The following is a 288,358-nucleotide window of genomic DNA, read 5'->3' on the forward strand; positions in this document are numbered from 1 at the left end:
GGATGGAGCACAAGGGGCACCTGGGTGGCTCAGTCAGTTAAGCAGCTGACTTCAGCTCAAGGTCATGGTTCCAGCCCCGCATCACCTCGGGGCTGCCTCAAGCCTGCTTCAGATTCTATGTCTCTCTCTCTCTCTCTGTCCCTCCCCCACTCGTGCCGTGCCCATGGCATGGTCTTTCTGTGCTCCGAACATTTTCTGTCCTGGTCCCCCAGTCCCTCGGTTTGCCCAAGGAACTGGTACCTGAGGTACAGGTCCTCATCGTCTTAATTTTTCTCTCAGATATATACACAGAAATTAAACATAAAAGTTCTTCCTTTTTATTTCAGCTGAAAAACCATCATGCAATTCATACTGTTATGGTCCTATGCCCCAATTCTAAACACAAGTTGGAGTCAGGCTGGCTCAAACTGGGGCTTGGCATTAGTCTAATTAAATTAACCTGCAGCACAATATGCGCGCTTGAGGGCCTCGTCAGCTCTTCAGTCACAGCCGGAAATAGCTGGCAGGTTAATACACCTGAGCTGTGGTGTGGCAGCAGTGGACAAACCACAGCTGGGTTTGTCCCAGTCCCCTGGCTGGGACTTCAGGGGTCCACACAACATCATTAAGAGGGTTGACAAACTCACTTTTGTAATTCTGCAGTCTGATGAACTCACAGTGTGAAGACAGCCGAAAGTGGCTTTTGAGCTTTGTGAAGCATTATTAGTTTGTGCAAATGAACCAGAAACCTAAAGCCAGGGTATTGAATTTTGAATATTCAGGATATTGAGTCGATGACAAACAAGACTACTGACTTGCAAAAATGCACTTTGTTCTTGACATTTGACAATTATAATTTTGCTTCAGTTATTTAAGATACAGCTTCTTGTGGTTGGTAAGGAAACAATCTGCTGTGAATGTGCAAAGCAGTGACATTTGGGTAACGTGGGACCTTAGGGCAGCAACCATATGGTTCATTTCTGTCACAAGTGAGATCCTTGCAAGCCTGTGTGTGAAGAAGAATAGGCATTACTGGAATTTCTGTTTTATCAAAGGATAATTAAGGAATATTACCGAGTGGGTTTTCTGTGTACCCATATTTATTAGTAGAATTCCAGAATGTATAAGGCCGTAACGTAATCATGTATTCAGTATTCTGTGTGAGGCATTGTGCTGAGTGTTGATATTAAAACACTGAAGTGAATATATTTGCTCAGTAAAAAACCATGACACATCCCCCCAAAAAAGAACAGAATATTTGAAATAACTACCCTAATGTGTAGTTAACTTATGTAGAGGACATAATGCCTGTAGCTATTTGCAGCTCCCAGCATTGCAGAATCTATGCAAAAAAATGCAAAATGACACACACACACACACACACACACACACACACACACACACACACCAGTGCTTGATGGGAACAGAGAAGGAAGCTAGGTTTCCCTCTCTAAGTGATATATTCTCTAACCTTTTAGATATTTGAAAGCTAATTTAAGCTCTGAAAATAGAGAAATTCATCTATTAAGTGATCTTTGGGATGCCCCAGGGCAACTGTAGACCCAAATATAATCATTGAAATGTCAGTATTTCTGTTCTCCTTTCTGCAGTGATACAGAGAACTCCATTGTCTATTCTCTCAGGCAGCTCTTGCTGGCAGACTCCCTGTGAAATCACAGAGGCCAATTCTCCTTCCTTGGGAATGGGCATGCTGGGGGAGGAGGACTCCCTTTAAAGTTCATCTAAAGTAAAGGGATGTGTTTAAAAAACAGGAGACTGAAATTTATTTGCCATATACACAAGTCATGTCTGACAACCGATAAAATGCAATTTACATAAAATGTTAAAGATTAGAAGTACATAGTATTTGTATTTTAATACAATAATAGGACCCCAGGATTCTAGTAAGAAGGTGTGATTCCAAGTTTGCATTATAGTGATTTGCTCAGCTACAAAGAACTGTGGTGGAGGTAATCTTTGGGAGTATGTTTCTCAAGAGTTAAATATTAATGGATTTCATATGCATGTTTTGCATCTGTAGTTTGGATGTGGATTTTGCCTCTTAGTTCAGCTCACACAGCTCCGGCCCACTGAGAGGAGAATGGCCTTGTCTCAGGCCGTAGAGAGAGGTTAGAACACCTGAAACTGGGGCTGGACGATCTCTGGGTTTGCACTGCTGGGCTGGCACCAGGCGGAGACAGGGCCACCAACATCCCATTTCATTGCACCAGCCAAGCCCCTGCCTCCGTGCTGAAAACCTACACTTGAGGGGGTCGTCTTGGATAACACCTGGAGATGACTGAGAAAAATTGAGTTCTGGGCAAATGGAAAGAACGTGCATGGAATGAAAGGAAGTGTTGTTTCCCCCGTGTGTGTGTGTGTGTGTGTGTGTGTGTGTGTGCATGTGCATAGGTGTTGAGTGTGCCGTGGAAGGGAGTGGGAGTCATAAGGGTATACTGCCAACTCTTCTGGGAGCTTGAGAGAAATCCAATTAGATTTCTACCTCACAGAATGCAACAATAAAAATGAAAAAGTTCAGGTGGATTGTATATAAATATGTATTTATATAAATAAATAAATAAATAAATAAATAAATAAATAAATAAAAGCATCAGCAGCACTTTGTGACTGATTGGATGTGGAATGCAAGGGAGAAGGAAGACTTATAACCAGATTTTGGGTTTTGGTAACTATGGGGCATGTGTCCTTCTGTTAGAAGTCGAGACAGGAGACATTGCCTGAATCACCCTCCCCCTTCCTCCCACCGACACCTGGCTGCTCTGTCACCAAACTCACAAATAAGACTGCTGATTTTGCTGCTGATTGAACCAAAACTTGGGATACCGATCCCTGTGTGGTCTGACACAGGAGCAGAACTGTCCTTCCAAACAAGAAGGTAAGGTCCTTGAGATGGTTCTGCCTTTAGGACACCAAGGGTGTACTCCATGGTGGGATCTGAGATGCTAGAAGCTCTTTGGTAGTGTGTGCTCTAGGTTTCTCAAGTCATTAGGAGAACCATATCTGACCTCACAAAGGCACGTTAACAAGAAGATTGATCTGGATAAATCTCAGGATTCCATAATCCTTAATTCCATCCAAGTGGCCTCTAAAAGAAATATTTTCCCAAAAGCCATTTTTAATCTCATAAAGCCCAAAGGAAGTTAGAAAGGAACAAAGCTGCTTATTTCTTTCTTTTTCCTTAGGTAAACAAAACAAAACAAAACAAAACAAAACAAAACAAAAAACAAAATAACCGTAGTGCATTTTCTTTCACTGGGCTAAAATTCCATTAGACACTGATTGGAAATTGCACGAGCAAAAGCATCACTGTAGGCTCTTCAGTGGCACTGGGAGCAGGAAGTGCCACGTTCCATTCAGCACAGCTGAGGTGCTCTGATGTACAGGTAGTGGCTTCCAAAACAGCACATAATGGAGTCTTTCTCTATAGTCCCAGGCAACTCCAGGAGCCACGTTATTTAAGATTCCATGTGAAGTTATCAACTCTATTGATGAAGTAAATAAATAAATGTTTTAAGACACCTCTCCTAATCAGTGTCTTCTTTTGAGTTCTGCCTTTGGCTGTGTCTTACTGGTTGGAGGTGGGGAACACTTCCCTGTGGTGTTTCTATATGTCTTGTGACAGCTCCTGTTCCAGACTGTCCTTTCAAGATACTTATATACAAAAGAGTTTTGAAAGATGGAGATAGGGTCAGTCCCTGGGGCAGAGGACAGGTATGTTTCCTGACGAGGATAATAAAGATAATGTCTCTCTGGGAGAAAGGTTGGGTAGGTTTGCTGATGATACTGGCAGGCTGGATCTGAAGACCCAGAGGGGACCCAGCAGAATCAGCCAAGGGGTCCTTGGCCTCGTGCAGGATAGAAATCAAACATGAGCCAGCAGGAAGTGGGAGCAGAGTTTACTGAAGATAGAGAGAGAGCAGATACAGATGGAGTGTCTGGGAGACTTGGAAAGGAAAGCAGCATGAGTCTTGTCTTTGTTTATGATCTGGGGATTTTATTGAGGATTATGGTCTGGTGTATGTGTTCTCTTAGGCATCCAAGAACCGGTTAGAACAAAGACGAGGGCCCACGGATTATTCCTTGGAGCCAGGGGAGCCAAGGGGTCTTGGCTCTGAGATGTCTAGTGCTGGTGGTCTGGAATACACATATAATAGCTTTGGTCATTCTCACCTGGTCCTTCCATACATGTTATCTATTCTAAATAAACCATTAACTCCTTATCCTTTACAGAGGACATACACTATTTGCATTCTGAGGCATGTGTAAAGTGGGGTGGGGGGGCAGGTCCTAGAATAGGATCAGGAAAAGGAGCAAAGGGCAAATGTTTATGGAGTCCTTCAGTTTCCCTGTCTCACAAGCAACACACTATAAGATTGGGGGTTTTCTAAATGCATGGTTCCTCAGCTGTGGCATAAACCCACTGGGTGCACAGCATCCACCTGGTCCCATCTCTGCATCACTCCCATGGGACTTGGGGTTCAGGGGGAACCTATGAGGACATGGAGTTCATGCTGCCCTCTGTGCTGTGATAAAGTCCTTTGTCTCTACCCAGGAGTCTCACTACTTCTGCCAGCTTCAGTGAAGCTGTGATTGGCTGATTTGTTAGCTTGAGAACAGAGTAAAATTTTCAGACACTTCACAATTCCTAACATTATTTTGCTTGTCATCTCTTGGGTCATCATTTAACTTAAAGTTAAGGGAAAGGCTGGTGAAGACATGATGAGGACAACAAAGGCAAATTAAATGGCTAACGTGAGTTTAATGTTGCTCTCTCTGGATTCCTGCTAGTTTCCTCATTATCTCTACTTTTTCCTTGCCCCCATCAAAGTGAGCATCAGGCCAGCGCATTACTGGGCACACAGTTATTATTATTAATCCTTTCACAATGTACTAAGTGCCTCTCTGTACCAACTGCTCTTCAATACCTGATCTTTGTTTTTTTTTTTTTTTAATGTTTGTTTGTTTATTTTTGAGAGAGGGAGAGAGAGAGAGAGAGAGAGTGCAAGCAGGGGAGGGGCAGAGGAAGAGGGAGATACAGAATCGGAAGCAGGCTCCAGGCTCTGAGCTGTCAGCACAGAGCCCCACACGGGGGTTGAACTCACCAGCTGTGAGACCATGACCTGAGCTGAAGTTGGATGCTTAACTGACTGAGCCATCCAGGTGCCTTCATGATCTTTGTTTCTTGCCACAATTTTGAAAGTTTGGAATTATCCCTGACAAGAGACCAACAAGGGTTAAGAAACTTGTCCGATCTCACGGAGCCTAGAGATAGAGGCAGGGTTCCTACCTGTATTTACGTGATAGCAAACTCCTGTTCCTCCCACCACAACCCATGCTATCTCAGTTGTGCAAATGAAGTTTCAGAGCAGAGCAAGAAACATTTTAGCAGTGATGGTCACCAATCTGCTTAATTTCTTCTCTTCAAATGCTTACCATTACTCTATTTCCTAATCTGCTGTCCTATTTTATTTGACTCCTACTATTGCCAACCCACAGCAGCTCCTCAGCCCTTATCCCATTAACATCTCTTCTTGAATGTACAGATACTAAGAGTATTTTTTCAGAGCTGATTAGAAATCTGTGTGTAAAGAAATGGGCTAAGAAGGATTAAGTCATGCATGATCTAAGACAATAATGACAGGAAGTATAAGCTGAGCTGACCCTTGATGGCAATGAGAAAGTAATCCATGACCTCAGCTTCCAGTCCGTGGGATTTAATACGCATCCACCGGAAACCTGAGTTGGGAGCTCACGTCTCCAAGTCTTCTCCATGGGGGCTCATTTGAGGGATGGCTGCCATCCAGCCTGTATTTCCAGGAAATGAGACTTCCATTCCTTGTGGTGTTAACTTTAAAGGAAAGGCATTTCGATGATTCTTGTAAAGAGATGAGACTTTGAAAGAAAGCTGAATGAAAGGATAGAAAAATCCACAACTGACTTCCATGCTTAGTTGCCTGGCATCCTCTGCCACATAGATACTAGCTGTGAAATTCCCCCTGGTCTGTGGGTAGGTGGCAGGACATCTAAGTGAGCCACCAACACATGCATCCCCAAGCTTCTTTATTTTCCCAGAATTCACCAAATTCCTCAGCTCTGGGGATGTCTTGGGGGATGGAGGACTTGAAAACAAAAGTGTGTTTGCAAGTTCACTCTCAACCACCAGTTGCAATACTACTGTATTTTCCCAGCAGATTTTTTACTTGTGGCTGCTTTCAGAATAATTCCAAGGTAAACACATTTTAAAATATATCAGGGTTCAATAGTTTACTGTTAGTTTAAGCTATCATCAAAGCTGGAGAAAATTATACTGTTAAGCCATCTAGAGAGACAGAAATACAGAAAGACCAATGCACTATATAGAGACCACTATACTATAACTCCTATAAGAAGAGTAGGGAGATGCTTCCAACAGGTAGAGAATGAGAAGTATGGTAATGGGAATTACAAGATTGATCCAAATCTCTGAGGTTAATCAAGAGGGACCAGTCAAGGGCAAGATATTGGAAAATCCTTCTTCTCCCTGTTTGGATGTTTCTTTTTACTCGACTATTTCCATTCTATTCAGGCCATGAGTCATGGTGTCTAGAACAATGTGGGCGTGCAATAGAGATGTGGTGAGACCAAAGGAGGGGAGCAGGCCTGGCCAGGGCAGGTTTCTAAAAGGAAAGAAGAGAAAATCAAGAACGAGTACAGATTTAAATCTGTTTAAAACAGACTTTGGCCACTTCTACCTATAGTCAAAGCGATGACAGTTTGTGGCCATGTCAGCCCAGCCAGCTGCTGGCATATCTGGGGGTTGATGTGAATCATTACTGCACATCTCATTCCCACTGGGTTTGCAGAGCCATCCTGTGGTTCGACTGGAAGAACACTAGAATCTCTCATTCAAAAACATCAAGGGTGTGTGTGTGTGTGTGTGTGTGTATACGTACACACGTAGATGTAGAAATGAGAAATCCAGTCTCTTCAGATTTGGCCTTGAACATTATTTTACTTTAGCTTGTGGAACAAGGTTTATCTCTTATGTATGTTTTTAACTTGCATTTTTTGTTTTGTTTTTGTGTGAAAAATGTGACACAGCTTTTAAAGCAATAGTATGCTATAGATGAGGTGTAGGGTGTCATGAAAGTTGGGGTATATGACCCCGGTATGACCCTCAGTATTTCCTTTTATTTTTTTTTAATATGAAATTTATTGTCAAATTGGTTTCCATACAACACCCAGTGCTCATCCCAACAGGTGCCCTCCTCCATGCCCATCCACTTTCCCCTCCCTTCACCCCCCCATCATATTTCCTTTTAATATATATATCTCTGTCCACATGTCTATGGCCCTGGGAACATCTTCCTCTGCTTTTCTCTCTGTATTGCTTCTCCTTTAAACAATCTGTCTCTACTTCTCTCCTCTGTTTTTGCCACTTTCTCCCTGCACGTTCCTCTCCTTTTCTTCTCATTCATTTATGCAAGATTGGATTGAATGCCAGCCACTGTATTATATTGTCTCCAAAAACTATAAAATTTCTCCTTCCCCAAACTCTGAATCTGGTAGTTTTTTCATGCAGGCACTTCAGTTGATCTTATTTTCAACACTCAGTGACATTTGAGGAGAAAAGAAAAATTGTTCTTGACCATTTCCCCTACCTGTGATGGAGTTTTCTAGGGAAATACATCATGTTAATCCTATGTTAGGCTGGCTACACAGACTGTTGATGCCCTTCAAGGCTAGTAAAAAATAAGTTGGTCAAGGGAGAACTAGACCCCTCAGGTGTAGAAAGAAATGAAACAATAATTTCTGTAAAAATGAGATATTTAATTGCTGCTTTTAAACTTTTAAAAACTTTTTCAAACAGAAAACACATGACTGTAAAGCATGGAACAGGAAATGAAAATGTGACAGACTGGTCAAAGTTTGAGTTTTTTTCAAATCTATAAACAAGGCTTTCAGTCTTTAAACAATTCAGACTTGTATCTGGGACACTTGCTAATTTATTTCTTAGAAAATAGACATCTAAAGGGCCTCTACTATGAGTACTTCCAGAATCCTGAACACAGTGAAGCCTTCGGAGCCACCTTGCAGGTAGTTGGTCCATGGGAGTTAAAATTCATTAGAGGAAAACCAAAAAACGCTGGAAATTACTTTTCCCCTGGAATACAACACTATTGCACTTTCTAAGAATCTCTCAATTGTCTATAACTACTGGAAGGCCTCATGTTTCACACCAGTAATTCCAGTGTAGTGGGAAACTCAGAAGACATAAGGAAAGACAGGACTCATTATTAATGAAAGGACTGTGCCCTCTAAGGAAACACAGTGCACTTAGTGCTCAACTTACCTCATCTTTCCATCAATAAATCCATGCTCCCTAATTGTTTATGGCATCCCTTGGTAGGTTCACTGGAGAGGATGACAGCTAATTAACAAACACACTTTGGCCTTAATTAAGCTGCCCTTTCCTGTCTATGATACTACTTCAATATCAATGAAGACAGTTCCTGCTTTATTTTACTCCCATTATAGAAGTGAATTCCAGATTGATTTGTTTAAAACATGACCCAATCAAGCTTCACTTACCTAATGAAATGCACATATTTCGTATTTTAAATAAGGAGGGTGGTTCACTTAAAAGATTTATTTCTGTTTCGCCTCTCCCTTCTCCTGCTCCTTCTCAGCTGATGGTCAATGAGGGTATCGTCTGCTAGGGCTGCTGTAATGAAACACCACAGATTGCATGGCTTACACAACAGAAATTTATTTTCTTGGGGTTCTGAAGGCTAGAAGTTCAAGATCAAGGTGTTGGCAGGATTGGTGTCTTCTGAGGCCTGTCTCCTTGGCTTACACATGGTCATCTCTCCCTGCGTCTTCATACCAGTTTCTCTCTGTACATGTCTGTGTCAAAATTTCCTCTTTCAAAAAAAAATTCTTTTTTTAGTGTTTATTTACTTTTGAGAGAGAGAGAGACAGAGCGTGAGCAGGGGAGGGGCAGAGAGAGAGAGAGAGAGAGAGAGAGAGAGGGAGACACAGAATCCAAAGCAGGCTCCAGGCTCCCAGCTGTCAGCACAGAGCCCCACATGGGGCTTGAACCCACAAACTGTGAGATCATGACCTGAGCCAAAGTCGATGCTTAGCCAACTGAGCTGCCCAGGCACCCAAAAATTTCCTCTTTTTCTAAGGATACTGATCTGATTGAATTAGGGCCCATCCAAATGGACTCATTTTAGCATAATCACACCTTAAAGGCACTTTTCCCAAATACAATCAGATTCTGAGGTAGGGAGGTTAGGGATTCTACATACGAATTCAGCTCATAACAGTGAAGAAGAGGGGGCATTTCCAAGGAGAGGCAGTAGAGTGTGTGGAGAAGGGCACCACCTCTGGAGCAGACCGTCTGGGCCCAGATCTTAGCTTTCCTGCCTGCCACCCATGGGACCTTGCGCAAGTCAAGTAAGTTATCTGCCTGTCAGTCGTTCCGTCTATAAAATGAGTAAATAATCAGGCCTACCTCAGAGGACTTGTATAAAGGTTAAATACGTGCTTTATACCTTGAAAGCCCTCTGTAAATTGTATAATTATTTCAAGCTTTTCCCTTAAAATGTTTGAAAAGTGCTTATACATTTTCCTCATTTCCACAGAATGCATGCTGTGTCAACATACTATAAAAATGTGATGAACATCTTGACCCCTCTGGTCAGTGAATTGAGATGATGATCTTTTTATTTTATAATCATAACTTTCTTTTATATTCAAAACATATTCAAAACCCTTATATTAGGGCATGAAACGGATTTGGACCATATGTCACAGATTTCAGTCAAGACTAAATCCTGCCACCCTATTTGCCCTTGTTCTCTATCTTCTCCCTCATTGAACCAAAGGCAGGTTGCAAATGCGTACCTAGATATACCTGAGCAAACCTGGTCCAAGATCAGGGGTTCTAAATTCAGATGTCTGCATTCATTTTCATAACAAAATCCTCATTCTGGACCAATGTCCTTCCTTACTGCTATATACCAGTAGCTAAATATTTCTGGAGAAAATCTGATGAGCATGTGGGCTGGCTCCACTAAAATATCATGGTGTCCAGCCTCTTCTGAGCCCTCTGCACCCCTGAGTCTTTTTCCTTACCTCTGGTCCACACTGTCTCCTGTTCTTCTAGGCAGCTATTCCCAACTCTTACTTCACATTAGTCCTGTACCCATGACAATTTTCTTATTCTTCACTAGGAATACAGTGGTCCTAGCAACATCAAACTGTGTAATTGCTTATATCCTGTGTTGAATCTCTCCTCTTGCACAAGGGAATGTCTTCTTTCCTCCCAGTCTCCTCCACCTTTGTCTGACTTCCTTTTACTCTTCTTTGAAGACTTGGCTCAAATATGGCATCCTTGGGAGTGTCTGCGTAGCTCACTCGGTTGAGCGTCTGACTCTTGATTTTTGCTCAGGTCATAATCCCAGGGTTGTGGGGTTGAGCCCCATGTTGGGCTCTGCGCTGAAGTGTGGAGACTGATGAAGATTCTATCTCTCTCTCCCTCTGCCCCTTTCCCTAGCTTGTACATACACACACATGCATGCTCTCTCTCTCTCTCTCAAAAAAAAATATGTGTAAAATATATATTATTATTTTATATTATTTTATATATTTATATTTTATATCTTAATATATTTTATAAATATATTTATATTTTATATATTATATATATATTTTTTGAGAGCATGCACATGTGCATATTATATATATATATGTGTGTGTGTATATATATATATGTGCATATTATATATATATGGCATCTTCTTCACCAAAGCCTTCTTTATTTGGCATTCCCACCAGCCCTCACCTGGTCTGTATGCCTCCTTGGTGCTTCCACCATACCCTGTGCACATCTCTAGCTTTATCTTTACAACATTGCTATACCATTATCTGTTGATGAATCTGTCTCTCCCAATAGACTGAATCCCTTGTGGTCAGCAATGCTGTGTGTTCACTACTGATTCTCACTGTCCAGTATAGTAGATGCCCTCAATGTGTCTTATCTTTCTTCCATTCCATGGACTGTATTGAAATCATTTGTATACGGAGCTCCTAAGAGACAGAGGTCAGGATCTTATTTGTTTTTCCTCTTGGGTCAATTGGGGTTCTTAGCTACATGGAACAAAACTTATCTGTGTTGATTTAAGTACACAAGGATTTTGCTGAAAGGGATTGGGTAACTCACTGAACCAGTAGGAAGATCAGAGAAGGAAGGGAGGAAGATCCCTCCCCTTTGGATTATCCACCCTCTCTACTTCCTTCCTACTTCCTTTGAGGCCTCTTTGACTCCCAAATCACACTAAGGTACATGTATCTCATTGGCTAAGCCTGAAAGTACCAATACTCTGAATGCAAGAGAAGCTGGGAAGGTGAGTAGCTGATGTTTTCAGCCTGTTCAGAGAAGGTGGGGAATTCCTCAAATAAGGAAGGTGAATCAGATAATGGCGGTCAGAAAAAAATGACAATATCCATTATTGATCCCGCAAGCTTAGCACAGCCTGGCAAATAGCTAAGTGCTAAGTAAAGGCAGATACAATGTAAAGTATGAATGAATCTCCTCTTTGTTTCTAGAAACCCACATTGCCAAGGGGGATCTTGACCTGGCCCTACAATCTCTATTTTCAAGGAAGAAGAGACAAAGGGAAAGAATGGGAGAAAATAAGTAACATGTATTAAGTGCCACAATGCAGTCACATTAGATAAGTCCCTACTGGTGAGATGATCCTCATCACAATGTAATGTGCAAGAGGCAGGGACCAGCCATATCTGTGTTATCTTTTATCAGATCCAAAGGGCCTAGCACAATGTCTGGCACACAGTAGGTCATTAAATAGTTGTTGGTGCTGAGTAGTCCTACAAAGGAGATACTCTGCAATTTTGTTGATGTTCAGATTAAGTACTCTGGCAGTCACAAATGTTCTGATGTTCTTTTCATCATCACACCTATATGGATGCTAAATATGGATCAGTCAGTATGCAGGCTACTGGGAGGAGTGACATCAGCAACATGACAGCATAAGATTTTTGTCTCCTTTAACATCTAGAGTTTGGCAACTATTCACAACTCTGCTTCTGCGGGAGTTGTGGGGCCCAGCACCATACACCAAGGGACCTGGGAGAGCCTCACCCACCTGTGCATTGGGCAATAGGCAGACAGACCCCAGTATGGACTGTGGAACTGCCAGCCTCTTGGAAACTGGCTCTAACTCTTTTCAACAGGCTGTAATCTGGGAGCACCTGGAAAACGCTGACTTGGGCAGATAACCCACAGACAAGAGAGACTATCCAGAAGTCCCAAGTGTCTAGAGGAGAAGTTCAGCACTCTGTCGGAGCAAAAACAAAACAAAACAAACAAAAAAAGAGTTTGGATGCATTTGAGTGGGTAAGAGGAACTTTGCCCACCTTACCCTTTCCCCTAAGACAGCACAGCTTAGAGAAAGAGGAGGCCAAGTATCCTTTCCTTGGGAGACAGGGAGGGCAGTGAGTGAGCTCCTGGGAGGGGGTGGGGCAGTTGGCACAATAAGTGAAAGGAATTAAGAGGTATAAACTTCCAGTTATAAAATGAATAAGTCATAGAGATGTAATGCATAGCACAGTGAATATAGTCAACAATATTGTAATAACTTTGTCTGGTGACAGATGGTAAGTAGACTTATTGTGGGGATCATTTCAGAATGTAATAAAAGAAAAAAAATCTGATTAAAAAATGGGCAGAGGAACAGAATAGATATTTTTCCAAAGGAGACACACAAATGGCCAACAGGTATGTGAGAAGGGGCTCAATATCACTAATCATCAGGGAAATGCAAATCAAAACCATGATGAGATATCATCTCACACCTGTCAGATGGCTGTTATCAAAAAGACAAGAAATGTTGGTGAGGATGTGGAGAAAAAGTGCGCTATTGGCAGGAATGCAAACTTGTGCAGCCACTATGGAAAACAGGATGGGGGGTCCTTAAGAAATTACAAATAGAACTCTGTATGATACAGCAATTCCACCAGGGTATACACCAGAGGAAATGAGAACAGGATCTTGGAGAAATACCTGCATTCTTCCTTGCGGCAGTATTCACAGAAACAGATACAGAAACAACCAAAGTGTCCATCAACAGACAAATGGATAAAGATGTCAGATGTTATATATATAATGGAATGCTATTTGGCCGTGAGAAAAGAGGACATCCTGCTATTTGTGACAGCATGGATGGACCTTGAGGGCATCATGCTAAGTGAGATTAAGCCAGATAGAGAAAGACAAATATTGTGATGATATTACTTATATTTGGAATCTAAAAAATCTGAACTGGTAGAAATAGAGAGTTGAATGGTGGTTTCCAGGACTGGGGGTGCTGGGTGAATTGGAGAGATGTCGGTCAAAATGCAAAAACTTGCAGTTAGAAGATGAATGAATTCTGGAGATCTAATGCACAGCATGATGATTATAGCTAATAACACTGTATTATACACTTGAAAGTTTCTAAGATACTAGATTTTAATTGTTCTCACTGTAAAAAAGAAATGACAATTATGTGACATGATGGAGGTTGTTAGCTAGAGTTACAGTGGTAATCAGTGCAATATGTAAATTATCAAATCAACGTGCTATACATTTCATACTTATACAACATTATATGTCAATTATATCTCAATAAAATATGCAGGCTATTGCTTTTATGAGATTTTATGAAAATTTTTTAAAGCTTCTGATGAGCAAAATCTTTCTGAGGATCTTGTAGGATTGGAGTCTATCTGCTTGCTCCCCACCTTCCCCCCCCCCCCACAAAATGACATTATTGTACGAGCATATTCTTTCAGATTATAGACTTTTATGAAATGGACTCTGATTTCGTGGCTCACAGGGTTTCAAAGCGCAGTTACACCCTGGTTCTTTAGGTCGGCATTTTCAGCATCTTCAGAAGATGGAGCAGGCTTTCTGTAATGACCAAATGGCGAGCCCCCTGAGTCACCCTCGCCATTCTGCTCAGGTGGCCTGTGTGGCTGCTGCCAAGTGCACCAATGAGACTGGTTTGGGAAGAAATGTTTTCATCGTGAGAGGTGAATGCAGGCAAGCCTCCAGCTTTTGCCGGACAATTTACACGTTCCAGCCTTTTTAGTTCCTCTATCAGAGGTGCTTCGTGCCCCCTAGTGGTGTGAGCGGCAGAAAGAACAAGCTGACCTAGATTCCCTGCCACCAGCCTATTCACTTGTGAGAGCGATCATTGTCCAAGGCAAGCAAGTGCAGGAAACGAACAAACAACCCCCCTCAGGACAGTTGTCCAGGGCCCAGCAATTGAAAACCTTTTAATGAGGAAAATTTCTTCATGGAAAAAAAATATTTGCACACATTTGATGAAAATAAAAAGGAAACTTCGGCAGGGCCACACCTTGCCATCCATATGTGGACGGTACCCGGAGCCCAACACGCTGTGAATGGCCTGGCTTGGTGTGGCACGGGATGGCCACCCTGCAGCGTTCCTGAGTTTCAGAGGTGCTGAACCGAGGCAAGGCATTGAGGGTTCCCCTGTTTGGACCACGGAGCAGCGGCCGAGGTCTGCTTTTAGTGGGGAGGAGACCTGCCCTCAGCCCAGCATCCTTGCCACGGCTCAGTGACCATCAGGAAAGCGCTGTGCCACGCTTTTCTTTCTGGAAGTGCACAATGACTGAATGGAAGATGACTTTGGCCTTGCCCTGATGCAGTCACATTTCTTGTGGGAGCTGTCCTGATGTCGTTGACGGAGCACTGGCTTTGGAACTGAACAGTTCCTCCTCCACCAGACACCATTGGTTAGCTGTGTGCTCTGGAAAAATTAACTTAGTCCCTCTGTGTTTTCATCTATAAACAGGGTTAATGAAACATTTCTCACAGAATTCCTGTGAGAACTAAATAAATGATCTACCATCTATCGATCTATCACATGTATAAAGGGTCTAATATGATGGCTAACACCCAGTAGGTGCTCAATACCAGGCAGTTCCCTCATCCTTCCAGATTTTTTAAAAAAAATTTTTAATGTTTATTTATTTTTGAGAAAGAGAGACAGAGAGTGAGCAGGGGAGGGGCAGAGAGAGAGAGGCAGACACAGAATCTGAAGCAGGCTCCAGGCTCCCAGCTGTCAACAAAGAGCCTGAAGCGGGGCTTGAACCCATGAAACCCAAGATCATGACCTGAGCCAAAGTAGGCCTCAGTTAATTAACTAAGCAACCCAGGTGCCCCTCATCCTCCCATATCTTCACAATCATATGCTCTTCTCAGATCTCCCTGTGCTTCATGGAACTCCATCAACATCCCTACAGTTTGCATCTATGGCTCCTGCTCCTGAGAGGGGCAAGACAACCAGACTCAGTTCACCTGCTTCTGAAATTCCTCAGGTCTAAAATTTTTCTTTATTCCAGTAGAGTTAACACACAGTGTTATATTAGTTTCAGGCGCATAATATAGTGACTCAACAATTCTATACACTACTCAGTGCTCATCATGATAAGAGTACTGTTCATTCCCTTCACCGTGTCTAAATTTGTATTAGGCAGGCTTGTTTTTATTTTGTTTTATTTTGAAATGACAATGGAGATCGGAGGCTTGGGACTTCTGTCATCTAGCCTGGGTAGGACATAAACAGTCTAAATTTTTCTGGGGCGAATATGAGTTGATTTTAACGCACTGAGATTCTTATCTGACCCAAAGACTCCCAAGTTCCCTTCACCGGCTAAAAAGAAGTTAGAATTTGTTGTGGGTGCAAAAAAGGTAGCGTGTGGTGACAGCGGGCCCTGCAGTGAGGAAGGGACTTACCAGAGTCAGTGCCCGGCTGCTCGGGCCACATGCTCTTCCAGCATCCCGGGCAAAACATCAGCTAGCCCATACCCAGAAGGTTCTCTCTATGTACTGACACCAACCTCAGAGCTGCCCCAGGATCCTGATAGGTCTCACAGGGACAGAACACAGGAGAGGTGGACAGCCTGCTGCCCATGACATTTTCCCTCTGCATCAAGGTTTTCTATTCAACTTTTGGCCCTGGAATTCTAAATCCATCTGTACTTGGGGGTGGGAGGACAGGCAGGGCGATTTTCTAGGATCAACAGAACATTCCTGAAAACTTTCTAATAATTACGTAAGCTAACAACTAATAGTGTGGTTAGTACAGTGACGTGCACTACATATATATCTTAGATCTGATGATGGAATCAATTAAGAAAATATTTTTAAACATGCCAAAATTGACTTTTGTAATTAAATACATCCTATTTTTGTCAGGAGCTTCCCCTAAATTGTACCTAATTCCCTCCAAGTCTCCTGGCTCTAAGGTGAAGGCGGCCTCTTGCATACATTCAACACTAGTGAACAAACACTGAGGGAAAAAAAGAGACAGAAATATGGAAATGTAGATGAAATGGTCATTCGTCTCTCAAATGTCTTAAATGTCTCATTCAATAAGTATTTATTCAACATCTGCTATGTTGTGTGTTTAGAAGTGTGCCTAGAACTCTTCTAAAGTACCGGGGACACATCAGTGAGTAAAACAGACAAAATCCCTGCTTACCTCATAGAGCCTACATTCTAGTGAGGGAAGACAGTGCCACATGCTAAGCCATACTGGAGCCCAAGGAAAAGGAGAAATCAGTGACATTGATTACTGACTTTAAAGTTTTGATATTTTGCTCATATCATGGATTTTTTTGCATTTTCATTTTTAAAATATTGCATCAAAATATTTATCTTGCTTATATTTGGGGGGGGGGGGGTCCCATTGAATTTTGTGCCTGAAGCAAATCTCACTCCCCTCACTAGCTCTGGAAGACAGATGCTAAGACAGATGCTGGAAGAAGCATCTAAGACAGATGCTGGAAGATGCATGGTAGGGCCTGAAGGGTGCCACCCACATTTCCCCTTCAAGACCTCGGCACACATTGTACTCAGCTGCTGAGAGTGTTGACAGCTCACAGCTGAATCCCTGCCCCTACAAAGGCCAAATGACAATGCTTAACCATCAGAAGCAAGGCGGGAGCAAATATCTCACTGAGCAGCAAGTCAGAGCCACAGGCAGAGAGACAGATGCACAGAGAGCTGGGGAAATGACTGGAGTCTCTAGACACAAGATCAATCTGTGCCAGTAATTCTCAAAGTGTGATCCCCTGTCCAGTGGCATCAACATTACCTGGATATTTGTAAGAAATACCAATTCTCGGGCTATAGTCCAGACCCACTTGATTAGAAACACTGGGATGGGGGCCAGCGATCTATAGTTCAATAAGGCCCCAGGTGATTCTGATGCACTGATCTATACAGTCAAGAGAAAGGATCACGAGGAGGCTAAGGGCAGCTGTGCCAACAAGAAATCAAAATTCTTTGACAAGCTTTGGACCTGAACTAATTTTCAGACTCAGAGCCCACTACTAACGGGAAGGCCAGGTCCTCAGGAAGAAGTACCCTGTAACACCTTGGCATGTCTGCATGACAATGACTACCCCCGTCCTTCCCCAAAGGGACCAAAAGATATTTACTTGGGTAACCATACCCCGGGGAAAGGAAATAGCCCAAGATTTTAAGAACTGTTGAACATAAGGTCTGAGTTGACAGTGGTAACCAGTATGATACAAATCATGGTCTTCTGGCAGAGTAGATGTGTATGGAAGCCAGGTAATAAATGGACTCCTAGCCCAGGTCCACTTCACAGTGGGTCTCTTCAGTCCAGGGACCAATCCAGTGGTTATGTCCCTGGTCCCTGATGTATAATTGAAATAGACAATTCTTGGAAGTTGACAAAATGTCCACATGCATATATTAGTTCCTTGGCCTGTGAATAAAAGCTATCATATTGGGGAAGGACAAGTGGGAGCCTCTGAAGCTTCTTCTATGCCCCTCCTGAGGACAAGACTGCAAATTACAAACATCCCAAGGCAAATGGCAGAAATTAGTGCCACCTTTACGACCTAAAGGAAGCGCAGTGGTAATTCCCATCAAATCTCCATTTAACTCATCAGTCTGGCCCCTACCCACCCTGGAAGATGTCAGCAGAGTACCCCAAGCTCCATCAACTAGCAGTGCCAACTGTAACTAAGAGCATGACAAAGTGGTACGATCCACAGCCCCCCACCCCCCCACCCCCCACCCCTCCCACAGCTGATCTGGAGTCAGTACCTGAAACTCATGGTCTCTTTTCTCTACCATCCATTCTAGATTTCCCTTGCCCTTGGTTAGCACCTGTGACAGACAATACAATAAGTGAATAAACGTTATGTTATGTTAGATGATGAAAATGCTATGAAAAATTGGGAAGGGAGAAATGTTTTGCAATTTTGAATAGGTTATGGTAGGCTTCACTGAAGTGACATTTGAGCAAAATCTTGAAGAAGGTGAGGGTGATCACCTTCAGGGAAATGGCACTTCACGGATAGAACAGCAAGTGAAAAGGCCCTGAGGCCTGTTCATGTCTGGAGAATTACACAAACAGCAAGACTGGTGGTAGCTTGTGGCCGGAGGTTGTAGGGCTTTAGATGTCATTATTATAAGGACTTTGGCTTTTACCAGGAATAGGATGGGGAGCCACTTGAGGGTCTGGGTTAAGAGGTATCATGACCTGACTTTACTTATTAATAGGATCGCTTAGATTACTATGCTGAGAACAACCTGTAGGAAGTCAAGGAGGATGGCAAGGCAAGAGAGAATAGTGGTCTGTACTGGGGTGATAGCAGATTTGGTGAGAGAGAGAGAGAGTGTGTGAACAGGGAACAGGGGCAGAGTGAGAGAGAGGTAGAGAGAGAGAGAGAGAGACAGAGAGAGAGAGAAAGTGAGAATCTTAGGCAGGCTCCATGCTCAGTGTGGAGTCCACTATGGGGCTCAATACCATGACTCTGGGATCATGATCTGAGCTGAAATCAAGAGTTGGATGCTCAACCAACTGGGCCACCTAGACGTCCTTGGATATTTTTAAAATAGAGAGTCTATAGGATTTTCTGCCAGATGGGGTATGAGATACAAGAGACAATAAATTGTCAAGGATGACTCAAATGTTTGACCCAAGCACTGGAAGGATAGAGTATCCATTTAATTTGCCAAGATGGATAAAACTGGGAAAGGAGCAAATTTAGGGGGACAAAATCAGGAGTATGATTTGGAATATGTTGAGGTTCAGATGTCTTTTAGATAACCAAGGAGATACATTGAATAGGAGTTTGATACCAGTGCCTAGAGATCAGGAATCATCAGCTAACAGGTAGGTTCTGTGAACCCTAAGATTTCGTGAAAATCACGGGGATAGAAAAGAGCCTGGGCCATGCAAACATTAAAGGTCTACAAGAGGAAGAGAAACTAGGTAAGTTGCAAAAAGACTGAGGAAGCCAGAAGAGGTTAGTAAGGAAAACCACAGGCATGTGTTGTCCTGGAGGACAAGTGAGGAAGGATTTCAGGGAGGAGACAGTAAGCAGGTCTATCAAATCAAGTAAGATCAGGGCTTAGAATGAGCAATGAAGGTCACCTTGATAAGGCTTCTCAGAAGCAGCATTAAGGCCAAAAACTTCCACTGGAGTGGGCCAGCAGAAGGGACGAGAACTGGAGATGGGTATAGACAACTCTCCAAAAAAGTTTTGCTAAGAGGGGAAACAGACATAGTGAGGGAAGTAGAGTCAAGCAAGGTGTTTTTATTGTTTTGAATCCGTGGTGGAAATGATACAGTGGGGAGGAGGACTGCTAAGGGGTGAGGGGAGGATGCTGGGGCCGTGTTCCGAAGAGGCAGGAGGGGCGCAATCCAGCCCAGGTGGAAGGGCTTTCTTCGAATAGGAGTGTGGATAGTCCCCTCTGTCACAGGACAGAAGGCAGGGCACAGGGGGGCAGGTGCTAGCAAAGGTGTGCAGGGGGTGTGAGGTGGACTAAGAGCATGACCAAGTGAGGGGTTTCTTCTGGGTAATACTTTCCTCTCTCATTTTAGGAATTAATACAGGCATCACATTGCTAACTCTTGTAGGGGATCTCGGTCTACAGCGGAAGGGAGGGTATGAAACGGAGAATCTCATTCAAGCGCCTCAGAAGGACAGAACTTAAGTACTGAGAGCCTGACTTCCTGGAAATGCCTAATTTACAGAAGACAGAGCCTTCCCTCCTGACCAGTGAACATATGCCAAGAATCTCCCCATCCTCAAGCCCATGACCTTGCTTTTTGAACTCTGGCTTTTACTCCTTGCCCATAAATACCCCAAACCCTCAACGGGAGCTTGCAATAGCATGCATTTTCCAAACTGCAATTCCTCAGCTTTTCCCACATAAACTAGATTTCTGGAAATTCAAGCTTGCCTCAGTTTACCTTTTTATTTAGGTTGACACTAATGATGTAACTTTGGTCAGGTTATTTAGTGTCTCTAGGCTATAGCTACCTAATTTGTAAAACCAGGATAACAATACTACCTATGTTATAGATTGCTGGGAGGATAGAATGAATTAATACCTTCGTCTAAATATTGAAAAGTGCTTAAAAAATAAGCACATAGTAAGAAATCTAAATAGATAATTTTTACCCTCGATCAATAGATATTATTTTTAATGGAGCAATAAAAAGTAAGGGGAGTTGAGAAATATGTTCCAGAAACTAATCTTTCAAATAAGGAATGTTAAAGACATTAAAAAAAAAAATCACTTAGGGGTGCCTGGCTGGCTCAGTTTGAAGAACATGAGACTGTTGATCTTGGGGTTGTGAGTTTGAGCCCCATGTTGGGTGTAGAGATTACTTAAATAAACTTAAAAAAAAAAAAGAAAGAAAAGAAAAAGAACACTCTTAAAAAAAAAAAAAAACCAAACATCTCTTTTTTAAAAAAAATTATTTAAATGTCTGAGGTTTCCCCCATTTGTAAAAGTATCACCTTCATTATGAATAGTATTAATGTGAAAATCAAATGTCATGTGTTGTGTTTTGAAGAGTAAGTACTAATATTATGATTGTCATGTTGTAATTAAAATCTCATTGAAATAAATAAGCACTTAAAACCAATTTAGAAATATTTCAGTTGCTGTGAATTTAAAATTTAACTTTGGCTCAAGGTTTCTTTGAAACTCAGTTTATTTTAGCATTTTTTGAGAAAACAATTATAACATCCATATATCTAATTATAATGAAATTAAAATTTCTTGGTTTTTGTAACCTTCATGAACACATAATGATATTGGGAAGCGAAATGACTGGACCGTGTCTGGCAGGTAACTTCCCATTCAAGGATAGGTTGTGTTACACTATTTTGTTCATCTTTACCAGTTCTTAGGGACAGAGTATATAAATGGTGTGTGTGTGGAGGGGGGGGGGGGGTTTCCAGGGGTTTACCGTAGTCCAGGCAACTTGTCATTCCCCATCGCATGGAGGCCTCTCAAAGGCAGAAAATCAAAGGTCTCCAATATGCTGGATCCTTCAAGGCAGCTTTGGGCTCCCCTTCTTACAAAGTAGTTTAATTTCCCAACAATGGTAAAATAAGATTAGAGATCAGTATATGTATGAATCCTCAGTTTAAAATTATCCTGGACTAACTGTAATTCTAAAAGGACCAAAGTAGGCCTGAGACACATGTATCTTCCTCTCTTCACAGTGGATCTAGTCCCTGCTTTGTTGGCAATTATAAAGTTGAAAATTTGGAAAATGTTAAAATATATCTTAACTGCAGACATTATTTCTAAAGTATATTTCAGATGTCTTTTAATGCTCCTATATATTTTGATTTTCATCCAAGTATTTCTAAACCCTATAACGGAGTTATGATGAGAAATTTATGCGCAGAAAAATGGAAACTTAATAACCAGTGACAAAACAAACAGCGCCCTCGGTGGCCGGTAGCCTGAACTGCACTTCCAACAAGCCCAAAGTGGCTGGCAATCCTTGAAAAACACCTAGTTGCTGTCAGGCAGGAATTTACAAGGCTCCCTTAGGAAAGATGATCCAAGTACCTTTAGAGGCATGCTGTCTCAACTCAGTAACTGTAACAGAAACAAAAAAGGTTACAGAATTATAGAACTTACAACCCCAAAACCCTGTGAAGACAGAAGTTTGCTAGACTGGCCAATCACGGCCTCTCACCCCATTGTTGGGGATGGACTCCACCCAGTACAAACATGCTGTTTGTACCATGTGGCCACTCACTCCCTCACCCCCCACATCCTCTTGAACCAAGTGAACACTGAGCCTGAATCTGTAAGATGAAGATAGGTGAGTCCTCCGGAAAGATCAGAGAAAGGAACAGCAGGGAGCCAGGCCTCAAGGTAGATCAAAAGCTGCAAGGCACCAGAGAAACCCCAAGTTAGCACAGAGAACAGGGCTGCAGAGAGGGACAGTACTTGGGAGCACACTCACCATGAGAAGTGGCGATAAGGGACTTTGAGAACCCCAGGGAATCTCAAGGGACCTTGAGAACCCCAGAGAGGCTGAGAGAACTTTTTAGTTCCAGGGTCATGTAGGCTGGCTAAACTTTGTTTCCTGCCCTTAATGAGATTCCCCACCATACCCTTGCAGTGAACCTTTTATTTCAGCTAGCCTCTGAAATTTTCCTCTTCTGTAACTCAGTAATACCTGAATCAGACATGCTTAATCCTCTTTTATGGACAAGAGTCTTGTAGACAGCAAGGTCATACTGCTGGCTACTGATCACTCGGTTCTAGAAACGAATTCGCCTGATTCTCAATTTGCTAGGCTTCCTGGTCTTCTTTATGTATCAGTAGGCACTGAAAAAGTCAGATCAGATGTATTAAGTAGTATTACCATACTGGCTTGGTTTATTATGAAAGTCCTAAATTAAACCATGTTTGCCCCCACATAAAAATGCACCTTTCTGGTGGTTCAACTTGGCCAACGTTTAAGGTTCTAACCAAACATAGAGAAGAGTGGCCTAAAAACCATTTGTGCCTGGAAGATAAATAACTTCTACCCTACTTCCTGGGGGAGATCAGGCCCAGTGTATAAATCCTATTTCCCTTCTGAGACTTTATCTTGAATCAGAGTATTTACATAGACACATCAACAATTTAGTTAAGCCTCACTTGACAGAAATGTCAAGTTTCAAATATGAAATACAATATTTAATACATTATTAACAGTAATGTTATTTAATAAATATTTAATACAAACATTATATTTAGATGCATTTTTAAGCCTTTAAGAAGGGAACTGATATAAGAACAACAGAAAAGTGTATCACAGGGAGCAATTTCTACAGCTTCCTGTGCATGTCTTCTGAGAAACAGTGAAGGGGGTATGTGGGTAATGGTTCCCCATATACCTGGGGGGGCTATGGCACTTGTTGCATGGGACATAAACGGCAAAACCCCTATGGGAGTACTAACGTGAGCCAGGAGCCTTCTTTTATCTTCTTGAATGTTAACAATAAGGAAAGCAGACATGGGAGATATTATTCTGAACACTGAGGAATTTGCACTGGCCTCGTCTGCCACCCTGTGAGTTCGTTAGATTTGGAACGAGGCCATCTGGAAGGTTAACCTGGCTGGCAGGTAGGCCCTAGTGACCCAGACTTTGAGTGTAGGTTGGTTCTGAATTCCCAAATGCTGTGGACTGGCTAAAAGTGACCTCAGGGTATCCTTGAGGTATCCTCAAGGTATCCTGGTTGACCTGAGATTTTCCCCACAATTGTTCTTGCAATAAGTCTACCAGCTAGGCAGCTTTAGCACTTGAAGAAAGCATAGAAATCAGGTACAGTGTTTGTGGGAATTCAAATTTGTCAACCAAGAGGAGATCTCTATTAAAGTTTTGGTATAGCTTCTGAAAAAGTTTAAAGTTTAAGCCGAACAGTTAAAGATATCAGAATAATAAGCTTATTCTGTCTGCATTTCTGAGAAACACTAAAAATTATAATAAAATCCCTACTAGAAATTTTAGACTACCACATATACACTGAAGACATTATCTTTTACAGGTTCAGAAAACTCCTCTCTTTTACATAATTATAAGAGAGTTAAAATTCTGGTTTGGTCTCGCAAATTAGGTGTAATTCCACATTACTAAAATGTTTTAAAGGAGTTCACTGGCCTGAAATAAAAGTATTCTGACATGTTGATGCAGAATTAAGGGTTATTTTTATACTTTCCCTTATTGACCAGAAATATGATTTTTGAGACTGTACATACTCCCCCAAGATGCCCATGTGCTTCTTTGGTACACGCTAAATACCATATAAGAGAAAGTCTTGTGAAATCACATAGCGTAAGAAAAACAGGACACAGCAGGATAGAATGTGACCTCACGACATTAGACATTTTCAGCTCTAAACTACTACAGGGAGCAAACAGCAGTGGTAGTACTTTTGACCCTGCATACCCTTAAGACCATGAGTTTGGCCTGTAATACCATCGGCCTATAAAGGGAATAGACTGCCTTAGGGGGTAGCTGATTCTAAGACTAGAGGCAGGAAAAAAAATCAAAATGTGTCTGGAACGTGCTGTTATTTTCAGATACTATGGATACTTTTAGAAATGTCAGAGTCCTAAAAGGACATCGGCATCAACATAATGGGACTTCCTATTGACCAAGTTGTCAGATTTTGACCATCAAACACAAGCACAGCAAGGTAGTCGTAACCTGAAAGCAGGCTGTGATACAAGTTTAATTTTTTAGTAAGTAGGGGAATGTTCATACTGAACATATTTTATTCCTTCTAATAAGTTTGTCTATTTACAATATTTACAAAGTTATTTCTAACTGGGTAAGCATCAAAGAAATACATGGAACCTGTAATTTAGCCAAATGATCCTGACAGAAGAAGGTGCTAAAATAAAAAATAGGGTGGATTTATTAGCATAAATAATTGGATGCATGGTGGGTACAAAGAATAACCAGGTAGCAGGTGGCACAGGTGGTCATATACAGTAATTAAGGAAGAGAGACAATTTAACACCGTATTTTAAAACATGAATTATTCAATGTCCTGAAGAGATAAGTTAAGTACATAAATCCCTCATTACCAAGAAGTGCAAGCCCTAGAATCAAGATTCCCAATAAGGAACACAGCCATTTTAAATAATGAAAACAGAACATATCAAAATACCCTAGTGACAAAGCCAACAGGTTACATACTGCCAGCCATGCAAAGCTTTAATACATCGTTACTGCAAGAGATACCAAGTTTCAAAGACATTTATAAGAGGAGGACTTAAAAGTTTACCACAAAAACAAAAACCAAACCAAAAACAACAGCTCGGCATGGTGACTCAGTTTCAATTGTCCCAGTCTACACAATCAGACTAGACTGTGTTTAGACCAAGATTCAACCTGTCGATAACCCGGATCCTCTCTCTTTCCCTCATTTCTAGTCAGACTATTGAAACTCAGGAAAGTACTAATACTGAGACATTAGGGACAGATCACATTAAGAATCATACTACACTGGGAAGTTATTAAGTAAGTACAGAAGGAAGAAGAAATTACCTAAACTATATGTTTAGGTAATGTTTCAGAATAAGTTGAGGTGAATGTGCAATAGTACATTTTACAATCCTTGCCAGCTGTTTAAGGTGTTATTTCAAAAGACTCATCAATTTGTACTCACAGTTTAACATTTTTCAGAAAACGTAATTAGTCAATTTTGGAATTAATGTTTAAATGCTCAAGAAAATTTGAGGTTCCTTAATATTTTGGTATGAACTTAATGAAACAATCATTAAACAAAGTACAGGTAGTTGTGGGTACTCTTCACATCTAAAAGCCCCTCAGACAATGGAAGCCTCTATTAATTATTGTTTTAAAAATTCATAATTCAGAAGAGAAAGTCTGTAATTAAGAAATCCTAACAGCTCCTGCTAGAATCCAAAGGAAAAAGTGATTTTGAAAGGACTTAAGAAAGACAAAGTTTGAGATGTCTATTCCTACCAAACACAGCCATCATTTGCTTGGTTTTAAAGACAATGAATCATAACTTAGTAGGAATCATATTTCCATATTAACCACTTGGGTAGATGCCACGATACATGATTGAGATTACTACACGCTCTCCTAACCACAGGATTTAAGTTGTGTTGAAGGTAGCAACCACCCCCCCCCACCCCCCGCCAATGATACAAAGAATCTGAAGCACAAAATGTTGGCTCAAGACAACAGGGAAAACTCAAAAGGTCAATACTTCAGAAAGCTGCTGTTTGACCAGTTGCCAGATCTTTAAGAATACCATGGAACCGTAAGGATGCCTCCTAAAGAAGGAAAAGCATTAGCACATCTGATTTGACACATGAGAATAAACACAAAAATGTTAGAAAAATCACATCATTTTGGAAAATTACAATATTCATCACACTCAGCACATCTTGGGTGAAGGAAAAAAAATGAGAATATTCTCCACCTAACCTGTTAACTTTATGAGGGCTACCTTCCTGGCATTTGTTCCTAAGTAAATGAAAGAAATGATCTCCCGAAGACCCAACCCCCATTAAAACAAAACAAAACAAAATAAAACAAAACAAAACAAAACAAAAACAACACAACAAAACCAACAAAAAACCAACCCAAAACAAACAGAAACATCTTTGGGAATACAAGTATTACATTTGCAAAATTAAGCATAATTTCAATTAATTCAAGTGCTGGTATGACACTGCCCGACTCTGCCAGACACTGATTATATGACTTTTCAAGTCATGAAGGTAAAGCTGAAATTATAAAGCCTGTCGGGGGTGCTGGTATTCTAAATGGAACTCATTATGGCCAAGAGTTTTTGTTCACATATAAACACCACGTCAATATCCCAAAGGTGCCGTGTTGAGCTGGGGAGGCTGAAATTTGACCTGAAAGCTTTTCATGATTATGGTTTTTTTCTCATTTCTTCATCCCAATCAAAATCCAATGCTTCGTCATCTAGTTCTGATAAAGTAAAGAGAGATTTTTTGGAAAGAGCCAATCTCTCAGTGGACCCCTCTAGCTGGAAAGTTCTCCTCTTCTTGCCAGGCACTGGAGCTGCAGTCCCGGGAGGAGGGCTTGGGCCTCTCTCTCCCTGGTTCACACTTTCAGGAGGAGGAAGGGATTCCGGTTTGGATTCAGAGGGGCAAGTAAAGGAGAAGTTTGCCAATTTGGCTAATGTGCAGGAGTGAACCTTGCTGCTTTTGTTACTGCTTGAGACCTCTTCCTTTCTGTCTCTTTGACAAGTAAGATGAGAATGCTCAGTCTTGTTCCCAAGCTCTACTTCAGGCTGGATGGTTCTCCTTTCAGGGACATGTTTGCTCTCCTCTCTTGACCTGTCTTCCTCCGGTGGCTTCCGGGACACCTGCTTTGCCTCACTCTGTGGCTGGTTTGAGTTCCTGCTTCCTGAGGGAGAGGCCAACTTTTGGGAACCCTTCACAGGCGAGGTTGAGTCTCTGCTTGCAACGTGGGGAGTTTCAGGACCTGGGATGGCTACTTCAGTTGTGCCCAGAGACACATGACTGTGGTCTTCAGGGGAATGGATCAGTTTCGACTTTGGTTTGAAAGTAAATTTTGCTAGTTTGGCCAACGGGGGACCTGGACTCTCGGCATATTCAAGTTCAGGCTCTTCCCTCTGAGCAAGGGATTTCTGTCTCGTTCTTTTGGGAGTTTCCCACGCTCCCTGTGGGCTGTGTACAGGACCAGAGTGAGGATGAGGAGAGCCTGTGGGCCGTGACGGCGCCCTGGAGGGATTCCTGTACAGCTCCTGGGCCCTTGCCGTGTGCAGCGTGTGCAGTTTCCTGGAGACGTGATGCATCAGTACCGAGTCTGGCTCACCAGCAGGCACTGCCACTTCAGAAACCATTGCTGCCTTTTTTGCCTCTTTACCTTCCACATTATCTGGCCTCGATGGAGCTTCTGCCTCTCCTGGTGCTAGAAGCTGTCCAGTTTCCAATTTGCGCCTTTGGCCTGGCTCATTCCTTTCCTTACCCTGAGATTTGTTCTGGAAGATTTTCAAAGCCATTTTCCCCCCAGTTGTTTTGGGAGACACAGGAACAGTGTTTTTGGACTCAATCTGATGAGCTGCTATGCAGTCAAACCAGTCCAAACTCTCATCTTTGCTGTATTTGTGCTCAGGTAAATGTTTTCTATTTGTTGATGTATTAGGCCCCAGGGGGGAGAGGGGACTGGGAAGTGGGCTTCCCTCAGGACTGCCTCCAGCAGAGGACGTCAGCGTACTACAGTTCACTTCCTGCCGTGCTGACCAGATTCTGGACTTGCATTCTTCTCCTGGATCATTTTTCAAGGATCCTGGATTAGTCTCTGCCTCCACTGCCTGGGGCTGGGATTGGTACGCACTCTGATTCTGTAACCTGTGGCAGAGATAAATAAGGAAAACATGTATTGAAGAGAAAAGAATTTTTAACCTTTCCATGTCTTTAGTCTCTGAGATGCCATCTAAAGGCTTCAGTCCAACATAATTCCAAGTTAATACCAAATACAGTCTCTTAGAGCAGCAGGAGGAAATTATCCTTTCTCAGCAGTATAGAATTTAAGTGCTTTGATCATCATTTTAAAACTGAAATGAAATAAAGGAAATGAAGTAACAGGTTTGTCTACATCTTTAGATCTCTCTGAAAGTCCATTTAATTCATTTAAGATTGTTTGAAGGTCAGTGTAAAATGCTTATTCTTATCTCTCCTGTTACATGTTCCACTACAACACAGGCTTCTAACTATCTGCACAGTGGACAGCTGCTGATCGGGTGGTTCCCTTGTAGGCAGTCTGTAGGTCAGAAACAGAGTGGAAGCCCAGAGATTATGATCTCCTCACATCTCTTCACCTGAGTACTGAATTTTAGCGCACCTAAAAGTCACCTTCCTTGGGAGTAGAGACTGTGATCCCGCTGGCCCTGTGGCATCACGTTCATGGCACACCTCCCCCAAGCAAGTGTGACGTCTTTCCTGCAAAGTGTAGCCATTTCAACACATGTTCTGGGCAGCTACTCTCTATCCAGCTGACACAGAGGTGAAACCTACTGACCTTCCAGAATGAAGGATCTGATCAGTGATAGTCATTTTCGATCTTGGGCATGCCAGAAATGGAAATAATGCCAGAGGATCAACTTCCAACAGAGATGACAGTTTCTCAAAAGGAACAGCTTCTCAGTATAAGGGGCAACATGGTCCCACTTCCGTGTGTTAAATATGAAAAGAACTAAGCCAAAGAGCAGACGAGTAAGTTATTCTAAAAATCATGTGTAATCACAGAAAAAGGTATAGAAGAAAATACATTACATTTAAATGAATTTTAGATTTAAATATATTTAAATACATTAAAATGTTAATGGTAGGCCTCTCTGGGAAATAAGATCATATGTGATTTTTATCTTTTTAATTTATTACTGTTACTTTTCAAAATAACTCTATTAAGAACATGTATTACCTCTTATGATCAGGAAAAAAAACCCACAAAAAATTATGATAAAAATACTGGGTTATATTTACTCACTATAGATTTGGACACATCAATACAGCAAAATCCATATTCACCACAGTCACAGCCAAACAAAAAAAACCCAAAATAGCTTGCAAAATTACTTCTATCAAATATACATCAAATTGGGGTCAGAGATATTCATAATTGTTAAAGCTCCATAAAAAATGTTCTAAAAGACAGTGAATTTAAGGCATAGAATAATTTAGCCCTACCATTTTAGTCTTATTCTGACTTTGGGAATTAAATTCTCCCCTACATAAAATGTTTCCAGTTTTACTATACCTTCCTAAAAGACAATCTCTTTGCATTCTGTTTTCATATGAATAGAATGACCACCATTTGAGTCCGGCTGTCACTGGTAAGCATTTTCCAGAAGAAAAGTGTGATAAAGGTACAATAGTTTGATGAGTCATATATGACCACTTTAAGGAATAGACAAGTCTTTCCTGAGGGGATAAACCTATATGCTACGTGGGCTTTTCTCGCTTGACAAAATTAGCCTTAGACGTGCCTTGGAGGTCATGCACTGTCATTTGCAGGGCAACCTGGTTTTGTTACTTTGAGGATCAACACTGGGACATGCCCCTGAATTACAAAGATGTATCAGAAGAAAAGGATATTTTAAGGCAGAATCCTATTTTTTTAGATCATTACCTACCCTTCTTCTTCTTTCCCTCCAGGAGGGTCATTTTGAATTTGGTAAGTTCAACCACTGTTTTTCTATCACATAACACTGATTCTGAGCTTCACATTCCTTTCCTTCCTGAATCCAGCATGACAGCTTTTGGTAGTCCAAATGTCCAGTTTCTGCTCAGTCAAAATGAGCAGCCTTTCCAAAAGCCAAGCCGGGCCCAGGGCAGGTCTAAAAAGGATCAGCTACATCAAACCATAAGAGAACCAAAGGAGTATCTTTCATCTTAACACTAGGCTCTGGATCATTAAAAAACCAGACCAAGAGAAAAGGGGGTTGATTTTATACAAGGGGCACTAGGTATTAGCAACACAAAGCCAGTCCCCAAACTTCCCCCAGGAAGGCTGTGCTGGGGTTTTATGAATTTGAGAGAGAATGCTACTACATGAAGGCAGTGAGTGAAAGGAGAAAAGCCAGGGAAATAATTCTCAAGGTTATACTTGTTCGGTCAACAATCATCTCAGTCTCTAAATTCTCCTTCAGCAGCCGCTCTGCTTCCACGGGAACTCCTTTCACCAGCTCCCAGCTTTGAGGTCAACGCCAGCTGCCAGACTCAGGGCAATTATTGAGCCACTCATGCTGATCATGAAGATACCCAAATGGATACCTCTGCCATCGCTCACTCATGTGTCACAGGTACACCCTCAAAGTCTAGCTTTTTAGAAGCTCATGTATGCAGGGAGCATGCAAACATTGAAGTCTGGGCAAAAATTCTCTAGGTAATGCACATGACATGTTCCTTCCCACATTTTAACAAATCATTACAAAGCTGAGTTTTGAAACATTGCTTTTGTCATTCTTGAGTTGTTACCCTGTTGGAGGAGAAACAGGTTTCCCTCTTTAACAAAATACATCATTCTCACTGGAGACTTTTTGTCTGTTAAATATGTGAAATTTTAAAGGTCATGAATCTGCGCATGTAGGGAAGGAAAATGATGATGCTGAAGGGAGGGTCAGAGCTGTTGCTAATGGACCAGGAGGGCCTTTCACAGGTAAAGGTCACTACTAGTTATCTCCACTTCTCAAACTTTCAAAACATCCTATTCGGCTGGCTCGAAAGCAATCTGGGCCTCAGTCTTCTACCTGATTTTCTTTCACCAGGGTTACATAAAGATCAAACATTTATTATGCTTGGAAGAGAGCTTTAAAACCATTAAGAATAAAATTAAAATATTAATAAACACTATGATTCTTCATGTAAACTCCCTTGCACATGGTTCTTTCCTGGCAAGGAAAAATGATAAAGCCAAATTATGATAATATTTTGTGGCTGGGTCTAGCCTGGGGTAGACTGACCTCCTGGAGTTCAACTTCCTCTTTCTTAACAGCATTCCCAGCCACCTTTCTAAATGGCACCGCTCTACCTATATTGACCCAAAGAAAGTGAAGAGGATGAAGTAGTGGTAGTGAACAGAATAAATCCCATTTACCAAGGCTTCTTGATTCCATGGAAACTGCATGTCTTGGGTGTGAACTGTGAGTAGCCAACCTTGGTGCTTCTCATGTAATTGGGAACCGGTGGTATAAATTCAGTAAATTAATACACAGTTTACCATATATAGTAAAGAACCTGCCAATGTTCTCCATGAGGCTCACCGAACCAGCAAGCCAAGGAAATGTAGCTACGGAAGGTGGTCACCAAAGATGGCAGCCATCAATTCCCCCATTCCTGTATGTTTATGTCACTCCTCCCATCAAGAGGTGGTGTCTATTTTCCCCTACTTTGCATGGGGGCTGACCCTGTGTCTTGCTCTGACCTATAAAATGTGGCAGAAATGATGCTGTATCAGTTCTGGCCCAGCTCATAAGAGGCCTGCTGGCTTCCATTTTTGCTCTGTTGGAGCATTAAGCTACCATGTCAGAATTCCGACTCCCCTGTGGTAAAGAGAGCCCCTGGCCATTTAAGCCACCTCCACTAAGGCACAACACATGTGAAGGAAACCATTCTGGATGTTCCAGTTCCACCTGAGCTCCCAGCTAAATTCAAGTATATGAGTGATCCCAGCCGACACTGTGTGGAGTGGAGATAAATGAATTTACGACTCTCAGAAAAGTGAGCAATAAAAGGGTGGTAGTGGTGGTTTTGTTTTTGTTTCTTTAAGCCGCCAAGCTTTGGGGTAGCTGATTATACAGCAACAGACAACTGAAACAATCCCCTACAGATAGTACAGACAGATTTTCCACTTAATTTCCACTTCCTTCATTTCATGAAGTGTCAAACAAGGATTTTCCATTATAAGCCTTTTCTTGGATTTCTCTTCTCACCTTTCAAGTCTTCTTAGCTCTTCACTCAAGAGGTTGTGCAGCTCCAGCTTTTCCAGAATGAGTTCACACTGCCTCTGGTACTGCTGCAGAGGGTTTTCAGGAAAGGAAGTGTGAAGTGCATTCACACCTCCTAGCAGTGCACCTCCCTGAAGGGGTATCGACAAAATGGAAAATACCAGAGAGAGTCAACCAGTCAGCCTGCATAGAGGAAGCATACGCTGGAGGCCACTGATCCCAGATCGGCCCTCTCTACTCCCATCTTGGCTGTCAGTCAACTGGGCCTTTTGCAAATTTCAACAGTTCTCTCCCTCCAGTTCCTGGTGGCAAGAACTGCTCCAGGAAGCACACTGTCACTAGTGGGACCATGAGTGCCCCTCAGACGTGTTGAGGAAAAAAGAGTGACACCCACTGCTGCACACTAGTTGGCAAAAGCAATGCTACTGACGCAAAGAATGCTTCCACGACCATGTCTTCCCCTTCCTTTAAATGGTTTCCTTTGGATATATTTCCTGAAATTATTAGATCTAGATTATGATCACTTTTACAACTCCTGATATGCTATAAATTGTCTTTTTTTTTTTTTACATGCTTATAGTTAGAGTTCAAATATTAGGTGCAAAATACCCTTACCTGCATCGAGGATTCCATTACTGACACTGCTGTAATAGCATCTTCCAGAGTCACAGTGTCACGAAACATCAGGCGAGCATGAGCTAAGAAAATTATGAAGACAGAAATTTTTTGATGCACATTTGACATGATAAATGTAATACTTTACCTGACCCCCTGAAAAATTACATTTTATGAATGAGCTACTAGTACTAAATTCATTTTACTAAAACAAGCACAAAAGTCTAATTTATTTCCTTCCTCCCTTCCTCCCTTCCTTCAGTAGGCTCCACACCCAGCCTGGAGCCCTATGCGGGGCTTTAATCACAACCCTGAGATCAAGACCTAAGCCAAAATCAAGAGTCAGACTCTTAACCAAATGAGCCACCCAGGCACCCCACAGAAGTCTAATTTCAATTAGTTTTAAAGTTGTTTCTCTAAAGATGGGCCTAATCTTTCACAGCCCATGTCAATTCTGGGTATTTACATGAAAGTACTCTGGGCTCCAACAAAGAAAGGAGTTATATAAGCATATAGCTAATATTCAACAACTTTTAATCTCCATTTAAAAAAATGTTTATTTACTTATTTTGCAGACAGAGAGGGAGAGAGAGAGAAGGTGCATGTGTGTGAGTGGGGGAGGGACTGAGAGACAGGGAGAGAGAGAATCCCAGGCGTTGTCAGCATAGAGCCCAACGCAGGGCTTGATCCCACAAACCGTGAGGTCATGACCTGAGCTGAAACCAAGACTCAGACACTTAACTGACTGAGCCACCCAGGTGCCCCATTAATCCTCATTTTCTAGTCTATTATAGAAATACACAATATTAAAGTCATTTCTCATCTCTGGCACTTCTCTTTACCTGTGAGCTTTTCAAAACTACCAAACTCACAAGCCTGCGTTTGGGATACTTGTCTGAATATTAGCTATAAATCCTTGACACAGTGAAGTGTATTTGTTTTTTTTTTTTTTTTCAACGTTTATTTATTTTTGGGACAGAGAGAGACAGAGCATGAACGGGGGAGGGGCAGAGAGAGAGAGAGACACAGAATCGGAAACAGGCTCCAGGCTCTGAGCCATCAGCCCAGAGCCCGACGCGGGGCTCGAACTCACAGACCGCAAGATCGTGACCTGGCTGAAGTCAGACGCTTAACCGACTGCGCCACCCAGGCGCCCCGAAGTGTATTTGTTTTATAAAACTTTTTATTAAGTATATATTCTGTCATCATATGATACAGCCAGTTCACACAGAAATTTTTTTAGAATTATTTTAACAAGGGCTAAATATAAAAGTTAGTATTAGAAAAAAAGTCTTGATGTTTGTTTGTTTATTTTGAGAGAGACAGAGTGCGAAATGAGGGAGAGGCAGAGAGAGAGGGAGACACAGAATCTGAAGCAGGCTCCAGGCTCTGAGCTGTCAGCACAGAGCCCAACACTGGCTCAAACTCACAAACTGTGAGATCATGACCTGAGCTGAAGTTGGATGTTTAACCGACTGAGCCACCCAGGTGCCCCTAGAAAAAAAGTCTTGAGATACATGTTAGTTGTATGTATGCATGTAAGTCTCATGCCTTAGGGTTGGGGTCATCTGTTATGTTAGTGATGGCCTGTGAATGGCAATTAATGAGAAAAAACTAGATATGCTTCACTGGAAACAACTCTAAACAAGCAAGTATTCCACCGAAAATGCTAACAGACCACCACTGAGAAACAAACATTAGTAAATAAGACTTTCTTTTTTTTTTATTTTTTTTTTCAACGTTTATTTATTTTTGGGACAGAGAGAGACAGAGCATGAACGGGGGAGGGGCAGAGAGAGAGGGAGACACAGAATCGGAAACAGGCTCCAGGCTCTGAGCCATCAGCCCAGAGCCTGACGCAGGGCTCGAACTCACAGACCGCGAGATCGTGACCTGGCTGAAGTCGGACGCTTAACCGACTGCGCCACCCAGGCACCCCAGTAAATAAGACTTTCTAAATGAATCATGTCACCAAGAGTCCTCTTAATGATGCTACACTCTACTCAATACTCATAATCTGTCCTCAGAAGAATGCAGGTTTCATAGCTCAGAGCCTTTACTTTTCAAGCAACTATGAACACCTTAGAAAAATCTTATTCATCTTTGAATCATGGTGCTAAGCTCCATGCCTTGCACGCATTGGGCACCCAATAGAAGTATTATTTGTTGAAAGAAATAAACCTTCTGCCAATCGGATCAAGCTTTCCAGCAGGCGGATGGTGGTCCGGGCAGCGTTCCGGGAATCACTCTGCCTCTGCATCTGGTAGTACCGGAGAAGAACCTGATTACCCACGTCAGACAGTGTGGGCTGTAGATTTCGAATCAGGCAGAAATAGGTTTTCATCTTTTCCATGCTCCAGAGCTTTTCTGATTTGCTTGGGTAACCTGTAAATATCAGGTGCTAGGTCAGCAATTTCTAAGAACAGGCAAACATCTCACTTAAAGGGTTTTGATAACGTTCTTGTGTTCATCTTTAAAAAAGATAACCTTCAGGTTTGTGGCCACTGAAACCTAGACCTGATTCTGCATGGCATATAGTTCAAGAACAAGCAGCCTTAGGATCTAAGCTTAATGAAGGTAAACTTCCTACAGGCGCTAAAATTATCCAGAATAATTCTGGTCTGTCCTATAGTAATATACAGTATTTGAATAAATCTAATTTAATTTAAAGAGAAACACACCCTTAGAGATTTCTGTTTCATAATTCAGTCCAGTTTTCTTTGCGTGCAAGAGGTGAGTGGTAACTATTTACCATAAGGTTGCCCTCTTTTAATCACAAAGAACATATTTACCAACTATAAGATCATCAGCAGGCCTCCTTCTTTCTGCTCATTATTCTGGGCACACTAAATGGCTCCTCTTGCTGCCTTCGGTCTAAGCATCTCTCCATTGCCGGTTAGGTAGGTACCTTGAGTATTTACTTAATTTTCTTCAAAGAGAATTTCATTTGGTTATGTCTACTTTTTCTCCACCAATGTGAATAATTTATCTCCACATACCTTTGTTTTCTAAGATAAAGGAGGAAATTATACGATCCCAGTCTTCATTCTTGGTATCAAGCAAAACCAGGATCAGATCAAATCGACTTAAGAGTGGGCTGCCAAGGGCAATGTTCACGGACACGGACTCGTGGGGGTCATACTGGCCTTTGGGGTTAGTTGCTGCCAGAATGGTGGTCCTTGTGTTCAGCTTGCACACGAGGCTATTAAAAGAGAGGGTACAATTCACTGACTGCTGAGATTCAAATAAATAGCAAAATTAAACTTGTTAATAAAAAGAAAATCTTGTTCCTTGAAAATCTAGAGAAACTGTGTGGAAGAGAATATGGAATGATACAAGGAGGTATCACAAATGCCAAGTTCAAAGGAAGTATATTAAAGCAGCGTATGCTGAAAGAAGTTATTGTTAAATAAATATTTCTTATGCCCCTACTATGAGCAGATCCCTCTTTTGGGTGCTAAGAGGTGTACAAAATTAAATTAAACACAGATACTATTCTTAAGGAGCTTGTAATTTACCAGCTATAATGGTAAGACAGGGCAGACTATGATACATTCTGGAAGGATAAAGTTCCCAGGGGAAGTAAAGATGATGTGTATCCATTTCTATGGTTGGAAGAGATGATTAGAGAAACAATGCAAAGTAGCTTTTGAACTGGGCCCTTCACAACATCTGGACTTTTAAAGTGGAGATTATATGTATATATATACATACATATATATATATATATATATATATATATATATATATATATATTTGTGAGGGAGTGAAAGTAAGGGGTAAGGGTGACTTTGGAGAATGCTGAGTGGCTAAAGCAAAAACTTCTTGTGTGCTCACTTCTTTTGATTTTTCTAAAAGTGAAAGAAACAAGGGTCAGAGACACAGAGAGAGGGATGGAGGGAAAGAGGAGAAAGGAGGAAGGGGAAGAGAGGGAGGGAAAGGAAATTAGAAAAAATAAGGATTGATCAGCATTACTCTTTGTTCTGAGCTTAGGTGACACACAATGTTACATTAATTTCAGGTGCATAACTTAGTGATTTGACGAGTTTACACATTATGCTATGTTCATCACAAGTGTAGCTACCATCTGTTCCATTACATCACTACTACAATATCAATGACTGTATTCCTTATGCTCTGCTTTTTATTTGCATAGCTTACTCATTCCATAACTGAACTGTGATTTACTCATTCCAAACTGAACTTATTCCCTCTCCCTTTCACGTATTTTCCCCAAACTCCCATTCCCCTCCCCTCTGGCAACCATCAGTTTGTTCTCTATATTTATAGTTCTGATTCTGCTTTTTTTTAATTTATTTTTTTAGATTTAATTTATGAGTAGAATCATACGATGTTTGTCTTTCTCAGTCTGACTTATTTTACTCAGCATAATACCCTCGAGGTCCATCCATGTTGTCTCAAATGGCATGATCTCATCCTTTCTTTATGACTGTGTAATATTCCAGTGTGTGTGTGTGTGCGTGTGTATCTGTGTGCGTGCACAGGCACGTGCACATGTGCACACACACACACACACACACACATTTTTCTTATCCATATGTCTACTGGTGGACACTTAGGTTGCTTCCATGTCTTGGCTATTGTAAATAATGCTGCAATGAACACGGGGGTACATATATTTTTTTGAATTAGTGTTTTTGTTTTCTGACAGTGGAATTACTAGACCTTATGGTATTTCTATTGTTAATTTTTTGAGGAACCTCCATACTGTTTTCCATAGTGGCTGTACCAATTTACATTCCCACCAACAGTGCACAGCTGTTCCTTTTTCTCCATATCCTCACCAACAGTTGTTGTTTTTTGTCTTTTTGATTTTAGCCATTCTAACAGGTAATATCTCATTGTGGTTTTGATTTGCATTTCCCTGATGATTAGCGATGCTGAGCATCTTGTTATGTGTCTGTTGGCCACCCGTGTATCTTCTTTGGAAAAATGTCTACTCAGTAAACTGAGGGTTGATGGGGGGTGGGAGGGAGGGGAGGGTGGGTGATGGGCATTGAGGAGGGCACCTGTTGGGATGAGCACTGGGTGTTGTATGGAAACTGATTTGACAATAAATTTCATATTAAAAAAATGTCTATTCAGGTCCAGAAAATCCTAAATAATTCACCAAAAAACTACTAGAAGTAATAAACAAATTCAGTAAGGTGGCAGTCTACAAAATTAGTACCAAGAAACTTGTGGCTTTTCCATACACTAGCAATGAAGTTGCAGAAAGAGAAATTTTAAAAACAACAGTATTTACAGTTGCAGTAAAAAGAATAAAATACCTGCGAATAAACTTAACCAAAGAGGTAAAAGACCTATATTCTGAAAACTATAAAAAAAATTGAAGATGACACAAATGAAAAGATATTCCATGCTCATGGAATGGAAGAACAAATATTGTTAAAATGTCCATACTACCCAAAGCAATCTACAAATTCAATGCAATCTCTATTAAAATACCAACAGTATTTTTCACAGAACTAGAATGAATAATACTAAAATTTATATGTAATCACAGAAGACCCCAAATAGTCAAAGCAATCTTGAGGAAGAAGACCAAGCTGGAGGTACTACAATTCTAGATTTCAAGATATACTACACAAAGCTGTAGTAATCAAAACAACATAGTACCGGCACAAAAATAGACACATAGATCAGTGGAACAGAATAGAGACTCCAGAAATAAACCCACGATTATATGGTCAATTAATCTATGACAAAGAAGGCAAGAATATACAATGGGGAAAAAAACACTTTTTCAATAAACGGTGCTGGGAAAACTGGACAGCTACATGTAAAAGAATGAAACCGGACTACTTTCTAGTATTATGCACAAAAGTAAAATGCATTAAAGACCTAAATAAGAGACCTGAAATCACAAGAATCCTAGAAGAGAACACAGGCAGTAACTTCTCTGACATCAGCCATAGCAATAATTTTCTAGATAAGTCTCCTAAGAGCAGGGAGATGAAAACAAAAATAAACTATTGGGACTACATCAAAATAAAAAGCTTTTGCACAGTGAAGGAAATCATCAACAAAACAAAAAGACAACCTACTGAATGGGAAAATATATTTATAAATGATAAATCTGATCAGGGGTTAATATCCAAAATATATAAAGAACTTATACAAATGAACACCCAAAATACCAAACAATCCAATTTAAAAATGGGCAGAGGATCTGAATACTTATTTTTCCGAAGAAGACATATAGATAGCCAACAAATATATGAAAAGGAGCAAATATATGTTGAGGAGCAACAGTAAAGGGAAGACTGAGGAGGTCTGGGCACAGTGGGCAGGTTAGATGGACAGGACACATGGAGAAGATCAGAGCCATGGTCCAGGAAGAGGCACACAAGTCCTGAACAGAGCAGTGGCGCCATGGGTGTGTGGATATGACATAACTTAGATATTGTTGTTAAATTTATCATTGATGGGTAAGTCCTCAAAATAGCATGGCATATTCATTAATAACAAATATAGATTCTTTTTTTCTCTGTAAATTTGTATGCTCTCCATTCAATGACCATTTTTAGTTATAGTGGCATATCTGCCTCTGAGTAGTCACAGCCCTGTGACATCAGCAAACATGTGCTACATTTGTTAATCTCTAATCTATTTCCAGTTGGCTCCAGTGACCGGCTCATGAGACTGAAAAAGTTTAAGAGTCTTAATTTGTAGTAAATGGCACAAGAAGACACTCATTAAGGAGAAACACAAACAAGGCACTAAATCTCCCTTTAAAATGAAATCCCTTTTGAAATTTTACTGAAAGGGGAGCACTTGGGTGGCTCAGTTGGTTAAGCATCCCATTCTTGATTTCGGTTCAGGTCATGAGGTAGCAGTTTGTGAGTTCAAGCCCTCCGTTGGGCTCTGTGCTGACAGTGCACAGCCTGCTTGGGATTCCCTCTCTGCCCCTCCACTGCTCACTTGCTCTTTCTCAAAATAAATATTAAAAAAAAAATTATTGAAAGGGGAAAATTCTGAATAGTCTACATCTTATAATTTATGTGCCAAAATGGCTTTGTGAAGGCAGTTGTTTAGGCCATGGAATCCAGTTTGCCAAAAAAAAAAAAAGTAGTAAATTGTTCCTAACTAATCTCACAAAGCACATTTAATCTATACTGAAATGAGGCTGTTGCATTTATCATAGAAAAGGAATATTACTGGGGCGCCTGGGTGGCGCAGTCGGTTAAGCGTCCGACTTCAGCCAGGTCACGATCTCGCGGTCCGTGAGTTCGAGCCCCGCGTCGGGCTCTGGGCTGATGGCTCAGAGCCTGGAGCCTGTTTCCGATTCTGTGTCTCCCTCTCTCTCTGCCCCTCCCCCGTTCATGCTCTGTCTCTCTCTGTCCCAAAAATAAATAAACGTTGGAAAAAAAATTAAAAAAAAAAGAAAAGGAATATTACTGAAATACTGGCAATGAAACAAAGTACAATTGCATTGAAGTGATTTTTTAAAAAATATTTTCAATATGAGATAAAACTGACTGTCCTCTCTCTGATCTACAAATATTTATAATACATTTCCTGTGTGCAGAGGACTATAATGACAATTCAGGAAGGTATACAGTGGTCCCTGCCTTCAGTTAGTTTCCAACAGAACTGATGGAGGAGGGGGAGGTTCTACACAGCGCCTGCCAGACAATACGTGAGCCATGGATGATGGCGTCGCTGTCAGCATTAGCATCAGCAAGGAGACACTTCTGTGGAGACTCCTGCGTATCTGTAAGGTACATAATCTTAAAACTACCCATGATGTGAGAAGGGAAATGAACAAGCAAAGATAGAAAGAAGGAGGTGAATTATTCCTGAGGTAACTGGGGGGGAAGGGGGAACAAAAAAGTTTAAGCAAGGGGGCTAAGGACAATTTACATGTGAAGAAAAAAGGCTGTCTGATGGACAGTTAGTGAAAATGTGAGCAATGAGAAACAGAAGAGTCGTTTCTGGTCATTTGAAACAGGGGAAGGCTATATACACACCTGGTGGTTGCAGACCTGTGACACAAACATTGCTGCATTAAAAACCAAATGAGGTTTTGGTAAAACACACACACACACACACACACACACACACACACACAGGCTAATCCTAAGTACTTTGTGCATAGTGATGGCTCACTAAATATCTACCGAATGAATGAACTCATGGATTAGTGTAGGGTAATAATCATTTTTCCAATCTAGTATGACCTCCACCTTCTTCAATAACAATAATACCGTATTTGTAATACCAAGCATTGTGCTAGGTTTTATGTATATACACTCTCCCCAATATTCACAAAAACTTAACAGGTAAGATAACATATCACCAACTTAGAAATAAGGAAAATAGAAGTTGAATGTGACAGAGAGCGGCAGAGCTGAGCTCCCATTCAAACCCAAACCTGCTTAGCTCTAAAACCAGTGCTGTTTTACCTGAAGACTGCCACTGTAGTGTGACATCTTAAACAGTTCCTGTGTGGTCTTTAAATGTTTCTGTGTGTGTGTGTGTGTGTGTGTGCGCGCGCACTTATGTTTATTCATTTATTTTTGAGAGACAGAGAGAAAGAGAGCACGTGTGCACACAGGGAAGAGAGAGAGACAGAGAATCCAAAGCAGGCTCCATGCTATCAGCATGGAGCCCAACGTGAGGCTTGAGCTCATGAACCACAAGATCATGACCTGAGCCGAAACCAAGAGTCGGATGCTTAACGGATTGAGCCACCCAGGCGCCCCATCCTGTGTGGTCTTAAAGAATCTGCCTGAATGGTTTAGACATTCATTGACTTACCTTATCTTTTTCCTACTTGATTTATCTCCTTGAAGGGCTAGGACTTATTGTTACCATGCTCACATGCCTGTCACATATTAAATGCTCAATAAACATTCACAAGATACATGGCAAAAAAAAAAAATCTTCACTTAGTTCAGTATTTCTAAAATTCAGAGCCATTTTATACTTACAGGCTTCAACAGTCATAAAATAATCATGCTAATATGTGGAGTTTTTTCTACATTAACCCCAAGGAGCGAAAACATTCTAGTTTTTGAAAAAGCTACTTTTCCATTTTTAATCCACGTTTTCACTTTCCTAAAAACACAGTGGTAACTTTTCTATTCTAAAGTTAGGTTACACAAATTATTTGTACTATTACAGGCCCTCCAGATAGTGCCCTTGATTTGCAATGCTCTCCCAGTAGTCCCATTACATCCTTTGTGGGGTGATCCCCATCTCCACTCATGGCTTTAATCGCCACCTATGTGCTGATATCCATAAATTCAGTTCTCACCTGTGGCACTGGCTGCTATGAGCTCACCAAACCTTGTTTCCCCTTCGCCCCAGGCACAGAGCCAGACCACGTTTCCCATTCTCTTTTATGGGTGAGTAGAACTGTGGTAAATAAGTTTTGTCAATGGAATGGGGGTGGAGGAACGTATGCCATTTCCAGGTTGGGCACCTACGTCCCTATGCAACCCTCCTCATCCTCTCCCTCTGCCAGCATAGACCAGGATGAGGCCCAGAGTCAGAGAGCCACCTGAGGGACGAAGCCTGGGCCCTGGATGAGTGTGTGGAGCAGAGCACCCCACCCTCAACCCACATGAGACCGTGACATAAGCAAGAAAAACTTCCTTTGGCAAAATATTGCAGGAAAGAGATGAGCACAGGAGAGAACTGATGACTTTTCAAGGAGTAATGAAGAGAATACACAGCTCAGAAATGTGAAGTTTTGAAAGGTTGGAAAACACAACTGCTTCTAGACCTCAGAGAGTAAGAGCAAGAAAGGGCTTTGAACAACAGAGCCCCAGTAAATTTTCCTAGGTGTACAAAATGACCCAGGTCAAGGGTGAAACCTTCAGTTTAGATGCCCTGAAGGCAGCCAACATTAGGGTGAATAAAAGAGGAATGGAAGCCACACTCATGCTCACAGTAATACTGTTCTCAATGGCCCAGAGGTGGAAGCAACCCCAGGGAACACGGATGCACAAATAAACAAAAGTGATGTACGTATACCTATATATACACGCACAATGAGATATTATCCAATCTTGAAAAGAAAGGAAATCTGCTACTTACTACAATAGGGACGAACCTTGAGGACACTATACTAAGTGAAATAAGTCAGTCACAAAAGATAAATGCGATATGAATCTACTTATATGGGATTTCTAGAGCAGTCAAACTTATAGCCACAGAAAGTAAAATGGTGCTTTCCGGGGATGGGGGAGAAGGGAAAATGGGGAGTTGTTGTTTAACGGGTACAGAGTTCTAGTTCTGCAAGATGAAAAGGGTTCTGAAGATTAGTTGTACAACAAGGTGATATGGATATACTTAACATCACTGAACTGTACACTTAGAAATAATTAGGATGGTAAGATTTATGTTATGATTTTTATTTACCACAATAAAAAAAAAAGGAGACTACAATGGACTGAATGTTTGCGATTCCCCCAAATCCATATGTTGAAGCCCTAACAAGCAACGTGATAATATTATCAGTTGGGGCCTTAAGGAGGTAATTAGGTAAGATGAGCTCATGAAGGTAGTGCTCCCATAAGGGAATTAATGTCCTCGTGTGAAGAGGAGGAGCTCTCTTCGTGCTCTCTCTCGTGCTCTCTCCCTCTCTCTCTCTCTCTCTCTCTCTCCCAAAGACACATACCTGAACACGCACACACACACCAAGGAAAGACCTTGTGAGCACACAGCAAGAAGGCAGCTGTTTACAAGCCAAGAAGAGGGTCCTCACTAGGAACTGAATCTGTCAGCACCTTGATCTTGAACTTTCCAGTTTCCAGAACTGTGAGAAATAAATGTCTGCTGTGTAAGCCACCAGTAAATGGTATTTTGTTATAGCAGCCCACACTAAGACAAAGGCAAAGAAGGAAAGAAAACAAAAACCCAGCAAACCAGACTTGAGATATCCATGAAGAAAAGAACTCTGGATACCAGCACAGGCATTTGACTGGAAGCAAAGGGATGAGAGGCCTATGATTCCAGGAGATCCATGCTGCCAAAGAAACATAACCTCGCTCTAAAGAAAGCCTTTGTTGCTTTCAGGTTGTAAAACAACCTGTGGCGGTCATGACACCAAAAGCACAATCAAAAAAAGACAGATGAAATGGACTTCATCAAAATTAACAACTTTGTGCTTCAAAGAATGCCATCAAAGAAGTGAAAAAAAACCTCACAGAATGAAATTATTTGCATATCATATAGCTGAGAAAGGACTTTATCCAAAAAACATAAATAACTCTTAAAACTCAACAATAAAAAGGCACAAAATCCAGTTAAAAAATGGGCAAAGGATTTGAATAGATGTTGCTCCAATGACAATACACAGATGACCAATAAGCACATGAAAAGATGCTCAGTATCATCAGTCATCAAGGAAATGCGAATCAAGACCACAGGCAAGATACTAAAGACATACTAGAACTGTTATCATCACAGACAACTACAAGTATTGGCAAGGATACAGAGACATTGGAACCCACCTACACTGCTTGAGGGACTGTACAATGGTACAGTGGCATTGCAAAGGTTTGACGGTTCCTTAAAAAGTTAAATACTGTTAACATATGACCAAGTGATCTCTCCTGTTACATACCCAAGAGCAATGAAAACATATATCCACACAAAAACTTGTATGTGAATCTTCTTAGTAGCATTGTTCATAATAACCAAAAAGTGGAAAGCCCAAATTTCTATCAATTGATAAATGGATAAACAAACTGTGGTATATTCATATAATGGAATACTATTTGGCCATGAATAGAAAGCTATTGGTGGTACATGCCACAGCGTGGATGAAACTTGGGAACATTATGCCAGTGAGAACACTTGAGGACCAGTCCTGAAGGCTAAAGAGCTCTGTGGTGGAAGGGGCCAGGGTCCTTGAATGATTTCATGGGCTAGAACAACTCCTCTTCCACACATTGATGAGCAAGACACAACCTTAGATTGTGTTAAGCCACTGTTTGCTATAGCAGTTAGCCTCCCCTGAGTGATATCCGGCAAATCTCTCTAATGAGCTCTAGATCCTTTGGCTATAGCAAAAACTACTCCAATGTTTGAGTGGTTTCCTCATGCAAAGAATCAGGCCAAAAAATAGCCTGTGACGTCATACTCACATATCTGTTTCTAGATTATCTAACACTTTCAGAATAGGGCCCCAATTAAAAAAAACAACAACTATTTAGCACCCAAAAGTGGGGTAAAAAGCCTCACAAAACTATACAAAACAAAAATATATTAATGATATTTTCACAATCCATGAATACGTATTACAAAACTATTAAAAAATAAGACTGATAAAGTTGACAAATCACCTTTTACTGCAGATTGATTCAATGAAGGGTAACAAGAGACAAGACACAAGCCAGGGCAGCCCATACGGAACATCTAGAAAGAACAGAAACTCTCAGAGTGCATGGCATGAACTTACATTTTCACACCCTGGTGGCATACTTGGATGGCTGTAAGGGATACGTCTCATCCTGTTCCAGAGCCTCCTCAGCACCCCCAGGAGTCAGAGCCATCTCAGTGGGGTTGGGGAGAAGGATTTGTTCCCTGTCTCCTCGCCTTAACCTGAGGCTAATCTGAGGAGGATGTCACCAGAGATGCAGCTTCACAAGATCTGGAGGAAGGGACAGACAGGTTGTCTGGTGTGCAGAGAATCGTACCTGGGAGCAGTGGTTCCTAAGTCTGGCTCATTAATGAGGGCCACAGTTGGTTGTAATAACAGAGATCCCCAGGTCCCACCTCTGAGATTCTGACTGGTAGGCCTAGTGTGGGCTAGAAAACTGAACATCAGTCGAGTGACTGGTGCTGTGGCTCTTCTATGGCTGTTAGAATCACATGGACAATAAATGACTACTTGTCTGTCTCACTGCAAAGTCTGAGTATCTTGGGACGCCTGGGTGGCTTAGTCGGTTAGGCATCCAACTTCATTCAGCTCAGGTCATGATCTCGTGGTTCGTGAGTTCGAGCCCAGTGTCGGGCTCTGTGCTAACAGCTCAGAGCCTGGAGCCTGCTTCTGATTCTGTGTTTCCCTCTCTCTCTGCCCCTCCCCCTGCTTGTGCTCTGTCTCTGTCTCTCAAAAATAAATAAACATAAAAAAAAAAGTTCTGAGCATCTTGAGAACAAATGCCTTGCCTTTTCATCTTTGTGGTGTGAGTAGTAGACAGCAAGACAATGTTTAGTGCTCAAAACAGGTTTATTGAGCAAAATGATAAATTGCTATCATGCTTGTTTTTATTTTTTAATTATTTTTTATTTCCTTAAAGATTTTTAAAAATATTTTTTATTTATTTTGAGAGCGCAAGAGCATAAGTGGGAGAGGGGCAGAGAGAGAATCCCAAGCTGGCTCCACACTGTCAGTGCAGAGCCCCATGTGGGGCTCAGACTTATAAGCCACAAGATCATGACTTGAGCCAAAATTAAGAGTCGGACGCTCAAGTGACTAACCACCCAAGTGCCCCCATCGTGCTTGTTTTTGAAATTTAGGTTGTGCTTCCTACCTAGACTTGTGAGTATAATTTAGTAGCACCAAATATATAATTGCAACATCAAATTTTCTCCTACAATGCTATTTCTCAGCAAATAGCAAAAGTATCCTTTATTACTTAAGAGTCAACTGATACCCTGCCTTTGAACTCTAACTCTGTGCAGTGTATACAAAGTGACATGTTTCTTATTTTTTTAAATGTTTATTTTATTTTTGAGAGAGAGGCAGAGCACAAGCAGAGGGAAGGGCAGAGAGAGAGGGAGACACAGAATCCAAAGCAGGCTCCGGGCTCTGAGCTGTAAGCACAGAGCCTGACACGGGGCTTGAACTCATGAACTGTGACATCATGACCTGAGTCAAAGTCGGATGCTTAACCGACACAGCCAGCCAGGTGCCCCCAGAGTAACACATTTAAAAACACACACACAAACTCTGAGAAATTCCCTGCAGCCTTGGAGGCCAGCCAGATATTGTGATTCAATGATTCATACTATATCCTTAAGCTATAATTCAAATTAAAAAATCCTTCACAAAGCAATCAGACTTTAGTCACTTGAAATGAGAGAGAAAACAAAAGAACACACATTTAAGAATTCCTAAAAATGACACTGTAAAGTGTCAAACATCGTAAAGAAAAACTTGAAGTGTTCTTAGAGAAAGAGCCCAGAACGTCTGGATGATGACGGCCTTTGTATTGCTGGCCAAATTAAGATGGCTTTGAAATGAGGAGTGAGGAGTAGGTAAGGTGTTTTAAGGGGAAAATTCAGAGTATCTTTATTTTACTTTGGTAGAATACATGATTAAGTATTTCCTTTTCATACTTAACCCTTCTGATCTGCTTACTGATTAACAACTTGATGCGCTTTATGTCTCTGGAGACATTTTCTCAAGAGTTCTGAATTTGGCAAATAACTGTATACTTTGCATTAGGAAGATTAACAGCCTCCTAATTAGGGACAGAATGAACTTAGGATTCTGAAAACTGTTACCCAAAAAATTTGATGAGCTACTGTTGGAGACAGACCCAACTCTTTCTTGAACAGTAGAGTGACACACAGAGAAAGTGCCATGAAAAATGAACACGAGCTATGGTGGAACTTAAAGATGTTTGTGTTGTTCCCACTACCAAGCAGATGATCTGTAAAAACTGTGCCCTGAAGGCACACTGAACAGCCATCCCAAGAGCAAAACCAACGTGTACTATTCTTGCACTGTTCTACAAGTAATATTATGTCAAAATAAAAATATTTTAAATGTAAAAGGACAACTCCTCCAGATGGAGGGAGAAAAATATCACAGAATTGGTGGTAGATGTGGTCTGGGGAGAAACCGTAAAAACTACTGCAGAGCCTGACCAGGAGTGACTCAGTGCTGTCTTGATAAACCCCTGCCATCCTTTTTGTTCATCTCTTTGAAACCCACTGAGCTCAAGACTTTTCTCATCAAGAGCCACCTGCTATTTAGATTGATTCATCAGGCTATTCTGTCTGTCTAAACTATTGCTCCTCAGCACTGACAAATCCACAAGCACGGACGACTGTTGTATTGCTTACGTGATTCTTTCGTCCTCGTTATAGTGCCGGGCAGGCCAACCACTGGAACATCCACCAAGCAGGTAACTCCACAATCTCCTCTTTGTAAACTGCCATGTGGGAACAGCGGACTGGACCAGAGATTGGAAACTGACTAAGGGCAGTCACTCATAAACCAGCCAGAGACATCTGAGCTGCTGTTGCATAAATCTACTTGGAACAATCTAACTGGCCCTCCTTTAAGGGTATCTGAAATGGACACAAGAGGGAGAATTGAACTACTTCTACAGAGAGCTGCACGAATCTGAAAGACCCACAAATACATATTCACACAAACAGTCACAGGAAAGCACCTGAGTCGTAGTAATGGGAGAGCAGGAGTGGCTGCTATTTTATATCTACTTGAAGCAAACTTCCATTCTGCAAATTATGTTCCAGTCACCAAAAGAAGCAACTTCTTTTTTTCTGTTCCTCAGTTTCTGCATTTGTAAAAATGGGGTTATAATAATTGCGGTCTGCTATCAACTATTCTGAGAAATAAATGGGTTATTACATGTGCAAGATTTAGAATAGAACCTGGCACCTAATAAGTACTAGATAAATACAGATAGCCCTTATTATCTAAACTCCTGCTTTCTGTAAGGAAATTTGAATATATCAAGATATATGTTCCTAGGAACTTGAATATATTAAGATGAATTTTCTGATACATTCCTTGCTATCCAAATTCAGGAACAAAACAGATTTAGCTAGAGAGAGATACTTGCGTTACTTGTTATAGTTAAGTACCTCATCATGTGCAGGACACTACTCTGTGTGATTTACATGTAAGAGTAAACTAACCCTTTTTTTATTGAATTATATTTAACATGTAACATTGTATAAACCTAAGGTATATAACATGTTGATTGGATACATTTATATATATGGTAACATGGTTGCCATCGAAGTGAAAACTAACACTTGTATCATGTTATGGAATTACCATTTCTTTTTTATAGTGGGAATGATTAAGATCTAGTCTTTTAGCATGTTTGATTATAATATTGTTGTCTACATTCACTATGCGATCATCAGATCTCCAGGTCTAGTCTACTAGCTGCATGTTTGTACCCTTAAGGGGCGCCTGGGTGGCGCAGTCGGTTAAGCGTCCGACTTCAGCCAGGTCCCGATCTCGCGGTCCGGGAGTTCGAGACCCGCGTCAGGCTCTGGGCTGATGGCTCAGAGCCTGGAGCCTGTTTCCGATTCTGTGTTTCCCTCTCTCTCTGCCCCTCCCCCGTTCATGCTCTGTCTCTCTCTGTCCCGAAAATAAATAAATGTTGAAAAAAAAAAAAATATCTTTTCCTTCTCCCTCAACCTCCAGGCCCTGGCAACCACTATTTTACTCTCTGTTTTTATAAGAGTTTGACTCTTTAAAAAATTTTTTTTCTTTAGTGTTTATTTTTTTAGAGGGAGGGACAGAACATAAGCAAGGGAGGGGCAGAGAGAGAGAGAGAGAGAGAGAGACACAGAATCTGGAACAGGCTCCAGGCTCTGAGCTGTCAGCACAGAGCCCAACGCGGGGCTCAAACTCAGGAACAGCGAGATCATGACCTGAGCTAAAGTCAGACACTTAATCGACTGAGCCACCCAGGCGCTCCTGAGTTTGGCTCTTTTAGGTGCTATATATAAGTGATGTCATACAGCATTTGCCTTTCTGCCTGACTTATTTTACTTAGCATAATGTCCTCACAAGGTCCGTCCTTGTTATAAATGGCCGATTTTCTTCTTTCTCAGGCTGAATGTACTCCATTGTATATACACATACCACATCTTCTTTATTAATTCATTTGTTGACAGGCACTTAGGTTGTTGCCATATCTTGGCTGTTGTGACTAATGCTGCAGTAAACATGGGAGTACAGGATATCTCGATATCCTGTTTTCATTTCCTCTGGTGTACACCCAGAAATGGGATTGCTGAATCATATGGCAGTTCTTTTTTAATTGTTTGAGCAATCTCCACGCTATTTTCCATAGTGGCTGAACCAATAATACATTCCTATCAACAGTGCACAAGGGTTTCCTTTTTTCCACATCTTTATCAGCACTTGTTATCTCGTCTTCATGATGATGGTCATTTTATTTTTTTTTTTTTTTAATTTTTTTTTAACGTTTATTTATTTTTGAGACAGAGAGAGACAGAGCATGAATGGGGGAGGGTCAGAGAGAGAGGGGGACACAGAATCTGAAACAGGCTCCAGGCTCTGAGCTGTCAGCACAGAGCCCGACATGGGGCTCGAACTCACAGACTGCGAGATCATGACCTGAGCCGAAGTCAGACGCTTAACCGACTGAGCCACCCAGGCGCCCCTATGATGGTCATTTTAAAAGATGTGAGATGGTATCTCACTGTGGTTTTGATTTGTATTTCCCTGATGATTAGTGATGTTGAGCATCTTTTCATGTGTCTGTTGGCCATCTGTGTGTCTTCTTCGGGAAAATGTCCATTTAGTTCTCTACCCATTTGTTAATCAGATTTTGTTGTATGAGTTCTGTATATATTTTGGATATTAACCCCTTATCCAACATATGGTTGGCAAATATTTTCTATTATGCAGGCTGCCTTTTTAAAATTAAAAAAGTTATTATTTTAGAAAGAGCGCGCAAGCAGGGGAGAGGGGCAGAGGCAGAGAGAGAGAATCCCAAGCAATCTCCATGCTCAGTGCAGAGCCACATGTGGCGCTTGAACCCACGACCCAGGCATCATGACCTGAGCCAAAATCAAGAGTCGCACAGTCAATTGACTGAGCCACTCAGGCGCCCCTCTAGGACTGCCTTTTGAAGATACTGTTGCAGCAAGACACATTCTACATGGTTGAACCGGAGGCAGGCACGCAATCCCAGACCAAGTAGAAGCACGTGCTCCTCTTTGAGCAAACTGTCACCTTTAGCAAACTACTCAGGAAGGGGTCGTTCACCCCGAACTTCATGTTCAAAAGGAGCATGAAGATGAATTACTTGGCCCTGGAGGAGAACACAGACAACGACCCCAGCAACTCTTCACTCATGAACAGGGAGACTTCTGAGCAGATCATTCTGCAAGCCGCCAACACGGACATCCAGCAAGCCCGGACACAGGACACCAATCAAGTCTTAGAAACACAGTGAGACTCCTTAAATGCTGCAGTGGGACCTCATTCATCAAAGATTACTATGTGCTAAAGGAGAATGAAATCTTTGTGAACCAAGGTGAGGTGGTCCAGGTCCTCACGGTCAACAAGCAGGACATGTGTCTCACGTTATCAGCCTGCCAGCAACCATCCTTCCACAGCTGAGGGCTGGGTTCTAGGCAGCATGCTGGTGTCCCTCACCAAAGCCAGGCTGGAAGCAGAAAATAGTGACAGGAGCATTAAATAAATGCCTCATTGGCTTCCCCAGAAGAGGAGTGTGTGGATTTAGAAAAGTGAAAAACAAACAACACGAAAGCATAAACACATGGTAAGGAATTACCATGCTACCTAATCTCAATGGTGCCACTGGAACCAATGTTCTGAGTGTTGGAGCCACATGCAGCACGTCATCCAGGGTGGACCTTTCCGATTTTGTGGTTGTTGGTAGTGGTGGTTTCTCCTTCCTCTTTTCCCCCCTACCTCATTAAGAAACCTCATGAAACCCTAGGTGATGCAAGGCCTGCCTTCTGTTGTTCTACTGACTGACCACAGGATTCACTGAACTGGACTTCTATTTTTATTGTTAACAAGTTACATACACACACACACACACACACACACACACACAGACACATACATGAAGATGATTTTTTTCCCCCTTCAAAACAAAGGGTTTATTTTTTTTTAATTTTCTTTTTCAACGTTTATTTATTTTGGGGACAGAGAGAGACAGAGCATGAACGGGGGAGGGGCAGAGAGAGAGGGAGACACAGAATCGGAAACAGGCTCCAGGCTCTGAGCCATCAGCCCAGAGCCTGACGCGGGGCTCGAACTCACGGACCGCGAGATCGTGACCTGGCTGAAGTCGGACGCTTAACCGACTGCGCCACCCAGGCGCCCCAAAAAACAAAGAGTTTAGACAACAACTAAAGAAGTAAAATGAATCATACAGCATTAAGCATCAGTATGAGCATTTACATGGGAGAATTAAATTAAGTGCAACCACTAAGGAGAGCTGAACAAGTCTGAAAGACCCACAGACACACACACACAAATCAGTCAGAGAAAGTATCTGAGTCACAATGATGGGAGAGCAAGTTTGAAGGTGAATACACTTCTGATGCTGAGGCGGAAATGAAACAATACAGCTGCTATTTTAGATCTACTTTGAACGAACACCCATTTTCCGAATTATGCTCCAGTCATCAAAAGATGCAGCTTTTGCCATCCCGGGCACCCTAGCAGGCCTAGCTTAAGGTGCCCTTCAGGTAACGTGAGCTTTTCTCATTATAGCTTTAAAAGGCCTTTACAGTTATCATCCACCCTGCAGCAATCGAGGTTTCACCCTGGAGCACAATCATGTTCTGGCTCACTGATCAAAGTCCCTGGACACATGCAGGAGCCAGGTGATGATGGTGACAATAGTCCATATTCATTTATCACAACTTCAAAATCCAAAAAGTTCTGAAAAAGCGAGTTGTTAATTGTTAATGAAATTCTTAATAGTTAATTTGGCAGGAAAATCTGACCTGAATTGATGTGTCTTTATTCCATTTAGTGTGAAGTTTTATAGCTTCACTGCAATACGATTAAAATGTTTGATTACAGGTGCTGTTGCAGGCACTGCTGGTAGCTTTCATAATATAGGACATATGCACTGTATTACTTTCCTAAAATGAAAACCAAAAAATCTGCATTCCAACATGTATTTGGCCTCAGGGGTTTCTAAAAAGAATTGTAGGCCTATAACAGTAACACTTAACTAGCATTTATTATATGTCAGGTTATATTATAAGCACTTTCTATGGATTAACTCATTCATTTTCATAGTAGCCCTATGAAATGGAGTGATTCTCACCATCTTACCAGTGAGAAAGCCAAGGCACAGAAAAGTCCAGTAAAATACCAGTAATTAGCTAGTAGGTATTGGAGCTGGAACCTCAACCCAGCCAGATTAGCTGTGGAACTCTTTTCTTATTATAATTCTTTCAATACCCAATGCATTCTTGTGGTCACTAAAAAAAAAAAAAAAGGTGGAGCTCTTGATGCAGTTTCCTGAACTTGTTCCACATCTAGCACAGATCATGTTCAATATTCCATGATACAACGTGAAGCCATATTTTATACATGTACACATTCTGCAACAAACCAGCCAGCAGCTGAATTCATTTGTTGGCTTAGGTTTACAGTACCTCATAGGTGGTACCTTGAACATTATCCGTTTACTCATTAGATGCTTGAATTCCTTACACAAATGTTTCCTCGTCTACTTTGAAGGCCCCTATAACCATGCAGGCAGTCTACCTGACAGTTGAAACCCCTAAGAAGTCTTCCTTGTACTGATTCTAAATATGCTTCCCTGAACTTTCTAGCCATTGATTCTAAAGGATACAGAAAAGTTTAATTCCATTTCTATATATTTGATCCTTTAAAAATAATTGTAGGTAACTATTTCTCCAATTACCCTTTCTAGAAATGGTTCAAAGAAAACATGGGTAATGTTTTAAAAATACAGAGAAGTTGGTATGGTAAGTTAAACAACAAGAAAGAATAACTTAAAAGTAAAACGTTGATGGCATGCCTGGGTGGCTCAGTCAATTAAGCGTCCAACTCTTGGTTTCAGCTCAGGTCATGATCTCATGGTTCCTGGGTTTGAGCCCTGCATTGGGCTCTGAGCTGACAGTGTGGAGCCTGCTTGGAATTCTCTCTCTCCTTTTCTCTCTGTCCCTTCTCTGCTCATGCTCTCTCTCTCTCTCAAAATAAACATAGAATAGAATAGAATAGAATAGAATAGAATAGAATAGAATAGAATAGAATAAAATAGAATAAAATAAAATAAAATAAAATAAAATGTTGATTTCTAGGTTTCCAGAGGATAATGGCAGCTGCTTATATCCACATCTCTCCACATATCCTTCAGAGATGTTACAGATAAACAAGGAGAGCAAATAAACCCATAAAACAAAACTAAAAAATAAAAGTGAGAGAGAATAGTACAAACTTCAATTTACATGGAAATCAACAAATAGACATTAGGAACCAGCAAAACTGATCTAGAGCCCACAATGGAATGGAAAGATCAGTGGAGACTAAGTGAAAAGGAGAAGAGACCAATGGGTTCCTCACGATGGTAGAACATAGACAAAATCACCCTTAGAAGGGGAGAGTCCCACATGGAGTGGGGAAACATTGAGAAAAGGTTTGAGACCTTGTGGATCAAAACACTCACTACTGGGGAACAGAAAGAGGGACTTGAAAGTTCTTGAGACCTTCTTGGTAAGGGTCCTGGACTAGATGAAGGTGACCAGCAAGGGGCAGGAGTCCCTTGGAGTCTTGGTGATCAGAGTAAGGGGGAGACAAGCAGTGGATATTAAAGATCCTACTAAACAAATAAGAAACACACAATCAGAAGACACAGCAACCACCCTCCCCTTAACCTTTAGAAAAAAACACTATCTGTTAAGTAATATGCACTCAGCTAACATTACTCTGAACTAAAAACTAGTACACCATCCAAGCTTCTCACCATCACAACAGAGTAACTATTATTGATTTAGTGAAGGATAAGATATTTTATTTTCTTCTTCTTCTTCTTTTTAATTTAAATTCAAGTTAGTTAACATACAGTGTAGTCTTGGTTTCAGGAGTAGAACCCAGTGGTTCATCTCTTACATATGACACCCAGCGCTCATCCCTAAAAGTGCCCTCCTTAATGCCCATCATTCATTTAGCCCATCTCCCCACCCAACACCCCACCAGCAACCCTCAGTTTGTTCTCTGTATTTAAGAGTACCTTAGGGTTTGCCTCCTTCTGTTTTTTTTTTTTTGTCTTATTTTTCCTTCCCTTCCCCTATGTTCATCTCTTGTGTTTCTTAAATTCCACATATGTGTGAAATCATACATTTGTCTTTGTTTGACTGACTTGCATCACTTAGCATAATACATTCTGCTTCCATTCACATTGTTGCAAATGGCAAGATTTCATTTTTTTTTTTTTTTGACTGTCAAGTAGTATTCTATTGTATGTTTATAAATCACATCTTTTTTATCCATTCATCAGTTGATGGACATTTGGGATCTTTCCATAATTTGGCTATTGTTGATAGTGCTGCTATAAACATTGGGGTGCATGTGCCCCTTCGAATCAGCACTCCTATATCCTCTGGATAAATACCTAACAGTGCAATTGCTGGGTTTCAGGGTAGTTCTATTTTTAATTTTTTGAGGAACCTCCATTCTCGTTTCCAGAGTAGCTACACCAGCTTGCATTCCCACCAGCAGTGCAAAAATGTTCCCCTCTCTCTGCATCCTTGTCAACATCTGTTGTTTCCTGAGTTGTTAATTTTAGCCATTCTGAGAGGTCTGAGGTGGCATCTCATTGTGATTTTGATTTGTACTTCCCTGATTATGAGTGATGTTGAGCAAAAGATAAGACATTTTAAGAGTAGTGGAAACATATGCATCATCCATACAAAACTACAATAAAATCCTTTATCCAATCTCTTGCCATAAAACCCACAAAGCAAAATAAATCTGTATATAATATGCTCACTTGAATTAAATATCCTTAAACAAATATTTGCATATATAAAAAAACTCTCCAAATCAGAAATTCAAAAACTCAAAACATAAACGTACAAAAAAGATGTATATCCAGAGATACCTCAGGGAAGAAAAGGAGGAGAGAGAGGAAAACAAAATAATTTTTGAAATGAACATTCAAACCTGAGATGCCAAACAGACAAGACACGGGGCTAGAAATATAAATAAGGGGGCTAAGAAGAGGAATAAAAACACCATGAGAATAAAAACAAAATACAAAACAGCTAAAAAAGTTTAAGACAAAAACTGGTTGCTACAGAATCTAGGCAAAGAAGACCTAAACTACATGTAGCTAGAATTTCTGAAAAATAAAAACAAAGGACAGATATATAAAACTATCATTCAGGAAAAATTTTCAGAAAGAAAAGAATTCTATATTTCAAAGGACTCACTAACATCTAGACAAATGGACTAGGAAAAATCAAATGAGATACAGCCTAGTAAAACTATTGCAATTAAAACAAAAGAAAAAAAATTCTTCTGGGCCTTTAAGTGAGAAAATCAAATTGCCTATAAAGTAAAAGATACCAAAATGGCATCAAATTTTGCAACACACAAAGCAAAGCTGTAGGAAAGAAAGTGTAAAGCTAGGTCTTTATATCCAGCCAAACTGTTTTCAAGTATTAAAGCTATGAAAAATAGTTTGAAACCTGCATAGATTCAGTACAGCACTCAGGAGCCCTTTCCAAGAAATCTGTTAAGGGGATGAGTTTCATTCAAGCAAGAAATGTTGGCGATGCTCTGGCAAAAGGACTGATGGTTAAGCAATAAATACATTTAATATTAGATCAAAGACGAAAGCATTGGGAGGGATAAAAGTAGAAAATAATGTGTTATCTGTACTGTACAAAGTATTCTGTACAAAGTATAAATAATACAACCATTTTTTTTAATAGTAAAGAGAAGGGAGTGGGGGGGGGGAGTAGAATAAGCTCATTGGTTACCACATGGGTAACAGAGTCAAAGGTATTACTTACACCTCCCAACTGAAAATAAAGGAGCTATAGGCATTATAAAAGGTATTTTTTATTTATTTATTTATTTTTAATTTTTTAATGTTTATTTATTTCTGAGAGAGAGAGTGAGTGAGCAGGGGAGGGGCAGAGAGAAAGGGGGACACAGAATCTGAAGCAGGCTCTGGGCTCTGAGCTGTCAGCACAGCGCCCGACGTGGGGCTCAAACCCACAAACTGTGAGGTCATCACCTGAGCCGAAGTTGGATGCTTAACTGACTGAGCCACCCAGGCGCCCCAAAAAGGTATTTTTAAAGGTAAGTCCTACAACAGGTGTTGGCAAACTTTAGGCGACAGGTTAAGTCCAATTCACCTGCTTTTGTAAATAAAGTTTCAATGGGACACAGCCACATACATCCAGTTACATATTGTCTATGACTTTTGTTCTGTCTACATCATAGACAGTAATGTAGTCAAATTATCCAAATCAACAGAAGTGAGTAGTTGTAAGAGATAGTATGGCCCTTAAAGTCTTAAATATTTATATCTGGGTCTTTATAGAAAAGTTTGCCAATGCCTACTATATAACAAAAATACAAACCTTCCTAAATGCCAAACATATAGAAAAGGAAACATAGTAAAATTTTAAAAAATGTAACAGTTGACACCATTCATATAGGCAATACCAATAAATATAAATGTGCTTAATTCACACATTAAAAGAAAGAGATTTTTCAGGTCATTCATAAAGCAAAATAAAATAAAACCAACTGTATGCTCTATCTAAAAGAACAAACTGAGGCACCTTTTTTTTGCCCACAGGTCCTGTACCTATGATATAATGAAAGCATTTTATTTTATTTTATTTTATTTTATTTTATTTTATTTTATTATTTTATTTATTTATTTTTAAAGTTTATTTATTTTTGAGAGGCAGAAAGAGATCGAGTGCAAGTGGGAGAAGGACATAGAAAGAGAGAGAGGGAGACATAGAATCCCAAGCAGGCTCCAGGCTCTGAGCTGTCAGCATAGAGCCCAACAGAGGGCCCAAACCCACAAACCGTGAGATCATGACCTGAGCTGAAGTCAGATGCTCATACGACTGAGCCACCCAGGCGCCCCAAAAGCATTTGAAAAATAAAAATACTAGGGGGTTGCTGGGTGGTTTAGTCAGTTGAGTATCCAACCCTTGATTTCGGTTCAGATCATGATCTCATGGGTCATTAGATCAAGGCCCACATCAGGCTCTCCACAGAGCCTGCTTAGGATTTTCTGTCTCCCTTTTTCTCTGACCCTCCCTGCTCCCATGCACTTGCGTTTTCTCTCTCTCTCTCTCTCTCTCTCAAAACAAATAAAAAAAAAAACTTCAAAAATGTAAAAAAAAAAAAACCTGAAATCTTAAGATTAAACATGAAGGAATGAAGAAAGATGTATTAGGCAAATACAAATAATATGAAACCAGGAGTTATGATCTGGATACTAGGCAAGGCAACATTCAGACCAGAAAGATTTAAGACAGAGAAATATAAATGCCAAACCCACAGCAACTATGACCACACAAAGAAAGGAATTAATTCAAATAACCTCTGAATATGCACTCTGACCATATATGGCCTTAGTGAAATATATTCTAAGCGCACACACACACACACACACACACACACACACACACACACACAAAATACAAACCAAACAAACTGCAAAGAAGGCTTGAATATCACTAAGTTTTTTGGTTGTTTTTTTTTCTTTCTTTTTTTTTTTTTTTGGTGGTTATTACTGGCAACAGTGTTGGTATAGTAATTCTGAAACTATTTTTGCAGACTCAACTGAGTTCAGGAATACAAGGAGATTTGTGAACACTTTCATATACATAGGAAATAAAATAATTTTGGAAAGTCACAAGTATCTTCTAGCCCTGGCCTAACAGGAGTGGCTAGAAAACACAGTTTTTTAAAAAGTACACAAATAGTTGCACAGTAATTTGAATCTACTTAATATTGAACTGTATGCTTAAAAATGGTTAAGATGGAAAGTTTCATGTTATATATATTTTACTATGTGGCAGGCACTAAGTCAGGATATTGACATATATCAGCCCTAACTTGAGACTATCCCTGGAAGAAGGGTATTGTTATTTGCCTTTCAGAGATGACTAAACTGAAGCCCAGAGATGGGAATAATGTCACACAAGATCAAAAAGAAGTAACAGAGACTAGACTTGACTATGGGTCTCTTTAATCCCAAAGCTTATATGCTCTTTCCACCATAACCAACTGACTTTTCAAAAAGAATATTAACAATTAAGTTTTACTTTATTTTAAAGGCAGGGACATATACTAATTTTGTAATTGTTGCATATTTGTTGTTACTGAGTAGTGACAGTGGCAGTTTTAAGTAGTTTTACCAAGAATTCACCATACAGGAAATAATTCCAGAGGAAAGGTGTTTGGTCTCTTAGATAGTAACATCTGTCCTTACTAAGGATTAGTATTACAGGTCATATCCTCTGCATGAAAAATATAGAACCTAACAACTCAAGGTGGAAGAGATTCAAATCTAAGTTATATGTCTAATCTGTGTTTAAATACAGTTTTCGGGACACCTGACTGGCTCAGTCAGTAGAGTATGCAACACTTGATCTCAGAGTTGTGAGTTTAAGACCCACATTGGGTTTAGAGATTACTTAAAAATAAAATCTTAAACAAATAAATAAAATTTTAAATTTTTAAATAGTGTAAAAAAATGTTAAGTCTAATTGAAATATATTTTTGGGCCAGCATGCATTAGCAACATTATGTTCAGAAGCAAAAGCAGTGACTCCTAAGTGCTCATCAGCATGTGGTAGCCCTGTTATCCCTGGGAATTGCCGTTTAGTAAGTTCAGAGACCACAAGAACCTAAGTTCTGTTAGTACAAGGTAATTAAAAAATATCTTCACAATTACATTGCTCAAGAAACCCTTTCAAGAAGATGGAGAAATTAAAAAAGCAAACCACTGAATATCATTACATAATAATACTGTTATACAGTATTTACAAACTATGTCTTAAAATGCATGATAAATATTAAATAGTATAAATGTATTTATGAATCTAGAAATAGTTATGTAGGGTGTGAAATACATCATAATGCCACCAACATCCAAACCTGACAGTCCACGGATAAGAACTAGTGTAGTGATAACAACTAGAAGAGAACAAAGAGCCTTTTAATTCCTGGAATGTGATAAATTATAGTAATCTTTAAATATACATGCCAAAGTGCTTCCATAAGTAAAAATCCTTACGTAAATGTAAAGAAGCTGAAAGACAAAAATATCAGTCATGATCCATGCCACAGTTCAAAGAGGTATTAAAGTCTGGATAGTAGCCAAGACAAAAGAGAAACATTTGAAGAATTTTATTTCAAAAAGATAATCATACAAATACTTAGCATAATAATAACTTATATTAATGCCTACTATGGTATAATGGTCAAAAAAGTAAACCCTTGAGAAGTTTTCTTGTTTTGTTTTGTTTTGTTTTTGAGAAAGAGGAGCAAGTGAGTGAGGGGCAGAGAGAGAGAGAGAGAGAGAGAGAGAGAGAGAGAGAGAGAGAGAGAAAGAGAGAAAGAGAGACAGAAGAGAGAAGCAGGGCTCACTTGTGGCTAATGGTTTACCTGAAGCAAGGTTCAAGCTCACCAGATGTAGGACTTGAACTCACAGACTGTGAGATCATGAACTGATGATCTCATCAGATGCTTAACAACTGAGCCGAAGTCAGATGCTTAACAACTAAGCCACCTAGGCACCCAAGAGAAGTTCATTATATTAGAGCATTCAGAGGTACTTCTCATGCAAAACTCCTTTCAGCATATATTACATATTTGACAAGTGATTTAAAGGAGAAACAATTAAAAACTGACAGTAAATATGAGTAGCATGTCTTCTAGCTGTAAATTGTGTCCTTTCCCAACAAATAAAAGAAATCCAATCTGTAAATTATTCATGAAAATTATTTCCTTTATATGTCACTACAAATTAAAAAGGGTTTTACTGACAAATGTATTCTCTTTCCTGGCAGAGTTGTTCCTTTCCATCCCTGTCCCACCTATCCTTACGTGGTAGCTTTACTATTCAAGTCCACCCTCAGCAGTCAAAGCTTGGGCCTTGAATTTGTACCTGTTCATATATTGTTACCAATCAGGGAAGAGATAAGTACAGAAAGACTAAGTGTTTAGAAGTTTCGATAGCAATTTGACAGGGTAATTTCATGTATGTTGAATCTAAATATAAGATATTTGGAAAAAATACATAGTACATAGTATAGTATAGTATAGTATAAGTACATATAGATTTATATATATATTTTTTTTTTTAATTTTTTTTCAACGTTTATTTATTTTTGGGAGAGAGAGAGACAGAGCATGAATGGGGGAGGGGCAGAGAGAGAGGGAGACACAGAATCGGAAACAGGCTCCAGGCTCCGAGCCATCAGCCCAGAGCCTGATGCGGGGCTCGAACTCACGGACCGCGAGATCGTGACCTGGCTGAAGTCGGACGCTTAACCGACTGCGCCACCCAGGCGCCCCTAGATTTATATATTTTTAAAATTAAGGATTACTGTGGTATAATTTACATACAGTAAAATTCAACTTTTTTGGGTACCCCTCTAAAGTTATCCCTTCTCCTAATGCCCAGTCCCTGGCAACCACAGATTTGATTTCTCTTCTTCCAATTTTGCCTTTTCTATTATTTCACATAAATGGATAATAAACTATGTAGTCATTTGTGTCTGGCATCTTCCACTTCACATAGTGCTTTTAAGATTCAGTCATGTTGTTGCATATATCAATAATTTGTTCCTTTATATTGCTAGTAATATTCTGTCTGAATTTATCAAAATGTTTATCCATTCACCAGTTGGTATATTTCTGGGTTATTTTCAATCTTGGGTGACTATGAATAAAGTTGCTATAAGCATTTATGTACAAGTCATTTTTTGGAAATGAATATCCAAATGTTCTAGCACCATTTTTTTGAAATGACTATCCTTTTTCCATTGAATTATCTTGGCATTGTTCTTAAAAATCAACTGACTTTATATCTGTGGGTCTATTTCTAGACCTGTATTCTCTTCCACTGATATATGTCTACCTTTACACAGTGTTACCTTATCTTGATTCCTATGCCTTTACAGTAAATCTTGAAATGAAGCAAGTCCTCCAAATTTGTTCTTTTTCAAAACTGTTTTGGCTATTATACTTCTTGCGCCTTTCCATAAAAAATTTAAAATCACCTGTCAATTCTGCAAAAAGCCTCCTGGGATTTTAATTGAAATTGCATGGATTCTATAGATTGCTTTGAGGAAAACAGGTATTTTAACATTGTCTTCTGATGAGTGAAATTTAGTCTATGTCTCTACTTCCTTAGGTCTTCTTTAATTTCTTTCACCAATGTCTGCAATTTTCACTGTAAAAATATGGAATATATTTTGCTAGATTTATCCTTAAACATTTCATATTTGTGGATACTATTATAAGTAGCATGTTTTATTCTAGTTTTTAATTGCTCATTGGTAGCATACAGAAATACAATTAGTTTTTATACGCCAACCTTGCATCCTATAACCTTTTAAAACTTAGTAGTTCTAACACCATTTTCATTAAGATCCTCTATGTAAACACACATTTATATAGAGAGACAGTTTTAACTTCTTCCTTTCTAAACTGAATGTCTTTCATTTCTTTTTCTTGTATTACTAAATTGACTAAGACTTCCACTATAATACTGATTAGAAGTAGACTGGACATCCTTGACTTGCTCCCATGCTTAAATGGAAGACATTCAGTCTTTCATCATTAAGCATGAAATGTTTCTTGTAGGTTTTTCATAGATAACATATAAATAGGCAGATGGACTTCTCTTCCTGTTTGCTGACAATTTTTATCATTATTTTGTCCAATATGTTTTCTGCATCTATTGAGATGTTTTCTCATTTATTCCTTAATACTGTGAATTACATTAATTGATTTTCAAATGTTATAATAACTTTGCACTCCTGGATGATCTCCAATTGGTTATAATGTATAATCTTTTTAATATACTGCTGGATTTAATTTACTAAAGTATTGCTAAGAATTTTCATGTCTGGCTGGCTCAGTTGGTAGAACATGCGACTGTTGGTCTTAGGGTTATGAGTTCAAGTCCTACGTTGGGCACAGAGCCTACTTAAAAAAAAAAAAAAGAATTTTCATGTCTTATGTTCGTGGGGGATATCATTCTGTAATTTTATTTTCCTATAACGTCTTGGTCAAGGTTTGGTGTTTCCATGGAATATTTTGTTCCTATCCTTTTCACTTACTTATATGTTTGAATTTAAAGTCAGTTTCTGGAGTTAAGATGGCGGACATGCAGGGGGACCAGGATTTCCCTCAAACACAGTTGTATTGAGGTCAGAACACTTGGAACACCTAAGAAATCTATCTGCAGAATGACAGAAAAATCTCCATAGGTGGAGAGAGACAGCCTGGCGGGACAGAGGTGTATGTATGCAAATTGGGGGAGATAAAACAGCATATCAGAGGCACACTGGAAGAGAACAGTCCCCTCCGTTGAGTACTGTGGAAAGAGAGTATACTGCACCCCCCCACCCCGCCCCGCAAGGACAAAAGACCCTGCAGGCACCAGCCATATTGACAGGGCAGAGTGGCACCATCCCAGAACTTGGTCCCCACAGTGCGGGATCCTTTAAGACATCGGGTCTTGAATCCCAGCCAAGTGCCTAGGAGGCACAGGAAACTGGAGCAAGGCAAACTGACTGCCCACGCCACTCTGTGAGGAACAGTGTGGTTTGAGACACCTGGTCTAGGGAGGGAGACTGCGGTGTCACCATTTTTCTCCCCATCACCAACACTGTGGGGCTTTAGGGAACAGCACAGTGGCCTCCAGTGGGGGCACTACCAGCCTACCCCAAACCCCACCCCTCTGTGCCTGGCACTTGCTTATCTACTGGAGCGGGACTGACACTGAGGGAACAGACAGCCTCTCCTCCCAACCAGCACAGCCACCAGTCCCAGGCACCAACAGACAACTGTCCTGTGGTTTTGTATGTTAGTCTGTTCTCTCTCTCTCTCTCTCTCTCTCTCTCTCTCTTTTGCCTCTTTTCTTTCCTTCTCTTCTCTTTTCTCTTTTTCTTTCTACCCTCTTCTTTTTTTCCCTTTGGGATCAGGCCCATAGTTTCTGATTTGATTTTTAGTCAATTCTTATTAAATACATAAATATTTTTTTCTTTCTTTCTCTGCTTTGTCTGTTTAATTGGGCATTTTTACTTTATTCTTTTACCCCTTTTCTATATTTCCTTCTTCTTATTTTCCATTCCCTCTCTCTCTGGATTAAGCCTTATAGTTTCTTTGATTCTCTGCTTGGTCTTTTTTGTTGCCCCTTTCATTCTTCTCTTTGTGTGGGATCACGTCCCCTGCCCTTTCCTTTCTTCCAGGGTTACTTCAATGAACAAATCAAAGCACACCTGGTGGAAGGTCTAAACAACCCACCACTACAAGTAAGGAGAAGCTTTGTAGAAGACTGACCAGTGGGATAAAGCAGTAACATACGCAACAAAAGAGTGCAAGAAACACACTCTAAAAACACTTGCTGGGGGCGCCTGGGTGGCTCAGTCGGTTGAGCCTCCGACTTCAGCTCAGGTCACGATCTCGCGATCTCACGATCTCGTGGTCCGTGAGTTCGAGCCCCGCGTTGGGCTCTGGGCTGATGGCTCAGAGCCTGGAGCCTGCTTCCGATTCTGTGTCTCCCTCTCTCTCTGCTCCTCCCCCGTTCATGCTCTGTCTCTCTCTCTCTGTCTCAAAAATAAATAAACGTTAAAAAAAAATTTTTTTTAAAACACTTGCTGAAGTGCCAGGCCCTGGAGAGTCTATGACCCCTTTTTAATATAGTAGTTCTCACAGGTGCAGGACACACAACAAGCTATTAAAACAAGACAGAAACCTAGCCAAAATGACAAAACGGTAGAATTCTCCTCAAAATAAATTCGAAGAAGAAATGTTAACGAATTGCTCAAAACAGATATAAACAATATATCTGAATAAGAATTTAGAATAACAGTCATAAGACTAATAGCCAGGCTTGAAAAAAGCACAAGAGACAGCAGAGAATCTACTGCTGCAGAGATCAAAGACCTAAAAAATAGTCACAATGAATTAAGAAATGCTATAAAAGAGATGCAAAATAAACCAGAGGCACTGACAAGGAGGATGGGAGAAGCAGTGGAGAGAACAGGTGAAACAGAAGATAAACTTATGGAAAAAGATAAACTTCCTTTTCCTTCCTGAAAAAGGAAGAGAAAGGAAATTACTAGACCATGAGGGGAGAATTAGAGACCTAAGTGATTCAATGAAATGAAATAATATTTGTATCATAGGAATTCCAGAAGAAGAAGAAGAGAGAGAAAGGGGGAGAAGGTTTATTTGAACAAATTATAGCTGAGAACTTCCCTAATCTGGGGAAAGAAACAGGCATCCAAGTCCAAGAGGCACAGAGAACTCCCTTCCAAATCCACAAAAGCAGGTCAACACCATGACATATCATAGTGAAACTGGCAAGTTACAAAGAGAAAGAGAGAATTCTGAAAGCAGCAAGGGACAAACGGGCCTTAACCTACAAGGGTAGACACATAAGGGTAGTAGCAGACCTGTCCACTGAAACTTGGCAGGCCAGAAGGGAGTGGCAGAAAATAGTCAATATGCTGAATAGGAAAAATATGCAGCCAAGCATCCTTTATCCAGCAAGGTTGTCATTCAGAATAGGAGAGATAAAGGCTTCTCAGACAAATAAAAACTGAAGGAGTTCACGAAAACTAAACCAGCCCGTAGGAGATCCTAAGGGGGAATCTGTGAGTGGAATGCTGCTAAGACTACAAAGGGCCAGAGACATCACCACAAGCACAAAACCTACAGATAACACAATGACACTAAATCCATGTCTTTCAATAGTCACTCTGAATGAAAATGGACTAAATGCCCCAATCAAAAGACATAGGGTATCGGAATGGATTAAAAAAACCAAGATCCATCTCTATGCTGCCTACAAGAGACTAATTTTAGACCTGAGGACACCTGTAGATTGAAAGTGAGTGAACAAAGAACCATCTATTATGCTACTGGATGGCAAAAGAAAGCTGGAGTAGCCATACCTATATCAGACAAACTTGATTTTAAAACAAAGACTGTTAACAGGAAATAAAAAAGGGCATTATATATTATAATTAAAGGGTTTATCCATCAAGAAGAGCTAACAATTGTAAATGTTTATGCCCCCAATGTGGAAGAAGCCAAATATATAAATCAATTAATCACAAACATAAATAAATGTATAGATAACAATACTGTGATTGCAGGTGACTTTAATACTTCACTTAGAGCAATGGACAGATAATCTAGGCAGAAAATCAATAAGGAAACAACGGCTCTGAATGACACATTGGACCAGATGGACTTAACAGATATATTCAGAACTTTTCATCCAAAAGCAGCAGAATACACATTCTTCTCGAGTACAAATGGAACATTCTCCAAAATAGATTACATACTGGGTCACAAAACAGCCCTCAACAAATATAAAAGGATTGAGATCATACCATACATATTTTCAGATCACAACGCTATGAAACTTGAAATCAACCACAAGAAAAATTTGGAAAGCCCCTAAATTCATGGAAGTTAAAGAACATCCTACTAAAGAATGAATGGGTCAACCATGAAATTAAAGAAGAAATTAAAAAATATATGGAAGCAAATGAAAATGAAAACACAACAGTCCAAACCCTTTAGGATGCAGCAAAGGTGGTCCTAAGAGGAAAATACGTTGCAATTCAGGGCTATCTCAAGAAGCAAGAAAGGTCCCAAATACATAACCTAACCTCACACCTAAAGAAACTAGAAAGGCAGCAGCAAAGAAAGCCCAAAGCCAGCAGAAGAAGAGAAATAATAAAGATTAGAACAGAAATAAACAATGTAGAATCCAAAAAAAAAAAAAAAAACAAAAAAACAAAACAAAACAAAACAAAACAAACAGTAGAGCACATCAATGAATCTAAGAGCTGGTTTTCTGCAAGAATAAACAAAATTGATAAACCACTAGCCAGACTTCTAAAAAAGAAAAGAGAAAGGACCCAAATAAATATAATCATGAATAAAAGAGATCACAACCAACATAGAGAAATACAATTATCAGAGAATACTATGAAAAATTATATGCCAACAAACTGGACAATCTGGAAGAAATGGACAAATTCCTGACTCTCACACACTACCAACACTCAAATGGGAAGAAATAGAAAACTTGAACACACCCATAACCAGAAAAGAAATTGAATCAGTTATCAAAAATCTGCCAACAAATAAGAGTCCTGGGCCAGATGGCTTCCCAGGGACTTTTTACCAGACATTTAAAGCAGAGTTAATACCTATTCTTCTCAAGCTGTTCCAAAAAATAAAAATGGAAGAAAAGCTTCCAGACTCATTCTATGAAGCCAGCATTACCTTGATTTCCAAACCAGAAAAAGACCCCACACTAAAAAGGAGAATTATAGGCCAATAGCCCTGATGAACATGGATGCAAAAATTCTCAACAAGATACTAGCAAATCAAATCCAACAGTATATTAAAAGAATTATTCACCAAGATCAAGTGGGATTCATTCTTGGGCTACAGGGCTGGTTCAATGTTTATAAATCAATAAACGTGACACATCACATTAGTAGAAGAAAGAATACGAACCATATGATCCTGTCAATAGATGCAGAAAAAAGCAGTTGACAAAACATAGCATCCTTTCTTAATAAAAACCCTCAAGAAAGTTGGGATAGAAGGAACATATCTTGATGTCATAAATGCCATATATGAAAGGCCCACAGCTAACATCATCCTCAATGGGGAAAACCAAGAGCTTTCCCCCTGAGATCAGGAACATGACAGGGATGTCTACTCTCACCACTATTGTTTAACATAGGGTTGGAAGTCCTAGCATCAGCAATCAGACAACAAAATGCAATAAGAGGCATTCCAAACAGGCAGGGAAGTCAAATTTTCACTCTTCGCAGGTGACATGATACTCTACACGGGAACCTTGAAAGACTCCACCAAAAAGCTGCTAGAGCTGATACATGAATTCAGCAAAGTCACAGGATATGAAATCAATGTACAGAAACTGGCTGCATTTCTATACACCAATAATGAAGCAACAAAAGAGGTATCATGGAATCAATCCCATTTACAATTGCACCAAGAACATAAAATACCTAGGAATAAATCTAACCAAAGAGGTAAAAGATCTATATGCTGAAAACTATGAAAGTTTATGAAAGAAACTGAAGAAGACACAAAGAAATGGAAAAACATTCCATGCGCATGGATTGGAAGAACAAATATTGTTAAAATGTTGGTACTGCCCAAAGCAATCTATGCATTCAATACAATCTCATTTAAAATAGCACTAGCATTCTTCACGGAGCCAGAGCAAACAATCCTAAAACTTGTATGGAACCACAAAAGGTCCCAAATAGCCAAAGTAATGTCGAAAAAGAAAACCAAAGCTGGAGGCATCACAGTCCTTGGCTTTACAAAGCTGTAATCAACAAGACTGTATGGTACTGGCACAAAAAAAGACACACAGACCAATGGAACAGAATACAGAACCGAGAAATGGACCCACAAATATATGGCCAACTAATCTTAGACAAAGTAGGAAAGAATATCCATGGAAAAAAGACAGCACTGGGTGTTGTATTAGTAATGAATCACAGGAATCTACTCCTGAAGCCAAGACTATACTGTATGTTAGCTAACCTGACAATATAAATCAATCAGTCAGTCAGTCAGTTTCTTGAAGAGAGCATTTAGTTGAGTCTTACTTTTCTATCAAATCTGACAATCACTGCCTTTTAATTGTTTACACAGCTATTAGTGTAATTTTTGATATGGTTGACTTTGGATCTACCATCTTGCTAACTGCATTGTTTGTCCCATCTACTATTCTGTTCCCTTTTTCTTCTCTTCCTGCCTCCTTTTGTATTATTTCTTATAATTCCATTTTATCTCTACACCTGGTTTATTAGTTATGCACTCTTTTATTTTCTAGTGGCTGTTCTAGAGTTTACATCTTTAACTTATTACAGTCTTCCTTCAAATAATGTTATACCATTTCATGTGTAGAGATGGCCTTCAGTGTCTGTAAGGCCATGACAGTTGATCTGGGTAGTGGCCTTGTTGTTATCTTTACCTTCAATGCACCAGAGATTTCAAATTTGGTCACTGTTGAGTCGCCACAATTTTGTGCATCTAGATGGGGGTTGCAGTGCAATGCTGGAAGATCATTCTCAGTGTTTTTACTCTACCTTCAGCTTTCAGCAGTCACTGCACACCCACACCACAGGGGGTGTCTCTTTCCATACTCCTGCACCTTCCCCAGTGGCAGACTGCTAGTTACCAGGTGTTAGGCTTATTTGGGAGCCAGATTGGTTCTTGGGTCTCCTGGGCTGAAGCAGGGTTTGTGAACCCGCTTTTTGGTGGGATGGGCTGGAAAGCTGTAAGCCTCTCTGTCCCTCCAGCCTGATGGCAGCAGAACCCTGCCATGAATCTGTGGTGGTCCTTGGGCAGGAGGAATTGTTCTGTCCCATTTCCCAAGGAAATGGATGCTTTGCCTTGGTTCAGGATCCTGGACCTGATGAGTGTTTCCTGCCCTTCCATCAGGAGAAAAAGGCTTTTGCTTCTACCCTTTCCCCAGAAGCAGCACCATTTTGCCTGGCTCCTGTGGGAGGGAAGGAAGGTGCTCTAACCTCTTCCTGAAGTACAGTGTTTTTTGTTTTGTTTTGATCTGTTTTCCTGCTCTATCCCTCCCCTAAGGGTTGGAGACTTGTGGAGAAGGGCTTGCTGGAGAGAACTCCCTTTGTGTTTTGATGTGAGTTATTCTACACTGACATGCTAGCTCATGCTTGGAGATCAAGGAATTTTAAAAACTTTAGTCATTTTTCCTTATTTGCTTCTATGGCAGCCACCTCTTCCTCTCATGCTCTGTCAAAAGTGAACATCATCTCTCCTCAGATGGGCCTGTCACACTTTAGAATTAATTCCCTTGATTTCCTTGTAAATTCAGCTCTCTGATATGTTCAAGGAAAGTTATCATTTTTGTGGGCTATCTGGATTTTTCTTGTTAGGATGGGAGTGACATGCTCTTACACCTTTCCACACTCCGGAAGGGGAAGAAGAACTTAGGCTTATGTTCTGTATGTCTTTGCTTTTTTATTTCATTTTTTAAGATAATTTTTATAGGGGCACCTGGGTGGCTCAGTCGGTTGAGCATCTGACTTCAGCTCAGGTTATGATCTCATGGTTGGTGAGTTTGAGCCCCACGTTGGGCTCTGTGATGACAGCTCAGAGCCTGGAGCCTGCTTCAGATTCTGTGTCTCCCTCTCTCTGCCCCTCCCCCACTCACACTCTGTCTCTCAAAAATGAATAAACATTAAAAAAATTTTTTTAAGTTATTGTATTTTATAAAAATATTGCTTTGTGGGACCCCCTGGTGGCTCAGTCAGTTAAGATTCTGACTCTTGGTTTCAGCTCAGGTCATGATCTCGTGGTTTGTGAGTTCAAGCTCTGCACTGACAGCTCAGAGACTGCTTGGGATTCTCTCTCTCTTTCTCTCTCTCTGTCTGCCCCTTCCCTGCTCATGCACATGTGTGCGCTCTTTCTCTCTCTCTCAATAAACTTTAAAAAAGTATTGCTTTGTGATGAATTGAAAAAGACAAAACTGGTCCCTCATCACAGTGTAAAAAGCCCTGTTTCAGTGCATAAAGTATAGTAATGACAAGATCGCCCAACCTATGGTTGCCATAACTGAACTGTTTAGCTATAGAACATTTCTTTTGGAACTTATGACACATTTATGGATAGCAAAAAGATTCATACTAATTCACATCTAGCAGAGAGTAAGGTACTAGGAGTGATTAAGCAAATATTTTCACTTTAAAAAGTTTATTCTGTAGCCTATCATATAGCACTGCTAATCTTCTCCCTTTCTAAAACTAGATTCAAAGCATTTGTTCAAATTTTCCCTGATGTAAGGGTAAATTTTTAAGGAATACTTCAAAATGTCCCAGATTTTCTCTGGAAAAGGCATATCAAAATAAACTACAAATCCTGCCAACCAGCAAAGGTGCTAACTAAATGGAGACATAATGAGAAGAGAAAGTAGCCTTGAAGATATTTAGGAAACTATATCTCTAATTTCCCACTGATAAAGAGTTTAGAAGCAATAATTATTTTAAGTATGATCTCATATCACTTTTATTATGAACTTATCACTTTCGTGCTCTTTTGTTTATCTTCCCCAACAAAATAGCAAACACCTGGGGCGCCTGGGTGGCGCAGTCGGTTGAGCCTCCGACTTCAGCCAGGTCACAATCTCGCGGTCCGCGAGTTCGAGCCCCGCGTCGGGCTCTGTGCTGACAGCTCAGAGCCTGGAGCCTGCTTCCGATTCTGTGTCTCCCTCTCTCTCTGCCCTTCCCCCGTTCATGCTCTGTCTCTCTCTGTCCCAAAAATAAATAAACATTGAAAAAAAAAAATTAAAAAAAAAAAATAGCAAACACCTGAAGAATAGTGCTGTATTCATCTTTGTACTTCTCAGTGTCTAGTTCAGTGCCTGGTACATAGCAGGCTCTTAATGAATATATACAGAGTGAATGTACATCAAGTGAAATGAATAGATCTGGTAATGGTTCCACCTAGCTTTTTCTTGTGTCTTTTTCCTATGGGCTATATCCTCTCATCTCCTCCCTTTCTTTTTTTTTGCAAGTGCATAAAATTAGATCTCAGAGAATCTATACACACCAGCATCTGTCTTTATACCCACTGCTGTTTGAAGACTCTGCTGGCAGTCCTATCTGCCTGATCAGCTGGCCTCACATCTGTAACAGTAGCATTAGGGCTGAGATAGTTCTAGCTCTGTCCTTTTTTGGATGACCCAGCAGCCTACTTGGTGGTCAGCCTTTGTAGCCAGAGAAGTTTCTCATAATCACCTCAGGGCCTGAATGAATGGATTTCTATCTGACCTGCCTACTTTTCCTCAGTGGTCATATGCCACCAGTGACTCACATACCTCAAACCCTAAACCTTTTGGAGTCACAAACAGGCACATCATTTTATGTTAATATATTTTATTATTCAGCTTTCCACATGCTGTGATCACCTTCTATTAGGACAGATAAGGAGAATGCCATTGAAAGGAGAAATTATGCTATTTTTCTTTTTGAATCTTTTAAATTTCCTAACATAGTAATATGCCCACAGTAGATACACATTATTGAATACACATATACTTTAGTTTTTCATTTCTTTGTCCCAAAACCTCATTTTTACTTCCTCATACACTTCCAGGGGGATGCTAATGTGTGTCTTGATGAATGTTAACTGATAATACCTGATAAGACCAAACATACCTTGTAGTTCAATAAGGTTCATATTTTTTCATAATCACATATTAACTAATGTCATTATTCCTATAGATTTTAAAGAAAAGAAACTCTTACCCAGCCTTAGCAACACTTATGGTTTGTTGCTCCATTGCCTCATGGATACTGGTTCTATCATGCTCTTTGAGACTGTTAAACTCATCGATACAGCAAAGGCCCGCATCTGCAAGTACTAATGCTCCAGCCTCCAAATTCCATTCTCCTGAGTCTTTCACAGCAGTTACCGTCAGACCTAAGGAAACAAGCAAGCTATGTCAGCTTTTATTTTCAAAAGCATATCTTATATCTCTGAGGGCAAAGTACCTATATTTTAAAGGGAAGGGCATAGAGTCAACACTTTTATTTCTATTCTGTATAGAATGGATGGCATCAGACAGAGAGCTGGTAGTTCCTAAGGGGAGGCAGGTGGGAGGATGGGCAAAGCAAATGAAGGGAATTAAGAAGTGTGAAATTATTTGTAAGTCACAGCATGTAAAGTACAGCATAAGGAATATAGTCAATAATAGTGTGATAACTTTGTATGGTGACAGATGGTAACTAGACTTATGGTGAACATTTCATGATGTATATAAATGTCAAATCACTATGTTGTACATTTGAGACAAATACAATATGGTATGTCAAGTTTACTTCAATTTAAAAAAATGGATGGCATCAGGACAACTATTTCAGATATCCAGACACTGGAAGGCCTCAGAAGATCCTATGTTCTGAAAATGTAAGATGTGTTATTAAATATTTTGTAGCAACCAGAAGTCCCCAAATTTTCTGTCTCTCCTTGGTGGGTACCCTCACTGAGTGATCTAAACTTTTAGAAGGAGCAAACAGAGCTCTGGAGACCTTATGACATCTTATCACAAGATGTTCTGTATTATATGCTGTTTACAGAGAGGGGTCCAAAGACAGAAAACAGTAGATACTACGGTCCAATGATAAAAATGAAGAGTTTGCTCCCAGTCACGGTGTGAGGGCGAAGACTCCGTTACATATCTTCTCTGGTTTTGATTTATCCTTTATACCAGTCAGTAAAGCACAGTGGCCAAAACAAAGGCTTTGTAGTACACCAACCTGGATCTGAATCCTGGATCCGTCATTCTGGTTGTCATACTATAGGCAAGTTTCCTAAGATGTCCAAGCTTCTGTTTATTTATTTATAAAAGGGAGTAACAATGGAATGTATCTTATGGAGTCTTAGATATTCAAATAGAATATAATAAAGCTCTTTAAAAGGTATAGGACACATAACGAGTATTTATAACAACTACTGTTGATAAAAATCGGTAAGCCTCTGTATAGAATGACCAAGAAATAAAAAGAGGAGGGACAAGTTACAAATATCAGGAATGATAGGGGGAGATTACTATAAACCCTACAGACACTGAACTGATAATAAGGAAATACAATGAACAACTCTATACTCTAGGTTTGATGACTTAGATGAAATGGTCAAATTCTTTGAAATACATAAACTGCCAAAGTTTACCTAAAAAGGAACAGATAGCTTGCATACCCCTATATCTATTTTAAAATTGACCATTTAGATCAAAATCTTGCAACACAAAAATCTATAGACTGAGATGACCTCATGGTGAATTCTACCAAACATTTATGAGAGAGCTAATACAAATTCTACACAAAATTTTAAAAATACAGAAAAACAAGGAACACTTCCCAACTCATTTACTGCAATCAGCATTATCAAGATACCAAAACTAAAGACATATTAAAACTACAGACCAGTATCTCTCACATAGACGCAAAAATCTTCCAACAATACAAGCAAATCAAACAATACATAAAATAATGATAGATTATAACCAAGTAAGGTTCATCTTGGGAATGCAAGGCTAATTTTTTAATGAAAATTAACCAATATAATTTACCATATAAATAAATGGAACGAAAAGCAAATGACCACTTCACTACATACAGAAAAAAACACTTGATAAAATTCAACAACTATTTATGATAAAAGAAACTCTCAGAAAACTAGGAATAGAGAGAACTTCTTCAGTCTTATTTACAAAAATTATACAACTAACATATTTAACAATAAAAGACTGAATGTTTACTCCCACCCTCACCCTCATCCCCCAAATTAGAACAAGGCAAGGAGATCTGTTCTCATCACTCGTATTCAAAATCATCATGGGGTTCTAGCCGATAAAATAAAGGAAAAGAAGTCAAAACCATCAGAACAAAAAGGAAAAAATAAAATTATTTACATTTCAGACAATATAATTATGTTTAAAATTCCAAATACTTTACCAAAAAATCTACTAAAACTAATAAGTGAGGGTAGCAAGGTTGCAGAATACAAGTCAATATACAAATATCGGTCATATTTCTATATATATTAGAAAACATTTAAAGTTGAAATTAAAAAATAATACAATTTATAATAGTACCAGAGAATATGAAATACCTGGGTATAAACCTTCAAAAATGTACAAGTTCAAGCCCCACTTTGGGTGTAGAGATTACTAAAAATAAGTAAATAAAACATAAAAAAAAATGTGCAAGATCTGTAAGCAGAAACTACAAAACATTGATAAAGGAAGTCAAATACAACCTAATCAAACGAAGAGATATTCCATGTTCATGAAATGAAAAACTCAGTATTTTTATTTTATTTTTTTCCAGTGGCCTGTGTTTTGTTTTGTCTTGTTTTAATTTACATCCTAGTTAGCATATAGTGCTATAATGATTTTAGGAGTAGATTCCAGTGATACATCACCTATGTATAATACCCAGTGCTCATCCCAACAAGTGTCCTCCCTAAAGCCCCTTACCCATTTAGCCCATCTACCCCACCCACAATCACTCCAGGAACCCTCAGTTTGTTCTCTGTATTTAAGAGTCTCTTATGTTTTGTCCCCTTTACTGTTTTTATATTATTTTTGCTTCCCTTCCCTTATGTTCATCTGTGTTGTATCTTAAATTTCACATGAGTAAAGTCATGTGATATTTGTCTTTCTCTGCCCAATTTCACTTAGCATAATACCCTCTAGTTCCATCCACATAGTTGCAAATGGCAAGATTTCATTCTTTTTGATTGCCAAGTAATACTCCATTGTGTATATATACATATACACACACACACACACACACACACATATATATATATATATATATATATATATATATACCCCACATCTTCTTTATCCATTCATCTGTCGATGGACATTTGGGCTCTTTCCATACTTTGGCTATTGTCAATAGTGCTGCTATAAACATTGGGATGCATGTGCCCCTTTGAAACAGTACACCTGTATCCCTTGGATAAATACCTAGTAGTGCAATTTGGGGGTCATAGGGTAGTTCTATTTTTAATTTTTTGAGGAACCTCCATACTGTTTTCCAGAATGGCTACACCAGTTTGCATTCCACCAGCAGTGCAAAAGAGATCCTTTTTCTCTGCATCCTTGCCAACATCTGTTGTTGCCTGAGTTGTTTACTTTAGCCATTCTGACTGGTGTGAAATGGTATCTCATTGTGGTTTTAATTTGTATTTCCTTGATGATGAGTGATGGTGAGCATTTTTTCATGTGTCAGTCAGCCATATGGATATCTTTGGAGAAGTGTCTATTCATGTCTTTTGCCCATTTCTTCACTGGATTATTTGTATTTTGAGTGTGTTGAGTTTGATCAGTTCTTTATAGATTTTGAATATTAACCCTTTATCTGATATGTCATTTGCAAATATCTTCTCCCATTCTGTCGGTTGCCTTTTTAGTTTTGCTGATTGTTTCCTTCTCTGTGCAGAAGCTTTTTATTTTGATGAGGTCCCAGTAGTTCATTTTTGCTTTTGTTTCCCTTGCTTCCAGAGACGTGTTGAGTAAGAAGTTGCTGCAGCCAAGGTCAAAGAGGTTTTGCCTGCTTTCTCCTCTAGGATTTTGATGGCTTCCTGTCTTATGTTTAGGTCTTTTATCCATTTTGAGTTTATTTTTGTGTATGGTGTAAGAAACTGGTCCAGGTTCATTTTTCTGCATGTTGCTGTCCAGTTTTCCCAGCACCATTTGCTGAAGACACTGTCTTTATTCCATTGGATATTCTTTCCTGCTTTGTCAAAGATTAATTGGCCATACATTTGTTGGTTCATTTCTGGGTTCTCTATTCTGTTCCATTGCTCTGAGGGTCTGTTTTTGTGCCAGTACCATGTTGTCTTCATTACAGCTTAGTAATACATCTTGAAGTCCAGGATTGTGATGCCTCCAGCTTTGGTATTCTTTTTTGGGACTGCTTTGGCTATTTGGGGTCTTTTCTGGTTCCATACAACTTTCAGGATTGTTTGTTCTAGCTCTGTGAAGAATGAGGTGTTATTTTGATAGGGATTGCATTGAATATGTAGATTGCTTTGGGTAATATTGACATTTTAACAATATTTGTTCTTCCAATCCATGGGCATGGAATATTTTTCCTTTTTTGTGTGTATGTTTTCAATTTCTTTCATAAGCTTTCTACAGTTTTCACCGTATAGATTTTTCACCTCTTTGGTTAGGTTTATGCCTAGGTATTTTATGTTTTTTTGTTGCAATTGTAAATGGGATCGATTCCTTGATTTCTCTTTCTGTTGCTTCATTATTGGTGTATAGGAATGCAGTCGGTTTCTGTGCATTGATTTTATATCCTGAGACTGCTGAATTCATGGATCAGTTCTAGCAGTTTTTTGGTGGAATCTTTTGGGTTTTCTACATGGAGTATCATGTTGTCTGCAAAGAGTTAAAGTTTACTTCCTCCTTGCCAATATGGATGCCTTTTATTTCTTCATGTTGTCTGATTGCTGAGGCTAGGACTTCTAATACTATGCTGAGTAACAGTGGTGAGAGTGGACATCCCTGTCATGTTCCTGACCTTCAGGGGAAAACTGTTTTTCCCCATTGAGGATGATATTGGCAATGGCTCCTTTGTATATGGCTTTCATGATCTTGAGGTATGATCCTTCTATTCCTACATTCTTGAGAGCTTTTATCAAGAAAGGATGTTGTATTTTGTCAAGTGCTTTCTCTGCATCTATTGAGAGGATCATATAGTTCTGGTCCTTTCTTTTATTAATGTGATGTATCACGTTGATTGATTTGTGATAGCTCTGCATCCCAGGCATAAATCCCACTTGGTTGTGGTGAATAATTCTTTTAATGTATTGTTGGCTAGTATCTTGTTGAGGATTTTTGCATCCATGTTCATCAGAAAAACTGGTATGTAGTTCTCCTTTTTAGTGGCGTCTTTGCCTGGTTATGGAGTCAAGGTAACACTGGCTTCACAGAATGAGTTTGGAAGCTTTCCTTCCATTTCTATTTTTTGGAACAGCTTCAAAAGAATAGGTCTTAACTCTTCTTTAAATGTTTGGTAGAATTCTGCTGGAAAGCCATCCAGCCCTGGACTTTTTAGGGGGCAGATTTCTGATTACTAATTTGATTTCTTTACTGGTTATGGGTCTGTTCAAATTTTCTACTTCTTGTTTCAGTTTTGGTAGTTTATATGTTTCTAGGAATTTGTCCCTTTCTTCCAGATTGCCCATTTTATTGGCGTATAAATGCTCATAATATTCTCTTATCATTTGTATTTCTTCTGTATTGGTTGTGATCTCTCCTCTTTCATTCTTGATTTTATTTATTTTGGTCCTTTCCTTTTTCTTTTTGATCAGTCTGGCTAGGGGTTTATCAATTTTGTTAATTCTTTCAGAGAACCAGCTCCTGGCTTCATATACCTGTTCTATTGTTTTTTGTTATTGTTGTTTTGTTTTTGTTGTTGTTTTGTTTCGACAGCATTGATTTCTGCTTTAATCTTTATTATTTCCCATCTTCTGCTGGTTTTGGGTTTTACTTGTTCTTTTTCCAGTTTTTTAAAGTGTAAGGTTAAGTTGTGTATCTGAGACCTTTCTTCCTTCTTTAGGAAGGCCTGGATTGCTATATACTTCTGTCTTATGACTGCCTTTGTTGTATCCCAGAGATTTTGGGCTGTGTTATCATTTTCATTGGCTTCCATGTACTTTTTAATTTCCTCTTAACTTCTTGGTTAGCCCATTCATTCTTTAGTAGCATGTTCTTTAGTCTCCAAGTATTTGTTATCTTTCCAATTTTTTTCTTGTGTTTGATTTCAAGTTTCATAGCATTGTGGTCTGTGAATATGCATAGTATGATCTCGATCTTTTTGTACTTGTTGAGGGCTGATTTGTGTCTCAGTATGGGATCTATTCTAGAGAATGTTCCATGTGCACTCGAGAGAAATGTGTATTCTGCTGCTTTAGGATGAAACGTTCTGAATATATCTGTTAAGTCCATCTGGTCCAGTGTGTCATTCAAAGCCATTGTTTCCTTGTTGATTTTCTGTTTAGATGATCTGTCCATTGTTGTAGGCGGGGTGTTGAAGCCCACTACTATTATTATCAGTGAGTTTCTTTATATTTGTGATTAATTGATTTACGTATTTGGGTGTTTCCATGTTTGGAACATAAATGTTTACAATTGTTAGATATTCTTGGTGGATAGAACCCTTAATTATGATATAATCCCTTCTTCATCTGTTGTTACAGTCTTTACTTTAAAATCAGATTATCTGATATAAGTATGGCTACTCCGGCATTCTCTTGGCAACCATTAGCATGATAGATGGTTCTCCATCTCCTTACTTTCAATCTGAAGATGACCTTAGGTCTAAAATGGGTCTCTTGTAAGCAGCATATAGATGGATCTTGCTTTCTTATCCATTCTGTTACCCTATGTCTTTGGATTGTTTTGTCCATTGACATTTAGAGTACTGAAAAGATATCAATTTATTGCCATTATGTTCCCTGTAGAGTTGGAATTGTGGTGATGTTCTCTGGTCCTTTCTAGTCATTGTTGCTTTTGGTTTTTTTAGGTTTTTTTTTTTTGTTTTTCATCTTTTCTCCCACCAGAGAGCCCCTACTTAAAATTCCTTGCAGGGCTGGTTTAGTGATCACGAACTCCTTTAGTTTTTGTTTATCTTGGAAAATTTTTATATCTCTTTCTATTTTGAATGACAGCCTTGCTGGATAAAGAATTCTTGGCTGCATATTTTTCCAACTCAGCACACTGAATATATCCTGTCACTCCTTTCTGGCCTGCCAAGTTTCTGTGGATATGTCTGCTGTGAACCTAATCTGTCTTCCCTTGTAGATTAGGACTTTTTTCCCTTGCTGCTTTCATGATCCTTTTCTTGACTGAGTATTTTGTGAATATGACTATGATATGCCTTGGTGATGGCTGGTTTTTGTTGAATCTAGTGGGAGTTCTCTGAGCTTCCTAGATTTTGATGTCTGTGTCTTTCCCCAGGAAAGTTTTCCACTATGATTTGCTCACATAAACCTCCTACTCCTTTTTCTCTCTCTTCATCTTCTGGGACCACCATGATTTGGGTGTTATGAGTCACTGAGTTCTCTAATTCTTATATTGTGTTCTTTTGCCTTAGTTTCTCTCTTTTTTCTGCTTCATTATTCTACAGAATTTGTCCTTTATATCGCTGATTTGCTGCTCTGCTCCATTCATTCTTGCTGCCATGGCATCCATTTGAGATTGCAGCCCAATTATAGTATTTTTAATTTCATCCTGACTAGATTTTACTTCTCTTATCTCCGCAGAAAGGGATTCTGTGCTTTTTTTCAACCCCAGCTAGTATTATTATTGTGACCCTAAATTCTGGTTCAGACATCTTGCTTGTATCTGTGTTAAGTCCCTGGCTGTCATTTCTTACTGTTCTTTCTTTTGAGGTAAATTCCTTTGTTTCATCATTTTGAAGGAAGAAAAAGAGTTAGTAAAGTAAAAAACAAAAAACATTAAAATTAAAAAATTAAAAATAACACAAAAAATGCTAGTTCCCAGGTGTGTCTTGGTCTGGTTGTTGAAAGCAGCTTGATAGAATAGAGAAAAAGGGAAAAGAAAAGGAAAGGAAAGAAAAAAAGGAAAACATTTGAAAATTTTTAAAAATGAATACAATAAAATAGAATAAAATGAAATGATGAAAGTAAAATTGAATTTGAAAAATTTACAAAAAACTGGGGCGCCTGGGTGGCGCAGTCGGTTAAGCGTCCGACTTCAGCCAGGTCACAATCTCACGGTCCGTGAGTTCGAGCCCCGCGTCGGGCTCTGGGCTGATGGCTCAGAGCCTGGAGCCTATTTCCGATTCTGTGTCTCCCTCTCTCTCTGCCCCTCCCCCGTTCATGCTCTGTCTCTCTCTGTCCCAAAAATAAACGTTGAAAAAAAAAAAATTCAAAAAAAAAAAAAAGAAAAATTTACAAAAAAGTAAAAGATATAGTAGAAAAATATAACAAAAATTTTATAAAAACAGAAAGTAAAAATAAGTTTATTCTCTTTCTGTATTCAAGAATAAGAAAAAAAAAACTAAATAGACAGACCAGCAAACAGAATGACATATGACTGAAATTACATTCAGTTTCCCTTAGAAGTCAAACTATGAAGCACTTTATAGTCCATAAACTAAGCAGGAGGAGAGATTTGTGGTGTTCCACTAGAGTGTGGTGGCCCAGTGTGTGGGACTTGGTGTAGCAGCTCTGTTCTCCACTGGATGGCGCTACTTAGTTCATTGGGATGGATTGTTGTGGTGGTGTAGGTGTGTATGTGCATGCACAGGAGGGTGAAAATGGCATCACTCAGCTACCTTGCCTCTAGTATCAGAACTCTGTGCTCTCACTGACTGGCAATCAAGCACCCCTTCTTTGTTTCTGGCTCCTGTCCACTCCCCACTTCTACAAAGTCCATGACCAAGCCATCATCTTGTCAGGAGGTACGTCCCTCCTGAGTTTTATCTCAGATGGGGCTATGTTTCCCAACCCCTCACTTCTGAGGGCCCTGCAACTTTGACCCACTCAGACCCTCTAGGGGAGGGTCTCGCTGAGAAATGGCTGGGTGCTGGCCCACCCCCTGGAACATTCTTGGGACCATGCTACTGCAGATGTCCAGGGACTGTGGCCAGGTGCCAGTCCGCCCCAGAAAAAATTCACATGATCATGTAGCAACAGCAGCATTTCAGGGATTATGGTAAATCACAACACCCATCTGGGCTCCAGGCTTCAGTGAACCCTTAACATCCTTGTTCCAACACCAGTGAATGTGGCTGTTCTCCGGGGTCCACTGGAACCTTTGCCTGTGGGGAGGCCACACAGCCTCTACCAAATGTCCTCCCAGCAGGGAAACTGCCTCTCTCTGTGTGGCCTGAGGACCCCTTGGACCTTGCTGTTTGCTCTTGGGGATTCACCTTTCCCACCAGAGCACCGCCAGGTATTGAGCTGCGGAGTTTCAGACTCTGTACTCTCGCTGTTTATAGAGTCTTAATGGAATTTAAACCCTCTCCTTTCTCCCTTTTTTTGTTCAGTCCCTTGCAGTCCCTTTTTCCTTTCTCCATTTTTTGTTCAGTCCACTTTTTCTTTCTTTCCAGCTGCTCTCGGGGGGCGGGGGGGGGGTGTTTTTCCTGTACTCTCCCCTGTCTCTGTCCTCTCTAGCAAAAACAGCTCCCTACCCTCCGCAGCTTCTCTCCTCCAGTTGACCTCTCTGTTCCACGTACTTGCTGAGTTCTGTGGTTCAAGTTGTACAGATTGTTGTGTTAATCCTCAAATCAGTTTTCTAAGTGTGCAAGATGGTTCAGTGTTGATCTAGCTGCATTTCAGGGATGAGAGACCAATACTCAGTATTTTAAAGACGCTTCCCCAAATTGTTCTGTAATTCTCCCTAAACTGGTCTATAGATTCAATGCAATTCCAAACAAAATTCGAATGGGATTTTTTAAAATAGAAATTGACAGGGTGATTCCACAATGTATATGGAAAAGCAAAGGAAACATAAGAGCAAACCAAGAAACAAAGTAGAAGGTCTCATATGATCCATTTTCCAGATTTACTACAAAGCTATAGTAATCAACTCAATGACACTAGAAAAAGGATAGACAGCAAGAACAATGGAACAGAGTCCAAAAATGTGCCCAAATATATCTGGTCAAGTGAGTTTTGATAAAAATGCAAAAGCAGTTCAATGAGGGAAAGATAATCAGTTCCACAAATGGTGCTGTAATAATTGGATAGCATTATGCAAAAAGAAAAAAAAAATCAATCTTGATCCATACTTCAAATCTCATACAAAAATCAACTCAAGGATCTAAATGAAAATGTAAAATTTATAGATGAAAACTCATAGCAGAAGATGCAGGAGAAAATCTATGTGAGTTCTTCTGTTTTCCAGCCCAGCATTTCAAGAGCTCAGAAGTTGCCACGAGTTGCTACCTCTTTAATAATAAGTAAAAACTTAACCAAACTGAAAAATCAATAATTCTTCTAAGATGCATTAGAGAAGTGAGGTCCCAGGGCAAACCAATGCCCCAAAATTAGAAAGACAGAAATACAGAGAATCACACCTTACCAGGGCAGATAACTCTATGGGAACCAGTAATGGTATAAGAAAACTTGAACTGTAATTGATGTATTGCTGGAGGCTCAGTGTGGATGACTCTGAGAATTAAAATCTCCATTCATAGGGGGACCCTCACACTTTTGTGAGTTTTACCTCCACGAGCCCTCCCAGGTTCTCCCATTAAACATCAGCAATTTTTCTCTGATACTGTGAGCAATGAGTTGGAAAGTCTAAAAACAAACAAACAAACAAACAAATTCTAGAGATCAAAAACACTGAAAAAGAAAGGAAGAATTCCTTTGATGGGCTCATTAGCAGACTGGACAGAGCTGAGTAAAGAATCTATGAGTGTAAAGATACTTCACTTTACTACTGAGTGTAAAGGTACAGTGGAAACTTCCAAAGCTGAAAAGCAAACAGGAGAGAAAGTGGAAAATAACAGAGCAGAATATCCAAGAACTTCCTGACAACTAAAACAGGCGTAACATACATGTAATGGGAAACCAGAATGAGAAGAAAGACAGAAAGGAACAAGAGTGATATTTGAAGCATTAATGACTAAAAATTAGTCATTAATTGATTAATTAATGTCAGACACCAAACCATGGATCCAGAAAACCCAAGGTAACACTGGGCAGGAAAAATGCTAAAAAACAAAACAAAATAAAACCCTCCAAAAAACTTACATGTAGGCATGTCATATTTAAACTTCAGAAAATAAAACATAAAGAAATATCTTGAAAGAAACCAGATGAAAAATACAACTTACCTGTAGAGAAACAAAGATGAGAATCATATACAGCTTCCCCTCGGAAATCATGCAATTAACAAGAGTAGAATGAAATATTCAAAATATTGAAAGAACAAAACCTCCCAGCCTAGAATTCTGTACCCTGTGAAATTATCTTCAAAAGTGAAGAAATAATAGAGACTCTCTCCATAAAAAAATTTTTTGAGGTAATTTGTTGCCAGCAGACCTGGCAAAGGAAGTTCTTTAGAGAGAAGGAAATAATATAGGCCAGAAACTCAGAGCTATATAAAGGGCCCTGACTGGCTCAGTTGGAAAAGTGTGCAACTCTTGGTCTTGGGGTGGTAAGTTCATGCCCCACATTGGGTGTAAAGGTTACTTAAATAAATAAATAAACTTAAAAAAAAAAAGTCAGATCTACATAAAGGAAGAACAACAAAGAAGGACTAGATAAAAGAAAAACTTCTACTTTTCTTATTCTTAGTTCATCTAACTGATAGTAGTTTGTTAAATATAATAGCAATAATGTATTCAAGTATGTATGTTTATATGTGTTTATGTGCAAGTGAAATGAGTGACAGAAATGATAAAAGGGATGAGAGGGAGGAATTAGAAATATTTTTGCTATTTATAATACAGTGCTATACTTGCACTGTATAGTGTTATTTGAAAGTGGACTTGGATTAATTGTAAATGTATATTGCAAACTCTGGAACAAACAATTACAAGTTAAAAAGAAGCGCGATTGATAAGAAAGGTGAAAAAATGGAATCATATAAAATGCTCAATTAAAACCATAAAAGGCGGGGCGCCTGGGTGGCGCAGTCGGTTAAGCGTCCGACTTCAGCCAGGTCACGATCTCGCGGTCCGTGAGTTCGAGCCCCGCGTCGGGCTCTGGGCTGATGGCTCAGAGCCTGCAGCCTGTTTCCGATTCTGTGTCTCCCTCTCTCTCTGCCCCTCCCCCGTTCATGCTCTGTCTCTCTCTGTCCCAAAAATAAATAAACGTTAAAAAAAAAATTAAAAAAAAAAAACAAAAACCATAAAAGGCAAAAAAAAAAAGAGTGGAAGATAAAAACAAGAACAAATAACAAGGACAACAAATAGAAAATGCTAACAAATATGGCAAGTATTAATCCAGCTATATTAATAATCACTTTGAACATCCATGGTCTAAATACACCAAGTCAAAGACCAAAATTACCAGAGTTGATTAAAACACACACACACACACACACACACACACACACACACACACACACAAAACCAACTTATATTATATATAAGAAACCCACTTTAAATATAAATACATACAGATTGAAAATTTTTTAAAAAGAGAGAAAGATATACCATGCTAACACTAATCCCCCCAAAATGGGAGTAGCTATATTAATTTCAGACAAAGCAGACTTCAGGACAAGAAAAATTGTCATGGAGAAAGGGGAGCATTACATACTGGTAAAATGGGGTCAACACTCCAAAATGACATAATAATCCTTAATGATTATGGGCCTCAGAATAGGTGAGGCAAACACCAGTGGAATTCAAAGGAGAAATAGATGAATTTGTATTATAGTTAGAGACTTCACCACCGCTCTATCAGAAATGGGCATATCCAGCAGCCAGAAAATCAGCAGGACATAACTGAACTTGATAGTACCATCAATCAACTGAATATAACAGACATCTATAGACAACTTCATCCAACAGCAGCAGAATGTAATTTTTTCTCCAGATCTCATGGACTATTCACCAAGATAGACCACATGCTGGACGGTAAGATTAACAAATTTATTAGACAAATCATAAATCTTTCCTCAGACTAAAATGATATTAAACTAGAAAGCAATAACAGAGAACTAGAAAATTCCAAATTATGTGAAGATTAAACAACACACTTCTAAATAACACATGGATCAAAGAAGAAAGCTCAAGAGAAATTTAAAAATGTTTTGAACTAAATCAAAATGAAAATACAACTTATCAAAATGTGTAGGATGCAATGAAATCAGTGCTTAGAAACTTACAGCACTAAGTGCATATGTTAGAAGAGAAGATATAAAATTAATAATCTAAGCTTCCACCTTAGGAAACTAGAAAAAGAAGATCAAATTAAATCCAAAGCAAGCAGAAGAAAGGAAATAATAAAAATTACAGCAGAAATCAATGAAATTGAAAACAGGAAATCAATAGAGAATATCACTGAAACCAAAAGCTGTTTTCTTTGACAAGATCAATAAAATTGATAAATTAATTAAAAAAGAGAAAAGACACAGATTACTAATATCATAAATGAAAAAGGGAACATCACTACTGATCCTACAGAAATTAAACATAATGAAGATTATTATGAACAAGTTTATGCCCATCAATTTGATAACCTAGATGAAATGGACAACTCCTTGACAGGCACAATCTGCCAACTCACAAAAGAAGAAACAGACAATCTGAATAGGCCCATATCTGTTAAAGTAATTGAATCAATAATAACCTTCTAAATAGAAAGTACCAGGCCCAGATGCCTTCACCGGTGAATTCTTAGAGATATAAAGAAAAAATTATAAACATTCTCTATAGTTTCTTGCAGAAGACAGAAGTAGGGGGAATACCTCCTAACTTATTCTATGGTACCAGCATTACCTTAATACGAAAACCGGACAAAGACATTACAAGAAAACTATAGCCTATATATTTCATGAACACAAAAGAAAAAATCCTCAAATAAAATACTAGCAAACTGAATCCAACAATAAGAATTATACAAAAAGAATAACCAAAAGAATTATATATCATGACCTAGTGGGATTTATCCCAGGTATCCAAGGCTGGTTCAAAAAGTGAAAATCACGCCAGTCAGAGTGGCCAAAATGAACAAATCAGGAGACTATAGATGCTGGCGAGGATGTGGAGAAACGGGAACCCTCTTGCACTGTTGGTGGGAATGCAAATTGGTGCAGCCGCTCTGGAAAGCAGTGTGGAGGTTCCTCAGAAAATTAAAAATAGACCTACCCTATGACCCAGCAATAGCACTGCTAGGAATTTATCCAAGGGATACAGGAGTACTGATGCATAGGGGCACTTGTACCCCAATGTTCATAGCAGCACTCTCAACAATAGCCAAATTATGGAAAGAGCCTAAATGTCCATCAACTGATGAATGGATAAAGAAATTGTGGTTTATATACACAATGGAATACTACGTGGCAATGAGAAAAAATGAAATATGGCCTTTTGTAGCAACGTGGATGGAACTGGAGAGTGTGATGCTAAGTGAAATAAGCCATACAGAGAAAGACAGATACCATATAGTTTCACTCTTATGTGGATCCTGAGAAACTTAACAGGAACCCATGGGGGAGGGGGAGGAAAAAAGAAAAAAAAAAAAAAAAAAAAAAGAGGTTAGAGTGGGAGAGAGCCAAAGCATAAGAGACTGTTAAAAACTGAGAACAAACTGAGGGTTGATGGGGGGTGGGAGGGAGGAGAGGGTGGGTGATGGGTATTGAGGAGGGCACTTTTTGGGATGAGCACTGGGTGTTTTATGGAAACCAATTTGACAATAAATTTCATATATTATAAAAAAAAAAAAAGTGAAAATCAAATGATGTTATCTGTCACATCAACAGACTGAAAAAGAAAAAAAAAATCACACAATAGATTCAGAAGTCCATTAACAGTAGAATACATTTAAAAAATGTGGTATATTCATACTGTGGAATAATACAGCAATAAAAAATAAAGTACAGCTAAACACAGTATAGGTGAAACATTAAAACATAATATTGAGCAAAAGAATACATACTCTACAATTTCACTCATGTAAAAGTAAAAATACTAGGCAAAAACAAATTAGTGGTAACAGAACTGACCTACAAGAAATATTAGGGGAATCTTTCAGGCTGAAATGAAAGAACACTAAGACAGTAACTCGAATCCACATAAAAAAATAAAAAGCACCAGTAAAGGTCATAAGGAAATATGAAAGATGTATCAATGTAGGTTTGTTTGTAACTCTTTCTCTTCTGATCTAAGAGAAAATTGAAGAAAGCAAAAATTATAAAATTGTGCTGATCAACTGGTAATGTATAAAGATGAAATTTGTATTACAATAGCATGAAAGAAGGTAGAGGAAAGATGGGGCGCCTGGGTGGCTCAGTTGACCAGCTCAGGTCATGATCTTGCAGTTTGTGAGTTTGAGCTCCACGCTGGGCTCTGTGCTGCCAGCTCAGAGCCTGGAGCCTGCTTTGGATTCTGTGTCTCCCTCTCTCTCTGCCCCTTTCCTACTTGCACTCTGTCTCTCTCCTCTCAAAATAAACAAACATTTTTAGAAAATTAAAAAAGAATGTAGGGGAAAGAGAATTATATTGGAACAAAATTTTTATATACTATTAAAATAATCTGAACTGGATTGGTTTCACATTAAGATGTTATAATAACCCCCAAAACAATCACTAAGAAAATATCTAAAAAAAAATAGAGTAAAACAAACACTAAGATATTAAAATGATACACAAGAAATTACATTAAACACAAAGGAAGGCAGTAATGGAGGAATATTGCAACAAAGAAGACATAAGCCATGTAGATAGAAAACAGAGTGGAAAACAGCATTCATACAACCTACCCCATCAGTAATTACATTAAATGTAAATAGGGTAAACACTTTAATAAAAAGCAGTTTGCAGAATGAATACAAAAACATGATCCAACTATGTGTTGTCTATAAGAGACATACTTTAGACAGTAACCAAAAGAGGGTTGCAGTGGCTATGCTAATATCAGACAAACACTTTAATACAATTTAAAAAATATGTTAATGTGACAACAGTATTCACAAGAGAAGATTCAATCACACTGGCTTCTGTGCTAGTTAGATAACATCTAGAGCAGGAGTCAGTAGACTATGATCTGTGGGCAAAATCTGGCCCAACCATTTGTTTTTGTAAAAATACTTTTTTTGGAACACATTCATGCCCATCATTTACTTATTGTCGATGGCTACTTTCACACTACAACAGCAGAGGTAAGTAGTTGTGACAAACACTGGACTTTAAAATCTAAAATATTTATATGTGGCCTTTTACAGAAAAAAGGTTGCTGACTCTTGATCTAGAGTATTAGTGTTTACTTTGAGACATCACATTTTAAAAGAAATACTAATGAAAAGGGAAGGGTAAAAATATAATAAAGGACAAGGAAATAATGCAATTTAAAGAATAGTTTATGGCATAGAGTATGTTTAGCCTGAAAGAAAGATTTGGTGAAGAGAAAATAATTTTTATATATTTAGAGAACTATCCTATGGAAAAGGAATTAGCCTAATTGGGGGCAGCTTCAAAAGAAATAACAGAGACCAACATGCAGAGTTTTACAGGAAACTAGAGGAAAACTTGAGGTGTTTAAAATGGAATTGGCTGAGGCACCTGGGTGGCTCCATTGGTTAAGCGTCAGACTTTGCCTCAGGTCATGATCTTGCAGGTTCCTGAGTTCCAGCCTGGCATGAGGCTCTGTGGTGACAGTGCAGAGCCTAGAGCCTGCTTTAGATTCTGTGTCTCCCTCTTTCTCTGTCCATCTCCTGCTTGTGCCCTCTCTCTCAAAATAAATAAACATTAAAAAAATAAATGGAATTGGCTACTCTGCAAAGTACTAACTTTTCATCAAAGTAACTATATAAGCAAAGGTGGAATGTGTACTTGTCAGAGGCAGTGTAGAAAGGCATACATGCAATGAATAAGTGGCTGTATAAAAAAGGAATAAGACCCCACAATGGGTGTAGAGATTACTTAAAAAATAATAAATAAATAAATAAAGAATTAGAAAATACTTTGAGAGGAAAGAAAATTAAAACACAACATACCATAACTTATGGGATGCAGTTAAAGCAGTTATTAGAGAGTATTTATAGCTATAAATGCGTACATTTAAAAAAAAAGAAAAATCTCAAGTCAATAGTCTATGCTTCCACTTAAGACACTGAGGGGGTGGGGGGAAAGAAAAAAAGAAAAGCAAACTAAACCCAAAGTCAAATAAATATTAGAGCATAAAACTGAAATAGACAATAGAAAAACAATAGAGAAAGTAAAACCAAAAGTTGACAATCCTTTTTTGGTAACTAATCCAATAAGAGAGAAAAATCAAATTACTAAAATTAGGAATCCAGAATGGGACATTATTAATGACTTTGGAGAAATAGAAAAGATAATAATGGAATACAATGAACAACTATATGTTAACTACTTAGATAACCTAGATGAAACTGATGAATTCCTAGAAAGACACTAACTACCAAAACTGACTCAGGAAAAAAAGAAAATCTTTGTAGACCTATAATAAGTGAAGAGTTTGAGTTAGTAATAAAAACATACTACTCACCCCCCTCCCCCTACACATACAGATAGCTACACTGATGAATTCTATCAAACATCTGAAGAATCAAATACTAATTCTTTACAACTCTTCTTTAAAAGTAGAAGAGGAAGGAATCCTTCCTAACTCATTCTATGAGACCCGTATTACCCACATACCAGAAAGCAAAGACATCACAAGAATACTAAACACCAGTATCTCTTATGACTACAGATACAAAAATCCTCAACAAAATACTAGCAAAACAAATACCCAAAATACGAGTGAACCAAATTCAGTAATATAGGAAAAGAATTCTACACCACGACTAAGTGGTATTTATCTCAGAAATATAAGATTGATATAACATCTGGAAACCAATTAATGTAATATTCCCATATTAATAGAAGAAATGAGAAAAAACACATAATCATCTCAATAGAGGCAGGAAAAGCGTTTGACAATTTAATACTCCTTTAATTTAATTAATTAATTTAATTTAATACTCAATACTCCTTCACGAAAAAACACTCAACAAACTAGGAACAGAGGGAACTCTCTCAACCTGATAAAAGGCATCCACAGAAAACCCACAGCTAAACATCATTCCTAATGGTATAAGACTGAATGTTTTCCTGCTAAGATCAGAAACAAGATAGGGATGTTCACTCTGACTATGAACACTACTGGAGGTTCTGGAAAGGGCGATTAGGCCAAAAATGATATAATAGGCATCTAGAGGGGAAACAAAGAAGTAAAACTAACTCTATTTGCAGATAACATAATCTGGCATACAGAAAATCCTACGGAATCCATTAAAAATTTATCATAACTAATAAATGAGTTCAGCAAAGTTGAAGGATACAAAACCAAATTTTTAAAAATTTTTAATCAATTTTAAAAAATCAACTGTATGTCTATACACTTGCATTGAAGAATATAAAATGTAATTAAGAAAGTAATTCCATTTACAATAACATCAAAAAGAATAAAATACTTAGGCGCACCAGGGTAGCTCAGTCAGTTAAGTTTCCGACTTGAGCTCAGGTCATGATCTCATAGTTTGTGAGTTTGAGCCCCACGTTGGGCTCTATGCTGACAGTCCGGAGCCTGGAGCCCGCTTCAAGTTCTGTGTCTCCATCTCCCTCTGCCCCTTCCCTGCTCATGCTCTGTCTCTCTCTGTCTCAAAAATAAATCAACATTAAAAAAAAAAAAAGAATAAAATACTTAAGAATAAATTTAATAAAAGAAGTATGAAACTTATACTCTGAAAACTACAAAACATTGTTGAAATCAATTAAAGATGAATTGAACAAACAAAAAAATTCCCATGTTCACTAACAGAAAGACTTAATATTGTCAAGATGGCAATATTCCCCAAAGGGATCTACAGATTCAATGCAGTCCCTATCAAAATCTCAACTGTCTTCTTTGCAGAAATTGACAAGATGATCCTAAAATTCTTATGGAAATTCAATGAATCTCAAATAGTCAACATAACCTTAAAAAAAGAACAAGACTCACATATCCTGATTTCAAAACTTACTACAAAGCTACAGTAATCAAGACAATATGGTAATGACATAAAGATACTGACCAACAGAACAAAACTGATTGTTCAGAAATAAACCCATAGATTTATGATCAAGTCATTTTTTAAAATATTTTTATTTATCTTTGAAAGAGAAAGACAGCCCATGCATGCCCTTGCACACCAAGTTGGGGTGGGGCAGAGAGAGAGAAAGAAAGAGAAGGAGACACAGAATCTGAAGCAGGCTCCAGGCTCTGAGCTGTCAGCACAGAGCCCAACGAGGAGCTCGAACCCAGGAACTATAAGATCATAACCTGAGCCGAAGCTAGACGCTCAACTGACTGAGCCACCCGGGTGCCCCTATGGCCAATTCATTCTTGATAAGGGTTCGAAGACAATTCATTGGGGAAAGAATAGTCTTTTCAAATGAAACTGCTGGGAAATTGGACATCCACATGCAAAAATAGAAATTTGGACCCCTACTTCACTTCATATACAAAAAATAATGCAAACTGGGTCAAAGACTTAAATATAAGGTGCTGAAGTATAAAACTCTCAGAGGAAAACCATCCAGCAATTCTATTCTGGGTATTTATCTGAGGAAAACAAAAACATTAACTAGAAAAGATACATGCACTCCCATATTCACTGCAGCATTATTTACAATAGCCAAGACATGGAAACAACCTGTGTCCATCGATGGATAAATAAAGAAATTGTAGTACATATACACAATAGAATTTTATTCAGCCATAAAAAAAAATGAAATCTTGCCATTTGCAACAACATGAATAAACCTTGAGGGCATTATGTTAAGTGAAATAAGTCACAGAGAAATACTGCATGATGTCTCTTACAAGCAGAATCTAACAAAGCTAATAGATATAGAGAACCAAGCTCATAGATACAGAGAATAGATTGGTGGTTGTCAATCTATTGGTGGGGAGAGAGAAATGAGAAAACTGGTTGTGTTTTTTTTAGTTCAAATAAATTGCATAATTTATAATAAAAAAGTTTTAAAAATGAAACCATTAAAATCCTGGAAGAAAACAAAAATAAAATAAATGTATAAAACTCTTAGAAGAAAATGCAGGTGTAAATTGTGATGACCCCTGAATCAGGCAGTATTTTTGAGAGTTTTAGACTTTTTGAAAATTAAAAGCTTTGGGGGCAGCAAAGGCCACCACCAAAAAAAAAAAAAAAAAAAAAAAAAAAACCATGAAAACAAAAAACTATCTCACAGAATGGGCGACAAAATTTCCAAGCCTGATAAATACAAGACTCTGAAAGTGTCTGATCAGTGATTTGTGTTTAAAATATATAAAGAACTCTTACAACTCAATAAGAAAAAGACAAACAACCCAATTTTTTTTTAAATGACCAAAGGATCTGAATAGACATTTCACAGAAGGCATACAAATGGCCAATAAGAAAATGAAAAATGCTCAACATCTTTAGCCATCAGGGAAATATAAGTCAAAACCACAATGAGATCCACTTTGCGTATCACCCGTGGCTATAATCAAAAAGGCATAACAAGGGGTTGGTGGCAGTGTGAAGAAATTGGAATGCTCACACATTGCCGGTGGGAATGTAAACGGATGCAGCCACTTTGGAAAACAGTCTGGTAGTTCCTCAAGAGGAGTTACTATATGACCCAGCAATAATTAAGCGTAAACCAGAGAAATGGAAACACAGGTCTTGTACAAAAATTTGTAAACAAATGTTCATAGCAGCATAGCTGTTATTTAAAAAAAAAAAATCACTGTGCAATCATACTGAGGTTCTGAGAAGTGGATTCTTTGTATGCTGGATTCAAGGCTTTGGCAGTCACAGATTCTAGCAACCTAAAATCTACCAATTAGCTAGTAGCTCATTTGTGAAACCTTTCCCCTTCCTATCCTTCCGAGTATTTGGCCTTTTCCACATGATCCTGCATATAAGGCCTCCAATCTCATGAAGCATCCTTGCCTAGCTTCCGTCAAGTGAGTCTCCATCTAATGCCGATTGTCTCTATAGTAACCAGCTAGAAACGCTGCTATGCTTAGCAGTGGCTTTGTGCAAGCAGTGCTCTAGCCTAGAGAGGTTTTAAAGATTTCAGTCCTTTCTCTACTTATCACACATTTCTCCTGATATCAGGAAAAGAAAGGAGCCTCTAATGAATAAGATAGGTGGAGGGTTAAAGAGAAAAGGACTGAATGTAAAACAAGAAGGAAGATGGATGAGTGGAGACTGAGTTCAAGAGGAAAACGAGTTTAGAAGGATCTCTGTTTATAGGAGAAGTGAGAACACATGGTAAAAAAAAAAAATAAAAAAAAAACTAGATTCAAGAAATGGACAATAATTATTAAGCATTTTCATTCATATTCTTCTGGTCAGAAACAATATATCAACATCAACAAATGTCAACAACAAATATAATTATGGTGCTTCAGAAAGCTAAATGATATCACTGATAGCTATCCAAAGGGTGTTTCACAGTAGAGTCCATTTATGGATAAGGGATCAGATATAGTTTATATCTTCAACAAACTTGTAACCTAATGATGGGTAGAAATGAACACAAAACAGCAAAACTGCTATTAATGAGGTGGAACACAGAATGGGAGGATGGGGACATACTTTATGTAACAAATATGGAAATCTTACAAAAAGCATAAGGATGCATTCCAGGAGGGATAGCTCTATCCTCCCCCAGATATCCCTTCTGCAACAGGAGGCTTGACACTTGCGGTGCCTCAAGGGGGAGAGGCCCATAGTTTTGCATTGGCTGGGCTTCTTCTCACAACTAGTATATACCTGGGCTAATCTCATTCATGGAACTTTGTTCCTCAAGAGTTCATTAATCAAGACATTACCATGGTGTCTGCCAGCCGGATACAACTGCTTTTTCTACACATAAAGGCCACTTTAAATATCGGACACAGAGGAGAGAGAATAGAGAAGCAAGGTCAGCAAATAAAGGAATGAGTTTCTTTTATTTTTTTTAAGTTTACTTATTTATTTTGAGAGAGGAAGAGAGAGAGAGAGAAAACGAGAGAGAGAGAGAGAGAGAGAGAGTATGTTCACATGCGAGCAGGGGAGGGGCAGAAAGAAGGGGAGAGAGAGAATCCCAAGCAGGCTCTATGCAGTTAGCTAGGACCCCAACACAGGGCTTGATCCCACGAACTGTGAGATCATGACCTGAGCTGAAGTCAAGAGTCAGACGCTTAACTGACTGAGCCACTCGGGGGCTGGAAGGAATGAGTTTCTCAGCACCAGTGTCCTTATTTGTTATGTGGAAATGATAATACCTTACCCTCCTACTATACCAGGATGTTTTGAGGTTCCAAAGCAGGTCATTTAAAAGTTCTTTACAAATGGGAAAGCATCGGGGCTGGTGGGTGGCTCAGTCAGTTAAGCACCCAACTCTTTAGTTTGGTTCAGGTCATGATCTCATGGTTCCTGGGATCAAGCGCCATATGGGGATCCATGCAGACAGCACAGAGCCTGCTTGGGATTCTCTCTCTCCTTCTCTCTGCCCCTCCCCTGCTTGCATGCTCCTTCTCGCACTCAAAATAAATAAATAAACATTAATAAAAAAAAGCAAATGGTAAAGCATCATACCATATATAGATATACATACATACCATATATATATCATACCAAATATACGTACACATACTATACACATGGGCACACACATACACAGCCTTTATTTTGATACCATATTTTGTCTCCCACAGAACTTTAACAATAACTGGTTAAAGTTACATAACACTTTCTATTCTGTACCATACAGACTTGATTACACAGTTATCTTTCCTGCCAATAAAGTCTATGAGGATTATGCCCAAGTATGTTTCATCTTTGAATACTCCACAGAGCTGAGCACAATAATTTCACATAATAAATGCTCTCTATATGATAAATTATTAAAATCATTACAGTAGAATTTATTCCTTTTAGAAATATAAACTCTAGCAAATCTCAACATTCTACAATTATACACAAAATCTTATCTAAAACTATTATTAAATTTTGACATTCTATAACTAAATAATAAGGAGCCCTTTAAACTAACTAAAGAGCATACTACGACAAGCCTTAAATTAGAACTTTTTTTAAAAGATGGGGATAATATCTCTTTAGAGAGTATTAAACACAGGACTAATGTAATTACCCCAGGTGGAAATCCAGGATTTGAACAAAGGCAAGAGGTTAGCACTTCCATTCCTATAACTTCTGCAGCAGGCAGGAGCTAAGACTTGATTTATATCTTAGTTATAATACATTTTAATTCAATATATTTTCATTTAATTCAATCTAATTCTAGTTCATTTTAATTCACTCTTTCATCTTGTTTTGTGTGTGTCTTCAATTTAACTTCAAGCTTAAGATTTTTAGAAGCCCTCTGTAGAGGAGGCAAGCTGCATCTTGTCCCTTCAGATTTTAAGCTATATGCCCAACACCAATAGGTACTTCTCTGAGTAGCTACAGGAACCACTCCACACCCCACCCCAGCCTACTGGCATGGCTAAATGACCACCTCATTTTACACCACAGGAAGGTGTGATAACAGACCAATAATTGGATTAAATAAACTCAGATTGTCAAATAAGCCTAATTATGTGGACAAAAAATTATAGCTGTATTAGTTTGCAAGGGCTGCCATAACAAAATACCAGTCTGGGTAGCTTAGGCAATGTAAATAATTTTCTCACAGTTCTGGAGGCTAGAAGTACAAGATTAAGGTGTCCACAGGGTTGGTTTCTTTGAAAGCCTTTCTTCTTGGATTGCAAGTGGTTGCCTTCTTGCTGTATTCTCACATGGTCTTTTCTCTGTGTATGTGTGCCCTTTGTCTCTTTTCATGTCCAAATTCCCTCCTCTGGGATACCATTTAGATTGGATTAGGGCCCACTTTCAGGAATTCATTTAACTTAACCACCTCTTTAAAGGCCCTATCACCAAATAAAGTCATATCCTAGGTACTGGAGAGTTAGTGCTTCAACATATGAATGGGGCGGGGGGGGGGGGGGCACAATTCAGCCTATAACAATATCTAACTAGGTTCATTTATCTCTGTCCTTGGCACTAGTTTAGTCTTTATTCATCTTAGAGTCCAAACAATCTCCTTCAGCCATCCTTCCTCCATACAGAGGGAATTTATACGGAGGGAAGCAATTTTGGGGATTATACTCTTTGCAGCCCTCCAAGCATCAAGTGGGTCCCCTTTGGTACTTAATAAATGAAGATACTCATGGTGACCCATCTGTTACAGTATGATCAGCTGCTTGAGAGTCACCAAAAAGTTGTCCAGCAATCTTATAGATTGTCTCTGAAACTAGAGTGATGCTTTTATAATTTTTTTTTCCTCTGTGAAATACCAGCTTATTTAGAAATATGCTAGGGCACATCTGGGAACCCCTTTGGCCTTTCCTGTAAAGTACTGTAAAAGGTGAAGAAGCAAACTATTGGAAAAGATGCTCAAAGGCTCTTTAATGTTTATGAAAGGCAATAATAAAAGAGTTAAGGCAGGACACACAACATGAGAGGCCTCGAGCCACTATTTGCGGTTTCCAGTGGACTATTAAAGAAGGTCACTTTCCCCTTAAATACTGTTGTACATGACATGTTAAACAAAGAGTTTTAAAGAAAATAAGCCAAACTAGTGGTATCCAGGTAGATCTCTTCAGTTCTTGATGCTGCATATCCACCAAAAGCAAGTTTTATGGCATAAGGTATACCTTATTATGACACACCTATGGTCAGACTGCAAAATACACTTTATTTTACCAAGCTTATAATGTCATTTTTATAAAGCAAGTGAATTAGAATCTCCTCTTAAGAGTGCCTGCAATTGGGGCGCCTGGGTGGCGCAGTCGGTTAAGCGTCCGACTTCAGCCAGGTCACGATCTCGCGGTCCGTGAGTTCGAGCCCCGCGTCGGGCTCTGGGCTGATGGCTCAGAGCCTGGAGCCTGTTTCCGATTCTGTGTCTCCCTCTCTCTCTGCCCCTCCCCCGTTCATGCTCTGTCTCTCTCTGTCCCAAAAATAAATAAACGTTGAAAAAAAAAAAAAAAATTAAAAAAAAAAAAAAAAAAAAAAAAAAGAGTGCCTGCAATAATCAGAAAACTGCATATACCATTCTCAAAGGACTCATGTTTTAATCTTCTATGGCCATTTATCTTACATATCTAGTGTATCTTAACAGCATATAGCAATTGACACTTTATCTTGGCTAGTGTTAAGACCAGCACTAATAGAGTGAACAGAGAATATAGTTTATCAGTCACAGTAATTTGCATCTATCACCACACTAAGGCTCCTAGTGTAACATACACAAACAACTGGGCTTGAGGAAGCCTTTTCTGGTAGGTCCTATTTTACTGTTTAATCCATTAACAATAAAATGAGAAACCCCTGCTCCAAGCGGTTTTTCTGAATATGGGGAGGCCTGGTATTACCTTTTCCATATTAACTTTCAAAAGACTATCTATCAGATAAAGAAGCCTCATCAACAGCAATCTATTTAGTATGAAAAATGCCCAAAGAATGAGAACTCAAAATCCTGGGCACTATACTAAGAAACAACTCTTTCAGTACAGATGATACTTAAGAAGTAATACTTTTCTGAATTTAATTAGTCAAGATCAGTGGTTTCACTCGAAACACTTAAGGAAAAAACTGATGGTTTATGAACAGCAGGTAATAAATCATTATGACACTCTTACTAGGTAAACAGAAATTGTTCAACAACCCCACAAACGTGTTAAAAGCTCTCCCTTTCCCCCACAGTGGTAGTCAAACAGCAGAAATGAATCCACACGAATGCCGACGAATCAAGCAGACTCCTCAAAACTTGTTTGTGGTGCCACAAATTTTTATTTACTAGCGGTTTGGGTCATAAATTTTTTGAAAATCACATGCCCTGGTATGCCGCTGTGTTCTTTACTCTTCCTTTCCCTTTCCTATCATATTTTTTGCCCTTTGGTTTCCTGACACTTCCATTTTCTCTTTTTATGTTCCTGTTATGCTCACGAAACGGCAGAAAACTGGGGTGTAACTGATCACATCGTTGGTAATCTTTTTCTTATTCTGGGGTTTTCCAGATTAGAACGGGAAGACGACTCAGGTGCAGCCCAAATATTACCTATTTAGATTTTTCATGCAAAGTATGCGTGGAAAAGCCTCTCTCTTTGCCCTTCATTTTGTGTCTATTTAACTAACCGCGCTGTAGTGCCCAAACGCAGATATTGACCAAGAACTAGATTTCCAAAATGGCTTTGCTCCGTTCGAGCTGGCACTGGGTCTATAAAATACAATTTATTTCCACTGCAACCAACCCTTTCTACCCCAAATGTACCCAGTACGTAGGAAGCTGAATCTAACCGAGTGTAGACAACCGAATCACATCTATTAAATTTCAGCAGAGAGACTGCACAGCAGTTGGACTGATATTAAAAGAGAGTTAAAAGAAAAAAAAAAAAATACCCAAAAACCACACGAAGCAAACCCGAGGGGCGGGCGTCGCCCAGAATCGCGCCCTCCCGCCGCCTCGCCGGCCGCGAGCACGCCTCCCCGCCGCGGCCACGCCTCCTCCGACCCCCGCCCCGCCCCGCCGCGGCCACGCCCGACGTGAGGCGCGGGAGCCGCCGGGCCGGGGGCGGGGCCAGCGCCGCCCCTCCCCCCCGCCGCCGCCGGCGGCCTCCGCGCGGGCCTCCCAGCCCGTATTCCACTCACTTTGTTCTCCGCCTTTGTCCTAATCCACACCAGCAGGTGGAGCCGCAGTTAAAGTTTCCGAGTCCATTCCGGGAGCGGGAGCCCATCTTGCTCACCGCCGAGGCCCTCGCTGGAGGAGGAGGGTCAGAGCTTGGGTGCAGCCAATCGCGGGCAACGCTGCTAGTTATCAGAGCAGAATGGGCTGTAGTTTAGTGAAATAGGAAAGCTGCAAAACACTGTGGAGTGCTCCCGTGTAAATAAAAAGAGGAAAAAAAAGTTTCTCAAGTCGCCGCTGCACGACGTCGGGCAGGCGCTGGGGCGGGGGTCTGCGCTCTCCCGAGCGGCCGCGCGCTGGACTTTATTGTGCCGCAACAAGCCCCGTTCCCATTGTTTGTGTTTTTTTCAAAATATGGCAAAGGTTCAGGTGAACAATGTAGTGGTGCTGGATAACCCTTCTCCTTTCTACAACCCGTTCCAGTTCGAGATCACCTTCGAGTGCATCGAGGACCTGTCTGAAGGTGAGTCGGGCGCCCGCCCGCCGCCGGGCTGTCAGTTGCGGGCTGCAGACGTTGAAAGTTTCCCGGGCCCGGCCTCGCGCGGGCGGCCGGTGCTCGGCGCCGGACGGGCGGCAGGCTCGGCTCTGCGGAGGGAAACTTGAAGTTGATGGACGACGGCCGCCGAGGCGCGCGCGGCGTTCGGCCGCAGCCGGGGCGCCTGCCGTGGCTCAACTTGCGAGGAACTTGTTCGAGCGGAGGTAGCCATGTTGTCAGCTTTGTCTGGCGGGCGGGAGGTTCGCTAGACCCGCACTCGCGCCCGCGGCGCCGGCCGGGGGTCGCCCCGGGCTGGCCCCGCGCCGGGAACGGCCTCCGCGGCCCCGGCACGAAGGCTGGGAAGGGAGAGGCATGTGTGTGGTCGCGCCGGCGAGTTAGCAGCGGAGCCATCTTACCAAGAGTAGAGAATTGGGCCACCGACCCCGGCGTCACTACGCCTCCTCTCCGCGCCGCGGGTGACGAACACGGCGCCCCGCCTGCCCACCTTCCTGCCCCCGAGCGAGAGGCAAATCCATTTTTAGAGCTTACGCTGGAGTTGCCCTACTCTCCTGGGTGGCCGTGCCCGGCCGCCCCGGGGAGGAGAACGAGGCTGTCCTCGCGCTGATTTCTGGCTCCCTGGACCAACCAGCGGGGGAGGCGGGCGCAGGCTCGGCCCCTCGGCGCAGCGGGCCGGGCGCCGGCGCTCCCCGGGGACCGCGGGTGCTCCCCGGCGGCACTCCCCGGCCCGCGCCCGGGATGCTCGGGGCACCCGGGGATGCTGGCGCGCAGGCTCGCCCCGACCGGCGTGGACTCCTGTTTCGTAACGACTGAAACCTTCTCTCCTCTCGCTCAGAAGAAAAATATTGCTAAGCTATAAAGTTACATTTAACCCAAGAGCAAAAATAAGTAAAACACTTAAATAATTCCCAGGACTTAAAATCACTGGCTTCTCAGTAGTCTGAAAGACTTTCTTCAAGAACGTGTTGAAATCTAATTAAAATAACTCATCCAAACACCCTGAGCATAAAATACAAAAGTGGGCCAGGAAATAAAAGGTAAAGTTCTAATGGCAATGCAAAAATTTTTACTACTTTTTTCTAAGTCCGTATTAAGGTCTCCAAAAATATTTTTGTTATATGCAGTAACAAATATTTAGGAAGCTAAAACTTGTCAAGGCTTTTTTTTTTTTTTAATATTTGCTCGTAAATTTTATTAAAATAATCCAGTGCTTGACTTTTCAAAATTTGAAAAAAAAAATTTAGCTTCATCAATGGTCATTTTACAATTAAACAGGACGTACTTATTTGAACTTACAAGTATATTGAGCGAAATGCATTTAAAATTATGCAAATAATGGCATATAAAGCAATTTCACTTTAAAAATTAGTTTTTAATATCCACAAAATGTATTTTATGTAGGGTGTTAGGTTTTCAAATTATAAAAGCAATACGTGTTCATTGTAATAAACTTTTTAAAAGTTGTACAGGCGTATATAAAGTAACAGTCCTCTGTACTCAGTGCTTTCCACCATCTCCTGTAATTATAACACTTTAATCTGTGCTCTTCAGTAAGTATTAATGAATATATAAAGCATATATGCACATATATAATATGTAGGTCCCATTTTGAAAGACGATTCATTTATTAAAATAAACTAACTTCTAATAGATCACTGATAATAAAATTAAGGGGGATTTTTCTTACTACTCTGAAACCATTTGATTACTTTCCCAGAGTGCTACCGTCACCATTTAACTACCAGGCCAATTTTTCTTATCCAACCAGTTGGTAATCTTTCCTTTTTTTACCAATTGTATATAAAAATTGGCGAATGCAAGAGAAACCATTGATCAGTCCATTCCAACTTATACTATAGCATTTTAAGCTTAAGTTATTCAAAGTACAGGTATTTCTCAAGTGATGCCTTCCATTTTAAGAGCCAGTTTTGGACAAGGGTGATAGATGATTCATGATGTTACAGGGCTTTGACATTGGATGGCTGAAACTCACTATTCATGGAAGCAGAATTACGTTCCATTTTTACCTGGGACCTAATCAGAACTCAGCTGAAGGACATCAGAGTAGGATACTAGTGTCAACAATACGCTTACTTCCACTTGTACACTTCATCCCAGAGCACTAAGACTGGTTATTTAGCATTTTTAAAAAGAGTTTAAGCTGAGTCATACTGAAAGCTGCAAAGGAATCTTTCAAAAAGGTGCCATGCTTGTGTACTCCACCTAGAGGCTATGTGGATTAAGGAAACTGAGTTTACTTAGCAAAAGCTTCTTACAGGTTCCATACTTTTATATTGCAGATCTCTAAAAAAATCTATTCTTAAAATGAAACTACAGAATATTCTGAAGGGAAATTTTCACTTCATAATTTTGTCTCAAGTCCCACACCAGATGTTGGCCACCATTTTTCATACTTTAATTTGATTAGGAGACCCAGGAGGTGTTTGATCTGGTGGTCCCAAGTCTGTACACGTTTTGATTGACCTTCCTGCTAATCTTTGTTATGCCCTCTGTGGACTACTGATTCTTTCTCTACTGAATGGAGCTTGCTTGCTTGCTTGCTTGCTTGCTTTCTTTCTTTCTTTAAGTTGGTCAGTACCAATAATTCTAGCTACTATTAGTTGAATACTTACAATGTACCAGAATTGAACATGGTGTTTCATGCTTTTAAACTTCAGGCTTGTTCTAATTCCCAAAGATTACATACTTTCCACTAGATCACAGATCGTCCCAAGTAGTGTAATTAGTTTAAAATTCACTTGGTTACTTCCCTCACTCCCAACCATAAATGCAGATACTTGCAGGCCGGGATTTCCATGATTAGATGAAACAGTTAGCTTTTTAAATGATTAAACTACTTCAGCAGATAACCTGTGCATCTGACTCTATCCCTTCCTCCTTCAAATACAAGGGACAGGAAAATGAAAGCAGAGTTAAAAAAAATAGTAAGAATAAAACAATTGATGCTAATTTATAAATAAGTACTGAGCATTTTAAACTCAGTAGCTATAGCAAGGATTCCATCATATAGAAATTAAGGTACAGGTGTTCCCTGAGTTACAGCCTGTGCTCCTTAAGGGTAGATCATCTTCCTATAGCCTCTGGTCTCACCCATCTCCCCCCTCCCCCCCCCAATTAATTTCCTTTATTCCACTATTCATTTGAGAGCAAAAATGGAAGAATGCATCTTCCTAGTTTCGGTTTTGGAAAGAGCCCAGGCTTTGGAGTTGCAGAGACATAGCGTAGGTTCTGATTCCTGAGTTTGCTAGCTGTGTGAATTTGGGTACATTACTTAGCCTCTCAGGGCCTCAACTTTCTTGTTTGCATAACAGTATAATTAAATCCATATGATAAAGCTGTTGAGATTTAAATAACAGGTGTGAAATTAGCAAGACTAATGCTCAGCACATAGTAGGTATTTTACAAAATAAGTTTATAAATTCTGACTATGTTTCCATGCCAGACTACAAATGCCAACTTACTTTCTACCAATTAGGAGGCCAAAAGCACTATATGTATTAGTACAAATAAATACATACAAAATGAACAAAATATGAAAAGCTTCATGTGAGAGTTCCCAGTCTTAATCGCACTTGGCTAAGTTTAATAGCTTTTATACCCCTTTCTTAAAAGTTTCTCCACTTGGCTTTTGGGTTTCCTATGTCAATAGCCACTAATTTTGTAATTTTATTAGATATCTATCTAGTAGATATCTCCAATTTAACATGTCCAAAACAAATTCCTGTTTGATTTCATCCCCTACCCCCTGCAAAAAAGGATTCTTGCTGCCTTTATCTTCAAGATTTATCCAGAGTGTCCTTGCTCTCATCCCAATGGCTACATGTGGTCCAAGCTACCATAATTTCTTGCCTCAGTTGTTAAAATACCCTGTTTCTTGACCCTCACAATCTCACAATCCGTACTGAACACAGGAGCCAAAATGATCCTTCTAAAATGAAAAGTGGATCATGTTATTCCTGTGCCACTCAGTGTAAAAGCCAAAAATCTTTACGATGACCTTTAAAACTTTGCATAATCTGGGGCACCTGGGTGGGCTCAGTTGGTTAAGAGTCAGACTTCGGCTCACATTGTGATCTCACGGCTCATGGGTTTGAGCCCTGCGTTGGGCTCTGCTGACAGCTCAAAGCCTGGAGCCTGCTTCAGATTCTTCATCACCCTCTCTTTCTCTCTGCCCCTCCCCTGCTCACACTCTGTCTCTCAAAAATAAAAAACAAAACAAAAAACTACATAATCTGGCCATGCCCCTCACACCCAAGCTAAGGGTCAGTTATTTTCCCCTTTATTCAGTCTGCACCAGCCCAGCCTCGTTGCTTCTTCAGCAGATACTTGCTGTTCCTTCTAACTAGATACTCATATTGCTTCTTTCCTCTTTTAATCTTTATCAACAAATAGATGATCTTGGTGAGATGTCAGATGCAGGACCCTGCATCTGGAAATGTGCTAGAAGACAGAAATGTAAGTGGTCTAGAAGAGAGCCATGACTTACATAATAGGTCCTCAGAAAGTGCTGACTTAGAACTAGATTCTCAGTGACCTAGAAACACCCCTCTGGGAGTGCTGTAGTCGCAGCGTAGTGAATCCAAGGGTGGGCCGCACTGTGCTAAACACCCTCAGGACCAGGAGGGCTTGGGTAATCTGTATTTGCAGAGCTGTCTTCTTCCCCCTACTAAGCAGGAGGCTCCTTTGAAAAAGCAGTCATTTTACCCATCTCTGGGTTCTTGCTGCAGAGCACACTAGAAGGTGCTCAATAAAAGCTGAATTACATGTAGCAGGTGAATTACAGAAAATGTCTTGGGTTGCACTTAAGCGTGTCTTATTCCTCCTGTTGCTTGTTCCCACTGTATATAGTCTGTTGTATAAAGTGGCACAAGGATCCTTGGTTTCCTCTTCCCAATTTAAAGAATATATGACATGAAGAGGGACCATGAGGAAAAACCCTGGCTGTGGTCCCTTTGACAGTTGATGAGCTGAAGCCCCTTCTAAGCCACAAGGGAAGTTTGTTAATAATTTTTCCATGTTGGAGTTCTTTGGTGATTTGGATCTGTGCAATATAGTACGGGGCAGCCCTTCCAAAGTGTTTAAGTAGGTTGTTAAGAGATAACATACGAAAAAAAAGTGGGGAGGGATTCCATAGCCAAATAAACTTGGGAAATGCTGAATTAACGTTACTGGTGTTCTTGACCGAAGGAAGTTCCCGAACACTCTGCCAGTGTGCTTTATTTATGAATCCTTAAGACAAGGTTGTAGCATTTCCCAAGTTTTGGGCCATGTTGGTTTGTTTATGAGGAGCCCTGCCCAGGAACTAGTGTTTCACAAAAGAACATTTTGAGAAACTCTGTTAAGAAATGTAAAAATTTTATAAGGAGCAGTTCAGTGCCTTTTTGGACTTTCTGCTGTGAGAAGTCAATTTCAGCAACCAATAATTGGCTTAAGTGGACATTAAAATAGGGTCTTTGATATCATCTCATAATGTAATTACTGAATATGAAATAATGTTTTGGTTTTTAACCCTAGACTTGGAATGGAAAATTATCTATGTGGGCTCTGCAGAAAGTGAAGAATACGATCAAGTTTTAGACTCTGTTTTAGTGGGCCCTGTTCCTGCAGGAAGGCATATGTTTGTATTTCAGGTAAGATTGTTCTTGGTAAATATGTATGCCAAATACGTTTCTAAACTATATATCTCATGGTCCTCACTCGTTTCCTTTTGGGTTAAATCACTCTGCTTCTGCTGCACTCACTTTGTATCTGCTTCTATTGTGTTTTAGGCAGCCTCTGTAGCATAAAGGAATGCCACCTCTTGATTTTGTGTGCTGAGAGGTTAATGTGATGTTTACTCCAGAGTGTGCACAGCATGCAGTAAAGCTTATACTGTGTCATGGCACACGTTGTGGTTAACTCGGGGCTCTTCCTGTGGACAGTCTGATAGTATCAGACCTGTGGCTGTCCAGCAGCCAGTACAGGGGTTGAATGCATACTACTAACTGGTATAGTTAGTAATATGCATCTTGGTTTCTGGTTTCAGCCACTAGGAGTACTGACCACAGAAACAACTTTATTTCGGCACTCTGCATGATTGAGCTAGGTTAGTTAGGTATGCTACTAGAGAGATCTGCATAATCTTGGATCATTGGAATTAAAGTCCAGTGTTTTACTAAAGCATCTAATCTACACATTTTATGGAGAATTACTGTTACAAATCTACTACGGTGTTTATTATTTGTGAGGGGAAATTCCAAAACAAATTATGTTCTCAGATACCACTGACAGTATTTGGGTCTGTACCAAGGCTTCAGATACTGTCTTCTGTATTCAAAGTGTTACTTCTTTTAATCTATGTTAAATTGTTGTTTAAAACTATTCAGTCATTTCCCAATTATCCATGCTTATTACAGGGAGATATTTATAATAGCCCAAAGAGTAACTACTCATAGGTTTCAAAAAGAAAACTATTAATTTTCTTACAGGTATTTGTACACAGCAGAGTCCCATCAGTTAATGTAGAACCCACTGAAAAGACCTCATCCAGAAGGACATTAACTCTTTCTACCCCTGATGTCCCCCCTTTTTTTTTCATTTCCAATTTAAATGAATAGCGTTGGTCAGATAATCCCATCTGATATGGGCCACGAATCTGGGCCATGAATCATGTATCATAAACATGGTATCTGTAGAGTTGCTACCTATCCTTCCCTTCTCCTAAATACAGAATCAGAATTATAGTCTCCTAGCCTTAGTGCTTTTTATTAAAAAGCAATAATTTACTATATCTAAACAAATGGTTAAGAAAAGCTCAAATATATTAGTTCATATCTATTCATTAAAAGTGCTGTTGACCTGAGTCATGTGAGTGCATAACCTTGGTGAAAGACATGGGTAGGGGGAGGCACTGCAGTTGACAGACTGCTTCACATCCTGCCCCATTGCTTGTAACACACTTGTGTCTTAAGTTCTTGAAATTATTACACAAAGAAGTATTTGCTTTGACCCATAAGCTTGGAAAACCCATAATTCACTGATGATAATTCATGATGTGGTTAAGAAACCTGGATTGATTTGTACTGGTAGACCTTTTTATGCTACTATAAAACCTGCAAATAAATCTTTTGGCTTTGAAACAAACCCTGAAATGATCTTTTCTGTGTGTTTATGTTGTTAAGAACACTGTTAAGCTTTTGGCTGGAGTGAAAAATATATTTAAAGATATTTCCCTCCAGTGATTTTCCAGTAGTTTTACCTTGGTATCAGTGTTCATATTGCCAAAAAGGACAGAGAAAGAGCACCATGCAATTTAAATCAGACTGTCACCCTGTGTATTTAAAAAAAATTCACCATTATCAGCAAAAAAGGGACTAACCTACAGTTTTTGTTTTGTGTTTTAAACAAATTACCATAGTATTCCCCTGGTCTGCCATGAATAAACATGCCTTTCTTATGAGTGTGTCAAAGGCTGGCAGGAAGATGTCCAGACATCTGTGTACTACTGCTGGTTGAGGTTAAAAATCTCTACCTATCACTTCATCTTTTTTTTCTTACTGTTTATTTATTTTTGAGAGAGAGAGAGAGAGAGCATGAGCAGGGGAAGTGCAGAGGGAGGGGGGAACAAAGGATCCGAAGCGGGCTCCATGCTGACAGCAGAGAGCCTGGTGCAGGGCTTGAACTCAGGAACCCTGAGATCATGACCTGAGCTGAAGTCCGATGCTCAACTGAGCCACCAAGGCGCCCCTCTGTTATTTCATCTTAAGTGATCTGAGAAGACTGTGAGTTTTTCTACTTGAATTTGGATTTGCTCAAGTTGAATTCTTTGGCAATCAAATTTTAAAACACAAGCATGGCTAGAACCAATCTACTGAGGGGATGGGAAGCACTATGGGAGGAAAGTTTCCATAGCAGTACTAAACTACCTCTGTTTCCCCATTCTCCACGAACTTCCAGAACATTAGAAGCTCTTTGGGTACCCTGGAAGTAACCTAACCCCTCTCAGTAGGGGTACACAGGATCTGTAAGACAAACAGCATATTCTCAGGACAGGCCTTCATACCCCTGCTGATATCTCTCTAAAATGATCATAAATTACTTTAGGTCAGGCATTGAGTTATGCATGAATTTCAAAATACTAATCATATACTGTGCACCCAGAGCTGTGCCAGACATGGAATTATAAAGATGAACTGGACAGGATTTCTGCCCAGGACAAAGCTTAGAATCCCAGCAACAACTGAAAGATAAACACATTTAAATTATTGGACATACATTAAAGAGGATTTGTGTCAAGTAATAAAGTACAAAAACAGTACTATTAATTCTACCTTCTGAATTAGGAAGGGCTTCACTAAAGGATACATTTTATGCAAACTTAGATGAATTTTTTAGGATGTTAGGGAAGAGACTTACAGGCCAAGGTAACGGTATATGCAAAGCACAGAGGCATGAAAGATTACCAGTACATTTAAAAGAACTCTAATTCTAGAACAAGAGTAAGAGGTGTGGAAATAAAGGGAATGTGAATGAGCTGTTGGTTGGAAACAAATTGTGAAGGACCTTATAAATGAAGTTAAAGAAGGGATTTTTTTTCTCAGAAATGGGAGTAATCATCAGGAGTTTTTAAAATTAGTGAAGGGATAGGAATGGATCTTTGCCTAGCTAATGCTGGCAACAGTGCAAAATAGCAAGCGAGCTAGGGGAGAACAGTTAGAAAGTTGCAACAGGATTCCAGAGAAGACATGAAGACACGAACTGAGACTCAAGAGATGAGAAGTGTTAGACTGGCTGGATGTGGGAGGTAGGGAAGCAGAAGGTGACTGAACTTTTCGGCCTAGATAGATGTTTTAGACTAGATAGATATTTTATGCTTTTTTGTGTCATCTACATGTAATAACTATACAGTAATCATTGGTCTTTGATAATTCAAACAGCCTGATTGAGAATGCCAGACGGGTTTTCCCAAGCCAAGGCCATGGCTGAAGTGTTCACCAGGCTCAGGGATGTTCGTTAGTGTCCTGGCAAGAGTAAGCTAATCTGCTGGGACAATCTTTATCCATTTACCATTCAGAATGGCTGCCTCAGGTCTGTGTCAGTGCCCATCAGTCTATGACTCCTTCCAGCCGTACGTAGCGCCACAGGGCCCTAGCCTTTGCTCATGCTGTCCACCTCCTCTAGCTCACTTGCTTCACCTTCTGCACTCAAGATTCAGCAGCTGGATTTAAAATAAGGTCATTGAGTATGTCTGCTCAAACCAATTTTTACCTTCATTGTATTTCCAGTGTGCGTGGTTTAAATAGTACACTATATTTTAGTGCCTATCAAAGTCATTCACAGTAGTGTAATATTTTTGAGAATCTGCTGAATAGCTATTTCTATTCCATTTTCAATTTGATATTAATTTACTATTAGAATATCTGTGACAGGTGGGAGAGTGGCTGTGTGTCCTGGGTATAAGAGAGAAACTGGTATAATAAACATTTGCTGCCAACAGGCTATGTGGAGATCATTGAATATTTACTAATTTAGGTTTGAAGATTATGACTGGAGGGGTGTCTGGGTGGCTCAGTTGGTTAAGCATCTGACTCTTGATTTCAGCTCAGGCCACGATGTCACGGTCATGGGATTGAGCCCTGCACCGGGCTCTGTACTGGGCATGAAGCCTGCTTAAGATGCTCGCTTCCTCTGCCCCTCCCCCACTTGTGCTCACTCTCAAAAACAAAAAGAAAATTATGACTGGAAAAGGGTAGAGTCAATGAGACTACTGATTTAATTATTTGCTATATTTTATAAAAGGTTTTATAATTGAATATTGCACAATCCCTCAGGAACTACCACACAGTGTAGCTAGATTTATCTTCCTATAGAAGTAGTGAAGCTTTCAGGTACCCAGAGTAATTACGTATACCATGGAGAAATATTTGAACTATATTTTCTGGCTTTAAGTCAATCTTAAAAATGAACATTTGCCTTCCCAGTATGATGTCCCCAAGTTTTTGTTGCTGTACCCTTAATTCATGATGCTCAAAGTAACTAAAACTCCAGTCAGTCTTGCTTGCCTCTTTGTGATGTGTGTTTCTTTTCTTTTTAAATTATTCTAGGCTGATGCACCTAATCCAGGACTCATTCCAGATGCAGATGCAGTAGGTGTAACAGTTGTGCTAATTACATGCACCTATCGGGGTCAAGAATTTATTAGAGTTGGCTATTATGTAAATAATGAATATACTGAGACAGAATTAAGGGAAAATCCGCCAGTAAAACCAGACTTTTCTAAGGTAATGTTCTGACTATTCCTCTTTCATTACTTTTACTATTAAGCAAGTGCCAATTCATACTATATTATGAAAATACCTTTGAGACAAAATAAATTTGAGGTCTTTGTGCTAACTGGGCAAACTAATTGTTCCATTACCCATACTTGACCTCAGACCCTACCTCCAAGTGAATCATGAGTAATTAATGTTGGTCAGGCACCTTGAGAGTCTCTGATGATTTAGAAAATTGAAAAAATCCTCCTGTAAGAAACAGTTGTTTACAGCTTCTGCATGGCATTTCCCACACATCATAATTCTTTTCATTTCAGCCTTTACGACATAGATTTCATGATTATTCAATGATATTCTTGGTCTATAACTCTTCCAAAAATTGGAACACACACACACACACACACACACACACACACACGCATATGTAGGTTTTCCTTTATCTGCTATTCTTAGAGGTTAGAGGTTAACCTAAAGGTCTTAATTTCCTTTATCTGCTATTCTTAGAGGTTAGAGGTTAACCTAAAGGTCTTAAATATTTCTGGTTATGGAAAACGGCTTCTGAATGAGAATCTGAAACCTGTGATTCAGAAATACAGATTCTCTGAAATACTTAGTATTTCATGATTTTTCTTGGGAACTGTAACAGTTTTAGTAACTGATCATTTATGTGAGATTGAACACAACACCCCATCTGCTGGATCATGCAAGAAAAATTACATGGGAGTAAAGTGGAATGTTTTTTCTGGTAATAAGGCCAGAATGCTTAATCCTGGTATGGGACCTTCCATTGACTCCATGTATTAGTTACTTATATGGCACCTTGTATAGCAAAAAGAGAAAAAACTAGGATACTGGTTCTGAGAGTGAACCATAATAATTAAAAGGTAGGAAACCACTAATAATGAGATATTATATTTGAAGAAATTTTTCATTTTCTTTGAAAATATTACTGAAGATACCACATCAATCTACAAAGCATACTAGTTTGTGAGATAAAGCATTCTATGAAGAATTCACCTGCAAGAAAAAGAAGAGATTCTCTCCCTTTTAGGAAACAAGTATAAAGGGGTTAGATATTTTATTGGTTACTAAGAGATCTGGATGAATTCTCTCAGATTCTCCATATCCTGTTTCCATTAAGCTAAAATAATAATGTCTGCTGTAGCCCTGGTCCTTGTGTGTTATGTTAAGGTGCTTTACTTAATTAGCCTTTGTATATGAATTTGGCCCTTTAGGAGTACTAAGGTAAAGAATCATTCTATTAAGTTTCTATTTGTATGTAGTATCTAACTTTCTTAATGTTTACTATTTATATATTTCCTTCTTCCTTCAGCTTCAAAGGAACATTTTGGCATCTAATCCCAGAGTTACAAGATTCCACATTAATTGGGAAGACAACACAGAAAAACTGGAAGATGCAGAGAGCAGTAATCCAAATCTACAATCACTTCTTTCAACAGATGCATTACCTTCAGCATCAAAGGGATGGTCCACGTCAGAAAACTCACTAAATGTCATGTTAGAATCCCACATGGACTGCATGTGACCATCTGCCATCCCTTTAGTACAAATTAAGCTATAAAAACATACAGAACTATTTCCCTGAAATTCCGTAAGTACATAGTCAAGACACAATGTGAAGAATTTGTTTAAAAAACATCCTGTAGAAAGTTTATAAGAAAACCAGTATTTGAGCAAATTGTGGAATATAAATACAACTATTTTTAAGTAATTTTTTTCTCTAATGTGTTATTTTATTTGTTCTGAAACTAATCTGATTAAAACATATATATTATTTTCTTCTCCTCTATATGTAATTAAAGCACTTATAAAGAAAAAATATAAATCATTAGACCAGGCTGTAAAGCTTTCTTAGCCTTTTGGACAATAATCTTTGGACCACTATTTTACTGGCCTTCAAGAGAACAAACTTCAAGTAAAATGTTTCTTCCTGTGATAGTTTGGTTTAATGTAAGGGGCAAATTTCCATTTTTTTTTTTTGTCATATCCTTAAAGAAGGGATTTGAAGTCAAGTATATGCTACCAAGAACTTCAGGACCTGATTTTCCAGGCCACCTTGAAGCCTCTTATGGCTGCTATTACATGGAATGTTAGATAGCATTCAGTTTGGTTTCTAAGATGACAACAAATGTGGTTAATTGTTTATAAGGTCCTCTGGCTCTGGTTTTTGTTTTCTAACAGTTTAGGACATCAGAATATTCCTTGAGTGATGCATCATTATTACCCATTGAATTCAACATGTCAAGAGCAGATACAAACTCCCTAAGTTTAAGAACAGGATATTATAATGACTTAGATGTTTTCATTAGATTTATAGAAATGCTATGAAATTTTCAAAACTGATTTGATAGATCATCTGTTGTTGGCAGCATTTATATAAAAACAGTGTATTTGGGAAGGTGTATTTAGCTTTATCGTAAGAGATAAGTCACTATTTTGGAAATATATATATTTTCACACATGTGGTACTCTTCTCCATATCCCTGGACACTCATGCAGAATAAGATAAGGCATATTTGTGGTTGACATATTCTAGATAGCCTTTCCAGTTAAGTTTTTTTAAAAGCAATCTTGGAAAGGAATCCATTAAGTGGGCCAAAGGGTTCTTTTTCTTTGATGAAAGCTAGGTCCTTCCTCAAAGTTTCTTATGCTCCATTAAATTAAGTGTAGAATATTCTCATTACTCTTGCTGCTAAGCAAGACATTAGCCATATGATGCAGAGTTATGCAGTGCCTTCATATCTAAAACTTTTATACTGCACTTTTTAAAGCTTTTATTTTGAGGAAGGGAAAGGGCATTTGTTTGAATATGGATTCTAAGTTGTATATATTTCCTGTCATTCTAAAAAAGTGAATTTGTGAAGCAAAATTTTGCTAAATGTTAAATTTTGAAATTTAATATACCAGGTGATTAAAATACTGTCCACTAACTAGTTCATAGACTTAAAATACATCCAACTGTTAAAACTATATGAAGAAAATTTCATTTTTGTCTAATTGCAATTAAACTTAAGAATATGTTAAAATAATTAAAATGAAAATAAAAGTAAAAATTTCCAACAAAGAGCTCAGTGATTAATATAACAGGAAAAAGATATGTGCTTGTTAGAAATAAAGCATATATAAACCAAATAACCAAATGAAGCAATTTGCTGCTGAGTTTTTATTCTAATTATAATGATTGATTTTGTATTGACACCAAGGGTTAGGTTTTTACATCAATTTGTAAACAGCTAATTTTCACAGAAGGTTAAGACTTAAAAACTATGATCTCTTACTTAAAATTTTTATGATTCTGTAATACTTAGAATGCAAACATTAGGAGCTAAGAAGCTATAGCATGTGGGTTTTATTTTTCCCCTGTTTAGCCTCATTTATAGACACTATCTGAATTATACCTAAAATGTTTGGAACAGTTTCTCTCCTTTTTGATCACAGTAAATAGCTCTGTCATGAGAATATACACAGGAACAAATTACCTATACCACAGAAGAGAGAGGCAAATAGATTGGAGGGAGTGAGGATATCATTTGAGCTGAGAAAACATTCAGGAAATCTGAGGAGCATGCATGCATTTGTTCATTTATAACCTTCTATAAACTTCCATGTGGTCTTATCCTCTGGTTTAAGATTTGGGTTTCTGGTTTTACCAAGAAAATCTATGGCAGCAGTTTTCAAAACTTTTCACTGTAATCCATAGTTAAAAAACAAAGTATGACCCTGTAATGCAAGTTTTTATAGTAGTTTTCATGACAGTGCACCCTTATAGTGCATCTTTATGTGTGCAATATATTCTGGTACCTTTTATTGTATTTCATTTTTTAAAGTGCTGGTTTTGACTCACTGAACTTGGCATTTATGACTCTAAGTGGTTGCAATACACAGTTTGAAGAAAGGCTAATCGGGCCCTTTGAGTAGATGAGAAGTAGCAATAACTTTCCTATAGTTCTAAAATTCATATTCCCTATACCTGTCTCTTCTGTCATATTTGGATTATGATCTTTACATTTAAAAAAAGAGGGAGGGGTGCCTGGGTGGCTTAGTCGGTCAAGCGGCTGACTTAGGCTCAGTTCGTGATCTCGTGGGTTCCTGAGTTTGAGCCCCGCTTCGGGCTCTGTGCTGACAGCTCAGAGCCTGGAGCCTGCTTCGGATTCTGTGTCTCCCTGTCTCTCTGCCCCTCCCCCTTTCACTTGTGTGCTCTCTCTCTCTCCCTCTCAAAAATAAACAAATATTAAAAATAATAATAGTAAAAGAGGGAAAAGTGCTAGTGTAGTGTGAATCAGCAGCCATTCACTTGAAAACTGTCCAAATATTCTGAAATTACTAGTAGCCTAGCAGATAGCTTGGACTCATTTCTTGGTACTCTATACAATTAACTTAGGAAATATTCCACATAATTACTTGGCAAACACTTTTATTTGTTTGTTATTGATATCATTTTATACAGGATTCTAGAACACCGGGTCATAGGAAGTTTTAAATGCACATAAAGTGTTCTTTATATATTCTTGCTTACTACCCTTTCCAGTATGCTGCACCTTGTTTATGCCTCTCAATTTACAGATCCCTTCTCATCAATGCTTAATGTACTAATCAGTTATATTTCAAAATCTGAGAGCCTCTTAGAATGGGACTCTCATTATGTAGGACCATTAAAACAACTTTTGCTGCTTTATGATAAGTTTTATAGTATAATTTCTCCTAAGAAATTTCAGCACAGACCATGGACATTAGGCTTCCCTTAACAGGTAGCAAATAATATTGTAAAATATGTGAAACCAAGAGCCTATAACAGAAGGACAGGAGAGCTATTTCCTAAATCAAAACAGTATAAAATACAAAATGGCATCAAAACATTTTAAAAAATTTTTCCTAAAGTTACTTTATAATCAAATCTTGACATTCTATCTGAAAAAACTTTTGTATGTACTTGTTGAAGAATCATTATAACACGAGTGAAGCTCCATGTTGTAATGATGAAAGTATGCTTTCCACATATTAAGACAAATTTCCTACCTAAGAATTTTCAGTAGGATCTACTGTTGCCCATGAGATCTAAGAGCACAAAAATGCCTCAAGCTCTATGCCACTGATCTACTTTTGTAAAGTGAGATTTCTCCCATTTATCTCAACGTTGTGTTTTTTTTCCCCCCAATCAAATAGGATCTTTCAAAACTCAGATGCAAAAAGACATATGGGATGAATTTTAGGAAAATAACTTTAAGTGAAGGTGGAGCTTTTAAAATATCTTCTCAGAGCTACAGAAGTACTGCTACATATTTCCATTTTGGGCAGTAACTCAAGAATTAGCTTGAAATTTATCCTACTTAAGGTACTTTTTCATAAGAAAAAACCCACTGTGTTAGCATCTGTAATAAGGTTAAACTAATTGAAATTGTCAAGTAAAATACCTGCACTAGTAGATCCAATCCCTGTTGTGAGCACAGATCTCGGTGTAATCTTTGCTGCATACTTGAGGAATTGAGATTTCCCTGTGCCAGGATCCCCAACCAATAAAAGATGAGATTCACCTAGAAAAAAGTTAATAAAGTTTTAAATTTCTATGAAAGGACCCATGAATAAGTATAATTAATCAAAAGGAAAATGGTCCACTTGGAATGCCATCGTGATTTGTATTTTATGTTTTTGCTGTATACTTAAGGTCATTTAAGGAAGGATTTAACTAGATATCCTTAAAAATTAGGTTAACTATCATAAAATAACAATCTTTAAGTGATTTCTGAATGTGACATTTAATATCTAAATTAATAGACTTTGTGCTATTTCCAGATGTTTAGGCGTATGTTTGACATTTAAGACATTTTTGGCTTCTAAAGTTGCTGATTTTATTTAATCTATTTTTAAATAACAAACTACTCAATTAAATCTTTCCATACAAGCCATACAGGTATTTTATTCCATTTTTATTTAAGTATTTTTAAGTGTTCAAGACTTTATAAGTGCTTTATAAGTATCACTTATGATTACAACAGTTAAGTGAAGATGTTTTCATTTAATGAAAATTTTAATAACTTAATATCTCAAAGTACTTATTTTCAAATGTAACATAAATGAATATGTGACTACCCTGTGGTATGTACTGTCTCAGTGATCAAAAAAATTTATTCAGAAATATTCAAGTATTTCCTAAATATATTAATAGGAAACTCCCTATTTAAGCTCCACATTTAGCAGAGTGCCTTGCAAATAGTAGGTGATCAAAACATAGAATACATACACACGTTATTATACTATCCTATATTGTACCATGTGGTTTTAGAATTCTTATTAATGGCCTTATATATGAACAATGTCCTTTTAGTCTTTGGTTATTATGACTCTCATGTGGCCTATGTGAGGGCCATAATACACCTACTCTATGCCAGATTCAGGTCAGTTAAATGTGTTAGCTGCAAAAGAGCTTTTTGCCATTTGAACATAATTATATACTTAGAGTAATCTTTGCTTGAACGTGTGACCTCCAGCAGCACCTCAGGGCAGACTGCACATTTGCTACCTACCGGCAGAAGGGGAACCAGCAGGCAGATGATTGCAAGCAGCAGTCTGAGAGAAACACACTGACAGTCACAGATGGAGAGACACTGACTTGGAGATGTTAAAAAGCATTATTTCTAATCTTTTCCTCTTGAAGAAAGACTGGGGATCCAATGAAAACATAGTAATCAAAATGTAAAGATTTTATTTTGTGGCACCCTTATAGGTTAGAGCAAAAATATATATTCATCAAAAAAACTTAAAAGATTTCTTTTAGTCTTTGGAATTCTAGAAATTACCTTTTGATATACAGATACTGGCGATGAAGTATTAGATAGACAACTGACTGTCATTAGGGTTGAAAGATTATGGTTAGAAAATAAAGCTCAACAAGCAATTTTTATTCAAAGAAAAATTCTAGCTTCTCACCTTGTATGTATTAATATTTCTCCATTTTAAGTAGGTACTAACCTCTCACCCGTGTTCCTGTAGCATCAGTCCTTTGAATCCCACCAGCCAGCACCATGGCCACAGCAAGCTTCACTAGATACATCCCAAAAACTTGAGGGCACAAGCTGGCCAATATTTCATTCCTTCCTAGGAAAGGCAGCAAGATCAGATAATACCAACAGTTTTCAAGAAACCCCATCTGAAATTTCCCTTCCAACTTACTATGAACATACTCTGCCATCTAAAATGATCCATGAGGACCATTTCCAAATGCCTAAAAGGAGTGAATAACTTTGACTTGGTTGTAAAATGCCTTCTTTTACTAATGCCATGATATGAAAAGTCTGCTTTTCATTCCTTGCTTTTTATTTTCATTGCTTAAGTTTCCATGAATTTATCATACTTTGCAAGGGACAGAAAGGAATCTCCTTTACTCCCTTATTAAGCCAACATTATCCCTTTAAAATACGACTACACTTTCTGTGTAGTAATTTGAGTAAAACTACTCCACTGCCTAAATAAAATGAAGGTACTTGAACTCAAACAAGAAGTCAGATTGTAGGAGCCAGTAATCTTTAAATACAAGAAGTACCTGGGGCTCATGGAGCTTCTGCAGAGGTGTAAGAGAAGTAAAATCAATCCAGCCTAGAAGTCAATTCAGCATTTACTCTGAAAAGTTTGGTAAAGTCTGTTTTACCTAGAATAAGGGTATCAGAGTATTTAAAAGATCATTATAAACTATAATTCTAGCAATTCAAGCCGGAAGTCTTGGATTCTCCTGATCATGTGCTTTAAATAAAAGAATATCACGTTTGAGTTTCTGTTTTGAGAAATGTCAAAACACCAAATCTGAGAATCTGCCTATCCCACCTATAAGTAAAGTAGGTATGTTATTTGATGACTGGCATAATCAACCAGCAGGGGCTCTCAGAACCTATGACATCCTAACAAGCTTGTCCTCAGCTTGTCTTGTGTGGAATTCACTACCGTGATGGTACGCTGTATGTCTACAGGCTGGAAACTAATATGTATGTTTCAGGATTTCCATGTTTGTACTCCTGTTTCAGAGGTGGGTCTTCTGATGAGGAAAATAATTGTGTAAGTACTCCTTTAGCTGATTATTCCAGTTCCAGAAGCTTTTCTGCCAAAGCATGAAGGGAGAGGAAAGGCTTCCTCCACAATTTATGGCCCTATACACAAAGGCCGCTTTTTGTAACATATCAAAATTGATCCAGTGGCAATTAAGGTAGGGTGATATGACCTGGGATGGCAGGAATGGTGAAGAAAGAAAACCTTTTAGTAAAATGGGGATCAGAAAACAGAATTAGTAAATCCTGGAAGGGGGCTCATTAACTGCTAGAGGGAATTCCTCCCTTTCCTGAGGTAGAAAACCCAGAGAAAAAAGATGAAGAAAGGTTTGAGATCTAAGCAAACAAGACCTTACAGCATATAGGTAAATTCTGACCAGAATCTAGAGATTACACATACAAAGAAAGAAGGAATAGCCCCAACAGGTAGGTTTCAGAGCAGGCAAACTGACCTGGGAGACTCCTACACCAAAACCTACAGTGCCACTTCTGAATAAATGTGGATTCGGTGATTGATGTGCTGATGCAAAACCTATCCCAGTGGTGAGGAGCACAGGCTCTGGGGTCAAATGCCTGGATTCACATCCCAGTGCTATTACTTACTACCCACCTGACCTGGGCAAGTTTCTTAGCCTCTCTGCTTCTATTCCTTATCTGTAAAATGGAGATGATAATGGTATCTCATAGAAGTGTTGAGGATCAAAGGAATCAGTAAGTGTATAGCACACGGAACAAACAACGCCTGACACACTTAACTGTTAAACTATTATATTACCTGTATTATTTGTGCTTATTTCTGATCTCAAGATTTCCTCACAATGTAGTTAACACAAAAGGTATACTATAAAGGCAGGTCTGAAGTACCAGAGAAAAATAAAGGGAAAGAACGATTCCCTTAAATTTGTTGTCTGAAGTTCCTTGAATCATGGCAATAGATGCTCCCATGGCTGAATCATGGAAGAAAATTGATTACAGTGAATACTACCCACAAACCTATCTCCCTCCCAAATTTCTGGTTCTGGACCATGTTAATAGTGTGTCTACAGCCAATTACCCCACTCTTGTGGCATGGCTCTCCATTACCCTGATGAAGAGAACCTCTTAGATCTAAGATAACGGAGTCACCTCAGCTTGGGCCCCAGAGACCCCAATCCCTATATCTTGGTTTCTACCCAGCATCTAAGCACCAGGCTCTGAGGATCCCTGAAGTTACTATAGACTAGAATAAAGCCTTCAGCTCCTCCTAGACCATACCCACAGTATGAGGTCTTAATGAAGCAGATCCACCTCCGAGGGAATCTTTGGCTTTAGACTAGCAAAATGAAGACACCCTTCTGGATACACTTCCCTCTCTTCATGCCCTCAACTAGCACACATACACTTTGAAATGGTAAAATACAGTGTACTGGTACTTAGGAAACTAAGCAGAATCCATTCAGACTAAAAAAAAATGTTGCCTCATTTTCTGTCTTCCGTTTCTCACAAGGTCATTATATTTACTTCTTCCTCTTATCTAGTAAATAAATTGTATATCCATAACCTTCTGATTAAAATAGACTCTTTTTAATCACCAGCACAAATCACTTCTCATGGTCTGGTTATAGAGCGCGGTATGATGCCCTTCCTTCACTGTTACAGGAAGAGCTGAGCTGTGGCACTGCGATTAATAAGAAATGACTGTGGTCCAAGAAAGAGTTACGGATTTTTTTAAGGACCTGATCCTAAGAAACCATTTCAAATTTAAAAAATTCATTTAAAAATACTTGTTATAGGGCTTGCTTCCTAAAGCCACAATGTGGAGAATTTAAGTTCTTTCTGTACAGATCCAGTAAAAGAATGATCAGGAGCCACTACATTACATGCTATATGCAGAACCAAAAAAAAAAATCATCCCACAAAACAAAAGCAAACTGCCTAAAGTTAGGCAAATAAGAATTCTATTTTGTGAAATGGTATCTGTCCAGTATGTGACTTAAGAATAAAGTAATCAATATGTATGAGATTTGAGGTGAAGTTTATTAGAAATAGTCTATCACTGGCTTCAGTTTATTTTTCTCAGAAGATGCCTCCAAGGAAGAATGCAAACAGACATTTGAAGGTTTAATTGGTGTTTTATACTTTTGGAATTTTTAAATAAAAAATACTCTATGAACCCAAAGGCTTGTGTGATGTTTTAGTCTATGTAATTATATTGTAACGTCACAGTCATAAGTGTTTACAGTGATGACAAAGCTTATTTTTGCATCTTTCTATCTCTCATCATCTCTTTCTACTTAATGCATATTTAAAAATCTTCAGCTAAAATAGCATGAAGTTGTCTTAATTATCTAAGGTACATCAGAAAAGAAATAAGGCTTTATTAGGATGAGGGTTCATAATAAAGTGAGTTTTGCCTACTTACGGAGGAACTGTGTATTTGGTGAAAAAGGGAGAAAACTGGCAGTATAAGAGACGTCTAAAAGAATAGAAACAGAAAATTTCTTGTAATTAACTCAGCCTTGATTTTCCAGGAAGATCTCTAAATAGAAAAGACTACACGAGAAAAGAGCCCAAAGGGAAATTATAGCTAGAAGTACTGACGAATGCTACTACCCTTTGAATTCAGCCATTGGGCTGCTTCCTGACCACAGACTTTATATTTAACTACTGAATGAAATGCCATTAATAATTATCAGCTTTATACCCTTAATCACAAACCTGCAAAGGGATCACTCTTATAGGATTCCCAAAAATCTTCAAATTCCTTTTGGACCTCCTCGTCCATGATGATCCCTGTAGACTGCTCATTATTTACTTGGACATAATTGGCTTTCAGGACTATCTCCACTTCACAGCGTACATCTTGCTGGAAGGGCTTCCACCGTTGCATTACGACTCCATAAATAGTGAGGTCATCGCCTAGGAAAGAGCACCACGTAGCAGCAAAGTCCAGTAGTACCACACTGCTTGCTGGGCACAGACTTGCATGACAACCAGAAATAAGAAATAAACCACTCTTGGGTTAACCACTCTCAGTTGGTTAAGTGTCCGACCAACTTCTGATTTTGGCTTAGGTCACGATCTCACAGTCCCAAGTTCTAGCACTGTATTGAGCCCCTGCTGAGTGTAAAGCCTGCTTAGGATGTTCTCTTTTCCCCCACTCTCTCTCAATATAAATAAAAATTTTTTAAAAAGAGAAAGAAATAAACCAGTTTCCTACCAAGTTTAGAGTGGTAAACACTCATCCAGAAAACAATTTGAAGCCAAAAGAATTCGTACTTTTTTCTTTCTTTTCTTTTCTTTTTTCTTTTTTTTTTTTTTACAGGCACTTGTATCTGCACGGCTAAAAGCTAAAGTGAGCATTTTTCTTTTTGTGAATTTGCTACATAATAATCACACCAAATTATTACTCTTCACTGGGAAAACAGTTTACTGGATGATTTATTCATTATTATATTGGGCAAAATGTTCATCTTCTCAGAATCCCTAACCATATAGTTCTCATCTAAAGAACAGGTGGGAACTGCAGCTAAAAGGTGAAACTATCATCAATCTGGTGTCAGGAAAGGAGACAATCTTGTGATAACTGACACTAGCTTTAATTTCCTAGATACTAATTTTTACTTACCATATTAATTAATATTTTACTTACTGACTTAAAAAAAAAAAAAAAAAGAGGAACGAACTAAGAAATGAGGATATTACTGTTACACTTCAAAGCCCTTTTCCCTAAACTATGAAAACACAAGATACAACCCTGCTTATTCCTTCTTGGTTGGTTCCTTCCCACCTGAGGAAACTCTCCCATTCCTGGTGAGAAGAATATTAAACTTTTACAGATATTCCTAAGAGGCCTTGGGTAGTTTATAGGCACATTCTCCAAACACTGACATCTGGATTATTACATACAATTCAACGCATCAATTAACAGGTATACATGAATGAATGGTTGGAATTCAGTATTCTGGTACTGGAGAAAAGGGGACCAGAAGAATAGAAGATAATCCTAGTCCTCAGAATCTTGTTGAATATAAGATGTTGGACATACCCCAAACCAATCTGGTGGTATTTATAACTTGCTCAACAAATAGTGTCTCTGAACTAACTGGCAAGTCTTCATATCTAAGCCTGTGTCAAATATACGGTATTTGCTCATGCAAAATGCCTTTTACTCTCTAAATTTCAATGTGTAATGTGTAATCTGCAGAGCTTTTGATTTTCTGAAGAAAAATGTTCTGTAAATGCTAAATGCATGGAACTGGTAGCAGCAATTACCGAATAGAGAGCATATTTCTAGCCAAAGGCAACTTCATAATAAATGGTGAAAACACGTTTTCAAGAGCCTTCCTAAACCACGGCTTGGATGTTTTTCAAACCCAGTCAAGAAATGATCATTTACTATACTGTCTGCCCTCAATTTTTAGATGAAAATGACTGGGGCAACTTTGTATGAGCACTTGGAACAGTCCTTTACTGTGGTCATTTTAATGGATTATGCTTAGGTTGTTCCTAAATTAGTCAAACAAGGAACTTAATTTTTAGATACCGCACCCATAAGTAACCTGATTTCACTAAGCAGTGACAATGTGGAAAATGTGGAATACTGAAGAACGGCCAAGAGCACTGATTTTGCCCAATTTGGATTCAAATCCCAGCTCCACCACTCACTGGCTACGTCCTTGGGCAAATTACCTAACTTTGCCGAGCCTATATTTTGACCTAGAAAAATGGGAATAGTTACATTTATATCTCAGAACAACAGTGAAAATTAAGTTAGATAACGTTTATAAATTACTTCATACAATATCTAGAATACAGGAAGTGCTCAACTGGCAAATATTAGCTATTATTATACGAAACCTTGTTATTATACTTAAATTTTCCCACAATAAAAATTACAAACAGTGTTATTGTCAGGAGGCTCAAGCTCTTACTTTCTATAATCCCAGCTCTTTGTGCCGCTGTCTTCTGCAGCTTATTTCCCACTGCAGCCACCCCCAACCAGACCCATGTCTGACCTCCCACTACACTGGCAGTTCTCAGGACACAAACTCCAACTTTATTACTCTGCATGTGTCAATCTGGGGTTCCCAACCAGACTGTAAATTCCTCAAGGGCAAGGATTATGCCATATATCTTTTCATTCCCACAGAGATTTGTAGCTATGGATAAATGAAAAAAGAGCTGCTGACAGACTGCTTCCATCCATTATTGTTAGTGACATGTGAAAGAAAAATAGCTTCAGGTTTTTTCAGGGCAGAAAGAATTCAGTTTAGATGAACTGCATGAAAACATCTTATTTTTTTTTAAAGAGGGTTTTTAAAGTATTTATTTATTTTGGGGTGGGGCGTGGAGAGAGAGGGAGAGAGAATATCCCAAACAGTCTCCTCTGCATTGTAGGTATGGAGCCTGACATGGGACTTAAACTCACAAACTGTGAGATCATGACCTGAGCCGAAATCAAGAGTTAGACACTTAACCGACTGGGCCACCCAGGTGCCCCAATAAAGAAATATTCTTGACTCTAGATACTGAACTCTTCTATTTCCATAGTGTTTGCCTTATAATTTTAATGAAATGGCAGTTCAGTAAATATTTTATACATGAAGCATCTGGAGATATCTAGGGTTAAAGAAAAAGAGAAATGGTGGAATTTGCAGAAATGAAGCACTTTTGATCTGTCTGGTAGGGGAGAACAAGGATGTGGAATAAGAGGTCAGATATACTTGTTTCTGTCCAGGGGATACACCTGTGTTATATGTTTTCTATTGAGATTAAGGGTGAGTAAGATTAAGGTATGAGTGAGAACAGGAAATACTTAAAGCAGGGAATGTTGAGGTGAATCAAGAAACAATTTTTGACACCAGGCTAAGGTTTACCAACCATTTCCATTTTTTGGCCCACTTTCAATGTAACTTAAATGTTAAATAGCAAGTGGAAATCGCTAGGCAAACAGTAAAAGCAACAGTTTTTAAGTTATTTGGAATAAGAAGAGAAAGAGAAAGAATAATCTTGTGTCGTTCTCACAGGCAAAAGTCTGGTCAAGGCCTAGGAATGTGTGTAGGGAGCAGAGCTGCTGACTTTTAGGGAGACAGGTTGCCACCTGCCTTTTCCAGGGCTGGAAGGAGAAGCCTCAGAGAAGCTGACTAGGACAACCTTTTTTTGGGATTGAAAGCCTGTAAGTCCAAAAGACTCTTCAACTGTGTACTAGAGTTTTTAGTGCCTGTCAGTTCTGGGAAGAAGAGACAGTGAGGGAATAGGATAGATAAGGATACTGGTGCCAAAATACGGAAAACATCAGTTACTTCGGTTAGAGAAAAAGGTTTTGATTAAAACTGTTAGATTATACATTTGAATGCAGTCTGCTTCTGAGATCTCTACCTTTAGCTGACAGCGCCATGTAAATTTTACAGCCCTAGCCCCTACTAACAGCTGAAAACAATCCCCTTTATTCTCCTTCTTTCTTTTTGCATTACATATGTAGAATAATACATTTGTTTAAAAAAACATATCAAATTTTATTAAGAACATCTCGTGATACTTAAATGTGGTTACTAAAGAAAATAATATTTACTCTCTTGAGCAATACTGACTTACAAAACCTCCTAACATCTTAATTTTTCCAATAAAACTCTTCCCTACCATTTTCTTTTTTTTGTAAATACAGTAATTTTAAATTTTAATATAGAACACTTCCATTCTACACATGTGGGCCAGTATTAATCCTTGCCCTCCCACTAATACGTTTAAGTTTGATTCTTCCCAGGCTCCCCATTGAGCAGAATAAGAGGGGCAAGATGATTTCAGATGGGGCAAAAAAGAGCTTAGGAGCTGTCTGGTTAGCCTCAAGATCAAAATATAACCAAGAATGACATCGCAACAACCCCTGTGAAGTCCTCCAATTTCCAGAATAGCTCTGAGGTTGTCTTTGATTTGCCTGGAACACTTCAGATCAACCAGATCAATGGCCATCATGAGGCCTAAGTCACTAACAGATGTTGTACACCCTCTGCTTGACTGTCACTGAGAAAAGAAACCATCGTCTGATAAAATCTACCTTCCTGGAGCTTCAGACTGCTCAAACTCAATAGTAATCTCCTCTAACTATAATTCTATTTCTGTATGACAGCTTTCCAATTGTCGAAAAGTGAGCTGTCATGTCCTTCCTAAGGCTTCTTCATGCTAAACACCCACAGTTCTTTCAGCATGGTTACAAATTCCTTCTCAATTTGGGCAAGTGGCCAACGGAAACACTGAGAACCCTCAGAGGACAAAATCAATGTGACTCCTACTGTGGTGTCACCAGCACAGAGGAGAGAGGAACAATCACCTCCTTTCTTCTAGATACCAGTAAGAGTACAGTAGTATCTGACAGAGTCATACTGTCTGATCCACTAAAGCCACTACAATTTGCTACTGTTAAGCAAGGATGTGCTGAAGAGACTCCTGAACGAAAAGTCAGTGGATCTGGGTTCATGTTCTAGTTCTGCCACTTAACTCTCCATGTGACCTTGGGCAAGTCAGATTCTTCATTTATAAAACAGTGGCTGGACTGGACTAAGCTATAGCTTTTTTCCTGCTGTGTATCACCTCCCACCTCCATGCCAGTTTCTGTTCTCAAGGTGAGCAATTAAGCCTCCACACTGAACTTCGCAGTGTTCAGGTGGAAATAAAAAATGGCTTTTTCCTAGTCAATATTTTAGGACCTCTTATAAAAGCCAGCAAAAATTCTTACCAGATTTACAACTGTCTACTAGGTCATCTTCCAGGATAACCTTCATAGATCGTGGAATACTTCCAACAGATAGCCTTTGAACCTAGCAAGGAAAAGGAGACACATACTAAGTATGCTTAAATACATGCTAAGTATTCAGAAGACTAGCAGTTCTTGAATTACTGTTTCTATTTCCCTGGTATTATCATACAATTTAATTGTGATGGGGATTTATAAAGTTTTCTTGAAAATTGTACCTACTATATGTTTATAAACTCACTAGAGTAAAATAAAAACACCAATATGGAAAATATCTCCAAATATAATCTACCTTGTGAATGCTCAAAATAAATACATGCTCCACCTATTAAACATAATGCCAAAGTTATTTACCTACAAAAGACATGCAGTTCTTTCCTGACCTTTAGTCCTAAGACCTGGGCAAATCACTCTGTTCCTTTGATCATTTTAGTGACAGAACCCTGGTTTTATTTCACATGGACATGTACCCAGTAAAAAGACTATTTCCTAGGCTCCCCTGCACATGGAATATGGTTATATGACTAAGCTCTGGCCAATGAAATGAGTAGACATGCCTTAGACTTCAAAGAGGTCTACTTGAATGGAGACTTGGCTGGTGCTGTTGCCCGTCCCTCCCTTTTCCTGCTGTCTGACTAGTATACAGTGGTGAAAGAGTTGTAACTACCATCTTAGATTATAGAGAACCCTAATAGAGGTCACATGTTAAGAATGGTATACAGAAAGACAGGCGTTTGAATCCTTGACACTGAATATACCTTTGTGTTTCAGCGGCAAGGAAAACCTGGCACACTGTCCCATATTAAAGAGTGTCTATGTATATATACCTCATTTGACACAGCAAATAAAATTGGGCCTAAACCTCAAATCCTGAATACTCCAATGTTTAATTAAAACCATTTAATTTTTCTCCTATCCCTTAAATACAACTAGTTTGAACTTCTTAAATATTCCCTTAATTTTAACATAATTATTAATTATGTTAAATATACTACCACCTGCGACACATAAAATCAATAGATGACCGAGTAAACCACAAAGCTGAGTGATAAAGGGAAGGCAGCATAATGACCAGAGTCCTACAGTGTTAGAAGGCTACTGCCTTTGTTAGTTAGGTTCAGAATTTATTAACACACAAATCTGTTTCCAAGCCTTGAATTACCTCAAGGTTTACCTACAACATCGTTTTACCCTTTAAAAAACTTGTATTTTCACCATTAATCAACAGGCAGCTTAAAAGCTACAAAATGCCAAAGAAAATTCTTAGGCAGAAAGGGCCATTCTCATGTTTGGGTGCCATATGCCAATGCTCTCTATACAGAGATGATTACTGCATGGCCTCTGAAGACTATATCCTGGTACATGTGCAACCATACTGTGTGATGACACAAATCCCATTTGTAATCCTTCATGTGTTTCCCACTCTTGGTAATTTGACCACTGCTGGAAAAAAAAAAAAAAAAAAAAAAAAAAAAAAAACCTTCTTCAAAGTTGTGATTTCTCTCATTTCTTTGATCATTTACCTGCTCTTGAATTTTGATTTCCTGATAATCTCTACACCTGGTTGGAGATGAAGATAAGCCTGAGAGGCAAGTGAATTTTGAAGAATCACAGCTTTCCGAGCTGGGACAGGAGGACGGCCGGCAGAAGGTATAGTACAGCTCAAAGTCAGCCTTGACCACAAATACATGCTTGCATCTGTTACACATGTAATCCCGCTCAAACTCCAGGATCTTCACCACACTTGTTCGAATCACTGTCCCAGTGACAGATAAAAAGTGTCCCACATCTTTGGTTTTAGGGATGTGCTCCCTCACCAGCTCAGGACAAACGGGCAACCCTGATGGAGAAAAACAACAAAAAAACCACATCAACTTATGTCTTGGGATTTGACTCTATGGAATATATTCCTCTCATATTTCCTGGAGTAGAAGGTATAGCTTCAGAAAAAAAAATTTTGAGTTTTACTTCAGAAAAAAATCAGATCAATTCAATTAAGAAAACAGAAAAAGATCATTTTAAATAACAATGATCAGTGGACTCTTTTTAAAAGTACATATCCAGATGACATAATAACCAGGATTTTAAAAAAAGGATTGATTCTCATAAGAGGGCGATCTCAGTAGAATCTAAATACATTATGTAATTATAACCTCATTCAGTAAAGAATATACTACCACCTGTGACACATAAAATCAATAGATGACCAAGTAAACCACAAAGCTGAGTGATAAGGGGAAGGCAGCATAATGACCAGAGTCCTACAGTGTTAGAAGGGTACTGCCTTTTTTAGTTAGGTTCAGAATTTATTAATACACAAATCTGTTTCAAAGCCTTGAACTACCTCAAGGTTTACCTAAAGCATCGGTTTATCCTTTAAAAAACTTGTGTTTTTCACCATTAATCAATAGGCAGCTTAAAAGATTCAAAATGCCAAGGAAAATTCTTAGGCAGAAAGGCCCATTCTATGTTTGGCTGCCATACATCACTGGAGTAGAGAGATGCTAGCTGTGATGGTCAAAGGCTGCCTTCTAACAGACTGCCTTCTAACAGGTTTACCAAGGTAGCATTTGTTACACTGGTTCATGCCCAATGGTCCACTGGTTCATGCCCAATGGTCTTCAGAATTCAGCCGCTCTGAAATCTGGAAAATGTGCACACTGAAGATGGGTCTATAGGATTTGTCAAGTCATGAGAAATAACCATAATAGCTATGATTATACTTTAGGTTTCTATGGTCAGCACACTTTCTCCGTTGACAGATCTACTCTGAAAGCCAATTGATGATAATAATGAGGTAGTTTGGGAAGTATGAAATTAACAACAACAACAAAAAAGGAAATGAGTTATATGAACTGTATGTACGCTTAAGGCACCAGGTTACATTAATCTGGTGTTACAGGTTACAACTCTATAGACTTAAATTTTCTCTGCTGCTGGCTGAGACTCTATGTATACTGTATATTGTATAAACAAGGCAGGTACTGCCAACATTTGCCACTATAACTCCTTTTTCTGTCCAAGGCTGACCCCAGAGCTGACAAGTGTGCTATTCTATGGGCAGGAATAGACAGAGAAGTTGGAGCTGGATCAAAGTAGGTATTTTATCCATTAAAAAAAATATGCATGCTATTTCTCATTGTTGATTTCAGGCATCTGTTAATTCAGCTGTGTATAGCTAAATGTCGAGCTACCAAGAACATACAGATATTTCTAGTTACAACCAGGTAAAAGCCATACCAACAACCAAAGCTTCTCATTTAAAACAGGTCTTGTTCTCATGTCTACATTGCTTATATTTTGGAAGTACCATGTCCTTTTTTAGTTTATACCCTAATGTTAAGAAAGAAATGACTACGTGGAGATTTCCCTTCTTATTTGGCCTTAACTGGAATGAATGTATATTATGGCAACCCTTAACACTGCTTTACAGATTCTCAGTTACTTTTGTTTTGCTCCCCACATGAATACTTTTTTCAAAACTGAGATAAAGATAAGAATAAAACTCACATTTACTCTTTTAAAGTGTATAATTCAGTGGTTATTAGCATATTCACAAAGTTGTACAACCATCACCACTATCTAATTCTAGAATATTTTTATCGCTTCAAAAAGAAAGCCTGTACCCATTAGCAATCACTCCCCATTCCCTTACCCCTAGCCTCTGTCAACCACTAAGCTGCTGTCTTTATGGTAAATCTACTCTGGATATTCCATATAAATGGAATCATAAATAAGTGGCCTTTTGCGTGTCACTTCTTTCACTTAAGCATAGTATTTCCAAGACTCATTTATGTTGTAACATGTATCTGTACTTCATTACCTTTTATGGCTAAATGTTCCATTGTATGGCTATACGACATTTTGTTTATCCATTCATCAAATGATAAACATTTGGGTTGTTTACACTTTCGGGCTATTATAATACTGCTACAAACATTAATGTGCAAATTTCTGTTTATCTGTTTTCAATTTTCTTGGGCATATACCTAGGAGTGGAATTGCTGGGTCATATGGTTAAATATATTTTTTGAAATAATGTTATTTTTATGTTTGCAAAAAGTCACTAGTGTTCTCTAATGTAAGTATACAGAGGACAGGAAAATAGTATTATTCAAATGGGAAATAGGATTATTAATCCAATTTCCTTCATGAAGTGTAAACAAAATCTACCAACAATTATGAGCAAGGTAAAAAGAATAGAAAAAATGGATTAAGAAAACTCATTTTAATAACTCCTTAGATTTTTTTAGTATCCATTCTCTCTTCCATGGCCCCTAAAAGATATCATTTTGCATCCTATTTCTACTCATTCTAGTTCTGCTTCAGATGCAAACTGATTGCTCAGTATAAATTATATTATCAATATATTAAAACTATCAATATATTTAATATCAATATATTAAAACTCTAGGAGAGATACAGAAGGAAAACTAAGATCACAAGAACTAGTTATGGGAAGTGTTGTATCACTCTGATTTCTTTCATAACTGCAGAATACCGAGGAAAACTATAGACTGCCCAGTATAATTTATCAGACTCTTTGGATATTTCATATGCTAACGTCACATGTAGCTGATGAAGTCTTACATAGTTATTTAGATAGATATTTGCTATTTCTGGCTTACAAACAAATTTTGGTCTGAAAACAAAAGTAAATGTAATTTTATTATAGTTTTCTCCTAGAAAGCAATCTTTAATTTGACAGTATCTTACTATAAATAGCACCTTAGAATAGAAGAATAAAACACCATACCCTCCATTGCTTCTACAGTAATCCAGGAAAGAAATAAAGAATGCCTAAGTCCAAATCTCCTCTTCTTATAACCTTTCCATGGCTGCCCACAGATCTAAGAATAAGGAACCAAGTCTGGACTGGACTACAAGGCTTTCCTCTCATACCAAGCCCTCTAAGCACTCAAACATTCACATATAGTGTCCCCTTTGCCTCAACACTCTCCTCCCAACTCTGATCCTCAAAAGAGTCCACACTAAGAAGCAATATAGAAGTTGAGAAAACAGATTCTGGAATCAGACTACGTGGGTTTAAGTCACAGCTCTATTACCTACTAGCTGTGTGATCCTGGCCCAAATTATATAACCTTTCAGATTTCCCTTCTGTAAAATGGCAATAACAACAAAACCTACCTCACAGGGTCATTAAGACTAACGTAATTCATATATGTGACCTTTCTTAGGACAGTACCTTGCATATAGCAAACACTATTTATTATTTATTTTTGAGAGACAGAGTGTGAGCAGGGGAGGGGCACAGAGAGAGGGAGACACAGAATCCGAAGCAGGCTGTAGGCTCTGAGCTGTCAGCACAGAGCCCTACAGGGGGCTCAAACCCAAAAACTGTGAGATCATGACCTGAGCCAAAGTTGGATGCTTAATCCACTGAGTTACTCAGGTGCCCCGAGCAAACACTATTCAAATGTTACTTCTTATATGTGATATTTTCATTTTTCCTCCTTAAAAGATCAGCTTAAATATCCTTTTCTAAATAAAATCTTTCCTTAACCCACCTCAGGTTGAATTTTCTTTTTTATGAGATTTAACACACTGTTCCTCTCTTTCATTCCACTTATTGCAATTTAAATAAAATAATTATTATGCTTCCACACTTGAATATAAATTCCACAGGAACAGGACAGAGGTAGATTTTATTCACCATGCTTTCTAAACAGTAAATGTTCAAAATATACTTGAAAGAAAGATGAATGGCAAGACTAGGAAGGAGGGGGTAGATAGGAGAGATATTAAGGATACTATGTTGACTTTGAGATATGTAGAGATAAGGGATCAGGAAGAAGGTGAAATGTAGAGTGACTCCCAGTTCTCTGGTTCCCTTAACAGGGAATTCTGCAAGGCACACAGTAATCAAACAGTAAATATCTACTGAAAGAATAAATAAGGAAATACCATTTTCACTTGGAGTGGGACACAGAGTAGAGAAAAATCCTAAGTACACTTTTTGATACACTGAATTAGCAAGAAAATATCTAGTGTGAAACCTCTGATAAGCATGGTGATATCTGGATACAGAGCTTGAGAGACAGATTTTGGCTAAAATTGAGAAAAAATGTAGAGGTGGTATTTGTTTCTACGTAGGTGGCAGCTGAAGCTCAGGTCCAGAAACAGGGGCCACCCTATGAGAGTGCAGGATCCAGGAGAATACGGCCACATCTGAACCTAGTACGTACGGTTCAGGTAAAGGAAGAGGCTCCAAAGAGGAAGGAGAGAAGCCACAGCCAGAGAGAAAGGAAAGGGCAAGAGGGTGCTGCCAAGTGGGACCAAGGCTGGAATTTCGTAAGGTGGGAGGAGTCAACTGTATCAAACCCAGCAGGGAAATAAAGGAAGAGAAATACTGAAAAGTGACCCTCAGTTTGACCATGAGACTGTCACTAGCAAGGCTGGTGAGGGTGGCTCCTGTGTGGTGGAAGTAAAAGTAAAGAAAGTAAAAGGATGAACGGAAGAAGGAATGTATTCTGTCAGAACATTTACTTGTGAAAAGGAAGAGTGCATGGAGAATGAAGGGGGACACAGAGTTGAAAGACAAGTCTTTTTCCTTCTACAAAATGAGCAAAACCCGAGAGAGAAAATTCAGATATAACTGCCAAAAAGGATTCACGGTCATCCCTCTCACCCCCTACCACACTCCCACAGATTCCACGCTCCCCGGGGGGGTTTGGCCTGACCGGGTGACTGACTTCATAGCACATGGTTTACCCACCTCCCTACCTTGGTCACTTACAACATCCTAACTGACCTCACGTAAATCAAGGTTCCGGATTAGGGGACGTGGCTGGACTTCAGGAAAGCTCTAAACTTCTTGAAATTCAGGCAAAATGTTATGTATATACACATACTTGCACCTGCTGGAGAGGGTCCATATCTTTCTCAACATTTAACCCTGAAGAACTGACTTAAATCCTCCATCCCATAATTCTACTGACTTGCATGCGATTCCCTCTAAGAACAGAAGGAACTTACACTGTGGCAACAGTCACTAAATTTCCCTCCCCTCCTCTAATTTAATAGTAATGCCCTAACCTCTAGCATGTCCTACTCAGGCCCCTGGTCCTACATCACATTCAAGACGATCTCTTCAAATGCTGTAACAACATGACAGTGACATTTATAATCACTTACTGACTGTACCACTCATTTAGGGTCTTAATCTCCTATTGCTCTGCGTTGTTTCTTAACCATTCTATATGTGGAGGGGACAGTCACTTCTTGAGATCCTTTTCACACCCCTGTGCCCAACCCAGTGCTTTAATAAGCACTTTTCAATAAGGAGAAAATTAGTGAATAGAAGAGAAGGGGGAATGGGCTTTCCCTCTCTCTCTCTTGCCTCACCTTTACCATATATGGCCTCAAATCTCCCAGTCCAGAACAAAATGCTTGAATTTTGTGGTGCATACAAGGGCTTCTCACCTCTGTACCTTTCCTTAGGCACTTTACTTGGTCTGGCAAACTCTCCCCAGTTCACTCAGCCATGAAGACTGCATTCACGTTTTCCCTTCCACAAGAAAATTTCCCTAAGTCCAGGCTAACACATGCACACTCAAACAAATGGAATATGTAAGCAAAATGGTCAAATGAATGCACCATTATATAAACAATGCCTTTTATGTCTAGAGAAATCTTCCGTCAGGAAGAGTAAAAAGGACGAATCCAGAGACACCTTCCATTCCTTGTAAATGATAACCCAGGCCTCATGATAAGTCTACACAAACTGGTTTTATTTCAGTCAGCATAAGGAGATGTACTGGAGAGATACTACACAGAGAATATTAGAGGGAAGCAGGGCTCACTTCTAAGCATCCCGCATATGCCAACCCAGCCTTTTCTGTATTCCTCTACAAGTGTAGCCAGGATGAGTAGCCAGCTATAGCTGTAGCCAGCTATTTCTAACACAATTACAACATCTCTGAAGAAAAAACTATGTAAAGATTACAACTAAATTTTCTAAGAAAATTAGCTTTCAATTATCTTCTATACTTTTACAATACCGGGCAATACGTAATCGTTAATGTTCTTACATTGGAAACAAAAGAGCAGTTTACATTTACTGAATCATGTATATGGTGCCTGTTTGCTTTTTTTTAGAAATTCTGAGCAAATTTGTTCAAAATATGGCAGATTAAGTGGTTATTTTGTATAGTAAAGTAACTATTATTTTAAGAAGAAGATAATAAAGGTGAGTATATTTCATCTTCAGATTCTTTTCATTACAATTATAATTTTTAAATAAACTTATAAAGGCAATATGATGTTAAGCCAAACTGACCATACACAAGCAAAATCTTAGTGCTAAAAAGGTGCTAAGACATGGTGTTTGGACAGAAATGACAATTTATTTTCATCTTCCTGTCTTACTATATATGTTACCAAGTAACTATACATGTTAGGTATAACATATGTATCTGTTTGTGTTACTAAGTAACACAAAAACCTTTACCATTCTCTGATGAATTCAGTGAGAAAGAACAAAAAGAAATTTTGGAAATAGACAGCAATAGGTCCCTCTCTGTGCAAGAGAGAAGTCCATATCAATTACTTCAGGTCCCCGGTTTTCAGCTTGCAGTTCCCCAAACAGTAGCATCAGCATCACCTGGGATCTGTTAGAAATGTAAATTTTTGGGCCCCAGGCCAGACCTCCTCAATTAGAAACTCTGTGGGTGGGGCCTAGCAATCAGTGCTTTAACAAGCCCTACAGTTGATTCCGATTGCCATAAATGTTTGGGAACCACTACTTTAAATAACACATGAATGCTATTTTTTCCTTCTCATTTACTTTGATGCTATCTTTGTATTACAAGACCTTTCATCAAAACCACTGGAAATAGCAAGTAAACTGTAGGCTAATAAAAATCCCAGAAGATAAAGAGCAATGCATATCCTGGAAAAACAAACTGGAAAATGTCTTAGGTTCCTAAGGAGTCCAAACCACAGAGGCAACCAATGTTTTCATAATCAAATGCCTTGTCTGGAGTCCAAGATGAAGCTGCAATATACTTAAAACCACTCTATTTCCATCCCTGGTTCATTCTGCTTGGGACACCTCTATCCCTGCCTTACCTTCTCCTCTTTTTTTTTTTTTTAATTTTTTTTTCAATGTTTATTTATTTTTGGGACAGAGAGAGACAGAGCATTAACGGGGGAGGGGCAGAGAGAGAGGGAGACACAGAATCGGAAACAGGCTCCAGGCTCTGAGCCATCAGCCCAGAGCCTGACGCGGGGCTCGAACTCACGGACCGCGAGATCGTGACCTGGCTGAAGTCGGACGCTTAACCGACTGGGCCACCCAGGCGCCCCATCTCCTCTTGAAATCTCCAGTGAATCTCTGAGAATTCACTCCCTGTTCTGTGAACTAATATATCTTGCACACACCTTAAATGAGGCATGCATCACATAACATAATAGCTGCCATTAAACTCCTTTACAATTATGTTTAATATGTACTTAGACATGTATCTTTGAGCATACAGACACCATTTGGTGAATATTTGACTATACAGCTATCTCCTCTACAGCCTTGAACTCCTTTAGATGAGGGGCTATACCATAGTATTATGGTTTCCCAAGAGACTAGCAAATGCCTACACATGATACGTTTGTAGAAGGAATGCTACCATGGTAGTAACATAATTTGCAATTTACTTTTTCAGAGAACTAGGAAAAAAAAAAAAAAAAAAACAGGCTAATTTATCAGAAACCAATAGGGTCACCCACCTAGGCAGACAAAATTTTGGTATTTAAACTGAGCATGGAAAAACATCTGAATGTAAGGACAGCCTAAAACCATTCCTAAATATATTTCAGTAACATTAAAGCCTCTTCTAACAATCTTTTCGCAACATTATTATAAGGAAACATTTGTTCTTGAACGTACCAAGAGATTATCTAGTGTGCTGATGTATAATATTCATAATTTTATTCTAGATAAAATACTATTTTTTTCAATTAAATCAAATGCATGCTCCTTGGGGGAAATCTTATTTTCTCCAAAGATTTCTACCATACTGACTCATCTCTTTCCAATCACAGCAAGCATTTTTGTTGATTATAAATCCCCACCTTTCTGAAATGTACTATAAAGTACTTATTTTTAAACAAATGGTACGTGTGTTCTCCAGCTTAATCACAGACTACAGTGATTCAAAGATACAGCTTTGCCACCAGGGGCTGATTCTTAAAAATTAAGATACTTAATCTGTCATTCATTCAACAAAAGTTGAGTGCCTAATGGGTGGCCAGTATAGTGCTAAACTTGATATTTAAAAATAATAAATTTCCTAAAATAGTTTTGAAGATCACTAGATAGAATCTGCTACTTTTCTAATTCTTTTTATTATCAATTCTTTTGTTAGTCACATAAGCTCGTAAGGCTGCTTTGAATTATAATTTTATACACACATATCCACATGTATATATGTGCACACTACCATACTGTTGTCTCCACACATTCTCTTTCCCCTTGATTGGAATGGCTAGTACCCCAGCCTTCTAATATCCAGTATAAAATCAATATTCTGCTCTGAAACTGACCATCAACTACACAATAGATATATTTTTAAGTATAAAGATCAACTGATGTTCTTATATCATTCAATTCTTAGTGCTCTGAATTCAGTATGTGTTGGGATTTCTCAAAATGTTCCTAGAGAATAACATGGCAGTAAAATCCTTAAGTGATTCACCTGATATCCTGGCATGAAGATTCTGCTTCATAGAGGCACCCTCAGGCTGAGAAAGGGACTGGAGAATTGTCAAGGCTGATCTTCGCAGAGCACTATCAAAAATTGTTAGTACTTCATTGGGGAATGTGTTGAAATACTCCCCAATTTCCATGTTGGTCTCAAAAAGGGTCATGGCATTAACCACAACTGGGTAATGAGCATCTTCGTCTCTTTCCTTCAAGATTAGAAGAATATCATTCTTATGGTATTCCGAAACATAGGATTCAAACACTTGACCAACCAGTGTAACTTGATCACTATTCATCTTGAATCTAGGTGACTAAAGAAAAAGAAAGGACCGTATTATACCTTTGGTATTGCAGACTTAAACAGAAGTTAAACAAAAACGATTGGTTGTAAATCATCCTGACTTTGGGTCACACTATAAACTCAAAATATTATTCAAATTAAAATCTTAAGGGGCCCCTGGGTGGCTCAGTCGGTTAAGCGTCCGACTTCGGCTCAGGTCATGATCTCACAGTTTGTGAGTTCGAGCCCCGCGTCGGGCTCTGTGCTGACAGCTCAGAGCCTGGAGCCTGTTTCAGATTCTGTGTCTCCCTCTCTCTGACCCTCCCCCACTCATGCTCTGTCTCTCTCTGTCTCAAAAATAAATAAAGGTTAAAAACAAAAATTAAAAAAAAAATTAAAATCTTAATTAGATTGGAATTACTTGTTATAGTCACTTAGTAAATGTATTTTTTGAGAAAGTGAAGCTAAACCTAACCAAAGAATTATGTTGGTACTGATTACTGAAATCCAAAATGGTCCAATGCCTTTCCTGTATCTTTTCCCCAAACTATCTCTTATTAACTCTATGGTAAAAGGCCTTCCCTTTTCTTTAACCACAATTTGTATGTACATTTGCTCTCAAGTATATCTTAAAAAATTTTTTTTTCAACGTTTATTTATTTATTTTGGGACAGAGAGAGACAGAGCATGAACGGGGGAAGGGCAGAGAGAGAGGGAGACACAGAATCGGAAACAGGCTCCAGGCTCTGAGCCATCAGCCCAGAGCCCGACGCGGGGCTCGAACTCACTGACCGCGAGATCGTGACCTGGCTGAAGTTGGACGCTTAACCGACTGCGCCACCCAGGCGCCCCTCAAGTATATCTTAAATAGCAGTCTTCTGGCTAAAGTTACTTCTGGTAGAGTTTTTTGCATGTGCCCTGGTTCTAGGTTTTATTCATATAAATAATGTATCCTTCTCTCTTATCACACACACACACCATATTCATGTGTATTCGGCTACATAAATGGAACATACATGGATAACCAGGGTTTTTAAAATTTTTCTAATGTTTACTTATTTTTGAGAGAGAAAGAATGAGGGAGGGGTGGGGAAGACACAATCCAAAGCAGGCTCCAGGCTCTGAGCAGTCAGCACAGAGCCCAATTCGAGGCTCCAACTCACAAAGTGCGATATCCGGACCTGAGCTGAAGTCAGACACTTAACCAACTGAGCCACCCAGGTGCCCCCGTGGATTGCTAGTTCTGACTTGAATAGTTAACAGATTCGCTTTAGAAATTTACATTTTGGGGGCACCTGAGTGGCTCGGTCGGTTAAGCGTCCGACTTCGGCTCAGGTCATGATCTCACAGTCCGTGAGTTCGAGCCCCGTGTCGGGCTCTGTGCTGACAGCTCAGAGCCTGGGGCCTGTTTCAGATTCTGTGTCTCCCTCTCTCTCTGCCCCTCCCCTGTTCATGCTCTGTCTCTCTCTGTCTCAAAAATAAATAAACGTTAAAAAATTTAAAAAAAAAGAAATTTACATTTTGAGGTTAATTTGTTTCCTATTTTCTCTTTCTAACCTAGGAAACGTACTGGCCTCAGCAAAAACAGCTATCAAGAGTATAAAGAAACTACATAATTAAACTGAGGAAAGGAAAACTGATCTTTAAATGATGAATAACTAGGACTGAAAATAAATACACTATATTACATTACTTTACCTATCACATTCCCCTGGCAATGTATTTTTTTGAAAATTCGTATCTACAGATTAAAAGGGCCTATGGGGCGCCTGGGTGGCGCAGTCGGTTAAGCGTCCGACTTCAGCCAGGTCACGATCTCGCGGTCCGTGAGTTCGAGCCCTGCGTCAGGCTCTGGGCTGATGGCTCAGAGCCTGGAGCCTGTTTCCGATTCTGTGTCTCCCTCTCTCTCTGCCCCTCCCCCGTTCATGCTCTGTCTCTCTCTGTCCCAAAAATAAATAAACGTTGAAAAAAAAATTTTTTTAAAGGGCCTGTATACAGGCAGATATCTATCATGTTCACGGTACCATGCTGGGAAATAAAAAGCACAATAAAAGATCCTCAATGCCCTCAGGGAACCAAGGGACAGATCAAATGAAACAGTGCTCTGATAGTGGTAAAAATACAATATGAATAGGCGCACAAAGAAAAGAAGGATTAAATTTCAACGGGGTGACAATCCCAGAGGTGGCAATGGGCAGTTAAAATAAACTGTTGAAATTGATCATCTAAGAAAATCTTATTTGGTTTGGAAACAGTACTGGAGGACAAATGTACTTTGACTTATTTAACCAACATTTATTGTACTCGGTTCAACAGAAAGATGATAAAAGACAACTTATGAAGTTCACATTTTAGCATCCTATGTGTTACAATGCTATTTATTAGCATTATTTTGCTTTTTCTGGGAACCTACTATTCTAGAAGGTGTGAAAGGAGTTAAGATGGGGGGGGGGGGGTGGTATATGTCACAGGCCAAGAATTCTAACAACTACAAATGCCTGTCTGAGACTGACAGATAGGCATGTGTATACCCAGGAGAATGAGTGAGAGCAAATTATGGCCAATACATCGATAAATAACTTGTTTTTATTAAGTAATATTAAATTCAGCCAAGTATAAAGCAGAAAAAAGCACTTCAAAAGTAACTCATCATACAGTATTTCCAGGACGTGGCCTTTGCTTAAAACAGAGAGGGGCGCCTGGATGGCTCAGTTGGTTAAGCGCTGGACTTCAGCTCAGGTCATGATCTCGCAGTCTGTGGGTTAGAGCCCCGCATTGGGCTCTGTGCTGACAGCCCGGAGCCTGTTTCAGATTCTGTGTCTCCCTCTCTCTCTGCCCCTCCCCTGTTCATGCTCTGTCTCTGTCTCAAAAATAAATAAACATTAAAAAAATTTTAACAAAACAAACAAACAAAAAAAAAAAAAAAACAGAGAAACTGTACTCCCAAGAGTTGCTACAAGACAATCTTTAAGATTCTATAAATACATATTAAATTTGGAGTCACAGTTTAGCAATTTAAAAGACAGCTCCACATAGGGCAGAGAGGGGGTAGCTGCAGAATGCATGGTTCAAATTAATGTCAGATTAAATTTCGCCTAGTCTTTTTTTGAAATAGCATGTTTTCTGAAAACAGCATTCCCTTTCAAAACCTGCGCAAAACTGTTCAACTGTTTCTAAGCAGTTTGCTAACCCTATAAACATGCCCACTCCTACTGTTCTACAATTTTCAAGTTCCCTTTCCTTTCACCTATTGCGTAGCTCGGGGCAAAATACAACCACGTGCTACTTCATCCTCTGGACCAAGTGAAGCGCAGGCAAGTGCCAGCTGAGCGAATCAGCGGCGGCTTGCAGCCAGACCACCGGGAATTCCCGCCCGCCGAGAAGCCGCCGCACTCACCCGGAGCCACGCCCCCTCGTCGGTCCCCGCTGTGCCGCGTCCTAAGACCCGCCCCTCTCGCCCGCGGCCCGCGTCTTGTGGGCGCCTCCTCCCCGCCCGCCTGCCCCGCTCCCCGTGTGCGCTGGGCGAACACGGAGCCGGGTCGTACTCAGAGGACTGCTTTCCATACTTCCGTCTCTGGACGCAGCCCTTGCCCTACAACACCTCGGCAGGTCTCTGACACTGCCTGGCTCGGCAACCGGGCACCTCGGTCGCCCGACAATTCCCGGAGTTGAATAGTTTGGGAACTAACCAGATGTGGGAGAGACTTGGGACGAACTACGGGAGAAAAAAAAAAATAGTAACGGTGAAACGAGGCAGCAGTTGTCACTTACTGGCGGACATGCAGTGTTAGAAGTCACCGGGGACGCGCTGCTCCCAAGGCTGAGGGTCGCGGAGAGCTCGGGCCTGGCGGCGGGGGGCGCGAAGAGGCCGCTGGGGGCGGGGCGGGGCGCGTGCGCCGGCCGCTCGAGGCGTCGCCGGCCGCGGGGGCGCGCAGGCTCCGACGGGTCCTCCTGGCGCCTGGGTGAAGTAGGCGCCGCGCCGGCTGCTTGGCGGGCCCGCGCACCAGACGGACGCCGAGCCGCGCGCCGCCTCGACTTCGCCGTTCAGGAGGCTCTTCCGGGTGGAGAAGCGGGAGGGCGCGCACCCCGCCTGGTGCCGCGGGACGCGAGATGGTGGAGCTGGGCGGGCTGGGAGGGGCCAGGAGGGCCGAGGCGGGGCCCGATGAGTTCCAGGGCGGGGCTAGGCCGAGCCTCCCGCCCCAGGTGGAGTGAGAAGAGGGGGGCTATGCGAGGACTCACATGGCCTGTATGGGTCGTGCTTTTGGTCTAAGAACTGGCAAATACAAGGTTGCAACGATTTTCTGCTGTGTTGTCTTCTAGAAGTTTTAGGATGAAGGTTTTATAGCTTAGGTCTATGGCCCTTTTGAGTTAATTTTTGTATATGATGCGAGGTATGGATACTAGGTAACATTTTGCATGTAGATATCTAGCACCATTTGTTGAAAGAGCTATACTTATTCTACTGAAAAGCCTTTGCACTTATGTCAAAAATCAGTTGATTTTGTTTGTGCGGGTCTAAGACTTTTCTGTTGCCAGATCTATGTGCCTACTTTACAATAACGCTATTTTATCTGCATCACTGTAGCTTTATAATGAGCCTTGAAATCAGAGTTTGGCCTCGATTTTTGTTCTTTTTCAAGTTTTTTGGGCTCTTGTGTTTCTCTGGGCGAGGGGTGGGGGCTCTTGTGTTTCTGTATGAATTTTAAAACCAGTTTGTCATTTTCTATTAAAAAGCTGGGATTATTGGGCCGCCTGACTGGCTCAGTTGGTGGAACACAGGGCTCTTGATCTTTGGGTTGTGAATTGGATCCCCATGTTGGGTGTAGAGATTACTTTAAAAAATAAAATCTTTAAAAGAAAAAAACTGGGATCTTTATTGGGGTTGCACAGAATATGGGTCAATATGGGAAGAATTTACATGTTGATGATATTGAGTCATAGGACCTTTGAACAAAGTAACCTCCATTTATTTGCCATATAATTTCTATTCATGTAATTGATATAGCAGTTGTAGCTTCTGGGATGGGCATGCCACTGGCTGGGCTGTGCCTTCTGGACAACGGAGCAGGTTCAGTTTTCATTTGGGTGCCTGGGCTGCTGCCATTGAATCTGTAGCATCAGTGACAGCAAGAGCAAGAGGATGCCAGCAACCAGTGGGGAGTGGACACTTGGCAAGGCCTACAGTTTCAGAAGTGCCACCTCAGCCATGGCCCCATTCAGAGTGGGTCGCCATCCTTTCCATGATGGTTTTTGAAGGGGAACCTGGGAACAAGGTGAACCTAACACAGTTGTTCAAGGGCAAGAAGAGAGTGCTATTTGGAGTCCCTAGGGCCTTTTCACCCCCTCCCCACTGCCCCCAGATGTTCCAAGATCCACCTGCCAGGGTTTATGCAGCAGGCTGAAGTTCTGAAGGCCAAGGGGGTCCAGATGGTAGCATATCTGAGTGTTAATGATGTCTTTGTAGCTGAAGAGTGGGGACAAGCTCACAACTCAGGAGACAAGGTTAGGCTCTTGGCTGACTCCCTTGGGACCTTTAGGAAGGAGACAGATTTGTTACTAGATGATTGATTCATTGGTATCTCTCTTTGGAAATCCACTGCTCAAGAGGTTCTCCATGGTGGTAGAGGATGGTATAGTGAAGTCTCTGAATGTGGAGCTGGATGATAGAGGCTTCATCGGCAGCCTGGCACCCAACATCATCTCACAGTTCTGAGACCCTGGGCCCAGACATATTCCTTCTACCTCTTTCCTGCCCAGCTCTGGACAGAGGGCCCCAGTCCACACTCAGTGGGGGCCACCAATGGGGAACTTTGCCCAGATTTCTGCAATAAAGATTTGTGGTTTGCAAAACGAAACAAAAAAACAATAATCTTTTGTTACATCTGTCTCTAACTCAGGTTTATCCTTAAACTCTTGGGAAGCGGGAAATCATAGTTTTTGATGCTATGTAAATGATATTTTAAATTTCAAATTTTGATTGTTCCTTTCTAGTGTATAGAACTATTGATCTTTTTACATTTATTATTTCAAACAGTCTTAAAAATTAATAAACAATTTTTAAGAGCAGTTATGGGTTCACAGGAAATTTGAGCAGAAATTACAGGAAGTTCCCATATAACCCTTCCACCCACCACCCCTAAACTATATTCCCCACACCCCCCACAGCCTCCCACACCATCAACATACATACTGTTACCAGAGCGGTGCATTTGTTACAATTAATGAGCACACACTGACACGTCATCATCACCCAAAATTCATTGTTTACAGTCTGGTTCACCCTTGTTGTTGTACATTCTATGGTTTTTAACAGATGTATTATAATAACATGTATCCACCATTGCTGTATCATGCAGAATAGTTTCACTGCCCTGAAAATTTTCTTTGCTCTATTCATCCCTCTCTCCTACCTAATCTCTAGCAACAACTAATCTTTTTATTACCTCCATAGTTTTCCCTTTTCTAGGATGTCATATGCAGTTGACCCTCAAATAACACAGGTTTGAACTGCTTGGGTCCACTTATATGTGGGTTTTTAAAATAGTACTGTAAGTGTATTTTCTCTTCCTTATGATTTGCTTAATAACATTTTCTCTAGCTTTATTATAATAACACGATATATAAAGCATATTCAAAATACGTGTTGTTTATGTTATCAGTAAGGCTTCTTGTCAACAGGCCATTAGTGGTTAACTTTTTGGTGAGTCAAAAGTTATATGCGGATTTTTAATGTCTATGGGGGAGTCAACCCCAACCCCTGTGTTGTTCAAGGGTCAACTGTAGTTGAAATCATACAGTAGTTAGCCTTTTCAGATTGTCTTCTTTCACTTAGTAACATACGCTTAAGTTTCCTCCATGTCTTTTCATGGCTTAACAGTTCATTTCTTTTTGGTGGTGAATAATAATCCATTATCTGGATATACCACACTTTATTTGTCCATTTACCTACTAAAGGATATCTTGGTTGCTTCCAAGTTTTGCCAGTTATGGATAAAACCAATATGTACATCCATGTACAGGTTTTTGTGTAGGTATAAGTTCTCAGCTCTTTTGGGTAAATACCAAGGAGCATGATTGTTTATTGAATGAATCCTATGGTAAGGGTATGTTTAGTTTTGTAAGTACCCCCAAAATGTCTTCCAAAGGGGTCGTACAATTTTGCGTTCCTGTCAGCAATGAATGAGGGTTTCTGTTGTTCCACTTCCTCTCCTACATTTGGTGTTGTTTGTATTTTGGATTTTGGCCATTGTAGTAAGCATGTAGTGGTATCTCGTTGTGTTAATTTGTAATTCCCTGATAACATACGAAGGTGAACATGTTTTCATGTGCTTACTTTTCATCTGTATATCTTCTTTGATGAGGTGTATGTTCAGGTCTTTGTCAGTCTTTAAATCAGGCTGTTTGTTTTCTTATTGTTGAGGTTTTTTTCTCCTTTTTAAGTTTACTTATTTATTTTGAGAGAGAGAGAGGAAGAGACAGAATCCCAAACAGGCTCTACCCCTCAGCGCAGAGCCCAACATAGGGCTCCATCCCACCAATCTGAACATGGTTTTGGATTACAACCTGAATCAAAGTCAAGAGATGCTTAACTGACTGAACCACCCAGGTGCCCCGACTTATTGAGTTTTAAGAGTCCTTTATCAGATGTGTCTTGCAAATACTTCCTCCCAGTCCATGGCTTTATCTACTTTTTATCTAGACATTGTCTCTCACAGAGTAGATTTTTAATTTTAATTATATCCAGCTTATCAATTGTTTCTTTCATGTATTGTGCTTTTGACATTGTATTTAAAAAGTTATCACCATTCCCGGAGTCATCTAGGTTTTGTCCTGTGTTTAGGACTTTTATAGTTTTGTGTTTTACACTTAGGTGTGTGATCTACTCTAATTTTTGTGAAGGGTGTTAAGACCTGTGTGTGTGTATGTGTGCATGTGGATGTCCAGTTGTTCCAGTAACATTTGTTGAAAAGACTGTTTTTGCTACATTTGTCAAAGATCTGTATTGCCTTTGCTCTCTTGTCAAAGATCAGTTGACTATATGTGGGTCTATTTGTGGGCTCTCTATTCTGTTGTCTTGATCTATTAGTCTGTTTTCCACTAATAGCACACTGTCTTGATTACTGTAGCTTTATAAAATTTTTTTTTCCAACGTTTATTTATTTTTGGGACAGAGAGAGACAGAGCATGAACGGGGCAGGGGCAGAGAGAGAGGGAGACACAGAATGGGAAGCAGGCTCCAGGCTCTGAGCCATCAGCCCAGAGCCCGACGCGGGGCTCGAACTCACGGACTGCGAGATCGTGACCTGGCTGAAGTCGGACGCTTAACCGACTGCGCCACCCAGGCACCCCGATTACTGTAGCTTTATAGTGAGTGTTGAGGTCAGATAGTGTCAGTCCTCCAAATTTGTTCTCCTTCAATATTGAATTGGCTATTCAGGGTCTTTTCTTCTCCATATAAACTTTAGAATCTTTTTGTCAACATCCACAGAATAGCTTTCTGGGATTTTGATTGGGATGGGGTGAAACTATAGATCAAGAACTAATGTTTTGACAATTTTGAGTCTTCTTATCTATGAACATGAAATATCTATCTCTCCATTTATTTAGTTCTTTGATATTTTTCATCAGTTTTATAGTCTTCCTCATATAGATTTCGCATGTATTTTGTTAGATTTATACTTAAGTATTCCTTTTGGGGGGTACTAATGTAAATGGTAGTATGTTTTTAATTTCAAATTCCACTTGTTCATTGCTCATATATAAGAAAGCACTTGACTTCCACATATTTGTATCCTGCAATCTTTCTGTAATCACTTATTTGTTCTAGAAGTTTTATATGTAGATTCTTTCAGGTTTTTTACATAGATGATCATGTCATCTGCAAATAAATACAGTTTTATTTTTTCCTTCTCAATCTCTGTGATTTTTATTTTTCTTTTTTTATTGCATTAACAGTGCCTTCTAGGATGATATTGTAAAAAAGGGGACACTCTTGCTTTATTCCAGATCTTAGTGGAAAATCAAGTTTCTCGCTAATAAATATGATGTTAACTGTAGAGATTTTTGGTAGATGTTCTTTATTGAGTTGAGGAAGTTTTCCTCTCTTTCTAGTTTGCTGAGAATTTTTATCATGAATGAGTTAGATTTTGTCGGTTGCTTTTCCTGCTTCTCTTTATATAATCCCATGATTTCCCTTCATTAGCCTGTTGATATGATGCAATTACAGTAACTGATTTTCAAATGTTGAAAACAGCCTTGCATACCTTGGATAAATCCTACTTGGGTATGGTGCCTAATTCTTTTTATACATTGTTGGATTCAATTTGCAAATATTTTGTTGAGGATTTTTGCAGCTATGTTCATGACAGATATTGGTCTCTGTTTTTCTTGTAGTGTCTCTGTCAGATTTTGATACTAGGGTAATGTTGGCCTGAAAGACTGAATTAGGAAATATTCCCTCTGCTTCTGTGTTCTGCAAGAGATTTTAGAGAGTTTGTATAGCTTCTTTCTTAAATGTTTGGTGGAATTCACTGGTAAACCCAAGTATGCCTGGTTCTTTCTGTTTGGGAAAGTTATTAATTGTTGATTCAATTTGTTTGATAGATATGGACCTATTCAAATTATCTATTTCTTCATCTGTAAATTTTGGCAGATTGTATCTTTCAAGCAAATGGTCCATTTATTCTGGGTTATCAAATTTATGGACATAAAGTTATTTGTAATATTTCATTATTATCCTTTTAATTTCTAGGGATCATTAGTGATATCCTCTCTTTCATTTTTTTTTTTATATTAGAAATTTGTGTCTTCTCTCTTTTTTCCCTTAGTCTGGCTAGAGGCTTAATGACTTTATTAATATTTTTAAAGAAGCAGCTTTTGGTTTTGTTGGTTTGTTCTATTGATATCCTGTTTTTAATTTCATTGATTTCTGCTCTAATTGTTATTATTTCTTTTCTTTTGCTTACTTTGGATTCAATTTGCTCCTCTTCTTTCTGTTTACCTAAGGTTGAAAATCTTAGATGACTGATATTAGATCTTTCTTCTTTTTTAGCATATTCATTCAATGCTATAAATTTTGCTATAAGCAGTGTTTTTGCTGCATCTCACAAATTTTATTTTTTTCTTTTTTTTTCAATATATGAAGTTTATTGTCAAATTGGTTTCCATACAACACCCAGTGCTCATCCCAAAAGGTGCCTTCTTCAATACCCATCACCCACCCTACCCTCCCTCCCACCCCCCATCAACCCTCAGTTTGTTCTCAGTTTTTAAGACTCTCTTATGCTTTGGCTCTCTTCCACTCTAACCTCTTTTTTTGTTTTTCCTTCCCCTCCCCCATGGGTTTCTGTTAAGTTTCTCAGGATCCACATAAGAGTGAAACCATATGGTATCTGTCTTTCTCTGTATGGCTTATTTCACTTAGCATCACACTCTCTAGTTCCATCCATGTTGCTACAAAGGGCCATATTTCGTTCTTTCTCATTGCCCTGTAGTACTCCATTGTGTATATAAACCACAATTTCTTTATCCATTCATCAGTTGATGGACATTTAGGCTCTTTCCATAGTTTGGCTATTGTTGAGAGTGCTGCTATAAACATTGGGGTACAAGTGCCCCTATGCATCAGTACTCCTGTATCCCTTGGATAAATTCCTAGCAGTGCTATTGCTGGGTCATAGGGTAGGTCTATTTTTAATTTTCTGAGGAACCTCCACACTGTTTTCCAGAGTGGCTGCCCCAATTTGCATTCCCACCAACAGTGCAAGAGGGTTCCCGTTTCTCCACATCCTCTCCAGCATCTACAGTCTCCTGATTTGTTCATTTTAGCCACTCAGACTGGTGTCAGGTGATATCTGAGTGTGGTTTTGATTTGTATTTCCCTGATGAGGAGTGACACTGAGCATCTTTTCATGTGCCTGTTGGCCATCCGGATGTCTTCTTTAGAGAAGTGTCTATTCATGTTTTCTGCCCATTTCTTCACTGGGTTATTTGTTTTTCGGGTGTGGAGTTTGGTGAGCTCTTTATAGATTCTGGATACTAGCCCTTTGTCCGATATGTCATTTGCAAATATCTTTTCCCATTCCGTTGGTTGCCTTTTAGTTTTGTTGGTTGTTTCCTTTGCTGTGCAGAAGCTTTTTATCTTCATAAGGTCCCAGTAGTTCATTTTTGCTTTTAATTCTCTTGCCTTTGGGGATGTGTCAAGTAAGAAATTACTACGGCTGGATCTCACAAATTTTAATTGTGTTTTCATTCTCATTTAGTTCAAAGTATTTTTATTTTTAAATTTTTTTTAAATTCATTTATTTATTTTGAGAGAGAGAGAGAAGGAGTGGGGGAGGGCCAGAGAGAATGGGAGAGAGAGAATCCCAAGCAGGCTCTGTGTTGTCAGCATGGAGCCTGATGTGGGGCTTGAACCCACAAACCGTGAGATCATGACCTGAGCCAAAACCAAGAGTCAGACACCTAAGCCACCCAGGCGCCCCTCTAGTTCAAAGTATTTTAACAATTTCTCTTGAGATTACTTCTTTGATCCATGTGTTTAGAAGTGTGTTGCTTGATATTCAAGTATTTTGTGATTTAGTAGTCTTCTTTCTCTTATGAATTTCTAGTTTACTTCCATTGTGGTCTAAGACATAGTATGATATCCATTCTTTTAAATGTGTTAAAGTTTGTTTTATGGCTCAGAATGTGTTGTGTCTTGGTGAATGCTTCATGTAAGTTTGAGAAGTAACAGCAGAAGTAATCTGTTGCTGTTGGATAAAGTAGTCTGTAGAGTTCATCATGGTTTTACTGATTTTCTGTGGGCTGGAGCTGTCCATTTCTATAGAGGGATGTTGAAGTCTGCAATAGGATACACCCATTTCTCTTTGCAGTTCTATCAGTTTTTGTCTCGTATATTCTGAGGCCCATACACATATATCTTCTTGGAGTGTTGACCCCTTTATTGTTATGTAATGCCTCTCTATATCCCTGATAACTTCCCTTGCTTTGAAGTCTGCTCTGTCTGAAATTAATATCGCTACTCCTGCTTTCTTGTGATTAATGCTTGCATGGTATATCTTCTCCATCCCTTACCTTTTTTTTTTTTTTTTACTAAAACAATTTTATTTATTTATTTATTTTTAAATATAAAATTTATTGTCAAATTGGTTTCCATACAACACCCAGTGCTCATCCCAACAAGTGCCCTCCTCAATGCCCATCGCCATCCCTTTACTTTTAATCTATAGGTCTTTACATTTAAAATCGATTTCTTGTAGATAACATATAGTTGCATCTTGTTTTGTTTAATCTGCCCTGACAATCTCTGCCTTTAATTCGTATATTTAGACCTCTGATGCTCAAAGTGATTATTGATATAATTGGATTGGAATCTACTATATTTATTAATCTTTTCTGTTTGTTGCCTTTGTACCTTTTATTGTCTTCCATATTTTCTCTGCCATTTGTGGCTTTAATTGAGCATTTTATGTGATTCCATTTCTTCTCCTTTCTTAGCAAATCAATTATGCTTCCTTTATTTTTCTTAACTTTTTTTTTTTTTTTTTTGGTTGCCCTAGCGTTTGCAATATGCATTTACAGCTATCCAGGTCCATTTTCAAATAGCACTATATCATTTCTAGGGTAGTGCGAGTACCTTAACTGTGACAAAGTAATCCTATTTCTTCCCTCTCATCTCTTGAAGCATTGCCAGTCATTGGTTTTGTTTATATAAGCTTTTAAGACACAAGCATACACAAATACATTGTTGCTATTATTATTTTTAACAAACTGTTATCTGTTAGATCAATTAAGAATAAGAAAAATAAAAGTTTTAGGGGCACCTGGGTGGCTAAGTCAGTAAAGCGGCTGACTCCTTGATTTCGGCTTGGGTCATGATCTCATGGTCGTGAGATCCATCCATCCTCTCTCTCCCCCTCTCTCTTTACCCCTCCCCCACCTGCCACACACACGCATGTTCTCTCTCTCTCACAATAAATAAATAAACTTTAAAAAACGAAACAGTTTTTATTTTACCTTCACGTAGCCCTTCTTCAGTGCTCTTCCTTACATTTTATAGATCTGACTTTCTGAGCTATATCATTTTCCTTCTTACTAAAGAACTTTTAACATTTCTGACAAGGCAGTTGGTGTGCAACAAATTCTCTCAATTTTTGTTTATCTGAGAAAGTCTTTATTTCTACTTCACTTTTTTTGTTGTTGTTAATTTTTTTTTTCAACGTTTATTTATTTTTGGGACAGAGAGAGACAGAGCATGAACGGGGGAGGGGCAGAGAGAGAGGGAGACACAGAAGCGGAAACAGGCTCCAGGCTCTGAGCCATCAGCCCAGAGCCCGACGCGGGGCTCGAACTCACGGACCGCGAGATCGTGACCAGGCTGAAGTCGGACGCTTAACCGACTGCGCCACCCAGGCACCCCTCTACTTCACTTTTGAAGGATAATTTCTCAAGGTACAGAATTTGAGGTTGGTGCGGGCTTTTTCTCAATATCATATATATCTCACATTCCACTTTTTCCTTGCTTGCATGGTTTCTGAGGAGTTGAATATAGTTATCCTCTATAGTTGTTTTTTCTCCTCTGACGCCTATGAAGAATTTTTCTTTATGATTGACTTTCTATAGATTGAAATGATATGCCTATGTGTAGTGTTTTGACATTTATCCTGGTTGCTATTCTCTGAGCTTTCTGGATCTTTGATTTGGTGTCTGACTTTAATTTGGACAAATTTTCAGTCATTATTTCTTCTAATATTGCTTCTTTTTCTTTTTGTCTTTCCCCTCTTTTTGGTATTCCCATTACATGTATGTTACATGTATTGTAGTTGTCCCACGGTTCTTAGATATCCTGGGGGTGCTTTGACTTTTTTCTCTTTTCATTTTTGGAATGTCTATTGACATATCCTTAAGTTCAGAGATTTTTTTTCTTCAGCTGCATATGATCTAATGAGACCATCAAAGGCATTCCTCATTTCTGTTACAGAGTTTTTAATCTCTAGTATTTCTTTTTGGTGCTTAGAATTTCTATCTCTCTGCCTATGTTTCCTGTATGTTCTTGCATGTTCTCTATCCATTAGAGCCCTTAGGATATTAATCATAGTTATTTAATTTATTTATTTATTTGAGAAAGAGGGCACAAGTGAGCAAGGGGTGGAGTGAGAGAGAGAGGGAGAGGGAGAGGGAAGGAGAGAGAGAGAGAGAGAGAGAGAGAGAGAGAGAGAGAAGCGGGGCTCATCCGGGGGTTTTTACCAGAAGTGGGACTCGTGTTCACCCGAAGCAGGACTCAAGCTCACGAACTGTGAGATCATGACCTGAGTTGAAGACTGATAAAGCTTAACGACTGAGTCACCCAGGCACCCCAATCATAGTTATTTTAAATTCCCAGTCTGATAATTCCAACATCCCTGCCATACCTGAGGCTGGTTTTAATGCTTGCTCTGTTTCTTTTCAACTCTGTGTTTTTCGTTTAGTATGTTTTCTAATTTTTTGTTGAAAGATGGATACGATGTGCTGGGTTAAGTTGCCGTAAATAGGCCTTTAGTAATGTGGTGGTAAGGCGTGGGGTGGGAGGGGGAGTGTTTGATAGTCGTATAATTAGGTCTTGGCTCTAGGTAGCTTTTTGCCTCTGGACTGTGAACTTCACTTGTTCTCAGTCCCCACCTCCTGTAGGTGGGACAGCATGGTTACAGTGGGCTGGAGTTGTGTATTTCCCTGCCTTCCTCTGAAAGGCTAGAGCCAAGTGGAGTTGAATGTTTCTTTTCCCCCAGGTCAATTAGGCTCTAATAAACCCCAACAGGTTAGGCTCTGGTTAACTGGTTTCACCTAGGGCAGAACTTTTTCAGAAAACAGAATGCTCTGGGGTCTTTCAAAATGGTTCCCTTTCCCCAAACCCCGTTGGAAGAACAAAGGAATTTTTCTCCAATATTCGCTGTGAAAACCTCATGAACTCTTAGATGTAAAACTCTCAGAAGTGTGAGTAGACCCCTCTGAAGTTTATATCTTTTTGGACTTGCCCACACTAAGCCTCCAGTAATTCATCAATTACAGTTGAAGTTTACCTACCCTGGCATCCATTCTTGTGGAGGTTTTCGGCTCAGTTTCTGCTCTGGTAAGTTGTGATTCTCTGTATCAGCCTGTTGTTTCTCCAGTTTGGGGGGCAGTAGTTTGCTTTGTGACTTCACTTTTTTTTATGGATCTAAGAAGGGTTGTTGATTGTTTTAGCTTTTCATGTTTTTACTTTGTAGGATGTAGTGGCAACTTTCAGGCTTCTTAAATGCTGACCAGAAACTGAAGGTCTCAATTATCTTTTAGAGACAGTTAAATAACGAACAAGAAAGTAATCATATGTATTTACTGATATAGTTATGATTTCCAGTGTTCTTCCGCTATTTCATCGAGTATTTTCTCTACCTCTCCCCTTTGGTGGCTTCAATTACACATGTGTTTTTTAATGTAATTTTCTTTTTTTTTAAATGTTTATTTTTTTAAAATTTTTTTTAACATTTATTTATTTTTGAGACAGAGAGAGAGCATGAACAGGGGAGGGTCAGAGAAAGAGGGAGACACAGAATCTGAAACAGGCTCCAGGCTCTGAGCTGTCAGCACAGAGCCCAATGTGGGGCTCGAACCCACAGACCGTGAGATCATGACCTGAGCCGAAGTCGGACGCTCAACCAACTGAGCCACCCAGGTGCCCCTAAATGTTTATTATTTTTGAAAGAGACAGAGTGTGAGTGGGGAAGGGGCAGAAGGAGAGGGAGACAGAATCCAAAGCAGGCCCCAGGCTCTGAGCTATTAGCTCAGGGCTTGAACTCACAGGGCTTGACACAGGGCTTGAACTCACGAACCATGAGATCATGACCTGAGCTGATGTCAGACACTTTAACTGACTGAGCCACCCAGGTGCCCCGTTAATGTAATTTTCTTTTGTCTGTCTGCCATTGATATTTCTTCTAGTAGAGGTCTTTTGGTGATGAATGCATATAGCTTTTGTATGCCTGAAAATGTCATGTATATATTTTTTTCTTATTGAGGTATAATTGATATATAGTGTTATATTAGTTTCAGGTATACAACATGATTTGATATCTAGATATAACATACATCCTTTTAAATTATAGTTGACACACAATGTTATATTAATTTCAGGTGTAAAACAGTGATTGGACAAGGTTGCACATTATGCTATGTTTACCAACAAGTGTAGTCTATTAACATACAATGCTATTACAGTACCATTGACTATATTCCCTATGTCATACCTTTAATTCTATGACTTATTCACTCCATAAGAGGATGCCTGTATCTCCCACTCCCCTTCATTGATTTTGTCCATCTTCCCCACCCTTCTCTTCTCTGGCAACCATCAGTTTGTTCTCTACATTTATGGATCTGTTCCTGTTTTTTGTTTGTTTATCCATTTGTTTTTTTATTTTCCACACATAAGTGAAATCATATGGTATTTGTCTTTCTGTGACTTATTTCACTTAGCCTAATATTGTCTAGGCCCATACATATTATTGCTATGTGTGTGTCTGTGTGTGTGTGTGTGTGTATACACACACACATATATACACATATACACACAGACACACACATACACACACACACACGTCTTTATCCATTTGTCTACAAGTGGACAGTTAGCTCACTTCCATATCTTGGCTATTGTAAATAATGCTGCAATAAACACATGTGTGCATGTATCTTTTTGAATTAGTGTTTTTGTTTTTGGGGGGTAAATACCCAGTAGTGGAATTCCTGGATCATATGGTATTTCTATTTTTAATATTTTGAGGAACCTCCATACTGTTTTCCATAGTGGTGCACCCATTTACTTTACCATGACCAGTGCTTAAGGGTTACTTTTTCTTCACATCTTTGCCAATGGTTATGTCTTTTGTTTCCGATTCTAACTATTCTGACATGTGTAAGGTGATACCTCATTGTAGTTTTGATTTTCATTTCCCTGATGATTAGTGATTTTGAGCATATTTTCATATCTCTTTTGGCCAGCTATATGTCGTCTTTGGAAAAATGTCTTTTCAGGTCCTCTGCCTATTTTAATCAGATTATTTGTTTTTTTGGTGTTGAGTTTTGTAAGTACTCTATATATTTTAGATGTTAACCCCTTATCAGATATATCACCTGCAAATATCTTCTTCCATTCAGTAGGCTGCCTTTTCATTTGTTGATGGTTTCCTTCAATGTGTGAAAGTTTTTTATTTTGGTGTAGTTCCAATAGTTTTTGCTTTTGTTTCCCTTGCCTCAGGAGATGTGTCTAGAAAAAAGTTGCTAAGCCTGATGTCAAAGAAGTGGTAACTCTTTTCTTTGAGGGGTTTTATGGTTTCAAGTCTCACATTTAGGTGTGTAATCCATTCTGAGTCTACTTTTATGAGTGGTGTGAAAAAGTGTTCTAGTTTCCTTTTACATGCAGTCGTCCAGTTTTCCCAGCACCATTTATTGAAAAGACTAGCTTTTCCCCAGTGTGTATTCTTGCCTCCTTTGTCATAGACTACTTGACATGGGTTCATTTCTGGGTTCTCTATTTGGTTTCATTGATCTATGTGATTTTTTTTTCATTTTGAGAGACATTTTTTATTCATTTTGAGAGACAGAGAATGCAGGAGAGGGGCAGAAAGATAGGGAGAGAGAGAGAATCCCAAGCAAGCTCCATCCTGTCAGTGCAGAGTCCATTGCAGGGCTTGATCTCACGAACTGTGAGATTATGACCTGAGCCAAAATCAAGAGTCAGGCACTTAACTGACTAAGCCACTCAGGCACCCCTATGTGTCTGTTTTTGTGCCAGTACCATGCTTTTTTGATTACCACAGCTTTGTTAGATATAACCTATATTTTTGAAAGACAATTTTACTGAGCATAAAATTGTAGATTAACTGATTATTGTTACTGTTTTCAATAGACCTTGCTGTATTGTCCTTTGTCTTGCACTGTTTCCAGTGACAGGTCTGTTGTCATCCTTATTTTACTTTATTTATAGATAACAGCCTTCTTGGGGTGCCTGGGTGGCTCAGTTGGTTAAGCGTCTGATTTCGGCTCAGGTAGTGATCTCATAGTTTGTGAGTTCAAGCCCCACGTTGGGCTCTCTGTCATCAGCACAGAGCCCACTTTGGATTCTGTGTCTCCCTCTCTCTCTGTGCCTCCCTCGCTCATGTGCGAGCACATGCTCTCTTTCACTCAAATAAATAAACTTTAAAAAATGTAAATAAATAACACCCTTCTTCCTGGTTCCTTTGAACATTTTCTCCTTATTATCTGTTTGAGCAGCTTATGATTTGCCTTGATGTATTTTTCTTCATATTTTTTGTGCCTTGGATTTGTTGAGTTTCTTGGATCTCTGGGTTCATAGTTTTCATCAAATTTGGAGAATATTTTGGCTTTTATTTCATCTACTATTTTTTTCTACCACTTATACCTCAGTCCTTTGGGAATGCTCAATTATACATATTTTTATCCTATTTGACATTGCTTTACAGACTCGGGGAGAATTCCGTTAATTTGTTTGGACTCCTTTTCCTCTTTTATTTTGGAAAGTTTCTATTTCTATGTGTGCATGTTCACTAATCTTCTGCAATGTCTACTCTGCTAATCCTAATCCGTTTATTTTACATCTCAGCCATTGTAGTTTTTATCTCCAGAAGTTGAATTTCAGTCTTTAAAAATTTTTCTATCATGTCTCTACTTAACATGTTTTTCTACCACTTGATCCTTCATATTGTTAATTTTGTGGTTTTGAATCCTTTACTTGGTTTTATGTCTATAAATTTCTAGTTGTATAGTTGGAAATTATTTTACTGTATTACAATAGTTCTTTCTGGTTTTGTTCTATTTTGTGTCTTCTTGTATTCTATTTTATCTAATAATTCAAATTCTGCTAAAATGTGAGCAGGAATCTTTGTTACTTTCAAAGCTCTTAAAACACTGTCTTTCACATAGTAGAGACTGAATGTTTGTTGTATTAAATTTTTGTCCTATGACTAAAATATTTCTTTATGTAACTTTGCTTTAGTCTTTTATAATTTTTTTAAGTTTATTTATTTATTTGGGGGGGGGAATAAGAGAGAAAGAGAGAGACAGAGACAGAGGGAGGGGCAGAGAGGGAAAGAGAGAGAATCTCAAGTGGGCTCCACGCTGTCAGCACAGAGCCCAACCCAGGGCTTGAACTCACAAAACTGTGAGATCATTACCTGTGTAAAAACCAAGAGTCAGGCACTTGACCAACTGAGTCACCCAGGTGCCCCTGCTTTAGTCTTTAAATATCTTTTTAAGCTTTTAAAACTTGCATTAATTTATTGCATATCCTATTATTCTCTTCCTGTGCTCACTCCAGTACAGCAACAGTGCTCTTCTTCAGATATTCCTGGTTCTCTTTTGCATTTTCTGTTACTCCAGCCTGGAATGGTTCACATCCCCATGGCCTACTCCACAGCCCCACTCCCTGCCTTGTACTCCTTTCTACCCTCCTTTATTTTGCTCCATGGAACTTATCACTCCCATATGACAATATACATTCATGCTTTTTCCTTATTTTTATCATATATATGCGTGTGTATAACATTTTTACAAATATGCACACATACTCCCACAAGAATATAAGGTCCATGGAGCACACAGAGCAGGGATTCCCCTTCACCCCCACTGGTATACCCCTAGTCCTAAAACAGTCCTCGACACATAGTATGTGTACAGTAAATGATGGAAGCATTTCTGTCTTTATAATATTGTTAACAATTTACTTGTGACTTTTGATTTTACAGTTTTTATAGTGAGACTAGTTCACAAGATTCACATGACCTCTTTTCAATGTTTTGTGCTCTGCAAACTTAAACTATGCTGCCTAAAAGATTCTAGCTGTATTTTCAGAAAAGAACTGGACTCTATTTTTTAAGTTTTTATTTTAATTCCTGTTAGTTAACATACAGTGTTATATTAGTTTTAGGTGTACAATATACTGATTCAACAGTTCTATACATTACTAGGTGTCCATCATGATTAGTGTATTCTTTTTAAAAAATGTTTATTTACTTTGAGGGGCGGGGGAGAGGGGAAGAGAGAGAGGTAGACAGACAATCCCAAGTAGGTTCCATGCTCATCACAGAGACTGTTGCAGGGCTCGATGTCATGACCGTGAGATGATGACCTGAGCTGAAGTCAACAGTTACTTAACTGACTGAGCCCAAGATAAGTGTATTCTTTTTAAATTTTTTTTTCAACGTTTATTTATTTTTGGGACAGAGAGAGACAGAGCATGAATGGGGGAGGGGCAGAGAGAGAGGGAGACACAGAATCGGAAACAGGCTCCAGGCTCTGAGCCATCAGCCCAGAGCCCGACGCGGGACTCGAACTCACGGACCGCGAGATCGTGACCTGGCTGAAGTCGGACGCCTAACCGACTACGCCACCCAGGCGCCCCAAGATAAGTGTATTCTTAATCCTCATCACCTATTTCACCCATTCCCCCCAACCTCCTCCCCTCTTGTAACCATCAGTTTGCTGTCAATAATTAAGAGTCGGATTCTTGGTTTTTTCTCTCTCTCTCCTTTTTCCACTTTGCTCATTTTGTTTCTTAAATTCCACATATGAATGAGATCCTATGGTATTTGTCTTTTTCTGACTTATTTCACTTAGTATTATACCCTTTAGGTACGTCCACGTCATTGTAAATGGCAGAATTTCATTCTTTTTTATAACTGAATTATATTCAGGGTAATGCTGGCCTCATAGAATGAATTTGGAAATTTTCTTTTCTCTTCTATTTTTTAGAATAGTTTGGAAAAAAATAGATATTAACTCTCCTTTTAAAATTTGGTAGAATTCATTTGAGTACTGATTCCGTTTCTTTGTTGGTTGTCTGTTCAAGTTTTTTGTTTCAGTTTTGATAGTTTATATATTTCTAGGAATTTATCCATTTTTTCTAGGTTGTCCAATTTGTTGTTATATAGTTTTTTATAGTATTCTAAGTGTTTGTATTTTTGTGATATTGGTTCTTATTTCTCATTTGTGGTTTTATGTTTTTAAGTCCTTTTTTTTTCTTGATAAGTCTGGCTAGAGGTTTATCAATTTTATTGATTTTTTTTTTCAAAGAACGAGCTCCTGGTTTCGTTGATCTGTTCTATTGTTGGTTGTTGTTGTTTTTTAGTTTCTAACATTTATTTCTGCTCTAATCTTTATTCCTTCTGCTGGTTTTAGATTTTGTTTGTTGTTGTTGTTTTTCTAGCTCCTTTAGGTGTAAGGTTAGGTTTGAGATTTTTCTTGCTTCTTGAGGTAGCCTGTATCATTAAAATCTTCCTTAGAACTGCTTTTGCTGCATCACAAAGGTTTTTGAAACATTGTGTTTTAATTTCCATTTATTTTCATGTACTTTTTAATTTCCTCTTTGATTTCTTGGTTGACCTATTGTTTAGTAGTATGTTATTTAACCTCCATGTATTTTTCATCTTTCCATATTTTTTCTTGTAGTTGACTTCTAGTTTCATAGCATTGTGGTCAGCAAAAGTGCATGGTATCTCTTTGATCTTCTATTGTTGAGGCTTGTTTTGTGGCCTAACATCTGTTCTGGAAGATGTTCCATTTACACTTGAAAAGAATGTGTATTCTGCTGCTTTAAGATGGAATGTTCTGAATATATCTGTTAAATCCATTTGTTTCAGTGTGTCATTCAAAGCCATTGTTTCCTTGTTGATTTTTTGATTAGATGATCTGTCCGTTGATGTTATTAGGATATTAAAGTACTCTACTATTGTTGTTTTACTATCAACCAGTTCCTTTATGTTTGTTATTAACTACTTTATATATTTGGGTGCTCTCATGTTGGGTGCATAAATATTTACAGTTGACATTTCTTCTTGTTTGTCCCCTTTATTATGATATAGTTTCCTTCTTTGCCTCTTGTTGCAGACTGTTTTAAAGTCTACTTTGTGTGCTGTGGTACTGTTGCTCTGGCTTTCTTTTGACTTCCATTAGTATGATAAATATTTCTCCATCCTCTACTTTCAACCTGCAGGTGTCTTTAGTTCTAAAACGAATCTCTTGTGGATAGCATATAGATGGGTCTTGTTTTTTTATCCATTCGATCACCCTATGTCTTTGGGTTGTAGCATTTAGTCCATTTACTTTCAAAGTAATTATTGATAGGTATGTACTTATTGCAATTTTGTTACTTGTTTTGTGGTTGTTTCTGAAGATTTTCTCTGATCTTTTCTTGTCTTTCATGGTTTTCTGGTTTTCTTTAGTGAGGTATTTGGATCTCTTTCTTTTTATTCTTTGCATATTAGTGATTCTTGATTTGTGGTTACCATAAGTTTTATATATTAACATCTTCTACATATAGCAGTCTATATAAATTGATGGTCATTTAAATTTTAACCTGTTCTTTACTCCTCTCCTCCCCACATTTTAGGTATATGGAGTCCTATTTTACATCCTTTTATTTTGTGAGTTCCTTTACTGATTTTTTACAGAAATATTCATTTGTACTGCTTTTGTGCTTCTCCTACCTTCATTCTCTCACTTTTGGACTCTCCTTTCCATTCAGAGAGTTCCCTTTAGGGGCGCCTAGGGGGCTCAGTTGGTTAAGCATCCTACTTCATTTCAGGTCATGATCTCACGGTCTGTCGGTTCAAGCCCCGCATCAGGCTCTGTGCTGACAGCTCAGAGCCTGGAGCCTGCTTCAGATTCTGTGTCTCCCTCTCTCTCTACCCCTCCTCCACTCACACTCTGTCTCTCTGTCTCTCAAAAATAAACATTAAAAAAATTTTTTTTTAAAGAGTTCCCTTTATTATATCTTGCAGGGCTGGTTTAGTGGTCATGAACTCCTTTAGTTTTTGTTTGGGAAACTCTTTATCTCTTCTTCTATTCTGAATGTTAGCCTGCTAGATAGAGTATTCTTGGCTGGAGATTTTTCCTAATCAGTACTTTGAATGTATTATTTCACTGACTTCTGGCTTGGAAAGTTTCTGCTGAAAACCCCCCCAATAGCCTTATGGGATTTCCTTTGTATGTTTCTATCTTCTTTTTTAAAGAGATTTAAAAATCTTTTCATCACTATATTTTGCCATTTTAATTACAATATGTCTTAGTGTGGATCTGCTTTTGTTGATTTTGTTGGGAGTTCTCTGTGCCGTCTGCATCTGGATATCTGTTTCCTTCCCCAGGTTAGGGAAATTTTCAGCCATTACTTATTTAAATACATTTTCTGCCCCCTTTTCTCTCTCTTCTTCTGGGACTCCTATAATACGAATATTATTACTTTTGATGGAGTCACCGAGTTCCCTAAGTCTTTTCTCGTTTTGCATAATTTTTTTCTCTCTTTTTGTCAGCTTGATTACCTTCCGTTACTCTGTCTTCTAGGTCATTAATTCATCCTCTGCTTCTTCTAGTCTGATGTTCATTGCACAAGAGTGTTTCTAATCTCATTTATTGCACTGTTCATCCCTGATTTGTTCTTTTTTTATTTGTATTGAGGATCTCACTCATGTCTTCCATTCCTTTCTCAATATCCTTATAATCATTGCTTTAAATACTCCATCAGGCATGTTACTTATATCTATTTCACTAAGATCTCCAGCCATGCCCTAGTCCTGTTCTTTCATTTGGGACAAATTTCTCTGTCTCTTCATTTTGTCTAGGTCTCTGTGCCTGTTTCTCTGTGTTAGGACAGTCAGCTATATCATCTGTTCTTGAGGGTAATGCCCTATGTGGAAGGGGTTCTATAGTGCTCTGCAGTACAGTGTCCCCTTTTTCCCAGGACCTTACACTTCTAGGAGTGTCTCTGATGTGTGCTGCATGTGCTCTGTTGTTTTCTCCTGGCAGTTTTATCCTTCAGACCAGTCATCTGCAGAGTCTCTCCTTGCCTATTGTGGGTAATGTTTGGTCCCTGGCCTGAAATGTGGCACAGTTTAACTAGGTATGCTCTGGTCTTTTGTGAAATAAGACCTATCGTCACTGCTGCCAGAACCAAGGCTCCACAAAACTCTGGGATCAGGAGATGTGGGGGGAAGGGTTGTGTTGGTCTTCTTGGGGAGGGGGCCTCTAGTGCTGGGACTGAGGCAAGCATGACTGGGAAAGGAAGTTCCACCAGAGTGTGGTGGGGCAGGTCTTGGTGTAAGCATGTTAGGTAGTGAGTGTCTGCGTGGTGCTGGTTCCTGCAGGTGACCCTGTGCCTATGCTGAGACACTAGGGAGGGAAATGACACTGGCCAGTTCCTTTGTTCCTGGAAGCGTTTTTCTGAATGTTGCCTCTCTAGGATGCACTCTGAGATGAGCAAGTGACCTCCCCACTATGTGCCACAGGTGCTCTTCAGATCCACTCTTTCCATGCTGTATGTCTGTGGACAGTTTGACCTGCCTTCTCTTTAAGGGCAGCCCCAATGCCTCTGGGCTCTCCCCACACCATGCCCTCTGACCTTTAGTACTCCAGGCTTTAAGCCCCACCATTGCCAGAACTCATGAAATTTGTTCCCTCTCACATTCCAAGCCAATTGCTATGAGGAGTTGTTGTCCCCTTGTGATCTCCTGTATGTTCGACTGACTTCCTTCTCTGTGACTGTGCTCCCTCCCTACTGCAGTGACCACAATCTATTTTTCTCCCAAATCCCACCTCTGCACTTCCCACCTTCTTTGTTGTGGCCTCTTCTTTACCTTTAGTTGTGGAATTTGTTCAGCCAGTCTTCAGGTTGATTTCTGAGGTATTTAGGATGATTTGATAGTTTTCTAGTTGTATTTATGGGATGAGGTGAGCCTAGGGTCCTCCTGTTCCATGGCCATCTGTTCCTTCTCTAGGACAGGCCTTATTAAACTCAAGGAGTATTAAGAGGACCATACTGAGCTTACAGATTCATTCTGACTAGATTTGGTTTCCCAGCAGGGACATTAGTATGCTTAATGTTTACATCCTTTCTTCCAGAGGGCACATTTATTGCTTTGATGCTTGTTCTTAATTCAACAGTGATGTTCATATTTATCTCTGGTCATCTCAGTGCAAGGGTAGGCAGTGGTTTTGCTAAATCCTTTATAGAATGTGGTTTAGAAGAATTTTTCCCACGGATCACTTCTCAATGAACTAAAGAGAAAATTTTAGGCTCTAATTCTATTATTTGAAAAAGCAAGTTATGGAAGCCTTAGAGAAACTTTTGTTTGTAGTCTTGAGGCAGTAATGTTCAACCTCAGGGGGTGTGCAAGATGAACCACTGTAATGCAGAGACATTTATTGGAACTTCTATTTATATATATTCTTTTTTTTTAGTTGAGAAGGTATATATTCTATATTTGAGTCTAAAAATAAGACATTTAGGATTTATTATAAAAATTATCACTGGATCCTTGTCTGTGTCACATACTTATCAGGTACAGCTCTTGAGTTCTTCTAAGGAAGGAGAGAGAGGTCTACAATGAAAGGGTTAGACAGTAACTCTATAACTCAATTTCTTTTGTTTTCTGTTGGGAATGTTTTGTAGTTTGCATATAGCCCATACAGGTTATATATATTGTTCAGATATATATATTTAATTAACAAAACATGTTGATATATGAATATATAATTATTCAGACGTATGTTAAGTCACCCTACAGATTATATATTTTTCTTTTTTTTTAAGTTATTTATTTTGAAAGAGAGAGAGTGCTGGAGGAACAGAGAGAAAGGGTGAGACAGAGAATCCCAAGCAGGCTCCACACTATCAGTGCAGAGCCCAACATGGGGCTTGAACCTATGAACTGTGAGCCACTCTTTGTTGTGGTTCACAAGTGTCTGCTTGAGTGGCTGCTTAAGAGTGGCAAGAGAGGCTTGCTTAACTGAGCCACCCAGGTGCCCCAGAGATTATATATTTCTCATTTTAACTAAATTAGCATTGAAAAACTTAGATTTTATCATCCACTATCATTAGTCTTGAAGTATAAAAGCCATCAGCATAGTAATGGTTTATCTTTCTACATAATGACTTCCAGTAGCATGATAGATAGTTCTCCATCCCCTCACTTTCAATCTGAAGGTGTCCTCAGGTCTAAAATGAGTCTTTTGTAGACAGAAAATAGATGGGTCTTGTTTTTTTTTATCCATTCTGATGCCCTGTGTCTTTTGGTTGGAGCATTTAGTTCATTTACATTCAGTGTTATTATTGAAAAATATGGGTTTAGAGTCATTGTGATGTCTGTACGTTTCATGCTTGTAGTGATGTCTCTGGTACTTTGTGGTCCTTGCAACATTTCACTCACAGAATCCCCGTTAGGATCTCTTCTGGGGCTGGTTTAATGGTGATAAATTCCTTCAGTTTTTGTTTGTTTGGGAAAACCTTTATCTCTCCTTCTATTCTGAATGACAGATTTGCTGGATAAAGGATTCTCGGCTGCATATTTTTTTTTCTCTTCATCACATTGAAAATTTCCTGTCATTCCTTTCTGGCCTGCCAAGTTTCAGTAGAGAGATCGGTCATGAGTCTTATAGGTCTCCCTTTATATGTTAGAGCACATTTATCCCTAGCTGCTTTCAGAATTTCCTCTTTATCCTTGTATTTTGCCAGTTTCACTATGATATGTAGTGCAGAAGATCGATTCAAGTTACATCTGAAAGGAGTTCTCTGTGCCTCTTGGATTTCAATGCCTGTTTCCTTCCCCAGATTGGGGAAGTTCTCAGCTATGATTTGTTCAAGTATACCTCCAGCCCTTTGTCTCTCTCTTCCTTTTCTGGAATTCCTATGATACAGATATTGTTCTGTTTGATTGCATCACTTAATTCTCTAATTCCTCCCTCATACTCCTGGATTTTTTTTTTATCTCTCTTTTTCTCAGCTTCCTCTTTTTCCCTAATTTTATCTTCTAATTCACCTATTCTCTCCTCTGCCTCTTCAATCCATGCTATGGCCACCTCCATTTTATTTTGCACCTCATTTATAGCATTTTTTAGCTCCTGATGACTATTTCTTAGTCCCTTGATCTCTGTAGCAATAGATTCTCTGCTGTCCTCTATGCTTTTTTCAAGCCCAGTGATTAATTTTATGACTATTACTCTAAATTCTTGTTCCGTTATATTGCTTAAATCGTTTTTGATCAATTCGTTAGCTGTCGCTACTTCCTGGAGTTTCTTTTGAGGAGAATTCTTACATTTCATCATTTTGGGTAGTTCCTGCGGTAGCTCCAAACTGCAGGGCACTTCCCCTGTGCTGTCTGGAGTAACTTGTGTTGGTGGGCGGGGCCACAGTCACACCCAATGTCTGTCCCCAACCCACTGCTGGGGCCACAGTCAGACTGGTGTGTACCTTATCTTCCCCTCTCCCAGGGGCAGGGTGTGGCCCCTGTCTGGGCTACTTGCACACTGCCAGGCTTGTGGTGCTGCTCTGATGGGATCTGGCGTATTAGCTGGGGTGGATCCGCAAGGGGCACAGGGGCGGGAGGGGCAGGCTCAGCTCTCTTTGCCATGGGTGGTCCCCTGCGGAAGGGGCCCTGAGGCACCTGGAGGGAGGCAGACCCGTTGGCAGGATGGATCCACAGAAGCACAGCGTTGGGTGTTTGCGTGGTGCAAGCAAGTTCAGTGACGGGAACTGGTTCCCTTTGGAATTTTGGCTGGGGGATGGGAGAGGGAGATGGCGGTTGCTAGCACCTTTGTTCCCCACCGAGCTGAGCTCTGCCTTCTGGGGCTCAACAACTCTCCCTCCCGGTGTCCTCTAGCCCTGCTGCTCTCCGAGCAGAGCTGTTGACTTTTAACATTCCAGATGTTAAGTCCCTCTGGCTGTCAGAACTCATAGAGTCTGGCCCCTCCGCTTTTTCAAGGGGCTCTGCATTGCCCAGCAGGCTGCCCCTCCACCGCCCCGGCTCTCTTCCGCCAGTCCATGTAATGTGTACCACCTCTTGCCCTTCCTACCCTCTTCCGTGGGCCTCTGGTCTATGCTTGGCTCCGGAGAGTCTGTTCTGCTAGTCTTCTGGTGGTTTTCTGGGTTATTTAGGCAGATGTGGGTGGAATCTAAGCGATCAGCAGGAGGAGGTGAGCCCAGCGTCCTCCTACGCTGCCAGCTTCCCGAAAGAAGGATCTACATAATGTATGTATCAATACAGTAATATACGTATCTATATGAGTTAGTTACTTTAGCTACTACTTTGATATTGTGTGCTCAGAAATGTTTTTGCTATGCGAGTGTGATAAAACATTGCTCTAGACTTTCCTGTAGGGTGAAAATTTATGAAAAAGCCTCTCCCTTTTTTTTCTATTATTGAGGTATACTTAGCATACAATGTTATATTAGTTTAAGGTGTACAACAGTGATTCAACAATTCTATGTGTTATATAATGCTCACCACAATAGGTGTAATTACCATACAATGTTATTACAATATTATTGACTATGTTGCCTATGCTGTACTTTTCATCTCTGTGATTTATTTTGTAACTGAAAGTTTATACCTCTTAATCCTTTTCATCTATTTTGCCCGTCCCTGCACCCACTTCTCTTCTGGCAAACACCCGAAGAGTGTACATGGGTGTATATGGGTCTGTTTGATTTTTGTTTGCTCATTAATTTGTTTTGTTTTTTTAGATTCCAAATATAAGTGAAATCATATGGTATTTTTCTCTCTCTGTCTGACTTATTTCACTTAGCATAATACCCTCTGGATCTATCCATGTTGCTACAAATGCCAAGATCTCATGCTTTTTTATGGCTGAATAATAGTCCATGGAGAGTTAGGTTCTTTCCATTGTGTTAAATAATGCTGCATTAAACACAGGGGTGCGTATCTTTTAGAATGTGTTTTCATTCTGTTTGGGTAATACCCTAGTGGTAATACCCAGTATTGAATCATATGGTTTTTCTATTTTTAAGGAACCTCCATGCCATTTTCCACAGTGATTGCACCAGTTTACATTCCCACCAACCACAGTGCATGCGAGTTCCCTTTTCTTCACATCCTTGCCAACACTTGCTATTTCTTGTCTTTTTGATACTAGCAATTCTGACTAATGTGTGGTGATACCTCATTATGGTTTTCATTTGCATTTCCCTGATGATTAGTGATGTTGAGCATCTTTTCCTGCATCTGTTGGCCAGCTATATGTGTTTTTTGGGGAAAAAAATTCTACTTAGGTCCTCTGCTTATAATATTATTGTTTTTGGTCTTGAATTGTATTAGTTCTTTATGTAATCTGGATGTTAACTCCTTGTTGGATAGGTTATTTGCATATGTCTTCTCCCATTCATTAGGTTGCCTTTTTTGTTTTCTTGATTTCCTTTGCTGTGGAAAAGCTATTTATTTTTGTGTAATCCCAATAATTTATTTTTACCTTTGCATGAGGGGATATATCCACAAATATGTTGCTGATAATGATATCAAAGAAGATACTACCTGTGGTTTCTTCTAGGCGTTTTATGGTCGAAGTCTCACATGTAGGTGTTTACTCAATTTTGAGTTTATTTTTATTTTTATTTATTTAAAAAAATTTTTTTAATCTTTATTTTTGGGAGAGAGAGAGAGAGAGAGACAGAGACAGAGCATGAGCATGAGCAGGGGAGGAACAGATATTGAAGGAGATCAGAATCAGAAGCAGGCTCCAGGCTCTGAGGTGTCATCACAGAGCCTGATGCGGGGCTCGAACCCACGAGCTGTGAGATCATGACCTGAGCCAAAGTCGGATGCTTAACCGACTGAGCCACCCAGGCCTCTGGCCACCCAGGCACCCCTTGAGTTTATTTTTAGATGGCACAAGAAAGTGGTCCAGTTTTATTCTTTTACATGTGGCTGTCTAGTTTTCCCAGAACCATTTATTGAAGACATTATCTTTTTCTCATTGTATAGTCTTGCCTCCTTTTGGTAGATTGTCCAAGGTACAGAGATGTCGGTTTGTTTCTGAGCTGTCTATTCTATTCTGTTGATCTATGTGTCTATTTTTGTGCCACTACCATGCTGTTTTGATTACTATAGCTGTGTAGCATAACTTGAAATTGGAGATTGTGATACCTCCAACTTTGTTCTTTCTCAATTTTGCTTTGGCTATTTGAAATCTTTTGTTGTGTCATATAAATTTTAGAATTATTTGCTCTACTTCTGTGAAAAATGCTTTTTATAGGGGTTGCATTTAACTTGTAATTGCTTTGGGTATTATGGACATTTAACAATTTTAACTCTTCTAGTCCATAAGCATAATGTACCTTCCTATTTATGTTGTCTTCAATTTCTTTCATTAATGTCTTACAGTTTTCAGAGTATAGGTCTTTCATCTCCTTGGATAAATTGATTCCTAGGTATTTTACTCTTATTGGAATAATTGTAAATGGGATTGTTTTCTTAATTTTTGTTTCTACTAATTCATTATTAGTGTATAGAAATGCAACAAATTTTTGTGTATTGATTTTGTATCCTGCAACTTGACTTACTTCATTTATTCCAATAGTTTTTTGGTGGAGTCTTTAGGATTTTCTATACATAGTATTATGGTATCTGCAAATAGTAACAGTTTTACTTCTTCCTTATCAACTTGGGTGCTTTTTATTTCTTGTCTGATCACCATGACTACGATTTCCAATATTATGCTGAGTAAAAGTGGCATGAGTGGACATCCTTGTTTTGTTCCTGATCTTGGAGGAAAACGTTTATCACCATTGAGTATGATGTTAGCTGTGGGTTTGTTATATGTGGCCTCTATTATGTTGAGGTATATTCCCTCTAAGCTCTCTTGTTGAGAGTTTTTACCATGAACAGATGCTATATATTGTCCATGCTTTTTCTGCACTTGTTGAGATGATCATATGGTTTTTATCCTTACTCTTGTTAATGTGATCTATCACATTGATTAAATTTTAAAAATAGTTAACCACCCTTGCATTCCTGGAATAAATCTCACTTGATCATGGTGAATGCTTTTTTAATGTATTGTTAAAGTTGGTTTAGTAATATTTTGTTGAGGATTTTTGCATCTGTGTTCATCAGGGATATTGGATATTGGCCTATAGATTTCCTTTTTTTTTTTTTTTTTTTTTTTTTTTTTTTTTGTAGTCTTTGGTTTTGCTATAAGGATAATGCTGGCTTCTTAGAATGAATATGGAAGTTTACCTTCCTTTTCTATTTTTTGGTATAGTTAGGAATATTAGGTATTAATTCTTTAAAGGTTTGTAGAATTCACCTGTGAAGCCATCTGATCCTGGACTTTTATTTGTTGGAGGTTTTTGAGTACCTATTCAATTTCATAACTACTAATTGGTCTGTTCAAATTTTCTTTTCTTCCTGATTCAATTTTGGAAGACGTGTGTTTCTGGAAATTAATCCATTTCTTCTAGATTGGTTGTATTTGTAGGTCTTCTCTGTCCCTTTCTTATTCTCTTGCTCTCTTCCCTTGTGGTTTGCTAGTTTTCTTTATTGTTATATTACATTCCTTTCTATTTTTTGTGTATCTGTTTTATGTTTTCAATCTGTGGTTACCACTGAGTTCTTCTATAACATCTTATATGTGTAGCCATCTACACTAAGTTTATAGTTGTTTAAGTTTGAACAAATTCTTTTTTTATTCTTTATTTTAAAAAAGTTTTTTTAACAAGTCTTCTTGCCTAGTGTGGGGCTTGAACTCACAACTCTGAGATTGAGTCACATGCTCCACCAACTAACCCAGCCAGGCACTCTGAACACATTCTAAAAGCATTAATTTTTTACTCCCCTTTTCCATTTTTTGCATATGGTGTCATATTTAGTATCTTTTTTTTTTTTTTTTAATTTTTATTTTTCTTTTTTTTAATTTTTTTTTTCAACGTTTATTTATTTTTGGGACAGAGAGAGACAGAGCATGAACGGGGGAGGGGCAGAGAGAGAGGGAGACACAGAATCGGAAACAGGCTCCAGGCTCTGAGCCATCAACCCAGAGCCTGACGCGGGGCTCGAACTCACGGACCGCGAGATCGTGACCTGGCTGAAGTCGGACGCTTAACCGACTGCACCACCCAGGCGCCCCAGTATCTTTTTATTTTGTGTAACTCTTGACTAGTTTTGGTATATACTATAATTGATTTTACTATTCTTGTGTTTTAACCTTCATGCTGGTTTTAGAAGTGACTAATCTACCTTTACTGTGTATTTACTTTTACTTTTGATCTTTGTTTCAGTTAAATAATTCCCTTTAACATTTTTTGTAAGGCTGGCTTAATGGTTATAAACTCCTTTAACTCTTGTTTGAGGAGCTCTTTATCTCTCCTTGTATTCTGAATAATAACCATGAGATCACGACCTGAACCGAAGTCAGACGCTTAACTGACTGAGCCACCCAGGCACCCCATAAATTTAAATCTTTAAAAAAAAAAATTATTAAGTAATCTCTGTGTCCAGTGTGGGGCTCAAACTCAACCCTGAGATAAAGAGTCACATGCTCTACCGACTGAGCCAGCCAGGTGCCCCTGTAAGTTTAAATCTTAATACCAATTTGTCAGCTTCAACATTAACATGTAAAAGAAATGGCCTTGATAGGGTACAGACTTGCCTGGATTAATAAAGATAATGTAGTTATTAGTTCCCAGTGTACATCTTTTGAATGAGTTCTTGGTTGCAAGTAACAAAATAAGTCAAAATAGCTTAAACAAAATTATTGTTAAGGATGGAGCCTTTTATGGAGGAATGAATTAAAGCCTCAGAGAAGGGCTTAACCAAGGAATTGAAAGCTGTTAGGGATCTCTGCATTCCCCATCTTCCTTGTACTTACCTGTTCTATGGTTTTCTTTACTCCTCAGTTTAGTTGGAGTTGGTGAACTCTAAGGCTTATATTTTACAGGTACAGCTATCTGATGAAACTAACTCAACTTTTTTTGTACCCAATTCCAAATTCTTAATGAGAGAATTAGATTTGTCCAGTTAGAGCTCTGTGTTGATCTTTGGTCCAATTAGCTATCCTTAGGTTGGCCAAGTCATACAGTTAATGATGGCTGCCAGAGGCCAGCCCTGTCGATCAAGGAGTGTTTGTAGGGAGTGTTTTTAGAGAAAACAAAAGTGTTATTGATTTTCTAGGTGGGCACAGATCTAAGTGGGTTAATTCTCAGGTGCCTCCAAATGTCTGTAATTTTGTGGGGACTAGATATCCACTCACTTACCCAATTCTGGGGCCTGAAACTCCTGTTGCCATAATTCATTTTATTAAATTTTATTTAATTTTTTATTAAATATCCAAATGGAGCAAATTACAGAGTAATGATCATTTATTACTTAAACACTTTAAAACCTATTCTGATGGCTGGATTATCTTTCTGGATGTATCAACCTGATACATGGCTAGCTGTCATAGTCAGTAAAAGGACACATTTGCCATATTTGCTGATAATGATTTTTTTTTTTACCTGGGATAGTTTATTTCTTTATTTTTTATTTTAATTCCAGTATAACATACAGAATTGTATTCATTCCAGGTATACAATGCAGTGTTTCAAGAATTCTATGTATTACTCAGTGCTCAGCATGATAAATATATTCTTAATCCCCTTCACCTGTTTCATCCATCCCCCCTCCCACCTCCCCACTGGTAACCTTCAGTTCTCTATAGTTACGAGTCTGTTTTTTGGCTTTTCTCTTTTTTCTTCTTTGTTCGTTTGTTTTGTTTCTTAAATTGCACATACAAGTGAGATCAAATGGTATTTGTCTTTCTCTGACTTATTTCATTTAATATTATATCCTCTAGATCTATCCATGTTGTTGCAAATGGCAAGATTTTATTCTTACTTATGGCTGAATAGTATATATGCCACCTCTTTGTTATCCATTCACCTGTTGATGGATACTGGGTTGCTTCCATAATTTTGCTATTGTAAATAATGCTGGAGTAAACATAAGGGTACATAGATCTTTTTGAATTAGTCTTTTCATATTCTTTGGGTAAATACCCAGGAGTGGAATTAAGGATCATATGATAATTCTACTTTTAGTTTTTTGAGGAACCTCCATAGTGACTTTTCCAAGTTTGCATTCCCATCAATAATGCATGAGGGTTCCTTTTTCTCCACATTCTCACTAACACTTGTTCCTTTTTTTTTTCTTTTTTTCTTTTTTTTTTTAGACATTCTGACAGGTGTTACTTCATTGTGTTTTTGACTTGCTTTTCCCTGATGATGAATGATGTTGAGCGTCTTTTCGTGTATCTGTTGGCCCTCTGCATGTCTTTGGAGAAATGTCTGCTCATGTCTCCTGCCCTTTTGTAATCAGATTATTTGGGGTTTGTAGAGTTGTATAAGTTCTTTATATATTTTGTATGCTAACCCTTTATCAGATATGTCATTTGCAAATAGCTTCTACTATTTAGTAGGTTGTCTTTTAGTTTTGTTGATTGTTTCCTTTGCTGTGTAGATTTTATTTTGATGTAGTCCCAATAGTCTATTTTTACTTTTGTTTTCCTTGCCTCCAGAGAGAGATCTAGCAAAATGTTGCTATGGCCAATGTCAGAGAAATTACTGCTTGTGCTCTCTTCTAGGATTTTATGGTTTCACACCTCACATTTAGATCCTTAATCCATTTTGAGTTTATTTTTGTATATGGTATAAGAAAGTGGTCCAGGTCCATTGTTTTGCATGTTGCTGTTTAGTCTTCTCAATAACATTTGTTGAAGAAACTTTCCCATTACACATTCTTATGCTTTGTTGAAGATTAAATTGACCACATAATCATGAGTTTATTTCTGGGCTCTCTATACTGTGCCATCAATCTATGTGTCTGTTTTGTGCAAGTACCATAGTGTTTTGATTAGTACAGCTTTGTAGTATAACTTGAAATCTGGCATTGTGATACCTACCTCCAATTTTACTTTTATTTTTCAAAATTGCTTTGGCTACTTAAGATCTTTTATAATTCCATACAAATTTGAGGATTGTTTGTTCTAGTTCTATGAAGAACGCTGCTGGAATTTTGTAAACAAATCTCCTTCTGTATACCCCAGGCATTTTTCAAACTGCTACTTCTATGCTGTATCTCAGCTGTCTGTCTCTTTAAGGGTGGGGACTCTACTTTTCTGGTTCTCTTAGAGCTGAACTCGTTGATTTTTAAATTTCCAGATATTAAGTCCCACTGATTGTTAGGCCCCTCTGGGTTTCAGAGCCAAATGTTATGGGATTCATTCTCCTGTGCCTGGGGTGCTGGGTGTGTGGATCTGCTCCTCTCCCCTCTCTGCACCTGCTAGTCCTTCCTTCCCACAGACAGTCCCATGAGTCCATTTGGTTCCTAACCACATCTGGTTCTTTCTATCCTCTTTGATGTGGCCTCTTCTTTACATTCAGCTGTGGTGAGTCTATTCTGCCAGTCTTTGGGCCACTTTCTGAGTTATTTACACCGATGTGGGTGTTCTCTAGTTGTATCCATGGGACAAAGTGAGCTTAGGATCCTCCTACTCTGCCGTCTTCTGCAAAGGTCTCTCTGATTTTTGGGAAAAATGAATTGTGGTCCTATTTTTAAATTATTAGTAGGAAAACGTGGCTCAACCCCAACACAGACAGTAACTGACACATAAAGGTTACTTAATGAATTTATTAACTGAAAAATAAAATCAGTGACTTTTGCACAATACATAGTTGGTTTATAGCATTGCCACACAGCAAATCGAATTTTAGTTTTCTGGAAAGACATTTTGTAGTTAACTTATACACCGGGAAGTCATGAAGCTCTAAACAGATGCTTTAGGGATGCATGACTGAGGCTATTCTTTGGCTATTGTGGGTGATACCAACAGCTGCTTTGAAAGCATTCCAGCCAAAATTATTTCAGCTATGCCTTATGACATGGCACTCTGGAATTCCAGTAAAAGGTGATTTTAAGAACTAAAATAGATTCAATTAAGAGCAGCTTATTGAGGAAAACTTTCATTTTGCTCAAAATGAAATGGCCAGAGGAGGTAGCCATAACATAGTTTATCTCAGATTTCAGGATTTGATGTCCGTTCTGCCATTTCCAAAGCATATGGTTCTATCATTGGTCAGAAATAAAAACTAGCAGCATTCCAAGTCTTATCAGTAGTAGCTTTTGTCAGATTATAACCTCCTCTGGCTAGCCAAGAGCCTACATGAGAAAAATGGTATTTGAGGAACATTGTCTGAGGGACTTTTCAGTCTTTTATTCTCAGTTCTATCCTAGGATCAAGTTGTGGAATTTCTTACATTGAGTTATTCTTAAATACTATAATTTTCCTTTTTATCAAAGTTTACTTCAAGAAAACAGTTTTGGGAAAGTCACCTGTTTTGTTGTAATAATAATTTAGAATATCATTTGCTTCTTTATCCAATTGTCTTTTATAATGAAGTTCTGTGAAAATTCCTTCCACAATTCAAGGTTAGGAAAGTTTTTTCTCCTCCCTGGAAGCATTCCTCTTTTCTGATAATAAAAATCAAATAACCACACATCTTATCAGTCTAGTGTAAAGATGCATGAGGCAAGCACTGAAGTTTAAGTCATTATATTGGCCTTCAATTACATGTTTCTATTCTCATTTAGTCCTGATTTTCTACTCCTATTTAATTAGTAACTTTAATAAAGAATAAATATTTTTATCCTATGTCTTCTTTTCAGTCACTTCTAATTACTTTTTTAAATGAAGCAGTATGTGTATATACTTTTAACATATACATAAATGAAATATAAAATAGCAATGAATTTAGGATGTAGAAGAATTTGTGTGTATGTACAACCACACACGAGTGTGAATATATGGATATACACAGAGTTCGTAAATACAGACCTATTTCATTTAATTTATTTGATAACCGACTAGGAGTTTGGTATTGTACCAGAAGGGAAAGGCCAAAGATAAATTATATGGTAATTGACTTTAAGACTATTTGGGGAGACTGAGAACAGATCTTTGCCCGTATATCATCTTTTAACGAGGCTCACCCAGACTATTCTGTTTAATACTGAAACATGCCCACCTTTTCCCATCTCCTGCACTGACACCCTACCATCCTTTTACTCTTTTCTGTATCACTTACCACTTTCTAACATTCAGTGGATTTATTATGTTTATTGTTCATTGTCCATTTCCCCTGATTCTAAGTTCCATGAGGACAGGGGTATTTGTACATTTTGTTCAATGACATATTTATCCCAATCACCTTAAGGAATGCCTGGCACATAGTAGCTACTTAATAAATATTTGAATAATTGTAATATAAATGCTATAGGTAGACATAGAAAAGAATGTCTAGTTCATTGTGAGGGCCTGAAAAAAACTTTCACAGAAGAAGTGACAACAGAGTTCTGTAGGTGGTAACAGAAAGGTATTTCAGGCACAAGCCCAGAAAACTCAGGGATAAGAAGAGTAAATGCTTTGGTAATACTAAAGATAGAACTCCTGTGTTGGTCTGTACGTGACCTTCTCCTAGCATCTCAGGTAATCTTCGGTCCTTCTCCACTTCTCTGACTGTATGTTCTAAGCATCTTCTATTCATATATTGAGATTTAAACATATGCTGAGGTGCCAAAGGGCACAACATTCGCATAAAAAATGGCATATAGAAAAAAGCAAAAAGAATGAATCTTTATTTAAAAAAAATTTTTTTATATGAAATTTATGTCAAATTGGTTTCCATACAACACCCAGTGCTCATCCCAAAAGGTGCCCTCCTCAATGCCCATCACCCACCCTCGGCTCCCTCCCACCCCCCATCAACCCTCAGTTCTCAGTTTTTAAGTTTTCACCATATATATACAAATATCTGCATTAATGCAGAGTCACTGGGATAGTACTGAACTATTTAGTCTTCATTTTTTTTCAATATATGAAATTTATTGTCAAAATGGTTTCCATACAACACCCAGTGCTCATCCCAAAAGGTGCCCTCCTCAATACCCATCACCCACCCTCACCTCCCTCCCACCCCCCATCAACCCTCAGTTTGTTCTCAGTTTTTAACAGTCTCTTATGCTTTGGCTCTCTCCCACTCTAACCTCTTTTTTTTTTTTCCTTCCCCTCCCCTATGGGTTTCTGTTAAGTTTCTCAGGATCCACATAAGAGTGAAACCATATGGTATCTGTCTTTCTCTGTATGGCTTATTTCACTTAGCATCACACTCTCCAGTTCCATCCACGTTGCTACGAAGGGCCATATTTCATTCTTTCTCATTGCCCTGTAGTACTCCATTGTGTATATAAACCACAATTTCTTTATCCATTCATCAGTTGATGGACATTTAGGCTCTTTCCATAGTTTGGCTATTGTTGAGAGTGCTGCTATAAACATTGGGGTACAAGTGCCCCTATGCATCAGTGCTCCTGTATCCCTTGGGTAAATTCCTAGCAGTGCTATTGCTGGGTCATAGGGTAGGTCTATTTTTAATTTTCTGAGGAACCTCCACACTGTTTTCCAGAGTGGCTGCACCAATTTGCATTCCTACCAACAGTGTAAGAGGGTTCCCGTTTCTCCACATCCTCTCCAGCATCTATAGTCTCCTGATTTGCTCATTTTGGCATTTAGTCTTCATTTTTAAAGAAATTAATTGAAATTGAGGTATAATTTTCATATAACATATTAGTTTCAGGTATACAACATAAAGGATTTGATATTTGTATATATATGGTGAAATGATAACCACAAGTCTAATTAATTAACATCTGTTACCTTACATAGTTACAAATTTTTTTATGGTACCTTTTTAAAAACATTTGTTTAATGTTTATCTATTTTTGAGAGAAAGAAGATAAGTGGGAGGAGCAGAGAGAGAGGAAGACACAGAATCTGAAGCAGGCTGCATGCTCTGAGCTGTCAGCACGGAGCCTGATGCAGGGCTTGAACCCACAAACTGTGAGATCATATAACCTGAGCTGAAAAGTCAGACGCTTAACTGAGTGAGCCACCAAGGTGCCCTTCTTATGGTAACTTTTAAGATCTACTCTCAGCAACATTCAAATATGCAATACAGTATTATAAACTAGTTACCATGCTGTACATTACATCCCCAACACATTTATAACTGGAAATTCTCAACTTTTGACCTCCTTCACCCATATTTCTCCCTCCATATCCCCTTTTCCACCTGTCTGCCTTTTGTAACCACCAATATGTTCTCTGTATCTATGAGCTGGGTTTTGTTTTTGTTTTTGCTAATATATATATATATATATATATATATATATGTATATGTGTGTGTGTATATATATATATATGTATATATATATATGTATTTAAAGTTTATTTATTTTGAGACTGATTAAGTGCACACGTGAATGGAAGAGAAGTAGAGAGACAGGGAGAGAGAGAATCCTAAGCAGGCTCCATGTTGTTCGTGCAGAGCCCCACACGGGACTCAGTCTCACGAACCATGAGGTCATGACCCAAGCTGAAATCAAGTCAGACACTTAACCATCTGAGCCACCTAGGCGCCCCTGTTTTTGCTATTTTAGATTCTCTATATAAGAGAGATCATATGTTATTTGTCTGTCCCTGTCTACCTATTTCACTTAGCATAATGCCCTAGAGGTCCATCCACTTTGTGACAAATTGCAAGATTTCATTCTTTTTTTATGGTTGAATAGTATTCTGTTGTATAGTGTGTGTGTGTGTGTGTGTGTGTGTGTGTGTGTGTGTGTGTGTGTGTGTTTATTCATTCACCCACTGAGGGAGAGTTAGGTTGTCTCCATGTCTTGGCTATTGTAAATAATGCTGCTATGAACATGGGGGTGCATATATCTTTTTGAGTTTGTGTTTTGATATTCTTTGGATGAATACCCAGAGTGGAATTATTAGATTATTTGATAGTTCCATTTTTTTATTTTTTTGAGGAACCTCCATACTGTTTGCGTAGTGGCTGCACCAATTACATTTCCACCAAGAGTGTATGAGGGTTCCCTTTTCTCCACATCCTTGCCAATATTTCCTATTTCTTGTCCTTTTGATAATAGCCATTTTGACTTGTGTAATATCTCTTTGTGATTATGATTTGCCTATCCCTGATGATTAGTGTGGTTGAGCATCTTTTCCTGTGTCTTGGCCACTTGTATGTCTTTGGAAAAATAAAAATGTCTATCCAGACTCTCTGCCCATTTTTTAATCAGATTTTTTTTTGCTATTGAGTTGTATGAATTTTTTATATATTTTGGATATTAGCCCCTTATCAGCTATATAATTTGCAAATATTTTCCCCCATTCAGTAGGTTGCCTTTTTGTTTTGTTGATGGGTTCCCTTTGCTGCACAGAAGTTTTTTTTAGTTTGATATATAGTCCACTTATTTTCCTTTTGTTACTTCTTGTTTAAAAAAATTGTGATAAAATCTGTATAACATGAAACTTATTTTAATGAGTTTAAGTATACAGTTTGTGGCATTAAGTATATTCACAATGTTATGCAACCATCACTGCTATCTTTGGAATTTTTTATCATCTCAAATTCTATACCCATTAGACAATAACTCTCTTTTACTTCCTTCTCTTCATTTCTGGCAAATTCTGATCTTTTTTTCTGTCGTGAATTTATCTATTCTAGCTTCCTCACATAAGTGGAATCATAACAATATTTCTTCTTTTGTCTGGCTTATTTCACCAAGCATTTTTTTCAGGGTTCATCTGTTTTGTAGCACATGTCAGATTTTCACTCCTTTTTAAAGCTGAATAATATTCCATTATATGTATGTAGCACATTCTGTTATTGTACGATAATAGAAAAAATATATATTGGTCTCTTCCCCAGATTCCTGGGTGCAAAGCTCCTAAACTCTTGTAATTTCCTAAATTATAAGAACACTATGAGCAATCTTGTTTTAATATTTGGTCTTTGACCTCATCTGTGACACAGGGCTCCTAAAACTCTTTTAAGTTCCTCAGTGATAAGAGCACCACCTTTTGTTCTACTAAGGTACCTTTAGGTGGGCTCCTGGATAGAGGACTGGTCACCAGAAAGACCAAGCCATGATTAGAGGCTTGGAATTTTCAGCCTTACCCTCCATCCTCCAGAGAGATGAGAGGGGCTTGAAATGACATTAATAATTGATTATGCCTATGTGAGAAAGCCTTCTTAAAATCCCAAAAGTATAGGGTTTAGACAGCTTCCAGGTTGGTGAACATGTCTATACTAGGAGGATAATGCACCCCAACCCTATAGGGACAAAAGCTCTTGCATTCAGGAACATCTAAGACCTTGTCCTATGCATCTCTTCCTCTGGCTTTTTTTTATCCTATCCTTTAATAATCTGGTAGACATGTTTCCTGGAGTTCAGTGAGCCACTCAAGCAAATTAACCAAACCCAGGATCATTAGAGCCTCCAATGTATAGCTAGTTGGTCAGAGGCACAGGTGACAACCTGGACCTGTCCCTGGCTTCTGAAGTGTGCATATGTGTAGGGAGTGAGAGGAATGGCCTGTGGGACTAAACTCTGAAGTTGTGGAAGCCAGTGATGTCTCTGAGTAGATAGTATCAGAATTTGGTTAAATTGAAGGACACTCAGCTGATGGCAGAGATTTACTTGTTGTTGGCTGGGGAGGGGTGGGGAGGGGAAGAAAACACACACATTTGTTGGCCAGAAGTGTCAGAAATGAATGTTTTGTATGAGGAGATAGACTGAATTGAAGTATTTCCCTACAACAGAAGGGAAAGATTGGGTTTTTAATTTTAGTTATCTGTTCATCCATTGATGGACATTTGGATTGTTTCTACCTTGTGGCTATTGTGAATAATGCTGCTATGGCCATGGGTGTGCAGGTATCTGTTCGAGTTCCTATTCAAAATTTTGCCTTTGAATGTATATCTACATGTGGAAAAGCTGAATTATATGGTAATTCTCTTTAATTTTTTTGAGGAGCAGCCAAACTATTTTCCACAATGGCTGTATCATTTTACATTCCTACCAGCAGTGCCAAAGGGTTCCAGTCTCTCAACATCCTTGCCAACTTATCCCTCCCACCTTTTTATTTTTTTAAATTCCATTATAGTTAACATGCAGTGTTATATTAGTTTTATATGTACAATATAGTGTTTTCAGAATTCTATACATTACTCAGTGCTCATCAGGATAAGTGACTCTTAATCTCCTTCACCTATTTCATCCAACCTCACTCACACCTCCCCTCTGGTAACCCTCAGTTTATTCTCTATAGTTAAGAATCTGTTTTTTGGTTTGTTTCTTTTTATTTTCATTTGTTCATTTGTTTTGTTTCTTAAATTTCACATATGAGTCGGGGCACTTGGGTGGCTCCGTCAGTTAAGTGTCCAACTTCCACTCAGGTCATGATCTTGTGGTTTGTGAGTTTGAGCCCCATGTCAGACTCTGTACTGACAGCTCAGAGCCTGGAATCTGCTTCAGAATCTGTGTCTCCCTCTCTCTCTGTGCCTCCCCCGCTCATGCTCTGTCTCTGTCTTGGTCTCTCTCTCTCTCTCAAAAAACAAGCATTAATTTTTTTTTAATTTCACATAAAAGTGAAACCATATGGTATTTGTCTTTCTCTGACTGACTTATTTCACTTAGCATTATACCCTTTAGATCCATCCATGTTGTTGCAATTGCCAAGATTTCATTCTTTTTTATGGTTGAATAATATTCCATTGTATATATACTACATCTTCTTTATCCATTCATCAATTGATGGACATTTGGGCTACTGCCATAATTTAGCTATTATAAATAATACTGCAGTAAACATAGAGGTGCGTATATCTTTTTCAATTAGTGTTTTGTGTTCTTTGGATAAATACCCAGTAGTAAAATTATTGGATCATAGGGTAATTATCTTTTTAATTTTTTGAGGAACCTCCATACTGTTTTCCATAGTGGCTGTACCAGTTTGCATTCCCACCAGTAGTGCAGGAGGGTTCCATTTTCTTGGAAAATCACATCCTTGCCAACACTTGTTTCTTGTGTTTGTTATTTTAGCCATTCTGACAGGGGTGAGGCGATATTTCATTGGGGTTTTGATTTATACTTCCCTGATGATGAGTGATCTTGAGCATCTTTTCATGTGTCTGTTGGCCATCTGAGTGTCTTCTTTGGAGAAATGTCTGTTCATGTCTTTTGCTCTTTTTAAAAATGGGATTGTGTGTGTGTGTGTGTGTGTGTGTGTGTTGAGCTGTATAAGTTCTTTATATATTTTGGATGCTAACCCTTTAGTGGATATGTCACTTTCAAATATCTTTTTTTCCATTCAGTAGTTTGCCTTTTAGTTTTGTTACTTGTTTCCTTTGCTGTGCAGAAGCTTTTTATTTTGATGTAGTGTCAGTAGTTTATTTTGCTTTTGTTTCTTTTACCTCAGGAGACATATCTAGAAAAATATTACAACTGATGTCAGAAATTACTGCTTGTACTCTCTTGTACTTTTGCATTTATTTCTCTGCTATTCTGTGCCATTGATCTATGTGTCTGTTTTTGTGCCAGTACTGTACTGTTTTGACTACTGCCGCTTTGTAGTGTGACTTGAAATCCGGATTTGTGATATCTCCAACTTTGTTTTCTTTTCCAAGATTGCTTTGGCTATTCAGAGTCTTTTGTGATTCCATACAAATTTTGTAGGATTATTCTAGTTCTGTGAAGAATGCTGTTGGTATTTCAATAGGAATTGTATTAAATCTGTAGCTGGCTTTGGGTAATATGGACATTTTAACAATCTTTGTTCTTCCAATCCATGGGCATGGAATATCTTTCCGTTTGTTTGTGGCCCTCCCGCCTTTTAAAAATAAAAGTCAGCTTAATGGGTATGAAGTGGTATCCCATTATGGTTTTAACTTGACTTTTCTAATGACTAATGATGTTGAACATCTTTTCAAGTGTTTATTGGCCATTTGTATGTTTTCTTTGGAGAAACATTTAAGTCCTTTGTCCATTGTTGAATTGGGCTTTTTGCTGCTGCTGCTGCTGTTGTTGTTGCTGTCGAGTCTTAGTAGTTATTTATATATTCTGGCTATTAATCCTTTTCAGATATATGCTTTGTGAGTTTTTCCCCTTTTTGAGGGATTGACTTTTCACTTTGTTCATAATTTTAATTTTTCAAATTTTTCAATTTGTTTCATAATTTTGATGCACAAAGGCTTTTAATATTGATGAAGTCCTATTTGTGCTTTTGTTAGCTATGATTTTGGTGTTATAGCCAAGAAATCATTGCCAAATCTAATTTCTGTTTTCTTATAAGAGTTTTATAGTTTTAGCCTTTATGTTTCAGACTTTGATCCACTTTGTGTTAGTTTTTGTATATGGTGTAAGGTAAGGGTTCATCTTTTTTTTTTTTTTTTTTTTCTTGTGGATATCTGTGTTTTTCAGTACTATTTGTTGAAAAAAACTGTCCTTTCCCCATTGAATGGTCTTGGCACTCTTGTCACAAATCATTGGACTATATGTGTGAGAGTTTATTTCTGGGCTATTTTATTTGAAAATTTTGAATACTAATAAAATTAAAATTATATTGTTAAAATTAAATATAACTACATTCAGAAAATTAGAGAGATATCGTAATTCCAAGGATTACCAGAGGTGGTTCATATGTAGTAACCTTCCAAACCAAAATTAAATGGTATATTCCATTGTCACGGTAGTATCATGTAACAGAGAATATTAGAAAGTTTGTGATAACATAAAAGAAGTTATGCATATCATTATTTTCAAAGAATATGTCTATTCCAAAATATGTTGTTGTTCTCCATTTCATATATGAAAATAATACTTAAGAGACTTCTACAGATAATTTTTAGCTGGATCCAAAGCAATATACTGCTCTCAATATTTTTATATGCTTTTATCTGAATACTTAACTCAGAAGCTTGTTTGTGATATATTTGCAAATATCTTATTTGTATTGTTTTTCTTACAAAATTTTGCATTTCGTTCCTGTGAACATGAACAAAGCATTCCAACCATGTTATATTATAAACTTTTCCTTCTCTACCCCCTAATCCACATTAATACTCTCCACAACCAAAATAAACCAATCATGGTTCAGCTGTTCAAGAAGCACTTCTCACAGCATGCTATATGTGTGCTCATGCTCTCTCTTACTCTCTCATTTTCATTCACGTGCTCTCTGATTCTTTGTGATTCTCCCTGTAGGACCTGTCTCTTTACTCCAGATTTAAAATCAGAGTGTTGGGGAAAAGCTAACAGCTAGAAGCTTACTGTTTGATGATGAAAAGCCTTAAGTAAATATGTGAAGATATTAGGAACAGAAACAAGAGTTTTAATCATACCTACATACATGATTGGTTATGAAGGAAGTGACCAAATGAGATAAAAACTAAATATCTCAACCTGTAAGTAAAAATCAGCTTGACCAAAGTAAAAGATATTGTGATTTATAATAAGAAATATTTGACCTTTGTCCCATTTCTGGCACAGAGCTTCTACAACTATTGGAATTTCCTAAGTGAGGAGAGGGTTGAAGGTGTCTTTTGTTATGTTAATCAGGTGATTTTTAGACCCCACCTAAGGATGGGTGCTCTGCCAGGGAGGCCAACCCTGTGATTAGAGGGTTGGAACCCCTAGGCCTCCAGGGAGGGAAAAGGAATTGAAGATTGAGGTCAATCACTAATGGCCAATGAAGCCTCCATAAAAACACAAAAGGACAGGGTTCAGAGAGCTTACCGGTTGGGGAACCAGAACACTTCCATTTGCCATTGTGCCAGGCCCCAAACCCCAGGATCCCAAGTGGATCTTGTCCTATGTATCTTTTCATCTGGATGTTCATCTATAACCTTTAATATCCTTTGTAATAAACCAGCAATCTAATGTGTAAATAGGTTTCTTGAGTTCTATGAGTGGCTCTAGCAAATTAATTGAACACAAAGAGAGGGTTGCAGGCACCTTTGATTTATAGCCAGTTGGTCAGAGGCACAGATAACCTAGCCTTGGGATTGGGGTATAAAGTGGAGAGCAGTCTTGTAGACTGAGCACTTCACCTGTGGGATCTAATGCCATCTCCAGGTAGTTTCAGAATTGTAGGACACACAGCTGGTTTGGAAAATTGCTAAAATATGTGGGACAACCCCATCCCTATCCCTGACACATATTGGAAATTGGCGATCAGAACTGTTAGTAAGGCAATTGGTGGTATATGTCCGCTGTGGTTTTACTTCTAAACTCCTGGCATAAAAAGTGTTAACATAATAAATAGCATTTTTATCATTGTTCTCACATCTCTGCAAACATTCTTCCTCCTTTGACCTCCCTCCTGTTGTACTTACCTAACAAAATCCTAATCCTGGTGAAGTATAATTTACCCATTCATATAAACCTGTATCCAAGTAGCTGAAGATGGCCAAAGAGCAAAATCATGCTGATGGGTTTCAATATATATAGCCTCTGATCTCAGTCACTTCTTGATAATCCTTTTATTCTTTAGTATATTTGCTCTTCTACTTTCGAAGACAACTACTTACTCACCTATCATAATTTATATCTTTCCCAAACTATCTCATATTATCTTTGCAGGAAGGTAGGGTAGAAGGTATTTTATTACGCAGACCTGAAGACTGAGTCACAGAGGTTCTTTAAGATACTTGTCAGTGGCAGAGCCAGCACCAGGGAGCCTCAGAGGAGGTGAGCTTCCTTCACTGGAGTATCCAAGTTCAGTCAGGGTTGTTATAGGGGAGATTTAAGCATTCTGTCAGAGATTAGAACAGATGGCTTTTAAGGACTCTTCCAACTCCAAGATTCTAGGATTCCATGTTGCTTTTTCTATCAAAATAAATGTTTTGCTAAAACTGTTTTTCTTCAGTTATAGGGTTAACCCCATCTGTGGGGTAGGGGGAGAGCAAGAGAGAGGTAGAAAGGCTTTAATCTCATCCTAGGGTTCCTGTCACTCTGGAGACCAGACCTCAGAAAGGGAGGGCAAATCCAAACCCTATGTAGGACCTCTTTGGCAGAGTATCATGGTGGCATAATAATGGCTCTAGGTATACGATCAGCAAGGACAACATTGTCACTGCAGGAATGACAGGCAGTTCAACGGAGGTTTCCTGGACCTTCCTTCCTTTGAGATGCAGTCCTATTTTTTATTTTTATTGTTTTCTAAGGAACGTATTTATCTAATGTTTTTATTGGTGTATAGTTGATACACAATGTTACATTGTTTCAGGTATACAACATAGTGATTTGACAAGTCTGTACATTATGCTATGCTTACCACAAGTGTAGCTATCATCTGTCACCATACAATAAACATACTATATTCTGGCATTACAATACCAGACTATACTCCCTATGCTGTACCTTTCATCTCCAAGACTTAATCATTCTACAACTAGAAAACTATCTCCTATTTCCCTTCCCTTTGTCATTTTGCCCATCCTCCCACCCATCTCCCTCTGGCAGCCATCAGTGCTCTGTATTTACGGGTCTGTTTCTGCTTTTGGTTTGCTTATTTATTTGTTAGATTCCACATAGAAGCAAAATCATATGGTATTTGTCTGACTTCTTTCATTTAGCATGATACCTTCCTAGGTCCATCCATGTTGTCACAAATGGTAAGACCTCATTCTTTTTTATGGCTGAGTAGTATTCCATTGTGTGTATATATGTGTATATGTATCATATCTTCCTTATCTCTCCATCTACTCATGGACATTTAGGTTGCTTTCATATCTTGGCCATTGTAAAAAATGCTGCATTAAACATAGGAGTGCATAGATCTTTTTTAATTAGTGTTTTTGTTTTCTTTGGGTAAATACCCCGTAGTAAAATTATGGGATCATATGGTAGTTTTGTTCTTTATTTTTTGAGGATCCTCCATGCTGTTTCAGTAGTGGCTGCAGCAATTCACATCTCCACCAACAGTGCACAAGGGTTTCCTTTTTTTCCATACACTCACCATCACTTGTTTCTTGTCTTTTTGACTTGTGTGAGGTAATATCTCCTGGTGGTTTTGATTTGCATTTCCCTGGTGATTAGTGATACTGAACATCTTTTTATGTGTCCGTTCATCTGTATGTCTTCTTTGGGAAAATGTCTATTCAGGTTCTCTGCCCATTTTTAATCAGATTATTTGTGGCGTTTTTGGAGTTGTACAAGTTATTTATTTTGGATGTTAACCTCTTATTGGATATGTCATTTTCAAATATCTTCTCCCATTCAGTAGGTTGCCTTTTTGTTTTCTCGATTGTTTCCTTTGCTGTGCGAAGCCTTTTTTAATCCCAATAGTTTATTTTTGCTTTTGCTTCCCTTTCCTGAGGAGACGGATCTAGAAAAATGTTGCTAAGTCTGATGTCAGTTATTGCCTATGTTTTCTTCTAGGAGTTTTATGGCCTCAGGTCTTATTACATTTAGGTCTTAAATCCATTTTGAGTTTATTTTCTTATATGGTGTAATAAAGTGGTCCAGATTCATTCTTCTGTATGTATGTAGCTGTCCAGTATTCCCAACACCATTTATTGAAGGAGGTTTCATTTCCTCATTGTATATTCCTGCCTGCCTTTTCATTGATTGACCATAAAGCATGGACTTATTTCTGGACTCTCTAGTCTGTTCCATTGATCTCTTTGTTTTTGTGTTAGTACCATAGTGTTTTGATTACTACAGCTTTGTAGTATATCTTGAAATCTGGGATTGTGATACGTCCACCTTTCTTGTTCTTTTTCAAGATTACTTTGGCTATTTGGGTCTTTTGTGATTTCATACAAATTTTAGTATTGTATGTTCCAGATCTGTGAAAAATGCTATTGCTATCTTGCATTGAATCTGTAATTGTTTTTGTGTACATTTAAACAATATTCTTTTTTAAAAATATTTTTTAATGTTTATTTCTGAGAGAGAGAGGGAGGGAGAGGGAGGGAGGGAGGGAGGGGCAGAGAGAGAGGGAGACACAAAATCTGAAGCAGGCTCAAGGTTCTGAGCTGTCAGCAGAAAGCCCCATTTGGGGCTCGAACTCACAAACTGTGAGATCATGACCTGAGCCGAAGTCAGATGCTTAACTGACTGAGCCGCCCAGGCACTCCTAAACAATATTCTTCTAATTCACGAGCATGGAATATCTTTCCATTTGTTTGTGTCATTTTCAATTTCATTCATCAATGTTTTAGTTTTCAGAGTTCTTTCTAACTAACCTCCTTAAGATTATTCCTAGGTGTTCTTTTTAAGATTTTATTTCTAAGTAATCTCTACATTGAATGTGGGGTTCAAGCCCACAATCCCAAGATCAAGAGTCACATACTCTATCAACTGAGCCAGCCAGGCACCCCTATTTTATTCTTTTTGGTGCTATTGTAAATGGGATTGTTTTCTTAATTTCTGTTTCTGCTACTTATTAGTGCATAGAAACACAACTGACTTCTTTGTACTGATTTTGTATCCTACAAGTTTGCTGAATTCAATTATTCTGTTTTTGTTGGTGTCTTTAGGGTTTTCTATGTATAGTATGTCATCTGCAAATAGTGAGTTTTATTTCTTCCTTATCAAACTGTATGCCTTTTATTTCTTGTTTGATTGCTGTGGCTATGACTTCCATTACTATATTCAATAAAAGTGGGGAGAGTGGACATCCTTGTCTTATTCCTAACCTTAGGGAAAAATCTGTTTTTCATCATTAAGTATGATGTTAACTGTGGGTTTTTCATAAATGGCCTTTGTTATGTTGAAGTATGTTCCCTCTAAACCTACTTTGTTGGGAGATTTTGTCATGAATGGATGTTGTACTTTGTCAAATGGTTTTTCTGTACCTATTGTTGACATGATTTTTATCCTTTGCTTTGTTAATGTCATATATCATGTTGATTGATTTGCTAGGTTGAACTACCCTTGCATTCTTGGAATAAATCCCACTTAATCATGCTGTATGATTTTTTTAATGTCTTGTTGAGTTTGGTTTGTTCGTATTTTGTTGTGGATTTTTGCACCTGTGTTCATCAGAGATATTGGCCTGTAGTTTTATTTTGGAGTATCTTTATACAGTTTTGGTATCAGGGTAATGCTAGCGGTATAGAATGTATTTGGAATCTTTGCTTCCTTTTTTTTTTTTTTTTTCAGAATAGGTATTAACTCTTCTTTAAATGTTTGGTAGAATTCACCTGTGAAGCTAATCCTGGATTTTTATTTGTTGAGAATTTTTGATTACTGGTCAATTTTGTTACTGGTAGTTGGTCTGTTTCAATTTTCTATTCCTGGTTCAGTTTTGAAATGTTATATGTTTCTAGAATTAATCCATTTCTTCTAGGTTATCTAATTTGGCAAAGAATTTTTCACATTATTTTCTCACAATCCTTTGTATTTCTGTAGTGTCAGTTCTTTCTCCTTTTTTCTTTCTTTTTTTTTTTTTTTTTTTTAATTTTTTTTTTTTCAACGTTTATTTATTTTTGGGACAGAGAGAGAGCATGAACGGGGGAGGGGCAGAGAGAGAGGGAGACACAGAATTGGAAACAGGCTCCAGGCTCTGAGCCATCGCCCAGAGCCCGACGCGGGGCTCGAACTCACGGACCGCGAGATCGTGACCTGGCTGAAGTCGGACGCTTAACCGACTGCGCCACCCAGGCGCCCTCTCCTTTTTTCTTTCTTACTGGATTTACTTGGGTCTTTTTTTTCTTGATGAATGTGGCTAAAGGGTTATCAATGTTGGTTTCATTGGTCTCTTCTTTGTATTTCATTTATTTCTGCTGTGATTTTTATTATTTCCTTCCTTCTCTTAACGTTTGCTTTTCTTCTTCTTTTTCTAGTTCCTTTAGGTGTGAGATTAAGACTATTATTTGTTTCTGCAGTTAAGCCTGTATTGCTCTAAATTTCTCTCTTGGAACTGCTTTTGATGCATCCCAAAGATTTTGGACCATTGAATTTTCATGTTCGTTTGTCTCCATGTATTTTTTTATTTCCTCTTTCGTTTCTTTGTTGAGCCATTGGCTGTTTAGCAGCATGTTATTTAGCATCCATGTGTTTGTGTTTTTTTCTAGTTTTTTTTTTTTTTTTTTTTTTTTTTGGTCTTGTGTTTAACTTCTAGTTCCATACTGTTGTGGCCAGAAAAGATGCATGATAAGATTCTGATCTTTTTAAACTAATTGAGATTTGTTTTGTGGCCTAACATGTGATCTGTCCTGGAGAATGTTCCATGTGCCCTTGAAAAGAATGTGTCTTCTGATGTTTTGGAATGGAATGTACTGTATATGTCTGTTGAGTCTATCTGATCTAATGTGTAATTTAAAGACACTGTTTCCATATTGATTTTCGGTCTGGATAATGTATTCATTGATATAAGTGGGGTGTTAAATTCCCATGCTATACTGTCAATTTTTCCCTTTATGTCTGTTAATATTTGCCTTATGGTTTAAGGGCTCCAATGTTGGGTGCTTAGATATTTACAATTATTGTGTTTTGCTGGATTGATTCCTTTATCATTATGTAATGTCCCTTTTTTTTTTTTTTAATCTCTTGTTACAATCTTTGTTTTAAAGTCTATTGTTTGATAGATGTATTGCTACTCATCTTTGTTTTTATTTGTATGGGATATCTTTTTCCATCCTTTCACTTTCATTGTCTGTATGTGTTTTTAGGTCTAAAGTGAGTCTCTTGTAGGCAACATATATGTAGGTCTTTTTTCTTTTTTTTTTGCAGCCAGTATGGCAACTTAAAATTCGAAATCAAATCATGCTATTTATTACATGCTCAAGATTCTAGAGGATTGAGTTGAATTCCTTACTAAGCATTTCAGGCCCTTTGTAGCACAATGGAAAGAGCACAGGTTTTAACCTTTACTAGTTGTATGCTTGTGTTTTTCATTTGAGTTATTAATTAAAAATGTTGAATTCTAATAAAAGGCTAGATGCTCAAGGAATAGTTGCTCTCTTATGCCATGTTCTCTAGCCCTTACACATTGGACCCATAGGATTGCACTTAATTCTCTGGATGTAGCTGGCCTGTTCTTTCTTGACACTTGCACTAGTTTGTATGTGAAACAACCCCGTCCCAGGTCTGGTTAATTCTTACTCATCTTTCAGTATTACAGCTGGGTACCATTTCCATGTCAAGCTTTCCATGTCACCATTTAGGTAGAATCAATCACTTCCTCCTCTCTGTTCTCATGGTACACTCCATAAATCTTATTTGTGTGCCTTCTGAGGTTGCTTAAAAAAGAAAAAGTGGTCCTTGGCTATTTCAGCAAGTATATGGTTAGCTCTTTGAGAACAGATGTTCATCATCTCTGTATATCTGTGTCTAGCACAGTCACCTGCATGAGTACTAATCATCAATTCCTTGGTAAATAATCTCCAAATAGCAGATATATACAAGTTAGGTAAGGGAATAAGTGCTTATAACTAGATTTGTTTTCTGAAATAAGCATTAACCACTTTTCTTAGAAAATTTATTCTCAGTTGAAGAAAAAAATTCAGAGCATTTTATATAAACTTTTTTTTCCAGGATAACTTATAAGAACATGCCAACTGTGCACACTCATACACAGTGGTTTGTTTCTTGAAGATTTGGTGAAGATTAAATAACATGATCTTTCTACTGCCCCTGAGCACAGTGTCTGACACATAGTAACCATTTAAAAAATTGGTCTTTGTTGTTGTTACAATCATTCATAGACCAGGTATTTGTATTTATCTTGTTCACCCAGATTTTTATAAAATCTACATTGCTTAATCAACTAAATTTGGCACTCGTTGTTGAGTAGTAGTTGACTCCATGTGCCAGTAACAAACTAATTCCTAAGACAAATTACAATAGAACTGTCTCTACCAAATAGCCTTTGGCCATAAATATTAATCATAGATACTAACTGTATTAGAAGCTCTAGATCCCCAACTATCAGAATAGTAAAATACACTATAAATAAGTCAGCAGTATTTTCTATAGTTGAAAATCTACAATTTCCACAAGTGTTTTCATTATAGTCTTGTACATTTAGAGGACACAGTTTATATTATACATGGTAATGGAACGAATGAGTAGATTTACCTATCCTGATTTTGTTTTGATTATTGAAGTCAAATAATTTGATATTTTGTTATTATGCAGGAAAACTTTTTTCAGAAAACACTTTTTGGGTAAGTCTTACCTAGAATTAAAAAATACTTAAAAACTCAAACTTACTAGAAAAAAATGAAAAGCACTGTTTGTTCTAACAAAATTTATTATGCAGTAATTACAAAGGTTAAAGACTCTTCCATCTCAAATAAAAATAACTGTTATAATTACACACATAATATAGTAGAGTGATTCCAGTAAATATCACAGGAAATAGTGTATTTGCAAATTGGAGAGACAAATACTTTCTCATTCACAGTGTCTGACATAGGAAAGCCTGTTCACATAATGGTCTGTATAAGGTCATGCTCTTAGGAACAGTCCACACAGAGCTGTTGCCAACACTACTCTTTCAGAACGTGAAGTACCGGGCAAACCACTCCTGGCGCTGGGGATCGGGAGAAGCCACCGGGGAAGCTTCACTCTGAGGAGGACTGAATTCATAAAAAAAGAGAGACATGTAACCCAGCATTAAGCTGTTTTGCAAAACGAAGGGAAAAGCACAAAAAAACACCAGTGTAGATGACCACAAGTGGTTCCCTGCATTAGATGTGTTTTGTAGACCCCTCTACACTAGATTGGGTTCTCCACTCCATGAGAGTGTGAGAGTGCATCAGCAGCTCAGATGAAGTCAGTTAAGGAGGAGCCACATCAAAACAATTACAAAAAATTACAAACCCCCCCCCCCCCAAATCCAGACAGTTGAGAAAAATGTCACCTTCTTTGAATAAAGAAAATTCAGGAGGAATTGTCAGAAATAAGAATAAGATAACATTCCTCTTTTTCAGCACCTTTTCTTCTAGCTAATTAAAATTTCAGAATCTGACAGAAGCATTTGGTTTTTACAGATGTGTCCTCAAATATAACTAACTTAAGTAACTAAGCCATGGTACAGTATTTTTACTACATGTATATTTATATTGAACTATCATAATTCCATAAGCAAATACTCTAGGGGGAAAGGAGTACCATTCAGAAGCCAGTTTCCCCTCCATCTTCAAAGTTCAAATTTATACTTAATTCTAACTAAAGAGTCTTTGGGCTAGTTGAGAAAATAAAAGAATCCCTACCGTCTTTGGGGGAAATTACAAGGCACGCAACAATGTGTAATGGAAACTCCAGTAGTCATGTTCCTTGAGCTCATGCACATGCATCTTACTGATACCTGAACATACCCATGCACAAGGGAAAATAAGCAACACAAAATATTTAGCAGGAGACACATTCAAAACGTATTTGACTATTTTCATTCTTGCTATTTTTTCTCTTTAAAATAATTTGTCATTAACTATGTAATCACTTACCCTAGAAAAAGATAGTCTACCTGTAAGGCTATTACTGGTGACACAGCTGAGATTTAGTAGGAATAAGTTAAACAGTAAATTTAAAGCAGCACAGAATCAGTAATAGTAAGGTAAACATTTACCAAAAACCAGTACTTTCTGACTTTATTTAATGGATAAACAATTGGGTTTCATTCAAATTCTCCTTGTGAATGCATTTAATCAAGTCTGAGTTTAACTTAAAATTGGAATGTCAATGGTAAAATTTTTTTTTTATTTTTTCCTTACGTAGATCATGAAGTTCCCAGAGCTTACATATATTTTATTTTGGCAGTAAGCATATATATTTGTAAATAAGCCTGGCAAACAAGACAGTGAAAAAATATAACAGAAATAAAAAATAATTTAAAGTTCTGTAATAAAGATGATTAGTGAAAAAATTGGCTACAATACTCAAAATGAAGCAATTATCCATAAATATTAAGAATTAGCACTTCTTTCAGTATATAGAAAAACTGACAAGAAATTTTAAAAAATCTTAAGAGCCAAAAAGAAGTTCTCTAGAGAAGTGATAAATATATTTTGAAAAGATTTCACAGTAATATGTTTTTTTCCCTAGGCTGTCCTTAAAGTAGTGAATTTCTGCAATGTAAGAAGGTAAATTTCTCAGGTTAAAAAAGAAAAGAGAAAAAAAATCATTGGTGAGACGGGGCTCACCTCAAAAATGTCTTGGGCTCTTTAGGTGGCACTGGCTGTGGAAGTGGTTTGCTGCTGTTGAACTCGGTATCGTGGACTGGAGAATTAGGAATGGGAGCCAGGCGGTTAGGATGTCCGTTGCCCACTCCACCAGATTCCAGAGCACTTAGATTGGGAACACTCACAAACCTGTTTGTTGGTGATTTATCATTCTTCTTCTTTTGCTGCATTAAAAATAATACATGTGAGGATAGTCCCTGTATAAGGACAAATGAGAAAATAGGAATAGTAGAAGATATAAATTTGGCATGGAAAATTTTCGGAAGCTTTACGTTAAATTGGGATGTTAAAATGAACCAGTGTCACCCAAAGTGTGGTCTGGGGATCCTTGGAGGTGTTCTTTATCTACATGGAATCCTCACAGACAGACATGCTCCTGGGCCAGAAAAGAATGAGGATTGGTGTTCATGGGGAGGGGAGGAGACGGAAAGAATGCCAAAGGGTAAAGGATACTGTGAGGAAATGGGGAAGGAGCAGGTCTTGAAGATACCACAAGGCTAAACGGATTTGGGCTCAAATTAAGAGAAGAAGGTATAAAGTTAAACAGTTTTAAAGAGATGTCCGTGAACTTTAGCCTTCTGTCAAAGGGAGGCAGTCCTTGTCTGGAAAAAAGAGGAAGTGAAAAAATACTTGGCACAGTAGTTTGAGACATATTCCACATTCCCACTTAAGACCCAAAGCTGCCTTACAAGAGAAAATTAAGTCTGCATAATTAAATCTCATTTCCCAGTTGGTAGTATCACTAATTGGCTCATAATCTTTTAAAAGCATTTAAAGGATATAAAACAAAAGTGATCCATCTTTTTTTATTTTTTAGTTGGTCTTTAAAATCAGATAACAAGAGGAATATAATCACAGAGTATCAAAACCTATCAGTTTACAAATCATTAGCTTAAGTCTCTATTTTATTCGCACTCATCTTGCTGTGCAGAATAAAAATTCACAAGTTGCAAGATATTTTTAATACTCCCATCTTTTACTAAATGTGTACTAGTTAAATTTATGAAATATTTTTCTGCAAAATGATTCGAGTGTTTAAAAAAAAAAGCCTAATTGGCCCTTTTCCTTTATTTACAAAGTAATATACTTGCTATCTACAGATTGCCCTCTGTCATATTCTGTCAGTCATGGAGTCTCTGACAAAGAGTCTTTAGCATAACTGAAAAAAGAAAGGATATCTTCTAGAATCACAATATTAGTGAAAGGTGAAGTCATTCAAAAATTAACAAAGATGTATTGTGTGCATTTTCTTGTTCTGGTCACCAGAGGGCATTAAATAAACCCATTTAAGGTTACTATTTGAAGAAATAAAAAATATTATTATAAAAGTGTTATTGGTATTATTATAAAAGTATTATTATAAAGTTCTACGGTAACGGTTTTATAGCTAAAACTGTAATTCAGCAAAATATATTAGAAATATTTTCCTTTTTATTATCTTGTTTCAGCAAGTCTCATAATCTTGCTCTCTAATTAAAAGCTTATTTCATCCTAAATTATGGACTTAAAAACTGAAACTAACTGTATTAATTCATTCACCAATTATTTACTGAGAACCTTCAATGTGCCAGGCAGTATTTTAGGCTCTGAAGCTATATGCCTCCCTACTTTAGTCATTCTGTTTCATAAAACATTTAAGTCACTCTATGTTAAAGGTTTAAGTTTAAAGTTTGGAGCACTTTAACTTGTGAAGGAAGGATAGAATCCCATGTTCTTAACAGAGAAGTTCTTATGAGCTTTGAAAGCAAAAGTTTCTGGCTAAGGGCCTAATAGAAATTAGGCATGATGGGCAAATTAATTAAATCTGAATCAAAAGACAGCTTTACCACTAGTACTTTATTTCTATTACTGATGTCTTCCAGAAGATATAAAAGTTCCTGTGAAGCCAATATAATTATTTATTCTTATTTGCTTTATTCACTTACCTGTGGTAGCTTATAAAATATGTGATGAAGTTTGCAACTGAACAAGTATTTATTGATTACCTACTATACCCAAAGTACTATGAGGGGAGCCATAGGAAGCTGGGGTACAAAGATGTGTAAGACTTAGCCATGTCCATCTCATTTGTCTACAAGGCTCTTCTATCTGTCCTAAGAGAGTAACAAAGATGGCCCAAAAAATGGGTCATCTTCAATTTTAATTGTCATGAGAGGTCCTAAGACTGAGAGAAGTAAAGCCTTTTTCCAAAGACTGGTAGGCAACAAAATACATGTCCAATGCAACGTCCATTAAGATGGCAGGCCTTAGGCTTTACGTTAGGGAGAGCTGTTGTGTATACAGGGCTGGAGTACTTTTAGGATCCCACAGAGAATAGTGAACACCAAGAAAATGACAAAAAATTATCCTGAGGAGATTTAAAAAGTTAGTTTTCTTTGGAGATATGAAAAACAAAATGGTAGAAACCAAGGGTTTATAATTAATAAAGTGTTTTAAGGAATAAGAATTCTCAACAAAAATATTAGCCTCATTCAGTGAAAATGTATACATAAAGAATTCATAGATTTTAGTCCTAAATATTAAATTGAAAACATTGTTTGTAAGCTTTATCCTATGCTGCTCTAAATATTAAAAATTTTTAAGCAAGTTTTAAACTACATCCCTATTTTATGGTGTTTACAGCACATACCTTAGTCAATGGATTAATAACACCAACAGAAGGGCTTGAGTTAAACATTTTGTTGAAGTTAGTTTCTCGATTGACTAATTCCAGCTGATAAAATTTATTATCCTCCTATGCAAAAGAATTACAAACGTCACTTAGACATTTTCTATTGAAAATTTAAAACTGTAATGTATAAATGCCATTCCATTCAAAATTTAATATAAAACCTGAAGATTTATATACCTTGTTCATCAAAGATTAAAAAAAATTTTTTTAATGTTTATTTTTGAGAGAGAGAGAGAGCGAGCGAGCATGAGCAGGGGAGGGGCAAGAGAGAGGGAGGCACAGAATCCAAAGCAGGCTCCAGGCTCTGAGCTGTCAGCACAGAGCCCCACGCGAGGCTCACTCACAAACCGTGAGATTGTGACCTGAGCCAAAGTTGGACGCTTAACCGATTTGGCTACCCAGGCACCCCAAAGGTTTCTAAATCTGATTGCCAGTGTCTTAAGGACTGCTGGTGGGATGGTTATCAAAACCTTTCAATACCCTAAGCTTTGAGACTCTTCTCTACCCTTTATTTTATTTTTTTTTTAATATGGAATGTTCACGAATTTGCGTGTCATCCTTGCGCAGGGGCCATGCTAATCTTCTCTGTATCGTTCCAATTTTAGTATATGTGCTGCTGAAGCGAGCACCTTCTGTACCCTTTAATAACTTTTCCCTTCAAGATTGGATCGAAATGGTTTCCTTGGTCCCATCTCTATTCCAAACTGCTGGCTGTGCAGTTTGAACATGCTTAAGTTACATTCATGGAGTTGTGTGCATGGTTTTGTTGTTTCTATAAAGGTGATACTGATACAGCATTATCTTCAGTACTGCAAATACATTTCATCTTGCTTAATCTCCTCTCTGAAACCTCAATGTTCAGTTGACTTTTGAATAATACAGGTTTGAACTGTGTGGGTACATTTACACACTGATTTTTTTTTTTTTTTTATAAATACAGTACAGTACTGTAAATGTATTTTCATAGTGACATTTTTCTTTCTAGCTTACTTTATTATAAGATACAGTAATAATACATATACAAAATAAGTGTTAACTGACTTTGGTATCAGCAGGGCTTCCAGTCAACAGTAGTCTATTAGTAATTCAGTTTTGGGGCAATCCAGTTATGTGTGGATTTTCAACTGTGCACAGAGTTGGTGTCCCTAACCACTGCATTATTCAAGGGTCAGCTGTATTACAGCAGTGGTAATCACTGACCAGAGAAACAGTGACCTACATAGAGATAAATCTTTGCCTTTCGCGTGACCAGTATATGTCAACTGAACAACTAAACTTTAGGAAATAAATACATGAGTGTGAAATGCAGGACTGTGCTCTAGTAGAACTAGATTCTTCATTCCCTTCTTAGTTACTACTACCTTTTGTATCATTAATCTCAGCCCACATGCTTCAGAGTCCACAGAATCAGGGTATAGTGGAAAGCGTGTAGAACAACCCTTAGCTGGATTCCTAGTCTGTCACCAACTAAGTGTTGCTTTGAGTTTGTTTTATTCTTTGAAGTCTGATACCTATCCTGTTGTGAGGATAAAATACAACTATATCTGTGACGTATGCTCACTAAGAACTGGAAAAGCTGTTTCTACCATGGATGAAATGTACTTAATATATTTGCTAATAACTTCATGTGTGGAATGTAATGTAATCTATGAGGGCTGTGCTCATGTTCACAATGCCTGGGAAATCTTGCCAATGTCTGCTCCTGGCTCCATAATGAACCCCAATCTATGACCTGCTGCTTTTGGCAGGAACTTCTAGTCCCAGCCAACAGGATAGCTTTCCTAGATGCTAACATAGATAAGTTAAAGAAAAAGGACTTCAGAAATAAATGCTTCTAGGCTCTCTTTTCATGCTAATGTCCATAGTTTTCAGTTGAGGAGATCAGTGAGCCAATAGAGTGATTAGCATTCTATTTTTAGTTTTACTCTGAAAGATTTTTCTTTTTTAGTGATAGTAAAAAACAATACTTTAATTATGGATCAGAAGACTCTAAAATGTTTCATGAGTTATGAAACATTTGTGTATTTCTTATTCTTGAAGAATAATAGCTTCAATGAAGGCAGTCTATTTATTGTTAAATCTGTGTTTTCTTCCCTGATGGACTGGTCAGAGACCCTAACACCTCAGTTTGGACCGAGACTCTCAAGAGAGAGCCTGAAGCCTTTCTTAGAACCCTAACAAAATGGAACCCTTTTCCCATGGAATATCCCTTTGGATCAGGGTAAGTTAACATGACTAACTGGAAGTATACGGTACAGGATGATGCATGCATGTGTTGACTCTTCTTTCCTATCCAACTCTAATTCTACATGAACAATATGTATATTGTTCATATAGTATATTAGCTGTACATTGTATATAACTTCAAACGTATATTAACTGTACATTGGCAATGACATATTATTTAAACATATGTCCTAAAAAAGACTCTTAAAAAAATACTGAAAAGAAGCACAATCCCTTTACCCTAATACCAAATTTAAAATTTTTAATTACTTTGTATTTCTTAATTCATGAACATTTTAATAAACTTCAATCACAATGCATATAGTTTATACTTTCAATTTTCACTTAGCATTACTTAATACTTTTCCATGTTATTACTAACATGGTTACAACCTCCCCCTCCCCCCGCAAATCTTACAATTAGTTTCTTTATGACTTGGTCTCTTTCTGTAAGCATGGCTTTTAATTCTGTAATCATCTGTATATCTTCTGGTTTTGATTCTCTCATTAGATATTTTTCTTCCATTTCTTCTAGTCTGAAAACAAGAAACATTTAGTTCATTGATAGGACTCAGACACATCCTTTTTAATACCTGCAGTTTTCAAAATAGTCCAGCTGAACACATACAAAATTTAAAACCAAACTTTTTTCCTTAAAACTTTTCAGAGTAACATGGTTGCCTCAATAGCTTATTAAAGCTAAAATAGCTTATTAAATAGCCTTATTAAAGGCTCTACAGGGTAGATGATGTTTATTAAAGACTTTGCAGGTTACTTTTGGAAGAATTCACTCATTGTAAGTCATTCAACAGTGTGTGGGGATGAGGTGAGGTAAGTTCTGTAGAAGAAATGATATATTGAATAATACCTCTAAATACAGGTTTGATGCTGGAATTGTAGGCTCACTATCAGGAGAACTTACCAAAATTATACTCCTGTGTGATGACATAAGGACTGGTAACATATCAAAAAAGGGACAAGGGACAAGAAAAGATACAGAGGAAAGGGAAACAAAGGACACATATAATAACATCATTCTTTTCCGGTTTATGGGAAACTCAATTTAAAAATTCTGTATTATCAGCTAATACATTACACTGTAAAAAAAGTACATCAGATAATTTCATTTTTCCCTTTTTCTGCCCTGAATGAGACAAGAAGGCAACAGGACTGAATGCCACTGAAGACTCCAGGATAGAGGCCACCCTTTATGAGCAGAGGCTCCACAGACCATGCAGGGTCCAAAAATACAGGACAAGGCAGAATGAAGAGGATGCAAATGGAAACTGCTACAGAAGAAGTACTTTCAATTTTAGAAAATTTAAATAGAACGACTTAAAAATTCACTCCTTTGAAAATAAAAGGATAGAAATTAAGCTCAATAAAATCATGGTGGATGAAGACACACAGAAAAACTTATTCACTCAACAAATACTGAATAACTTCTAGACAATCTGTCTTCTAGGATTCTGTGATCTACTCCCACCCCCTAATTCTAAAGGGGTACAAGAATCTCTGTGTACTTTAGGAATTTTAGTAAACTCCTACACTAACTCACTCCAAGCTAAAGTTCTAATCTAGAGGGTTTAGGGAGGTGTGTGGATGAAGGGAAGTGTGGGGTTAGGAAGGGGCAGTCTCAGAATCAGTTGGTCTTTGTCAGTTCAGTTTGAGGTTAGTTTCACTGTCTTTACTTTTGTTCTTTTGTGACCATGCAGACTGAGTGAAAGATGTGATTTCACTGGGCTCACATAAAGGGACTTGCATTTTATAATGATACCGTGTTTTAAGGGCAACAGTTTTAAGAAGCTTGAGAAACAATAATCCAGTCAAGGAAAAAGGCATTGGGTTTAATACTGGAGTAGCCACAAGATGTCACTGTAGAACTTTATCATTAAACACAAAATACAAGATTTTTGTACTGCTTCCTGCAGCTAAACAAGAATACTTGGCAGTAAATGGTCACTAAAAAACTCAATTTAACACCTTATTTAAAACTATTATGGAAAAAAAAACAACCCCAAAACAGAACAAAATTAAAAAAAATAAAACTATTATGTCTATTGTTTTAGTTCTAGTACAATGAGAAGTTAAGGAAAAGTGAGTCTAAATCACTTACAACCCGTGACCCATCTTTTTTGCTCTGAGCCTCAATTCTAGTGTAAGTTCTCATTTAGGTAAAGCATGCTTTACCTACAAAACTGTCATCAGTTAATCCTCTCCACAAAATGACTTTCTTTCTCTCTCTCTCTCTCTCACACACACACACCTTTTAAAAGATACCTGGATATTAAAGGGAAAAAATAATTGATTAAATTGAAGAAACCATTCATATAAATATAAATGGGAAAGCATTAAAGGAGAGAACAAGTAAAATGATCTAGATTTAACTTGCAAATATATTTCCAGAATTACCAAGTCTTTCAAAATCCTAACAGGAAGAGCCCTTGGTATTACTCTGATCCATTTCAAGCCAACGCTGGTCAACAATCTCTTTCTTCAGTTGCCCCTGTGAACTCTAGGCCAGCACTGCTTCCTAAAGACTAGGTGTGAACAACTGGTGGTACAGGAAATGACCTTAGTTTTATTCTCCTTTAATCTTTCTGGTCACAAGAAGGAAAAAAGTCACAGTTTTGTTCTATGTATCTTAAATGGCCTTTATAACATATGCTTATTACCCTACTTCATACCACTTGGGCAGGCCTGCAGCATCAAATAGTAGTTAGGATCTAATAACATTGTTGTATTTTCACAGAATTTACATTTGTATAATTACAGCCTAGCTTCTATTTATTTATTTACTTATTTTTAAAGTTTATTTATTTTGAGAGAGAGAGAGAGAGAGAGAGAGAGACAGCATGAGTGGGGGAGGGCCAAACAGCTCTGCACTGTCACAGCATGGAGCCCACTGTGGGGCTCAAACTCAAGAACCCACAAGAATGGTAAGGATGCTTGACCAAGTGAGCCATCCAGGTGCCCCAGCCTAACTTCTATTTAGAAAAATGGATACAGGGGCGCCTAGGTGGCTCAGTTGGTTGAGCATCCAACTTCAGCTCAGGTCATGGTTTGTGGGTTCAAGCCCCCTGTCAGGCTCTGTGCTGACAGCTCAGAGCCTGGAGCCTGCTTCTGATTCTATGTCTCCCCCTCTCTCTGCCCCTCTCCTGCTCACACTCTGTCTCTCAAAAATAAACATTTAAAAAAAAAAAGAAAAATGGATACAATTTTTCAGTAGTAATAATGGTTTTAGTGCAGAAATAATCAAGTTTTCCTGTTAAATTTTTTAAGTTATAATGAGTCAATTAAAAATATGAAAATCATATCAAAGGTAGCTGGTAGCCAGAAATGACCAAATTCTGAAAGGTTAATAAAGCCTGGGAAACACTGCCTTGAGGGGAAATGTACAAGTTTGTATAGTCTTTTACTCAAAATACAGATTCACATTAAAACTAATACTGAGAACAGAAGACTATGGGGGAGGAGAAGGGGGAAAAAAAAGTTAAGGGAGAGAGCCAAACCATAAGAGACTCTTAAAAACTGAGAATAAACTGAGGGTTGATGGGGGGTGGGAGGGTGGGGAGGGTGGGTGATGGGCATTGAGGAGGGCATCTGTTGGGAGGAGCACTGGGTGTTGTATGGAAACCAATTTGACAATAAATTTCATATTAAAAATTTTTTTTTAAATTAAAAAAAGTAATACTAGAGAAAACAGAAGTAAAACATATATAATTACTAATTAGGTCACTGTTGGATTCTCCCCAGGCATGCATGCCCTGATTTTTTTTTTTTTTTTTGGCTCTGGGAATATATAGGTCAATGTCTAGGGTTCATGAACAACACAAACCAAAAATATGAATACATAAAAAAGCTGTATAAAACATATAAAAAACTTTTCAAGGTGGCAGTACTCCTATGCTTTATAAAAATAATTGACAAAGTCAGCAAATTGAGATTATAGGCCAAACAGTATTGGCACACATATATTTTAGAATTTTAACTATATAAAAATAAACTCTATTATACCATCCTTCTCTACAGTTTAAAGAAAGGAAATACAATAATTGAAGAAGTTTAATGTTGAATCTTTCTTTCCCCATAATTTATGGGCACAGACTACTATCTCCTTACCTCACAAAACTTATGAACACAACCTGAATGGTAATTTAAAAATCAAACAACAACAACAAAAGATGATTATAGTAGTATAGATAAAAGAACTCTTTTATCAACAACTTTTAAAGAGTGGTAATTCCAATATGGTGGAGTGTTTTTTCAATTAGGGATTACTTACCTACTTAAAGGCCCCATACAGAAAACTCAATGCTTCCCCCAAGAAGAAACTCCTTTTGTTTCACTACAGTGAGAAGTTAATGTAAACTAGACAATCAATAATAATCTCTGAACTCCCCTTTTTGCATAATAAAGATTTCATGACCCCACCCACGTTCTATATAGATTTAGATTTGGCTTAAAGTTCTTTAAAACAGCCATTCTCTCATTTGTTCCTAAAACAAACAAAAACTATGACATATTAGACACAAGGGTTTTACTACTATCCCACTCAGGAAAATAAAATAGTTTCTATAGAGTATCAGAAAATCTAAGACTTGAGTACCTAGCACTAGAGAGGGGGTTTTCTAGTAATCATTCCATAACTACAGAACTCATCACCATTTCCACAATGTTTAGAGGGTACCTTTCCATTCTTTAAATTTCCATTCCCCTCTTCCCTGAAGTCCAAACAGGGTTTGGGGCAGTAACAGAAAGAAAGCTTCCAGCTGCTCGAGAGGCCCTTCCACTTCAGGCTTCAGCCTGACCCATAAAGCTGCAGCCCTTCCACTACCACCCACTTCTATGATTCCACAGGGCTTTTCCAATTTCAAAGACTTAAAGTTAGCATGCAGTTGATTAGGAACTTCAGTAAGGTGTCCATAGTCCTTTGCAACAGGCTAAGAATAGTTCAAATGTTGTCCCCCCAGCTCCTTAACCTGGAATGCAGTCTCCCTGCTCATCACCACTGATGAAGGCATTCAGCAGATCCGAGCAGGCTGCATTTAAGGATATGGGGCAGAAATATCTCAATTGTCTAAAACTGTGCTTTCCAGGGGTGCCTGGGTGGCTCAGTTGGTTAATTGTCTGACTTTGGCTCAGGTCATGATGATCTTGCGATTTGTGAGTTCGAGCCTCGCATCGGGCTCTGTGTCAACAGCTGAAAGCCTGAAGCCTGCTTCGGATCCTGTGTTTCCCTCTGTCTCTATCCCTCCCCTGCTTGCAAACTCTGTCTGTCTCTGTCTCTCTCAAAAAAACAAAAACAAGAAACTGTGCTTTCCCAATATGGTAGCCACTAGTCCATACGTGGCTATTTACATTTATATTAATTAAAATGAAATTAAAAATTCAATTCCTTGGTGGCACTAGCCACAATTCAAATGGTCAACAGCCACTGTGGCTAGTAACAACTGTACTGGGCAGAGCAGATACAGGACATTGTCGTTATCATAGAAAAATCTGGGCAGCCCTGGTCTAAATACATTTATTTGAGTGTGTGTTTGGTTTCAACTAAAAGAGTAAATACCTAAACTAGAGACTAATTGTATGATAGCAGTTTTCTGGTGGAAAAAGAAATACAGTTGGTTAACATGGATCTAGCTGAAGTATAAAACAAGTGGTAGATCTAGAAAAGCAGATCAAATATTTGACTCATGAGTAATACTAATTCAATTAAAAATTACCATAATTAGCAAAACTAAGTTATTTACTATCTACTGAAAATTCCTAATGTGTAAAACCATATAAAACAGAATAAAGTAGAAATAAATCTTTAATCTTTGTAAATTAACATTCCTAAGGAGACAGTACACACGGATAGACACAGGTTATTTTTGTGAGCATGTTTTTTCAGACTGTGAAGAGGGAGATACCAGGATTTCAGCCTCTGCCCAATGAGTAACACTGAGGCCAGGAGAAGGGAAAGCCAAGAGTGGGGTTTACTGTAACTAATTTTTGCAAAATGCCTAAGGTGATGGATGCACTCTTCTACATGGAAGATACCTGAGCTCTTACTGTAGCTCAAAAGGATTTAAATATTACCTCCAAAACCAGGAAACACCAGAAATCATCGTGACTGGGAAAATGATCTCACAGGTCTCCTCATCATTTCAAGTATAACTTCATAATGTGATAAATGTTAGAATTCTCAAAAAATGCATTCAGGAAACATTCAAGTGCCTACTAATGCGAAAATCCTGTGTGTCCATTGCAGAGTACCTCACTTGAGAAGCCACCACTGAAGTAAATGCCAACAACTGGGGTCTGTTTTTTGTTTCAGCTGAAGTGAATGTGGTTGTATATGTTACATATATGTAACAAAAGCAACTATGAAGCTTAATCAGTTAAATGAATAAAATGTGAGGAGATATTTAGATGGGGATAGGTAATCAGGTAGTAACAACAGATTATTCTAGACTGTAGAGGAAACATAACAGAATCTCAGAAGGAAACTGTCAGTGTGGTGGACACAGGTGGATAAGGCACAGTGACACTAGGAGTTTAAGTTTCATTTTGAGACTAAGGTTAATGGGATTAGTCACTATTTTGACTTTAGTGAACTATGTGGAGATATTTACATATTTTTATTCAGCATTTTAAATTGACTGGAAGAAGATAGACTAAAGGTGAATAAACCATTTGCAGCAGCAGCAGTTTAGATTAATTAATTCTAAAATAATTTAAGTTGGACCAGGGTTTAGGGCACAGAGATGGAGTGAATGTTATTTGCACATTGGCTATAAGAGTTTAGAAATGTGGAGAAAAGAGAAAAGCTATTAAATACTTTCTTAAAACATTAGGCAACAGTGATAAATCTTGGTTTTAACAATACTGGAGTTACTATGTATGAGTAGTAACTATCTGTGATGTTTAACTTGCACTAATTTTTCAAATCAATATTAAATGTTTGTGTGAATTCCAACAATCTCTCTGTAGAGTATAAGATATTTTTATAGTTTTTGCTCTTCCCCACCTCCAATACCCTGTAATCCACTCTCTAGATGGAAGTACTGTCATTAAAATTCTGTATTTGTTTTTCAAGATTTTTTGATATTTGTATATAAAATACGTATTATTAGTTTATGTATAGGATCATAATATTCCTTTTGGCCACAATATGCCCTTTGTATTTAATATTATATAATGGACATCTTTGGAGTTTTCACCATGGCATGTTGGTTCAAGATCCTGAGGGACAGGCTTTAGGCAAGGACTGTCCTAGCAGAACCAGAACAGTGGCAGCTGAGAAACAATCATTCAATTGCCTTATTCTCGTTAAATAAAATATCATACTGCAATTACCATCTGGAATATAGCACTTATGTTTTCTTTTTTAAGTATCCCTTAATTAGATTTAAAAAGAATAGCTAATCTGAGGTTAGACACAGTCTCCTCAGTTTATGTCCCACATATGAATTTTCTTTAATATAATATGACTTACGACACTTGTAAAGCTGCATTTATTTCCTTGAGTAGCTCGTTAGTCTTATTAAAATCTGCCCGCATGATATTTTTCTCTCTGAGGTGGTCTGCTGTCATGACATCCAGCTCTTTTTCAAGTCTCTTGTTTAAATCTTGTTCATGCAACCTGTTTATTTTTGGTTAAGAAAATGTTATTCTGAAATCAAGCTTTCAAAACTTTCTATATTCTACAGATTTGAAATGGTTTTATGTATAATATAGAGAAAATTATTGGAAATAGCCTAAAATAACTTACTTTGCTCCTATCTTCGAGTTTGTTAAAGTTGTCTCCTTTAATGCTTTTTAAATTACATTATAAAGATTTTAGTTAATTGTATAGTTTCCAAAGTTAATGAGTACATACATATTATTCAAAATACCAACATTTTATCTATGTTCTAAATTACAGCCATCAACAAATAAAGGAGTGGTCTTCAATATCTACGAGAAGGCAGTCTAGTCATAAAAATAAGCATGTATTGCTAACTACTATTATAGCAGTCTTTCAGGTAACACTGTATATTCTGTCTGTTGTGATTAATGACATACCTCATCTGTTGGTTAGATTCACTTCGTATTCTGAGAATTTCTTTCCCCTTAAATTCCAATTCTTTGGTTAGGGCACTTATATTTTCATGAAGGTGCTGTACCTCCTTATCCAAGTCTGAGATGTGATGCTCTCTGTGCCTTAATTCCTCTTGTAGATCTGTTATTCTACACATATGTTCCTTACTCTGCAAAATACAAATAATTATTTTTTAAAGTAAGCTCTATGCGGAACTTGGACTCACAACCCCAAGATCAAGAATTGCATGCTCTACCAACTCGGCCAGCCAGGTATCCCTACAAATAATTCTTAAACATATTCTAATATTTGCTTTCTGCATTTATCTAAAGGAACGAAAATGACATACTGGAATGTCAAATGTAATGACACTGCTTCGAAAGCAAACTGCTGAAAAAAATCTAAAGGCTCTTCTTTTTCCATATATATATGAAGTGTTTATATGGATACAGTTTATATGGATAATATCAGGGTGACAAGAGGCCCAAAAGACCATAAAATGCAATTTCCCACACATTTTACAGACAAGGAAACCAATACCCAAGAGATACCTGTTCAAGGAGGATGTATATGAATGGCAGAGCTGAAATTAGAATGCAGGGCTCCTACATACTCACCAAGTTATATGGGCTTACAGTAAAATGCTGGCACCACTGTCCTTTAATCTAAAAATTCCCTGCATCTAGGTAGGCCATCCCAACCCACACATATCATATGGTTTAGAAAGCAGACTTTGTCTGCTTTGTGCTGATCTAACAGTTACCTTGTCTGAAAGATAAGCTCCCTTCCATATTCCTAGAAGTCACTGTTTTTCACAATGTCTACTAGATATTGTCAATTTCAGTGTCAGCATAGTTGAAGATAGAACTTCCCTCCATGATTATAAGGTGGCTCATTTAAAACTTCATAGCAATGAAGAGAAAATTTGAGCTGATCATTTAACATAGCTAAAGACTAACAAAGTAAAAGTCTTAAGTCTAAAAAATAATGGACTTCATTACACTATGCCTAGAAATCCCTCCACCTGGGTAGACATATATTCAAGATCATAAGTTCTCTAATTAAAGGAAGTATACTTCATTAAAGAGTGAAGTTTAAAAAGCATAAATATTACCTGTGCTAGAGTGGTATGGAAATATTTTTTTTTTTTTTTTGAGGACCTACTACTTCCATAGCTATGCTATCCAGCATGACTATTTAAATTCAAGTTTAAATGATTTAAAATTAAACAAAATTGAAAATCCTGGTCCTCGGTCACACTAGACATATTTGGCCCATGTGGCCAGTGACTACCACAGTAGATAGCAGATACAGAAGAGGTCCGCCTATAGACAATGCTGTTTTATGGTATTCTGTCTTTACTCTTTGTGTTATTCATATTTCATTGATCGCTTTCTCAGGATGCAAGTAAAATTCAATATATTCAATTAAAAAGTCATAAAATGTAATTTTATGACCAATATAATAAGTCAAATTACCTTATTTCCCTTTAAAAATAAAGCTCTTCAATATAGGTAGTAAATAGTAACTAATGTAAATACTAGTTATTACAAAATTTTCAGAAAATTGTGAACATTCAGATCTATCCACATTTAAGGAATCATCCCATAACATGTTCTTCTTTACCTGTCTTCTGCTAATATCTACGCTTCGTTCTAATTCCATTTTAGCAGCTGCCAATTCTTGATGATGACTGTGCCGTAACAAATCAATTGCAGCCGCATGTTGATGGTTTAGTTCTGATCGTAAGGAAGCTGCAATCCGAGGGAAAAAAGAGCTTTAGTATATTGAAAAATATTACTGATACTTTACGTAAAAATTATAAAAGTCACAGAATATTATTTTTAAAATTAGGACACTTGTGTATGCCCATTAAAATATCATAGACTGTCATAGAATGTCATGAATTTAAATGTCATCCAGCTTTGATAAGAACAAGAAAATTTTCATCTGCTCAATAGATCAAGGAATTTCCATATATGCTTTGAGTTTGGCAGTAAGGTGCTAATGGAAATGAAATATTTTTAACTTTTCTCATTCACTACTGGAATAACATCATTTTAGAGCTGAATAATACCACAACATATATTCATTTAGGAAGCAACTTCCCACCCAGGTAAGAATTCTTCCACAATATTTCTGAAAGATGTTAAGCACTGGCTGGTGAGTGCTCTTAGTGATTTGTAAATCATCATTTTTATTTGAATTTGAGATTATTTGATACAATCCACATTTACTGAATGTCAGGTACTGTACTAAGGGAAAACAAAATATGACCCTGTTCTAATAACTGCATAGGCTACAGGGAAAGGCATCATGCCAGGGAATTAAGTGGAATATCAGAAATGAATATTAGTTATAATGAAAGCACAGCAGTGGAAGCACCATTTCCTAGGAGAAGGAAATTAGGAATGCTATCACAAAGGAACTGTCACAGGGCCTCAGTCTATAGCACTGAGTAGGGGTTCTCCAAGTGGAGAAAGAGAAAAGCATAAATGAGAAAGGGATAAGATATGCAAAAGCAGAGAGAACCTAATTTATCAGGTAAACTATAGGAAGATGGTGTGGCAGATGCCCACAGAACATGTGGTCATACTGGAAAGAAAATGGAGCCCAGTCTGAGAAAGTTGTAGCATAAAATGCTTTTTACTTTATGTTTAGGTTCATGGTTCTCAGTCTGGGATATGTGTGGCAGTATATCTGAGGGACTTTTAGTGTATACAATATCATCATCTGAAACATGAACTGTACTTAAAGATTTAGGGGAAAGTCATTACTTTCATGTTAATACAAAGGAGATGTGAGTAAAATGCAAATTATATATTCTAAAGCTAAAACATAAGATGACTTCAAAGAAATGCTGTGCTTGTAGCTAGTCAATTTAGGCTCTTCCTGAGGCCTCCACATAGGGCATAAGTTTAGTCTCCCCTGGTATGAAGGGCAGCTTCAGTGGAAAAACTTGACAGGCAGTGAGGTGGTATATGGGAATCAGTGAAGGATTTAAAGTTGGGAAGTTACATGGTGAGATTTGAGTCTTACACAGATTAGCCAGACTGGAGTCTGAAGGATGAACTGAAGGAAGAAAGATCAGCGAGAAGGTTATGACAATAACCCAGGTGAAAAATGATATGACTATGAAAAGTGGAGGAAATAACAGAATGTGGAAGCAAAAGAAAATAAGTTCTCCTAGCTTCCTGGCTTGGGCAACTGGGTAAACAGTGACACTCTTAGTTAAAATGGAAGGTACAGGAATGGCAATACACTTTGGACTTGAGAAAGATGGTAAGCTAATATTTAAAAATATAGAATATAATTTACAATATCTAACTTTCTAATATGCAATAAGAAATAGAAATCTAATTCACAAGGAAAGGAGTTCGGTCTCGAAATACATATTTGGAGTCACTAGCACATTAGATAGTAGTTGGAGCCATAACTGTGAATCCAATCAACCGGGAAAAGCCTGAAGACTGAAAAACAGACCAAAAGGCTGGGGACTAAAGATTGGGAAACAGCCATATTTAACAGATGCATAGAAAACAGGAGCAGCAAGTGAAGATTCTTAAAAAGCAGAGGTCAGAATGCAGTGCGGTGAGTATATGATCATGGAGACCAATGGGAAAAGAAGATTCAAGAAGGTCAAAGAGGTCAAATGATGCAGACAGAGCAAATATGATGAGAGCTAGTGAGAATATATGAATTTGGAATTTCAAAGTTCAATGGTGACTTCAGGGACAGTAATTTCAATAGTATAAGGGGTGCAAAATGTAGACCTGAAGAATCCTGACAAAGGACTGGTACCTAGAATACATGAAGAGCTCCCAAAACTCAACAGTAAAAATACAAACAATCCAGTTAGAAAAGAGATACAGATGGCAAATGAATACCTGAAAACATGTTCAACATAAGTAGCCATTAGAGAAGTGCAAAGTAAAATTCACAATGAGGTAATACCACACTCCTATCTGAATGGCTAAAATACGAAACAGTGACATCAAATGCTGGTAAGGATGTGAAAGAAACTGTCACTCATTCATTGCTGGTGAGAATGTGAAAAGGTACAGCCACTCTGGAAAACAGTTTCTTAACTAAACCTACAATCATCATATGATCCAGCAACTCTACTCCTAGGCATTTATCTCAGAGAAATGAAAGCTTACTCTTACACAGAACTGAAAACACCAGATGTCCTTCAATGGGTAAAGAATAACAATTGTCCTTCAGCAATAAAAAGGGACAAACTATTGATACGTACGACAACCTGGATGAATCTCCAGAGAATTATGCTGAGTGAAAAAAAAACAATCACCAAAAGGTGATATGTTATTCCATTTATAACATTTTTAAACGACAAAATAATAGAAATGGATAACAGATTAATGGTTACCAGGCATCAAAGGTGGGAAGGAAAGGGAAGTAGGTGTTGCTATAAATGGGATCCTCATGGTAATGGGAGTGTTCTGTGTCTTGACAGTATCAATGTCAGTATCCTGGTTGTGATATGAACTACAGTTTTGAAAGATGTTACCACTGGGGGAAACTGTCTAAAGTGTTCAGAGGATCTCTCTGTATTATTTCTTACAAGCTCATATGAATCTATAATTATCTCAAAATAAAAAAGTTTAATTAAAATCACAAAAAGTCCTTTTGCCAACAAAGAGGTATTTAATCAAGTTTCAATGGACTAAACAATAGTGCTAACACTTGGCCTGTTTCTACTTCTTTTCATACAGTTGTGGAAAGTCTGTGCTTTCCTTGGGCCAGAATTCTCCAAAGGCTACCTCTGCATTGGACTGTATGCTCCTTGTATGTAAAGACAGAGCAGCAGTTCACTTTTTAGTTCTCCTTGCTCAGCAGTTTCTGTAGCATGTAAACAGGTATTCCCCAAATGTTTGATAAACATTCTTATGATGATTTTCACCCTGGCTATCGCAGTGTCTTGTCACAGAGGAAGAGGAGAGAACTATGATGACCTGGCCTAGGGCTCCCAGCAATAATAGAGATGATGTATTGGGTCAAATGGCTTTGCCTTTGAGGCCCAAAGTATTCACAACACTTTGGTCTTCTCTGTTTCCAATTCCTACTTAGAAAGCATATGCCACTGAAATGTGACAACATACAATAAAAACTTATATTAAGAGATTTTGGGGAAAAAAACAAACAGAAGGAAAATGAGATGGTAGGAATAAAGTTACCAAACAACACCAAACCCTCCCACCCCCAAACTCTTTAAATACCTATGCAGTATTTCTTCAAAACTCAACTGATCTCTCCATAAGAAGGGTAGTGATTTGAACACTTCAAAGATTAAAATCCCAATAAAAAATATCTGAAAAATACCTAAGCAAAAAGTCAGACCTAAAGAGTTTTCTCATACAAACAAAATCCTGAAGTGGGAAAAAAAAAAAACAAAACAAACAACCCATATGACTATCATGTCTAAGGACGTGTGGCTCCATACTTATCTACTCCTTTCGGTCACTGGAAAGTCAGGGCAACTCCATTTAGTCTCTTAATAGGTGGAAGCCCCAGTGAGTGCTGCTTACATCGCCAGAGTACGGAGAAAGGTGAGGGGACCTCACTTCATTGTGTTTTATCCATTCTACTCCTCCACACTCACCTCTTCATCTGGTAACTTCAAATATGCAAAACACTTAGATACTCATTTTGGTGTGTCAAAAATTAAAAATAAAACTTTGTCATTTCATGTTGAATTTTAAAGAAGATACAAATAAATATGACAAGATTATAATCCTTTCAAAATACCAAGCATGGCCTTTCCTTCATCTTCTAATTCAAACCGAAGAGTCTGAAGTTCCTGTTCCATTTCTATCCGGAAGCCCTCCATTGACTCTCTATGTGCATCTTTTAATGACTGAAGCTCTGCAGAATGTTTTTGTTGTAAATGATTTTCAAGAGCCTAAAACAGGAGAAATGTATTCAATTTATTATGTTAGAATACAGGAAAGAAAATGAAAGCAAAATAAAAAATTATTGTGGGGGGAGGCAAAAAATAAATTACTAAAACTCCGTTATTTAAGAAAAACAAGGCATTTTTAATTCATCTTCAAGGATATTTTATATATAAGATAACAACCATTAGAAACTAAATTAATAGGGTCACTTCAGTAGAACAATCCTTATGAAACCAGTTGATCCAATGTATTGTGTTTAAATTGGGATGTCAGCCCTTTACCTAAGGTAGTTTTCCACTAAAGTCATTTTCTGAAGTTGTTGAGGGGTGTAAGGCACCTAAATGAATGAATATTTCCTCTGTGTGCACAAACTTAGGAAGAGAGGAGGAGGGCATTAACAAGAAAAGACCTCCTTCTGATCAGGAAAAGACAGATGACAGATGGCTTTTACAACTCCAACCTTATCAAATATTTTGTAATGACTTTCTACAGGCATTTGGGAACAGAAGAAAATCTGTGAGAGTAGGGAACTGGAAAAGTAAACAAACCTCTCACATGATTAGTTCTAAAAGCCTAACCAGAGAAAATAGACTACATATATGTGGCTAAAACTAAGAGAAGTTATGTGGCCACGGGAGAAAAACAGAGCTCAGCATACCTCAAGGATACAGACTGAACTGACAAGAAGGGTTTTTCTTACCATAATCTGTAACATGAAAGGTTTCTGAGAAAGATACCATGTTGTAACTAGGGCTATATTTCCCTAGCCATTACTCTAAAATCCCGTTTTTATAAGTTAATATTTGGCTACTTATGCTCACTGTTTCTCAAGTGTTTTATTTCTGAAAAATAAAGCACAGGTTTCTTTAAATATAGTAAAATATGGAACTTTTAATCTAGACAACTTTAGTTACTTAGGTAGCTTAGCTACCTAGTGATGCACAACTTTTGAAAAATGATTAACGTTCTAAAGAGACTGAATGTGTAAAATTAAAGTACTGATACAAGAGGTTATATGTTATTCTCATTCACAAATGATACCAACAAAAAGATTATTTAACAATCAGGTCTAATTGTGTGTGTGTGTGTGTGTGTGTGTGTGTGTGTGTGCGCGCATGCACCTTTAAGGTACAGATAACATACAATATTAGGTTCAGATACAACATACTGATTCAACATTTATGAACACTATGAAATAGTCACCAGAAGTGTAATCACCATCTATCACCATACAAAGTTATTATAATATTACTGACTATATTGCTTATATTGTACTTTACTACATCTCCAGGTCTTCTTTTATAATTGGAAGTTTGTACCCCTTAATCCCCATCACCTACTTTGCTCATTCCCCGCCACCCCCCGCCCCCATCTCCTCCCATCTGGCAACCACAAGTTCATTCTCTGCATTTATTAGTCTGTTTAGGTTTTGTTTGTTCATTTGTTTTCTTTTTGTTCACTACATACAAGTGAAATCCTACAGTATCTGCCTTTCTCTGACTTATTTCACTTAGTATAATACCCCCCGGTCCACCCATGTTATCACAAATGGCAAGATTTCATTCTTTTAATGGCTGAGTAATATTCCATTGTGTGTGTGTGTGTATGAAAAGATACACACACACACACACACACACACACACATCTTTATCTGTTGATCTACCGATGGACACTTAAGTTGCTTCTATGTCTTGGCTATTTTAAATAGTGCTGCCATGAATACAGGAGTGCAGATATCTTTTCATTTTCTTCAGATAAGTACCCAGAAGGGAAATTGCTGTATCACACAGGAACTCTATTTTTAATTTTGGGGGGAACCTCCATACTGTTTTCCACAATGGCTGTACCAATTTACATTCCCTTTTCTCCACATCCTTGCCAACACTTGTTATTTCTTGTCTTTTAATACCAGCCATTCTGAGAGGTGATATCTCATTGTGGTTTTGATGTGCATTTCCTTGATGATTAGTGATATTAGGTATCTTTTCCTGTATCCATTGGCCATTTGTATGCCTTCTTTGGAAAATGTTTATTCTGGTCTCCCACCTGTTTTTTTAATCAGATTGTGGTTTTTTGGTGTTGAGTTCTATAAGTTCTTTATATATTTTGAATAGTAATTTTTTATTGGATAAATCATTTGCAAATATCCTCTCCCATTCATTGAGTTGCCTTTTTGTTTTATTGATGGTTTCCTTTACTAGCAAAAGCTTTTTTACTTTTAATTAAAAAATGTTTTTTTTCTTTTTTCTTCTTTTTTAGAGAGACAGCAGGAGAGAGGGGCAGAGGAAGAGAGAGAGAATCTTAAGTAGAATCCATACCCAGCACACAGCCTGGTGCAGGACTTGTTCCCATGACCCTGGAATCAGGACTAAGCCGAAATGAAGAGTTGTATGCTCAACTGACTGAGCCACCCAGACGCCCTAGGTCTTTAATCCATTTGGGGTTTATTTTTGTATATGGTATAAGAAAGTGGTCCAGTTTCATTCTTTTGCACATTTTTTCCAAGCATCATTTATTGAAGAGACTGTCTTTTTCCCATTATATATTCTTGTTGTAAACTAATTGACCATGGGTTTATTTCTGGACTCTGTATTCAGTTCCATTGGTCTGTGTTTTTGTGCCAGTACCATACTGTTTTGATTTCTATAGCTTAGTAGTATAGTTTGAAATTAGGAAGAGTGATAGCTCCAGTTCTGTTGTTCTTTCTCAAGATTACTTTGGCTGTTCAGGGTCTTGAAGTAATTCCATACAAATTCTTAGGATTATTTGTTCTAAATCTGTGAAAGACGCCATTGCTTTTTTAAAAAATGAAATTGCTGTTTATTTTCAATTCACATTACATACACAAACATTAACTTTTGGGGAGAAGGGATTTTTTTTATTGTTTTTATATTAAACACTCAGTGCTCATCATGACAAGTGAATTCCTTAATCCCCATCACCTATTCCACCCATCTTCGAACCCATCTACCCGCCTCTGGTAACCATCCAGTTTGTTCTCTATACTTATGAGTCTGTTTCTTGGTTTGCCTCTAACTTTCATTTTCTTTTGTTCATTTGTTTTTCTTTTCTTAAATTTCACATATGAGTAAAATTATATGGTATTTGTCTTTCTCTGATTGACTTATTTCACTTAGCATTATAGTCTTTAGCTCCATCAATGTCACTGAAATAGCAAGATTTCATTCTATTTTAGAGCTGAATAATATTCCACTGGATATATATACCACATCTTTATCCATTCATCTATCAATGGACACTTGGGCTGCTTCCATATATTGACTATTGTAAATACTTCTGCTATAAATATAGGGGTATATGTATCTCTTTGAATTAGTGTTTTTGTATTCTTTGTGTAAATACCCAGTAGGGCAATTGCTGGATTATAAGGTAGTTTATTTTTTTTGTTTATTTTTTTGAAGAGGGCATGGGCAGGGGAGAAGGAGAGAGAGAATCCCAAGCAGGCTCCATGCTGTCAGCGCAGAGCCTGATACGGGGCTCAATCTCACAAACTGAGATTATGACCTGAGCCAAAATCAAGAGTCAGATGCTTAACTGACTGAGCCACTCAGGCGCCTCAGGTACTTCTGTTTTTAATTTTTTGAGGAACCTTCATACTGTTTTCCATAGTGGCTGCACCAGTTTGCATTCCTAACAATAGTTCAAGAGGGTTCCTTTTTTAAAAAAAGTTTTTATTTACCTATTTTTGAGAGAGAGAGAGACAGTACAAACGGGGAAGGGCAGAGAGAGAGGGAGAGAGAGAATCCCAAGCAGGCTCGCACTACCAGCACAGAGCCCGATGCAGAGCTCAAACTCACAAACCATGAGATCATGACCTGAGCCAAAACCAAGAGTCACTTAACCGACTGAGCCACCCAGGCACCCCAAGGGTTCCTCTTCCTCCACATCCTTGTCAACACCTGTTGTTTCCTATGTTACTGATTTTAGCCATTCTGACAGGTGTGAGGTCATCTCTCATTGTAGTTTTGGTTTGCATTTCTGTGAAGATAAGTGATGTTGAGCATCTTTTTATGGATGTGTTGGCCATCTTTATGTCTTATTTGGAGGAATGTCTGTTCATGTCTTCTGCTTATTTTTAATTGAATTATTTCTTTTCTGGGTGTTGAGTCATAGAAAGTTCTTTTTATATTTTGGATACTAATGCTTTATTAGATATGTCATTTGCAAATATCTTCTTCCATTCAGTGTTTCCTTCACTGTGCAGAAGATTCCTTTTTTGATGCAGTCCCGAGCTTATTTTTGTTTTTGTACCCCTTGCCTCAGGGAACCTTTCTAGAAAAAAGTTGCCATGGAAAGTTGTCAAGAGAATTATTGCTTGTGTTCTCTTTTAGGATTTTTATGGTTCCAGGTTTCATATTTAGGTCTTTAATTCATTTTGAATTTATTTTTGTGTATGATGTAAGAAAGTGGTTCAGTTTAATTCTTTTGCATGTTGCTGTCCAGTTTTCTCAATACCATTTTTCAAAGAGATATTTTTGGATATTCTTTCCTGCTTTGTCAAAGATTAATTGACCAGAAAACTGTGGGTTTATTTCTGGATATTCTATTCTGTTCCATTCATCTGTATGTCTATTTTTGTGCCAGTCCACACTGTTTTCATTACTACAGCTTTGTAGTGTAACTTGAAGTCTGAAATTGTGATGACTCCAGTTTTGCTTTTCAAGTTTGTTTTGGCGATTTGGGATCTTTTGCAATTCCATAAATATTTTAGGACTGTTTGTTCTAATCTGTGAAAAATGCTGTTGGTAATTTGATAGGGATTGCATTAAATGTGTAGATTTCTTTGAGTAGTATACATATTAGTATTTGTTAAATAGAATATTTGTTCTTCCAGTCCATAAGCATGGAATGTCTTTCCATTTCATTGTGTCATCTTCAATTTCTTTTGTCAGTGTTTTAAAGTTTTCAGAGTATAGATCCTTCACCTCTCTGGTTAGGTTTGTTCCTAGGTAACTTATTATTTTTGGTGCAATTACAAATGGGATTATTTTCTTAATTCCACTTTCTGCTGCTTCATTATTAGTGTACAGAAATGCAATAGATTTCTGCACACTGATTTTGAATTCTACAACTTTACTGAATTCATTTTTTCAGTTCTAGCCTTTGTGTGTGTGTGTGTGTGTGTGTGTGTGTGTGTGTGGAGTCTTTCAGGTTTTCTCTGTATAGTATCATATATATCATATCATATCTGCAAAGGATGAAAGTTATACTTCTTCCTTACTAATATGGATGTCTTTTATTTCTTTGTGTTATCTGATTGCTGTGTTTAGGACTTCTAGTACCATGCTGAATAAAAGTGGTGAGAGTGGACATCCTGGTCTTGTTCCTGACCTTATAGGATAGGCTCTTTTTTCCCCATTGGGGGTGATGTTAGCTATAGGTTTTTCACATAAAGCCTTTATTTAGTTGATGTATGTTCCTCTAAACTGAGTTTGTTAAAGGTTTTTATTATGAATCAATGTTGTACTTTGTCAAATGCTTTTCCTCCATCTCTTGAAATGATCATATGTGATGTATCACGCTGACTGAATATTGAACCCTTGCAACCAGAGAATAAATCCCACTTGACCATGAGAATGATTCTTTTTACTGTATTGTTGGAATCAGTTTGTTAGTATTTTGTTGAGGAGTTTTGCATCTATGTTTCATCAGAGATACTGGCCTGTTGGTCTCTTTTTTAGTGGTGTCTTTATCTGGTTTTGGTATCAGGATAATGCTGGCACCATAGAATGAATTTGGCAGTTTTATTTCCCTATTTTTTGCAATACTTTGGGAAGAGTAGGTATTAACTCTTTAAATGTTTGGGAGATTTCACCTGTGAAGCCATCTGATCCTGGACTTTTGTTTGTTGGGAGTTTTTTGATTACTGATGCAATTTTTTTGTTGGTTATCAGTCTGCTCAAATTTCTTTATTTCCTCCTGTTTCAATTTTGGCAGGTTACATGTTTCTAGGAATTTATCCATCTTTCCTAGGTTGTCCAATTAATTGATATATAGTTTTTCATAATATTCTCTTATAGTTGCTCACATTTCTGTGGTGTTGGTTGTTATTTCTCCCCTCTCACTTCTGGTTTTATTTATTTGGGTCCTTTGTCTTTTTTTCCTTCATAAGTCTGGCTAGAGGTTCATCAATTTTATTCATTTTTTTTTTCTTCAAAGAACCACCTCCTGGTTTCAGTGATTTTTTTTTTTAGCTCTATTATCATTTATTTCTGCTCTAATCTTTATTATTTCCTTCCTTCTGCTGGTTTTAAGTTTTGTTTGTTCTTTTTCTGGTTCCTTTGTTGTAAGGTTAGGTTGTTTATTTGAGATTCTTCTTGATTCCTGAGGTAGGCCTGAATTGCTATAAACTTCCCTCTTAGAACCACTTTGCTGCATCACAAAGGTTTTGAACTGTTATGTTTTCATTTTCATTTGTTTACATGTACTTTTAAATTTCTTCTTTTATTTCCATTCATTGTTTAGTAACATGTTATTTACCTTCATGTATTTGTGGTCTTTCCAGATTTTTTCTGGTGGCTGACTTCTAGTTTCATAGCGTTGAGGTCAGAAAAGGTACATGGTATGACTTCATTCTTGTATTTTTTGAGGCTTGTTTTGTGGCCTAATATGTGATCTATTCTGGAGAATGTTTCATGTGCACTTGAAAACAGTGTGTATTTTGCTGTTTTAGGATGGAATGTTCTAAATATATCTGTTAAATCTCTCTGGTTCAATGTGTCATTCAAAGCCATTGTTTCCTTGGTGATCTTCTGTTTAGACGATCTATCCTTTGATGTAAGCGCAGTGGTAAAGTTCCCTATAATTGTTCTAGTATCGATTAGTTCCTTTATGCTTGCTATTAACTACTTCATGTATTTGGGTGTTCCCATGTTGGTTGCATAAATATTTACAATAGTCATATCCTCTTGTTGGACTATGCCCTTTATTATTATGTAAGTATCCTTCTTTGTCTCGTTAATCTTTGTTCTAAAGTCAGTTTTGTTCAATATACGTATTGCTACCCCAGTTTTCTTTTGACATAACATCCATTTGTATGATAGATGTTTCTCCAACACTTTCAACCTGCAGAGGTCTCTAGGTCTCAAATGAGACTCTTGTAGAATGCCATTGCAATTTCAATAGTGACTGCATTGAAGCTGGAGATTGCTTGGGTAGCATGGAAATTTTAACAATATTAATTCTTCCAATCCAGGAGCATGACATATCTTTCCACTTATTTGTGTTATCTTCAATTTCTTTCATCCACGTCAGTTTTCAGAGTACAAGTCCCACCTCATTGGTTAAATTTATTCCTAGGTATTTTACTCTTTTGATGCCACTGTACATGGGATGGTTTTCTTAATTTCTCTGATAGTTGTTATTACTGTATAGATATCCAACAGGTTTCTGTATCCAACAGGTTTCTATATATTAATTTTGTATATTGCAACTTTACTGAATTCATTTATTCTAATAGTTTTTTGGTGGATTCTTTAGGATTTTCAATGTATAGTATCATGTTATCTATAAATAGTGACAGTTTTACTTCTTCCTTATCAATCTGGATGCCTTTTATTTCTTTTTCTTGTCTGATTGCTGTGGCTGGGACTTGGAATACTATGTTTAACAAAAGTGGTGAAAGAGGGCTTCTTTGTCTTGTTCCTGGTATTAGAGGAAAAGCTTTCAGCTTTTCTTTGTTAAGTATGATGTTAGCTGTGGTTTTGTCACTGATAGCCTTTATTATATTAGGGCGTGTTCCATTTATACCCACTTTGTTGACAGTTTTTATCATAAATGAATGTTGAATTTTGTCAAATGCTTTTCCTTGCATCTACTGAGATGATCATGTGATTTTTATCCTTCATTTAATAATGCAGTAAATTACACTGATTTGCAGATATGGAACCATTCTTGTATCCCTGGAATAAATCCCATGTGATCATGATGTATGGATTTCTCTAAATGTATTGTTAATTTTGGTTTGCTAATATTTTGTTCACAGTTTTCGCATCTATATTCATCATGGATAATGGAAATAAGGCCCAATTTTTAACCAATGAAACTTCCTTAACTTTCCAGGTAAGATCAATAGACTATAATTTATTGGATAGGCTAGTCAATTGTTTTTAATGGAATGTGATTTTGTTTTAACAATTTCTTTACAGCCTACTACTTCTTAAAATAGTTGCTTGCACCCAAATAAAGGATTGAAAACAACCTATATTGGGGCGCCTGGGTGGCTCAGTCGGTTGAGCATCTGCCTTCAGCTCAGGTCATGATCTCACCCTCCATGAGTTCGAGCCCCATGTCAGGCTCTGTGCTGACAGCTCACAGCCTGGAGCCTGCTTCAGATTCTGTGTCTCCCTGTCTCTCTCTGCCCCTCCCCTGCTCATGCTCTGCCTCTCTGTGTCTCAAAAATAAATAAAAACATTAAAAAAAATTTTTTTTTAAAAAGAAAACAACCTATATCATTAATTTACTATCTATGGTGCAAATTATTGTTAGTAAAACTGCATTTTCTATCAAATATTTTATCTTAATTATAAAGTCCTTAGAATAAAATGAAAAATACAGTGTTAAGAAATAAACTGAACCAAAATTAATCACACTACGACATGTGAAACTAGTGTCTTACACAGAAGAAGAATAATGTATCTATTTGATTTAAATCTCTTTTGTATGATCTTTCTGTATCACTACTTATTCACATAGCCTTTGGGGAGGTATACAGGGAACTGTACTATTTTAAAATGTCTCCAATTTCATTTTATTGTGAATTTTTTATAGGAGGGGCAGTAGTCTGAGGACAAAAATATGGGATAAAAATATAAATTCCTTAGATATTTGTGCCTTTTGTAGATCCAACCTGAGAGAGAAAACTGAAAAATTTGATGAAAGGCAATTATAAGTTCAAAACAGTATTAAGTGATTACAGTGGTTACAACTCAGTAGGACCATGCTAAATTTATTTAACCACCATCAATTATACGACAAACCAGATGGTGTATCGGTCATAGCATGAATTTGGCATTATGGTGGGAAACAGAAATAAAATGTTGGCCCTAGTTTAATCTGTGTAACTAGTATGTATGCTTAATCATTCTGACCCCCACAAGAAAAATTCTAGAAAACACAATGAAATAAAGCAATATATAATTTTTTGGAGACAAAAAATGAATTCTTAAGAACATGAAGGCTTATAATTATTAGGCTGTCGGATACCTCAGAACATATATCACATTAAACTTACTCTTTGTTCCTTTTCCTTTTCTTCTTCCATAGTTTGAAATGCAAGGACATGTGCTTCTTTCAAAGATTTATGTCTCTGTTGATGTTGTTCCTCTAATTCTTCAAGCTCTTGTGTAAGTCGTTGTCGCTCTTGTGTGAACTGGGCTTGCAGTTGCTGCAAAGAAGTCTGAGACTGGGAAAGCTGCATCTCCAGATTCTGTTTCAGCAAGGAAATCTATGCCACAGAATGGTACACAATGAAGAATAAATACAAGGCATACTTCACAACAAATTTCCAATCTAAGGGAAAAAAGCATTTCCAAGATATTAACTAAAGTAAAATAATTGCCTTAAGTATCCGCTTAAAATGTTTTGCAATATATTATAAATATTTAATATTTAGGTATCACCACTTGTAATTCTATTTATAATATCCTAAAAATAGACAGTTTTATTGGTATTTAGTTTGTGGACTAGCTAAAGAACACCCGACATTTAGAAATACAGTGAACACCTGTGTTATAGTGCGATACAAATTCATAATATGAAATAAAAACAGGACAACTAATGTTAATGTATTTATTAGGTTACAGTCTTTCAAGGAGATAGTATAAATAGTTAAATTGCTGATTTGTGAGGTGGTAGAATTGAGTAGTTAAGAATGGGGGCTCTGAGTTAAAATCCTAGCTCTGCCACTTACTAGAACAATACCTCACCAGGCCGTGTGAGCTGAAGTGTCTTACTACACATTAGTGTAGTGTTCACTTAGAACAGCCCCTGGCATGTAATAAGTGCTCAATAAATGGTTTTTGAGGATTTTTTGAGGATTTAAAAAATTACTCTTTATAAAAGATTTTTCCATTTATGGTTTAGAATCCTTATGTAAAAAAAAAAAGATGTTCACTTTTGAATTTTAATTCAAACAATTTGTAAACTTCAAGCTTTTTAAAACCACAAACATCCCACAGTCCTCTATTTATATCCTCACAATGTCAGGTACTTTTCTTTACTGATGGAAAACTGATTTGTCACTCCTTTTGAAACAGACATCACACTTAATGTCTGCATTGCTTCTGAGTCCCTTTTAAAGAATAAAAGCACAAACGCATGTATACGTATATATACATATGTCGTTTGTTTGATATAACCATTTAATTTGATCTATTTCTTTTCTCATACACAGGAAAATCCAACTTGGAACTAGATAACTCAACCATAGTGTAAGCTAAGGAACATAGGAGAACCAGACAAAAAGTTGTCAATTGTATTCCATTAATTTAAGATGCTATATGTGTTTATATACAAGTAAAACAGTTTCTGTGGCCAAGAAGACTAAGGGAGAGAGGAAAGTGAGTTTTGTAAATGGGATAAGATATTCTTTTGACTGATGAAAGGCAGGTATAGGATGCCTCACATGTCTCACAAAGGAAAAGGGGCCTGGGAAAGAAAAAGGGTGGAGAATCATCAGAGATGCAAAAAATAAGGAGAATGTTACAACAGCAGCTAAGGACATACCTGTAGAGTAGGAAGACTAAGACAAATTATACCATGTGACTTCTCACCATTTTATACAAAGAAAATCAGGATGAAATGAATATTAAGGACAGTCCAGAAAGAAAAAGTACATTACAAAAGGGTAAAATGTGTTGTTTGTGAACACTAATGTGTAATTGGTAGTCATTTTCTTCCCAGCTAGCTGGCCCTTGAAACAGAAAAGGCACCTACCTGCCCACTCTCTTCCCAAGTTCAACCTTTGTCTCATACCCAGCATGGGGACCCATGTGACACCCTTGTCTCTAGTGATAACTTATTAGAACATATATGGAAATGTTAGGAAAAGACCATGTTACATGTAGAATAATGATTGATATTTTCAAAGTGATTAACTGGCCCCTGGCCAAGTAAGGACCAGAGAACAAACTGCTCACTAAGCTATCTGCCCTTGTATGCATCTGCATACACTCAAAGAAAGGGGGCATGTTTTTCAAACTTGCACACAGGTACCATATGGACTAGTAGTAGCCATGGGTCCAGTCCTTTAATTAAGTGTGCACTTAGATTAGTAAGAAGCCAATCAGTTCATAGCAGTGCATCTTATTTTCTGCAATACCCACTTCAAAAATTCAGTGCATCAAAAAGAGCTCTCCCATATGTTAATTGGACTACAGTGGACTCACATTTTAACTATTTAAGGATGAAACTTATGAAGAAATAGAGTATTTAAAATGATAAACCACAGTAATAGAACAGTAACATATTTAAAATCTAAGGACACTTTTGGGGCACATGGGTGGCTCAGTCAGTTAAGCATCCGACTCTTGATTCTGATTCAGGTCATGATCTCGCAGTTCCCGAGTTTGAGACCCATGTTGGGCTCTGTGCTGTGTAGAGCCTGCTTGGAAGTCTGTCTCCCTCTCTCTCTTGCCCTCAAAAATAAATAAACTTTAAAAAAAATTATAAAAGAAAAAAAATCTAAGGACACTTTCAAACCTCTCTAGCTTAAATGAAATACATTTAAATATTTTACAAAATAATAGAGTTTACCTTGAAAAAATTCCAAAGTATTATTTTTCATTTTGGGATATAAGATCAATTTTTGTTATCTATATTCAATAAAATATAAAGAATATGCAAAAAAGACATTATCATGCAATTTAGTGTTCAAATATACTTAGATATTCTGTATTCTTAACTTTAAAAGCACACCAAAATAATATTAAGGCTATATAAAATCTCTAGATTCATGCTCAATACCATAAGATGAATTATATGCAGAAAGCCTTTATCATGCAATGCAGCATCAAAACTTATTTCGCTCATTTTATAAATAAGTTAGTAGCATTGCATTAAATTATCAGCCTTTATTCAATGTGACAGTTACATGGCACTTTAAAACACAGAAATAATGAGCAAAGCAATGTAAAAATGAACTAATGTTTTATGTATAGCTGTAACTTAAACAGCTGAGTATATTTTATGAAAATACATAATTAATATAAAACTTCATTAATTCAAAATAAAAGAGAACAAAGATAGACTTCACATCAAATAGTATAGGCAATCTTTATCAGTACTTTTATTACAGAATTATAGAAAGCCATTTCTCATAAATGAATGAGAATGGTTGTTCAAATTATATATTCAAAGTATCTAGTTATGTGGTATTAGTTTATTTACATGTGTTATAATTTTAAATTTTAATGCTTTTTGCTTTGTTGGTTTTAAATAAACCAATGGAATCCTTATTTCAGAAAAGAATTTTAGTAATTTAAAAAATTCTTACCACAGGAGTTGGATATGAATTATATAGTATATTCTATTGATTAATAGCTACGAGATATTTTGCAAACAATTTTAAAGGCCAATAGAAATTGCTACCCTCGGACCTCTACCACTTAAAACGCTGATATATTTTCAAATATAAAGTGTTGTAAACTTTTCAAAAAGACTAAAATTAAAAACATATGGATACATTTTTCTGGAGAATGGAAAGTTTTATCTATTTCCTAGGGGCAATTTCACAAGGATTCTGTACCTTCACAATGGTGTATGAAAAAACACCCTCAAAATAGAAAATGAATCAAATCTGAAGTACTGGATGTGATAGGATGTCAACATGGGATATGGAATTATGTTAGGCCAAAATACTTAACAATTTTGACAAGAAAAGTCAACACAAATTATAAGAAAGTCTAAACCATATGATATCAGTTCAATACTTTCAAATATATAAAGCAACATTAAAAACTGCTAACACAGGTTTAGAGAAAACTTATTACTATATCAACAACTTCTATAAATGTTCATGTAAAACATTTGAAGGTCCCTGAATATTTTAACTTCTTTTTTTGTTTGTTTGTTTTTAACCACTAATTTGCTATTTTTGAAGAGTCTAGCTAAAAAAGTAAATTTAAGCTTAGGAAAATTATGACCATTCTGAGAAAATTCTCAATTGTTCATAATTTCTTGGTATTTTTCTAAGAAAACCTATAAACTGAATTTATCAATTAAGAACCCCAAAAATGCCTATGTAATGTCCTTAAGATATTTCTGCAGTATGTTCCCACTCTTTCATTCTTAGTTGAAAGAAAGTAGACAGCTTTTATAAAGGACAAAGGTCTCAATAACCACTTGTCTTTTAGAACAAGACAGTATATAGCAGACAACTGTTTGCATGGAAGGCTGGGCAAGAATGTGTGGAGGGGTGGGTAGTTGCTCACTCTGCTGAACAACACTGACACGGTCATGTTTTGTTTGGATGAGGACAACTTAGAAGAGCTGATCCTCAATGACTGACGTTACCAAAGGGAATTAATTAATGGGGATTTCATTGTGTCACCAACTCCTTTTACCTTTTATATGGATGAATCAAGGCATTCTCATTCTAGTTACTAATTGATTTAACTTCAATTTAAGGTTTTTCCATTTATAACTATTTAAGTAAAGATGACTGTGTTGTCACAAGTATTCTGAAGTACAATTCTGACAATAATCTTACCTTATTTGGGTTCTTATCTCTATCCCAATCAGTATATTTGTCAAAAAGACTGGATTAATATAGTGATCATGCCCAAATCCTTACTAGGTTATATGCGAATTTCTAACTGTAGTCTTATTTCACCAACATTGGGATAAATATCTTTGTTGCTTATTTTTAAATACATTTTTTAGTGGCACTTAGGTAGCTCAGTCGGTTAAGCATCTGACTATGGCTCAGATCATGATCTCACAGTTGGTGAGTTCAAGCCCTGTGTTGGGCTCTGTGCTGACAGCTCAGAGCCTGGAGCCTGCTTCAGATTCTATGTCTCTGCCCCTCCTGTGCTCATGCTGTCTCTTTCTTTCTCAAAAATAAATAAACATTAAAAATTTTTTAAAAATATATTTTAAAAATGATGTTCAATGTATTCATGTATTTCTAATTATGTTTTAGGTAGAAAGCAAAGTTTAATTTTTTTAACTTTCTAAAATTTATTTTTTACAATTTATATCCAAGTTAGTTAGCACATGGTGCAATGATGATTTCAGGAGATTACTTAAGCCCCTTACTCATTTAGCCCATCCCCCCTCCCACATCCTCTCCAGCAAACCTCTGTTTGTTCTCTATATTTAAGAGTCTCTTCTGTTTTGTCCCCCTCCCTGCTTTTATATTATTTTTGCTTCCCTTCATGTTCATGTCTTTTGTATCTTAAAGTCCTCATGTGAGTGAAATCATACATTTGTCTTTCTCTAATTTCTCTTAGCGTAATACCCTCAAGTTCCATCCCTGTAGTTGCAAATGGCAAGATTTCATTCTTTTTGATTGCCGAGTAATACTCCATTGTATGTATATACCACATCTTCTTTATCCATTCATCCATCAATGGACATTTGGGCTCTTTCCATAGGCAAAGTTTAATTTTAAAGGTAGATAAAGTTGTCTTTTCTTGCATAGTAGAAATAATTTAGAAAGGTATGAGGAAATAGTTTCACTCCAGAAGTATCAAAATTTTATAGGACATCTCTAGACTCAAGCTTTGAGTCCTCTAGGACAGGAGTTGCCAAACTGCAGCCTGTTGTAAATTAAGTTTTACTAGAACATGGCCACACAGATTTGTTCACCTATTGTTATGGCCACTTTCATCCTACAACAGCAACAGAGTCAAGTAGCTACCAGAAAAACTGCAGGGCCTACAAGGCCAAAAGTATTTACCATCTGGCTCTTTATAGAAAAAGTTGGTGAACCTCTGGCCTAGGATATCAAAAAAATATTCAAAGATCTTCAGCTCTGTTTTTTTTAAAGAACAATGTTGGGAACAGTAAACACAAATTTCATTTTTTCTTTTCATATTATATATGAAAATTTAAAAAATAAATTTTTTTTTCAACGTTTATTTATTTTTGGGACAGAGAGAGACAGAGCATGAACAGGGGAGGGGCAGAGAGAGAGGGAGACACAGAATCGGAAACAGGCTCCAGGCTCTGAGCCATCAGCCCAGAGCCTGACGCGGGGCTCGAACTCACGGACTGCGAGATCGTGACCTGGCTGAAGTCGGACGCCTAACCGACTGCGCCACCCAGGCGCCCCTATATGAAAATTTTTTAAAGAGGTGTTTATATTGGAATATTACTTTGAAGCTTAATTTCTGCATACTTAAGTAAAAACAATAGCTTTGGCAATTCCTAGGAAAGGGACTTACTTCATTTCACTTAAATCTTTTCATAATTACAACATCAAAATATAAAATGTCCTGAATCTCATGAACCTTCACAACTAACACCTGTTAATTGATATTACTTTTTCAAAAAATAAACTAGTTTACCAAAAGAAAAAATATATTTACACTTATTTCCATTGTTTTGACAGTCAAGTAGTTAACAGTTTTCAAAAATATTTTTCAGAGTAATTTAAATAACGAATTCTATGTTTGAAAGGTAAAATCTTGCTCGGCTTTGTAATAAAAATTTGCTTATTAATACAATGTGGTAGAGGTATGCACATACACAAACAAATGGCTGAAAGAAGCTTTTGTTACCCATATACGAAACATAACTTATTGAATACCGAAGTGTATTTTTTATATTGTAAGTTAAAGCTGTAAAGCAGTGATGATATTTATGCAAAATCAAAAGTGCAACATGCCCTTGTGTACAAATTGTAAGTGCCGTTCACTTACATTGTTGATAGATTTATGCAAAGCTTCACCCAGAGAGTGCCGCTAGGAAGAAAAGATCAAAGGAATAAAGGGAAACATTCAGAAATCAACTAAGTGAAAGAAAGAGGAATATAAAAGGGAGAGTAAAACACAGAACATTAGTTATAATATGCTCAAGAAAAAATAAGTTGAAAATAGTTTTTCGGAAAGGAATTAGACCAAAAATATTAAGACACACAATCTAAATTATCTGTAGTCCCTTAAGACAGTATCTGATGTTTGTGGGATGGCAGACTTACCTATGCAAAATACTGAAGGCCAGTACATATAAATCAGAATTCAGTTGGAAAGATAATGGTTATTGAAGGACGTAGAAGAAATCCTACTGTTCTAAATTCCTCCCAGAAATCTACAATATAAAATGCTTCAAAGCATTATACTCAGTACTGATATAAGCTCATGAAAGACTTCTCAAGAGAAATGAGCAGATGAGAACTGAAACACTAACTTGATTGACTATATGATTTGGGGGCCAAAAATAAATATGAGATAATCATTAAAAATGTGAACATTTACTAATAATCTGATTTTATATTTAGGGGAAAGAAAGAAGAGATGCTTTTATATCTCTTCAGTCCTATTTTCTAGGATATATTTGGCAAAATTATTTATGATCTGTTCATTTTTCAGAAGTTCATTGAAATTTTCAGTGATATAAAACAACTGGAAATACCCACACCCTCTCTTTCCCCAAATATGAGAGAAAATGTGATTTCATTTTCAATTGCCTCATTTTTTTTTTTTTTTTGCTTTCTAAAAATACAAAATAGTATTTTAAATTTATATTAGTAATTTAAATAAGTGCCTGTGGAATACTTTCTACTTTGGACACTATAATTAAATTTTCAGACAGAAAATAATTCTCTTTTTCATAATGTGATTATTCCTTGGTGTGTCATAAGCTAAAACTAGTTTTTATTTGGTAAACAATTTATTTAGACTAATATAAGATACAGTTTAAGATACAAATATATCAGAGTTATAAAAATAAGCTGAGAAAAAAAAGATTAATTTCTATTTAGTTATTCCATAACTGATCAATTTAAAGTTTCTCATTGATTTAGTACATAAAATTACATACAGAATACATAATATACATAATATATATTTTGTAAATGCATATATACTTTTTCTTTTATATACATGTCATATTAATTTTATTTACTTTTTCTTCATGCTTTCTCATACTCAATATTCTTTATATACTAAAAAGACACTTCTCCAGACTTTACAAAATTTACAAAAAGCTAAGGGACTTTTAATTGTTTTTCTTGTTTGTTTTACTTCTTTTATTTCTCAGAAGTGATGTTCTAGTACTAGAAGTTAATCTAAAATGTATGGCATTTACTTAGGAAGTAGATTTGATTTTTCATTCTTTAAGATATCATCAGACAAAAATATGTATGTTATTTAGGATTCCTGAACTAATTGATAAGCTAGGCTAACACAACATATCAAAATGGCATGCCAGGTCTTCCCTTAGGAATTCTAGACTTTAGATTCTGTACAACAGAAGTGTATTTGAACACTTGGAATCTAAACTCACATGGGTACTGCCTCTGTCAACACACTGTTACAGGCCATGGAAATATCTAAACCAAAAGATATGGTCCTTGAGCTGTGACCTGGGGTGACTTACATCACAGACTTGGCTGCAGCAGTGGGGAAATGCACTAGTGCTATTGGGTCACAATACCCTAATTGGTTAATACATAAATGAAGTAAGATTAGTTTTTCAACTAAAAAATCTTTATTGGGGTACTATTAAATTCCAGGAAATAATCTTAAGTACAGAGTGATATAGAGAGTTGAATAAGACCATAAAACAAACATACAAAAAAACAAATTCAAAAATAAGAAGTTGATGACATTGTAGTATTCTACAATAAAAAAAAAAAAAGATTGCTGTGATAGGAAAGGACTGGAAGTGATATTGGGTAGATGGTAAGGAAAGATCTTTTGAAAGAAGTGAAATTTGAACTTGAAATCAATGAAAAAGCCAGCCACAAAATGAGATAACTGATCCTGGGGAAAGTGTGTCCAGGCAAATGGATTGGCTAGCACAAAGAGCCTGAGGTGGAAGTGAGCTGTGAGTAACTGGATGTACATGTGTATATGATATGTGTGCTGGGGGGAAGGTTTGTGAGGATGACAAAAGATGGGTGATTTTTCAGGGGCCAGATGTCTTAGGGTCTTATAGGACAATAAAGGAGTCAGAATAAGAGTCTTAATTCAATGAAGCGCCTCGAGAGAATTTTAAGGAGGGGAATGACAAGATCTGATTACATCATAAAAGACTGCTTTGAGTACTTCTGAAGAAAAGTGACATTGGGGAGGGTGGATAGGAAGCTTGGCACAGTATTTACTAGGGTAGATAAAAGCTGATGGTATGTTTTAGAGGTGGAATAAATAGGATTGACAGATTACATGAGAGATAAAGGAAAGAGAAATCAAGGATGACTCTTCGGTTTCTGTTCTGAGCCACAAGCAGTGCCAAGAAATGAAGATGATGGGTTGGCAGACAGAGATTGGGAATCAGTATTTCTGAGTCAGGCAGGTGAAATTTGAGATGCCAATTATCCAATCAAATGATTTTGAGTTCAAGTGAAGATATCAAGGCTAGAGATTTAACTTTGGAAGTCACTGACACATAGATGGTATTTATGCCACAACACAGATGAGATTCCCCAAGTAAATGTCTGCTTGAAAGAATATTGGATGAACTAAAAGTCTGTATGCAAAGATGTTACTCAGCAAGCATTCTATAAGAGCAAGATCCATGTTGATAAAAACTGATGCCCTATATAATAGTCCATTTGTTTTAAAACAACTTAAGCTTCTTGTTAGTTTTTGAGATGAGTAAAAAGGGCCTTAGGACATCCTCTTCCACTGATAGCACTCTGATTTCTCAACATCGAAAGCCTACTGAATGTGTTTCAGAATTTCTTTTCTTGAAAGATGAATATAATCAGACTTTCAGATAAGTGAGAAAGAAAACAAATAAAAAGTTGCTGTGCTTAATAAGAAATTTAGAGCTTTGTATGTAAGAAACTATGCTGTTAGGAGTCATCACATTTATTCTAAACCTGAGTTTATTCATTTAGAAAATAGCACAAGGTTTTACATGTTTGCAATTTGTAAACATATTGGTATATAAATATTAAAATCCACTGAATTACAGGCTTTTGGAGGACAATGACTGTCTTATTCACAGTTTGTATCCAAAGTGCCTAAAGGTATGTGGCAAAATGTAAATGGATCAATGAATGCTTATTTCAAGACTGAATGATATGGAATTTTATTATTTAGTTTTTGCTACTCTCTACCTTACTTTTCCTTTCCCCCATAATAACATAAGCAGTAAAAAGAAAGCTTCAAAGTTAAAAAGAAAAAAGTTATTTAGAAAAAATACATACATCCAAATCATGCAGAAATCCTGTTGACAGAGGCCAAAAGATTCTAAGACTTCGAAACGTATCCTCTCACAGAAATGAACTAGTGAGTATACCAAATATACTATTTGTCCTCAAAATATTGATCAAAGACCGACAAGAGGAAACTATATTTGTTGAATGGCACCTAACTTGTCCCACTGTATTCTATTCTCCATTCTGCAGAATTTTGAAATTATAATACTTGAATATTTCATACTCCTGATTAAAATCTTCCAACAGCTCATCGCTCTTTAGATAAACTCCCAGCCTTGGGGATCACAAGACCCCAAGTGATCCAACCCTGCTTACCTCCCCAGCTTCTTGGCTCTCTACTCTCCAGAGCAAAGGTGTTTGGGGGCTGCCTGAGGGCCTTTGCACATATGCCCCCTTCTGCATAGGATGCTGTTCTTTTCCTCTTTCCCTGATTCCTGCCTCTCTTCCAGGTCTTAGGTTAAGGATCCTATAGGCAAAGAAACCTTCCCCAAGTTTCCAGACTATGTTAGGTTCCTATGGTACACATGTTGTGTACTACAGTTATAATGAGTTAATGTATCCAACTGTTATTTCTATTTTCCTTCCTTTCTAGATTATAAGCATTGGGAAGGCAGAGATTATTATGACTCCATTATGGGTCTAGCACACTACATGGTGTTATCAGCACTAAATTTTTGACAGATGTCAAAATGTCATCAAATGTCGACAGAATAAAATTCTCATTACTAAAACAAGAAACGTCATTTATCAAATTTTTGATTTCCTTGAAACAATAGGTACAATGATCTTACACTGCAATTCAAGTAAAATACGTTACAGCCTAATGAAATGTTCCAAAATTCAATATTTAATATATAATATGGTAATTTTTTAAAGCAAATTATGTAAAGTCCTTTTCTAATATTAATTTCATGTTTTACTAATATCTACAGAAAAGCAACCAACAAACTTAAGTTTTAAGAGTGAAAATCACAACTTTAATAATTATCCTAGGGGTGCCTGGGTGACTCGGTCGGTTAAGCATCCGACTTCGGCTCAGGTCATGATTTTGTGGTTCACAAGTTCGAGCCCCTCATCAGGCTCTGTGCTGTCAGCTCAGAGCCTGGAGCCTGCTTCAGATTCTGTGTCTCCCTCTCTCTCTGCCCCTCCCTTGCTCGTGCTCTTTCTCTCTCAAAAACAAAAACAAAACAAAAAAAAAATTAAAAAAAAAAATTCTCCTAAAGCAAAAAATTGAAGAAAAATTCATGAACAATTGTTCAGTATTTAAACTAAAGTAGTAATAACAGGCACACAATAAATGAAATTAAAGTAGAGACAAGCTAATGTTAGATAATTCTTAACACTTTCCTCAGAGATTATCTTAAATAACTGTATAATCATATACCCATTGAAATTTTTCAGATCCAAAATGCTTTTTTTTAGTACCTTGTCATATGAAATAGAAATATATTAAGTTGATTTGTTACTACAGTGCTATCTCAATGTTCGTAAGTATTTTTCAGATGTGTTCTGGGTCCTGCTACCTCTGAAAGAGGCACAAACTGCTCTGCATTTCATCAAAGGTCTTACTATAGTATTTTGCAGAACTTATATATATGCTTAGTACACATTAATCACTACCCAGTATTTTAAGCATCTCTTTTTAAAGCCAGGTGTAGGCATCATTGTTCCATCTCTTCAGTCTCTTCTCCTAAAGGTACCAATTTAAGAACTGGATAAACTTCTAAAAAGGGAGGTTTGGGTAGGGAAAAGAAAATGAAACATTTTTAGATTTGCGAATTAATTCAGAAAACAATTTAGTACTATTTATCTTGGAAAAAAAATCTCAAGATGAAGAACACTAACAACTTAAGTCTGATAAAAGAGGATATAATATAGTTAAAATAATGTCATTATTATTTTTTTTAAAGAAAGAGAGGGTGCAAGTGAGCAATAGGCAAACAGAGACAGAGACCCATGAGGGGCAGAGAGAGAGAGAGAGAAGCGAGGCTCACCAAAGCAAGGCTCGTGTTCACCCACGGTGGGGCTTGAGCTCACCCTGTGCGGGACTCGAACTCACAAACCATGCGATCATAACCTGAGCCAGTCAGATGCTTAACTGACTAAGCCACCCAGGGGCTCCAACATCATAAATTTTTTTGACTGAAGAGAAATGAAGAACAAGCTTCCATATTTACTAAGGAAAAGACTGCATATTAACTTTGAATCCAGGAACTAAAAGTATGGAAGATAATGGATGTTGGCTGGGTTTTGGTAGACTTTAATTCCATTGCACATTTTCTGAGAAAGCAAAATTGGGTCCTGCCTGCTATTCTCACTCTCTATTCTAGGTGGCTTTTCTCTATGTTTTATTACACTTCGGTCTTCTGCTTTTTCCTTTGACTTCCCTTTTCCTTACTCCAGTCATCTCTTCTCCCCAGGCTCAAGCTAGATCTCTGATGTTTTTCTAAATAGTTTCCTGCTCTCCTAATTTCTAGGGAGAGGGTTCAGAACCTTCAGGGTCAGCTTCATTGATGTCCTATCACTGCTCAGGGCTCTGTCAAGGTCTTTGAGCTAGCTGGGAAGAGATGATTATTCCAGCTCTCTTTCTAATCTCTACCTCAGAAACTACTTGTATCTGTTCTTCCATTAAAAGGCAGTATTGTTATTCTTTTAAAACAAACATAAGGGGTGCCTGGGTGGCTCAGTTGGTTAAGCGTCTGACTTAGGCTCAGGTCATGATCTCGTGGTTTGAGTTTGAGCCCACATTGGGCTCTGTGCTGACAACTCAGAGCCTAGAGCCTGCTTTGGATTCTGTGTCTTCCTCCCTCCCTCTCTCTCTCTCTCTCTCTCTGCCCCTCCCCTGCTAGCACTCTGTCTCTCCCTCTCTCAAAAAAATAAACATTAAAAAAATGTACAAAACATAAAAACTGATGCAAATATAATCTTTTTTTTAGTAGGCAGAAATGCAATTTTTAAAGAGAATTCCTTCCTAATGTAAAACTTAATTTAAGAGTTAGGAGATGGAGCTAGCAAAATGAGCACTGAGCCAAATTTACTTTGAGTTTTTGATCTAAATAGTCTAGACCATTGCTGTCTAACAGCATTATAACTGAGAGCCATGTGTGTAATTTTAAAAGTTTTCAGTAGCCAGAGGCACCTGGGTGGCTCAGTAAGTTAAGCATCTGACTTCAGCTCAGGTCATGATGATCTCACAGTTTGTGGGTTCAAGCCCTGGACTGGGCTCTGTGCTATCAGCAAGGAGCCTGCCTTGGATCCTCTATCCCTCTCTCTGTCCCTCCCTTGTTCTCATGCTCTCTCTCAAAACAAACAAATAAATGTTCAAAAATTAAATTTTCTTATTAAAAACAAAGTTTTCAGTAGCCATATTTTTAAAAAGGTTAGAATTATTTCAGGGTGCCTTGGTGGCTTAGTGTGTTAAGTGTCCAACTTCGACTCAGGTCATGATCTCATAGTTCATGGGTTCAAGCCTTGCATCAGGCTCTGTGCTGGCAGGTGGAGCCTGCTTGGGATTCTCTCTCTACCTCTCTCTACCCCCCACCCTCCAGCTAATGCTCTCTCTCTTTCAAATAAATAAACAAATTAATTAATTAATTAACAAATTAATTAATTAATAAATATCAGAACACAGTCTGCAACAGCCATAGGAAGCTGGCTTCTCAGTTGTTCTTGATCAACAGCACTTTTTTGAAATATTAAAAAAAAAATTTTTAATGTTTATTTTTGGGAGAGGGAGAGAGACAGAGTGTGAAGGGGAAAGGGGCAGAGAGAGAGAGGGAGAGACAGAATCCAAAGTAGGCTCCAGGCTCCATGCTGTCAGCATGTAGCCCGATGCGGGGCTCAAACTTAGGAACCACAAGATCATGACATGAGCCAAAGTCGGATGCTTAACCGACTGAGCCACCCAAGTGTCCCCAGCACTTACTTTAATGCTCTACTTCTCATTCACGTCACTGATCTTTCCAATTGAGTGTGAAGAATTCCAAAATTTCCTCTGATGGTAGAATCACTACATCTAAAACCAAACTGACCATCTCATCATCCCCCTTCTCCCCAGTTAAGGAGCTCATGACTTCCCTCTCTCAGATGATGCTTTTCCTTTTGATTATTCTGGCTTCAAATTCAGTCAACTTTAACATTTATTTCTCCTTTACCAAAGTATTCCATCAAATTACATGATTTTTTTCTTTATAGTTTCCCTTGTGTTCTCAATGAAATAAACTTAATTCAGGTCCTAAATGGGTAGAATTATTTGTACTTCATATGTTTGACAAACGCCTCTTCAGTAGCCATGTCTGTTTTTGTTCACTCCATCAAACAACTATCAAGTGCTTGCTATATGCCAGGGAGTTTAAGCATCTGGGTGTGCAACAGTCAATAGCACAGATAAAGGCCCAGCTCTCATGGAACTACATTCTAACAGTGTAAATAATATGATGCTATATAGTAATAAGTGTTTTGAAGAAACACAAAGCAGAATAGGAGGACACAGAGTGATGGAGGATGCTATTTTAGAGAAAGTGGCTAAGGAAGATCTTTTTGAAGAGTTAAGATTGAGCAGAGAATTGAACAAAGTGAAAGAAAGCCATAAAGATCTAGGGAAAATGGGTTCCATGTAGAGGCAGGTGCAAAGGCCCTGAGATGGATTAAGCTTGGTGTGTGTGTGTGTGTGTTCCAGGAATTCCAAGTCTTCCAGCAGGACTGCAGAAAAGGAAGGGAAGAGTGGCAGGAGATGATGTTGGTAGGGGACAAATCATAAGGCTACTACAGGCCACAGTAAAAGTGTGGATTATAATCTGATGGTGGAAAGTGTGAAGCAAGAGAGTAACATGATCCAACTTAACATTTTAAAAGCATCACTCTGGCTGGTTGGGAAACAATATGTAGGTGGACAAGAAAAGCAGCAGGAAGACCAAGTGCAGATTCCATTTGCAGTGTAGGAGAGAACTGCAAGTGGCCTGGACTAGATGGTAGGGGAGGGAATGCTGGGAAATGATCAGATCCTAGGTGTACTTTGAAGGGAGAGCAGCAGGAAATGCTGATGAATTGATTGGCGGCACAGCACGAGGAGTCAGAGATGGCTGAGCAGTGAATGGACAGCACAGTCTAGGAGGAGGAGTCTGGTTTCTGTTGAGGGGTGATGGTTGGGTGCATCATGTGTATTCAAGAATTCTGTTTCAGACACTGTAGATTATTGAGATGTCTCCATTTCATCCTCACTTCAAAATCACAACCACATTAAGCTTCCTAAAATGAAATTTTCAACATGGTACTCTCCTATCCATAAACCTTTGACAGAATCCCATAGCTTACTGAGTGAACTCTGAACTCCTATGCTTGGAAGTCAAAATTTTTCACAATGACCTATCTCCCCAGCTGTCCACACCTCATTTTTCTGTACTCCTTATATACTGTGCTTGGGAAATAATAGTATATTCAATAAAACATAGAATGAGTAAAAATATTTGTGTTCATCCTTTACCGTATTTGAAAGTCACACTAAAGCTGACGTCTTTAATGAAAATTTTCCCAATCACTTTGGCTATGTCACTCTTTCTCTACTCCATATTCCCACCAAGCAGTAAGCTGATAAGGATGTAGGCTCTCTGAAAAATAAAGCCCTGATATGTAGCACATGCTGATATTTGTGGTGTAAATACTCCCAGCCACCAACACATCCCAGAATATGGAGCTGGGAAGGCCTGTACACAATCACAACTATGTGAGCTGGTAGGAGCCAGACCCAGCATATCATTGCTCCTATAGTACAGACTCTCCAGACCACTTATAGTCACTCACTGCAGTGACTTTTACTGTAGGTATCTGTATACAAATCTTCCTCTATTAGACTGTAGATATGTGGAGGGTAAAAACTTTGTCATATACAATGGTGGCTATCACCAGCTAAATAACCTTGGGGCCTCGAAGTTCAAACTGGAGAGTCAGACCCAAACAACAAAGTTCCACAGTTCTATGTCTGAACAGTCCATGTCTCTCCCAAATTTCTCAGTCCACTGATCTGAATGAGAGAATTGGAATATAAAGTCATCAAGTTGGACCCCAAATAAAATCTGCCCTGAAAACAAGGTGAAATAAATATATCACGACATTTTAGGATCACAAATAGAAAAAATATGATCACAGATGACTCTATATAATTACTTTTCTTTACAGTTGAAGAGTAAATGTAGTTCTTTTATTTTAAAGGAATTTAAATGTACACACTGATTAGCCCAGGAAGCATACCTAGTTTTGGACTAAGGTGTAATCACTGGACAGAAAAAAGAACACCATGAAATATTAAAACTAAAAATATGAAATTAGAGCACAGAATAAAAATAATAGCTTTGAGAAATTTTGATAAAGTGAAAAACATCTGAAGAAAAGTGAAATTCTTAGGCTTTTCTTTACCCGTTTCTTGATAGATAAGTTAAATCAAATTTAACTCTCAAGAGACTAAGTTCACAGGAAAGAAATTATTTCTTCTTTGCTCTAAGCAAAATGAAATACAGCTAAACCAAGGCACAAAAATAGACTTATTTTCAGTTCACTCAGAAATAGTTAAAATATGTGAAAACACAGATCCTCTGATACTTTTCACAATATATGTTTCTGCCTAAGGTCTGGCTGTTCCAATTCTGTTCCCCACTCTTACTCTTTAAATGTCACAAACCCCAAGGTGGGTCTGTTTTCCCTAAATGCAAAAGGTCCTGGCAGTGCTAGGGATAAGGGGATGAGTGAGGCCCGCAGAGTGAAATGGCTGTAGGGCTCAGGGCCGGGGGTGGAAAGTATGAGGAACAGGGCTTGGTAGGATCAGGCAAGGGGAAAGCCGTAGAGCAGGTGTAGGGCACAGGCTCTAGGAATCCACCCAAAATAACCAACAGAACAAGATCCAAAGGGCCAAGAAGGAGGAAAAGGTTCTTTTGTCCATAACAAAGTTCCATTAAAAAGCCTGCTGGTCCTGGGGCGCCTGGATGGCTCAGTCGTTAAGCATTACAACTCTTGGTTTCAGCTTAGGTCATGACCTCACACTTCATGGGATTGAGCCCTGGGTCCAGCTCTGTGCTGATAGGGTGGAGCCTGCTTGGGATTCAGTCTCCCTGCCCTGCCCCTGCATTCTCTCTCTCAAAATAAATAAATAAACTTAAAAGAAAAAAAAACAACGTGCTGTTCTTGCTAGAAGTTTTTGTCCTCCCACATAGCTGGAAAAAGTGCAACTTTGATAGCATAATACCATTTTCACTTCAATGTAGAATCTTTTGTTCAATTGTTTTCTTAACTTTCTTCAGGCACAGAAGATCCTGAACTGCAACAGCCATTTGCCAGTTTTACCTAGGGTAATATGTATGCCCTTTGTATTTTAGAAGGGGGGAGAGGGGCAGACATTATAATTTTGGAAATGGACCGATGGCATAGAGCAGCACAGATCAGTTTCACCTTTGGAGGCAATTAATTCCTGGTTATATTGATATTTATGATTAATCTGCTTTGAAAATTGATCAAAAAAATTCTTTCTGTAAAGCTGGCAAAAATTGGAGCCATTATGAAATAAATTATTTTATGATACACAGAACTAAAACCACATGCAAAGCATTATTTCCTTTCAGGGATAAACAACGCAGACCAGATATCGGGGTGCGGGGAGGGGAGAAAAAAATGTCAGAGAAGCATGCATGAAATATGATAATTATAAGAGAGATTATAGGAATAATAAAATAATAATAGAAAACAGGTGGGAGAAGTGGTAAACCCAGTGCTAAACCCAGCCAAAAAATGTCTATTAGTCAATACTTTGTGATTGAAAAACAAGGCAGACTTTCAGTGGGGGGGTTATTTTTTATCATATATTTGAATTAATTGCATCTTTTTAAGTAGAGAACATCACAGAGGGGTAGTACCACTGTACCCAGAATCTGTCCTTCTAGGTCTCTAAATAGGAATGTAAAATAAGTGTACAGAAGGTAACCTAAGCAATGCTAACATGGTGCCCAACTTCTAGTGAGAGTTGTTTCCTTCTTATTTTTGTCTGAGTTTCAAAGGTTGCAAATTTATTCACAAAAACTCATAAATATTCATGTATACACTCCCTTTTTAAAGTAACATTACTAATTATTATGAGAGAACAGACACAAATTGGCAGGCCCCAAGAACTCTTGAAAGATACTATATGTATGTACCTATGTAATAAATTATCTTACAGAAAGACTTTCCTGTTTCTTGTGAAATTCATCATGATCACAAATAGAAAGATAATAGTAGATTTCTAGCACTAAATTATGGAGCTGCTTCTCGTCTAAGCTCTGCACTTGCTTATCAACTGGTGACTCATGCAGTCAGTCTTATTTAATAACTGGCTTTGCAGGAGAATGCTAAGAATTCATAGTTAGAAGTTGTATAAAATGAGTGAAAATGTGCACATTCGTTTAATTATAGTTAAAAATGGAAATAAGTGAGCCTGACATAAGAAGATAGATTTAGGAATATCACTACTTTTTGTTGATAACATTTTGAAGCGTAACAGGCAATATCCTTTTAGTGAGAAAGAAGGAAATTGCTCACTTCTGCTATGGTTTTAGGCAATCAGGATGCATTTAATAAATTTTACCTTCCAGGACCCAAATGATATCTGATGGCTTAAAAAAATTTTTTATACTCTCAAAATATGGGTAACCTTCCCATTTAAAAATCCCTGATGTGTTCAGTTCAAATATTAAACCAAAAACATGTAAATTCTTTTCAGAATTTAGGGCTCCCGATGTAACATTATTTAACACAACATTTCACAAGTTAACGAATATGTCTCCTTGATTTTATACATTAAAAAATTTTTAAATTTGCCCTATAGAAAAAAACCCAAAATACAATGAAATTAACAAACAATATTTTACAATATTTCCCTAGCTAGGGAATGTCAAGGAAAATGAACTTCCATAATGTAGAGACTATTGATTACCTGGTTTAAGAGATCTTCTACTTTCTTCTGCCATGAATCCCTGGCTGCATTTTTCTCTCTCTCTTTTAATTGCAAAAGTTGAGACATTGCTGACTTCTTATCCTCTTCATGTTGTAGTCTTAACTCTTCACGAAGTTTAGAACACTCTTGTCTAAAATAAAACAAATACTTTTACTTTTTAAAGAGAATTATTCCTCTCAATAGCTATAATACAGTTGTTCGCAGGTTTTCTACATATTTAATTAATCCTCCTCAAAAGTCAACTCAGAATAAGAGTTCCTAATGATTTTAGTCAGGCTTACAGGACTATACAGCAAGTTGGTAACTTACCCATGATCATTGATTTGTCAGTTAACAATGGCAGAACAGGTACTAGAATAAGATTTCTGACTTGAGGTTAGTACTTTACATTCAGGAAAATAAAATGAGAAAAAGTATTCAAGCAGAAAAAAAGAGTTCAATTTCTCTGCATCTAATCATGAAAAAAATTCATTAAAAATACTGTCCCTATGATTTTAACAATAAGACAATGTAAGCCATATAACAGAAAAACATCTTTGCACATCCGTATTTTTTTTTTTTTTGAGAGAGAAAGCGAGAGAGAGAGACAAAGCACAAGCAGGGGAGGGGTGGGGGGCAGACACAGAATCCGAAGCAGGCCCCAGGCTCCAAGCTGTCAGCACAGAGCCCGACGGAGGGCTCGAACTCATGAACTGTGAGATCATGACCTGAGATGAAGTTGGACGCGTAACTGACTGAGCTACCCCAGGCGCCTCTGCACATCTGTACTGATAAGATTACATCACAGAGTAAGAAATGTACCTAAGGTTTTCAGTCCATTTTACTTCCAAGTCATGGGCCATTCTGTCCACTCTGAGCTTCTCTTCCTCTTTCATGACAGCAAGCGTTTCTTCATGCTGTTGTCTTTCTTGTTCTAGCTCACCCTGAAAAATAAAAATTTTTCAATGAAAACAAGTGTTCAAAAGCAAGGTTATTGCTGGTTATTTCAAATAAGCAGCATGCTTGCATTATCACTTTTAAATTCTTACAGCACAATAACTGATAGTGCCATCTATAACAATTACTCAAGATTTTCTGACAGTATGTGGCACACATTTTATATTTTAAATGTCCTTGTGCAAACTATGTTTTATCAAGGCTTATAATTTTACAAATTATTTTAAATAGCTTAAAGTTAGCATAATTAATAATCTTTTTAAAAATGTTTATTTATCTACTTTGAGAGAAAGAGAGAGCTGGGGAGGGGCAGGGAGAGACAGAATCCCAAGCAGGCTCAGTGCTATGAGCACGAGCCCGATGCTGGGCTCATACTCACAAACCATGAGATTATGACCTGAGCCAAAATCAAGAGTCGATGCTTAACTGACTGAGCCACCTGGCACCCCAATAATCTTAACTAAACTTTCCATATCATGGGTATCTATTATCTTCATATATGTACACGTTACATACATACGTTCTTCAAATTCATTCATATTTATAATCAAAAGTCTGCTATTTATTCAAAGCTGAAGCATTACAACTATACTTCACTGACATGATTAAAATAACTATAAGACATTTTGGCTACTATTTTTATTATGTAACTTCAAAACAGTGATCCATGTGTTTAGTGTTATGGAAACATAATATGCTATATATGAAATCCCTGTAGATTAGCGTCAATCAAGTGGCTCTCCGGAGCCTAGGGCTAGACTGTTTGGACGACACTGGCAGCCATCAGTCCCCGCCAGCAGTGGAGCTGCTCTCTGCCTCCCACAGAAGAGGAACAGATGATGGTGCTTCCTTCTGTTCTAACAGTGACCCTTTCTGGATCACCCACTTACTAATGGCATGTGCTGTAACACTGCTGAGGGGCATGTCCAGATTAATGGGAGAGAAGCAAGTCAATGTTGAAACTGCCATTCTACACTGGTGACCCGGCTTATAGCAGTAAATTCCGAAAATTGGGTTTGGCCATCTTAGCCAACCGTCCTTTTCACTAAGTATTCTGCCTCTAGGAACTACTACTTTTTCCACCACAGGCAGCATTAAATGAGGAAGAAGTACTTAAGAAGTATTTCTTTTACTGACTGCAAAGTACTTTATCAGACATTAGTGGGGTAAGAAAAGAAGTAAAAAAAAAATACTTGCTTTTTTCCCCCAACTGTTTTCACATCCATCAGCTAATGGGATCCTCATAGCAACATGGGGAGGTTACAGGTGAGGAAACAGGCTCAGCAAGATTGAGTAATGGGAGAAACTATAAACTCCCAACTACAGATTTACAAATGTTAAACTAATATTATCATCACTGTCATCAGAATCTTACTCCTTATTTCCCAACTGTGGCCTAAAATGTCCTAAGTGCAGAGAGTCATGCCTTATCCGTGTCTCGATCCCTCACAGGTTATCAACCAACAACTGGACATATACTCAGGGATCAATATCCATTTTATGATGGGTCCATTTATGTAATACACAACCGAAACTCAGCAGGGAGGAGGGGAAAAAACTCACATCCAGAGAAAACACCTGCTGTTGAAGAGCTTACCTAAAGCTGAAGTAAACTGTGATGCAGTATCTGCATTTTCTCAATCAAAACTGTCCAGCAGAACAAAAAAAATGGACAGTTGCTAAGGTTTTGCTTACAACACTTAGTATATTCCACTACTTGATAGAAGAGCAATGTAAATATGAGCAAGAACCTTAGAGAAATGAAACGGATTCCAATACTAAGCTACAAAAATTAAATTTGAAATAATATTAATAAAAGGCAATGTTTCCTGAATGCTTGATATTTTACTAAGCACTGTGCTGTAAACGGTTTACCTCATTTAATTATTACAGTAGTGATGTGAAGTGTATTATTACCCCCTCCTGCAATATGCAGATGAGTAAATTGAGGCTTAGAATAAGTAACTTGCCCAAAGTGACACACTAAGAGATGGATCAAGAAACCACACCCAGCCAATCTGGCTTCAGAGCCCACACTCTAAATCACCTCTCTGAAGGAAAAGTAAGAACTCTCTGGAAACTATACATTTAGTTGTTATGGATTCTTTTCTCCACTTTCTGAGGGAATCTAAATATTTGCTCTGCTCCGTGAGAATGGAAGGGCGCAGAGCCTTTCAAAATTTGTAGGTGACAGAGCATTGTTTAGTTGCTACATATGAGAGTTTGAATGCTTACCAATAAAAGAATTGTGCATCCTGATTGTTATGAGTTGAATTGTGATCCTGAAGAGATATGTGGAAATCCAAACCCCTGTACCTCAGAATGTGACCTTATTTGGAAATAGTGTCAGTGAAGATGTAATTCCTTAAGAGGTCATAGAGTGAGCCCCTAGTACTATGTGATGGGTAGCCTCATAATAAGAAGATGTGGGGCAAAAAGGGGGGAAGCCTGGGTGGCTCAGTTGGTTGAGCATCTGACTCTTGATTTTGGCTCAGGTCATGATCCCAGAATTGTGAGATTGAGCCCTGAGTAAGGCTCCATGCTGAGTGTAGAGCCTGCTTAAGATTCTCTCTCTCTCTCTCTCTCTCTCTCTCTCTCTCTCTCTCTCTCTCTCTCCCTTCCTCCCTCCCTCCCTCCCTCCACCCCTTCCCCTGCTTGCGCTCTCTCTCTAAAAAGTAAAAAAAAAAAAAAAAAAAAAAAGAATATGTAAGGACACACAGGAAGAATGCCACTGAACACCAAGGAGGAAACTGAAATGTGACACAAGCCAAGGAAGGCCTGGGGGCTACCAGGAGCTGGCAAAGGTGAGGAAAGACCTGCTTTCTAGGTTGAAAAGGAAGAATAGTCTTGAGAACACCTTGATTTTGGACTTTCAGCCTCCAGACGGTGAGAGGATAAATTCCTGTTGTTTTAAGCCACTTAGTTATAGTACTTTGCTAGGAAAGCCCTACAAAACTAATATACTATATATAATGTCTATTTACAAGAAACTTTAAGCAGAGTAATTAAATTATATTTTTACTTTGCTAATGTTTATAGCAGGACTATAAAATTACCTCAACATTCAATAGAGCATCCTTGGTCTCCTTCAGCCTGCCTTTAGTCAAATCGAGCTCATTTTGAAGTCTTTCCTGGGAGTCCTGAAGACTAGCAATGAGTCCTTCTGCAGAGCCAAGACCTTGTTCACTTTTCCTTACCAGATCTTGGAGGCGGCCAATCTGCAAGTAAATACAGTACTTTTAATATACCTCACTGTTATCGACTAGCAAAAGTCACGTTTGTTTTCTTAAAGTCTTTTCTTTAGTGGTAGTGTAACTGAATGGGTCTTTTTTGATGAATTTGGAAGAAGCACTTAAATAATCATGATAGACTTCATCTGTTGTTTTTTTTGTGAAGACCTCCATATTTATGACTTCCCTTTTTTGTGACAACCATGGAAATAGGTGGATAATTCAAAGCCCTGTTTTAACAAAGAGAATTCCCAGTTCTATCAAAGGAACTGAACCAAGATGATTACATCAAAGACAGAGGGGGGGAAAAAGTATTTTTTTTAGATAAAAAAGTACTTTTAAAATTGCTCTTCAAAATTCGATCACTTATACTTCATTTGAACCCAGTTCTCCTACCATTTATAAAGTGACTGATTTAGGTCAATAGTGATAAGCTGGTAAATGTGTGTTAGAATAAATTGTGATTTCTTTGTTTCCATACAATATCTGAAATTGTTAAGAGTTGATTTATGTATACTCTTGAAATTAGGAGTTAATAAGACTATTTGTTGATTAGGAAGATCTATATCCTCGAGTTATGAGAACTAAAATCAATAAATGAAATACTTTAAATTATCTAGGAAACCACTATGAAGTAAAAATCTCATTTTTATAAAATGGCCAAGCTGATCAAAACTCGACAGAAATGAAAACTGCTAATTTAAAAATAACACCTGAATATTTCTCATTGTAAATACAGACACCATAAAGAAAATTATAAACATTTTCCTTCAACCTCCTCTCAATTCAGCACCCCTTTTCCTGTCCCCTTTCTACGCAGATGTTTATATACTGGACAATTCTGGTGATGGATACCAACTTCATAAAATGAGCTGGGAAGCTTCTATTTTTTTCTGTACTCTGAAATATTTTCACAGTTAAGATTTATTTGAAATTTTAAGTTTGTTTATTTGAGGTGGGAGAGGGTCAGAAAGGGAGGGAAAAAGACAGTGCCAAGCAGGCTCCACGCTGCAGTGTGAGCCCAATTAGGGGCTTGATCCCATGAAACATGAGATCACGACCTGAGCCAAAATCAAGACTCAGACCCTTGGGGCACCTGGGTGGTTCAGTCAGTTAAGCTTCTGACTTTGGCTCAAGTCATGATCTCGTGGTTCATGGATCTGAGCCCTGCATCAGGCTCTGTGCTGAGAGTTTAGAGCCTGGAGACTGCTTCAGATTCTGTGTTTTCCTCTCTCTATGCCCCTCCCCCACTTGCACTCTGTCTCTCAAAAATGAATAAATGTAAACAAAAAAAATTTAAAAGAAAAATAAAGACTTGGATCCTTAACCAAATGAGCCAGCCACCCAGGAGCCCCTCTGTTTCTTAAAATTTTTAATGAAATTCATCCATTAAAATCCTCTGGGCCTGGTGCCTCTCTAGATACATGTTGGGAGTCTTTATTTCGTGGTTATAATTAGTTCGGTCAAGTTAATCAACTACTCTGAGTCATTTCAGAAATTTAATATTTTATACAAAGTCATCTTTTTTCCTAATTTAAAGAATAGAATATGATATTCATTCCATGTTTTAACATTTTCTCTGTCACTGAATTTATGCTCCCTTTCTCTAATTAATCTAGCTTATTTGTATCTTTACTTTTTGTGTTGATCCGGCTTGCCAAAAAAATTTTGTTTCACAATCCAGATAATTTTCAAATGAATAAGAGTTACATGCACAAATGGAATACATGAAAAAACTGATAGGGATGCTTGGGTGGCTCAGTCAGTTAAGCGTCTGACTCTTGGTCTCAGCTCAGGTCATGATCTCACAGTTTGTGAGATGGAGCCCCACAATGGGCTCTGTACTGATGGTGCAGAGCCTGCTTGGGGTTCTCTCTCACCCTCTCTCTCTGCCTGTCTCCTGCTCACATGCTCTGTCTCAAAAATAAATAAATAAATAAATTGCAGAAAAGAAAAAGAAAAAAGAAAAAACTTAGTATTGTAGTTATTACCATAAAGAATAGAGAAGATCTGTTCAAGAAACTAAGAATATTAATTAGACAGAATTGATGTTTAAATAGACAAAAACCTTAAAATGCTGCACAATTAAACATTAGAAATAAAAAATAACTTTTTATGGTTCACCAAGGCATTACAGCTTGTATACCAATACGACCCTACTTATACTAATCTTCATACCCATACTGTCTTTCATCATTCTTACAGCTGGAAAATTTACACCTACCTTTCAAAGACCACCTCCCATACCACATTTAAAAATTCTCCAATATCACATTCTCCAGAGTTTTTATGAACACTTATGGTAGAGAATCACTCCCTCCTCTGAACTTTAAAAATACATTGTATTTATCACCAATTCATAACAGTCACTTGAAACTATGAGTTCCTTGACATTTTGTCAAAGTATCCCTACCATCTAGAAGATATCATGTAGTCAATAAATGTTTCCCAAATCATAAAAGATATGCAATATTACTGATGTCACTGGACTGTAGTTCCAACTTTTCTGGAGACCAATTTAGTTAAATAACTTGACGTATAACATTATTCCTACTCTGACCCAGTAATTTCATTGAGGGCAAGAGTTACACAAAAAGGAAATAATTTTTAAAAATGAACAAAAGTATTAATAGAACTGATAATTTATCCAATTACCAGTAAAAATAAGACACTGATAAACAGCATTCAGAGAAGTCTTCTCTAATACCCCAGGCTCCTCAGGGTTTCAGGGCTCATGGCTGAAATACACCTTGGTTGATCACTGATGAGGACAAAGAACTGGCCTTAGGAAACCGCAATCCTGCCATACTGGCCATGGCCTTTGCACGATCATTCTTTCTCCTCAAGTTAAGAGGGAGCAACTCCTTAAAATTATCTTTATAATAAAATATTTAAAACATTAAATGCTCAACAAAGAAAATGTTTAAGCAACTATGGTAAAGATATATAATGGAACACTATATGAATATTTTAAATGACTAACATGTAGACAAAATTAAATGTAAATATTTATATGTAAAAAAGTTTTATAAATCAAATACACAAAGTACTGTGAATATAGATTGCAACCATACTAAAATGCACATACACATATTAAATACCATTAGAAAATCTGGAATTCTGAAAACGTTCCTTGTGTTCTTACTTTTTTTTTTTTGTAAAATTGCTTAATTTCATAAAGAGCAATGTTCAAAACTTTAGCACGTACCAATCAGTGCCTTTGAAAGGAATATATTATGGATATTCCAGAACAGATTTTAGAAACTCAATCCTGTTCTCTAAATCATCACAATAAATAACCTGTTTGTCTTCTATTACCTAAATGCTAGTGTAGCCACTACAGGAGCCAGAGAAATTAGTTATTTGTGTGTTGCAGTAGGCTGAATTCTAATATGACCCCTCTGACCCTCACTTTCCCTGGGACTTAGGCATATATGATCGGATTTGCTCCCATAATTGTATTATGTTATTTAGCAAAAGGGATCTTGTGGATATAATTAAGATCCTTAACTGTAGTTGACTTTAAGGTTATCCAAAAAGACACTACTCTAGGTGGGTCTGACATAATTGGGTGAGCCCTTAGGAGAAACCAGAGAAATTCAAAGCCACTGAAGTTTTCCTGATAGCCTTGAACAAGTAAACTGCTATGTTATAAGAGGAGGCAGTCATGTTGCAAGGGCTTGAGGGGGGCTTTTAGAAGTAGACAGCGATTTCTGGTCAACAGCTATCAAGAAACAGGGACCTCAGTCATACAGCCACAAAGAAATGAATTCTGACAACAACCAGTAAGCTTAAAAAAGGATCCTGTGCCTCAAATGGGACTGCAGTATGGCTATCACCTTGATTTCAGCCTTGTGAGATCCTGAACAGAGGACCCAGCTAACCCATACTTGGACTCCTGACCCACAACACCATGAGGTAATAAACATGAGCTGTGTGATGCCACTAAGTTTTTGGTAATCTGTCACACAGCAATAGAAAACTAATAATCTTATTTATTATTATTAAACTAAGTTGACTTAGTTTTCAATGAGTTTTATTCATTCAACAAATATTTCATTTGCAAATACTGATCTCTTATGTGTCAGGTAGTGTATCATCTGTGATACAACATTTTATAATAAAGCCAAATGATTTTTATTGTAACAAACTACTGAACTATGCATATGCTTAAAAATCTCATGTCCAGAAGAAAATCTACAACTTACATCAGAACATTTAAAAAGACTGTAACAGATTTTATTGACCAGTCTAGTATTTTGTCCTCAAAGGTGACCCCAAATAACATTTGATAGGATAACAGGATTATCCTCCCCCTGAGATTTTAGACTCACTAGCTTCCCTTAATATATCTTCATATGATTTGGGTATTCATGAATTTATCACTGAAATCCCTAGCTGACCTACTTATGTTTTTAGGTTTTATCAATTCTAAGAGTATCAAGATCCATCTTATGAAGATAATACATTCATTAATTTTTGTTCTAAAACAATCACTCTCAGTCTTTATGAAGTATCCCTTAATTCTTTCCCCCTATCTTTCCATAGATATATCTACTTTCCATCCAATAAATGTAAATGGAATAAAATCTCTATTTAAAAGGTACAAACTTCAGGTGTGCCTGGGTGGCTCAGTCAGTTGGGCATCTGACTCTTGATTTAGGCTCAGGTCATGATCCTGCTGTTGTGGGATCAATCCCTGTGTTGGGCTTTGTGCTGAGTGGAGCCTGCATGGAAATTTCTCTCTCCCACTTTCTTTCCCTCCCTCACGTGCACTCTCACTCAAGATAAATAAACTTTAAAATAAAGTAAAATAAAGTAAAACAAAACAAAATAAAATAAAATAAAATAAAATAAAATAAAATAAAACAAACTTAAGACTAGATAAAATGCAGCTATATGTGGTTGGCAAGAGGCACATGTAACCATCAGTAGATGGAAAAAGATATACCAATCATAACAAACCAAAATAAAGCTGGTGACACGATATCAAACAACACAGACCAAACCACAAATCATGATTCCATGATTTGTGTAACCATGAGGATGCAGAAAAACAAAGGGTCAGTAGATGGAAAAAGATATACCAATCATAACAAACCAAAATAAAGCTGGTGACACACTATCAAACAACACAGACTAAACCACAAATCATGATGAAGTAGCTAAAAAAATTTTATATTTGTATGCACATAACAAAACTTTTAAATATTTAAAGCAAAAATTGAAAGAATATAAGAAATAAACAAATCCACCATCAAAGTATCAGTTTTTAGTAAATGACATATGAAAAAGATAAAATTCAAAAAGAATACAATATTTGGAACACAGAATATTGACGAATATAACTTAAAATCTTGTTTAATGAACTGGGATACAAGACTACATTGAAAAATTGGACACACCCAGAATATTAAATTTCTTTGATGAATTTAAAAATTTAAAAATTGCTTTCATACAAACAATATTTAACCATGATGCAGTTAAAGTTTAAAAAGCATGTCAATCTCACACAAATCTCCCATAGAACAGAAAAGGATATAAGTCTTTCATTTTAAGAGGCTAATAGGACCTTGATTTCAAAACTAGAAAGGACGGTATTAAAAGGGAAAAGTACAAAGCAATATTAGTTGAACCTAGGCTTAAAAAACTCCCAAAATGAATATTAATAAACTGAATCTAGTTATTATACACAAAAAGATATATCTATAATCTATTATGACTACCTTGGGCTTACTTTAGAAATCCAAAGTTGATTTAATATTTGAAAATTAATATAAGGTACCACATTAACAAAGAAAAAAAGTATGATCTCGACAGATGCAGAAAAATCAACATCAATTTGTGATTTAAGTTAGGAAACTAGAATTATAAGAGAATTCCTAAACCTGATAAAGAACATTTACAAAATAAAATTTTAGAGAAGCATGATAATTAACTATAAAATGTTGACATCCTTCACTTTAAGAGCAGGAAACAAAACAAGAAAACTTATTATCTCTAGGCATCTTATCCAGCAAAGTAGGACAAAAAAAAAAAAAAAAAGATGTCCAGGCTGAAGGAAAGGGTAGGTACATACAGAGGGATGAGATGAGCCAGGCATATTCTTGGGGAGTGGTTCTTTTTTTATTTTATTAACTTAAATACAAGATAGTTAACATATAGCATAATAATGATTTCAGGAACAGAATTTAGTGATTCATCACTTACATGTAACACCCCATGCTCATCCCAAAAAATGCCCTCCTTAATGCCCCTTGCCCATTTAGCCCTTCCCCCTATCCAACACCCTTCCAGCAACCCTCAATTTATTCCTTATATTTAAGAGTCTCCTGTGATTTGTCTCCCTCTCTGTTTTATTTTTGCTTCCCTTCCCTTATATTCATCTGTTTTGTATCTTAAATTCCACATATGAATGAAATCATAAGATATTTGCCTTTGACTGACTTATTTTGCTTAGCATAATACACTCTAGTTCAAGCCACACTGTTGCCAATGGTAAGATTTCATTCTTTTTGATCATTGGATAATATCCCATTGAATATATATACCACATCTTCTTTACCCATTCATCAGTCAATGGACATTTGGGCTCTTTCCATACTTTGGCTATTGTCGATAATGCTGCTATAAACATTGGGGTGCATGTGCCCTTCGAAACAGTATACCTGTATCCCTTGGATAAATACCTAGTAGTGCAATTGCTGGATTGTAGGGGAGTTCTATTTTTAATTTTTTGAAGAATCTCCATACTTTTTTCCAGAATGGCTATACCAGTTTGCATTCCCACCAGCAGTGCAAAAGATCCCTCTTTCTCTGCATCCTTGCCAACATCTGTTGTTGCCTGAGTTGTTAATTTTAACCATTCTGACAGGTGTGAGTTCATTGTGGTTTTGACTGGTATTTCCCTCACGATGAGTGATGTGGAGCATTTTTTCATGTGTCTGTTAGCCATCTGGATGTCTTCTTCAGAAAAGTGTCTATTCGTGTATTTTGCCCATTTCTTCACTGGATTATTTGTCTTTTGGGTGTTGAGTTTGGTAAGTTTTTTTTTTTTTTTTATAGATTTTGGATACTAACCCTGTATCTGATATGTCATTTGCAAATATCTTCTCCCATTACATTGGTTGCCTTGTAGTTTTCCTAATTGTTTTCTTCACTGTGCAGAAGCTTTTTATCTTGATGAGATTCCTATTGTTCATTTTTGTTTTTGTTTCCCTTGCCTCTGGAGACATGTCAGGTAGTAAGCTGCTGGTAGAATTCTCCTGGAAAGCCATCTGGCCCTGGACTCTTGTTTGTTGGGAGACTTCTGAGTACTGATTCAATTTCTTTACTGGTTATGGGTCTGTTCAAGTTTTCTATTTCTTCCTGTTTTGATAGTTTATATGTTTCTAGGAAATTGTGCATTTCTTCCAGATTGCCCAATTTGTTGACATATAATTGCTCATAATATTCTCTTATTATTGTTTGTATTTCTGCAGTGTTGGTTGTGATCTCTCCTCTTTCATTTGTTATTTTATTTATTTGGGTCCTTTCCTTGTTGATAATTTGGCTGAGCTTTATCAATTTTGTTACTCCTTCAGAGAATTAGCTCCAGGTTTCATTGATCTGTTTTACTGTTTTCTTGATTTCGGTATCATTGGTTTCTGCTCTACTCTTTATTATTTCCCTTCTTCTGCTGGTTTTGGGCTTTATTTGCTATTCTTTTTCCAGCTCTTTAGGTGAAAGTTTAGGTTGTGTATTTGAGACCTTTCTTCCTTCTTTAGGAAGGCCTGGATTGTTATATATTTCCCTCTTCTGACAGCCTTTGCTGCATCCCAGAGGTTTTGGGCTGGTGTGTTTCCATTTTCATTGGCTTCCCTGTACTTTTCAATTTCCTCTTTAATTTCTTGGTTAACCCATTCATTCTTTAGTAGGATGTTCTTTAAGTATTCAAGACCTTTCAAAATTTTTCCTTGTCATTGATTTCAAGTTTCATAGTGTTGTCTGAAAATATGCAAGGTATGATCTCGATCTTTTTGTACTTGTTGAGGCTTGATTTGTGTCCCAGTATGTGATCTATTTTGGAGAATGTTCCATGTGCACTCAAGAAGAATGTGTATATGCTGCTTTAGGATGAAATGGTTTGAATATATCTGTTAAGTCAATCCAGTCCAGTGTGTCATTCAAAGCCTTTGTTTCCTGTTGATTTTCTACTTAGATGATCTGTCCATTATTGTAAGTGGGGTGTTAAGGTACTCTATTATGATATTATTATCAATGAGTTTCTTTATGTTTGTGTTAATCACACAATTAAAATAAAACATATGTAAGTTTATATATAATGTAAATATATAAATGTGATTTATATATTTGGGTTCTTCCACATTGGGACATAAATATTTACAACTGTTAGATCTTCTTGGTGGATAGACCCCTTAATTATGATATAATGCCCTTCTTCATTTATTGTTACAGGTTTTATTTTAAAATCTAGTTTGTCTAATATGAGCATGGCTATTCAAGCTTTCTTTTGATGACCACTGGCATGATGGATGGTTCTCCATCCCCTTACTTTCAATCTGCAGGTGTTTTCGGTCTAAAATGAGTCTCTTGTAAGCAGATATAGATCGGTTTTGTTTTCTTATTCATTCTGATACCCTATGTCTTTTGATTGGAGCAATCAGTCCATAGACATTTACAGTGAGTACTGAAAGATATGAATTTAGTGCCATTGTGGTGCCTGTAGACTTGATGTTTCTGGTAATGTTCTCTGGTCCTTTCTAGTCTTTGTTGCTTTTGGTCTTTGTGGTTTTGTTTCATCTTTTCTCCAAAGAGTCCCCCTTAAAATTTCCTGTAGGGCTAGGTTAGTGGTCACAAACTCCTTTAGTTTTTGTTTGTCTGAGAAACTATTTCTCCTTCTATTTCAAGTGACAGCCTTGCTGGGTAAAGAATTCTTAACTGCATATTTTCCCAATTCAGCACGTTGAATATATCCTGCCACTCCTTTCTGGCCTGCCAACTTTCTGTGGATAGGTCTACTGCAAACCCGATCTGCCTTCCCTTATAAGTTAAGGACTTCTTTCCCCTTGCTACTTTCATAATTCTTTCCTTGTCTGTGTATTTTATTTATTATTTATTTATTTTTGAGAGACAGCATGTGTGCAAGCAGGGAAGAGGCAGAGAGAGACAGAGACAGAATTTGAAGCAGGCTCTAGGCTCCAAGCTGCAGAGCCCTACACGGGGCTTGAACTCACAAACTGTGAGATCATGATCTGAGCCAAAGTCAGACGCTTAACCAATGAGCCACCCAGGTGCCCCCTCCTTGTCTGTGTATTTTGTGAATTTGACTATGATATGCCTTGGTGATGTTTGGTTTTTGTTGAATCTAATGGGAGTTCTCTGTGCTTCTTGGATTTTGATGCCTGTGCCCTTCCTCAGAGTAGGAAAGTTTTCCACTATCATTTGCTCACATAAACCATCTGCCCCCTTTTTCTCTGTTCATCTTCTTGGCCTCCTATGATTTCAGTGTTATTCCTTTTTAATAAGACACTGAGTTCTCTAAGTCTTTTATCATGTTTTTTCACCTTTGTTTTCCTCTTTTTTCTGCTTCGTTATTCTCCATAATTGTGTCTTCTATATCACTGATTTGTTGCTTTGTTTCATCCATCCTTGCTGCTGTGGTATCCATTCAAGATTGCATCTCAATTATGGCATTTTTAATTTCATCCTGACTAGATTTTACTTCTTTTATCTCCAGAGAAGGGGATTCCATGCTTTTTTGAACCGCAGCTAGTATTCTTACTATAGTGATTCTAAATTCTAGTTCAGACATCTTGCTTAGATCTGTGTTGATTAAGCCCCTGCCTGTCATTTCTTCCTGTTTTTTTCTTTTGGGGTGAATTCCTGCTGAGTTCTGTGGCTCAAGTTATGCATATCATTGTGTTAATCCTCATATCAATTTCCTAGGTGTGCAAAATAGTTTGGTGCTGATCTACCTGTGTTTCAGGGATGAGATGAGCTGAGGGTCTCCATGCTGCTCCACCATTTTCAATTCTTTCCTCTTGGGGCATATTCTAATATGGCACCAAAACATTACCAGGGTACTAAAGCATAATTGAGAAAGTATCTAAAAGGAAAATCAATTACATGTTTATTATAGCTCTTCTCAGTGAGATCACAGTGTGTAGATTGCAGGAATGCTTAAACCATTTTCAACTGAGAGGAGACCCTGGGAGAGCTTAATGAGAAACACAGATGGTCACTAAACTGCCTTCTAATGAGAGCAGGACACCATAACTGCAAGGATCATATCCTGCCAAGAGAAGTATGCAAATATGGAGCAGCAGTGAATTATCTTGGACAAGAGAACAGAGGCTGACCTAATCTAATATGGCTAAAACACCTGCTTTTTGAAAGTTCATTTTATGCTACTTCACTTTCACAAAATACCTACAGTAGTAACTATTTTTGCTAACAGAAATAATCTGGAGAGATTTTCACTTTTACAAAAAAAAGGCAAAAAATAAAATAGCATTCAGCATCTGTTTTGCAGTGAACCCTCACAGAAACAGCACGCACCCCAGGAAGTGAGAGGGCCCCACCTAGTTCCTTCCTTCGGAACCACACTCAGCATTTCAGTATCACACTACCATAGCTTTGAACTGTGTCTGTGAGCATCTGTGCAGTTGCTGGATATTTTTTGTGTGTATCTGTTAGCAAGATGGGTCCTAAGGTATCAGAAAAGCCTAAGAGAGGTTAATTTTGGGGTCTTGGAATGCTCAAACAATTTTCCATATAAATTAATCATAACTGCTTATTCACCTTACACCATTTCAGCTTACAAAAGGTTTCTGAGGACACTCTACCTACAGACAAGCAGGGGAAACCTGCAACAGTCTTAATTCTATCATTCCCAAACACAGTGATTGGTGCCTTCTCTGAATAAATGTTTAAAGATAAGTAAAGAAGACTGGGTGCAAATGATTAGCATGCCCAGGGGCACTCCTGTGTTGGCATGGTTTCTGTGAGCAGCAGCTGAGTGATGAGAAAGCAGGACTTAGACAATCTTGGGAGAGATGATGCTATTGAGGCAGGAACAGCTGACAAGATGAGAAATGTCAAGACAAGAACTTGTCTTAGGAAGAGCACTCTGCAAGACAAGACTGTCCACACACATGAAGGATGAACTGGAATGGAAGGGAAAAAAAAGACAACAGGTGTGGCTATTCTAGGGTATAGGTGAACCTGGGCTACAGAGAGAAAGGAAAAGAACAAACAATATTAGAATTTTTAAATTGTCTTTACATTTATTTTATTCACAACAGAATTTGTGAATTCACATTCTTTTTATACTCTTAGCCTTCTCTAAGCTAAAGAATACTATTTTCTTATAGCATTTAAAAATTATTTTAGATGTCACTCTCCAGATGTTATACAATCTCTCTTTTTAAAATGGAGATACAGTGTAGAGAATACTAAGTCTGTGTTTTACAAAAGGGTGTATAAACCTTTTCAATTATTTTTCATATGGTGACATTATCCTTTGTTTTGCTTTTCCCCACAAAAGCACCTGGGTCTAATGTTTTGGGTAGTAAATTTTTACCTGGTAAGATATAACCAACGTATTATGAAAAATTCAGCATGAAGCAAAGTGATTATTTTTACTCTAGATATTTTACCATCTCTGGTACAACATTACCAAATAAGGATGTTATGGATAAGACATAACACAGGTGATAAGGCTAAAGAATTCTTGCCTCTTGATTGGCTGTATTCAGCTTGTCTTCCAGCTCTTCCTTCAAGTTTTCCAGCTCTCGTTGAAGTTGACTTTTATCCTCTTCCAGGTTTAGTTTCTCCTTTTTATACTGTTCCTCTAATTCCTTAGGAAGAGACATTTTTAACCATTAACAAAATTGCAAACATTGTATACCTCAAAGACTCCAAGAAAAAGACTACTATTCTGTTTTATATTTTGATATTTTGCTCTTCAAATTAGCCTTATTGTTAGTTAATAATATTTAAGTTATTAGTCAACCTAACTAATCCTAAGGGATTAGATTCTGTCATTCTGAATCACTTATGATGTGGTTAAATAATTATTTTTTTAAAATGATAAGAATATTTGACTGGTCTAGATCAAGCTGAGTCAGTAACAGGAATGTATGCTATAAGTGATAATGTGGGGAGATAAATAAAAATTCTAACTATCTCTTGAATATAGAATTCTTTTATATTTATATAAAAAGAGCTAAAATCCAGTAACATTTCTGGAACACGAGAACATAGTCAAGAGTTACCAAGTACAAAATTAAGGCATCTAAAGAAACAATGCCAGTAAAACTGATACTTACTGAAGAACACCTACTATCTGGCATGCTACTTGGGATGTGTACTTGGGATACACAGGTATTAACACATGGGGCCTGCCCTTAATAAGTTCAAGGTAACAAGCAATTAAAGAATATGTGATTGGGGCGCCTGGGTGGCTCAGTCGGTTGGGTGACCGACTTTGGCTCAGGTCATGATCTTACAGTTTGTGGGTTCAAGCCCCACGTCGGGCTCTGTGATGACACCTCGGAGCCTGGAGCCTGCTTCAGATTCTGTGTCTTCCCCTCTCTCTGCCCTCCCCTGCTCATGCTCTGTGTCTCTCTGTCTCTCCATAATAAATAAACGTTAAAAATATATAAAAAAAAAAAAAGAATATGTGATTAAAATTAAATATCCATAGGGACTACAGGAGTGCATGGATGGAGAACTGGTAAATTCTATCTTGGTGAGGAAACCTTCACAGATAATGCAATTCCTAAGTAGAGTTTGAAGGAGTGTACTAGTAAGGAACAGAGGTGAAGCAAGGGGGAAATAAAACATGTTCAGCAGAAGAAACCCGTGCAAAAACCATGGAGGTACAAAAGAGCCTGGTATGTTACAAGCAGTTCAATATTTCTATAGTGGAAGGTGAGAAGAGTAATAAATGCAGTTCTGTGGAGCTCCCAAAACAAACTCTGGGTTTGATGATTTGCTGGGATTACCCACAGGACTCAGAATATAGTTGTCCTCACAGTCATAATTTACTTTATAGCAAAAGGATACTAAGCACATTCAGCAAAGGAAAAAGGCATAGGGGGTGAAGCCTGTAGGAAGCCAGGTACAAGCTTCCAAGAGTCCTCTCACACAGGACTCTCTAGCAAGTTGTGACAATAATGTGAAATGTTGTCTTCTAGTAAAGTTCATGAGAGACTCATTGCCTAGGTTTTTTATTCGGGGCTAATCACATAGGTACCACTTGATTACCATATGCCAAACACCCAGACTTCATGAAGGAAAGCGGATGTTCAGCAGAAACCATATTGTTTGCATAAACACCTTAGGCACATGAGCTGTTGTTATCAGGAAATGGTGGAAACCCTCCCGAAATTCAAGTTCCCAGGTACTAGCAAGGGCCAACCTTGCACCATGTGCCTTTCTAAGGATAGCAGCTTCAGGCCTGCAATGGTAACTCTTTTCTGCATGGATTCTCTATATATTCACTTTCAAATGCGATGGGTAAACTCAAGTTTTGAAAAAAAAATATAATCCTTTTTGATAACTAAGTAATAAGGAATGAAGAAGTCACCTTTAGGTAAATGTTCTTTAAAAGAACATGTGACATGAGGCATCTGAGTGGCTTACTCATTAAACAGCCAACTTCAGCTCAGATCATGACCTCGCAGCTCGTGAGTTCAAGTCCCGCATCAGGCTCTCAGATGACTGTGCTGACAGCTCAGATGGAGCCTGGAGCCTGCTTCAGATTCTGTGTCTTCCTCTCTCTCTGCCCCTCCCCTGCTCACACTCTGTCTCTCTCTGTCTCTCAAAAATAAATAAACATTAAAAAAATAATAAAAGATAATGTGACATTGGAGAAAGACTATTCTAAAAGGAGGCTGGTCTGAGCTGAGGCTCAGACATGAGCTAGCTAGGCGAGAGAGGAATGAAACAGCAAGTGATAAGTTATTTTGAGAAAAGGGAAGGGGATAGATAAAGCTATCATGAGTTTTGACTACGTTCACACACAGGAAATGCATGTCATGTGTTTTATAGCAACCACATTTTAAAGAAAGATTGCAAGAAATGTAAGTAGCTTAAAGCAGATTTTTAGGTGGCTCAGAAATTGAAATTCAGTGGGCAAGGGTATAATTAAGAGAGAAGTAATGAGGCAAAAATGATATTGATGAAAGATGCCTAGATTCTAGCACTTAGAACTTAATATAGAGGAGTAAAGAGAGGCAAAAAGCAGACACCTGCAGGTTAAATATCACAATAAGGGAGAAGGCTAAGGTGAATAAGGGATGTAGAGATGAAAAAACAAAACAAAAAATAGCTATGGAAGAGCTTACTGAAGCAGCAGTTACCACTGAATACTTCACTATAAATCCCTGAACAACTGACAAAGACATACAGAGTCAGTAAGCATGTACATGCACCACGTAATTAAAGCTGTACAAATTCGTTCTGGAATAGTGAGCTGGCACAGAGAAAATAACCACAATTTTGAGAAATAACATGTCATTAAGATTTGTCTCCAGCTACATAAACATATAGTAGCAGGTTTAGACAGAAATAACATTTTAACAGGAAGTTTTATTTGAGTTTTTAATTAAGTTCAAGTGTTGAATATTTTTTCCAACTAGTTGTGTCACAAAAGGAAGAGACATAGAGGCGAATCTCTCAATTCATATCCTGCTTCTTCTATATACTAGGTTGGTGGCACTGAATACATCATTTAGGTTTATTAAAACTATTTCACCACCTGTATAATAAAAATGACATTAATCTTCAAGCCTTAAGTAATGAGGAGTATACAAGAAAGCTCTTAATAAACTCTAAAAAGCTATAATGTAAAACATACAACAATCATCATTAATACATGCTTTTATGTGGTGGTTAAATGCCTTAGAGTTTGACATCTGAAACCTGAGTTCAAGACCTGACTGATTCTTACTAGCTGCATGTGATTGAACAAGTGTTTCACCTCTCTTTCCTCTATCTCCTCTTCAGTAAAGCGGGTGCAACAATTAAACCTATGAGTGTGGCAGGAATTAAGTAAAAAAACAGATGGAAAACACTATTGCAGCGCCTGGCACACTGTAAGAAATACTAAAAACTAACATTTATTTATCACTATATGCTAGGACATGTCTGAGTTCTTAACATTTTATTTCACTTAACCTTCACAGGAACATTATAAGATGGATCTCCTCTTCATCTGTCACATGAGGACAGGCATGGTTTTTGAGGCCCAAATTTAGGCAGCCAGTAAACAAAGAGCTCAGTGTGAATCCCAGATCTGTCAGACACCTTGTTTCTTCTACTATGCGAAAGGAAACATCTACAGGAGAATAAGTGCTTCAGCTAGTTGAGGCTTCTCGAGGAGCACACTTAAGACAGTGTCTCATGAAGAAACAGCTCAAGATCAAGGGAGTATTACCATGGCTCATACAAAGTAGGAATGCCTCCTATCAATTTACACACAGGAGATAACAAGAATTTTTAAGTATATTACTCTCTGAATCATGATTTACAGATTATGAGAGAGCAGCCATCAGAATGAAGTAACTCACTACTCTACAATATGGGTCATACTGGATCATTACAGAAACCCTTCCAGTTCACGATGCAATGCTACGTTGAATTTATACTCACCGCTTGTAGTTTTTTCTTATCCTTAACTGCATTACTGTGGACAGCTTCAATTGCCATGTGGTGCTTCCAAGCTAATTCTTCCAAAGTCTTAGAATGAGCCTCATTTAATTGAGCAACCTCCCCTTCCAATCTATTTTGCAGGTTTTTTAGCTCCATCTCATAATATTCTTGCTGAGTTTTCTTTGCTTCATTTACTTTCTAAAATTAAAGCAAATAAAGATCAATAATTACACCTGCTTTTTTCATTACTGCTATTAGTATTCTGAATACTCAATAAATACATACATTTGAATGAACTGAGTACTATGGAATTTAGACTTTGGACATGAGATTACATCATTGGTATTCTCAGAAAATGACAGGGTAGCACTGACAAAATTAATAATTTTAACACAAGTAATAAAACAGGCTAGTCAGAACCAAGTGTGAGTTAGCACATCTGTGAGCTTAAGACAGAAAGCCTCCCTGTATGTCAAAGCTGTACACAAAATAGCTTACCAATTTACCACTCAGATGATATTCAATACAATTTCACTGAGTGCCAATTATATGCCTTTTAAGCAGTCACAGTCTGGAAAAAGGCAAAAGACAATGGAAATATAATTTTATACATTCTATGAAAGGAGTGTACATCACACATTGTAAGAGTATACAGGAAAGGAGACTAACCTGGATGGGGTGGGAAAGGGTGTGTGTGTGCGTGTGTGTGTGTGTGTGTGAGAGAGAGAGAGAGAGAGAGAGAGAGAGACATAGAGACATACATACATACATACACACATCAGGGAAGGCTTTCCAGAAGAGAAAACATCTGAGCTGCTGATGACACGTTCTCATTTAATTCTCACAAGTCCATCAGGAAATGAAAGAGGAGAAAATTTCAAACCTGGATCTGGTGTCAAAAACCTGCATTCAAAACCATTTCCAGCATTTTGAAAAATGAGCAGTAGCCAGCCGGGTGATGAAGTTCAGATAAGATAGGAAGACCATGTAGCTGAGCGGTGTGGACGGAACAGCAGATATGAGGCTGGCAGTGGTAATGGGGCTCAGCAGGGAGCATGAATCAAATTATGAAAAAGGGTCTTTTATGCTAAGGACTCTGACTTTTATTCTGATAGGAATGAGAAATCACTGCAATTTATGTAAGTGACATATTTTTAACAACAGTCAGGTTGACAGTAGGCTAGTAAGCTGAGGCAGGGAGAGCACTTAGGAAGCTGTAACTGAAATCCAGGCAACAATGATCTAAACCTAAACCTAGAATCCGCGAAAGGGTAAGAAGGGATATGATGGAACAAAAATATATTAAGGGAGCAGAAAGCCAAGAGGACTCCCTAACAGGTAAGAGGGTTAAGGAAACAGTAATCAATAACAACTGATTTACCAAGCTACACACACAGTAGTGCTATTGGTTGAAAAAAGGAGTGGGGAAAAAAAAAGTACTTCTGAGGGGAGAAAGTTCTAGGTATGCTGATTTGACACGTTTGTGAGAAACCAACATATCTTGTGGGAGTTAGACACACAGGGCACACATTTAGGGAAAAGATGGGGCCTAGGCCAACAGATTTGGGAGGGATCACTTAACAAGGGACAGCTGATGTTACCAGAATGGAAAAGCATATAGAATGAGGTGAAAATGCTGGGGAATGTAAATGGTAAGGGAACAGACAGAAGGAAAGCTCACAAACAAGACTGCAAGGCCGGGCAGGCAGGAGGAAAATGTGGGAGAATGTGAAATACCAAAAGGGAGATGTTGTAAATCAGAGAGAAATAAGTAACACTGTTGGATGAGATTCATCAAGTCCAGCAACCAGGATGTCCCCGGAGGCTGGGGCAAACACACATTCTGTGGAGTCGTCGTAAGAGAAACCACATGGCACTCAGGTAAGGCATGAACGGGAGGTGAGCAAAGGGCAAGGAGATCAGACTTATTTTTAATATGCCTGGTTGTTGAGGGAAAGAAAGATTCCAAAATTCCCACTTGATATCTGAACAACTGCAATAAATATTCAGCAATTACTCTAAAAATGATAGGTCTTATTTGTTTAATCTAGAAATTCAATATGTTGGTATACGAATTTTCAGAGCTCAAGGATTGCCAAAAGTTTTACCGAAATTTCCTAGGTGTATAGGCAAAAACACATTTCATCAGTACAAAAACATGATCAACCACAATGTACATTCCACTAAAATAAGAGTTTCACAGTTTCTGGTTGAAATACGTTGAAATGTCTTAAGTTTTTACATTATAAATTGTTAATAATATTCTGAATACATGGGAATGCCAGCTGGTGCAGCCACTCTGGAAAACAGTATGGAGGTTCCTCAAAAAACTAAAAATAGAACTACCCTACGACCCAGCAATTGCACTACTAGGCATTTATCCAAGGGATACAGGTGTGCTGTTTCGAAGGGACACATGCACCCCCATGTTTATAGCAGCACTATCAACAATAGCCAAAGTATGGAAAGAGCCCAAATGTCCATCGATGGATGAATGGAAAAAGAAAATATGGTATATACAGATACAATGGAGTATTACTCGGCAATCAAAAAGAATGGAATCTTGCCATCTGCAGCGACGTCGATGGAACTGGAGGGTATTATGCTAAGTGAAATTAGTCAGAGAAAGACAAAAATCATATGACTTCACTCATATGAGGACTTTAAGAGACAAAACAGATGAACATAAGGGAAGGGAAACAAAAATAATATAAAAACAGGGAGGGGGACAAAACAGAAGAGACTCATAAATACAGAGAACAAACTGAGGGTTACTAGAGGGGTTGTGGGAGGGGGGATGGGCTAAATGGGTAAGGGGCACTAAGGAATCTACTCTTGAAATCATTGTTGCACTATATGCTAACTAATTTAGATGTAAATTTTAAAAAATAAAAAATAAAATTAAAAAAATCTGAAAAAAATATTCTGAATACATGTACAATAGATAGTCCAGCTTTATATCTTTTTCCTCAAGATAAAGACAAAAACTTACTAGAATTAAGAAATGGACTGTTATTGGAGCTCCTGGGTGGCTTAGTCGGTTAAGCATCTGACTCTTGATTTTGGCTCAGGTCATGATCTCACAGTTTTGTGAGTTCAAACCCCATGTTAGCTGCTTAGGATTTTCTCTCTCCCTCTCTCCACGCACCGCCCCCACTCTCTCTTTCTCAAAATACATAAACATTACATAAAAATTGACACTGTGAAGTAGAAGTAAACACTTTTTAAATCAAATCTGAGAAAACCGAACTTTTTTTCTTTTCCTTTCTTTGTTGTGGGACAGCGGGTGGGGGGCAAACTCTACTGCTTTTTACCTTCTCCAGTTCCAAAATCTGCTGCTTCTGCTCTTCATCCAGACTCTGAGTTTTGCTTTGCAAAAAAGCTCTTTCTTCTTCAAGCTGAGACAATCTCTCATTGGTCCTTGATTTTTCTGATTCTAGATCTTTAATTGTAACCTCCTGGGTCATCTGAGTCGCTTGAAGCATTCCAATATGACCTATACCCCAAAAAGAAAAACTCTGCAATTTAAAATTTGTTGCACTGTGGTGTAAAAGTTTATATTTAATGACATAATTGTACTTAATACCCGAGTGAAATAAATAGTCTGCATGTACAAACAGTACTTTGGTTTGTTCACCGTATAAAATGGAAATATTTATCATGGGAATGTTTCCTATCCAAGTAGAATCATTTAAACGAGGAAAGGGTCTATTTTCACATCACTGCATCACTGTACCCAGGACCCTTTTTTAAGATTGCACACTAAACAAGCTGAAGTAGAAGCAACTCTCAGAGATGCATGTAAAAAAAAGCCTTGGGAGTCAAACAAAGTGGATGGCACTATAGTGCCAAAATGAGCAATTTGTTCTTTTCTAATCTCTTTTTTCAAATTCTCACATAAAGAGAAAGAAATTTAGGGGCGCCTGGGTGGCTCAGTCGGTTGAGCATCCAACTTCGGCTCAGGTCATGATCTCACAGTCTGTGAGTTCGAGCCCGGCGTCAGGCTCTGTGCTGACAGCTTGGAGCCTGGAGCCTGCTTTGCATTCTGTGTCTCCTGCTCTCTCTGCCCCTCCCCCACTCATGCTCTGTCTCTCTCTGTCAAAAATAAATAAACATTAAAAAAAATTTTAAAGAGAAAGAAATTTGTACACAGGTAGTAAATATGGAAGGCAGTGGTTTGGTTGAAACTGAATTTGTTTTAGACAAGAAACCTGATAAAGAACTAAGGTGGATTAAGAGATTAAGTCAGCAAGTTATCAAAGAATAAATAAATGACAACAACAAAAAAGGGGGACGGGCAATAAGAGAGACAGAGAGATGAAAAATGAGTGTGAGATAAAGGTCTCAGAAAGCATGTGTTAGGTAGGCCAGTGGTTCTCAAAGTGCCCTGGACCAGCAGACCTGGGAACTTGAGCCCGCAGTGAAGATCATCTCAGACCTGCTAAATCAGAAGCTCTGAGGCTGGAGCCCAGCATCTGTGGTTGCACAAGCCCTTTGGGTGATTTTCATACACACTAAAGTTGAAAAACTACTACTTAGGAGAAAGGTCATCTGGGAATTCACAGATGAGCCAATCAAATCAAATGACATTCTCAAAGAATTACTTCAAATGGCTTCATCTGGCACACTAAACACTTGGGCAAAATGTAACTTCAGAACTGACATGAATCACCCACTTCCTCTAGTACAGGTTATGAAATGAGAACATTAGCCATATTAGGATGGGCAACTCAGCTTTAGTATGTAAATGATCCTTATTAATAAGCCAAATGAAATGAGGCACTATAATTCACATATAGTTCCACTAATTTAAATACTTTAAAACATGTTTTTAAAGAACAAAAAACTTCTTAGAATGCTTCTTTGTTCTTTTAGTGAATGATTTATTGGTGATAAAATACCTGCTCTTAATTTTTGTATAAAAATATATATTCTTAAAAATAAGTTATTATTTGCTTATCTTATGATTAAAAAGAAATTAGAGTCCTTTAAAATATTTAGAATCTAAATAATGTTAAAGTATGAGAAGAGAAGGCAAATTTTGTCTTGAGTAAACATTTTAGTGTTGGTTTTAGCTAAGGAATACACCAAGAACTGTGGTCACACATACTAGCTTTGAGGACAAGGTCTGAAGCCTGTTGTTGTAAACGTTCTCTGGCCGCTGCTAGCTCACTTTCCACTTCCTTGTGCTTGCTTAGTAAGTCCATCTCTCCCTCCTTGGCATCATCAAGCTGTTTTTGAAGAACCTAAGAATGATCAAATAGCCATTACTAATATGCAAGAATGATGCGAAGCTAATTAGCTAAGCTAATGATGCCAATTCACTTAAATTACAAGCATCAACTTTCTCGTATTCAAAAGTCGCAGTTAATAATACCTAGTTTTAAATCTGTTTTGATAACACTTAGAACTTACCTTCATAAATCATATGACCCAATCATGAAAGGCTATTCAACCTTTTTTAATCCACTCAAATGCTGCAGATATTAAAAACAGCTATGAAATTTTCTATACCTATTTTCAGGTTTAGAAAACAAATTTTTGATCACTGTGCAGACCATTATTAATGAAGGTAAAGGAGAAAACATAATTAAAACTAAAGCCCGATATTTTAACTCTCCCAAGTCACTTGTGAAAAATATCAACACGTTATTTCAATAGAAACCTTTCTTTATCAGGTTTTAAGTTATCTTTATGGGCCTTTAGTATTTGAAATTCTAGTAGTAGATAATAACTACAGAGTAGTAAAAATTGCCCTTTTCTTGATTTTTCTCACAAAGGAAAAGCAGAAGAAAGCAAAATGGAAAAAAAAAGTTAAAGTAGTCTAATTGAAAAGAAAAAGACAAAACTGGGGAGGGAGAGACAGGGGGTATCCATAGGTTGAAAGTGAGAGGCTTTACTTACCTGAACATTGTTCTCTGCCGTAACAAGTGCTATCTGAAGCTTTTGGCATTTGTCGCGAAGACTTCCAGCTTCATCCTGTACCATCTGTAACTCTGTCTTCAATTTTCCTATAGTTTTTCTTAAAATTGCTTCTTGTCCCTGGAATTCTTTTCTAAGATCAGCTTCCTTTTCTTTGCTAGCCTGGAGGCTTTCTGCTGTAAAAAGCTGTGACCTTTTCAAAGTATCAAGCTCGTGCTCATAAAAGGACTGAGCTTTATTCAACTTGCCTTCATAATCCTCAATTAGCTTTTTCCGGTCAAGTCTTAGCTCCTCCAGTGTTTTGTTTAATGTCTCCAACTCCACCCTGTGCAGTTCCTCTGCCTTCTCCTGCCCTTTACTGACCGAGGCACTGTGATCCTGCTGGGACTTCAACAGCTCTTGGATTTCCCGTCTATGAGCAGTTCGCAGATCTTCCAATGCCAACCGTTTGTCTTTTTCAAACTGTACTTGGAGTTGCCCAAAACTCCGTAATCTTTCCTCAAATTTCCTTCTGATCTCTTCAACCTCTCTAGACATGGTTACTATGCGTTGGACATGCTGGGCTTCTGCACAAAGTTGCATGTCCTCGACTCTGTGCTTATAAGCTTCAAATTCTGTCAAAGCCTGCTGCTTCATTTTTATGTGGTCTTCTAATGATGCTTCTAAAACCTGAATCTTTCTCTTCAGGTCTAACTCCTCTGTTACTTTGCTTTTATATTGCAATATTTTTTCTCTTGTTTCTGCAAGAATCTGTTGGATTTCTTCTTCATGAGCATCTTTGAGGGCCTGAATTGCAGATTCATGCTCATCATTTTTAGTATTTAAAGCATATATTACCTGCATAGTTTTAAAAAAGGGAAAGAATTGAGCAAACCATGTTCTGTTCTTACTGGAAGTTAATTCTTCCATTTGGATTGATATTTTTCAACACACAAAATTGGGTATGGTAAATACTAAATACTGAAGCTTCATGCATTGTTTTAGATTCATAGATTGATTTACATAGCAAAGTTTTACCTTAGCACAACCTGAAAAGTTGCATCTGAAGATTCCACTATAAATGAAACAGTGAGGAGAAAAGAGACAAAGGAAGCCTAGAAGAAAGGAGCTCTCCATAGGGTCCAGTCTAGTTTGGGGTGAGGATCAGCAGAAAAGCCTCAAAGTATCTGCCTTACTCTAGTGCTTTGCATGAGTGGAAGTTCTAGGCCTTAAGTCTTCTTAAAGGCTCTTTCATCTGTTTAATGTCCGGTACGTTCTAAATTTAGAAATTTCCTCTTCTAATTCTCCTATGGTCAGTTTTTAAAGCTGATCCTCTTCTCTCCAAGTTCCTAGTGGTCTCCTTACAAAATCCAGTTAGTACTTTTCTGCTCACATATTAAACACTATAGTTTTACTCACTGCCTAATTTTCCCTCTGAATCCAGGCAAGCCAGGGTTCTAGAGCCAGAGTATCTGGGCAAAGGTCTTTATTTTCATTTTAGTCCTTGGATTTTAATGATTCCATTGACATTTCTCCAACCTTAATTACAAATGACAACATACTCCCTTTGTAGTGATGCTCCCATTCTTGTATGTCCTTTGATACCCTCCATCATACCACTGTGGCCAAACAGTACAATATTCATGACTATTACTTAAGGCTTACAGGTTCACCCACTTTCTTCTGAAGTAAAGAGAAATGAACACTCTCCAATCCAAAAATCCAGAAGCTAAAAAATCAGTGTCCTGGAGCTTTGCTCGTTTCAATGTGATCTTATTCTGGCTTTAGAAATGGATTCCAGCCCCAAAAGTCAGAGGCAATTAAGATGCAAACATGTTGCAATTTTTGTAGGGAACTTGTTCATACAGCCTGAGGCAACAGAAACACACTACCTGGCTCTTCACACATCCTGGTGACGCCAGATCCTATTGCTAAATCTAGGTGGTCACCTGCTAGGCCTGTAGCTGTACTTGTGGAAGGAGAAGACACACTGGAGGCTTACCCCACTGCAGGGGCTTCACTCTCTCCACACAGGGCTTTGTCTTCCAGAATCAGGCCCCCATTCATATACTCACTTGGTCTGCTCTAACTATTGAGAGATGTAATCATAGCAAAGGTGAAAAGATTGAGAGATGGCAGGACTCCATTTGTCTTGCCAGCTACTTCACCTGCTAGCTACTTCCAAAGGGAAATATGTGCACAGAACAGAAATAAATGCTCATTTCCAGTTTCTCCTTTTTTAAATAACCCTAATTCCAAATCCCAGGTTATGTCCCTAATGAGCTAGACAAGATCCCCATAGAGGACTCCTTTCATGTACACATTTAAGCCTAAAGGTAGCCTATAACCCAAGAAAGTTGGTAGACTCCTACAACCTTCCTCCAGGGTCTTACCTACCCATCATGTTGATGCCCACAAAAGACTGAAAGAGGCACTAAGGGAAAAAAATGCCAACTAGCTGGAGAGAAGTCCATTTGTAGAATGCTTAGAGCAGAGCTGGTGTAGGCCACAGGTCTCAGACCTTCCCAGGCAATCTGCACAAATCCCCTATCTTACTAAGCACATGGAAGGAAAATAAATGATACAAGAGATGGAATCCCTAGAGAATAATAAGTGACACTTTTCATCATTTTATCCCAGGAAATGATCTTGAAAAGGACCACTCCATGGTGGGATTCCATATAACGAGGGATGAAACACTATGGGAAGATGTGAGCTTCCCCTTGTCAACAATTTCTCAACAACACTCTTCTCTTTTTTCTAATACTTGATTTCCCTGCAGTTTTTGAATCCTGTATCCTGTATCCTTTAATAAGGCTTCCAAGACCACCCAAATTCACGGGAGTCTATCTTTTCTTTATATCCAGTACCTTCATTTCCTTAACTATTCATTCCTGTAAATCAGTAAATGTTCAACTGGCTAAAAATGGGGGTCTTGACAACAATTTTGGCAAGCTGGGTTAGGATGTTAGAGAGCCTAGAAAAGTAGCTGAAGATATAAAAGCACAGTAACATACAAAAGTATGGATTAAAAGGTGAAATTAGAATAGAATTTAAGAAAAACAAACTAAATGTCTGACCAATAATAGGGAAATATGGTGAGGAACTCTATTTCACTTGATATTCTATTCCAGATGTCGGCAAACTATGGCCTGCAGGCCCAATATGGCTGCTGCTGGTCTTTGTAAATAGTTTTACTGGAGCACTGCTATGCCCCTTTGTGTATGTGTAGTGTACAGCTGCTTTCCTACTACAACAACAAAGTTGAGTAATTACGGAAGAGACCTTAGTAGTGACTCCTGTTGTGATGTACACTTGACAAGTCATCTTTTAAAAAAATTTTTTTAGGGGCGCCTGGGTGGCTCAGCCAGTGAAGCATCTGACTTCGGCTCAGGTCGCGATCTCGCGGTCCGTGAGTTCCAGCCCCGCGTCGGGCTCTGTGCTGACAGCTCAGAACCTGGAGCCTGCTTCTGATTCTGTGTCTCCCTCTCTCTCTGACCCTCTCCCCATTCATGCTCTGTCTCTGTCTCAAAAATAAAACATTAAAAAAAAAATTAAAAAAATTTTTTTTAAATGTTTATTCATTTTTGAAAGACAGAGAGATACAGAGCACAAGCAGGGGTCGGGATCGGGGGGACACAGAATCTGAAGCAGGCTCCAGGCTCCGAGCTGTCAGCACAGAGCCCCACACAGGGCTCAAACTCATGAACTGTGAGATCATGACCTGAGCCGAAGTCAGACTCTGGAACGACTTAGCCCCGCAGGCGCTCCGCACTTGACAACTCATCAGCCAAAGTTGGCAGCCAAAAATAAAAAATATTTGCACTAGCTTTGTTTACCCTCTAATAAATAGTCCCGGGTTCTTACCACTACAGCTTCTTAAGACATTAAGAAAACCAATTATTTGATTCTGAAAGCATAAATATAAAAGAAATACAATATTATACTGGCCATATAATAGTATCTTCCAAGACATCAATGTTAAAATAAAGTTTCTAAAATCTTAAAAAACAACAATAACAAACTAATAGTGTCTTTAAATAGCCATTTAAAATACACCACTATAAATGAGAATGCTATATATGAATTTTCAACTTGACATTAACAAGATATCCCCTGACTATTCACTTTTCTACATAATTACAAAGGTAACCATTTTAAAGTATCTTTCTCTGATTAATTACTCTTTCTCGGACCAAAGAAATAGAAACATTCTATGTTCTTTGAACACACAGAAAATATGACTTGAAGTAACAGAACTGATCCAAACTGGATTTCTCATTCTACGTAAAATAACTTAATTTCTCCAATTTCTTCAAGTTTCTCAATATTAAACAGAGATCATATTTATTCTATCCTAGTGACATCATTATTATAAGATCAACCTATCATTGACATTTAAAAAAATGATACTATATAAATATTTTTCAAAAAATATAAAGCACTATGAGATGATAAATCTTTTTTTATTCATTGTATCATTTATTTATGGAGAAAATGGGAATAGCTTTAAAATTTGTCTTTAATGTTTATTTATTTATTTATTTATTTATTTATTTATTTATTTATTTATTTATTTTGAGACACAGAGGACAGAGCACCACAAGATAGAGTAGGGCAGAGAGAGAGGGAGTCACAGAATCTGAAGCAGGCTCTAGGTTCTGAGCTGTCAGCACAGAGCCCGACGCAGGGCTCAAACTCACAAACTGTGAGATCATGACCTAAGCCAAAGTCGGACATTTAACCGAGGCTGCATTTAACCTGAGCCCCCCAGGTGCCCGAGAATAACTTTAAAAGAAACTTTGGTGAGTGATCATAATCACCCATAAAGTTGGCTATTATTTTCCACATGGGAAAAGGAAACTCTCTAATATCTCTTTTCATAAAGTATTTTTAAAGACATTAAGAGCCATTTGCAGTTTTTCAGGGACTATAAGCACTCAGAGAATGGGAGAGCACAATTATTACCACAATTTCATGTAATTTCGCAGCTCCAGCTTATGCCAACAATGCACAATTTAACTACATATTCCAGGATGAAAAAGGAATAGTCAGTAATTTTTACTTTTTCTATGAAGATTTTCAAATAATCTTACCCACTAATAAAATGAGAATAAGTCTAGATCTACTCTTTAAAATGCTACTTAGGTAACAACAAACAGTCTCTGAAATAGTTCTTGTTGTTGGCTGCTATAGACTGTATTGTGTCCCTCTCCTTCCCCCAACAAAATTCATCTAACTGAATGAAGCCCTAACTGCCAATATAATGGTATTTGAAGATGGGGCCTTCGGGAGATAATTAAGTTTAGACAAGATCATGAGGGTGGTGCCCTCATGATGGGATCAGTGCCTACATAAGAGACATCAGTGAGCTTGCTTCCTCACTCTCTTTTCCACTGAAAATACTTTCAGTATTTCTAAACCTTCTATAATGAATGTATGTTACTATTATAGTCAGAAAACATTAAGCCCTTTTAAAAGATTAACACTAACAATATTAAAAAAAGAATATTCAAAATGCCTTCATTTTAGGAAAAAAACAACCAAAATTCAAAAAGAAAATTAAAGGAACATTCATTAATTACCAACAGGCACTCTGAAAGTTTCCTTTAAAATCACTCAATAAAACATTTAAAAAAATCACACTTAAATATTTTAAAGAATTTTACTTATGAAATAATTTTACTTATGAAAAAGATCACATATTTTGAGAAAAAGTTTAAAAATCTAGTTACTTAGTTAAAATTTGATAACATACTGGCAAATCTATAATGGTCAATTCCTACTTCATTTATTCTTCTGTTCAGCAAAAATATATTGCACACCTGCTATGTGCCAAGGTCTATAACTGGCAGAGTAAACACAACTGAGAGCTGGATGCATATACATGGTATCTATTCTCATGCAACTTGGTGGAGACCAATCTTAAATATTTACTCCATTAGTCAAATAAAATTTTGATAAGTTACCCAAAGGAGAATAAAGACAAAATGAGTTTTTGCAAGGGATGGGAGTGACAGTGGTAATGTAGGGGTTTCCCCTTATTCTCAATGAAATACTTACTTTATCTCAACCAGAATCTCTTCATTTAGTCAAAACGTTATGGATAAAGTAGAGAGAGAAAATTGTGAGCTGAAGGCTAAGAGTAGAAGGCACAGAAATGGAAAGCACAGGATTTTGTGAGGGGAAAAATGGGTTCCAGAGCTACAAAGGTAGACATGCAACACACTGCAGAGGTACTTGCATTGTAGCTGTTGCTCTGGATGGGATCCAGAAGGGAGAAACTAATTAGAAAGAGTGAAAAAGACTGAGGACAGGCCTTGGGCAGGGTTCAGGGGCAGCAGGGAGGATGAGGACCCACAGACAGAGGCAACATGCTGGACAGATGAGTAAGAGTGGAATGGAGGCAGGGCATCAAGGTTTAAGATGAACAATACACCTTGTCAAAGGTTGAATAAAAATCAAGAAAAATGAAGACTCAAAGACCCTGAATTCAGAATCTAAATCTCAGAAGTAGGTCTTTGAGAGCACATTTGGTAGAGTGGTGAGGGCAGAGCTGGAAGAAAAATGGCAAAAGTGGGTGAGTGGATGGTAAGTGAATGGAGGCAGTCCATTAGTAGAGAAAAGCTCCAAGAAATGGTGGTAAAAGAAAGGAAACAACTAGGGACAACTAGGATATGGCTTAGGAGGCAGCAAAGTCCAGGGAGAGTACTTTTCTTAAAAGAGAGATTGAAAATGTGACCCAGAAAGGGTCAATTGTAGAACCGAAGTCATGAAGAAAGTCTGAGGCTGGGCTTGCCTGACACAGTGGAAAGACTGGTGCTGGCTGACAGTAGGAAAAAGTCCTCCCAAGAGAGCAAGGCTGAAGACTGAGATCTTTAGGTAAAGAGGGAAGATGGACAACTCCTGTCTGACTGAGTCATAGTTCTCCTTAATAGGGAGATGAAATTATCCTCACAGAGTGCAGTGGGGGTGCTCTTCTCCACTGGACATAAACAATGCTGCTAATGTTAGCTGGTGAGGCCAGCCCCAGCCTTCTCAGCATGTCCCACTGAAGACAGCCTCAGACACACAGCAACCATGTGCAGACCCTTCTCATCACTACTCCTCCAGATGTTTCCCAGCCAATCTCAATCTTTAGTTTTTGCTTATTTGAAATTTCTGGGAACTTGTTCACTTTCCCTTTCTTATCAATGTCAGAGACACATAGACTAATAGCAGAGAGAGAAAGAGAGAGAGAGAGAGAGAGAGAGAGAGAAGGAGGGAGGAAGTGTGGATTTACCCTCAAGTACACAAGTACTGTATGAGGCACAAGGGAACTTACAAAGTAATAAAGGAACAATCTCAGATTCAATATTTTTTTTTAAAAAGATCCTGTACAAGGAAGAATAAAAAATATTTTTATTATTAAACACTCAGTCCTTCTAATTGAGCTACTCACCAAAAGGTTACTTTGGGCCTTAAAGCACCAAACTTAAAGAATATTGAAAAGAGACACTCTAACTTCTCAAAAATAGTGGGTTATTGACCTCTGCCATGTAGGTTCTATTCTATCTGTTCTAGAGCAATAACACAGACCATTGCTTTAAACCATAACTTAATTCAATAGTACTCGCATACCAGTCTTATAAGTAAAATTTTCACATATTATCAAATAACATTGATGAGCTCTAGGTGGCTTACCTAGGGAATCTAATGTTTCTATGAAATGGTTCACCTTTTTGGAGTCGGTATAGTATTAGCATAGTTGCTACATAAGAGCATGTTAATAAAATGTGTTTAAAACATTTTCTTAGAATCTTGAGCTCACCTCCTCCAGTACACTCTTGATATAGCAGCTACATATGTGCAACTAACTCTGAAAACTGGCAGAACAAATCTTCCACAACTAATCTTAGAGAGGAAGCCACATTGAAAACGGTAGGAGGGGCATAGACATGACTGGGAACCAAACTCCCTGTGAAACTAACCACAAACAGGAAGGACATCATAAGCACAAAGAAGCAAGAGGATAGACCCCACACCAGGCAGCCTAGGCACTAGGGACCTGAACTAGGAATTCAAGTCCCCATAACATCTGGCTTTGAAAACCAATAAGCCTTAACTCTGAGAGTTTTAAAAATCAGTGGGGTTAACTCTAGGAAATCTGAAAGGTAGTAGAAAACTGAGTCCCCACTCTTAAAGAGCCAGCATAATAATTAACTCAACCAAAGACACAGGACCTAGAATGTATGTGAAGATTTATTTACTAATCTCAGAATGTGCACTGGAACAGCAGGAATATTCAGATATCTCCTGGAATAATACTGCTGACAGGCACCATTTCTCTTCCCCTCCCCAGCCTAGATAGCTGGACACTTGATGGAGCCAGAGCTCACACTCTCCATCTGTGTTGCTAGCACTACATTCTCCTGTGAATACACCTTAGCAGGCATCCTCCAAAGCAGCTTCTGTCCCACCACTTCCTGCAACCAGCCCCAGCAAGGACATGTGCCACTCCAAACTGACTCTTGCCCAGAGGAGAAGGTGAGATGACCCAGATCCAGCAGTTGACCCTTTTAGCTGGCTGCACAGGGAGCAAGCCCTGTTATTCTATGCACCTGTAGTTATGGCAGAGAGGCTGACTGCAGATAAATAGCCTGACCCCAACCTCGCCCACCAATGAGCCCTAGGCAACCTCAGAGAGACCTCTCAACAGTGCAGGGAGCAAACCCTGCCCAGTACGCCCACAGGAGGAAAAGCAGGTCAGTGCAGCCAGCTCGGCTGCAGGCAAATACGGCTCAGTCACAACAGCAGGGGGAACGTAGCCCACACAGGAGATACCCAGTGGAACACCTGGTTCTGGTCACCAGGGGGTAATGCATTACTGGACAACACAGGACCTCTTTTACATAAAGCCACTGCTTTCAACACCAGGAGGTGTAGCTGACCTCTCTAATACACAGAAACACAGAGAGTAAGACAAAATGAGGAGACAGAGGAATACTTTCCAAATAAAAGAATGAGACAAAATCACAGTATAAGACCTAAGTGAAATGGAGATAAGCAATAGGCCTGATAAAGAATTCAAAATAATTGCCATAACAATATTCACTGGACTTGAGAAAAGAGTGGAGAATCTCAGTGACAACTTCAACAAAGAGAAAATATAAAAAAGAACCTGTCAGAGAGAAAGAATTCAGTAACTGAAAAAATACACCAGAGGGAAAAAGCGGCAGACTAGAGGAGGCACAAGAACGGATCCACGGTCTGGAAGACAGGGTATGGGAAAAATCAAGCTGAACAGCAAAAACAAAAAAGAATGATAAAAAATGAAAACAGGGTAAAGGAACTCAGTGACAACATCAAGCATACTAACATTCACTTTACAGGGATCCCAAAAGGAGAAGAGAGAAAGAAGGGGTAAAAAATCTATTTGAAGAAACAATAGCTGAAAATACCCTAACTGGGGGAAGGAAACATTTAGGTCCAGGAAGTACAGAGAGCCCCTAACAAGAGGAACCCAAGGAGGTCCACTTAAAATGGCAAAAGGTAATAATAAAGAGAGAATTTTAAAGCAACAAAAGAAAACAGTTACATACAAGAGCAATCCCAAAGGCTATCAGCTGATTTTTAAGCAGAAACTTTGCAGGCCAGAAGGGAGTAGCAAATTCAAAGTGCTGAAAGGAAAAAACCCTGCAACCAAGAATACTCTACCCAGCAAAGTTATTATTCAGAATAGAAGGAGAGATAAAGAATTTCCCAAACAAAAGTTAAAGGAAACTATCACCACTAAGGCAGCCTTACAACAAACATTACAGGGTATTATTTGACTGGAAAGAAAGGGCCATAACTAGAATAAAATTATAAAAGGGAAAAATCTCACAGGTAAAAGCAAACACAGAGGAAAGGCAGTAGATGAATCACTTATAAAGCCAGTATGAAGTTTAAAACACAAAAGTAGTAAAATCAGTTATGTCTACAAAAATTAGTCAAGGGATACAAAAAGTAGAAAGATGTAAAATATGACATCATATATATAAAATGTGGACAGTGGGTAGTAAAAATTTAGAATGCGTTCAAACTTAAGAGACCATGAACTTAACACAGACTGTTATATGCATAACATGTTATATACAAACCTAACGGTAACCTCAAACCAAAATCTGGTAGTAGGACATGCAAAAAACAAAGAGAAAAGAATCCAAGTGTATCACTAAAGAAAGCCAACAAACCATGAGATAATAGAGCTAGATAAGAAAGGAATACAGAAGAACTATAAAAACAACCACACAGGGTACCTGGATGGCTCGGTTGGTTAAGCATCCAACTCTTGCTTTCAGCTCAGGTCATGATCCCAGAGTTCTGGGATCAAGCCCAGATGGGGCTCCATACTAAGTGTGGAGCCTGCTTCTCTCTTTCCCTCTCCCTCTCCCCCATTTGTAAGTATGTGCGTGCCACACGTGTGCTCTCTCTCAAATAAAAAAAAACAAACAAAAAACCAGAAAACAATTAACAAAATGGCAGTAAGTACATACCTATCAATAATCACTTTAAATGTAAATAGACAACATGCTTCAATCAAAAGACATAGGGTGACTGAATAAAAAAAAAAAAAAAAAAAAAAAAGACCCATCTATATGCTGTTAACAAGAGACTCACTTCAGACCTAAAGAAATATACAGACCTAAAGTGAAGGGACAGAAAAACATACATCATGCAAATGGAAGCAAACAAAACAAAACAAAACAAAACAAAAGGTGGAAATACTTATTTCAGGCAAAATAGACTTTAAAACAAAGACCGAAGCAAGAGACAAAGAAGGGCATTACATAATGATTAAGAGATTAATCCAACAAGAGGATATGACAACTGTAAATGTCTATGGACCTGAGATAAGAGTATCTAAATACATAAAGCAATTATTAATAGACATAAAGGTAGAAATTGACAGTAATACAATTAATAGTAGGGATGGTACATTTACATCAATGGATAAATCATCTAGATAGAAAATCAATAAGGAAACAGTGCCTTTGTTTTCTTTTTCTAATTTTTTTTTTTTTTTAAGTAGGCCTCATACCCAATGTGGAGCCCAAACTCACAACCTTGAGATCAAGACTTGAGCAGAGATCAAGAGTCGGACACTTAACCGACTGAGCCACCCAGATGCCCTGGGAAACAGTGCCTTTGAATGATACATTATAACAGATGGACCTAACAGATTAATGTATAGAACATTCCACCCTAAACAGAAGAATACACATTCTTTTCAAGTGCACCTGGAACATTCTTCAAGATAGATCACATGTTAGGCAATAAAACAAGCTTCAATAAATTTTAAAAAAGTGAAATCCCATCAAGCATCTTTTCCAACCACAAAGGTATGAAACTAGAAATAAATTACAAGAAAAAAAAACCTGGAAAGAACACAAACATATGAAAGCTAAACAACATGCTACTTAACAACCAATGAGTCAAACAACAAATCAAAGAGGAAACCAAAAAAAAAAAAAAAAACAAAACCCCAAAACATGGAAACACACGAAAATGAAAACACAATGGTACAAAATCTTTGGTATGCAGCAAAAGTAGTTCTAAGAAGGAAGTTTATTTTTTTTTAAGTTTATTTATTTATTTTGAGAGAGAGAGGGGGAGAGAGAGAGAGAGAGAGAGAAAGAGAATGCACATGAACATGGAGAGGGGCAGAGAGAAAGAGAGAGAGAGAGAATCCCGAGCAGGCTCCATACTGTCAGTGAGGAGGCCAATGTGGACCTCAATGTCACCAACTGTGACCTGAGCCAAAATCAAGAGTCAGCTGCTTAATGAACTGAGCCACCCAGGCGTGTCCCATAAGAGGGAAGTTTATAACATTACAGGCCTATTTTAAGAAACAAATCTCAAATAAATAACCTAACCTTACATGTAAAAAGAAGAAACACAAAGGCCAAAGCTAGGAGAAGAAAGGAAATAACAAAGATTAGAGCAGAAATAAATGAAATAGAAACTAAGAAAAACAATAGAAAAGATCAATGAAACCAAGAGCCAGTTCTTTGAAAAGATCAACAAAACTGACAAACTTGTAGCCAGTCTCATCAAGAAAAAAAGATAAATAGATAAAACAAACAAATCAGATACAAAGGAAGAGAGGTAACAACCAACACCACAGAAATACAAAGGACTGCAAAAGAATATTATAAAAAAGTATATGCCAACAAACTGGACAATCTGGAAGAAATGGATAAATTCCTAGAAACATACAATCTTCCAAAACTGAATCAGAAAAAAACAGAAAATCTGAACTGACCAATTACTAGTAACAAAATTGAATTGGTAACTAAAAATTTTCCAACAAACAAAAGTCCAGGACCAGAAAGCTTCGCAGGTAAATTTTACCAAACATTTACAAAAGAGTTAATACCTATTCTTCTCAAACTATTCCAAAAAAATAGAAAAGGAAGAAAAAGTTCCAAATTTATTCTAAGAAGACAGCATTACTTTGATAGCAACACCAGTACAAAAGAAGAAAACTACAGGCCAATAGCTTTGATGAACATAGATGCAAATGTCTTCAAGAAAATATTAGCAAACAAAATTCAACAATACACTAAAAAAATCATAAACAATGATCAAGTGAGATTTATTCCAAGATGTAAGAGTGGTTCAACATTTGCAAAAGTGATCAATGTGATATATCACATTAGCAAGAGGAAGAATAGAAACCATATGATCATCTCAATAAATGCTGATAAAGCATTTGACAAAATTTAACATGCATTCATGATTAAAAAAAAAAAAAAAACTCTCAACAAAGCAGGTTCATAGGGAATATACCTCAACAGAATAAAGACTATATATGACAATTCCACAGCTAACATCATACTCAATGGTGAAAAACTGAGAACTTGTCCTTTAAATCAATAAAAGGACGTCCACTCTCATCACTTTTATTCAACATAATACTGGAAGTCCTAGTCACAGCAATCAGATGAGAAAAAGAAGTAAAAGGCATCCAGATTGATAAGGAAGAAATAAAACTGTCACTATTTGCAGATGACATGATACTATCCATAGAGATAAGACCAAAAACCTACTAGAACTAAAATATGCATTCAGTAAAGTTGCAGGATACAAAATTAATACACAGAAATCTGTTGCATTTCTATATACTAATCACAAAGTAGCTGAAACAAAAATTAAGAAAACAATCCCATTTACAATTGTGCCAACAAGGATAAAATACCTAGGAGTAAATTTAACCAAGAAGGTAAAAGGCCTATACTCTGAAAACTGTTCAGACACTGCTAAGTGAAATTGAAGATGACATAAACAAATGGGAAAGTATACTATGATCATGGGTTGGAAGAATATCATCAAAATGTCCATAGTACCCAAAGCAATCTACAGATTCTATACAATACCTATCAAAATACCAATAAGTATTTTTCACAAAACCAGAACAAATAATACTAAAATTTGTATAATACAAACAAAAGATCCCAAATAACCAGGGCAATTTTGAGAATGAAGAACAAAGATGGAGGTATCACCATCCCAGATTTTATGATACACTCAAAGCTGCAGTAATCAAACCAGTATGGGTCTGACACAAAAACAGGCTTGTAGACTAATGAAACAGGATAGAGATCCCAGAAATAAACCCATACCTATATGCTCAATTAGTATAGGACAAAGGAGGCAAGAATACACAGCGGGAAAAGACAGTCTCTTCAACAAATGGTGCAGGGAAAACTGGACAGCTTCATGTAAAACAATGAAACTAGACCACTTTCTTATACCATATACAAAAATAAACTCAAAATGCATTAAAGACTTAAATGTAATAATGAAACCACCAGATTTCTAAAAGAAAACATGCAGTAATCTCTTGAACATCAACCTTAGCAATGTACTTATAAATATATGTTCTCAGGAAAGGAAAACAAAACAAAAATAAACTATTGGCATTACACCAAAATTAACAACTTTTGCACAGAAAAGGAAACCATCAACAAAACAAAAACATAACCTACCAAATGGGAGAAGATATTTGCAAATGACCTATCTGAAAGGGGTTAATAACCAAAATACATGAAGAACTTATACAATTCAGCACCAAAAAACAAACAATCCAATTAAAAAATGAGCAGAGGACCTGAATAGACATTTCTTCAAATAAGACATACTGATGGCCAAGACACAGAAAAGATGCTCAACATCATTTGAATCCTCAGGGAAATGCAAGCCAAAACCACAATGAGATATCACTTTAAACCAGTCAGAATGGCTAGTATTAAAAAGACAAAAAATAAGTGTTGGTGAGGATGTGGAGAAAAGAGAATACTTGTACACTCTTCGTGGGACCGTAAATTGGTGCAGCCACTGTGGAAAACAGTACAGAGGCTCCTCAAAAAATTAAAAATAGAAATTACATATGATCCTTTAATTCTACTATTGGGTATTTACCTGAAGAAAGCAAAAACACTAATTTGAAAAGATATATGTACCCATATATTTACTGCAGCATTATTTACAACAGCCAATATACATAAGCAATAGAAGTATCCACTGATAGACAAATGAATAAATAAGATGTGATATATACACACAATGGAATATTACTCAGTGATAAAAATGATTAAGATCTTAAGATCTTGCCATCTGTAACAAGAATGGACCTAGTGGGTATTGTGCTAAACAAAGTAGTTATATTATATGATTTCCCTTAAATGTGCAATCTAAAAAACAAATGAGGGCACCTGGGTGGTTCAGTTGGTAGAGCATGCGACTCTTGATCTCAGTATTGCAGGTTGAGGCCTATGTTCGGTGTATATTACTTAAAAAAATTAAATCTTAATAAAAAATAGTAAGAAACAAATGAATGAACAAACAAAAAACAGACTCAATACAGACAACAAACTAAACTGGTGGCTGCCAGAGAGGGTAGAATGTTAGGTGGACAGACAAAATAGATACAGGGGATTAAGAGGTACAAACTTACAGGCATAAAATAAATAAGTCATGGAGATGTAAAGTACAGCATAGGGAATATAGTCAGTAATATTATAATAATATTGTATGGTAACAGATGGTTAACTACACTTGTGGTGGGCACTGAATAACATATAGAGTTGTTGAATCCGAATGTTGTACACCTGAAACCAATATAACATCATCATGTTAATTATACTTCAATTTAAAAAACTTTTTCTTTTAGAGGTGATGAAATTGCACAAATCCTTCCATATTTTCTGACCTATTCTGTTGGTAATCAATAATAGCATGTATTTTGCAACCTAGATAACAGGATTAATCATTGCAATGTAAGCAAACAAACAGTTTAAAAATAAATTCTAGGTTTCTAGAACTCAATTAAAGAACTCGTCCCAAGTAGCTCCACACTAGCAAAATGGACACAAGGGAAAATAACAATTAGGAAGTCACAAATGAGCATGCATCCTAAAGAAAAGAAAGCAAGAGGCAAAACCCACAGGACATCACTTAGCGTAAAACAAATGTGTGAAAGAGAAAACCCCTCTTTCAGCACTAAGCATGTGCACTCACGTATGTGTGCATACACACACACACACACACACACACACACACACACACCATACATTTTCTTTTCTTGAACCATCTTGAAATAAATTGCAGATATCAGGACTAATCACCCTTAAATACTTTAGTATATATTTCCCAAAATCAAAGACAACAGCATTATCACACCCAAGAAATTTAACCTAATGAAACACACAGCTTGTATTCAAGTTTACCAAATTATTCCAATAGTGAAATTTATAGCAGCCTTTCTCTACGGATGCAGATTCAATCAAGGATCCCACATTGTACTGAGATTATTACTTTAATATACAGAAGTCAAAATATAAAGAAGACAAAAAACAAAACTAAGCCTCCCCCCCCCCCCCCATGGCATTGACTTTTTTAACAGACCAGGCTAAGGTTGTCTTGCGGAATAAATATGAGAAACTTTTGGGGAACCTGAATGGCTCAGTCAGTTAAGTCCTGATTCTTGGTTTTGGCTCAGTTCATAATTTCACTATTTGGGAGTTCAAGCCCTGCATCGGGCTCTGTGCTAACAGCACAGAGCCTGCCTGGGATTCCGTCTCCCTCTTTCTCTCTGCCCATCCCCTGCTTGCTCTCTATCTCTCTCTCTCTCTCTCTCTCTCTCTCTCTCTCTCTCTCAAAAAGAAATAAACATATGATAAAGACTTTCATACAATTACATCAAGTTCCTCTTTGTGGAAATTTTATGTTGTGTTTTCTCAACCCATCCTGTTAGATTTTATGGTAACTAATGCCACCTTACAAGGGCACATTTGTCAGTCTCCTTTTTGTTCCTCCACCCTCTTCCAATGCAATCTCCCTTTTTGATGATGTCCTACTCACAGTTTAAAGGCCATTTAGAAAGGAGGAAAATAATTACAAAACAAATTTAATTTTGTTTACAAACGGTTGAGTCCCTAAGATAAAGCATCTTACCTATATGTGGCAAGCCCTTCAAGAGGGCTTGTGTGAATAATAGCTACTCCCGTGGGCTCCTTGTCCTTTCTTTTCCTGAGTAGAATTTGTAAACCAAAGGCCAGGCTTGAATTACTCAAAACAGTGGAAGGGATTTTTCTAAGAGTCTGTGAGAGTGGTGAAGAGATAAACAGGCTGGGTATTTAGAGAGGATCTTAACATGAGATGTTATATGATATAATTGATATGCAATATATATATTGAGATGCAATATACAATGCGATGCAAATCCTCTTTTTTAAAAAAATTTTAAAAGTTTATTCATTTATTTTGAGACAGAGACAGCACAAGTGGGGGAGGAGCAGAGAGAGAGAGAGAGAGAGAGGGAGAGAGAGAGAGAGAGAAGAATCCCAAGCGGGCTCCATACTGTCAGCATGGAGCACAATACGGGGCTCAAACTCACAAAACTGTGAGATATGAGCCAAAACCAAGAGTCACACGCTTAACTGACTGAGCCACCCAGGATTCTTAAGATGCAAACTCTCTTATTCCATCTTCTCACAAAATATTCTGCCACACAGCATTTGCCACTAATGACTATAGAACTAGGGAAATACACTGAAGTAGTAGAGTTCAAGGTGAGCGGAAAGGGAAGAGATGCTATCTATTCAAGAGTAGTTTTGGTCCTGGCAATCAATTACTTCCATTTTTCCCCCTTTTTTTTTGGTCCAGATTCTTTTAAGTTAGAAAGAAAAATAAAAAACAAAACAAAAAACAAAGGCTATTCTTCATACATTATGTAATCAAATTAATTCCAGCAAAGACTTATGTCCAAATGAAACATTTATAAGGCAGTTAGCAAAAAAAAGCTCATTTGGATTTATTTAAGCCAAGGGCACTATAAAACCCTAATTTAAAAAGAGCTTTAGAACCCAATTGCTTTGAGAAAGAATTACTTTTAGAGATATGTTTGTTCTCTATGATATCTGTAATTATTGTTGGAAAAGTCTTTTGAAAAATATTTATAAAGTCTAGAAACAGTAGACATATTTTTCTCTATGGTAATGTAGAATATATCTATTTCCGCAGGAGATTTAACCTGACTTCTGAAATAGCAAATAGCAACTCTAACAACCCACTGTAAGGTTTATTACTTAGGGTGCAATGGGATCTGTGCTACTGAACAAGAACAAAAAAAAAAATTAAAAATCAACAGACTCTTACTGAATATCTTGCTATGTGCTCAGTACATTTTTTATATGTATTCTGGCAAAGAAATGTATATGTGTTCCTACTTAATCCTAAATAGAAATACTTAAAATAAAGCATACATAAAATAATGGCAGACAATTTTAGATAATATGTATTCAGTGTCAAGCTACAGAGTATAGAATACCACGTACAGCAGGAGAAGTTTTGGGGGGAGGAGTTTCACTACATGAAGGCTGCAGTAAATGGGAAGAAAGCAGCCCAAGTTAAGGTACAAGACAGGAATGAGGGTAGCTCATACCATGGCAGGTATGGTCAGATCCTGAAGAGAGAGAATGGTGAGTGGTAGGGAAAGCCAGTTAAAGTTAAAAATAAAAAGTTCCTGGTGATTAGTTTTCTCCCTGAAATTTAATTGGGAAATAGGTCTCTCCAGTAAATTTAGATTTAGAATCTATACATAATTTTCTGTTTCTATGTTCACTATAGTGCTGGACAATGGTTCCAAGACATACTTTTTTTCCCACACACTTAAACATCTAAGTTGGGATGAATCTTGCAATCAATTTGCATCACAGTTGGACAGTACCTTTTTTGCCCCCTTAGTGGTACATAAAAACAATAATGCATCTTAAAAATCAACCATTACTATGAACTGAGAGCACTATGAAGCCATTAGGAAGAATGGATGAGGAGGGGAAAAGTGTTTTATGTTTAAAGTAGAACATGATCAACTTGCAACTCTATAAAAAGTTGCAAATTCTTCCTTCTTACTCACAAGAAACAGAAATGACCAGAAGATCTACAGCAGGAAGGGGTAGGAACATATCTAAATTGAGTCCTTACAGAAAGTGAAGAGTTCACAACAGAGAGACCAGAGGATAGAAAGCAAATGTAGAAATGATAAATTGTTTTTCAGAGTAGAAGTTGAAAACTTCTCCAGAGCAGAGGTCTGGAAAGCATGGGGTAAAATCATGGTATGATGATAGGGAGGTTGTTTCCAAGTTTGTCAAGAGCAGTTAAATCCCCAAGTTATCACTTGGATCAGCAAACAGTTAAGTCATTTCTATACTGGTACAAAATAGAAGGGAATTGGGAAAAGTGAGCTAGAACAGCTCCAGACTGGGGAACACTGGGCACAAAAGAGGGCAGGGATGAGGCATAAAAAAATCTAACAACCCATCGACTGGAAGACAATATTTACAAAAGACATACCTGATGAAGAAGATGGTTATCCAAAATATACAGAGAACTCATAACAGTAAGAAAATGAATAACCTGATTAAAAAATGGGCAAGGGGCACCTGGGTAGCTCAGTCTGTTAAGCATCTGACTCTTGGTTTTCGCTCAGGTCATGACCTCACAAACCACGAGGTCAAGCCTCGAGTCAGGCTCTACACTGACAGCACAAGACTGCTTGGGATTCTCTCGCGCGCTCTTTCTCTGACCCTCCCTCCCTCTCTTTCTCTCTCTCAAAATAAATAAATGAACTCAAAAAAAATAAGCAAAAGATCTGAACAGACACCTCACCAAAGATATGCAGGAAGTAAATAAGCATATGAAAAGATGCTCAACATCACATGACATTTGGTAATTGCAAATTAAATGAGATACCACTGCAAACCTGTTAAAATGGCCAAACTCCAGAAAACTAATAACAACAAATGCTGGTGCGAATGTGGATCAACAGGAACTCTTCACTGATTGCTGGCAGGAATGCAATATTGTATAGCCACTTTAAAAGACAGTATAGACTTCATATAAACTCAGTATCACTTAGTACAAGCTTGGTATAACTAAGGTTTAGTACAGACTTGTGCAATCACAACATTGCACACCTGAAACTAATGTAGCACTGTGTGTCAACTATATTAAAAAAAATAATTTAGCAGTTTCTTACAAAACTAAACATGCTCTTAACATGATCTAGCAACCTTGCTCTTCAATATTTACCCAAATGAGTTAAAAATATGTCCACACAAAAACTCACACGTTATGTTTATAGCAGCTTTATTTATAACTGCCAAAATTTGGAAGCAACCAATTAATACTTCCGTAAGTGAATGGATAAACTGGTGTATACCCAGACAGGGGGATACTACTCAGTATTAAAAGGAAATAAGCTATCAAACCATGAAAAGGCACAGAAGAACTTTAGATGCATATACCTAAGTAAAAGAAGCGAATCTGAAAAGGATACATAGGACATTCTGGAAAAAGCAAAACTATGGAGACAGTAAAAAGGTCAGTGGTTGCCAGGGAGAAGTGGCAGATGAACAGACAGAGCACAGGGGATTTTTAAGTCAGTGGAAGGATTCTGTATGATACTGTAATGATAGATACATGTCATTACACATTTGTCAAAATCTAAAGAATGCACAACACCAAGAGTTACATTTACCTACTGTAAACTCTGGAATCTTAAGTAATTATGACATGTCAGTGCAGGTTCATCAGTATAACAAATGTACCACCATAGTGCAGGATGTTTATAGTGGGGGGTGCTGTGTCTTGTATAGGAATGGGGTACATGGGAATTCTGTACTTTCCACTCAGTTTTTCTGAGAACCTAAAACTGTTCTAAAATATAAAATCTATTAAAGACAAAATCCGCATCCTGAAAAAGGAGTCCCAGTTTCCCTGTCCTTCCCAGATTCCAAATGCCAGGAGTCAGACTTACAGGTCCCTGGCAACAGATTAAAGAATCCTCTGGAGGGGCATCTGGGTGGCTCAGTTGGTTAAGCATCTGACTCTTGGTTTCAGCCCAGGTTCCGATCTCACAGTTGTGAGGTTAAGCCCAGTGTCAGGCTCCTCGCTGAGCATGGAACCTGGTTGGGATTCTCTCTCTCTCCTCTCTCTCCCCCCTGCTCTCTCTCTTAAAACAAACAAACATTTAAAAAAATTAAAAAAAGAAAAAAATCCTCTGGAGAACACAAACCACTCAAAGAAAAGTCATACTGACATTGGGTGTGTTCAATTTAAAATATATATATATATATCATCTGAAGGACTTCCAGTTTCCACGTAGGATATAGAAAGATAGAAGGAGCAATGTACACAGTAACAAAAAATACCAAACACCTACAAAATCACAAGTTTTCCTGAACCTTTTAGACAGCTGAGGTCACTCTAACAACACTCTCATAGTTTTTCATCACACGAATGCAGAAAAAAAAATCCTTTTTTGTGACCTTCGAAGTTGTACCTGATCTGGTCCCTACTCCTAACCTAAGCCTAAAGCCAAATGAATCAACAAATACACCCCCAGAGACAACAGAGGAAGCAGCACAAGCAGAGACCAGTACTACACAGGCTGTGTTGAGAGGCACAGGGTGCAAAACTCATGAGGAATTTGAATTTCTATGTGCGTTTTCTTAAAGAAAGTACCCCCAGCATAATGAATCAATCAAAAGCCAAGGTACCAGTACCTTCTAAGGAGTTCAATAAATATGCCTTTCTTTGTAAGTAACGGGAGAAGTGAAGGCTTTTAAGCAGAAAAATAACTTGATCTTTCATTTTAGAAAGTAAAATTCTGACTGCACTGTGAAAGATACATTAGATGGGGTAAGACTAAAAAACAGCCAAAATGTATCAAAATAACCTGAGGTTCCTAACATAAACTTTGGCAGGGAGAGATGAGACCTGATTGTTTAGAGGTATTTAGGAAATCATACACAGCAAGGGAATCTGGTGGCTGATTCAAAGTGGAAGGAGAGATACCTCTCCAGTTTTCAGTCTGTCAGGGAGGTTATGTACCTCTATAAATTTCATTCTATCTTCAACCAGGGTTCATTCATACCTGATGAGTTACTGGGGACTTGTATAGTGCCTACTGAGATTACTCACATGTCCCACCCCTCTACCACCCACCCTTACCCCCAGACAGTGACCTGCTCTTTCAAATAGACCTGGGCTGATAGAACTCAGGAGCCTCTGACTCCCAAGTCTACAGTTCTGTTCTTTGCTTCTATCTTCCCAGAAGACCAGGCACTTCTAAAAATGCATCATCCCAAATTTCTGTAGCCTTCTCTTGGGCTATTTGTGCTTAATCCTTTTTTGGCCCCATAACCAAGAGGATATTATGCTCCCATAAATAACATTTTTTAAAATGTATTTTATTTTTCATTTTTATTTTTGAGAGAGAGAGAGCACACAGCCACAAGCAGAGGAGTGAGGGGGGGAGAGGGGGAGGGGGAGAGAGTGAGAGTGAGAGTGAGAGTGAGAGAGAGAGAGAGAGAGAGAGAGGAATATCTTAAGCAAGCTCCATGCTCAGTGCGGAGCCCAACAAAGGGCTCAATCCCATGACTCTGGGATCATGACCTGAGCCAAAACCAAGAGTTGCATGCTCAACTGACTGAACCACCCAGGTGCCCCAACTTTTTTTATGAGAGAAAGCATATGCACAGACAAGTGGGGGAGGGACAGAGAGAAAGACAGAGAATCCAAAGCAGGCTCCAGGCTGTCAGCACAAAAACCCATGAACTGTGAGATCATGACCTGAGCTGAAGTCTGATGCTCAACCGACAAAGCCACCCAGGAGCCCCTCATTTGATCACTACGGTAGACATTCTTACTTTGATCTAGGGATAGGATGCAATCAAGAATCACCAAGTGGCCTTTTAAAACTACACACTCATTCCCCTCTCCCTTTCTGACGGGTACCAACACACTCACCAAGGGGTGGGATTGAGTGGAAACAAGATTAAGAACCACCTACTGCTTTCCTAACCTGTTTTATAAGAATAAGATTCGGATATATAACAGTAGTGTCCCAAATTGAATTCTAAGATAAGTTACTCTGTGGTTTTTGAAATATCTTCTCTGTTGTTTCCTATGGTGATAAACATTTTCAGGTCTCAATCTACTTCTCAGCAGGAACTACACATAGTTTAACGAGATGAATATTATGATGCTCTCCCTACTGTGAAAATCTCAGTGCCATTCTGAGAGGATCTGAAGTCAAGAAAGGTAATGAAATTTTAGGAAAGAGCTTTAGTGCTGTCAATATTCAAATTCTTTAGAGAAAAAATTAGCATTTAATTTAGTGACCAAAAACAAACAAAAAAACACCTACTCCTTTACTAACCCATGCATCTTTACTTTTGTAACAGAATTTTTTACTTTTTTTAACGTTTATTTTTGTGACAGAGACAGAGCATGAGTGGGGGAAGACCAGAGACAGAGGGAGACACAGAATCTGAAACAGGCTTCAGGCTCTGAGCTGTCAGCACAGAACCCGACATGGGGCTCAAACTCATGAACTCGGAGATCATGACCTGAGTCGAAGTTGGATGCTTAACCAACTGAGCCACCCTGGGGCCCCTTATTTTACTTTTTATTTTTGAGAGAGAGAGAGAGCACACATGAGGGGGACGGGGGGAGGGTGGGAGGAAGAGAGAGAGGGGGAAGAGGGAGAGGGGGAGAGGGGGAGGGGGGAGAGAGGGAGAGAGGGAGAGAGGGAGAGAGAGAATATCTCAAGCAGACTCCATGCCCAGCGTGGAGCTGGACACGGTCTTGATCTTACAAAAGTGAGATCATGACCTGAGCTGAAATCAAGAGTTAAAGAATGCTCAACCAACTGGGCCATCCAGATGCCCCTAACATAATTTTTTTTAAGAAAATACTGTATGTAACCCTGAAAGGGAAACTAAGCTAAATGAGTGAATTACAACAAAATAAAGCATGCTAGCTTTCCAACTGCATGCAATAATCCAGATTTTCCCAAAATGGGGCACAGAAGATGACTTTAAGTAATCAATACATTTTCTTTAATGGTCACTAAAAGTAGCTCATCAAACCTGTGAAGTCATATGTTTTGTTTTAGGCAAGATTAAAGCAGGAGGAATTCACACAGACTTCTTATAGGCCCTATGTTCAAAAATGGTCTTGGGGCGCCTGGGTGGCGCAGTCGGTTAAGCGTCCGACTTCAGCCAGGTCACAATCAGGCGGTCCGTGAGTTCGAGCCCCGCGTCAGGCTCTGGGCTGATGGCTCAGAGTCTGGAGCCTGTTTCCGATACTGTGTCTCCCTCTCTCTCTGCCCCTCCCCCGTTCATGCTCTGTCTCTCTCTGTCCCAAAAATAAATAAACGCTGAAAAAAAAAAAATTAAAAAAAAAAAATGGTCTTGTTGAGCCCTGAGTAACTAAACATTGTGACTTTTTTTAAAACAACTGCTTTGAGATATAATTCATATACCATAAAATTTACCCCTTTAAAGTATACAATTCAATTGCTTTGAGCGCATTCACAAGGTTTTACAACCATTACCACCATCTAATTCCAGAACATCTTCATCACCCTAAAAAAAAACCCATAGCCATTAGTTATTCCCACTCCCCACTGGCCCCTGT

At 38.0% G+C, this 288,358-nt stretch overlaps 3 protein-coding genes, 1 long non-coding RNA gene, 1 other non-coding gene and 1 pseudogene across 20 annotated transcripts in view; 3 read left to right on the forward strand and 3 right to left on the reverse strand.

The window, feature by feature from the left end:
• Positions 1 to 24,766: 24,766 nt before the first annotated feature.
• Positions 24,767 to 140,620, reverse strand: MCM9 (minichromosome maintenance 9 homologous recombination repair factor). 6 transcript variants are annotated; one of them, XM_045499409.1, is made up of 13 exons: positions 140,294 to 140,620; positions 136,235 to 136,553; positions 127,046 to 127,362; positions 125,505 to 125,586; positions 120,488 to 120,688; positions 116,724 to 116,849; positions 115,169 to 115,288; positions 72,280 to 72,454; positions 35,970 to 36,172; positions 35,152 to 35,355; positions 32,971 to 33,053; positions 32,341 to 32,486; positions 24,767 to 28,258 (listed from the first exon to the last, which is right to left on the reverse strand). In XM_045499409.1, the coding sequence occupies exons 2-13, from the start codon at positions 136,536 to 136,538 to the stop codon at positions 26,791 to 26,793; spliced, it is 3,429 nt and encodes a 1,142-aa protein (XP_045355365.1). In that variant the 5' UTR covers positions 136,539 to 136,553; positions 140,294 to 140,620; the 3' UTR covers positions 24,767 to 26,790. The 6 variants fall into 6 exon arrangements, with proteins under 6 accessions (XP_045355365.1, XP_045355366.1, XP_045355367.1 ...); XM_045499412.1 differs by lacking the exon at positions 24,767 to 28,258 and adding an exon at positions 28,979 to 29,102 and having other exon boundaries at positions 140,294 to 140,398; XM_045499413.1 differs by lacking the exon at positions 24,767 to 28,258 and adding an exon at positions 31,372 to 31,439 and having other exon boundaries at positions 140,294 to 140,398.
• LOC123608940 lies at positions 30,598 to 31,510 on the forward strand. Its single transcript, XR_006717524.1, has 2 exons — positions 30,598 to 30,711; positions 31,404 to 31,510. It is a non-coding gene; the product is annotated as an uncharacterized LOC123608940 (long non-coding RNA).
• On the forward strand, positions 98,954 to 119,664 carry ASF1A (anti-silencing function 1A histone chaperone). The gene is made up of 4 exons (XM_045499415.1): positions 98,954 to 99,435; positions 105,001 to 105,116; positions 109,569 to 109,745; positions 111,070 to 119,664. The coding sequence occupies exons 1-4, from the start codon at positions 99,327 to 99,329 to the stop codon at positions 111,280 to 111,282; spliced, it is 615 nt and encodes a 204-aa protein (XP_045355371.1). The 5' UTR covers positions 98,954 to 99,326; the 3' UTR covers positions 111,283 to 119,664.
• Positions 140,621 to 141,728: 1,108 nt separating the features above from the next.
• Positions 141,729 to 142,235, forward strand: LOC123609945 (annotated as a pseudogene).
• A 47,226-nt stretch (positions 142,236 to 189,461) lies between these two features.
• The window catches only part of FAM184A (family with sequence similarity 184 member A), a 122,051-nt gene continuing 23,154 nt past the window's right edge, over positions 189,462 to 288,358 (reverse strand). Inside the window, exons 2-20 of one of the 11 annotated variants that reach the window (XR_006717525.1) lie at positions 264,350 to 265,204; positions 263,556 to 263,691; positions 261,760 to 261,941; positions 258,446 to 258,643; positions 254,524 to 254,646; positions 242,612 to 242,773; positions 239,421 to 239,542; positions 238,599 to 238,749; positions 226,179 to 226,220; positions 219,548 to 219,760; positions 210,146 to 210,299; positions 206,006 to 206,133; positions 204,364 to 204,548; positions 203,795 to 203,941; positions 196,730 to 196,847; positions 194,044 to 194,148; positions 191,376 to 191,611; positions 190,446 to 190,540; positions 189,462 to 189,809 (exon numbers count right to left, since the gene is read on the reverse strand). Coding sequence is in view for 10 of the 11 variants with exons in the window: in XM_045499416.1 (XP_045355372.1) it covers positions 189,728 to 189,809; positions 191,376 to 191,611; positions 194,044 to 194,148; positions 196,730 to 196,847; positions 203,795 to 203,941; positions 204,364 to 204,548; positions 206,006 to 206,133; positions 210,146 to 210,299; positions 219,548 to 219,760; positions 226,179 to 226,220; positions 238,599 to 238,749; positions 239,421 to 239,542; positions 242,612 to 242,773; positions 254,524 to 254,646; positions 258,446 to 258,643; positions 261,760 to 261,941; positions 263,556 to 263,691; positions 264,350 to 265,204 (3,339 nt within the window). In the remaining variant the exon portion in view is untranslated. Of the gene's footprint in view, positions 190,541 to 191,375; positions 191,612 to 191,675; positions 192,017 to 194,043; positions 194,149 to 196,729; positions 196,848 to 203,794; positions 203,942 to 204,363; positions 204,549 to 206,005; positions 206,134 to 210,145; positions 210,300 to 219,547; positions 219,761 to 226,178; positions 226,221 to 238,598; positions 238,750 to 239,420; positions 239,543 to 242,611; positions 242,774 to 254,523; positions 254,647 to 258,445; positions 258,644 to 261,759; positions 261,942 to 263,555; positions 263,692 to 264,349; positions 265,205 to 288,358 lie in introns of those variants that run through there. The other 10 variants (XM_045499417.1, XM_045499416.1, XM_045499419.1 and 7 more) reach the window with 10 other exon arrangements.
• On the reverse strand, positions 194,609 to 194,714 carry LOC123610112. Its single transcript, XR_006718116.1, has one exon. It is a non-coding gene; the product is annotated as a U6 spliceosomal RNA (small nuclear RNA).

The sequence above is a fragment of the Leopardus geoffroyi genome, chromosome B2, assembly GCF_018350155.1.
Source record: "Leopardus geoffroyi isolate Oge1 chromosome B2, O.geoffroyi_Oge1_pat1.0, whole genome shotgun sequence".
Classification (NCBI taxonomy): Eukaryota; Metazoa; Chordata; class Mammalia; order Carnivora; family Felidae; genus Leopardus; species Leopardus geoffroyi.

Coding starts and splice junctions, on each gene's coding strand:
- ASF1A (XM_045499415.1), top strand. CDS start 99,327: ATGGCAAAGGTTCAGGTGAACAATGTAGTGGTGCTGGATAACCCTTCT. Junction 99,436..105,000: donor CATCGAGGACCTGTCTGAAG/GTGAGTCGGGCG, acceptor TTTTAACCCTAG/ACTTGGAATGGAAAATTATC. Junction 105,117..109,568: donor GGCATATGTTTGTATTTCAG/GTAAGATTGTTC, acceptor AAATTATTCTAG/GCTGATGCACCTAATCCAGG.
- MCM9 (XM_045499409.1), bottom strand. CDS start 136,538: ATGAATAGTGATCAAGTTACACTGGTTGGTCAAGTGTTTGAATCCTAT. Junction 72,455..115,168: donor GATTGGATCTACTAGTGCAG/GTATTTTACTTG, acceptor TTGTTTCCTTAG/GTCTGACGGTAACTGCTGTG. Junction 36,173..72,279: donor ATAAGTGTTGCTAAGGCTGG/GTAAGAGTTTCT, acceptor CTCTTTTAATAG/CCTCGTGTGCAAGCTGAACA.